The following is a 258,690-nucleotide window of genomic DNA, read 5'->3' on the forward strand; positions in this document are numbered from 1 at the left end:
ATGTAAACTATTCTATTGTTGATTGGAATACAGAATTTTGTTGATTGGAATGTTGGATTTTACGGGATTCATTTTGCACACATTTGTGTATATCTGTTAACTTATTGTATGTGTATGTGTGAACTGGCACATAGGTGTTAATCGCTACGCAAAATGTTGCAAAAAGTTACTCAACTAGCACTGATTCATGAGATAACTATGAACATAAAAATCTGTTAAAACATACCTTAAATATGAACAGTTTTTATTGAATTGGTCCCTTGGCTAAAGCTATGTGTAAAGAGAGTTTTTGGTACATTTTTTTTCTTCTTTTTAACAGTGTTGCTGTAGCAGTAACAGTTTTATGTTATCTAGAAATTAATATACAGTATGCTTATTTTTGTATTTTGTCACTTTCTTAAAAAAAAATACAAAAGTAATGTAAGCTGAAAGAGAATATGAAAAGGTAGGCGAGCACTACCGTGTAACCAAAAGATGGCTATCTTACTGTATTTCAGGACTAAAATAGCTTATGTGCATTCAGCAGAGCAGCTTTTTACCATTCTTCATCAACAAACAATACAGTGCTTATGGTGAGAAAGAGGAAGAGGTAACAAGATACAGTCGTAGCACAAAGACACGTTTAGTGAGTCAAATCAGTAGTGGGTTGCTGCTACCTTTTAACAGCTGTTGTATCAAACACAAATAATACAGTGATAGGCTGAACATTCTTAGCACCAAAATAATAAATATTTAATGTAATATAACTTTTTGCTTGCTAAATGTTCAAGCTAATGTGGAAGGCAGTAGGACCCTGTCAGTTTCTTGTCTGACCACAAGTAGCTGTCAGTAATAACTTCCGTTTAAAACTTTATACTTGTTTCTCCTGTTGAGATGTTTGTTAACCACACACTGCTTGCCTCTATATGATGGTCTCATAAACATCTATCCGATGCGACCACATTTGCTGCCAGCCTCACAAGATGGAGCAGAAAGAAATTCTTCAACGTTATCTTGAAGGCTACCAGAGAAAGAAAGAGAATTTGGAAGAGCTAGCAAATGATTTCATGGTAAGATTGTTCTTTTACTTCATAGAACTAACCACAGATGCTAATTAGATGTTACTTTCTTTTTGTAACTGAATTCTCAGCCGTTGTTTTCTCTAGCTTAGGAGATTTTACTTATTGATGTATGCATGCTAGGCCTGTTTATTGTATGCAGAGGGAAGAGGTCAGGTGTGGTGCAAGGCACGGGAAAAATGTAATTTATTAGTGAGAAGACTAGAGCAGAAAATATTTCTAGCCTGCCCTATAGCATTGTCCCCAAATGCCTTCAGCTGGTGTTGCCAGCAAGAACCTACAGACATGCGAATGTCCCCTGAAAATGAAGATCAGGCAACTTTAATCTTATGTGTGTAGGTAAAAGCAGTCATTAAACAGACTCAGGAGTCTGGAGATATCTTAGTTTGACTTTCATACTTATTTCATAAAAGGTCATTTTTTTAAGCACGTTGGGGTCAATTCCCGAAACTTCTCATAAATATATAAATAACATCTCAGCACATTTACAAGCAAAATAATCACTCAGTAAGTTGCCCCTGATTAACTTCCTTTCAATATTACTCTTCTTACTATATATATATATATATATATATATATATATATATATATATATATATATATATATATATTGCTCTTAAAAAATTAAAAATGTAACATAGATAAGGTGAAAACAGATTAAAAACTGATGAAAAAGCTGTGTGAATCACCCCCACTGTGTTTTCTCCTAGATGATAGTTTTACATCTTATCAATAAATGCATTTTAAGCCACTAACAAGCAAGAAAATAGAGCACACAGGTGGGGATTGCCTGATGCCAGATAATGTGCTTGCCGGTTGCTTGAGGAACCAAATGAAAAAGTACTAATCTCCCTCCCTGTTCAGTAGAAAATAACTACAAGCCTCCAGGCTCTGTATTCTACACTTCCTGTAGCTCTCAAGGGCTTTCCAGCCTCCTCTGTGTACATTGGGTAGAAGACGTTACCTGGAGGCCCGATGGTAGTTTCTACCCTACAGTGCCCTGTAAACCCCCGGGAAGCACTGTCTCCGTTATTTCCCTCAGGCATGCATGCTGAGACGTCCATATGCCTGAGTTCCGGATATTACTTTTTCACCTACTTTTTGGTACTTTTTCAACTGTGGATTGCTAAAAAATTATTTAACAGAAAATGAAAAATGAGATCTCCCAGGTGAAAACTTAGGAGAAAAAGCGCATGGAATTGGGCCCTACGAGACCAATCTAACTGACTTTTTCTAGGATATTATTTTTCATCTTCTGTTAAAAAATAACTTTTCAACACTCTGCAATTGAAAAAGTACTAAAACGTAGTTGAAAAAGTACTGTCAAAATTGTTCTGACTATTTTCTTGCTTGCTAGTGACTTAAAAGGCATTTTATTGATAAAATGTGAAAACATCACCTAGGACAGGCATGTCCAGATCTCAGCCTGGGCCCAAATGCAGCCTGTCACGGTGTCCCCCAAATCCCTCTACAGTTGTTAATTCAATGAGGTCCACAGGCCATAGCTGTGGTGCCGCATGCAGGGTCCAGCAGCAGTATCAGGCACTGACTAGCAGCTGCCACTGTGTCAGCAACAGTAACAGCCACTGATTAGCAGCTGACACTGTGCTAACTGCACACAGAATATGGGTTATTTCCTGGGGAAATATTTTGGCAAAGAGTAAAGGCAATCCGCAAAAATGGTGTTTCATTTCGCTAGTTTGGCCCACAAGCACCTTCAAGAACGGCAATATGGCCTTAGCCTAAAAGGTTTGGCCATCCCAGACCTAGGAAAAAACTTAGTGGGAAGGTCCAGGAAAATTAAAAAGCAAAAATCTACTTACCTGGGGCTCCCCCTAGCCCCTGGCAGCTGACCTGTGCACTCCGCAGCTCCGGTGGCTCCCAGTCCCCTCCAGTGCAGATGCCAACCTTGCCAGGTCGGCATCTACTTGCACTTCAGCATGCAGCTCACGGAGTCGCACTGACTGTATCGCGCAGGCGCAAAACTACTGCGCCTGCGCAGTACAGTCTGGGTGCATGCACTCCTTGTCAATTACGCACACTAATGCAGCTCCGCAATTGCGATACTTGACTAGCGCATCCGCTAATACATAAGCACGCGCACCTTAAGAACGAACGTAACATTTACCTCATGGTAAGCAATTTAACTTGTGCTTCACAGCGCAATATAGGTTGATGAATCTACCTCTATGCCTTATTTTATTTATAATTTTCTTTTTATTCATATGCAGTGCTGCTGCATAGTTTTAGCTTTCTGTAAATTCCCAACTTAGTACTCTTCTTTCATTATACTATATTATGAAAAAATATTCCTGGTTTACAATAATTAAACTCTGTCATGTTTTTTTTTTACCATCCATTTCAATGTGTTGCAAAATTTGTTGGAAATTCAGTAAACTGTGATCCGGGAAATAGTGTAATAGGCCTTTTTATGGCATAAAGAAAATAAAAACATAGATAACTTAATAGCATCAATAATAAATGTATGTGCTATCTAAGTGACATCTGTTACATCTGACATCTATCTAAGTGACATATGTTACATTAGAACTTCTTCATCAAAGTGTCTGAAGTACAAACAGGTTGTGTGCCGATAGAAATCGGCTTATAGGCGCTATTAGGGCTGGCGCACACCAAAGCGGTTCTGAAGCGTTTTGCGTTTTTGAAAACACTTGCAGGGGGAAAACCGCTTGGCCAATGAAAGTGAATGGGATGATGCACACCAGAGCGGTTCGTTTTTGCCCCAAACGCAAACTCCTGTCCTGCAGCATTTTTTAGATTTCTGAGGCGTTTCTGCCTCAATGTTAAAGTATAGGAAAGTGGAAAACCGCTCTGAAAAATGCTAGATCAGCGCGGTTTTCCAGGCGTTTTTGTTACAGTAGCTGTTCAATAACAGCTTTACTGTGACAATATATGAAATCTGCTACACAAAAACGCTCCAAAAAATGCTAGGCATGTTTAGAAAATCTCTCTAAACATGCCTAGAATAACTCTGAAAATCTGCTTCAAAAACCTCTAGCGTTTTGCGGATCTGCTAGAATTTTTTAGTGTGCACTGGGCCATAGTCTGAAATTGGAAGGCAGACTCTGATTACTGGCTATAAGTGATACAGCCTGGTCTGATTTAGGCCTCTTATACATGAAACTCATGTTCTCATGCACATATTTGAAAGCGCAAGGTCCAAATCTGTTTAAGTTTGTATCCCAACCATTAGTGTTGTAAACTTTAAAAACAAACGTGTTAATGACAATTAGGGGATAAGACCTGAGTCCAGTTACAAGAATAACTAAAATATTAACATTAATATTCAGGGCCTCATACACAAAGCTTGCATATTGCACTGTGTGAACTCCTCAGCATAATGCGGCCTCATCATCACAGCAGGAAGTTGTGCATCCTGTCCACCAGACGAGCAGCTGCGATATGCAGAAACTCACAATCTACTGCAAGGTCCTGCACATCAGGAACCATTCCCAGCTACATCAAAGGCTTATTTGCAGGATCTGCCACTCATGGCAGGTTGCATCTCATAGAATTGCAATAATCTTCCCCATATACTAGTGTATTTGTTATGACTATCTGATGTATGACATCATAAATCCAACCCTTACCACAACCTCTTCTCACTTCCACTTCCAATGTGTGTGGAATCTGGCTGCAGCTGTCCTATCAGTTTACACTTCCTACAAAAACTGAGTTAACTGTAAACTAGTGTATCCAACCTCCTACTCCTAAAATACGGGATATAATGATAATAATGGGATATCCCATTGTTTTATTTTATGTTTAAACATTTACGATGTAGATTTAATGTTTTATTGTTTCTGCTCAATGGCAGTCTATTAAGTGCTAAAATACATTAACTATTGACATTTTTTTATCCATCCCCTGCTCTCAGAAGCTCTTCTCTGCAGGAATACGTTTTATGGCTGTAATTACTTATCAGTGAGGGTTACACTATAATCAAACAATGGTCTGACAATAGAGAAGCTGTCACTTGCATACCTCGAGGTTAACTCTTTCAGGCAGAAAAAGATAAAAAGAAACAGCCTAGTTATTGATATGTTTGGAACTGTACATACACATGTTTATCTCATCATGTCACATGTCACTTTGTGTACACTATAAAGCAAAGCTTAACTGAAAATAAACTTAAACCACAAATCATTTTATTAAACAGCACTTTCATAGAGTCCCTGATTCTTATTTTCATTGTAATGCTAGCTAACACAACACAATGGCAAAAACGCAGCGTTTTACGCAACACTAGTGTTTCTGCAATTTGTGCACCTTGCCTTAATATACACCTTTTCAGACTAGCATACATGGTAATCTAACATAGGACATTCTACTTTCAGCCTCTGGACAAGCTGTGCTCTTTACTGAACACAGTCCACAAATACAAGAACTCTGGCTGTAAACCTTACTGTATGTTTATTCCCACGTCTTGTTTCTTCCCTTTTTCTTTTCGAATGTAAGTTTGTTTGCAAGGGCAGGATTCTCTAACATTTGTGTCTTGTAAAATACTGTATTTTATTAATCACTATACATTTGTCACTTTTATTATTATACTGTATTCTACTTCTGTATTATTTTGTGTTAATGTCTGTATTGTCATGTATATCAACATCTGTATATTATGCACCCTTGTTTATTATTCCTATGTACAGCGCCTTGTAAGAGGATGGCACTATATAAATCCTAAATAAAAATAATAATTCTTGTAGAGAAAAAAAAATAGTGATCACAGGCAAGTTCTAGCTATGACTGACACTAAATGTTCACATCTTTTTTTTTTTTGCATTAAAGATTTTATTGAAAATACGAAAATGCACAAACAACCACCAACAAAGGTGGGAAAAATAAGAAAGTTACAGAATCTGGTATATAAAAACATATAAATCATAATAATCATACTCACAACTCTCCAGCCATTCATCTATAAAGCACAGACCTTTATATGCATTAATTCTGTGAAGTGTGTTAGGCCTGGTTCACTCTGTATTTTAAAGCCAAAGGAATCCGGTAAAGCAGATCCAGTCTTCTATTCACCGAATACGTATGGCTTGGTCCACACTGGAAAACGGATCCGTAAAAAAACGGATCTGATCACCGGTCGATCGGATCCGTTTTCACTCCGTTGCCACTCCGGGCTGCAGGTTAGGGAGGGAGGGTTTCTTCCCCAGGCTTCCGTCTCTTCCCCTTACATCACTTGACTAACAGGAAGCGTGTTAGTCACATGACGTGACATGAGACGCAAGGGGAAGAGACGGAAGCCTGGGTAAAAAAACCCTCCCTCTGTCCCTCCTTTACCTTCCTGCTCAGGAGTCTAGGATTCCCACATCCCCCAGACCCCCACCACCACTGGAGTATTCCCACATCCCCCCAAAGCCCCCAACCTCCAATGGATTTTGGCCCTAGAACGGTCCGTTTCTTCATTAGTGTAAAGAAATGTTCTGTTCTCTCATTGCTCCCAATGCAGAGCTTTAGCTTCCGTTTCCGGTCCACTGGGCTCAGCGGTCCAGAAAATATGGTACTGCAGCAAAGTTGCATTCCACTCAGTGGAATGTACAAAACGAATCCGTACAAACAGATGCATGTGAACAGATCTATAGGTTAACATTGGATTTGTTTGCATCCGTTCCGTTTGTACAGTATCTGTTCCATTCCGCTTATGGTCTGCTTTTTAACGCTAACGTGAACTGGGCCGTAGGCATAATGCTCTGTTTTTACTATTTTATGTAATCCCAAGACTATGCAGGATGCAGCAGAAGTAATCACTGCTGCAGCAGTAGGCATGGGACAGCGAGGGGAATGAACTATGCCAAGTGCTTGCCATCATAGTCCTCAGAGGATAAAACAAACCTAGCAAGTGCTAAAATATAGCTTTTGCTGGACAGATTTTTTAACTTTTCAGTACTGTACGCCTTTTATTGTTCATTTAAATCTTTAGTTATTTTATGGTGTGGCTATCATTTTTATAGTTTGTGGTATTTATAGCCATGCAACTGTAGCTAAGGAGTTAAACTGGGAGTTTGGTTTTCCCATGACATCAACATAACGTTGCTTCAGATGACATTAATCAGGGCACAAACCGAAACATGAAGAAAACATTATTACGTTCTGAAACATAACTAAGCAGATTTGTTTTCTCGCTTTGAAGCTGCAGTTAGAGAATGAGCAGACCTCTTTGATATTAGGACCAAGAGGTACAGAATGCCAATTTTGTAAATCTGGAAATATCTTTATCTGGCTTGATACATACAACGTGTTAAGCATACAATGTGCATTAATTAAAGCAGACAATGTAAATCTGGGAAGTAGTTCTGGGAAATTCTGTGTTTTTTTTTTTTTATTTTCGCTCATTACATGTACTGTTGGGGAGCAATTTCAGATGATAGCAATTTAAAAGTACAGAGGACAGCTTTGCTAATGCAGACAGCATTCTTGTCTTGCCCTCACAGCATGGCAATTAATCCTTAAAGGGAAGGTCCTAGCACATTAGAAGTAAAAAAATCCACTTACCTCAGGCGTCCCCCAGCCGCTTGCATCCGTCCTGTGCCCTCACCACAGCTCCGGTGGCTCCCAGTCTACTCCAGTGCAGATGCCGAACTCGCGAAGTCAGCATCTGCTTGCGTTTCACCATGTGGCTCACTGATTCACACTGACGTCATCCGGACTGTACTGCGCAGGCGCATAACTACTGTGCCTGCGCAGTACAGTCTGCTGTACACAGTCGACTCTGAGAGCCGCTCGCGCAGGCACAGTGGACATCTTGCGCCGGAGGGGACCCAGGGCCACCGGCGGGGAGCGGAGCTGCGCGAGGGCACAGGATTGCTGGCAGGGGCTGGAGGAAGCCCCAGGTAAGTGATTTTTGTTTTATTTTTATTGTGCTCGGATGTTTCCTATAATTACCTTGAATTGCAAAAAGGGGATAATAATTTATTTAGAAAACATCCAAAAGATTTTCAAGGAGCTTTCTGTGCCAATATAATGTTCCAACCAATGTGAATCAATAGTGTGATGGCACCAGTCCATTTTAGGCTTCCTTTAGCACTTTTTCAAGCACAAAAGGCATGCATACAATCAGAAGGGAGAAATAATATCCTGGTCTGTTCCCCAGGTCAATCCCAGGGTGAACAGACACTGCACCAGAGCTGCGTGGTGTGTGCTATACTGCTTTTACTTTATTTCTCTGTATGATCACTTTGATGATGATGCACTGTAATATTTGTGTAGAGGTTATGCGCTTACATTCAGCTTGGAGTTTGTACCGTAATGTGTCTGTAGAGTGTTTGCAGTGAAATCCAGTAAAAAGGGTTGCACTGTAATATGTCTGTAGCAGAAAAATGCAGTATGGAGAGCGACAGGAAAACCCAGGATTTTCAAGGTGGGATTCCTGAAATGTGTCGCTCAGCCACGCACAGTATAATACTATGGTAGGACATTTGACAATGACTATGGTAGGGATTGGGATTGTGAGCTCCTCTGAGGACAGTCAGTGACATGGCTATGTATCCTGTAAAGTGCTGCAGAAGATGTCAGTGCTATATACATACATAAAAGTAGTTAGAATGAGACAACGTTGAATTTCATAATTTTTTAGGGGGAGGAAGGTGGGAGAGAGATGGTGAGCCAGATACAGAAGAGTGGGAGAAAGAGATAGAAGAGAGCGGGGGAAAGGTTGATTGAGGAGTGGGGGAAAGGTTGATTGAGGAGTGGGGAAAAGGGAGAGACAGAATACCTGACAAGGATTGCAATATTCTATTTTGCATGGCTATACTGAGATAATACACAGACACATTGTACTGTAGAGGAGATACAGGGGGTAAAGGGGAGAGAGGATATGCCATGGAGAGATGGTGAGAAAGACATGGTGGAGAGTAAGAAATAGAGGTAATTGGATATAAGAGGGCTATCACATGAGCAGCCTGAGACCAGGAAGTATTCAGCTGGCCTATCCATCCAGACCTACCTCTGTGCTTCTTCTCCTATCACTACAGAGGTTGGATAATTGTAGGCATTGATATCTGTATCCAAATGACTCTGTAGTATATTTAATTTAGTGTTGCAGGAGCCTGTGAATACAGATAATAATGAGGAGAGCCAACATATGTAATAAAGGAAGACGTAAAGCCTACTGCAAGGTTCTGACTTCCTTCTTTACCAGCAAACAGCAAGGGCAGCTCCCCAGCATTGCCCCATGCTCTGTACACACGCTGCAGTTGATGCATTATTATTTTTTTCCTTAACTGTTTTATTAAGTTGCTTTTTTATTCAATTTTTAAATCATATACAAAAATACAAAACAGACAACCCAATTCCCTCACCTCCCTTCCCAACCCCCCCCCTCCCCCCACCACCACCCACGGGTTCAGTGCGTTCGATGTAAGTATAGTGAGCCCATACATAAATATCATATTGAGATGACATACAGGTCATTAGTATAGTCTTCTACTTTATCATTACACCAAATAACTCTAGAATCTAGGTACTGTCAAGGACTTCGTGCAAATCTACGTAATCAGTCCAACACTGCCAGATCTTCTTAAATTTATCTGGACAGTTGTGGTTAAGATAAGTGAGTTTATACCAAAACATGGCTTTGTTCAACCTCTTAGCCCAGGAGGAAATAGAGGGGAGAGTATCAACACCCCATTTGCTAAAAATTTCCTGCCTCCCATAAAAACACATGATCTTAACCAATGCAATCTGGTGAGAGTAGAGGGTAGAATCAGCATACAGACCAAGAAGGAATGTCCTTGGATCCACCACCATCCTCTCACCCATCACCTCCATCATAACACGAGCCAACCTAGCCCAGTAACTCCCGATAGAGGGACATTTCCACAGCATGTGAAAAAATTTGCCATCTGCGACTTTACATTTAGGACATTAGCTAGACCTGTCAGGAGACTAACGCTGTATCTGTTGGGGGGTACAATAAGCACGGTATATCAATTTTGAGTTAACATACCTATCAGAAGCAGAGATTAGTACCCCACTCATACTATCCAGAATCTCCACCCATTCTAAATCTTAAATTGGACCTACATCCAGTGACCATTTTAAACGGACATTTGTAAACCTTGGAGTGGTGGGTGATATCAAAGTGGAGTAAATCTTGGAAAGTGGCATATCCACCCTTTGGCGGATCAGGAGACTCTCCAACAGATCTGATTCCCAGGACCAGGCTCCTGGAAACGGAGCCTTTCAAGCATGCTGTACCTGTAAAAATCTAAAGGCCATGGTGCTTGGTAACTGAAACCTGGTGCTGAGCTAAGAGAAAGACAAAAGTTTCCCAACTGTTTAATCCCATATCTAACCCACACCTGTACATCTGGAATTCCCAAGAAATGACTCCGTTTGGGGTTTTGCCATAGGGGGGACATATGGAGACATAATACCTGCATTGGCAAATCTCTGTTTTGCTGCCTCCCAAGCCTTAATAGTAATTCGCATAGAGGGTATCTGTGTGGATACTGGCCCCTCTGAAAGGGAGGTTGGCAAGAGATTCATATGAACCAATCACTGCAGCTACCAATCTAACTGCCACATTTCACTCGTCTTGGGCAAACCACTATCTGATAGTGACAAGTAATGATGCTATAAAGTAATTACCGAAAATCTGGAAGTCCCCCAGAGAACATACAAACTCTGTGAACCGGAGAACCAGAGCTGCAAGGCAAGTGCGCTAACCACTACGCCACAGTGCTGCCTACATCCAAAGTCAGCTGTAGCCGGGAAAGAATTGTGATGGGGCACCACAAATTGCAGGCAGCAGAACAGTGCTGTGAAGTGTAGGATGTCTGCAGACATTCTCAACTTGTGCCAGTCCCCAGACAATGCACCAGCCCCTGTCTGAGGGGGGATTCTGGGCACCATTAATCACCCCTAAAACTTTCCTATAGGCTATACTGAAGTATTTGTGTAGAATTGATGCCTGCACTGTATTGTGTTGGGGGGATTAATCAAAATGCAGTAAGAAGGGCTGCACTGTAACGTGTGTGTGTGTGTGTGTGTGGTGTGTGTGTGTGTGTGTGTGTGTGTGTGTGTGTGTGTGTGTGTGTGTGTGTGTGTGTGTGTGTGTGTGTGTGTGTGTGTGTGTGTGTGTGTGTGTGTGTGTGTGGTGTGTGTGTGTGTGTGTGTGTGTGTGTGGTGTGTGTGTGTGTGTGTGTGTGTGTGTGTGGTGTGTGTGTGTGTGTGTGTGTGTGTGTGTGGGGGGGGGGTCTATACAGAAATGCGAAGCAGAAGGCTGCACTGAAGTGTCTCTGGGAGGGATGCAGTGCAGCTGCATCCCTGTACATTTGTGTGTGAAGGAGGTGTAGTGAAATGCAGTGGAGAGCTGGACTATGATGTGACTAATGTAATGTCAAGGCCGGCTGTGAGATCTACAGAAATGTCATGTGAGGGATGGTTGCAATGTATGTAGTGTGGGGATGACAGTGTGTATAATATGAGAATCATATGAAGTGCCAGGAATAGCCACTTGTAGAAAATCTGCAAAATTGTTGTAGTGGTAATTCCAATATTCTTGCACGAGACCTCCCTCTACCAATGCCTAACACTAACATACACCCCTCTCCCATGATGCCTAACTCTAACCGATACTCCAACAATGCCTAACCCTAACTGACCCCCCACTGATGCCCAACCCTAACCAACCCCTCCCCCCACACTGATGCCTAACTTATCCCCCCCATCGATTAACCCTAACCGTCCACATCTGGCACAAACCCGTTGATAACTGTGCTGCCTTCGCTGTTGTGCAGGAAAAATATCGGGTGCGGCAGATGCTTGGGCGCCCGATATTTGTAGCCACAGTTTGCATAGTGGGCAGCCCCGGCCCAAATTTACCTCAATTGCAAATAATAAAATGGGCTACTATGAAGTGCAAAAATTTCAGCATTGCCTCCTTTGCCCAAGTTTCCTGTCACCCTGAAGACCTGCTTCAGTAAACTTTAGGGATGCTTGCTGCCGAAGAATTCACCTCATTATACTGTAAGTGGAGTCCTCTGCAGCAGGCATGCTTTTTGTAATAACAGGAAAGAGGGGTTTTAGCTACAGTGGGATGCAAAAGTTTGGGCAACCTTGTTAATCGTCAAGATTTTCCTGTATAAATCGTTGGTTGTTACAATAAAAAATGTCAGTTAAATATATCATATAGGAGACACACACAGTGATATTTGAGAAGTGAAATCAAGTTTATTGGATTTACAGAAAGTGTACAATAATTGTTTAAACTAAATTAGGCAGGTGCATAAATTTGGGCACCACAAAAAAGAAATGAAATCAATATTTAGTAGATCCTCCTTTTGCAGAAATTACAGCCTCTAAACGCTTCCTGTAGGTTCCGATGAGAGTCTGGATTCTGGTTGAAGGTATTTTGGACCATTCCTCTTTACAAAACATCTCTAATTCATTCAGGTTTGATGGCTTCCGAGCATGGACAGCTCTCTAACTCACACCACAGATTTTCAATTATATTCAAGTCTGGGGACTGAGATGGCCATTCCAGAACGTTGTACTTGTTCCTCTGCATGAATGCCTTAGTGGATTTTGAGCAGTGTTTAGGGTCGTTGTTTTGTTGAAAGATCCAGCCCTGGCACAGCTTCAGCTTTGTCACTGATTCCTGGACATTGGACTCCAGAATCTGCTGATACTGAGTGGAATCCATGCGTCCCTCAACTTTGACAAGATTCCCAGTCTCTGCACTGGCCACACAGCCCCACAGCATGATGGAACCACCACCATATTTTACTGTAGCTAGCAGGTGTTTTTCTCGGAATGTTGTGATGTTTTTCCTCTTTGCATAACGCCCCTTGTTATGCCCAAATAACTCAATTTTAGTTTCATCAGTCCACAGCACCTTATTTCAAAATTAAGCTGGCTTGTCAAAATGTGCTTTAGCATACCTCAAGCGGCTCTGTTTGAGCTGTGGGTGGAGAAAAGGCTTCCTCTGCATCACTGTCGCATACAGCATCTCCTTGAGTAAAGTGCGCCGAATGGTTGAACGATGCACAGTGACTCCATCTGCAGCAAGATGATGTTGTAGGTCTTTGGTGCTGGTCTGTAGGTTGACTCTGACTATTCTCACCATTCGTCGCTTCTATTTATTTGAAATTTTTCTTGGTCTGCCACTTCGAGCCTTAACTTGAACTGAGCCTGTGGTCTTCCATTTCCTCAATATGTTCCTAACTGTGGAAACAGACAGCTGAATTCTCTGAGATAGCTTTCAGTATCCTTCCCCTAAACCATGATGGTGAACAATCTTTGTCTTCAGGTAATTTGAGGGTTGTTTTGAGACCCCCATGTTGCTACTCTTCAGAGAAAATTAAAAACTTACAATTAACCCCCTTAAATACTTTTTCTCATAATTGGATTCACCTGTGTATGCAAGTCTGGGATCACTGAGCTTACCAAGCCAATTTGCCAATTCAATAATTAGTTATAAAGGTTTTGGAATCAATAAAATGACAACAGTGCCCAAATTTATGCACCTGTCAGAATTCTAGCAGTACATTTATGCTGGAAAAGCTGTCATATGTGTATGTTTTAAGTTTCAATGTTCTATGCAAAATTTTATTATAAACTGTAAAGTTGGAGTACTTTTTTAAAAATATTTCTCTGAGACATCTCAGTACATTCCAGGCTGTGAAGCTTATAAAATTAGCAAAAATATAATGCCATGTTTTGACTATGAAACATTCTGGAATGTAAATATTAGAACTTTACAAGGTTTTTCCTATTGTCCCGTATTTAGGACAATTATGCCACCTGGCGGTTTCATACTCTTATAAAATTAATATTATTAATACAGCTTGTTATTTACATGTTTAAATGATGACATCTGCCGGTGGACATTATTAAATGCATTCTTCATAAGAAAGACAAATATATATATAAGGTATATTATATTTTAATATACAATTATACAGTATATTATATGATTAATTGTATTAAGAAGAGTTATATAATAAGCTTTATATTTAAATAAGTATATTAGAAGCCCTGAATGTTTCAATAAGCCTTAAATTGCTGAAGACTGTTACTGGTTTGTGTTAGTGTTAACCTGACACATTCCAAACTAATTAGCAGAAGGGCACATTATCAGAAATGCGTCATGAATGACATTGTTTAATGTTTAAAAGTCCAAATGTCTGGGGCAAATAAGTCAACCAGCAGACAAGATGGCAGGTGACGTCCATTTTTAATTTATTGCGTCAGAAATGACCTAATCAAATTTCAATAGGTATAAACAAAAATCTGTTATGGTTATTTTAAATGTCAGCTATTTACAGTATTCAAAACAAAGATAGCGTTTGACGCACGGAAGTTTCAGCCAATTAGAACCTGGGATTTAGGGAAAGTCCAGATTAGGGAGCCATATTGCATCCAATCACTATATACGTAGAAGCTGAAAGCTCATAGTTTGCACTAGCCTACCAATCTCCTGAGAAGACACATGAGGCAGAAGCTACCTTCGCACACGTGGTTCTAGATGCTGAAGAGATGACAGAGAAGGGGTAATATGCTTAATATTCTGGTGATTTACTTTATTCATTTTTCAGCATTAAGTTCTGTTAAGATGTTAGCAAGGAGTTTTTTTTAGAAGCTATTTTTTATGCTATTTTTTTAAGAAGATTACTACAAGTTTTACACAGCTACTAGATACACAGCTATTGATACAGAGACTACTTTTGATCTTATTCTACATAACACAACTGTTACATTCTTTTTTTGAATGTACCGTATATACTCGCAAGCAAGCCGAATTTTTGACCCCCCAAAAGTGGGCCAAAAGTTGGGGGGTCGGCTTGCTTGCGAGTCTCGTTAGTCGTAAGCCACCCTTTCCCCCCTCTGCCCCGCGTCCGCCGCTGCTATTAGCTTACTGTGCGGCTTCCTCTATTCCCCTCTTCGTCTCCCGGGCATGTAAATAGTTCACAGCTCGCTCCACGGCGGCTGCTGTGTGATGACAGGGAGCTGTAGGCAGAGCGGTTTCCTGTAACGGCGATGTGTATCGCCGTTACTATGGAAACCGCTCTGCCTACAGCTTCCTGTCATCACACAGCAGCCGCCGTGGAGCGAGCTGTGAACTATTTACATGCCCGGGAGACGAAGAGGGGAATAGAGGAAGCCGCACAGTAAGCTAATAACACCGTCGGGGGGGGGGTTTGGGTGAGGCGGAGGGCACTATACTAGCTATACTTGGGCACTATACTAGCTATACTTGGGCACTAAACTAGCTATACCGAGCACTATACTCGCTATGCTTGGGCACTAAACTAGCTATACTTGGGCACTAAACTAGCTATACCGAGCACTATACTAGCTATACTTGGGCACTAAACTAGCTATACCGAGCACTATACTAGCTATACTTGGGCACTAAACTAGCTATACCGAGCACTATACTAGCTATACTTGGGCACTAAACTAGCTATACCGATCACTATACTAGCTATACTGAGCACTATACTAGCTATACTGAGCACTATACTGAGCACTATACTAGCTATACTGGGCACTATACTAGCTATACCTGGCACTATACTACCTATACTGAGCACTATACTACCTATACTGAGCACTATACTAGCTATACTGAGCACTATACTAGCTATACTGGGAACTATACTAGCTATACTGGGCACTATACTAGCTATACCTGGCACTATACTACCTATACTGGGCACTATACTAGCTATACTGGGCACTATACTAGCTATACTGGGCAATATACCAGCTATACTTGGGCACTATACTAGCTATACTTGGGCACTATACTAGCTATACCGAGCACTATACTAGCTATACTGGGGCACTATACTAGCTATACTGAGCACTATACTACCTATACTGTGCACTATACTACCTATACTGTGCACTATACTAGCTATACTGGGCACTTTACTAGCTGTACTGGGCACTATACTGGGCACTATACTAGCTATACTGGGCACTTCACTAGCTATACTGGGCACTTCACTAGCTATACTGGGCACTACCTACCCATACTGGGCACTATACTAACTATACTGGGACACACTGGGGGGGATCACACGGCCAGCATTTCCTACCCCCGGCTTATATGAGGGTCAATCATTTTTTCCTGGTTTTTCAGGAAAAGGTTGGGGGGTCGGCTTATATGCGGGTCGGCTTGCTTGCGAGTATATACGGTACTTAGAAGATTGATGATTGCTTGGCTCTAAAGCCTTGATGAGATGGAATACTGTTAGAAGGAAACACTACTTGGAACTGTTCATATTTTGTAAATATGCTGTATGATAAGCAAATACAATGTTTTATATAAAATCATATACTGAGTGCTCTGATTCAGTTCAAGGTATACCGTCAATCTATAATTACTGTTATAGAGGGTTCAGACCCCACTATGCCGGATTTATATGATAGCAACGCTTTAAAGGCTGGTCCTTTACTGAGTTAGCAATCATGAAAAAGGCAAGAACCGCTCAGGTTTTTGACACACTTGCCTAATTTTATTTAAACAATTATTACACACTTTCTGTAAATCCATTAAACTTAATTTCACTTCTCAAATATCACTGTGTGTATCTCCTATAGGATATATTTAACTGACATTTTTATTGTAACAACCAACGAATTATACAGGAAATTCATGACGATTAACAAAGTTGCCCAAGCTTCCACATACCACTGTATATACCAGTAATGACCTCCTTTGGGTTCAGGAAAAAAGGTCCTGGATGAAATTTTGCAGAAAATTTAAAATGATCTCCTGAGAGAAATTTAGGAAAAAAGGTGAATTGGATTGAACCCACTGTATCTCCAATATAAGAGTGAATTAAGCACACCTAAGCAAATATCATCGCTGTGTTTCAGCACTTTTATGACTTTCAAATTCTTGTCAAGATGAAAAAACTCAAGTCAAATTCTCAGTATAGCAACCTAAATATGACATCAGAAAAATATAGAGATTTTCACTGTTGAGTTCATTTTAAACATTGCTCATTTCGTGGCTGGTATGTTAATCACTTGAGGACCTAACCTTTACCCCCCCTTAAGGACCAGCGCTGTTTTTTCAGATCTGTGCTGGGTGGGCTCTACAGCCCCCAGCACAGATCAAATGACAGGCAGAGCGACCAGATCGCCCCCCTTTTTTCCCCACTAGGGAGATGATGTGCTGGGGGCGTCTGATCGCTCCTGCATGCTGTAGGTGGCGGGGTGGGGCACCTCAAAGCCCCCTCCACCGCAAGATTCCCCCTCTCCCTCTTCTCCCTCCCTGCCCGAGAGATGTGAGGCTGCACAGAAACGGATCTGTCCTGTGCATCCTCTAACAGGCTCCCCGCTGTCATGTGACAGCGATCCCCGGCCGCTGATTGGCCGGGGATCGCTGATCTACTACAACGCTGCTACTGTAGCAGCGTTGTAAAAATGTAAACAAAGCGGATTATTTCCGCTTGTGTTTACATTTAGCCTGCGAGCCGCGATCGGCGGCCCGCAAGCTATTCACGGAGCCTCCCGCCGTGAAATGACAGGAAACAGCCACTCGCGCGAGCGGCTGTTTCCTGATTAATTAGCCTGCAGCCGGCGACGCAGATCTGCGTCGCTGGTCCTGCAGCTACCACTTTGCCGACGCGCGTTAGGAGTGCGCGGTCGGCAAGTGGTTAATCTTCAGACTGTAAAGGAAATGTTTCTGCTATGCAGTTTGCTTCTCTTTGCAACTTTGTGAACAGTACTCTGCAGTGGACTAGCAACAAGTGATTCAGGCAGGGAACACACTTGTCTGTCAGTTTTCTGTGCGTGTTTTTTCTGTGTACTTTTTCTGCACACCAAGTGTGTTTCTATGCAGGAAAACACACGCATTTTTTCACAGCAGTTGATGTAATTGATAGAGAAAACTGAAAAAATGTGCAGAGTCATCATGCAGAATGTCAGTTTTTTTTTCTGCGCGCGAAAAACATATTAAGTGTGTTAACATGAGTTCTCAGTTTTTCTCTGCAGAAAACGCGCACAAAAACAGTCAAGTGTGTTCCCTGCCTTAAGGTGGCAACTAACAGTCCAATTTGTAGCGATAAATCGCTCGAGCAATCAGAAATTCTGATCAGATTGGTTGTAAACAACCTCAGTTGATGAGCCCAATCGATTATGAACGAATATAAAAATAGTCGTCCGATTGGATTTTTGTCAAACCACAAAGTAGATTTTCTTGTTGGTTGTGATAGATAGGAAGCAAAGATTGGTTTGATGATGGTGTAGTGAAAACATTTTCTTCCAATCACAATTTCTGATCGCTCGAACGATTTTTTGCTAGAGGTTGGACTGTTAGTGGCCACCTTTAGAGGTTGCCAAGCCACCTGGATAACTGGACAGAGGAACCAATCAAGAGCATTTCTTCAGTTGGTGAATCATCTCTTCAACATTGATATAGTGGTTATCAGCACCTCTACATGTATATTGAATAGTGTTAATTATTACCAACATGTTCCTCATTCCATGCCTGCACTTTTCTCACACTGTTTCCCTTGCAACGCAGTTTTTGGAACTCAGTATTATGTGGATATTACATATATACATATGCTGGGAGAGGGCAAACAATGACATTTTGGACTGGGGCCCCTGGCTTTGTAACTCACTAGCTGAACTGAACACATTGACTTTTTCTCAACAAAAGTGGAATTTTCTTGATTTTTTAAATCTCTGACTCTGAATGAGTATGTGGATCAGAAGGGGGTTCCCACTTTTCTCTCCCCATTCCCAGATATACAGAGTATTGCAGACAGCAGTCTACATCACCTGCGTCCAGCGCTGGGTCAGATTTTTTTCTCCTCTTTTCACACACTGACCAGTGTCCAGCCACATAGCTCTATATAGCTCCCAGCCCGAGTGTTCCTACAAGTGATGTGACAGAACAACTGGGAGTAATAGAGATTTGTGTGGTTCAGGGGCACACACACACACTCAATTAATGTTGCCCAAAGGGATTGGTACGTAAATTCCTGGGGTGAGTTTAGGGCCAAGTTCTGTATAGTTCTGTTGCTATGGAGGGGTGAAGAGAATTGATGAAGCAGCTTTGAGCTGGTGGGTTAAAAGGTGAACAGTGTGCTCGATTTGCTCTCTTTTGAAATGGATCTCTCTGCGGTGCATCAGGGCCATTATACACATTTCCAGCAGAGACAACCTCAACCAACCGCTTAGGCCGCAAAACCCTCTAGATCTAGAATGTAGTACAGAGCTTAAAGTACCCCTGAACTGGTTTTTGTTAAACACAATTTTAATACTGCTTTAATTGTGGTGCTGTGACATATGTCACCGCAGCATCCTCCCTCTCCAATGGTAATGGGTAGGATGGAGGTGCCCAATGTGTGTTCAATTTTAGTGTTTTAAAATATAAATAAACATAGTAAAAAATATACACCAGTTTAACTAGAATTTTTTTTTTATTCAAAAAGAAATCTGACAACCCGTTTCACGGGCCATTGTCCTTTTCCTCAGGTCAATATAAAATGCCTAAGACAATAAATAGGTACCGTATATATGTGTGTGTGTGTGTGTGTGTGTGTGTGTGTGTGTGTGTGTGTGTGTGTGTGTGTGTGTGTGTGTGTGTGTGTGTGTGTGTGTATGTGTGTGTGTGTGTGTGTGTGTGTGTGTATACAACAGAACATGTATAGGTAATCATAGTTTACATGCACTTTAGTTGCAACATATTTTCCATGCATATCCAAGGAAGTCCCGCTACACCAAGAGGTAGGGTGAAGTAGAAAAAATACTTTATTGTAAATCCATCTTAATCCATTACCAGTGTACAAGTAAAAAGCTCACGCGTATCGGAGCAATGTGTGGCTCCTTAATCATAGCTTGCCAAGACAGGTGTTCATACAGATTATATAGGATACAGGACCACACCCTAAAGGTGTGAGTCTTAGCCTTAAAGGTACAAGCATCAAAAAGCTAAAAGTGGAGTATACCACAATAATATATAAATATAAAACAAAATCTGCATAAAAGCACAATATACTGCATCAGATTATAGCAACCTGTCATACATAAATGTAATAATAACATATAGTATCTGGACAAAATGCATGACTATTAAACAGGGAAGGGAGGCAAGGATGAGCAAGGGAAGCAAGGGATGCAGAAAAAAAAAAATATTTTCCATGCACTTTAGTTGCAACATATTTTCCATGCACTTTAGTTGAAACATATTTTCCATGCACTTTAGTTGCAACATTATGAATGCATGTGTTTAAAATAATAATAATATCAACTCCACTTGGGATAAATAATCCATTCAAGTCCAAAAATCATCTCTGCTGAGGATCTAAATTAACTCTCAAGAGCACATATAGTCTATAAAAATGTGATACCTAATTAGCTAAATCATTAGCATAACAAAGAATTAAAGTACCTTCTCCAGAGCATGTCACCTATCATAATATCTAATTGGCATATTGCTTAGCATTGCTTAGCATAGCATAAAATATAGCATAAAATGAAAGTGTAAAAAATAATAATTTGCATAGTAATATCATTTACATAATGGTTATTGACCATGCATCCCAAAAACTTTAAATATAACATCATAAACCACCTATATAAAACCCCCTGTAAAAGTAGTGCACTTAAAAAGTTTTAATTATAAAACATTGCTGTGTGCAAATATATGCACTTGTATATGTTACGGCCAGAACCCGAAGTCTGGCCACTTCGGGTTCTGGCCGGTCAAAGCTAGAAATGGCTGGCTGAAGCGGCCAGTTTGCGAAATGGAGGCTTTTTGTGGACTTTGGCCGGCCAGAACGCATTCTGGCTAGATGTGGCCGGCCAAGTCCCAAAGTTCTGAGTCCCTGCTGCCTCCCCCTTCTTTCACCCTCGCCTTCCAGTCTGCTTGCTGTCTCCATGGCTGTCCGCCACCCCGCTGTCTCTCTGGCTGTTCGGCTCATTCTCCCCTCCCCTGCTATTTGACTCCCAGGCTTCTGTCTTCCTGGGCTAAGCTCGGGCTGTTCCCCCTGTGATGTCTTGATGAGTTACCCGCCTCCGTCTCCCCTGCTATTCAGCTCCATTGATTCCAACTTCCCAGGCTGTTATCCAGCGTTGTTTTGATGAGCTCCCCACTCTCCACCCCATGTTGTCCTGACGCTGCATCTCTGCCTCCCGTCTGCTTTCTTCTCTGTCTTCCTTCCCTCTTTTGGCTGCGCAGTTCACCGCTCCCTGTCCCCTCATAAGTGGACCTGAACGCTTGCACAGGACAAATGAAAAACAGAGAAATGCACCTGTATGAATTTAGTCTGTCTAATTCCTCTTCATCTGTGACTAATCACCATTGAAATTTGATGTCTCAGCTGGGTCGGCTCAGGAATGTAATTGGTAAACACAGGATAATATGTCTGCTTCCATGAAAGCAGGATGTAGACACACTTCAGATTATCCGCTGTAACAAATACATTTTGTAATAAAGGACGTTTTTCTTTAAGGGCTCAGTCACACTATAAGCCCTTTTCTGAGCGCTTGCGATTGATTAGCGCATTGTGAGCACTTTTTAAAAATCATTCCCATTCACTTTCATTAAAATTGCGGTAAAAAAATCACCACGTACACGTACGCAACCATGGCGATTTTTACTGCAATTTAAGTGAAAGTGCATGGGAGATATTTTGAAAAATTGTTCAGAAAGCGCTAATCAAGCGCTCAGAAAAGCACTTATAGTGTGTTTGAGTCTTAAGGTTATTATGCTATTTTGTATCTTTCAGAGCAGAGACGAGGTTCTGAGTGCCTTTTGTGCTGTCGGAAAGGACTCGGGACTTGTACATTTTGGACTTTGGCCGACTGACTTTGGCCATTTCTAGAACTGGCCGGCCAATGTCAGAAATTCCCAGCATTTTGGACTTTGGCCGACGTCAAATCGGTCAGTTCTAGAAACAGCCTGGTTTTGGCCGTAACATATATATTAAAATGCTGTATGCAAAAGATAGCAGCCCGATTGTATAAAATCGTGCTGCTATGCAATATGCCAATTAGATATTATGATAGTTGAGATGCTCTAGAGAAGGACTTTTATTCTTTGTTATGCTAATCATCTTGCTAATTAGGTATCACATTTTATTAGACTATATGTGCTCTTGAGAGGTAATTCTGATCCTCAGCAGAGATTTTTGGTACTTCAATGGATTATTTATCCAAAGTAGAGTATTTATTCTTCTTAATCAGATGCATTCATAATGTTGCAACTAAAGTGCATGTAAAATATGATTATCTATACATGTTCTGTTGTATACACACACACACACATATATTTATATTCCTATTTATTGTTTTAGGCATTTTGTATTGACCCGAGGAAGCGAGCGATGACTTGTAAAACGTGTTGTCAGATTATTTTTGGTATAAAAACTTTTTTCCAGTTGAACTGGTAAACGATTATTATTATTTTTTTTTTATTATTTATATTTTAAAACGCTAAAAAAAGAACACACATTGGGCACCTACCCATTACCAGTCAGACCTCCTGGAGATAAAAGCTTTACAAGAGAGCATCTATCCAGTATCAAACAGGACTGGGAGTACCGAGCAGGAACGGGCAATTCTCTGCAGGCCTATACGCCTATACGGTATTTGTCTATATAATTTTATCCTCCTTCTACCTGACGATACTGCACCATTTGGCTCCCGGTCTCTCCCTACTTCTCATCTAGGTATTCTTGGTCCATATAAGAATCACCAAAGAAACCCCCCTACATCCCCCTCCAGTGCCCTCTGTGGGACCCACTCTGCTCAGCCATAATATTCGACTGAGCAGAACATTGATTATGTTGCACTATAGCACCACAGTAGGGATCTAGCAGTGAGGAGCTTAAAGGAAACCTAAAATGAGAAGGATATGGATTTTTCCTTTTAAAAATAATACCAGTTGCCTGACTCTCCTGTTGATCCTGTGTCTCTAAAATACTTTCAGTCACAGCCCCTCAACAAGCATGCAGATCAGGTGCTCTGACTGAAGTCAGACTGGATTAGCTGCATGCTTGTTTCAGGTGTGTGATTCAGCCGCGACTGCAGCCAAAGAGATCAGCAGGACTTCGAGGGCAACTGGTATTGTTTAAAAGGAAACATTCATATCCCTCTCAGTTTAGGTTCCCTTTAAAGAGAAACCGTGACCAATAATTGAACTTCATCCCAATCAGTAGCTTGTACCCCCTTTCCCCATGAGAAAATCTTTTCATTTTCACAAATGGATCCTCAGGGGTTTCTGTATGGCTTGTGGTGAAACCCCTCCCACAGTGGGATGTAAGGACCAAGTTCCTGACAGTTTCCTGTCTGTATACCTCATTGCATTGTGGGAAATAACAGCTGTTTACAGGTGGGTCCAACTGCCAAAAAAAGCAAGCAGCATCTCCTTCCACTGACACCTGCATGCAGTAAAAATGTCACCATGTGGTAAATGTCAGAATGTAAATCAGAGAGAAGAAAGAATTTACAATGGTAAACATTGACTAAATCATTTATACATAATTATTGTAAAAATGAAGCACTTTTTTATTACATTATTTTCACTGGAGTTCCTCTTTAAGCTGAGGATGAGTTATGAGAGATACATTGTAGTGGTTCCTGGTTACAATCAAAAAATAAAACAAATGTGGCTGTTTACATCAGTTTAAGAGCCTGGGTTCCCCACTGTTTCACAGAAAAACACATGACACAAGTACAGTTATGTGAGCAGGGATTTCCAAATGAACAGACAACTCACAAAGAAGCGGAAAGCACCATCTTTTTCAAATTGTGAATCATAATCAGAACAATATATACTAATGTGTATACTCATAATGTGACTGGATTTGACTGGATCCTCCAGTTTATTTTTAAGTTACCAGCGATGATTGGACCCTGACACTGATTTTTGTGATTGCCTGTCTCCCTGTCAAGAACGTTTTTCTGACTTCAGCATGACCTAATCACCCGGTCCAGGACACCAGGACAGGAAGTGAAGAAAAACTCCTCAAATGAGTACTAAAAATCTGTCTGCATAGCTGCCTGAGATACCACTGAAGATATTTTGTCTTATTTTCTATTTTAAAAGACCCTGTTAGTATCGGACATGTGGGCTTTCCCATCTAAAAACCAGATAATAGCAACAAGAATCTAACAAGAGTATCTAACCTACAACTTCTTTGTCCAACACTGTACACATGAGGGATGGGGGGACTTATCACCTGACCAAAATCATTGACTGTGTGACAGTGACTGTGGGTTGCTTATCAGGAAGACAGGACACATTATTCATATGGGCACCAGGCACATACTTCCCAACTTTCTGAGAAGATATGAAGGAGGGGCATTGTAAGAAAAAAGGTGGCTATTAATGATACAATTCTCTTGACGATCCTAATATCCATCAGAAATGATCGTTTAGGGCCCTTTTCCACCAGCGGTGTTTGCGATGCTGAATCGCAAACCGCTAGTGATTTTGAAATCGCTACGGTTTGCTTTTTAACATAGGAATCACGGTAGGTAATTTCCACTACCGTGATTTGTTTTTGACTCAAACGCAATCACACCGCGGAGCGATCTTTGCCGCGATTTTGCTATGCAGTGCATTGCATAGCAAAATCGTGAACGCAATCACCGGGAAGTTTCCTGCACTTGCGATTCAGCAATCGCTAGCGTTTAGCGCGAACGCTAGCGATTGCTAGTGGAAAAGGGCCCTCAGGCCCACTACTGGAAGGGAAGCTGCTATTCAATTCAATCAAATTGATAGAATTGATACGTAGAATGGATCGATTCCGTTTTTTATTAGTTTAAAACGTTCATTCACACAAGCTAAAAAAGGGACATTAGAAGAAGAAAAAGGTACAGGGGGACTTGCTAGTAAAACAGGGACTGTCCTTGCAAAAAAAATGAGCTGTGTTGACGATAAAATATAGATGCCATTGCTGATATCCTTCAGGAAATGGTATTCCCCTAGCTGTAATGCTGCTACTTTGGCTGTGAAATTTCCCAAATTACTCAACTCAAACAAGTCTGCAAATCTGATCTTATGTTCTAGCTCTTTCCAAGCTTTACTAATCTTGTAGTCTTTTCATTTGTACACAGAGTACGCTAGCTAGGAGAGTACTTTTACTCTAGCTAGGAAAGTACTTTTACAGCCAGCAGTTTTTCACCATACCCAGCCACACTTGGTGGTAGGTATGGTGATTCTTGATTGGTGCTCCTCAGTATCTCTGGTCTCTGGTTGAGAGGTTCTCGCACTGTGTACTATTAGTCAGGGTAAGTGTTAAACTATGTCGACATTTAGTGTAAGGAGGATGGGGGTGGGGGAAACAGGGGTAAACCTGCTGCAGCTCACAGTGGAAACTACATTAGTAATAGCATTATAGGCCCTAACTCAGTGGACTGCTGAAGAAGAGATTGCTGACATCAATAGTGTACTCACACTATATTTTTACCCAATTTAAACAATTGTTTTGAGCAATTAAAATCTAGCATTTATGCATAATATGTGGCTTACTGTAATAGCTTAATGTAATACCAGGCCTGCTTCCAACTAATCTGGTGTCCAAAGTAAAGCCTTGTACCTATTCAGTAAGAGGTCCTTGGGCTACACTTCCTAACACTGCTACAGTCTACTGAACGCACCTTAGTGGCTGCAGCTCAAGCACTTTGAGTCTGCCAGGAGAAAAACGCAATATACAGTGTTGGACTGGGATGTGGGAAATCTGAGGAAATCCACTTGCTGCCCAAGCAGCAGTAATCAGGTGTTGCTGCTTACAGTGAAGACTTGCTGCAGGTTTCTATTGGGATTGATAACACAGGGTTACTGCTGCTTGGCCAGCAGGTGGATTTCCTCAGTTTTTCCACCTCCCAGTCTGACACTGGCAATATAAATGTTATTTGTCTTTTCTTGTCTATTATCGGTTATGGCGAGAGCAATCTCCAGTTCATATTTGCTAAAACAATCACATTGTTTTGCATAACCCTCTAATCTATTAGTTCAATCTGTTGTTACCTCTTGCTTCCCATCATAGATTGTTCTTACCTTCAAACTTTTATATAATCAAACAGTTTATATATACCTTGCATTAATGTTCTTGTACTCTTAGATTTAACAAACCCAAACTTATGAAGTATTAACTGTCATATTACATACTACTGAATAGACAACTCTACAGTAACTAATGCAATCGTTCTCTTTGTGATCAGTTACCCCTAATGTTAAAGCTTAACATTAATGATAATATTAATTAATTACAGTATAAACACTCCCAAGTAAAGATCCTTGTGGGGTTGTAGATCTAATGGTGATAGTCTTTATTTTCTCTCATCAGTCTCAGTCCACAGTTGAACAAAACTAAACTATTTTATTATCTTCTTCTGTAATGATCCATTAGAAACAAAAAGGATTACCGTAAGATGAAATGGGGTCCTAGGAAGGATAGCAGTTTTTTGCCCACTGCTAATGATCACCTGGCTTTTTTAGTGAGATGTGATGGGGGTTAGCATGCACCGGGCCCCTAGACCCTAGGCAGCTGTCCTAGTATTTCCTTGTGGATGATCCAGTTCTAAATAGGAGGCATGTAGTACCGAACAGTGTGACTGAAATTACAGATGTACAACAATAGTGTATTTTCCCTAAACAGTTTCTGTCTATTAGAGAACAAATCTAAGCAGTACCAGAAACCTTTGCTCCGCTTCCATAGTCACAGTAACATATAGCTGCAATCCAAAAGAGCTCTTTCAATAAATGAGCTGCACTTAAAAAATATTTTCATAACAATTTCTGTCTTTTGAAAAACATACTAAACTATAATAGGCTTCCTCTTCTTACTTTTGCAGGATAATACAGTAAAACAATAAATACCTATGGTTGTATATAGATATCCTTGCACTTTTGGGGCCTCTGAGGGTGTTGTTGGAATCCAATGTAGGAGCACAGGAAAATAAAAATAGTGTTGTTTAAGCATAGGTCAGTATTTTCTTTACAACAACAGCCCAATAATAACCTGTATATGCCTTTATAGGATAGCGCTTACAGTAACCCTGAAGTGACTCTAGATCCCATAGAGTCTTCCCTGTCTTCTCTCCGTGTCTTTGTTCCTCCACTGTCTTCTTTCAAATTTACTACCTTCAGGAGTCCTCTGAAGGCTTTGGAAGCACTTGCTTCTCTGAGTGCTTCCAAAGATGGGCGCATTTGGACTGCGCATGCATGAACCCATACTGGCGTCTGCGCAGAGCAGATGTAGGTATCTTTGGTAGTATTCGGGGACCTGAGACCCAAGTATTCGGGCAGCCCGAGGAGGGCCAAAGACATATTTGACCTGGAGGTTTAATCATTTTACTGGGGGTACAGTGGGGCAATGAGGACACAAAGAGAGGACCGGGAAGGCTCTATGGCAGGGGTAGGGAACCTATGGCTCGGGAGCCATATGTGGCTCTTTTGATGGCTGTATCTGGCTCACGGACAGATCAGTAGGGGTTGATTCACTAAGCTACACTGCTCAATCAGCACAGCTTAGTGTAGCAGTGCAAGTAAAATTTTCAAAGTAGGCACACTACTGCTGTGGCGTGCGCTACTAACTTACTTGCGCTCCCCTCCAAAACTAACAGCTGCTCCAATAGTCCCACCCTGGACCCTGTCAGTTCCAGTGAATTTGCAGGACGAGATCCCTGCACTTTGATTGGTCCAAAAGGCTGTGTGTCACTTGACAGGCAGCCTATTGGGCCAAAGTGCGGGGATCTTGTCCTACAAAGTGAATCAACCTCCAAGTCAGGTAGCTAATTGTACAAGCTGTTAGTCTGTATTTCTCCTGTCTGGCTCTTAGGGAAATTGCTGATGTTGCTGAAACCTAAGAGAAGCAGAAGACGTGTCTGACACTTCCGCTGCCCGGAGGATCAACTGTATACACATCACCATGGCAACAGGGACGTGAGCCCTCTGCTGTGCTTGTGCACTGTGCTAGTTTGAAACATATTCTATGGCTCTCACAGAATTACATTTTAAAATATGTGGCTTTTATGGCTCTCTCAGCCAAAAAGGTTCCTGACCCCTGCTCTATGGGATACAGAGCCTTCCCTCTCCATAGGTAAGCAACTAACTCTTTTTTATAGGTCGCTTCAGGGTTGCTTAAATGACACTGAAAAGCATAGGGAAGTATAATCACATAAACTCTCTCCAACAATTTCTTCTTTTCAGGCAACCTCCTTTAGTAATAAAAATATACTTCCCCACTTCTCATTAAATGTCTTTCTAAGCTGCTTCTGTTCTGGCCTCCTGTGTCTCCCACAACATTACACAACTCCGCTCTTCCACACTACATATCCAGTGTTAGTCTAGCTTATCCACAGCTCCCCATACACCACGGAATTTCCCTGCCCATGCAACCCTATCATATCCAATGGCCATTTTGGGTGAGGGACCAATTAATTTAGCAGTATGTTTTTGGGATGTGGAGGAAACCAGAGTGCCTGGAAGAATCCCTTGGAAACACAGAGAGAATACTAAAAGTCTATATGCATACATTGTCCTGGCTCAGATTTGAACTTGGAACCCTGGTGCTCCAAGGTGGTAGTGCTATCCACTATGCCCCATCCTTCCCCTCCTCCTATTTTAGAATCACTGCATTCACATAAAAATGCTGAGAACTGTCCTAGGATTGCTCAGGCACCTTAACCTACTTTGTTTTTGCATAGGGCAAAGTTAGTGATCCCTTCCAGGACTACAATTTTGCACCATACAGCGCTGCTGGGTACATGGTAAATCCGCACAAGTGGAAGTAATAAGACCCTCAGAGTTAACAAGGTCTATGTCAGATGAGGAAACAGGAGAAACCAATGAGAAGTAGACTACTGGAACAAACCATACATAGACCAAAAAAAGAGGGAAGATGGGATGCTGCTACTACAACAGTGTTTGGGTGTGTATTTGTGTGTGTGTGTGTGTGTACATGCAGGTTTTCTTATTTTGGTTTTCTTACTTGTGACAGGTTTTATTGCAGTACAAAAGTGTGTGTGTGTGTGTGTGCGTGCGTGTGTGTGTGTGTGTGCGTGCGTGCGTGCGTGTGTGTGTGTGTGTGTGTGCGTGGTGGGGAGGGTTAGCTTATAGTCGAGTCAGGCATGCGGACCCCAAATATAGTGCATGCATTGGAAGTGTGCTTGCATCTATAGTTACCCCTCCTAGTTCCTAGCAGCCATATTCCCATCTCCCCATACTTGCAGCTTGCTAGGGTTCCAGGCTACTCTGCCTGCAACCTCTTTTTGTTCCTGCCAGCCATCTTCTCCTCTCCCTTGCAGCTCTGTACTCCCCGCTACAGGTCCAGGCTTCTCTGCAGTCACATGACAGTGAAGCCTGGACCTCTAGTGGTGAGTACAGAACTGCAAGGAAGATGAGAAGATGGCTACCAGGGAAGCAGTAAAAAAAAGGGCGCATATGGCTAGTGGACAAAAAGGGCGCCGCCATAGACTGCAATGCAAAATATCGATTATTGGGTGCCCAACAGGAAAATTGGGCGCCCAAGAAATAGCGGTTGCAGGGATCGTGTTAACAAAAGTTATTGTTTACAGAGTAAGCTTTATTACAAATATCGTTTACAAGTTCATTTTAACTGTGTGGTTTACTTATTTTTCCGTTTTTAAATTTCGCTTATAGGAGCTTTTACTTATTTTTCCGTTTTAGAATTTTGCTTTCAAGGCTGTAACAAGTAAATTATCGTTTACACTTATCACTTATTTTATCATTAAAAATTTGTTTTCATACGTATAATGCTTAAATATCGTTTTCAACCTTATTCTATTACAAATACATCGCTTTTGGTATTAACTTTGTTTTTTACGCGTATAATGCGTCAATTATAGTTTTATTAACTTACTAATATATTGCTTTTAATATTACCGTTATTTTAAGATTTTTAATGCGTTTGTGATTGTAAGGCCCCTTTTACACTTAATCAGTTGGTATGCGTTAGTGTGCGTTAGTACGCGTTAGTGCACGTTACTTGGAACGCATTTTTTTCTATAGCAGTGCATTGGGAAGAAGATTTCAGTTAAAACGCGTTAAGTGTGAAAGGTGCCATAGAAAAACATGGACATTACTTTGAAAATCAGTTTTCTTTCAGTTATAACTGAGAGCAACTGATTAAGTGTTAAAGGGGCCTAAGGCTATCTATTCTATTATACATATATACCTTTTTCTATTTATAATATTATTAATGTGTATGTGATTTTAAGGCTATTTATTTTATTACAAATATATAAATTTGTAAGGCTATTTATTTTATTACAAATATATAAATTATTCTATTCATGTTATTTATAGTGAAGCATTTTAAGGATGAAATATATTATTGTTTATGTGTGTGTAAAGGTGTTTGTGCAGTGGGGATGGTTAGGGTTAGGCACCACCAGGGGGATGGTTAGGGTTAGGCACCACCAGGGGGATGGTTAGGGTTAGGCACCACCAGGGGGATGGTTAGGGTTTGGCACTACCAGGGGAGATTGTTAGGGTTAAGCACCACCAGGAGGGTCTTAGGGTTAGGCACCACCAGGGGGGTTTTAGGGTTAGGCACCACCAGGAGGGTCTTAGGGTTAGGCACCACCAGGGGGTGGTTAGGGTTAGGCACCACCAGTAGGGTGGTTAGGGTTAGGCACCACCAGGGGAGTCTCAGTGTTAGGCACCACCAGGGGGGTCTTAAGGTTAGGCACCACCAAGGGGGTGGTTAGGGTTAGGCACCACCAGGGGGGGTCTAAGGGTTAGGGATTGGTACAAGGAGGGTTCTGTGTGAGAGTAGGGTTAGGTATAGTTACAGTACAATATATGTTATATATACAGTTTATTAAATTATGTATATTTACACAAAGGGGGGTCTAGGGGTTAGGGATAGGGATTGATCTGTGTGAGCCTACAGTTAGGTATAATTGCAGTAAAATACTTGTAAAATCTACTACTCTATTACTATGCTTAACACAAGTGTAAATATCATTTTTTTGTTATAGACGCTATTTGATGTTTCATTTCATAATTCGTTTGTTGTTATAGATGGTATTTTGCCATTTAATTTTCGTTTATTCAACCTATTTAGCACTACATTTTCGTTTACAAGCTATTAAACGAAAAATATGGTTTTACATTACAACTTATCATTTCGGCTATATCCCGCGCCCTTTTTTCCAGGCTCCCTTTTTTGATACACGCGGCTACCAGGAACAAGTAGAGGTAACTATAGATTCCAGCATGCTTCCAATGTACACTCTGCGTCATTTACACAGGGGGAGGCTAGAGGGAGACAGGGGGAGTTTAGCTCATCCTCAGGTCACATGTAGCAGAAGAAAGTTGGGGGTTGCCTGCCCTGTACTCAGGTGGGCTTGTACTCGAGTATATGCAGTATTTATATAAATATTGCATAAATCAACAGTATATAAATACACAAATATACTGTATACATATGTTTCCTTTTCAGATTAACAACTTTGCCTCTATTTTTTCACACTTCTGCTTTGCACACATGGGGTTGATGTTCTTATAAGCACTCTTGCAATATCCTTTTACAAGTACAACTAAGAGAAGATTTTCAGCTCACTTTTTTCAAGCCACCAAGAGCGCTTATTTCTAGTTTTCATTAACAGACATATATGTTGATGACCACACAACTGCAGATATATGGAAAACCATGGACCCTAAGGCTAGACATGCATGGGTTGATCACTGCCCAAAATGCTAAGTTAATCCATCCGTGACCTATTGGAATGTCATTGGATAATAATTAATTCCTACTACACTGCAAATTCAGTTTCAGTTTCAGTGGATTTCAGCAGAAATTTATTGTGCATCAATCAAATTGCAAGCCTTGTACTGCTCAATGCAGTGCAACATATATATATTAATCTGAACTTCTAACTAAAAAGGCATCCCTGGTTCATCTTTCAACAGGATAGAAAGAGTACCTGTCCTTACATATAATCACAGACATTAATATTACTTTCACTTATCTGCAGAAATATGGGAGGTTCTGAGGATTCAACAAAGCTTTTGCATTACCGGTGGTGACCATACTAAAAAAGAGAAAATAACTATATTATAATAATACAGTAACATTCGTAAAGCGCTTTTCTCCCATAGGACTCAAACGTACTTTATAATGATAGAAAAGCAACAGATCAGGTTTACCCATTGGTACCATTGAATGAAGGATAAAGGAGACCCCAATCAAGAAAGACAATGCTGTAACATTTACTGTAACTTTTACCTGCAACCACAGCCTATTAAGTAGTGTAAGGTTGTGTATAACATAGCAGCCATATTGTATCTCGTGGAAGCCATATTTTCACATTTTCTGTCTGCTGTGTATTATGTCAGATGTGTATGTATGTTAACAGGCTGAAGGAAGCCGCTAATTGGATTGTCTGTACATTACAAAGTACATTAGCATTCAGTGTCCTCTGGACACTGCGGTCGGCAGCAAGGATACAGGTAATTAGGTAACAACTCTCTATTCTGTCCTGGATCTGCTGAAAAGGTGTTGCATTGCTTTGAACTTTGTGTATATGTAAACAAGCCAATATACAATCAGACTGAGTCTGGAAAGATGAAGTGTTTGAATTGCTTTGAAGTCTGTACGTGTAAACAGGATACTTGTTGTTCTCAAAATACAATCGGACTAATTGAGTCTGCAAAGTTCAAAGTGGGACAGGAAAAGCCTTGGAATTTCCATATCACAGCCAGCAAGGATATGACAAGCGTTCTGTGCGTAAAATCTGGGAAATTAAATTATATCTGGACCTATACCCCCGGGCTACAAAGCGGACTATATAAGTCAGCCTTGGACAGTCACAGATCATCTTCTCTTGGAGATAGAGCATAGCTAGAGATGATCCCGATCAAATCAGAAATTCATGCCCTCCCATGACCAAGTTAGACCTCGTACTGGTAACATTTATTCCCGTTTTATTTTTATGCAAACTGTCTTGTGTGTCTTTGTAATTTTTACTTTGTTTTGTAAATCCTTTTGTATATATTCTTGTCTGCACTGTTCCACTTTTTTTCTGGAATATTAAATCTTTATTTAATAAGTTTGACTTCTGCTGTACTAGCCCAAACTCATAGTCTGGAGAGACTGCAGTGTAATTTGCATTACAAGTTCAGTGCCTGATATTGCCTTGCTACTGTGTGATTGTATTGTGTTTGTGGCGTTCCCGTATTTGGCCTAAAGCGCAAAAGCTGACCCAAATACAAAAGCGCCAGACTGCGTGCAGGCCATTCAACAGCAGAGTGGGAATTGTTGAAGTGTCTAGCAGGAGCTAGTGGTGGCAGTGACAAGAGTTTTGAGGGGTTACAGCCTTGTGTTAGCTCGAATAAGGCTGCTTCCCCTATTGATCTGGTCAAAGACGCAGCCGGGAACCGTATCTGCAGGTGTGCTGTGGGGCCGGTTCCTGACAAGTAGTGCTATTATTATTATTTAGTATTTATATAGCGCCGACATCTTCCGCAGCGCTGTACAGAGTATATATAGTCTTGTCACTAACTGTCCCTCAGAGGAGCTCACAATTTAATCCCTACCATAGTTCTATGTCTATATTGTGTAGTGTATGTGTTGCAGTCTAGGGGCAATTTAGGGGGGAGCCAATTAACCTATCTGTATGTTTTTGGGATGTGGGAGGAAACTGGAGTGCCCGGAGGAAACCCACACAGACATGGGGAGAAAATACAAACTCCTTGCAGATGTTGACCTGGCTGGGACTCAAACCGGGAACCCAGCGCTGCAAGGCAAAAGCCCTAACCACTATGCCACCGTGCTGCCCCTATTTGTTATACTTACATGTGTCCCTATAAGTCCAGTAGCCTTAGAATTATGAGGAGACAGGTGGCAAATGCACATTTTCATTCTTTTTTATGCTATATAAATTGATAGCTTATAGGAAAATATGTGTGCTTGCAATAAGGCAAGCCTATTGGAGGTGTTTCTTAATAGCCTTAAACTCACTTTGACTGTTACAGTACCTTGTCTTGGACATGTTTGTCATAACTTATATTACTGCAGTTCTTTGAAAAGTCAACATTTCTCATGAAAAAGCCCACTCATTTGTGTTACACAGGACCACAGCATGTACGTCTTGACTTTTACATATAGGAGAAGTTGTGCAATTACCAAACAACCCTAATGCAACTAGCTGACCACAAAGGTCTGCAGACCTGTTCTCGGTTTACACACCCTGATAAGACTTTCCACTTCCTCCCCAGTAATTTATAGTTTTGTGTCTATAGCATAAATGATAGAGTATTTTCAACAATGAACTAACAAGGGCCATGGACAACATTTATTTATGTTTGAATTGGTAGATTTGCTTGTAATAACTATGAACAAAAGAAGTCCTTCTAAAAGGGCCATTAATGATACAATCTTGATTGTACAACCTTATCACTCCTATGTAATATGAAAATAAAATACCCGTATATTCCGGTGTATAAGACGACTGGGCGTATAAGATGACCCCCCAACTTTTCCAGTTAAAATATAGAGTTTGTGATATACTCGCCGTATAAGACTACCCCTCTTCCAACACACACCAATTAAAAAATAAAAAAACATCATATACTGGTGCTATGTATGAACATATACTGGTGCTGTACTGTATGTGGTACCCAGTATACAACAGTATATAGGCGATTGACTGGTTGGATTGGTCAACTCTCCCTAAGTGGATTGGTCAGCTCTCCTTGTCTACCTGTTTATCAGAGCGGTTTGGAAGAATATATTGTGCTGTGCACATAAAACACGCCTCTTTCATCCTTCTGGCCCACCCTTGTATCCTATGTACCTCCTTCTCTGCCTCTCAGAACTCACACATGTGCGCCTGCGTCGCTTCACTACAGTCTTCAGCAGTGAGATCTAAGAGACGGTAACAGGATAGGGTGTATCACCTGGCATCAAGGACTCCTGGCGTATAATACGACCCCTGACTTTTTAGAAGATTTTCAAGGTGATCGGACACGTTGGATATTATCAATCGAGTCATCAGGCTCGATTGATAAGCCTCCCTCGACGCCGTGTATGCCCAGCATTATACGCAGGAATATACAGTGTATACATAAAATATCCATTCAAAGCATATTCACTCAGTTTACCCTTCTACTACATAGATGTGTTAAGATTGTACAATCAAGATTGTATCATTAGTGGGCACCTTAATGCTGGGAATACACCATACAATTTTCTGTTATGCTGGGCATACACGGGTCGATCCGGCGGCCGATTAGCCGCCGGATCGACTCCCGCCGCGTTCCCGCTTGTCCGCCCGTGCACGCGGATCGATTCCCGCTCATCCCTGCCGGCGCTCCTTATCAGCCGCTCGATTCCCCGCTATTGTCCGCCGGCGGGGATCAAGCGGGGAATCTATCCGGCAGGTCATCGGACCTGTCGGATATTATCAATCGAGCCATCAGCGGCTCGATTGATAACAGCGCACCTCGCCGTGTATGCCCAGCATTAGTTTTACCTGCCAGATAGATTTACCTGCCAGATAGATAGAGTTCAACATGTTGGAAATGTATCTATCTAACCATCTATCTGCCTAGCAATTAGGCATTGTTCTACTCAGCAGGAGATAAACAGAAGACAATGCACCAGAGATAATGACCATTCTCTACAGAAAGTAATCTAATTATGCATTCTAACAGAAAATCTAACAGAAAAATCTAACAGAAAAATCTAACAGAAAATTGTATGGTGTATTCCCAGCATTAGGCTCAGCTCATACTATGATGCAAAACAGAACATTTTGTCAGTTTTGCCAAATTGAAGCCAGTATAAAAAAAGGAGATGTCAATGGATTCTGTGTTGGATCTGGTCTGGTAAGCAGGACGTGATAGGAAGGCAAAGTCCCAACCTGCAGGATAATCTCCTGGTCCTCCATAGACTATATTTTATTCTAGGAAAGGCATCAGCTGAGGTTGATTTTCATTGGAGCAGCACTGTTTGCTCCAACTGTCCGGTTTTCACACATTGCAGTGTTAACTAAGCCTAAAGAGCATGCAAAGGCATACATGTACTAGTAGTTCTAAGCGCTACAAGCGCATCCCGCGGTACTTGAGTAGTGTGACTGTTGCTAAGGTAATGTTGCTACGGTAACGTGTGTTACCATAGCAACAGTCGCCCTACTCGAGTTGTGCTAATAGCATAACTTGCAGTACTTGCTGCTGGAAATAAGGGTAATACTGCCATGCGTATCTGTGCATGACAGTGTTACCACGATGTTGTGCATCAACCCCAAGGAGAGATAAATCATGAGTTAAAGCAGACCTGAACTCAGAACGTCATCTCAGCTCTAAAAGATAAGCAACAGCATAATAACAAAACATTTCTTTGAAACAGCTAATTCAAATTCTAAAATAAATCTGCACTGTTTCTACTTCCTAATTCATGGAATCAGACATATTGTTAACAGTCTGTGCTTTCAAATTAGCTTATCTGCCATCTCTGCCGTGGCAGTCATGTGACAAAGAAGAGAGATCAAATTACATCTTGTGATTAGACACAAATGAGGGGGAATTAAACAGGCTAAACTCTCTAAATACAAACAAGGTGTATTTCTCTATGTTTTCCTTCTGTCCTGTGCAAGAGTTTGGGTTCACTTTAACCTCTTGACGACCAGCTAACGCCGATTGGCGTAAACTGGTCGTCTGCGGGTTACCATGGAAACGGCCGCTCGATCGAGCGGCCTTTCCATGTCAGTTCACGGAGGGTGTCTCCGTGAACAGCCGGAGAGCCGCCGATGGCGGCTCGCCGGCAAAATGTAAACAGGCGGGGAAGAAATCCCCGCTGTTTACATCATACGGCGCTGCTACGCAGCAGCGCCGTAAGGCAGATCGGCGATCCCCGGCCTCTGATTGGCCGGGGATCGTCGGCATATGATAGGCTGAAGCCTATCCTTCAATGCGCAGGACGGAAATCCGTCCTGCGCAGCACACAGGGGAAGGGAGAGGAAGGGAGCTGGCGAGAGGGCTGAAAGCGCTGCGGAGGGGGGCTTTGAAGAGCCCCCCCCCCCGCTAAGCAACTGCAGCCGGCGGCGATCAGACCCCCCCAGCAGGACATCCCCCTAGTGGGGAAAAAAGGGGGGTAGTCTGATCGCCCTGCTGCACTGCTGATCGGTGCTGCGGGCTGTAGAGCCCACGCAGCACCGATCAGTGTAACATCCCCTGGTCGGCAAGTGGTTAAGTCAAATAAGGAGAGATAAATAGTGAGCTAAATTAGATAAAGAGAGATAAATCATTAGTTAAAGAGAAACCATGACCAAGAATTGAACTTCATCCAATCAGTAGCTGATACCCCCTTTTCCATGAGAATTCTTTTCCTTTTCACAAATGGATCATCAGGGGGCACTGTATGGCTGATATTATGGTGAAACCCCTCCCACAGTGTGATACCAGGACCATGGTCCTGACAGTTTCCTTTCTGTGAACCTCATTGCATTGTGGGAAGTAACAGCTGTTTACAGCTGGGTCCAACTGCCAAAAAAGCAAGCAACATCTCCTTCCACTGAGAAAAACGCTTATAGTGTGGATCTGGCCTTAAAGGGTTATTTAAGTGAAAAAAAAACTCTTTAACTTACTTGGGGCTTCTTGTAGCCCCTGCAGCCATCCTGTGCCTAGTCGTCGCCAGTCAGAGGCTACTGCGCATGTGCAGCCTCGAGCCATGTGCACACTGATTGCGCTCCCGCAATTTTCCTGTACTGTGCATGTGCAGAATGCTGCTGTAGGTGGGGATGCGATGAGGAGGTGTGTAGCCTTCCACGCTTTGAAGCAGGTGCCGCTGCTTGCTGGAGGGTCGCAGAAGGACGGCCCGGCACAGGATGATTGCAGGGCGCTGTAGGAAGCCTCAGGTAAGTTAAACTTCTTTTTTCAGACTTTAGATTTCCTTTAAGTGCAATTTTTAGCTGTAACAATACTGGGCTATGTAATGCTGAAAGTAGAAGTGCTGTTTATAGTGGCAAAGGATTTTTCTAAGGCTGACAGTGAAGCCTGTTGACACTGGCACTACTGGTAAGTGACTGAATCCTTTGCTGCTCATTAGCAACCAGGTCGTGACCTTGGGATTGCCCCACCTGTGACAAAAAGAAGAAAAGTGTAATGCCTGGGGGATATACTTTCTGACCACCCAGAGCAACAAGGCTAGTACAGGAACTGTGCGAGAAATTTGCCTACTTCTTCTCAGACAAAGTCTCCTCCATACGATCTGCCATTCAATTCGCAGCCACAGAAACCCATGCAGAGCAATATAACAGGTGCAAAAACAGCCTACCACCATGGTCTGATTTTAAGGTAATCACTGAAAAAGACATCTTGGATATCCTCTCAAACCTTTGCCAGACTACCTGCGATCTGGCCCCACTAAGTTCATGTTGAAATGCCCTGAACTATTTACACCGGCATTCCACAAAATAGTCAACGGTTCCTTACAAGAAGGGTGGTTTCCCTCTACTCTGAAAGAAGCAATCGTCAGGCCACTAATCAAGAAACCATCCTTAGACCCAGATGCTCTAAACAGCTATAGACCTGTCTCAAACCTCCCCTTTCTGGGAAAAGTTATTGAAAAGGCTGTCTACCTCCAACTTGAAGCCAGGCTCTCCAGAAACAACATCCTTGACCTTCTTCAATCTGGCTTCCGGAAATATCACAGCTGTGAAACAGCCCTCACCCAGATTTGCAATGATCTGCTCATTGCAAGAGACAAGGGTCAATGTTCCATCCTGATTTTGCTCGACCTCTCAGCGGCTTTTGACACAGTCGATCGTGTAATCTTGCTCAACAGGCTACAAGAGTACTGTGGCATAGATGGCATTGTTCTCCAGTGTTTCAACTCCTTCCTGGCTGGCAGAACACAAAGGGTAGCCTTTGGGCCCTTCCTCTCCAACCCTGTAACACTAAAATACGGGGTACCTCAGGGCGCAATATTATCCCCTTTACTTTTCACCATATACATGCTGCCACTTGGAGAAATCATACAAAAACATGGCCTGACATATCATTGCTATGCTGATGACACCCAGCTATATTTGTCATTCAAACCTGGTGTCACAGACCCTTTATCACAAATAAACGCATGCTTAGTTGAGCTTTAGGAGTGGATGAATAATAACTGGATAAAACTTAATGCTGACAAAACTGAGGTTCTTGTTATCGAGGGCCAGGGCTCAACAGCAATGCAGCCCCAGTCTCAACCAACACCGCTAAGGATAGGGAGCTCAGACCTGAACAACTCAGACTGTATGTGCAGCCTGGGAGTACTGATTGATGGGAAATTAAGCTTCAGGAATCAAATCTCAGCTGTTGTGAATCATTCCTTCTTTCATCTAAGGAATATTGCAAGGATTAAACACCTAATTCCTTCAGAGGATCTTCCAACCCTAGTTCATGCCTTCGTCACATCAAGGTTAGACTACTGCAACGTCCTCTACACAGGCCTGCATAAGAAAGACTTACGCTGCCTGCAATTAGTACAGAATGCCGCCGCAAGGCTGTTAACGAGCCAACCCCGCCATTGCCACATAACACCAAACCTGAGCTCACTCCACTGGCTACCGATAAAATGGAGAATTCTGTTTAAGATTGGCTTACTGACATTCAAATCCTTGCACAATCTGGGCCCTGGATACCTGAAGGACTTGTTGCAACTGCATCACACGCCCCACAATCTTAGATCAAAAGGACGTAACACCTTGGTCACCCCCAGAGTCCACCTCAAAACCTTTGGAGACAGAGCCTTTTGTCATGCTGCCCCTACACTTTGGAACTCCCTGCCACACCCAATCAGGACAGCTCCATCCCTGGAAGCATTTAAGTCTAAACTGAAAACCTACCACTTCAATTTGGCATTTATGAACATCTGACTATCTCCTCTGTAACACAACCCAGCCTGCAACCCTGTATTAATCTGAGACACATCTATGCGCTTTGAGTCCTATGGGATAAAAGCGCTTTACAAATGTTATTGTATTGTATTGTATTGTATTGTAGTAGCTGAATAATGGAAGAGGCTACACAGGTTGCCCAGAGCAACTGCAGCTCTGGGCTTCCGATATTGCTACAAATAAGACACAATGGCAGCACAGTGCGATGTTGCGCTGCCTATGGTCTGAGTAACCAGACAAAGAACGAACAGACAGACTGACTGACTGTTGCCCAGGGCGGATGCCGTCTGTGCCTCTGGCTAAGTAACAAAACAGATACAGGAAAGATAGACAGAACGCCTGCAAGTCTAAGCGCTGCCCTAGCGATAGCAAGCATTCAGACAGGTACAAGACAGGACTATAGATTGGAGAGTAACTAGTAGCAACCGCAGCTCACAGTCATGTCCAAAGAAGCAGAGCAAGCAGGTTAACAACCAGTCACCAGCAAGCATCCACACAGGCAAGACTACAGGAAAGAACGTAACTAATAGCAACCGCAGCCTATAGTTACGTTCCCAGAAACTAGAGTAGCAGGAATACTTCCAGTCACTAACGTGGTGATGGCAGAATCCAAGCTATCAGGATAGTGGACTTCACTGACCCACCGCGGATGTAGCGAACGTCCATCAGGCATGGAAACATGGCAATAAACAATAATACAGAAAAATAACAAACGGCTCAACTAACGGATAAATATATATTAGCAAGTCTGCATATATATTTATCAAGAACTAGCTAAAGCACAGGTAATAAGGTCACATTAAACTATAATAACAGATCTATTACAGAGTGACAAAGTGCCTAGCAGACCAGTGTACTGACCGCTATGACGGGCAGAGTCTGAAATGGGAGGCAGACATTTATGCTGGCATCAGCCAATGGATGCAGGTATGCAAATTTCCACACAGCTGAATGGTAATCATTCAATCCTGAGCTGGCTTGATTACCATTTGCTAGCTGAAAGACTATCATAACAAATACATGCAGTACTATGCAACAACATGCATGTAGGAAATCCATGGCTATCTGGCTGCAGTTGAACTGCAGCAAACAATAGGAGGAATCCTGACAGCATCCTGAACTGCTCTGAACTGCAAAGTGATTGCAAATGACAATTAGACTCACTGCGAATGCGCAACCGAATGCAAGCAGACAAGTCAGAACTGCCCAGTTGCAGCTCCACTGCAAGCGACAGAACATGCTACAGGAGAGATCCTGACAAAGAGTTATCCAGGCCTAGTCACAAAATTGATGTGCCGGACAGAGTATGGGGGTACTGAGGTTGAGCACAAGCTGAGGTCAAGTATGGTAGGGATTAGATTGTGAGCCCCTCTGAGGGGCAGTTAAGGGACAAGACTACATATACTCTGTACAGCGCTGCAGAAGACGTTGAAGTTATATAAATACTAAATAATAATAATAAAAGGCAGGCTGTGAGCAGACATGGTCAGGAACAAGCCAGTGGTTGGGACAGCTTAATCAGTAAACTAGCTGGTGGTCAGAGAAGTAAGAAAACTTTATCAGGTTATCAGAATGAAACACTACTGAGGTGCAGACTCAAGCATCTGCTGCAAAGCCAGGTCTAGGTTAGGGAAGTTTAGGCATGTGAGGACCATGCATGCACAGCGACTGACAGTGACAGGGGGAGTCATTACTGCAAATGCACAGCAGGGTCCGTGCCAATCTACTATAGATCTGTGCCCAACATAATTTGCATGTGCATATGCAGTGTGAAAATACACAAAAAGACAAGGACCTGTGCTAACCCGGTGCCCAGGTAAACAGTGACAGGGTTAGATCCCCTATCAGGCTTATTTGCTGTCAGAGCTTTTATTATGGACATTTCTGCTTCTTGGTTGTAGTAATAATAAATTTGGGAATGGAAATTGAAGAGTAAAGAGGCTGTGACACAAACATAGATATTCCATGGCTCCAGACTTTACATCTGTGACTGATTTGTATGTGACTCCGAGTTATACTCCACCAACCTCTGCTTCTGCAGCTATGACTCCTCCACAGGGACCTGCACCACCCTTCCTTTTGATTTTTAGCTCCATTATAGTTTTGGCTTCCATGCCGGATGCCAGACCTTTAAATGAGCACAGCGGACACCCTTGCACCCACTGGATTCTCAGTTGAGACAGCCTCGACCGACCACCTCAAAAGGGTTTAGTATGGCATGTGTATGTAGTTCACTTTTCAAGTGTCTGAGCACAGATGTAAGTTCTATGTTTCTCTTTTTCTTCTGTCTCTTGCCTGTAACCTAAAATATTCCAATTCTTGTATCTTCCCTGATCCTGCCTTGTCAGTTTGGAGAATCTTGCTATTCCTGATTCCACCTGCATAGTTAAAACCCCACCAGTCTTGATCCTTCAGTGACTTGTCTAATGAGAGAGACCCTGTAAGTCCTGACTTTGCCTACAGCCCTAATCCTTCTTCCTTGTGCCTGTGCTGACACCATCAGACTAGTCAACTTTCACTGGTGAGCTTATGCTTGCATTGTAATGCATACTCATGCCCCATGGTAACCCAGAGGGAAAACTTGGCCTTGCTGCTTTTTGGCAATCAAGCCTATTAGCAGTGCACTTGTTGCATCTTCATAATATGAAGGATGGCAGCATCAAATGGTTTAAAAAGGAACTTTAAATCAGGATTGAACATTATCCCGATCAGTAGCTGATACTCCCTCTCCCATGATAAATCTTTACCTTTTCTTGAATAGATCATCAGGGACATCTGTATGGTGGATATTGTGGTGAAATTCCTCCCACAGTGTGATGTCGTGAGCCGTGCCTGTGTACCGAATTGCATTGTGGGAAATAATGGTTGTTTCCAACTGACAAGCAAGCAGTATCTCTCTGTGCATTAGTAATAACTTCCAGAGTACTAAAGATGTCCCTGGCAGGACTTAGGGCTCATTCACACTACAGAACGTATGCACAAATGCGATTTTGTGCATGCGCTGGCAACGCACAGTGATCGCACGGAATGCACGTTATGGTGTGCTAAAGCGTAGAGGTCGGCAGCTGTACCCTCGGAGAAACGTGTGCGTCGTGCGTTAAAATGTTCCCAGATGCGTTACAACGTAACGCATGGGAACGCACACCTGTAGTGTGAATGGTAACATGGAAGTCTATGAACTTTCATGTTGCCATATGAATCTTACACTATGTGCGTTGCATCAAAACTGACAGCACAGCACATAGTGTGAATGAGCCCTAAGGTGTCGCCACCTGTGATAAATTTAACAATGTAAATCAGGGAGAGGAAATATTTTACAATGGGCAATTTTTCGGACCATAAAACACCGGACCATAAAACACTCCAGACCATAAGGCGCACCTAGGTCTAGAGGACAAAAACAAGGGGAAAAAAAATATACTAAACCTGGAACGTCCATGGTGCAGGGGCGTCTTGAGTATCTTCTCCCGCCCCCCTCCCCAAAAGAAATATGTCCCTGTGTCCCCTTTGTACCTTTTGTGTCTCCCTTGTGTCCTCATATGTGCCACCTGTGTACTCATATGTGCCCCCTGTGTCCTCATATGTGCCTCCCTCTGTCTCGAGTCCCGTGTGTCCCCTGTCCTCAGTGTCCCCTGCCCTGAGTCTTGTGTGCAGTGGCATGTCTATGGTGGCTTCCCCCACCAGTCAGAGCTCCCTTCCCCTGTAAAAACAGCTTCTTTCCCCACCAGTACATGACACCCCTGCCCCCCAGCATATGACACACACTCCTATCCCCCCAGCACATCACACCTCTGTCCCTCTATCCCCCCAGCATAACACCACTGCCCTGTCTGTCCCTCGTCCCCTCACCACATGAAATGGCCCCCCAGCACATGGCACCCTGCCCCCCCAACAGCACATGACACCCCTGCCCTGTCTGTCCCTCATCTCTCACCACATGATATGGCCCCCCAGCACATGACACCCTGCCCCCCCAACAGCACATGACACCCCTGCCCTGTCTGTCTCTCATCACATGATATGGCCCCCCCAGCACATGACACACTGTCCCCCTAACAGCACATGACACTCCTGCCCTGTCTGTGCCTTGTCTCTCACCACATGATATGGCCCCTCAGCAAATGACACCCCTTCCCCCCAACAGCACATTACACCCCTGCCCTGTCTGTCCCTTGTCTCTCACCACATGATATACCCCCCCAGCACATGACATCCTATCCCCCAACAGCAATGACACTCCTGCCCTGTCTGTCTCTAATCACATGATATGACCCCCCCCCACCAAGCACATGACACACTGTCCCCCCAACAGCACATGACACCCCTCCCTTGTCCCCCAGCATGTCATCATCTTCTGGCCTCATTCTCGGAAGATGCATGTGGAACCCATGGCCCCCGCTGTAATATGCGGATCAGGAGTGAGCGACAGGTTATACCTGGGAGGAGGGGGAAGCCATCCGGATCTGAAAGCTGCAGCAATCACTACCTGCACTGATGGGAGTGGCAGAGCATCCCAGCTGACCTGTAGGCTGTGGCTTACAGAATAATGGGACCACAGTGCGGAAATGAGAAGCAGCAATCCTCCGTAGGAAAGCCATTTGGGGGGTCCGTGCATGCAGATGAATTCTCTCTCTCTTCACTTCCACTTTAATGACATAAGCGGAAGTGAAGGGAGAGAAACTTTGGCTGTGTGCAAGTATCACCCAGGGGCTTTCCTATGGAGGATTACTGCTACTCAATTCTGCACTGTGGCCCCTTTATTTGGTAAGCCACATGGATGCCCCCTAGAGACTCACACGGATTAAGAGGACGAGACACAGGACAGCAGACAGTGGACATGGGACAGCAGATGAGGGACATGGGGACACGGGACAGCAGACAGGGGACTCATGACAGCAGACGGGACACATGGGGACACGGGACAGCAGACAGGGGACTCAGGACGGGACAGACAACTCAAAATTGTTGTATTCAAACCATAAGATACAGCAATCCCCCCCCCCCATTTTTGGGGGAGAAAAAGTGCGTCTTATAGTCCAAAAAAATAAGGTAAATTATTTATAAATGAATATTGTAAAAACAAAATTCGTAATTTTAGTAATCACAATATTTTCACAACAGTTTCTTTAATTGGCACAGTATGTTTTGTAATAAATGCAAATAAATGTCAGCCTTTCTCATTCAATGCTGCTATGAACATTAGAGATGTCACAATGCAGAGAAGGGGTTTTCCTTATTAATACTATTTTAGGCAGAAGAAAGAGGAAGGCGGCATTTACATTTTACAGTAAAAAAGCAGCAAAAAGTGTTAAACAGTCCTGAAGATTTTTCTACTTAATTAAAATAACAATAAATAAATCAATAAATGAGTCAATACCGTAAATGTATGACTACAATAACATGAAGCAAAATTATAGTGTAAGCGAAATGTCAGACTGAAGGGCACAGGATGTGTGTTGTGGGAGCGTTTTGTGGGGGCTACGTGCTAGTGTGACAAATAGAAGTAATATATACTCAATGTATCACAGGGGAAGCGTTAAAGGGGGACTTGTGTGTAAACTTTATGAGAGCAATACAGCAGCATTTGATGTTTACCTGAGAAAATGTGTAAAAATTATAAATTATAACAATAAACCTTTATTTTGTGAGTGTGTTTTCCCCCTGTGCTTAGCATTGAACAGTGTTAGATTATTACATTTTGCACATTCTGCAACTTTTCATTGAAACTGTCTTAACTTCAAAAAGTACAACAACCACAAGGAATTTTGTTATTTTTAATACCTATATGAGGGGAGGGGGGCTACCTAATAATGGCCACACCTGACTACCTGTATGGGGGAGAGAAACTACCTAATAATGGCCGCATCTGACTACCTGTATGTGGGAGGGGGACTACCTAATAATGGCTACACCTGACTACCTATATGGGGGAGGGGAACTACCTAATAATGGCCACATCTGACTACCTATATGGGAGGGAGACTACCTAATAATGGCCACACCTGACTACCTCTATGGGGGAGGGGGCTACCTAATAATAGCCACATCTGACTACATATATGCAGGGAGGGGGAGTACCTAATAATGGCCACACCTGACTACCTATATGGGGGAGGGGGCTACCTAATAATGGCCATATCTGACTACCTATATGGGGAGGGGGACTACCTAATAATAGCCACATCTGACTACCTATATGGGGGGAGGGGGACTACCTAATAATAGCCACATCTGACTACCTATATGGGGAGGGGGACTACCTAATAATAGCCATACCTGACTACCTATATGGGGGAAGGGGGACTACCTAATAATAGTCACATCTGACTACCTATATGGGGAGGGGGACTACCTAATTATAGCCATAACTGACTACCTATATGGGGGGAGGGGGACTACCTAATAATAGCCCCATCTGACTACATATTTGGGGGGAGGGGGCTACCTAATAATAGCCACATCTGACTACCTATATGGGGGGAGGGGGACTATCTAATAATGGCCACATCTGACTACCTGTATGGGGAGGGGGACTACCTAATAATAGCCACATCCGACTACCTATATGGGGGGAGCGGGCTACCTAATAATAGCCACATCTGACTACCTATATGGGGGGAGGGGGCTACCTAATAATGGCTACATCTGACTACCTATATGGGGAGGAGGGGGCTACCTAATAATAGCCACATCTGACTACCTATATGGGAGAGGGGGCTACCTAATAATGGCCAGATCTGACTACCTATATGGGGAGGAGGGGGCTACCTAATAATGGCCACATCTGACTACCTATATGGGGATGAGGGGGCTACCTAATAATGGCCAGATCTGACTACATATATGGGGGGATGGGGACTACCTAATAATGGCCTTATCTGACTACCTATATGGGGGGAGAGGGGAGCTACCTAATAATGGCCACACCAGACTCCCTATATGGGGGAGGGGCCTACTTAATAATAGCCTTTTCTGACTACCTACAGTGGGTTGCAAAAGTATTCGGCCCCTTTGAAGTTTTCCACATTATGTCACATTACTGCCACAAACATGCATCAATTTTATTGGAATTCCACATGAAAGACCAATACAAAGTGATGTACATGTGAGAAGTGGATTGAAAATCAAACATCATTCCAAACATTGTTTACAAATAAATAACTGCAAAGTGGGGTGTGCGTAATTATTCGGCCCCCTGAGTCAATACTTTGTAGAACCACCATTTGCTGCAATTATAGCTGCCAGTCTTTTAGGGTATGTCTCTACCAGCTTTGCACATCTAGAGACTGAAATCCTTGCCCATTCTTCTTTGCAAAACAGCTCCAGCTCAGTCAGATTAGATGGACAGCGTTTGTGAACAGCAGTTTTCAGATCTTGCCACAGATTCTCGATTGGATTTAGATCTGGACTTTGACTGGGCCATTGTAACACATGGATATGTTTTGTTTTAAACCATTCCATTGTTGCCCTGGCTTTATGTTTAGGGTCATTGTCCTGCTGGAAGGTGAACCTCCGCCCCAGTCTCAACTCATTTGCAGTCTCCAAGAGGTTTTCTTCCAAGTTTGCCCTGTGTTTGGCTCCATCCATCCTCCCATCAACTCTTCCCATCAACTCTTCCCAGCTTCCCTGTCCCTGCTGAAGAGATGCACCCCCCGAGCATGATGCTGCCACCACCATATTTAACAGTGGGGATGGTGTGTTCAGAGTGATGTGCAGTGTTAGTTTTCTGCCACACATAGCGTTTTGCATTTTGGCCAAAAAGTTCCATTTTGGTCTCATCTGACCAGAGCACCTTCTTCCACATGGTTGCTGTGTCCCCCACATGGCTTGTGGCAAACTGCAAACGGGACTTCTTATGCTTTCTGTTAACAATGCCTTTCTTCTTGCCACTCTTCCATAAAGGCCAACTTTGTACAGTGCATGACTAATAGTGTCCTATGGACAGAGTCTCCCACCTGAGCTGTAGATCTCTGCAGCTCGTCCAGAGTCACCATGGGCCTCTTGACTGCATTTCTGATCAGCGCTCTCCTTGTTCGGCCTGTGAGTTTAGGTGGATGGCCTTGTCTTGGTAGGTTTACAGTTGTGCCATACTCCTTCAATTTCTGAATGATCGCTTGAACAGTGCTCCTTGGGATGTTCTGGTGTGTTTTTTGGACTTCATGGTGTTGTTGCTCCCAATATTCTCTTAGACAACCTCTGAGGCCCTCACAGAGCAGCTGTATTTATACTGACATTAGATTACACACAGGTGCACTCTATTTAGTCATTAGCACTCATCAGGCAATGTCTATAGGCAACTGACTGCACTCAGATCAAAGGGGGCCGAATAATTATGCACACACCACTTTGCAATTATTTATTTGTAAAAAATGTTTGGAATCATGTATGATTTTCGTTCCACTTCTCATGTGTACACCACTTTGTGTTGGTCTTTCATGTGGAATTCCAATAAAATTGATTCATGTTTGTGGCAGTAATATGACAAAATGTGGAAAACTTCAAGGGGGCCAAATACTTTTGCAACCCACTGTATATGGGGGAAAGGGGGGCTACCTAATAATGCCCCCTGTTTAACTCTCTAGTAAGGCCACATCTGGAATATGGAATTCAGTTCTGGGCACCACATTACAGGAAAGATATTGCAGTTTTAGAGCAGGTGCAGAGACGAGCAACAAAATTGATACGAGGGATGGAAGGTCTCACCAAGAAAGGTTAGATAAACTGGGTTTATTTAGTCTAGAGAAAAGACGCCTTAGAGGGGATCTAATTAACATGTATAAATACATCAGAGGGCAATATAAAAGCTTGGCGGATGAGCTTTTTGTCCCTAGGCCTTCACAAAGGACTAGAGGACATGATCTACGCATAAAGAAAAAACGTTTTAGCCATTTATTTAGGAAAGGGTTCTTTACAGTAAGAGTGATTAAGATGTGGAATGCATTGCCACATGAAGTAGTTATGGCAAATTCTATATCTGCATTTAAAGGGGGCTTAGATGCTTTCCTTGCTTTGAAAGACATCCATGGCTAAAATGACTAGGTAATGCCCAATGGTGTTGATCCAGGGATTTTATCTGAATGCCATCTGGAGTCAGGAAGGAATTTTTTTTCCCTTTTGGGGCTAATTGGACCATGCCTTGTAAGGGTTTTTCGCCTTCCTCTGGATCAACAGGGATATGTGAAGGAGCAGGCTGGTGTTGTACTTTGTTTTCTGGTTGATTTCGATGGACGTATGTCTTTATTCAACCCAAATAAGTATGTAACTATGTAACATTTGACTACCTATACGGGGTCGGCGGCTGCAACAGGAGAGACCACGGGAGACCGGCTTGGAGCAGAGCTGTGACAAGGGACACATAGGCTTCCAGGGGCTGGAGGAACCCCTAAGTAAGTAACTCTGTTTTTTTTTTCAATTTCCCAGATGTATCCTTTAATAATAAAAGCAGATGTGGTGTGAGGGGCGTGGCCTGTTTTAAAGCAGTAGGATTAGCCATACTATGCCAGGGGAAAAAAACACATATATAAGTAGATAAATACTATAAATACTTGATCTACTTACATAACACTAGTATTGTACTGTCCATGTTTTGATTTCAGTGAATGTTATATAGTAAATGAAGAGAATTCTGTTCCTGGTGGGAACCATGTCTTTTGCCCACAGTTTAGGCTAAATCCTGATGTCATTTCTGCCCTTTACTTTTTCTTTTCTCCTCCAATCTCTGAGTCACCTTAGCCTTGCCTGTAAACACAAGTGATCAGGGGATCATGTTTCAGATAGGCAGCTAGGCAGGGAAATAAATAGAAGAGAAGGAATATATTATAGATAAAAAGAACCTCCAGCATGCAACTGTTTGGCACTGACTATTAAAAGGCCAGTGCTCCTTAAGTATGTGATAACTCCAAATCATAACAGCAGGAAAAGTTTTGAATACAGGATTAGCATCTTTATCACTTAGTACACTCAGACCAGTTGCTGTTGAAATTTGATTTTTATGGTGACAATCCTGCATTAAGCGGTTGAGTTTAGGGCACCAGAGCTTATGTGTCTATAGGCTCCTGATCTGTAAATCCGACCTTGAGTGCAGCAAATAACAGTGCCTGAAAAGTTTTCAGTCATGAGTGTGAGCGCCTAAAATTACAGACACTCACGCTCATAACTGAAAACTTCTTAGGCACTGCTATGGCCTGAAGAAGCAGGCCAAGGCTTCTGCTATGACCTGAAGAAGTGAGCCAAAATATGCTTGCAGTGCCAATCTCTTCTTCTTGAAATGTGCTATGCAACTGCGTCACACATAGGAGATTGATGTTTCTATCCACCAACACTGTGCATCCTTAAGTGCCTGTCCCTTTTCTTTCTCCAGTATACATATTCTCAGTGCCAGGGCAAGGTTCTCCAGCACTCAAGGCAAAGATGTGAAAGTGCATCCCCCTCCCCCCTCAAGTCCCACATACTTGCAGAAAATCCTTAGTAGTACGATAGACCTGGTGTGACAGCAGAAAAAGTGGTATATGGACCCTCTTTAATACGCACTTGCTGCAGCAGCTGTCACTCCACGCTTGTTCTAAAAGGGTCTAACTGCAGGGAAATAAGCCTCCTAAGCAGGCAGATTTATACAAAATAAATGTTTCCTCACCTATTACCCTCTTAGTACACTAGCCACAGAGTGCCAGTCTTACCAAGGCACTCACTGTTACTGCAACCTCTATCTGACGACTGCCTCCTGTCCTGAATGCTGTCATCTACAGGAAGCTGGCGCCACTGCAGAGCCCAGTTTACTGCTGTTGCCTAGTGGCGCCACACAGCTGGCTCACTCCTGTCATCCCTGTGATGACCGTGCCGGGTTCCGGTTTGTGATGGCAGCTATGTCACGATTGAACATAGAGGGAGAGGGTGGGTGACGGGTGTGTCCATGGGTGTAATAATACTGCCAGCCAGCCAGTGCCAGGAAAGGGGGCGGGTGGGGAAGCAGGTGGGGGGCTAGCCTTGTGAATAGAGTGCTGGAGAGGAATGTGCCCTTATGGGGATGTGTCCAGAGTCCCAGCCCTGCATAAATGTTGTAAATGTTACAGACCACGTTACTAGGTAAAAGACTGGTTAAGTTAGGATGAATTTTTAAATGTCAACCTTTTTAATGTGTTGAGGTAACACCACTCTAAAGTCATATTTTGAGATGGGAAATACCACTTATATCATGCAGTAAAATCTACATTTTGAAAATGTCAGTTTCTTAAATGATTATGGGCTGGTGCACACCAAGCGTTTTTGGTAGCGTTTTCAAAACCGCTGCCGCCTGTGAAAAAGGTTGGCTAATGAATTTCTATGGGATGGTGCACACCAGCCGGTTGAGGTTTTTAGAAAACCGCAAACATGTCTCCTGCAACACTTCTGCGGTTTGCAGATGCGTTTCTGCCTCAATGTAAAGTATAGGAAAAGCTCAAACTGCTCTGAAAAACCGGTTTTCCAAGCGTTTTTGTTACAGAAGCTGTTCAGTAACAGCTTTGCTGTAACAAAATATGAAATCTGCTACACAAAAACGCTCCAAAAAACGCTAGGCATGTTTAGAAAATCTCTCTAAACATGCCTAGAATTGCTCTGAAAATCTGCTTCAAAAACCTCTAGCGTTTTGCGGATCTGCTAGAGGTTTTTGGTGTGCACTGGCCCTCAAAGAGTGTTGTTTGTCATACCATTTAATACATTTACTGACTAACTATATAAACAGTACTGTAGGTAATTTACTAGCTTGCAAGACTTAAAGTTTCTTCTACGGCATAATAGAGAACTGCATAAGAGTCATACAAAAGTGAATGTAACACACAGAGATGTATATATGATTTTGTTGCTTATACAGCAATCTGATTTGGTCACACAAAGACAGTTTTATATCATGCCTGAAGAATAAACCTAAAGGACAACTATCAATAAAAACCAACTTTTTTTAATACTCTGTATTAGGGTTCACATTACCACTAGTGCTAGGGGCACTTTATTTATTCCCACAGTTCTCTCTCTCTGCTTTACAATAATCCTTTAGTCCTCACACAGCTCATAAATATACTTCACTGTGTTCTCCTCACAGCATGCAGGAGAGTCTGAGGAGGAAAACAAGCTGATCAGAGGAGGTAACAGGTAGCTAAATGTGCTGTAATATTCATGTAATATAACTAGCAGTCAGACACTGTATACACCACTTTTGACTGGCTGCTTGTTACATAGTTACATAGTTATTTTGGTTGAAAAAAGACATACGTCCATCGAGTTCAACCAGTATAAAGTACAACACCAGCCTGCTCCCCCACACATCCCCGTTGATCCAGAGGAAGGCGAAAAAAACCCTACAAGGCATGGCCCAACCAGCCCCCAAAGGGAAAAATTCCCTCCCGACTCCAGATGGCAACCAGATAAAATCCCCGGATCAACATCATTAGGCATTACCTAGTAATTGTAGCCATGGATGTCTTTCAACGCAAGGAAAGCATCTAAGCCCCCTTTAATTGCAGGTGAAGAGTTTGCCATAACGACTTCCTGTGGCAATGCATTCCACATCTTAATCACTTGCTTGTTGATGGTTTAAAAGGCTACACTTCTGGTTCTGCAGCCTGTGACTTCCAAAGCTCTGGCTGCTCTGTGCTATCCATGCTGGGAGGGGGGGGGGGGGGTAAACATTGATAACAGACATACTGATAATGGCTTTGTGAATAGTCAGATAAGTGAAGACAATAAACACACAGGCCAATATGCAATTAACTTTTTTTCGTTTTCTCCTAGGAGATAATTTTTTATGTTCTACTTAAAAAAACTTCCCATCATTTTGCAATTGAAAAACTACCAAAAAGTGGGAGAACAAATGCAGTACTATCAACATTATTTTGAGTATTTTCTTGCTTGTTGATGGTTTAAAAGGCATTTTATTGACAAGTTTAAATATATCACCTAGGAGAAAACATAAGAGAAAAAGTTAATTGCATATGTGCCACATTGCTGGAAACTTAACCCCTTACCGCCAACACCTGAATAAGACTTTTTCAGCAAGGTGATCACTAGATTATACACTGAGGGGTTGATAGCAACTCCCCTGTGCAGGAACATGGTCCAGCTCTGCAGAGCCAACACCTTTTGTAATCGGAGGCGGCTTTGGGATGGTTTTACAGCACACAGGCAGAGCTGTGTAGGAAAGAAATAGCTCCTAGTATCTGTGGTAATATATGCGCCAACATACAGCATCTAAAAATAAAGTTGCTTTAATTGATAGATAGTTTTCCTTTAAAGTTTTGAAAGCTTGCATTAGGTCATACTGTTAAGAAGGTTTTAAAATGACAGTACACTTTCAGCTTGGATGTGCATCTGCAAAATGTCAAGGAAGACTTAAAGTGGACCTGTACTTTTGCACAGGACAGAAGGAAAGAATATAGACATGCACATTATTTGTATTCAGAGATTTTAGCCTGTTTAATTATCCCTCCTCCGTAACTAATCACAAGTTGTAATTTGACCCCAGCTGAGTCAGGTGGCTGCAACGATAGAGCAGCTAATTGGTAAACACATTATGTTACCAATATTTCTGCTTCCATAAAAGCAGGAAGTAGGCACACTGCAGATTTATTGCAGGATTTGTATCAGCTGTAACAAAGAAATGTTTTTCTTTAAAGGTTAGTATGTTGTTGCATATCTTTTAGAGCAGTGAGGAAGTTCTGAGTTCAGGTCCACTTTAAGTGACAGGAATAAGGAGCCTGTCAGCCTCCCCATTCCCATGTTCTTGATCTGCCTGTCATGCAGATCTTTTTGCATCAGTGCTTTCTGGTGACAGACTAACACCCGATTTGTATACTTACTGTAGGCCAGGGATTGAGAATGTACTTATGGCAGAAACTACCAACATACATCAACCAAAGGCTCTCTTCAGGTTTCCTTTGAGTCTTCATTAATGATTATAGGGGAGTAGATGGATGTGAGATTCAGCTGGTCGAGAAATTGCTTACTCGTAGTTGTAAAACAAATGCTGCTACTGGTACAAAAAGTTGCATTTATAATATTAACGGACAACTGAAGCCAGTGGGATACGGAGGCTCCCATATTTATTTCCTTTTAACCACTAGCCGATCGCTCCACGCCAATTGGCGTGAATGCAGCGGCAGCCCCTGGACCGCTCCACAGCGATTGGCATGAACGGCCTTCTATGGGGCTAGCAGGAGATCACGCGCACCGATGCGCGCACATCTCTTCTTGGAAGGCGGAGCTCGGAGCTCAGCGATCGCCGCTCGGAGACTGTTAGACGGTGAAACCGCTATCTAATTAGGCTGCACAGCGCTGCGATCTACGGGAGTGCTGTACTGGGGACAGCCGTGTGACACGGCTGTCCCCCTGGGACACAGGAGAGCGATCATCTCTCATAGGCTGAAGCCTATGACAGCCGATCGCCCGGGGCAGAGGGAGGTTTTTGAAAAAAGAAATAAAGAAAGAAATAGTAAAATGTATTACAAAAATGCACATATAAATATTTATAAAAAAATAAAATAAACACTGGGGAAGCGATCAGACCCCACCAACAGAGAGCTCTGTTGGTGGGGAGAAAAGGAGAGGGGGGGGATCACTTGTGTGCTGAGTTGTGCAGCCCTGCGGCGAGGCCTAAAAGCTGCAGTGGCTTATTAACAGAAAAATGGCCTGGTCTTTAGGGGGGTTTAACACTGCAGTCCTCAAGAGGTTGAGCAATACCAGTTGATTGGCTGTCCTGCTGATCCTCTACCTCTAATTATTTTAGCATTAGACCCTAAACAAGCATATACAGATCAGGTGTTTCTGACAAGATTAGCTGCATGCTTGTTTCTGGTGTGATTGAGACATTACTGCAGCCAAATAGATCAACAGGATACTGGTGTTGTTTAAGGCTAGTTACACACCGGGACGTTGCATTATAGGGGACGTTATGGTCACATAACGTCCCCTAACGCAACGCCTGCGCAACGGCTCTTTCCGCATTAGGGCAGTGAGAGTGGCGCTGATTGGCCGGCGGGACCATGTGATGCGGAGTGAAACACTCCGCATCACGTGGTACCGCCAGCCAATCAGCGGCCACCAGTGCAGTGCATATTGAGTAGCCATGTGCGCGGCTACGTAGCGGCCTCTCCCAGCCTCCTCTCCGCCCCAACACTGAGCATGTGCAAACAGTCTAATGCGGCTTAAGCCGCTGGAACGCTATAGTATGCTGCACGTTCTGAAGAACGTGCAGCGTTACATGTAACGCAACGTGGGCAGTGTGAACAGCCCCATTAACTTTGTATTGCTGTGAGTTGGGGAGCGTTAGAGGCTGCACTAACGTGCGCCTGTAACGTCCCTGTGTGGAAGCAGCCTAAAAGGAAATAAATATGGCGGCTTCCATATACCTCTGCATGTTAACATTTGTGTAGCACTTTTCTTCTGTCTACTGACTCAAAGCCCTAGAGAGCTGCAGCCACTATAGGCACTCAATAGGCCACCCTGCAGTGCAAGGGAGTCTTGCTCAATGACTCCTTACTAAATAGGTTCTAGCTTCAGCCAGGATTTGCACCCTGGTCTCCTGTGCTCTAGCCAGTACACTATCCAGCTACTTCATGACAGTACTGTTCATCTTCACAAGTAAAAAGAGGCAGTGAGACACATCCCAATCTATACCAAATTAGGCTGAAGAAGTGGTCAAGCTGCAAGCACAGCTCACCCACTTAAGACAGATACTGTTTATGAAACAGTATAAACTCTTATCAGTTCAATCATTTTTTCCTTGGACTCTTGTGCTTGTACATAACTTGGTGTCTTATTACAGTCATTTGATTGGGGTTTTATTACACAAGGTTTAACTATACATAATAGAAGGCCCCAGTAAAACTTTTAAGCCCCCCAACATTCACAAGTCTGTCCCTATCATCCAGTGGTGATCCCCACAGCCTGGAGGACAATTGGCCAGGGGTCATATATAGCGAGGGAAAAACATTATTTGATCCCCTGCTGATTTTGCCTATTTGCCCTCTGACCAAGAAATGGTCACTCTATAATTGTAATGGTAGGTTTATTGCAGCTGTGAGAGACATAATAACAACAAAACAACCCTCAAAACCCAGTGCCCCAAATTCAGAGTTGAATGTGCATTGTAATGAGTGAAATAAGTATTTGATTCCCCATCAACAAGCAAGAATTCAGGAGCGTTCCTGCACAGTAGTACTGCGTAGGCGCAGAAAGCTCCCAGGTGCTCGAGTGTAACAGGGCTGAGCCGTGCATGCGCTGAAGAGGCACGACTGAATGGTGGGGCCGAGGAGGACGGCGAGGGACTTCACGGACCTCATGGGGCAGGAAGAAGCCGGCGTATGCTTGTTTGCACCTGGGATTGTGGGAACGCGAGGATGTGTTCCCCATTCCAGAGTTCGGGGCACACGTCGCCCTCTGGATTCGATATATAGATGACGTATTAATGGTGTGGAGTGGAACGACTGATGAGTTAAAGGAATTCATCGATAAGTTAAACATCAATGGAAAAAATATAAGGCTCACATATACATTCGGACAGGAAATCGCGTTCCTGGATTTGATGCTGAAAATTGAGGGGGACAAAGTGGTGTCTTCCTCTTATCGTAAAAGTACAGCTGGCAATACGATTTTACACGCCGATTGTCACCATCCGCGGTCCTTGAAACGTGGAATTCCATATGGGCAGTTCCTCCGTTTACGGAGGAACTGTTCATGTGATGGGGACTTTCGAAGAGAGTCGCGTGCAATGTACGGGCGCTTTCGAGCACGTGGTTACCCACATTCGGTCCTACGGAGGGCATTGAGTAGAGCATGGTCCCTGGATCGTGACAGGTTGTTAGCCCCAAAGGATAAAAAACAGGTAGATGATCAGGGTTATGTACGTATCATCACCAGGTATGGGGCACACTGGGAGCGGTTACAGGGGCTTTTGACTAAATTCTGGCCGGTGCTGACTGCGTCAAGGGAGGTGTCTGAGGTTGTGGGCCCCCGACCCTTGTTGACAGCGAGGAGGGCCCCCAATCTCAGAGACCGCTTGGTTCACAGCGAGTTACAGGCAAAAACTAACACATGGCTACAGGAACGTGTGCCAAATGGGATGTTCAGGTGTGGCAAGTGTAAACTATGCCCATTTGTTGATAGGACCAAAAGTTTTCAGGGCAGACTAGGTGCTACCAATTATGATATTAAATCTTTCATAAATTGTGACAGTGAGAAGGTAGTGTATATGATTGAGTGCCCATGTCATCTTAGATATATAGGGAAGACTAAGAGGGCCCTAAAAGAGCGGGTACTGGAGCACTTAGCTATCATTGTAGGTGGGAAGGGTCAGACCAACATGGCAGAGCATTACAGAGAGGTCCACGGAAATAGCCTGAGGGGTACAACCGTGAAAGGGATATATAAACTTAACATTTCCAGCCGTAGAGGTGATTTTGATGAAGTGTTACTCTGTAAAGAGTCAATGTGGATATTCAAACTTGATACGGTGAGCCCTAAAGGTCTGAATACCAAGTTGGACCTCTCACCCTTTTTGAAGGTAGCAAGATATGGTTGACCCCTTGGCATTTATGGGGCCTATAAAAATTAACAACTGTGATGAATGGATCCTTCCTAAGTCACCTCACTCTGGCATTGGAACGTGAATATGTTTGGTCCCGCAGTGAATGTTATAAAATGCACCGTGTGCCCCGTAATAGTGTTATATATTGTGAAGCAATCCTTGGGACTATGAGTAATGGAAGAGTATATTGCCATTGGATGAAACATGAACATCATTCTGAATGTGAAATGTACTGGGAGGAACTGTAATTATGGTGACTGATACACACCTTGTGTTGAACTCTTCCATCTGGAATATATTGCTGCTTCAGGTGGTGGGAATATCTGAGGCTTTGCTGCATTCCGAAGCTACGATGATAGGGGGAGTGGGATATCCAGGAACTGACTTGAGTGTGTAATCCTCTTTTCCCCTCCCCTCTGCCTCCTTCTCCCCTTCGTGCCTTGTGTCTCCTCCTGTTGCTCACTGGTGGATGGGCGTGACACGGGCGGTGAAAAGGGCGACATGTTATGAGCTAGCCACACCTTGAGAAAGAACCTGGGCGGTTTGAAACGCGTCGGTGGGCGGAGCCTCAATCAGCTGATCGCTCCACAGCAGCGTGTGCCCGCTATTGCTCCGAGCCCGGCGTGCTCCCTTCCCTTGCCGGTGAATCATTACAAGAGGATTCCCTGCTGCGACTGAGCAGGGGTGCCAGGACCCGTAGGATCTGCTGGGTTCATGTGAGGCGGCATTGTGGATGAAACAGAGCATTACGTTGGATGCTGGTGAGATCCCCCTATGCTACAGCTCAATATTATGTGCGACTGGCTATATCAATGGGATGTGACTGACACCCTTATTGAACCAAAGTGGATGAAGCCTTTTTGCAGAGGAATGTTTCTCTAGGGGGCCCCCCAACAATTCCTTTTATCCGGGCACGGTGCATTTAGAGGTGAATGCGCGGGCGAATGATGGTTGCATGTGATGCCATACACGCTATATATCTGGGAGTGCATTTATTTGTAGATAAGCTGATTTATGAGGTTATCTGCTGAGCTCTTGCTTTTAACTTTTTGTATTATTGACGACAATTGTGATGTTTATATAGTTCTTGGAGAAAATTTATATCAGTGCTATTATCAATAAAGTTTTGTAATTCCTTGTTGACACTATGAGCCCAAAGCTTCTCTTGTTTTACCATATGCCTAATTAAGGGCTGTGTCACGCTCTATATTGGTGGAGCATAGGTGCTACTACTGCCTGATAATTTCATGCACATGTCTAAGCTGCTTGGTTTTTGATTTTGGGCAGGAAGAAGCCCCAGGTATGTATAAATACAGGATAAGCTTTCATCTCAGGTAAACATTAAACAGTTGTTATGGATGTCAGGGTAGGTATTGAAAATAAAAACAGTATCACTTCTGTTTTTACTTTAGAGTGAATAACATTAGATGGAACTTCATGCTTTCATGTCTAAATATAACGTCAATATTTCTACAGACTTTTCATGTAAATGTTTTTTTCAATGCTGAACGGAAAGATTTATTAGCTGTAAATATGTCTCCATTATGCTTTTTTTTTATATTTTTATCGCCAACTAGGCAGTCTTATATTTTGCATATATTCAGCCTCACCAGTTGTGTTGCCACTGCCCATATAATTCTATTAGCCTGTTCACATTTTGTATTGTAACAAATCACATTATTCTAACTCACTGCATATAGGCTTAGAATTAACGTGTATGTCTAGTCTCCATTGCAGTTCAAACACATTATAACGTGTAGAGCTGGATTTCTGGAAAGGCTGCAAAGGCCTTGGCCTTGGGCAGCTACAAACCAAGAGGGCACCTGGACATGAAAGTGGGGTTGCTACATATGACGGACGTTAATGACCGCATCTGCCGAGAATCCAGCGTGTGTACAGCAACCCCTGACCCATCTCGGCCAACTGTTAATTGCCATATTTTGTAAACCACTCCTGAGTCTGCTTATTGGACTCTGTTGAGAAGAATCGCAGTGATGCTTCATCTGTCGGCTTCTCCCTCTTGTAATCAACTCACACTTTTAAATCACAACCTCACACTTTTAAATCACCATATGTAGAAATTTTAGATTTTCCTCAGCCAACAAAAATTGTTCCTGATTTTTTCAGCTTGAATGTATGTACAAGTACCCCATGACATTGCTGGCCTTGCCTGTAGTAATATGCCTGGTTAGACCACTTTCCCCTGATTTATTAACGCTCCTCCGGTATGGGGTTGTTCATGTATTTGCCCCTCTTTTCCGTAAATAAGTACATGCTGCTTGATTGAGGGTGACCAGAATGTCTGTACAAGCAATCATTCCCAAACTGCCACCCAAATCATTTTGATCCTGAAACATCTGGGAAGTGAAGTCAACTGTGATGGGCTAACTGAGCATCCCTCCCCATCTATGTGTTGCAAAGGAGGGAGCAACGTGTGTGAAGATAATATATACAAATTCAGCTATTTATAAAGCATTTACATTGCTTTAACATTTAAACTGCTTTTAATCATTCAGTACAGAGTTTGTAACTGGTTTAAATGGGATAAACCATTAACATCAATTACAGTGCTGCCAAAAAAAAACAATAACAAGTATTTTTACTTTATACCAGAATCTAAAAAGGCAATCTGCAAAACACAAGATAGATAACCACTGCACCACAAAGACTGCAGAATACCCTGAAAACTTCAAGAAGAATCGCTATAAGGACATCCTTCCATGTGAGTGGGACATCTCTGCCATGTCTGTCTTTTAAAAAATGTGCAAAGTTAACCTGTCTTCCATTCAAAAACTATTGAAATTACAAAGTATATGAGGAAACATCTTAGACCTTAGATGCCTGTGTTTTGAACAGGTAAAGGGGGTCATTTCTGACTCCCTAACTATATAAGCAGACAGAGGCACCAGAAGTATAAAATATGCTAAAATTGTTAAAACGAGAGGAGGCAGTGGTGGACTTACCTCCTCCAAGCAGACACACACGAATGTTGTGTATATTCAAACAACAAAAGATTTATTTATATGCTCCAGAAAGTGCAAGTGCAACGCGTTTCACATTTATCTCCCGCTTCATCAGGCAATACAAAAGTAGCATAAAACTCAAACAGGTCTGGTACAAAGCTCAGCGCCTAAGTGCTGAGCTTTGTACCAGACCTGTTTGAATTTTATGCTCCTTTTGTATTGCCTGATGAAGCAAGGGATGCCCGCGAAACGCGTTGCACTTCCTGGAGTATATAAATAAATCTTTTGTTGTTTGAATATACACAACATTCGTGTGTGTCTACTTGGAGGAGGTAAGTCCACCACTGCCTCCTCTAGTTTTAACAATTTTAGTATATTTTATCCTTCTATCGCCTCTTTCTGCTTATACAGTTCCTGAGTCCACCCTTGGTGGAGGGGTGTTGCCCCTTACTTCCTATCTACAGAGAGTGACTTCTTAATCCTGAGTCGGGACAGGTCTAATCTCCCCACTTGCTGACATAGTGGTTACCTGGACGGTAACCCACCTTTGTGAGTATAAATACATACTTACCTGTCATATCCATTTACCAGTACATAGTACACTATATTTTTGTGTTATTTCTGACTCCCTAACTATTTCGTGTAGAAAAAAAGGGTTTAGAAATAACCCTTTCTCACCACTGCCTGCTGAAACCACTGTCTTTTGCCACCGACACACACCACTCCTTCTTCATGCCGACTCTCCTGCTACACCATTCAGGGAGCCTGGCAAAGCGTCTTTGAGCCTCTAGTCAAGGCTTCCGATTGGTCCTGACTTTTAACCAAAGAGAATTCTCTTCGTCATTAGCCATGCCCATTTTTTTCAATCAAAAAAATAAATATAAAACGTCTAAAACTGTAAGTACACCATATACACACATTGGTTTATTTATGCACTTTTTCCAGCACACCAGAACCTGTATACAATGATGATTTCCAAAATTAATACTAAACATATTGGACAGCCTGGATTTATCTACAAAACGATGTCACTTGATTATGAGAACAATCTAACCACTGGTAATTCAATAACTTTTCAGAAATCCTCAGTTTTATTCAATATAACTCTGGCAAGAGTGACAACAGAATATCATTTATAATGAATCTACAACAGTTTTCCTAATTACAACCTGTGAGAAAACGCGGAAAAGCCGCCGCAAGTACTCAGAGTAAGGCGGCTGATTCCACGTTCAACATGGCGGCTTGCGCGCAGGGACTTGCATTTACTGGCCTGACGGAGCGCGGAGAAGCCGCCGCATGCCCAGCGAACGGGGCGGCGGATTCCGCGTCCGACGCGGCGGTTTGCACGCATAGGCCTACTCCTGTCTGTACTGCGGAACGCGGAGAAAACGCTGCATGCTCAGACAGCGGTGCGGCGGATTCCGCATCCAAAACAGCAGAGGCATTGCAACACATGTCTGGTGTGGCTGGGACTGATAGTCCACACAGGTTCAGAAGGACGCGTGTGCGCGCAGAGAGGCAGAGCATTTATAACAGTCAGAGGGGTGTCAGCTGACCAAGCCGGTCAGCTGACAATTCTTTCAGTTTTTATTGGTCCAGCACTTAGGGGAGGCGCAGGAAAGCGCTGGTGTATATATACTGGGTGCTGGTCATTCCTCTGGTGTCTGGCGTTGTGATCACTACGTGGTAGCACTCAGACCCTGTCAGTATCTGTGTTACATTAGACCAGTTTCCAAGGTGATGATGACCACGGAACTCACACCTTAGTCTAGGGAATTCTGTTATCATTTGTGTTATTATCTAGACCAGTTTCCAAAGTGTTGATGACCAAGGAACTCACACCTTAGTCTAGGAATTGTTGATTATTTGTTATGACCTTCTGCTTTCCTGACCATTCCTCTGATCTCTGATTTTGTACCTTTGTCATTCTGATACTCTGTTGCTGAACTCGGCTAGTCTCAAGATTCTGCCTCTGTCTCCTGTTTCTGTACTTTATCTGTCCGTGTGTTAACGACCTGGCCTGCCCGACCTCGAGAACTATCTCTCCTGTTTAGAGATAGTTCACAGATCTGTCAGTGACACTCCTCCATTGGAGTCACTCACGTTCTGTCCTTCCCACTCTCGGCCTGACTCCTCCCTGCGGAGAGTTCAGACCAACGGAAGGAACTTGCTGCAGAGCAATACTTCTTATTGCTCTAGCACCTGTTATTCAGGTGCGGTCCTCAAAGTATTACTGTTGCACCAAAACACTCTCATCACTCAGGTGTCCGGAGGTTAGAGATATATCTGATTATCGGTGATACTGCAGATCATCAATAATCGGGTATATATCTGCATTCTCGGTGATACTGCAGATCACCGGTAATCAGATCCTCTCTGTGTTACACCGATCGTTACAGAACGCCAGACCAAACCCAAATGGACGCACTGTATACCCATGTTGAAGTCCTGACCACCGCAGTAAACCAACTTTCCGCGGCAGTTTTGAACTAACAGACCCAGACATGTCAGATATTTGGGGCGGTTCAGGAACTTCAATCAGTGCAATCTCCTCTTAGCACAGACATACGCATGCCTGTACCTGAAAAATGTTCTGGTCACAGATCTGACTTCCGAAATTTTAGGAGTAGAGTGTTATCATACTTTGAGTTGAGACCTGATTCTTCAGGAACTATGGCCCAAAGGGTTACATTTATTAAAACTTTGCTATCAGGTGATTCTCAGACCTGGGCGTACAGTCTGCCTGACGGAGACTTGGCCCTAACCTCGGTAGAGGAATTTTTTAAAGCCATGTCTATAATTTACGATGATCCAGACATTGCCTCGACTTCTGAGCGGAAGCTCAAACAGTTACGTCAAGGCAAAAGTCCGGTGGAAGATTATGCTGCTGAATTTAGGAAGTGGTCAGTATCAGCCAGGTGGGAGACCTTTGCCCTTTTAGATTGCTTCTTATCAGGGTTGTCAGATGAGGTTTCCGATGTTATGTTGAGTCAGCCTGAACCTAAGTCCATCGATGAGGCCATTTCATCGGCCATCAGGATAGATCGCCGGCTGCGCTATCAGAGGCAGACCCGGGGTAGTAGCCATGTGAGAATGGTACCCCATGCTGCGTCTCCTGTGACTCCACCTCCTCCCGTCTTGCCTCCCCCTGAGCCAATGCAGATTGGGGGTAGTACCCTGGGCGTGCAATTTTTACCCCTAGAGGATAAGCGGTTACTTCTTCCTTGTATGATTACATGGGATGATAAATCTGAAGTCTCTGAGGCCTTCATTGATTCAGGCTCAGCGGCTAATTTTATGGATTACGAATTTGCAAAGAAATTGGGTATTCCGCTCACCCCGGTAAAACCACCCCTCCAGGTTACGGCAGTGGATGATTCACCCCTGCAGCGTAACCATCCTCTGTCCCAGATACCAGAGGTGGAAGTCACGATAGGGGTGCTGCATAGAGAGAAATTGCAGTTTTTTGTGTTGCGCATGACAACCTCCACAGTCATCCTTGGCATGCCGTGGTTACACCTTCACTCCCCTCAGATAAATTGGGCCACTGGTCAGCTAACGAGCTGGTCCGCCCATTGTTTTCATCATTGTTTAGTGAAGGTGACCTTAGGCCAGACCAGGATTCATGTGGAGGGAGTTCCGAAACAATATGCTGAGTTTTCGGACGTGTTTTGTCCCAAAGCTGCCGATAAACTACCTCCTCATCGCCCTTTCGATTGCCCCATTGATCTCCGATCGGGTTGTATGCCCCCTAGAGGTCATCTCTACAATTTGTCTGGGCCAGAAAAGGTGGCCATGCAAGAATACATCCGTGAAAACTTAGCTAAGGGATTCATTCGCCCTTCCCGGTCGCCTGCCGGAGCAGGTTTCTTTTTTGTAAAAAAGAAAGACGGAGGCCTTCGGCCATGCATTGATTACCGGGGACTGAATAAGATCCCAGTTAAAAATCGTTATCCATTACCTTTGATAGACGATTTATTCACCCAAGTCACCAATGCTAAGATTTTTTCGAAATTGGATTTGAGGGGTGCATACAACCTGGTGCGGATCAGAGAGGGCGATAAATGGAAGACGGCCTTTAACACACCCGACAGGCATTACGAGTACCTGGTGATGCCCTTCGGGTTGTGTAACGCCCCGGCCGTCTTTCAGGAACTCATCAATGAAGTTTTCAGAGAGGTGTTGGGTAAATTTGTCTTAATTTACCTGGATGATATACTAATCTTTTCAGACAACCTCTCTGAGCACAGGTCTCATGTCAAATTCGTGCTGCACAGGCTTAGACAAAACAGACTTTATGCCAAATTGGAGAAATGTATTTTTGAGGTGACATCTGTCGCTTTTCTGGGATATATAATTTCCACCTCGGGCCTTTCTATGGATCCCGCCAAAGTCTCTGCTGTCCTGGAATGGCCTCAACCAGTAGGACTCAAATCCCTTCAGAGATTTTTAGGGTTTGCTAATTACTATAGAAGGTTCATAAAGGGGTACTCCACAGTTGTAGCACCCCTCACCAGTCTCACAAAGAAAGGGGCAGATACCAACCACTGGTCCCCCGAAGCCCTAGCTGCTTTCTCCACTTTGAAAGAACTGTTTTGCTCTGCACACATTTTGAGACACGTAGACACCTCCTATCCATTTATTGTAGAGGTTGACGCCTCTGAAGTTGGGGTAGGGGCTGTGCTGTCTCAACGCTCTGGGCTGCAGGGAAGGTTACACCCGTGTGCCTATTTTTCTCGGAGGTTTTCCCCAGCAGAGAAAAACTACGATATAGGCAACAGGGAGCTCCTGGCCATTAAATTGGCCTTTGAGGAATTGCGTCATTGGCTAGAAGGAGCAGAACATACGATTACAGTTAACACTGATCACAAAAATTTGGAATACATTGAGGGGGCTAAGAGATTGAGTCCCCGACAGGCCCGGTGGTCACTGTTTTTCTCGAGATTTAGATTTGTAATTACGTATACTCCGGGTAGTAAAAACATTAAGGCGGATGCCTTGTCCAGATGTTTTGAGCCGGAGACAGCACAGCCCTCAGACCCAGAGACCATTGTCCCACAGAGAGTTGTGCTGGGAGTCACTGAAACCTGGAAAGACTGGACGGAGACTTTAAGTCCATTCCAGCAGGATGTCCCTGAGGGGAAGCCTGAAGGGGTTATGTTTATACCACTGCCATTTCGCCTCCAGATTTTGCAATTGTTCCACTCGCACAAGAATGCTGGGCATCCGGGGGCTTCCAGAACACAAGACTTGGTGGCTAGGTGTGCTTGGTGGCCTTCTCTGGCAACAGACTGCAAGGAGTATGTTAGAGAGTGTACCGTGTGTGCTAAAAGCAAACCCTCCCATCTGGCACCTGTGGGAACGTTGCAGCCTTTGCCCACCCCGAGTGAACCGTGGACCCATTTGTCCATGGATTTTGTGGGTGAGCTTCTGAGGTCAGAAGTCATGTCGGTCATTTGGGTGGTAGTCGACCGTTTCAGTAAATTGGCCCATTTTGTGCCCTTGAAAGGACTCCCCTCGGCCCAGGAGTTGGCCGATCTTTTCATCATCCACGTTTTCCGACTGCATGGCATTCCGGAAAACATAGTGTCAGATTGGGGAGTCCAATTTGTTTCCAGATTTTGGAGGGCATTTTGTCATCAAATGGGCATGGAACTGTCATTTTCGTCGGACTACCACCCACAGACTAATGGTCAGACGGAGAGGGTTAATCAGTCGTTGGAACAGTTTTTAAGGTGTTATGTTGCGGATGCGCAAAATGATTGGGTCAAGTTCTTGCCATATGCAGAATTTGCGCACAATAATTTGAAAAGCTCTTCCTCTGGATTTTCTCCATTTCAGGTGGTAACCGGAAAGTTGCCCAAGTTCTCCCCTGTGATACAAGTCTGAAGAGTCTGTGTGAATGACTGGCTGTTAGGTAAGAAACACATTAGCAAGCTAGTCTGTAGGTAGAGAGGATATATCTTGTATCTTTTAGTAGTGATGAGACCATTCTCCATAGAAAACCGTTAACAGAATAAAGGTTATTTTAGGTTATGAAAACATGGTGTTCGCGCCATGATCATGCAATAATCACGAGGGATGAATCATACTTCCACGTTGTGGATAGGCTGACGGCCGACTACACCCTATCAAAACAAGTACTGAGCATGCGTGGCACGTGATATGGTTATATAACATTGTGTTGCAAGAAGCGCGTAACCCTGAATTAACTGTTTCAGGAATTGCACGACTTAACTAGAACTAGTCCTGTTCATGAAAATATTGACTATAAGTCATCCAACCATAAGGAGGCTCATGCCTGAGCATCCCCAAGATGCAACAGTAAAAATGGGTGGAGCTATGAGTATAAGACAGAGAGATTCCCCTTGCTCTGATGGGACTCTCCACTACTGACGAGTTGTGTGATGTTGTGTATGCGCTGCCTCCTGACGATCGCTGGTCCCCCGATACGGAGTGATGATGCAATATCCGGTAATGTATTGATTCTTTACTCTATTACTTATCCATGATTCACTGCTATACCTGTAAATCATGTAAATAATTGAATAAATATCCTAATACAGTGTGAAGTTGTAAGCTATGTATTTACCCGGCCTATAGGCTGGTGTGAGTCGAGTGTGAGGCCTTAGCAACACCAAAAACATAGCAATACATCCCCTTTACCAGTAGCTTCCACTCCGTTTCCAGCTCTGGAGGCATGGTAAAAATCATTTAAAGCCATTTGGGGAATCGTAAAAAGTAATTTGGGGAAGGCTTTTCAAAGTCAGAAAGGTCAAGCTGACAAGAGACGATCCTTGGAGTGGAAGTTCCGACCAGGAGATCTGGTCTGAGTCTCCACTCGTCATTTGACCGTGAAACAACCCTCGCCCAAGTTAGGTCCCAGGTTTGTGGGCCCTTTTCCTGTAACCAGGAAGATCAACAATGTTACTTATGCCATTGATCTTCCTGCCAGCATGCGTGGTGTAAGATCTTTTCATGTGTCCCTGCTTAAACCAGCAGTCCATGTGGGTGCCACTCCTCCTCCTCCTGTGATGGTAGACGACCAACCTGAGTACGAAGTAGAGAATATTTTAGACTCATGGGTAGTGCAGAACATGGTACAGTATCTAGTGCACTGGAAGGGGTATGGTATTGAGGAGAGAACATGGGTACCTGAGTGCCGCATGCATGCGGATGAATTAAAGAAGGAATTCCACGCTCTATATCCTGAGAAACCGGGTAGGAGCTGTCCGGAGTCCACTCCTCAGGGGGGGGGGGTACTGTGAGAAAACGCGGAAAAGCCGCCGCAAGTACTCAGAGTAAGGCGGCTGATTCCGCGTTCAACATGGCGGCTTGCGCGCAGGGACCTGCATTTACTGGCCTGACGGAGCGCGGAGAAGCCGCCGCATGCCCAGAGAACGGGGCGGCGGATTCTGCGTCCGACGCGGCGGTTTGCACGCATAGGCCTACTCCTGTCTGTACTGCTGAACGCGGAGAAAACGCCGCACGCTCAGACAGCGGTGCGGCGGATTCCGCATCCAAAACAGCAGAGGCATTGCAACACATGTCTGGTGTGGCTGGGACTGATAGTCCACACAGATTCAGAAGGACGCGTGCGCGCGCGGAGAGGCAGAGCATTTATAACAGTCAGAGGGGTGTCAGCTGACCAGGCCGGTCAGCTGACAATTCTTTCAGTTTTTATTGGTCCAGCACTTAGGGGAGGCGCAGGAGAGCGCTGGTGTATATATACTGGGTGCTGGTCATTCCTCTGGTGTCTGGCGTTGCGATCACTACGTGGTAGCACTCAGACCCTGTCAGTATCTGTGTTACATTAGACCAGTTTCCAAGGTGTTGATGACCACGGAACTCACACCTTAGTCTAGGGAATTCTGTTATCATTTGTGTTATTATCTAGGCCAGTTTTCAAGGTGTTGATGACCAAGGAACTCACACCTTAGTCTAGGAATTGTTGATTATTTGTTATGACCTTCTGCTTTCCTGACCATTCCTCTGATCTCTGATTTTGTACCTTTGTCATTCTGATACTCTGTTGCTGAACTCGGCTAGTCTCAAGATTCTGCCTCTGTCTCCTGTTTCTGTACTTTATCTGTCCGTGTGTTAACGACTGGCCTGCCCGACCTCGAGAACTATCTCTCCTGTTGAGAGATAGTTCACAGATCTGTCAGTGACACTCCTCCATTGGTGTCACTCACGTTCTGTCCTTCCCACTCTCGGCCTGACTCCTCCATGCAGAGAGTTCAGACTAACGGAAGGAACTTCCTCCTGCTTCAAGAGGTCTACAATTATACCGGTTCCCAAAAAATCAGGCAGCACGGATCTCAACAACTTCAGGCCGGTGGCCCTAACCTCAAACATCATTAAGATCCTGGAGAGACTGGTCCTTGCCAACCTTAAGAGCTCCACAAACGCCCTCCTTGACCCACACCAATTCGCATATAGGGCAAACAGGTCTGTTGAGGATGCTATAAATGGTAGCCTAGCATACATCACAGAGCACCTGGACAGTCCCGGCTCCTACGCTAGGATCCTGTTCTTGGACTTTAGCTCAACATTCAACACGATCTGCCCCAACATTCTGCTTGACAACCTGGCGCAGCTCGGAGTCGAACCCACTCTCAGTGGATGGGTCAAGGACTTCCTGTCGGAAAGAACGCAACAGGTCAAGCTGGGCAACTGCTCCTCCAGCGTGAGAACCACCAACACTGGAGCCCCGCAAGGATGTGTACTGTCCCCACTCCTCTTCTCCTTATACACCAACAACTGCACCTCAACTGCGGACTCTGTGAAGGTCATAAAATTTGCAGATGACACCACCATCATTGGTCTAATCGGCAGCAATGGAGAGCAAGAGTACCGCAGCGAAGTGGAGAGAATCTGCAACTGGTGCAAGGATAACAACTTAGTACTTAACGCTGCAAAGACAGTTGAACTGATTGTGGACTTCAGGAGGCACCCCCCTCCTCTCCCACCAGTCCTTATAGGCGATTCCGAGGTCTCTAGAGTACCATCTGTTCGGTTCCTTGGTACGACCCTCACAAATGACCTGAAATGGGGGCAGAACACTACCAAAATTCAGAAGAAATCGCAGCAGAGACTGTTCTTCCTGCGCCAACTCAAAAAATTTGGCATGCCGCGGGAGCTGCTGACCAGCTTCTACACCGCAACCATTGAATCAATCCTCTGCTCCTCAGTCATTGTCTGGTATGCTGGTGCGACGGACTGCGACAGGTATAAACTGCAGAGGGTCATAAATGATGCAGAGAAGATCATCGGATCTCCACTGCCACCTCTTGATCTCCTTCACTCTGCTAGGATGAAGTCGAGGGCCACTAGGATCTCTCGCGACCCCTCCCACCCTGGCAGCAGGTACTTCAAGCTTCTCCCGTCGGGTCGCCGCTATAGAACGATCCCATCCAAAACCACCAGGCGCAGAAACTCCTTCTTCCCACAAGCAGTTCTTCATCTAAACTAGTTAGGGACTCCCTTTTAGCTGAGCATAATCTCCCAGCTGCTACCACCTTGGGCGGAATCTGAACGGTCCTTAAATTTCTGTTTTTTGTAGGCCACAATGACCTCCTGGAAATGTAATTGTTATATGTACCACAGCACACCTGTAAATGTCTGTCTTGCGCTTCTGTTTCGCCTGTCTTATGTAGTTTGTAGTTTGCCTATGCCATGTGTACCACAAATAATTCTGAGTATGACTCCTGTTGTACTTGGCGAATAAAAATGATTCTGATTCTGATTCTGAACTTGCTGCAGAGCAATACTCCTTATTGCTCTAGCACCTGTTATTCAGGTGCGGTCCTCAAAGTATTACTGTTGCACCAAAACACTCTCATCACTCAGGTGTCCAGAGGTTAGAGATAAATCTGATTATCGGTGATACTGCAGATCATGAATAATCGGGTATATATCTACATTCTTGGTGATACTGCAGATCACCGGTAATCAGATCCTCTCTGTGTTACACTGATCGTTACACAACCCTAAAGATCTCTACAAATAACACCTTTTGTCTCTAGAATGAAGCTGCTATGGTGGGGCCATTTGAACACATAAAGGATATTGGTGGACATTTTTAATCCTGTACAAAAATGAGCTCTTTAATGCTAATGCTTTTACGAACCAGGATACCATAAAACTTTGCTGCTGCACTTCTAAACAATCTAAAACATTCCCCTATAAAATAAAACCTCTGGGCCTCGATTCACCAAACTGCGGTGAAATTTTAGTGGTACTAGCGCTGGAGAAGTACCACCCAATAACCTCATAGAGCCATGCGGGTTACTGTGAGAACGTGTGCGTTGCTATGGTAATGCAGGCTATAAAGCGCGTTACCAAGCAACGTGCGCATGGTGCTAATGGGTTAGCACCATGTTCCCTCAGAATTAGTACTGGTAAAATTGCCATGCAGGGGCGTACAATAGACCCTGCAAGGGATGCAGCTGCAGGGGGGGCCAGAAACCACAGGGGGCCCCCTCCGGAGAGACTGACAACTAAGGGCAAGGAGAGATGCAACTTTAATTATGTAGGTAATACACGAGTTGCTTCTATAATGTGCGTTATGCTAGCAACATGTGCTGCGTGGAAACAAGTGTAATCTTATATTAACAAGTGTACCGTAATTGCCTTGCAAGTTTCTTCTGCTTTACGACATTTAGCTATTTATTTTTTATTCCAGTTGACCACAGTCGTGTGAAGCTCTCTCTGATCACATCGGATGAAGATACAGATTTTATCAATGCTAATTTTATCAAGGTACATGTTTTACTGTGCAACTTTTTCAACGCAGAACAGAAATCGATGACTAAATGTTTAATTTGGAGTAAAAAGACTAGCCATAGGCTACAAGTTATTGCAGTCATTTAATGCAAGGATCAGCTTTGTTGGAGATAATTAGGTAGAGAATGCAGAGAAATGAAGGAAGTTAACATTAAATCTCATGGATTATCATACAACTTCAGAGAACACCACACTTACCAACAGCTATATGCAGTATTCCAGGTGTTTGCAGTTACATATAAATCCAGGCTTATAGCTTCTAGGCACACATTTCTAAATCACATTTACATCCACACCTCGTAGAAAGCATTTGGAAACTGTGCTAGAACAGATAGCAGTGTGAGTGAGTGCTTTATTACTTCTTGTATGATTTACTTGCAGGGTGTTTACTGTCCCCGGGCCTACATTGCCACCCAGGGCCCCCTTCCACACACTGTTGTGGACTTCTGGAGAATGATCTGGGAGTACAATGTTGGGGTAAGATATTTTGTCTTGTGACTAAAAATTATAAATCTGCAGACTGGTTAAATGAAACATATAACATTCTCTTGCATATAAATTCTATTTACTATGCTTAGCACTAAAAAGGAAAAATACAGAAAATATTTTTTAATGTAATACATAAAATATTGTAAGGATATGTTTTAGTGGTTTTGGTGCTCCATCTGAACTTCCAAGTGGTGGGACTTGGTGAGCAGCAGTACTTTATACATTGTAAGGCTCGCTTTCCACTGCAAATTGCAATCACAAACGCTCTGTGAAGCAAATGTGTTATTGTCTATTGACTCTAAAACGTAATTTTGTGCATTTCAATGTGATTTCCGTAAAATCATTATTTATTTATTTTTTTTACACAATGTAATTGCATTTTTTTTATAATGTAATTGCATTTGTGTGTAATTGCTTTAAAGAGGAACTCCAGCCTAAACAAACATACTGTCATTAAGTTACATTAGTTATATTAATTAAAATAGATAGGTAATATAATCTCTTACCCACCCTGTTTTAAAAGAACAGGCAAATGTTTGATTTCATGATGGCAGCCATCTTTTTGGTTGAAAGGAGGTGACAGGGAGCATGAGACACTGTTCCAACTGTCCTGTGTCCTGAGCACCTCTCCCAGTTGCTAGGCAAAGTGAATAACAACATAGGAAATCCCATCATGCTCTGCACAGCATCAGGGAAAAAAGCTTGGGCTTTTTTTCTTTGATGGGTGGAGCGTAGGTAAAAATGCAGCTAAAAATGATGCTTTGGTAAGAAAAACAAAGTTCTGATGCTGTGAAACTGTTAAAGAAACACCAAGCCTTTTCAGTTCTGCTGAGTAGATTTTTTTTTTTTTTAAACACGCCAAGTTTATTTAGAATTCAGCAGATAAAAAAAAATACAGAGTACAAGCGACACCCTATAGAGAGTGTATAGCAATAACATACATTATTTAGCCAGAGGCATTCAACACAACAGAATGAAATAAAAACACTCATTACAGGTAGAGCTGAAAGTTTATAAGATAACATGATGACAACAAACTTGGCATGCTAGCGGTAGAATAGCAATTTTCGGGTACATCATTAATTCCAACAGAGAACATTAAACTTTTCAGTGCAACATAGCGCCATTTAACCTAGGGACAAGCAAAAATCCAGTCAAGGTAGGTAAATAGCTAAAAAGTTTTGCTTGGCGGGATCCGATCTCAAGGTATAAGTGTTGGCAATTGTGAATTTTGAGGATGCAAGACATGCTCAGATTTTAGTATGTCTAGAGTTATTCCACTCAAACCATATGTTTTCGAACTTGGCAGAGGCATTTCTATGCTGATATTTAGCTTTACGGTATGGTAGTACCATATTGACTGATTTAATCCAATCTGTGCAAGTGGGAACCATGGGTGTTATCCAGTTTTTAGTGAGTTGTTTGCGAGCCAGGTGCAGAACTTCTAATACGAATTGTTTATGTGCTGAGTAGATTTTTAGTCCGGAGGTTCACTTTAACCCTGCATCTGGCGTGTGGCTTCCTTGTCTAATGGCCCCCTACCTCCCCTATACAGTTCCCTGGTGTCTAGTGGCCCTCCTCCCTCTTCTATGCAGTTCCCTGGTGTCTAGTGGCCCTCCTCACTCTCCTATACAGTTCTCTGGTGTCTTCAGGTCCGCCCTCCCCTATACAGTTCCCTGGTGTTTAGTGGTCCTCCATCTCCTATACAGTTCCTTGGTGTCTGGTGGCTTCCTCCCTCTCCTATACAGTTAACTGGTGTCTAGTGCTTCACCTCCAATACATCTAGGACTTCACCTCCAATACAGCTTCCCTGGTGGCCTCGAATGGGTAAAACATAATGCAAAGTGGGGAAACCACTTGGGGGCTAAATTTGATGGCTCCATAGGCCAGAGCTTGACATGTATGTTTTCATATAAATGCAGGAAAAATGCTGCACACACAACACTTGCGGTAAAATCAAATTGAATCAGTGGAAACAAGATACTGTGATTTCAATGATAACCATGGGATCCCTTACCTTTTGCAGTACACTAATGATCCACAAAACGCACAGTGCGTACAATGGAAAATTAGCCTTATGCTGGGCATACACGGCGAGTTTCTTGTTATCAATCGAGCCGCTGATGGCTCGATCGATAAGAGGCTCGATTGATAATATCCGACGTGTCCGATCACCGCGGCGGATTGATTCCGCGTTCGATCCCCGCGGGCGGACAATGCAAAAAACAAAGTGCTGATAAGGAAGTGCCCGCGGGGATGAGCGGGAATCGGTCTACGCGCTCGTGCGGACCAGCGGGAACGCGCCGGCATCCAGCCGCTGGCTCGATACCGGCGCATTATCGAGACGTGTATGCCCGGCATAACAGTAAAATCTCCAGGCTTAATGAGTAAAGACAAGTGTACTCTTTCAATAACTGTGCCTTAAACTATAATTACTTATCCTGCCTAGACTATAAAGGAGGCGCCATTGTTCAACTGAGGTCTCTGTATAGACATACTGCTCAGCTCTCTACTAAGCAAACTGTCCTATTCTATAGAGAAGGGAGGAGGAAGGATGAGTGGAAGCCACCCCGCTGCAGACACAACAATAAGAACACAGTAACACCAATCATTAGTGATCTGTCACAATGTCATCAATATTGACAATGTCATCAATAACATGGACAAACTGAATCAATTAATTTGGGTGTAGATCAGCCGCTGTACAAAGAACGGCTATGGCAGCGCCGGGAAGTTAATTTAGGAACAGCACTTCTGCTTTTGTATAGCCAAACTCTGGCTTAAATTAGCAGAGGTACCAGAGTTATTTTAGAGGCAGAAGCAGATGTGATTTTTTTTTATGTAGTATGACTACTATGTTGCCCAACTCCATTTAGGGGCAAAAGCGGAAATTTGCTACAGAGTACGGGTACTATTTAGCAACACACTGATTAGTGGCAGTAGCTGGCAACAGCATTAGTTAACGGCGGAGAGAGACAGAGGATAGCAACTATAGATAGCGGCAATAGTGCAACAGGTTAGTGATAGGTGTAGGAGGGGATTAGTGTTATCGTAGGTAGGGGAGGGGGTTAGAGTTAGGTGTAGTTAGGGGTTTGGTAATGTGAGCATTAGGTTAGGGTAAGCGTTAGAAGAATATCGATACATTTACCAATATTCCACTAAAGGTAAAAGCACCTGGAAGAATATCAGTAACTTTAGCAGTATGCTACTGTCGTGCAAGTCTCACACCCATTTTAACATGCACCGCTTTTAAATGTATGCAGGACAGACAGCTGGACACACACTATATTTTCTCAAGAAACAATCAAGAGCAATTGTTTACAGAAGCAATAGAAGTAGCACCACGCAGGTTCAATGCACAAATTACTGTTAAAGAGGAACGTTAGCCTAAACAAACATACTGTCATTAAGTTACATTAGTTATGTTAATTAAAATAGATAGGTAATATAATCTCTTACCCACCCTGTTTTAAAAGAACAGGCAAATGTTTGATTTCATGAGGGCAGCCATCTTTTTGGTTCAAAGGAGGTGACAGGTAGCATGAGACACTGTTCCAACTGTCCTGTGTGCTGATCCCAGTTGCTAGGCAACATGAATAACAACATAGGAAATCCCATCATGCTTTGCACAGCATCAGGGAAAAAAAGCCTGGGCAGTTTTCTTTGATGGGTGGAGCTTAGCTAAAAATGCAGCTAAAAATGATGCTTTGGTAAGAAAAACAAAGTTCTGATGCTGTGAAACTGTTAAAGACACACCATGCCTTTTCAGTTCTGCTGAGTAGATTTTTGGTCCGGAGGTTCACTTTAACCTCAAAAATAGAAAATACAATTACAGTCTCTCAAATGAAGAAATGACTCACAGCAAAATCCTAGATGCACTTCTATGAACACATAGAGCTTCTCAATAGGACAGCCTCCACACTCACTCTGATGAAACATATTGGGAGAAGCCTGGACACGGAAATGAGACCTGCATGCCCTGGCTCGTGAGGGGCTGGCGTCCCACATGAGTTGGTGCTGGATGTACGTGCAACGGCAACACTGAACCGGCCTGCTTGGAGCTAACAAAACGCGGTAGAGCCCATCCAAACAAAACTCTGTGCTATTCATATAGTCTGTGGAATGTGAGTGTAATTCAATTTTAAAGTTAATAAATGTGAAGCAGTTTTACACTATGTAAGGCTACTTATTGAGGTAATGGAAACACTATGCTGACTACTCAGAAGTGATTGACTGAGGAGGAACATAAAGAATGCAGGGAGGTGGGCAATGACCCAGCAACTGTCCCAAGGCTACTTTTGACCCACCAGTAGGTTAGAGTGGATGGTGAGTCCTGTACTACAGGTGTGGTGGAGGCTGTCCTATTTGAGAAGCTATGTGTTCATAGAAGATGGATCTAGGATTTTGCTGAGAGACATTTTTTCTTCTGAGAGACTGCAATTGTATTTTCTCTCTTTGAGGTTAACAGTGATTTGTGCATTGAACCTGTGTGGCACTAGCTCTATTGCTGCTGTTTCAATATCATAGAGAGGAGGGGAACCAGGAGTGACTGACTCTTTTCTGGACCAGTATTTTCCAACACGCTTGTGTTGTATATAAACTATATAAAGGACAATTGTTTTGTTTACTTACTTTTCTTACTATCGCGCTTCAGCTTCGGCATCACCGGAACCACTTCCGTTGCATCGCGGGTATTGTGGCCTGTCTCATATACATAAATGACCAATGCGAAGAGCGTTGACAAGGGAGAGTACCGTGGCGCAATGTTACACTATAAAATTGAAAGGAGCCTCAAGTGAACCTGAAGCAAGGAAAGTGGCTTCAAGTTAGATACTTACCTATGTAGATGGAAGGCTCTGGATACTATAGAACCTTCCTGGTCCTTGGTCCATCCCGTTATTCCACCACTGCCCACCGTTGAGTTTACATGACCGGCTGAGTCTTTGGTAGTCCTCGCAGGTTTTAAAAGTACTCATGTCCTCAAGTATTCCCAATGACTGCCACATCTTTCCTGCGCACACATCACCCCCCGTACTGCACATGTGTGAGCCTGGACTTACACATGCACAGTATGGAGCTGCTCATCTTCGGAAATACTCATGGACTCGTGTACTTCTGAAGCCTGCACAAGAAGTGCCGAAGAGGTATTCAACCTAACAGAGATGGGATGGACCCCGACTCTATGATAGACTTTATGGTACATGGGTAAGTATCTAACCTGTAGCTAGTTTCACTTTAATGGCATAAGGAAAGCCAATTTTAGTTAATTGCTTTTGTAGAAATTTGGACAGATAATGGTATGCACATTAGCCATAATTTTATAGTAAAGGTCAGGCATTCATGAAGGTGCACTTTCACTTTGCTGTAGACATCAAAATATGGATAGGTCTTGTGAAGAGGAGAGTCAGTTTTACTCATCTCTCATGAAGCCAGCTAAGTGATCAGCTTATCCTTCCAACTGCAGTATGGAGCTTCACTCCACTACAAAGTATTCCATATCTTAACCTTATATTTCCCTTTTATTTTTTTCTACACAGATTATAGTGATGGCCTGTATGGAGTTTGAAATGGGGAAGGTGAGTACAGATTTCCTTTGGACAATTACTACATGGAGCAACTGGCATTTAAGTTAGTCAATTATGAATGCTGCAACATTGTGCACAGTGATGTAGTAGTTAGTCTTGCCAAGGTACATCAGTTCCAAAATATTTGTTTGCCCTTCTGATTGTGAGGTTATTATCAAGGGGCTCGGATGTTTACCCATGCACCTTTGGTCACTCATACCCACATTCATTTAAGCAGCAGAAATAAGCACAAGATTAAGGGCCCATTTTCCCTACTTTGAGTGCGTTTTTAAAATGCCTTTGTTTATTTACATGTTGTTGTTTTTTAGTGCTTTTTGCACAATATACATTTCTTATTTCCAAAAAGTGCATCCAAATAATGCATACACCTAAGTACACAATCATTTTCCTTTTGAAATATATTATGTGCGAATTGCGTACAAAAAACAATCCCATCCGGATAATTGCTGCATGCAGTCACTTTTCTCAAGCAACCAAAATTCACATAGAAAAGCAATATAATTGTCAGGCTTGCCTGGTCAATAACTATAGGTTAGGCTGTATGCTCATGTGACTGACCTATAGCCCAGCCCGTAACACCTGCACAAAACTCCTACCTAATACAATTCTACAATACCCTGCAGGCAGATGAAGCATACAGATTGACAGATAGTATTCACCGAACAAGTGTAAGAATAATATGCAATGATGCAATGTAAACTCAGATATCGTCACCTGAGGCCTGGTGTTTGGAGGCAGTCCAAATGATAGCCAGGGAATGACAAGCTGGTGATAGATACACACTTTCCAGAAAACGTGATCAGTACAATCCGAGTCGTTCCAGGCAGAGTTCATAAAAATAGTCCATTAAACAAGCAGAGGTTGATCCAGGCGGCAATCAAGGAAGTCCAGGAACAAGGCAGAGTCAGCAACGGGTAATCCAATAGAGAGCGTGGTCAGGAACAAACAGGAGTCGGCAACAGGAGATCAAACTGAAAATAAGCTTGGTCAAGATACAGACTAAGTCGGCACAAGATTAGCAGTTGTGAGTGCAGTCTCAGCAACAAGCCCAGCAGAGGCTACCACGGGCGATGACAGAGGGCGCTCACCTAACTTTTATACTAGGACTAACCAATCAACTAAAAGGAATCCAAAAGTAACCAATCATCCTGCAACGTCAGCAAGTCAGCTGACACACTGTGCATACTAGCTGTCACGGTTTACAGCGACGGAGCGCGTACTGAGGACGTGTCCACCGCTTAGCCAATGGGAACTGAGCGTCATGCGCTCCACTGACATCAGAGCTTCGCTGAGACCCAGAAGCTTGCGCCTCAGCGTGGTTCTCGGCGTTCTGCCGCCATGAGCGGCGAGATCTTACAACTATATGCTTTCATGTGCCATGTGCTCTAATGCAAATTTGCATGTGCAAAAATCCATGTGGTAAAAATGGACCCTAAAACATACCTGTTTTCCCATTCTAAGCAGAAAGTAAAGTGCCTGTAAATGGGATCTTTTATTTGGCAGACTGGGGCTAGGTCTATTCTGTCTTGTAATGACCTGCTAGATGGAAGAGAAAGTAATGTAACCTAGGTCATAATAATGACATTGCTCCTTTGCATCATAATATAAAGAAATGCAAAACAGATGTGAACAAGCCTTTGGGAATAAGTAGGGCAATAATGATGTATGGCAGCATTGTGGTTGAGTGACTAGGACTCCATTTTTAGCACGATGGGCTACTGGACATAACACTGTCTGCATGAAGTGTGCATATTCTCCTTTGTTTGCATGGTTTTCCACCAGGTATTCATGTTTTCTCCCAAACCCTAAGAAAACAGAAAGTATCTCACAAAAGTTAATTTACCTCTCACAGTTTTGTAAATATTATATCATATCTTTCCATGGGACAACACTGAAGATGTGATACTTTAATACAATATAAAGTAGTCAGTGTATAGCTTGCTAAAATGTAAACTTGTTGTCGCCTCAAAATAACTCATCACGCAGCCGTTCATGTAAATAACTGGCAACAAACGTAAGTAAACCCCAACATGAAGAATGTCAGAATTATGCCCTATAAGACATTTCCTCTCCCTGTGGTCATGTTACTCATTAGCATCAGGGGCGTAACAATAGACTCTGCAAGGGATGCAGCCACAGGGGGGACCAGAAGCTGCATGGGGCCCACTGGGGGGAGACATTTCTTTTCCCTGTCCTGACAACTAAGGGCAGAGAGGGAAAAAAACTTTCTGTTCTCTGCACAATTGTTCTAATGACTGCATCTGCTCAGTCACTGATAATGTGTCATACAAAGTGTTGCAGACAAAGATTTGTAGACCGTCTTTATTCAGTGTTAAGCAGGGTCTTGTGTACAGCACTGCTCTACCCCCAGCCTCTCCACCCCTTTCCCAAGTGCTCTGTACTGTAGTGATGCTGGAGAAGGGCGGGGGAGAGGGGTCCCCATCCAAAGTTTTGCAGGAGGGCCCAGTGATTTATAGTTACACCCCTGGAAGGTCTCAGGTGTAAATGGGAAGCGGGTGTATTAAAATTAGTGCTACGGCTTTCACACTCTCTCATACTGGTTACTAGAAGTTGGACATGGCACCTAATGGCAAATAACGCTCTGAGGATCTTAAAAAAAGAATTCTTGCTCTAAATAAATATGCTATGAGAAGATGGCCAACACCCTGAAACTGAGCTGCAGCACGGTGGCCAAGACCATACAGCGGTTTAACAGGACAGGCCTTGCCATGGCCAACCAAAGAAGTTGAATACACAAGCTCAGCATCATATCCAGAGGTTTTATTTTGTAAACATAAATTTGAGTGCTGTCAGTGTTGCTGCAGAGGTTGAGGGGGTGGAGGGTTAGCCTGTCAGTGTTTAGACCATATGCCTCATGTTGCATCAAATAGGTCTGCATGGTTGCCATCCTAGAAGGAAGTTGTTTCTAAAGATGATGCACAAGAAAGCCCACAAACAGATTGCCGAAGACAAGTAGACTTGGATTGCTGAAACCATGTTCTGTGGTCCAATGAGACCAAGATAAACTGTTTGGTTCAGATTGTGTCAACCGTGTGTGGCAGCAACCAGGTGAGGGATAAAAAGACTCCACACCTGATTGGCTATGGCTATAGCAGATCACACCAGGAATTTCTGGTGGTAACAACTAACAACTGAACTGTGAAATATTAACAAATGGCAGATTATTTTATCAACAACAGCACAAAACTGAAATATTAGTATTGAGTGGAGTTGATCTTATGGGGTCTCCTGCATGACATTATGTTGTGATTAGAAACTGGCATATTATAGCATGTGCAATGAATAAGCATTTATATAGCAATATATTTAACATGCAAATTTTTAAAATGCGTTAATATCTTAAATGTCTGTTGTTGTTTCACCAGAAAAAATGTGAACGCTATTGGGCAGAGGCAGGATGTGAAGTGTTAAAGTGTGGCCCATTCTCTATCACATGTGTGAGTATTGTATAGTTTGATTATCTACCATAGGAAGCACATCACCATGTCTGCTATTTACATTCTGCACCAACCTTAACTCTTACAGAGTCACGAGGAGAAAAAGAAGGACTACATTATCAGGACCTTGGTAGCAACTTATGGAAGTGTAAGATTAAACTGTTTTTTTTTTGTTTTTATCCACTTACTAAGAAATACTGTATATATGAATATTTTTTAAGTGTATTTCCAGGCATTTACATAAAAAACACATCCTTCCTTCCCGGGAATGGTTCTTAGTTGTCCCCACTCATCTCTTTCTTTACTTTGCAGGTCTATTCTCATCCCAACTGCTGCAGAGGTGCAGTAAGGGTGACTTCACACTATGCTCATTGGTCTCATTGGTATGCACTGCATTGCTGCATGTGAATGCACTGCCCATAAACTTTCTACAGGGCATTTAAGGATAATGTGTACAATAGTGTGCATGCTACATAGCAATTGTTCATGCTATGAAGAATACCGTAATATGCACATTTTGCATGGTAGTGCGGTTCTTACACAATGCACATAGTGTGAACTTAGCCTAAAGTCCCATACACACAATCAACTGCAGTCTTTTATGCAGCACAATTGTCAAGCAACTTTTGTTGTGAAACAAGTTGAAACAACTAAAAAAAATTATTTTGCTATTGTTCAAAAAGCTGATAAGACTGATAAGAAGTCAACCCAACAGTTGTATTGACTTCTTATTAGTCTTATCTGCTATTTGAACAATTGCAAAATACTTTTTTAAGTAGTTGCAACTTGTTTCACAACAAAAGTTGTGCTGCATAATGCTGGGAATACACGGCTCGATTCTGGCGCTCAATTCAGCGCCCGATCGTTTTGCCCACTCGATTCTCTTATCTTCCGCTTGTTTTTCTTATATTTTTTTCAATTCACTTCAATGATGAATTGAGCCAAAACAAGATCAAATGGTGATCGGACATGTCGGAAATTATCTATCGAGCCATCTTAATGGCTCAAAATCGAGCCATGTATTCCCAGCATAAAAGACCGCTGTTGAGTGTATGTATGGGGCTTAAGTGTCAAATGGGTTGATTCACAGAAACTTATCTCAGGAATTATCTTATAAACACCCTATCTTATCTTATAAAAAAAACAAAAGTTTGCTTTCCTAAAACAGAAAGAATTTGCGATAATTCAGGTTGGAGTGAGCTCGAGATGTCTCCCAGGCACCACTGCTGAATATATGCAAATTAACCATTGTACCCTTAGAAGCTAAACACACCTCCAGAACCGCTGGAATGCAATGATGTGTCAGCTTGTTAATATGTACAGAGCCATAATAATCCAACATGCATACAGACTGTTTCGGATTGTTTGATCCTCATCAGTGCATGGCATGGATTAATTTGGCTCTATGGAGTAGGGCTTGTAAATCCGAGAGGCACAGACTAACCAGCAAGCTCATGGTGACCCAGAACTCATTGGGGTGTGTAAGGGACTACAATGGTCCTAAAAGCCCCCTTACTAAGATGTTAAGAAAAACAAAAGTTTGCTTTCCTAAAACAGAAAGAATTTGCGATAATTCAGGTTGGAGTGAGCTCGAGATGTCTCCCAGGCACCACTGCTGAATATATGCAAATTAACCATTGTACCCTTAGAAGCTAAACACACCTCCAGAACCGCTGGAATGCAATGATGTGCCAGCTTGTTAATATGTACAGAGCCATAATAATCCAACATGCATACAGACTGTTTCGGATTGTTTGATCCTCATCAGTGCATGGTATGGATTAATTTGGCTCTATGGAGTAGGGCTTGTAAATCCGAGAGGCACAGACTAACCAGCAAGCTCATGGTGACCCAGAACTCATTGGGGTGTGTAAGGGACTACAATGGTCCTAAAAGCCCCCTTACTAAGATGTTAAGAAAAACAAAAGTTTGCTTTCCTAAAACAGAAAGAATTTGCGATAATTCAGGTTGGAGTGAGCTCGAGATGTCTCCCAGGCACCACTGCTGAATATATGCAAATTAACCATTGTACCCTTAGAAGCTAAACACACCTCCAGAACCGCTGGAATGCAATGATGTGTCAGCTTGTTAATATGTACAGAGCCATAATAATCCAACATGCATACAGACTGTTTCGGATTGTTTGATCCTCATCAGTGCATGGCATGGATTAATTTGGCTCTATGGAGTAGGGCTTGTAAATCCGAGAGGCACAGACTAACCAGCAAGCTCATGGTGACCCAGAACTCATTGGGGTGTGTAAGGGACTACATGCCGTTTGTCTCTCCTAATCTGTACTAAGTCATGATCTCTCCTTATCTACATTAACTCATGATTTACCACTACTTAAATGAATAAAGGTTCCTCCACACGCACCATTACTGCTGCCCACAGGGACCGGAACTCAACCCCTCGTGCAACAGTTCACTATCCTGTAGGCTAGCTATGCTTTCAGTTACTAAGGGCAGAGGGAAGACGTGTACATGGAGGGAGAGAGATAGACTCAGCTGGCATTTGCACAAAGAGATCCAGCAATGTGGATCTCTTGCCGATGCACTGGGGTTGTAGTAACGCGTGACACCATACAAACACTAGGTTCTTGGTGGCCCGAATTGCCGCCACAGCCAAGGACAGTCTACAGTATTTATTGTGTGTAGAAGGCATTAACTCTTCGTGTAACTCTTTGGCCATATGCAATTCTCTTTTTCACCGAAGTTTTCTCCTAAGAGATAATTTTTTATCTTCGATTTTAAATAACTTTCTGGCACTTTTCAATGAAAAAAAGTACCAAAAAGTAGGTGAATAAGTACTATCAAAATTATTTTGTGCATTTTCTTGCTTTCTGTTGAGTAAAAGTGAATTGCATATGGGCCTGTATCTCTGCTTGTCCCGGGACATAATAACTTTTAAGCTCCTAGCAACTGAAAAAGTACTAAAAAAAAAAGTAGGTAAAAAATATCAGACTTGTTTTGAGTATTTCTGGCTTGCTGAGTGCTTGAAATGTATTTTGTTTGTTAGATGTGAAAACATGTCTTGGGAGAAAACTAAGGAGAAAAATTAAAGGGAAATAGGGGCCCTTGGCTCTTAGGCAGGGATCACACTTCTTAAAGTGGTCTGAAACTCCAACATAACATTCAATAAAAATGGGTTTCCCTAAGTTTTATTACTCATACAGTTATCATATTTGCTTTTGTCCATAAGTAATATTGTCTGTTTACAAATTACAGATTTCCAAAGTGTAGTTTATCTTGCCCTGAAACCTGCCATTGCATTTAAGGGCCTTTTTCCACCAGCACGTTTGCGCTGGCTGAATCGCACAAACGCAAACCGCTAGCGATTTTACAATCGCTACGGTTTGCTTTTTAACATAGGAATCGCGGTAGGTCATTTCCACTACCGTGATTCGTTTTTGTCAGGAACGCAAACGCGCGGCGGAGCGATATTTGCCGCGATTTTGCTATGCAGTGCATAGCATAGCAAAATCGCGGCGGCGAACGTTGGGGAATCGCCGGTAATTGAGATTCAGCAATCGCTAGCGTTCAGCGTGAACGCTAGCGATTGCAAGTGGAAAAGGGCCCTTATTCAAACTTCTAATTAGCTGTTCTGAGCCGTTTGTGTGCTTGAAGCACAGAGAGCTTCACAGAGAGCTCCTTTTCACTTGTTAAACTGTGTTTATACACATGTATCAACATTGGAATGCAAACAATGATACTGTTATCTCAAGTTTGGATGCAGCTTTGAAGCTGAATAGCAGGACAAAGTGCTTTGTTTAACCATTTCAGTGATGTTCTGCTAACAAAAATTCTGGGATAGTAGCTTTCAAGCTGTGAGGAATCTTTTAGAGCAAAGTAGAAATGATGACTTTCAGTTGACTTTAAAATAGCAGGCGTTTTCCTGCAATGCAAAATTGCAAAAACACAAGTAGTGCTTTCCTCTGGGCATACTGCGTTTTGGAATTAGAACAATTCATTGCAGCAGCTGTTGATTTTGGTCTAGTACCAAGCTGCATAAAATGTGCACAGTTTCAGAATTATTAACGTCATTAACCATCTCTATTCTCTAATGTCCTGCTGAAAGATGTTCAGTCTTACAGTGGATATTATTGGATCTCTAGTTCCTTTTTGCACCCTCTGTTGACATACCTATAGGCACAGTTTCCACTGAAGTCTTATGTTCATCTTGGAGATGGATGTGGCACCTGTGCAGCTGCAAATTCGCACTTGAATCTCCTGCCAATCCCCAGACATCTATAAACTTTTAGGGCTTAAAGGCCCATACATCCGGGGCACAACTGTAGCTTGTTACACGTGGCGCGCCCCATATCCGTGCGACAGTTCGCACATGTGGATGAGGCGCGCGCCACGAACTGTCGCCAGGTCCCTCGGTCGCTCGGCGATTGAACGGTTCAATCGCCGGCAACTTCTGCCTCAAGAACCGTCCCTAGTCCACCGTGCGTACCGACGTGTGTATGCGGACTAGGGACTAGAGACAACAGGCAGTGAAGGGAACATCCGGCAGTGGGACGAACCCTCCGCAGACAGCTTCCGCCACATCTCTGTCCCTCTGTGCTACGTGTGTACAGCTGTCGCACAGAGGGACCTGGCGACGAATTGTCGCTGCTTTGTCTCTTGTCTGCTTACAACTGCAGACATTTGTGCCTCATGTGTATGAGGCTTTACTCTGCTGCTATTTGCAAGTGCGGAGAGAATGCAATAATTTACCTCGGCACTTACTCAATATTTTTTCATCAAAAAATGGTGCAACTGAAAAGTCCCAATTTAATTGCACTGAATGGCAATCGCACCAAAAATGCTACAGCAAAGTTCTGTGATTCAACTAAAACTGCATTGCATTGCAGTGGTGAGGAAGTAATGCGATTTGCTTGATAAAGCGATTATCCTTGCGATCTGAAAATCACGTGTGTTCCAAAACAGCATCAACGCGCAATCAGTGGAAAAAGGCCCTCCAGGATATCTGACCTACTCAAAAACTTTTAAAGGGGTTCTTCCGCGAATGAGGAAAAAAATAAAAAGTGGTTTATGCATAAACTATTAAACATCCTTTTAAAATAGTGTACAACGTTTTTTTTAAAAAATGAATGGTTTCATCAATACAACATGTATTGTAAATAGTGACCTATGAAGGACTGGGAGGCTAATCCATTTGTTAGGGGTGGTTTTTTTTTACTTTCTTTTCACAACCATAATTCCTGCCTAAGTAGTTTTCAGTGGTATAACCCAAGGCTTTTCAACCTGTGGTACGCGTACCACCGGTGGTACTTTGCTGTTGGCCAGGTGGTACACACCAGGTTTGCCTGCCACTTTATTGCCCGCATGCCACTTGTCCTGATCCTGTCCTGCCTCCACAAAGTTTGGCTCCTCCTCCCTCGCTCCTTGCTGTGCTGCTCTGCAGCATACTTCAGACTTCATATCAGTGGGGAAGAGACAGCCAGGCAAATGGTGCACAGTAATGGTGCAGATACAGAAAGGGACATCACTGCTCACTTCCTGTATTTGAAGTATACGCGCCGTCACTGTGCACCGTTTGCCTGACTGTCACTTCTCTGCGGTTGGCTTACCGATGATCTGAGGTGTGAACTATTCCGCAGGGCAGCACAGCAAGGAGTGAGCAAGGGGGGAGCCGAACTTTGTGGTGAGTCACTGCCTAGCTCCCAGGTGGTGGGGCCAGGCTACCTATAATTATGCAGGGGGGCGAACACTGTAATAACAGTGCAGGAGATTTGGGTGCAGCCAGCGCCATCATAGGCCGAAATAGGAATTACGGCTATAGCGGTGCACAGTCAGCAACTTCGGCGCCATCAGAAGACAGTGCTGAAGTTGCTTTTAAACACTGCAATTCGGCTTCCAGCAATAGCCGTATACCAGCTGTATCCTGCGCCCAAGTCTCCCAGCGGGCAGTTAATATGTTTGCGGGGGGAGGGGAAAGAGAGGAACTTGCAAGGCTACCTATATTGGCAATCTACATACAGAATGCCAATACTGACAATATGCAGGCTTGCAATCTAATTGTAGTCGTTTTCCCCACCAATGCCTCCTACTTTTCCCCTCCCATATGCCCTCTTCTTTTCTTAAAGTGTACCTGTAAGAAAAAAGTGCCTTGGGGGGTACTTACCTCAGGGAAGGGGAGGCCTTTGTATCCTAAAGAGGTTTCCCCCTTCCTCCTCAGTAGAGGGGATCCAGCGCTGGGAGCCCCAAAGATCTCCTTGTCGGTGTGTGCACATGCGCAGTAGTATTTCTTTTCCTTGAATGCAGTGCTTGAGTTTAGGTCTTCTTTAATGAGGTTCTGTGGGATTCTAAAAATCAATCAAACAAGCTGACACTTATCTGGGGCTTCTATCGGCCCTCTGCAGCTGTAATGTCTCGTGCCGTCCTCCTACGATCCTCCGTTTCCCGCCGCCGGTCCCAGTTTAATATTCGTCTAAACAGACGAATGATGTTAGCTCCTGCTCGCGTCATCAGGCGCTTACTGCACAGCCGCAGTGTAATAACTCGTACACTGGGACAGACGGCAGGGAACATCGGAAGAGGACGGCGTGGGACATTACCGCTGCAGGGGGCCGATAGAAGCCCCAGGTAAGTGTCAGCTTGTTTGATTCTTAGGATGCAAAAGAACTCCTTTTAAGTGAGAAGAAAACGGTGGCTGCTATATTAATTTCCTTTTAAACTATATGAGTTGACTGGCAGCCCTGCTGATCTATGTCTCTGCAGAAGTGTCTGAATCACACCAGAAACAAGCATGCAGCTAACCTTGTCAGATCTGACAATAATGTCAGAAACGCCTGATCTGCATGTGCTTGTTCAGGAGCTGTGGCTAAAAGTATTAGAGGCAGAGGATCAGCATAATAGCCAGGTAACTGGCATTGCTTAAAAGGAAATAACTATGGCAGCCTCAATATGCCTCTCACTGAATTTCTCCTTCAACTGCTCCCTTTTATCACTGTAGTGGTCCTTTAAACAGTTGAAATTTGACAGTTGGAAAATGACAGTTTAAATAAGACAGTTAGAAAAGGGCAGTTGAAATTTGGCAGTTAAAAAATGACAGTTAGAAAATGGCAGTTGGAAAATGGCAGTTGGAAAATGACAGTTGGAAAATGACAGTTAAAATTTGACAGTTGGAAAATGGCAATTGAAAAATTACAGTTGGAAAATGGCAGTTAAAAGTTCATCTGTCATTTTCCAACTGTCATTTTCCAACTGTCATTTTCCAACTGCCATTTTCCAACTGTCAAATTTTAACTGCCATGTTCAACTGCCATTTTTCAACTGCCATTTTCTAACTGTCATTTTTCAACTGTCACATTTTAACTGCCATTTTTCAACAGTCATTTTTCAACTGCCATTTCCCAACTGCCATTTCCCAACTGTCATTTTTCAACTGCCATTTTCTAACTGCCATTTCCAACTGTCAATTCCAACTGTCATTTTTCAACTGCCATTTTCCAACTGCCATTTTCCAACTGCCATTTTCCAACTGTCATTTTCCAACTGTCATTTTCCAACTGTCAAATTTTAACTGACATTTTCCAACTGTCATTTTCCACCTGTAATTTTCCAACTGCCATTTTCTAACTGTCATTTTACAACTGCCAAATTTCAACTGTTGTTTTTCAACTGTCATTTTTAAACTGCCATTTCTCAACTGTCATTTTCCAACAGCCGATTCTGAACTGTTTTTCGATTGCCATTATTTTCCAACTGTCATTTTTCAACTTCCATTTTTCGACTATCCTTTTCCAATTGTTTCCTTCTTCCTTTCCTATTTTATTTATTTCTCAAACACAAGCCTTGAGATCCTCAATGTTGAATGTTGATTTGCCACTTCATTTTGTGTTTTGAGGGCTACATTTGCATCACAATTTGCACAATTTGGTTATCTCTAAAGGTGGCCACACACCATACAATTTTTTTAAAATCTGTTCAATTTAAGAATTGCAATTAATTTTTCTGACTGATTGTAACATTTCAATAATATGACCAATGTACCACACACCTGTGTTCAATTTTTCCCCAATTATGATAAAAATGATTGGAAACACTGAGAAAATTGCTAGGGTGTGTATATTAATAAATTGACAATGTAACACACACCATACAATCTTTAGAAAGATTGAAGAAAAATATCTGACATTCCGGATCGATAAAAATCTAAAAAAACGGGAAATCCGATCGGATTTTTCAGTCGAATGGAAAAAAAAGCTTTCGATTTTTCGGGAGAGCCAATCGTTTTTATCGAATTGCCGTAAAATCGGATCATTTTATTGTATGGTGTGTGACCACCTTAACAGTGACAGGTGTCAGATATGGTGGCTGGATAGTACAATGGTTAAGGGCTCTGCCTCTGACGTAGGAGACCTGGGTTCAAATCTTGGCTCTTGCTATTCAGTAAAAGCCAGCACCTATTCCGTAAGGAGTTCTTTGGGCAAGACACTAACACTGCTACTGCCTACTGAGTGCGCTCTTAGTGGGTGCCTCGCAAGCTCTTTGAGTCCACCAGGAGAAAAGCGCTATACAAAAAAAGGAATTATTATATGGATAACTGTAGAGAGGGAGTGGAGGAAAAAGCCTATGTTGGTGTTTTATCTTCCTATCTTGCTCCCAGTCTAATGACCCATTTATTGGCTTCAACTTTCACAGTGGTTCTCCTTCCAGGCTAGCAGCACTTTTAGCCACCTATGAAACTTGTCCACACATTCTCTTACCTTAGTGCTTGGTACTTGTGTTCCTCCACGATGGTGACCCTCTTTTTCTTGGGCTACTTCAAATGTATTTATTTATTGAGCATTATGGTGATTTATTGTTGCGGAGTTGTTTTTCAGATTAACTTGCACTGTTTTTTTTCTTGATAAAGAGGTACTTTGTTGCTTTGGAATTTTGGATTATTTTAGTTACAGAATGAATTACAGAGCTTTCTGTACCAATTTTTTGGAGTGCCATTTACTTCTCTTTACAAAAATGTATGGCACATGTATGCAGAGGCGTAGCTAGGACTTTCAGCGCCCAGGGACAAAGACTATTAATGCGCCCCCCCCCCCCCCGCAAAGTCAACGTTGCGCCGCGCCAAAAAGGGGCGTGGTCACATAATAAATGTGGGCGTGGTTATGGGTGGAGCCAAATGTATATGGAGGTTAGCAGGCTCACGCTCACCCACCCTCCCTCAGTATGTACCTTCCAGCATGTTCCAAGACAAATTCAGCAATCATGAGCCCCCACCCCCATCAAGACAAATTCCGCAATCATGAGGCCCCCAACATAACCAGCTCAGCAATCATGAGGCCCCCAACAAGACTAATTTAGCAATCATGAGGCCCCCAACAAGACAAATTCAGCAATCATGAGGCCCCCAACAAGACAAATTCAGCGATCTTGAGGCCCCCAACAAATCATGAGGCCCCCAACAAGACAAATTCAGTAACCATGAGGCCCCCAAAAAGACAAATTCAGCAGTCATGAGTCACATAAATAGACAGCATTTCACATAAATAGGTAGAATGCCCCCTTAATATTGTAGACACCTCTCACCTGGCAGCAGTTCTCCAAAATACACTCAATCTGACGTGGTTCCCCAAAAATAGGTAGCCCCAGGTCTATAGTTGTCCCCAGAATAGGTGGCCAGCAGTATAGATGTCCCCAGAATAGGTGGCCAGCGGTATAGATGTCCCCAGAACAGATAGCCAGGGGTAGAGATGTCCACAGAACAGTTAGCCAGGGGTATATGTGCCCAGTATATGTAGGCAGGGGTATGTGTGCCCAGTATATGTAGCCAGAGGTATATGTGCCCAGTATATGTAGCCAGTGGTATATATGCCCAGTATATGTAGCCAGGAGAATAATATGTGCCCAGTATATATAGTCAGGCGTATATGTGCCCAGTATATGTAGCCAGGGGTATATATGCCCAGTATATGTAGCCAGGGGTATATATGCCCAGTATATTTAGCCAGGGGGTATATATGCCCAGTCCACGTAGCCAGGGGGTATATATGCCCAGTATATGTAGCCAGGGTTATATATGCCCAATATATGTAGGCAGGGGGTATATATGCCCAGTATATATGGGCAGGGGTATATATGCCCAGTATATGTAGCCAGGGGGTATATATGCCAAGTATATGTAGCCAGGGGGTATATATGCCAAGTATATGTAGCCAGGGGTATATATGCCCAGTATATGTAGCCAGGGGTATATATGCCCAGTATATGTAGCCAGGGGGTATATATGCCCAGTCCACGTAGCCAGGGGGTATATATGCCCAGTATATGTAGCCAGGGGTATATATGCCCAGTATATGTAGCCAGGGGTATATATGCCCAGTATAAGTAGCCAGGGGGTATATATGCCCAGTCCACATAGCCAGGGGGTATATATGCCCAGTATATGTAGCCAGGGGTATATATGCCCAGTATATGTAGCCAGGGGGTATATATGCCCAGTCCACGTAGCCAGGGGGTATATATGCCCAGTATATGTAGCCAGGGGTATATATGCCCAGTATATGTAGCCAGGGGTATATATGCCCAGTATAAGTAGCCAGGGGGTATATATGCCCAGTATATGTAGCCAGGGGGTATATATGCCCAGTATATGTAGCCAGGGGGTATATATGGCCAGTATATGTAGCCAGGGGTATATATGCCCAGTATATGTAGCCAGGGGGTATATATGCCCAGTCCACGTAGCCAGGGGGTATATATGCCCAGTATATGTAGCCAGGGGTATATATGCCCAGTATATGTAGCCAGGGGTATATATGCCCAGTATATGTAGGCAGGGGTATATGTGCCCAGAGTAGGTAGCCAGGGGTATATGTGCCCAGAGTAGGTAGCCAGGGGTATATGCCCAGTATATGTAGTTAGGGGTATATGTGCCCATTATATGTAGGCAGGGGTATATGTGCCCAGAGTAGATAGCCAGGGTTATATGTGGCCAGAGTAGGTAGCCAGGGGTATATGCCCAGTATATGTAGTTAGGGATATATGTGCCCAATATATGTAGGCAGGGGTATATGTGCCCAGAGTAGGTAGCCAGGGGTATATGTGCCCAGAGTAGGTCGCCAGGGGTATATGTGCCCAGAGTAGGTAGCCAGTAGCCAGGGGTATATGTGCCCAGAGTAGGTAGCCAGAAGTATAGGTGCCCAGAGTAGGTAGCCAGGTGTCCCCCTCCCCAGCAGGAGGGGAGCAGCGCAGAGAAGAGGAAGAGCTGCTCTCTCTCCCTCGCTGTCCCCTCCAATGTCTGTCCGGTGGCTGGCAGCGGCGGGCGGAACATACCTCCATCTCGTCGCAGCGCCGGATGGATCTGCCGCTGCGCACCCGAACTTCCGGCCGGCGCTGGAGCGAGACGGAGGTGAGTTCCGCCCGCCGCTGCCAGCCACCGGACAGATATTGGAGGGGACAGCGAGGGAGAGAGAGAGCACCTAAGGTGAGGGAAGGAGGGGGGAGATGGCTCCCCTTCCCCACCGTCCGCACAGCTCTCTCTCTTCTCTGCGCTGCTCCCCTCAGCCCCGCAAAAAAAAAAAAAAACCCGAAGCTCAGCTGGGCGCCCTTGGGGACCCGGCGCCCCGGGGCACTTGTCCTACCCCGACCCCCTCTAGCTCCGCGCCTGATGTATTGCTCTGCATGGCAGTATTAATTGAAATGAGACAGCAGTGTGTTGGCACAGAGATGCATACAGCAGCTCATTGTCAGAACACACTGCTGCACAGCACATGAGAGTCTGTAACACATTACTGAAATAAGCTCAGCAATGCAGCAGTATATTCTGACCTTCACGGTTGATATCAAATTACCATTTTAAAGGACCACTATGGTGAAAAAGTAAGCAGTTAAAATCTTTCAGAACCAGAATGTTTTGGACTAGTCGAGTTCCTCATTGGGGATACAAAGGGTTTTCTTTGTTTTTTAAAATAATTTCCTAAATAGCAGTTGCTAAGTCTAACTGCCAAAATAGGACCAGCCAGCATCCCTACTCGCACACTATTTTGGCAGTCAGACTTAACAATGGCCGCTCAGAAAATGCTTTTGAAAACAAAGGGAAACCCTGAGACTCCATCGTGAGGAGATGGACTCGTCCAAAACCTGTTGGTTCTTTCAGCTTTTGAAGGGGACCTAAACTGAGAGCTTCCTCTCTGCTCTAAGAAGAGAAGCAACAGCATCATGACTTTAAAGAAAAACATTTCTTTGTTACAACTTTTAGAAATCTTACAAAAACCCTGCAGTGTTTACTTTCTGGTGTCCTAGGAACACAAAAGGGTTAAGGTAGCCATACAGTGGTCGATTTGCCATCAGATTCGACCAACAGACAGATCCCTATCTGATCGAATCTGATCAGAGAGGGATCGTATGGCTACCTTTACTGCAAACAGATTGTGAACCGATTTCAGCCTGAAACCGTTTACAATCTGTGGTGCTGGTGGTGCTGCCGCCGCTTCCCCCCATCCCGCATACATTACCTGCTCCGCCGGCACGACTCCCGGGTCTCCGCTCTTCTTCTCCGCTCTGGTCTGCTCTGGTCTCCGGCATGCTTTCCTTCTTCCTGTCTGGGGGAAGTTTAAACAGTAGAGCGCCCTCTACTGTTTAAACTTCCTGCCGGGACAGGAAGAAGGGAAGCATGACCAGAGCGGAGACGGAGAAGAAGAGCGGAGACACGGGAGTCGCGCCGGCGGAGCAGGTAATGTATGCGGCTTTATTGCGTCGGTCGTCGGGCACTCGAACGTCGCTAGCGATGCGCTCTTTACCCGTGGGCGATCGACGGTTATTTTCCGCACGGCGCGATCGACGGGATCGGACGGAATGGATCGAAATTCGGCGTGTAGCGTGAACGATTGGCAGCAGATTCGATCCCAGTGATCGAATCTGCTGTCGAAAAGGCGGCAAATCGGGCCAGTGTATGGCCAGCTTTAACCTCCTGTGTTTACATATTAGCCCAAACTATGGCACAGAGTGGCACACCTGACAGCCCTAATTTACACTTGCTGTTTACTTGTTGATAAAGCCTAATTAGACAGGCTAACCTCTCTAGACCAGGGCTTTGCACCTGTGGTACGCTTGCCACCGGTGGTACTTTGCTGTTGGCCAGGTGGTACACACCAGATTTGCCTGCCACTTTTTTGTCCACCTGCCACTTGTCCTGGTTCTGTCCTGCATCCATAAAGTTTGGCTCCCCCTCCCTCGCTCCTTGTTGTGCTCCTCTGCGGCATACTTCAGACCTCAGATTAGTGTGGAGGAGACAGCCAGGCCAATGGTGCACAGTGATGGCGCAGATACAGAAAGTGACATCACTGCTCATTTGAAGTATACGCGCCGTCGCCATGCACCGCTTGCCTGGCTGTCTCTTCACTGAGGCTACCTTACCGATGATGAGGTGTGAACTATTCCGCAGGGCAGCACAGCAAGGAGTGAGCAAGGGGGGAGCCGAACTTTGTGGTGAGTCACTGCCTAGCTCCCAGGTGGTGGGGCCAGGCTACCTATAATTAAACGCGTGGTGGGGGGGGGGGGACTTGTATGGCTACCTATATTGGCAATCTACCTCTAGATTGCCAATACTGACAATCTGTAGGCTAGCAATCCATTTGTAGTTTTTTTCCCCACCAATGCCTCCTACTTTTACCCTCCCAAATGCCTTTTTTTCTTAAGGTATACCTGTAAGAAAAAAGTGCCCTGGGAGTACTTCCCTCAGGGAAGGGGAGGCCTTTGTATCCTAAAGAGATTTCCCCCTTCCTCCTCAGTAGATGAGATCCAGTGCTGGGAGCCCCATAGTTCTCCTCATCGGTGTGAGCATGCACAGTAGCTGCTCTTCCGTTCAGGCTCCAGCAGAAACAGCCAAGCCCGATTTGCATCCAATCTACTGTGCAGGCACACTGGTGGTACTTGAACGTTTTCAGGCAATAAAAGTGGTACAATTAGTGGAAAGGTTGAAAAGCCCTGGTATAACCCACTTCTAGCAGAGCCGTTAAATAGCTCCGCTGAGCTGCTGAATATGTGTTTACATTGTTGCTAGGAAACCAGTGCAGAGACTCGTTTGTGAAAAAGAGTCATAAGGTGCTGTGAGAATGAATCAGTCCCATCTACACCATATGATTCTTTGTCAGATTCGATTCGATTCAATTTGATTTGATTCATTGATTTGAGTCAATCTGACATGTCCTATTCATGATTCGATTCAAATTGAATCGAATCATGAATCGGACATGTCAGATTGAATCACATAAAATCAATGAATCAAATTAAATTGAATCGAATCTGACAAAGAATCATATGGTGTAGAGGGACCGATTCATTCTCCCAGCACCTTATGAATATTTTTCACAAACGAGTCTCTGCACGGCCACTGGTTTCAATGTAAACACATATTCAGCAGCTCAGCGGAGCTAAGCCATTAGGGCTATAACGGCGATTCCTGATAGAAGTGGGTTATACCACTGAAAACTACTTAGGCAGGAGTTATGTTTGTGAAAAGAAAGTAAAAAAAAACACCACCCCTAACAAATGGATTAGCCTCCCAGCCATTATCCGTCACTATTTACAATCAGAATCAGAATCGTTTATTTCGTCAAGCATGACTGGGTCATGCCCGGAATTGGTTTTAGCATCACAGGGCAGCTCACAAAGATAAGTTACAGTAGAGACATTACGTTAGAACAGTGCACAACATTAAGTTACAGCAGAAATATACAATGCAAGGAAAACCGAGGCAGTATCACAGCAAGAAGCAGCACAACGTACTCAGAAGAATCCCAGTACCGTAAACACTCTTGGGCCATGGGTGGTGACGGCAAAGTACAAGTGTGAGGGGGGCGCCATGGGATTTATAGGGAGTTCAATAGCCTCACCGCTGCGGGGAAGAAAGTGTCTCTGTGCCTAGATGTCTTGGTGGGGATGGCCCGGAACCTCCGACCCGATGGGAGCCGTCGGAAGAAGCAATGACCTGGGTGTGATGGGTCATTGGCAATCTTTGCTGCTCTAGAGCACAACCTAGAGTTGTGGATGAGCTCCAGAGGGGGGAGGGGTTTCCCAATTATTTTCTCTGCTGATCTGATGACCCTCTGAATTTTGTATCTGTCGCTGGCGGTGGCGCCAGCGTACCATACGAGTATCGAGGTGCAAAGGACAGACCCTATGGTGGCGGAGTAGAAGGATTTGAGGAGTTCTTGAGCCATACCAAACTTCTTTAGTTGGCGCAGGAAGAAGAGTCTCCGCTGGGCCTTCTTTTGGGTTGTGATGGTGTTGTTCTTCCAGCTCAGTTCATCAGATATGGTTGTGCCCAGGAGTCGAACGCTGGAAACGATTTCAACTTCAGCCCCGTCAATGAGAATTGGGCGGGGGGGGGGGTCGTCCTCTGCCTTCTGAAGTCAATGACCATCTCCACAGTTTTGGTGGTATTGAGCACCAGCTTGTTTGCTCCACACCAGTGGCAGATTCTATCCACCGCGTCTCGGTAGGCCTGTTCATTTCCCTTCCTTACGAGGCCAACAATGGTGGTATCATCGGCAAATTTGATGACCTTAACAGATTTATCCTTAGACGTACAGTTGTTGGTATAGAGTGAGAACAGGAAGGGTGACAAAACACATCCCTGAGGGGCTCCAGTGTTGGTAATCCTTGGCCTGGACGAGATGTTGCCCAGCTTAACTACTTGGGACCTGTCTGTAAGGAAGTCCGTGATCCAGCAGCGGACGGAGGGGTGGACACTGAGTTCCTCTAGGTTGTCATGCAGTATACGAGGACAGATGGTGTTGAAAGCCGAACTAAAGTCCAGGAGGAGCATCCTGACATATGAATCTGGGCTGTCCAGGTGGCCGGTGATGTACTCCAGGCATATATTGATAGCGTCGTCGGTGGACCTATTTGACCTGTATGCAAATTGGAACGGATCCAGACAGTGCAGTGTGGAGTTCTTAAGGAGGGATAAGATCACTTTCTCAAAGGTTTTCATAGCAACAGGAGTGAGGGCCACAGGTCTAAAATTGTTAAGCTCTGAGACTCCATGTTTTTTTGGGACAGGGATAATGGTGGACTTTTTAAAGCATGCAGGTACCTTGCCATCTCTCAAGGACTTGGAGTATATGGAAGTGAGGATGGGGGCCAGCTGCCGTGAGCAGGTTTTCAGGCAGGCTGGGGACACCCCATCCGGTCCCGAGGCTTTCCTGGCGTCCAGTGAGGACAGGTGACGCAGAACCTCTGCCTCGCTCACTACTGGGGAGGGAGAGCTTGGGCTTTGAGAGAGGGCAGTGGGGGGGGGGGGGGGGGGTGGCGGTACCCCTGTCGGTCTGTCAGGTCCTCGAACCTGCAATAGAAGCTGCTCAGTTCCTCAACTAGCTCAGTACTTGGTGTTGCATGGAGAGGGGGAGGCTTGTAGTTTGTGGCCACCTTGAGCCCCCTCCAAGCAGCCCGTGGGTCGTTTGAGCTTAGGTTCTTCCTCATCTTATCTGCATATTCCCTTTTAGCCACTCTCAGTTCTTTGTTGAGGGAGTTCCTTGCTATCCTGAAGTCCTCTATGGAGCCGGACTTATGTGCAGCCTCTTTTTGCTTCCGCAGCTTACGTAACTTGTTGGAGAACCAGGGTTTATTGTTCGGATAGACCCTGAAGGACTTTGAGGGAATGCAGGTTTCCTCACAGAATCTTATGTAGGAAGTGACAGTGTCATCCCATTCATCCAGGTTAGATGATTCCAGTGCCCTCCAGTCTGTGTTGTCGAAACAGGTCTGAAGTTGTTCTTTTGCCTCGTTTGACCACACTTTTGCAGATTTGAGAACTGGTTTTGCTGCTTCCAGACGTCTTCTATAGGTCGAGATCAAGTGGATGAGGTTGTGGTCGGATGAACCCAGTGCTGCCCGTGAGATTACTTTGTAGGGGTCTTTCAGGATCGTGTAACAGTGATCCAGTGTGCTGTCACTCCTGGTGGGGCAGGTAACGTGCTGATGGTAGCGAGGCATCGCCCATTACAATAAACAAAGAGTCTGGTAGGGACGTCTCCCACTGTGTGATTATATCATTTAGATCCCGTTCGGCCAGCTTGACATCTGCATCAGTCGGGATGTAGACCCCCATAAGGACGTAGGATGAGGACTCTCTGGGTGAGTAGACAGGCCTACAGTTGAGTAGTAGGAGCTCCAGGTCAGGGGTACACTTCCTGGTTAGAAGCGACGTGTTCGGACACCATGAGGAGTTGATGTAAAAGCAGACCCCCCCCCCCCCCACACTTCCTTTTGCCTGAGAGGGAGCAGTCGCGGTCTGCCCAGATGAGGTTGAAACCCGTGAGGGATAGGGCACTGTCTGGAATATCCTCATGCAGCCAAGTCTCTGTGAGCAGAGTACAGGGGTGTTGCTACTGATCTCCCGCTTGTCGCTGAGGAGACGGAGTTTATCCAGTTTATTTGGCAGGGAGCGGACATTCCCTAGGAGGGCCGAGGGGATGGCTGATCCCAGGCCCTTTTTCCTCAGCCTAACTTGAGCACCCGCCCGACAGCCCCGTCTTCGCTGGACCCCCCTAGCCCCTGGGCGATACCTGGTAATTTGCTGGATGTGACTCCAGACTGAGTTAAATAGGTGCTCGTCCTCTGGCTGGGGAGCCCTGCAGTTTTCCCACTGGATGAGTTGCACCCTTGAGTATGCGATGTGAGGGGTTACCGATGGCGTGGGGGTACTCGTGATTGTGGTCATGGTGCTGGGCTTGGAGGTAGCAGGCAAGGGCTGACTGCACATTTCAGGAAGCAGCATACAGCATTTCAGGAAGCAGCATACAGGGTCTAAAAAGTTCGGACAGGGCCGGCCCGCTCATGAGGCGGGGTGAAACATTTGCCTCAGGCGGCACATCTGGGGGGGCGGCACCCGCCTGTCTGTGGGTGGGGGGGCCGCCCGCCGAGCTGGAGGAGTAGCGGGCAGAAAGGGGGTATTGGGCCTAGCGGTGGGGAGGGGGGTCGGACCCCTCCCTCCCTCGCCTGGGTCCCCCGATCTGCGCTCCCCTCCAGCTGTAAAAAGTTAAGTACCAGCGGCAGCGTATAGATTAAGAGGCAACGGGCGGGGATCACTCACCTTTTCCGCGTTCCAGCGAGCGCTCCACTGACGTCACTTCCTGCAACGCCGGCCACTTACTGGGCGGCATTGCAGGAAGTGACGTCAGTGGAGCGCTCGCTGGAACGCGGAAAAGGTGAGTGATCCCCGCCCGTTGCCTCTTAATCTATACGCTGCCGCTGGTACATAACTTTTTACAGCTGGAGGGGAGCACAGATCGGGGGACCCAGGCGAGGGAGGGGGGGTCCGACCCCCCTCCCCACCGCTAGGCCCAATACCCCCTTCCTGCCCGCTACCCCTCAAGCTCAGTGGGGGGCTTCTAGGGCGGCAATTTTTTTTAAAATTTTGCCTCAGGCGGCAAAAAGTCTAGGGCCGGCCCTGAGTTCGGAACATACAGCAGCATAGAAAGGCATATAGGCTGATAAGTGCAGAGTAGCAGGCTTGTGTTGGGAGCTTGCCTACTAGTTCAGCAAACTAGTTCATGGCAGAGCAGCCCAGGCAGTACAGCAGAACAGGATAGGGTCAAGCAGAGCAGTGGTTGTAGGTTGGCACACTGGGCAGACCTGCAGAGCAACCGGGGCAGGTAACCCAGGAGCAGCAGGGCGCAGCGGCAGGTAACGCCAGAAGTAGCAGGGCAGAGTGGCTGGGTATGGTAACCACGGGGCATGTGGAGGAGCGGTTCGTATCTGTATTGCAGATTTCAGCACCGATGGAGGAGGCTGAAGAGGAGGAAATGCCCGGCCGAAGTCGCTGGAGACTGCGGGGAGCAGGCTGGGCCCTCGAGGTCGGTCGCTGCAGTCTGAGTGAGGCCCGCCCGGGACTTAGGCAGGAGCGCTGGGAGAGACACTGGTGGCCGGCAGGACCTGCCGATGGTCAGTCTCTGGGGCCTGTGGGAACTGGCCGGGCCTGCCTAGGACTATGGCAGGAGCGCTGGAGAAGTCTCTGGGATTCGTGAGGGCAGCCGCTGGAGGCTGAGATCGGGTGATCGCTGGGTTGAAGCAGCGGCGTGGAGTCAGGAGCGCTGGTCCGGAGCAAGGAGCCGTGGGGTTGGTGCTGTGGTTCTGGCGTGCCTGGATACCTCGAACATGTGCGCATCTGTTGCCAGCACTGGGAGCCGGATGTCTCCCGCCGGGTTGCAGGAGCTGAGCGGTGTTTTGCTGAGAGCTGCCCGGAGTATTTGGCCGCACAAGCTTAAGCTTGCCAGACTCTCCACGTGGATGGCTGTGTGGGTCCGCGGCCGCGGTCTGCTGCATTGCCAGGTTGCAGGAGCGCAGCGGTGTTGTTGCTGAGAGCTTCCCGAAGTTTTTGGCCGCTCAAGCTTGCCAGACTCTCCACGTGGGTGGCTGTGTGGGTCCGCGGTCTGCTGCGTTGCTGGATGACTTTGGCGCAGCCCAGTGAAAAACTAGCTAAACTACGTAACTAGTGAGTGACTAATCTAACCTAAACTAACACAAAAGTAACAAAAAAAGTGATAAAAAGTAACAAAACAGAAAAACTTTGCGGAGCCTGTGTGCTTCGGCAGCCGACCTCAGGCGCCATCTTGCCATCTTACAATACATGTTGTATTGATGAAACCATTTTTAAAAAAAACTTTTTACACTATTTTAGAAGGATGTTTAATAGTTTATACATAAACCACTTTTTTTTTTTCCTCATTCACGAAAGAACCCCTTTAAGAAAAATGACTAAATTTACTGTATATTCTGTCTCTCGCTTTCAGCGATTAAAGTGATAGTCCACTTCTGCTGAGAAAATGTTAATCCCTTCAGTTTAGATCTATTCATTACAGGAATCAAAGGCAACCCGTATTTCTGCTTGCTTACATGCAACAAAGTAAAACACATGCAAGCTAAACACATTATTCAAAACTGTCCCTAAGGCCTGGAACCCACTAGCAGTACATTATTAAAGAGACACTGACGCAAAAAAAAATATGATATAGTGAATTGGTTGTGTACTATGAATAATTACTAGAAGATTAGCAGCAAAGAAAATATTCTCATACTTTTATTTTCAGGTATATAGTGTTTTTTCTAACATTGCATCATTCTATAATATGTGCAGATTACACAACACTCAGCATTCAAAATTAGTCTTTCAGAGCAGTCTGTGAAGTAATGACCTCTCCTCTAGCAGAGGAAAAGTAAATAGTCCAGGAACAGTTGAGATAATAAAAGTCAGATAACAGCCCACTCCACGACTAACTTAGTCGGAGAGCTTAATGGCTTGTTTGCATAGAGATAACTGGAGTTTCTCAACTCTTCCTGTACTGGAAACAATTACACTGATGCATCTGATCTTAATGTTTTATTTCTTAGCTGTGCTACACATACAAATCATAATATCATCATTTTTTTTTCGCTTCAGTGTCTCTTTAAGTCATTTCTAAGAACTTGTAATTTGAAAAGCTCTTGCTAATGTAATGCTAATCCCACTTGAGCGATGTGTTGTTTTTTTAAAATCCCCCATAGCATTGCATTAGCAAGAGCTTTTCAAATCTGCAGCGCTTAGAAAAGGCTTCTCGTGGGTTTAAAGTGGACCCAAATTAAAAATACAAGATTTCAGAAATAAAATCTATTTTCTAAATTATAATAATAAATAGCAGCCTTTTTTCAGCTGCATGATGACAAATATAAAATATTTTACATTTATTGGAGGAACTCCTCCCTTCCTTTCATATTGCCGGTACAGAATCCGGCAGACTGGTGGAGTAGGTGGTGTCCAGCAAAGGAGGAATTGCTAATGGCTGCCACCTGTATAACCCTAGTTATGAAAAGAGAAGGGTGAAAAGCATGCACTGAAATGCTCATAGGCTTAAAGGAGTGTTTATTTATCTTTGTATGAGTCAGCGTGGTGCAACTACATATTTTGAATTAAAAAAATGTTTGGTTTGGGTCCGCTTTAAGCCCTAAGGGTACTTTTACACTAATACATTATGGTGTGTTGCACTGTAATTAACACTGTTTTGGCAGAGCCGGATCATCTAGAAGGCAATTCTAGGCAGTTGCCTAGGGCCTGGAGAGATTTTAGGGGCCTGGTGGATGCTAGTCCCCACCAAATCTAAAGCCAGGTGACCATCAGCGGTGGGCAAAAAGTGCTATCTTGCCTAGGGCCCTATTTCATCTTCATCCTTTTCTGTGTTTGGGGCACTGCAGTATATGGTGGTATAATTGAAAGTCTATTAACAGTTCACATCAGAATCTTTATTGTGCCAAACACGACTAAGTCCTGCCCGGAATTGGGCTTGGCGCATACAGAATTCAAGTACACACTAGGGCACACAGAATACATCAAGGAACAGAACACTATTTCACATGCAGAGAAAAACAAATCATGAGTTCCAATTCAATGCAACAGATTTTGTTGTTAAGTTAAAGTGCAGAGCGTGCAATTACACACATTGGTGCGCATAATGTTAATCAATCTTGGTCCTTTACCTGCAATACATTGCTATCAAATCAAATGATGTTTTTGGTTGCATTATGTGTATTTTATAGCACAACACAATGTAACACCCCAATGTGAAATTAGCTTTAGAGGGGCATATTCTGTGCAGCTAATTACCGGTACTCATGCTGTTACTTAATCATTTTACCAGTTTTTTTTCATACACTTTCTGATATCTTGCAGCTTTTTTATATTATGAGTATTCAGAAGTTTGTCAAATTGGTTTACATTATAAAAACATTCTCTCTGTTGTATTTTTATGCAGGAAATAAGAATAGTTTATCAGTTTCATTATAAAAATTGGCCTGATCATGATGTACCCTCGTCTGTTGAGCATATTCTGGGAATGATAGAAGACATACGTGTTCTTCAGTGTGACGACACTCCCCCAATATGTTTTCACTGCAGGTATGTACAGTTACTCCATTTTACTGGAAAATGCAAGCAGAACTACATTTTCGCAAAGGCCACATAGGCCATGGTCTAGGGCTGCGGCTTCCCAAGGGTGGCTGCTTCCTTTAGAAGATAGGATTGCTGCTTAGGTAAAAGGAGGTTGTTGATCTTGGTTAACTTCCGGAAGGCGGGAGCTGCTGCCCAAGGGACCTGTGAAGTAGATGTCACACATGGTAAAGGGGCTGCACATGAAATGAGAGTGGAGCTGATGCACATGCAGGGACTGTTTTTTATGTACAGAAGAAAGGACTGCACATGGGAAAGGGGGGGGGGGGCAAGATACAGGGGAGAGGGGGAGCACAAGAAAGATAGAGGGAAAAGTATAAATTGTGCATGTACAGTAGGTGGAGCAACCTGCAGTGCCCAAGTTGGTGAGATCGCTTCTTAATTGTAAGCCAGAAGCCGAATGTTTGTTATTGATCTTCTGGAATCCTGCCACTTTCTTAGATGTTATATTACGTTATATTATGTTATAGGGGGGGCCCAACTATTTATTTGCTGCTAGGCACGGTGCACTTTGGGTATGAATGCGCGGATGAGTGAAATTAACGTGTTTTAACCACTTTACCCCCAGCGGTACGAATTTCTCCGCCCCTTTTTTCCCCCCTAAAAAACCAGGGACGGAGAAATCCGTACCTTCCGCGCTACCGCCGCTGTCCGCGCTCCTGCCGCTCGTGCGCGCGCACCTGCCGCTCGTGCACGCCGCCGCCCGCTCGCCCGGAGATCAATGAACGGGAAAATCAATTCCCGTTCGTTGATCTAGCCCCCGCAATGATCTGCTGCTTCTTTCAGAAACAGCGAGATCATTGTGAGTCTCCCAGCCTCCTACTGCTTCCTGTAAGCGTCCTTCCGGACGCTTACAGGTCGCATGTAAACAAACACTCTGTGGCCATCTTGTGGCCAAATAGTAAACTACACCCTAAAAGCATTTTACATATTCAAACATTACATTTACACAATAAATTAACTCATTACCTCCCACACTCCCCAATTTTTATTTTTTTTTTGTAATTAAAAAAAAAAAACATACAATAAAAAAAAACATAAATAGTTAGCTTAGGGACTGAACTTTTTAAATATTTATGTCAAGAGGGTATAACACTGTTACTTTATAAACTGCGGGCTTGTAATTAGGGATGGATGCAAAATTGAAAAAAATGCACCTTTATTTCCAAATAAAATATTGTCGCCAAACATTGTGATAGGGACATAATTTAAATGGTTTTATAACCGGGACAAATGGGTTAATACATTTCATGGGTTTTAATTACAGTAGCATGCTTTATTTAAAAACTATAATGGCCGAAAACTGAAAAATAATAATTTTTTCCCACATTTTTTCCTATTTCCCCATTAAAACACATTTAGAATAAAATAATTCTTGGCATAATGTCCTACCTAAAGAAAGCCTAATTGGTGGCGAAAAAAACAAGATATAGTTTATTTCATTGGGATAAGTAATAATAAAGTTATAGACGAATGAATGGAAGGAGCGCTGAAAGGTGAAAATTGCTCTGGTGGTCAGGGGGTAAAACCCCTCAGTGGTGAAGTGGTTAAATCTCTGGCCAGAGAAATATTCATATTCAGTATATATATGTTAAACAGCTAGCATATTACTGCGCAGGTACATGTGTGGGCTAGTGTCAGACTCTGTATGTTGTACGTCGGCAGTATGGCTGTTACGATTCTTGTGGTATCATCTCTTGCCTGCTGGTGGTGGTATTGAGTTGGACTGCCCTGGACTTCCACTATCCACCAGCAGGTGGCTTATCATTGCATCTAAGGACTTGCAGTTCTTTGTATGGCCTGCAGAGGCCTCTAATGTGTCTCTGATCAACTACCACCAGCTGCTTCCTATTACATGGACTATATAAGTCTGCCTCTTCCTGCAAGTCATTGCCAGAACTTCCTTGTTACAGGTCTGAGTCTCTGGTCACCCCTGTTCCTGATACCTGGTTTCTTGTACCCTGCCCTGTGATCTGTTTATCTGCTACTGAACCTCTGCTTGTCCTGACTCTGCTTATGCTTACCCCTCTGTACCTTGTATGTATCTGATTACCTGTTGCTGACTTTATTCCGTTTTGACCTGTCTTTGCCTGCTCCTTTTGATACCGCGTTGTTGTATATAATTGCTTGTACATATATATCTCGTGCACACCGTTTGTAAATAGATAGTTAGATAGTTAGGGGTTATATATTTTGTCACTGCTTCCCGGGTTATTTGTGTATATATTGTGTGCTGTGCATATATGGTATGGTATTTACATTCACGCTTGTATGTATGCTTGCATTATTGCATTTGCAATAAAACATTATTTTTGCACCTTAATTCCTGGTTCCAGTGTCTGTATACTGCAAACTGTGGTCAAACCCTGTTTCTCCGTTCAGGCCCCTGACAGTAAGTTCTGGCCATATATACACTGACCACTGCAGCTATACTGCACACTGATACCTGGCTGTTCCGTCCAAAAATGGATCTGCAACAAATTGATTATTATGCATTGCTTGCTGATGAGGATAAAGCTGAGTGTCGTGCAGTTTTTGCTGATTTCTCTAAAGCTGAATTGCAGCAGTTGATTAGCCAGACATATAGTTATGTCAAATTAGGAATAATTCGTACACAAGATATTGAAAGTTTAGCCAGGATCTGGAATGATCTTGCATACCCAAAAATGACAAATATTTGCATGCAACCTGATTCTGACCAAGGTGTAGTCAGTGATTATGATCCACCGTTTGACAATTATGCCATAGAAGCTCTGATTAACTTGTTTGAGGATGACAGGGAATATTTTCTTGATCATTACTCAAACAAAGGTAAACAGAGCGTGCAGGCTTGCATAGATTCCCTCCAGTCCCTGATCACTCAGGGAATATGCAAGTATGGGAAAGCCTCCCTTCTGCTAAATGCATGGCAGAGAATTATCTCTGCAGGTTCCACAGCTCCTGCCTTACCTGTTATAAGTCCTGTCCAGGTTGATTTTACTTCTGAACAAGTTAACATGTACTATAGTTATTTGAAGAGAGACAGAAAAGCATTTTTTGACTTTTACATTAAGCAAAGCTTTGCATTTGTTTCTGGATGTAAATGTGCGGTTGAGAGTCTATTGTCTGACAGAAAATGTAAGCCTGAGTCAGCCCATGCTTTGATCAATGCATATTCAGAAATCTTGTCATTATGCACACCTCCTGTTAACCCTCTGAATGCCACTCACTCCCAGCCCACTGCAGTTAAACAGCTGCAAAGTCAGTCTCCCAGCAAAGAAGAATTTAATTTTATTTTTGACTCTGAACTGATTGATGATTTGTTTGATTTTCTGAGAAAGGATAGAGAAGGATTTATTAAGTATTACTGTGACAAAAGTGAAGGTTTTGTGTCTGCCTGTATACGTGCAACTGAGACATTGATTGCGCATAGGCTTTGCAAGTATGAATCCGCTTCTGCCTTAATTGCTGCCTATTTAGAAGTCCTGCCAGTAAGAAATTCTTCAGTTAACCCTCCGAATGTCTGTCACATTCAGAATCCTCAGCCCACAGCTACTAAACAGCTTAAATGCCAATCGCCCATTACAAAACAATTTGATTTCATTTTTAACTCTGATCAGATTGATCACTTATATGGTTATTTAAAGAGAGACAAACAAGGGTTTTATGAATCTTACTTTGAGAAGGGGGAATTGTATGTGTCTGCCTGTGTTCGTGCAACTGAGTCATTGATGCTGCATAAGCTCTGTAAGCGTGAATTTGCTTCTATGTTGATTACTGCCTGGCGTGAAATCCTTTCTTCCTGTTTCCACTCTCCTCCTTCTGCTCATTCTCCATGTATCTCTTCTTGTGTCCAGAACTCAGAACCTGCAATAGTTAAAAAACCTGTAAAATCAGCAACATTACAAACCGCTATCAGATCCACACCTTGGTCCTGGCAGTATCCAGTTATATCAAGAGAACCTGCTGTTCCAGTTTCCAGAGTGGTCACCAAAACCAGACGCAAATACTTTCCTACAGCTTCCATTACTCCAGTCATCTCACCTTCCGTACAGCCTCCAGTCATCTCGCCTCCTGTGCAGCCTCCAGTCATCTCGCCTCCTGTGCAGCCTCCAGTCATCTCGCCTCCTGTGCAGCCTCCAGTCATCTCGCCTCCTGTGCAGCCTCCAGTCATCTCGCCTCCTGTGCAGCCTCCAGTCATCTCGCCTCCTGTGCAGCCTCCAGTCATCTCGCCTCCTGTGCAGCCTCCAGTCATCTTACCTCCTGTGCAGCCTCCAGTCATCTTACCTCCTGTGCAGCCTCCAGTCATCTTACCTCCTGTGCAGCCTCCAGTCATCTTACCTCCTGTGCAGCCTCCAGTCATCTCACCTCCTGTGCAGCCTCCATCCAACTCCTGTCTGATGCAGCCTCCGGTTAATGTTTCGGTGACACCTGTTATACAAACTCTTGCCTTCCTCTCACAGCTCTTGCAGACTTGGTATGCTCCAGAATCCAGTCCAGCCGTGTGTTTGTCTGCAGAGCCTTGCCTTCCGCCTGCAGAGACTTTGCCTCCATCTGCAGAGCCTTGTGCTCAGTCTGCAGAACCTCACTTCCAACCTACAGAGACTTCAAAACAGCCTGCAGAATCCTGCTCACAGTCTGCAGAGCTTTGCATCCAGTCTGCAGAACTATGTTCCCAGTCTGCAGAATATTGCCTCCAGTCTGCAGAGACTTCTAGTCAACCTGCAGAATCCTGCTCACAGTCTGGAGAGTTTTGCATCCAGTCTGCAGAAAACGGCATACAGCCTACAGAATTTCAATCTAGTATCCTGCCCACTCAGTTTCAGTTCCAGCTCGCACAGGCCCAGTCCGCACAGTCTCAGTGCCAACTCGCACAAACTGTATCAGGGTCTCAGCCAAAGGTCCAGTCAAGCGCTCAGCCAACGGTTCAGCCATGCGCTCAGCCAACGGCCCAGCTAAGTACTAAGCCAAAGGTCCAGATCCATGAAGTTATACAGTCTGTTGCCCTGCCTGAAACTACTGAGCCTGTTGCCCTGTCTGAAGTTTCCCAACCTGTTAACCTGCCTGAAGTTTTCCTGCCTTCTGTTTCACCTGATGTTATGCAATCTGCTGCCCAGCCGTCACAGACTTTTGTTGCTGCCCAGTCTCCACAGACTTTTGTTGCTGCCCAGTCTCCACAGACTTTTGCTGCTGCCCAGTCTCCACAGACTTTTGCTGCTGCCCAGCCTCCACAGACTTCTGCTGCTGCCCAGCCTCCACAGACTTCTGCTGCTGCCCAGCCTCCACAGACTTCTGCTGCTGCCCAGCCTCCACAGACTTCTGCTGCTGCCCAGCCTCCACAGACTTCTGCTGCTGCCCAGCCTCCACAGACTTCTGCTGCTGCCCAGCCTCCACAGACTTCTGCTGCTGCCCAGCCTCCACAGACTTCTGCTGCTGCCCAGCCTCCACAGACTTCTGCTGCTGCCCAGCCTCCACAGACTTCTGCTGCTGCCCAGCCTCCACAGACTTCTGCTGCTGCCCAGCCTCCACAGATGTCTGCTGCTGCCCAGCCTCCACAGATGTCTGCTGCTGCCCAGCCTCCACAGATGTCTGCTGCTGCCCAGCCTCCACAGATGTCTGCTGCTGCCCAGCCTCCACAGATTTCTGCTGCTGCCCAGCCTCCACAGATTTCTGCTGCTGCCCAGCCTTCACAGACTTTTGCTGTTGCCCAGCCACTAGAGACTCCTGTTATCAACGCTCCTGATGCTTCCAAGACTGCTGTCTGCCCTGTTGGTACCAAGCCTGCTGCAGCGCCTGATGTCTGCCAGTTTCCTGCTCTGTCTGAGACCTGCCAACCTGTTGTCCACTCTGATCCTGTCCAGTCTCCTCCTCAGCCTGATGATGCATGCCAGTTTCCTGCCAAGCCTGTTGGTGCCTGCCAGTCTCCTGTTCAGCCTGATCTTGCTCATTTTCCTGCCAAGACTGATGATCCTGTCCAGTCTGCTGTTCAGCCTGTTTCTGTCCAGTTTCCTGCTCAGCCTGATGATGCCTGCCAGTCTCCTGCCAAGCCTGTTGGTGCCTGCCAGTTTCCCGTTCAGCCTGATCCTGTCCAGCCTTCTGCTCAGCCTGATGATCCTGTCCAGCCTTCTGCTCAGACTGATGATCCTGTCCAGCCTTCTGCTCAGACTAATGGTCCTGTCCAGTCTCCTGCCAAGCCTTATGCCTGCCAGTCTCCTGTCCAGCCTGATACATTGCCTGATATCCTCCAGTTTCCTGAGATCCTGATTTCTACATTGCTCTCTGTCCAAAAAATGCTGGTCTGGATTTGGTTGGCATTATTTCCCTCCCTGCCCACCCAGGTTTGCCTTCTACTGCCTCCTGTATTTGTTGCTGCTTTCTGGGTCCTGCCTGATGTTGTACAGTCTTTTCTCCAACTTGCCATCCTGCCTGGACGTCTACAGCTTATGTTACAAGATCCAAAGATCAAGTTTTCAAAGTGTTTTCCCTCCCTGCCCACCCGAGCTTGGCCTCTGCGAACCACCTGGCCAATGTGTGGATTGTCTGCCTTCTTGTGGGACCCGGGCGGACATTTTCTAAGGACACTGTGGAGCGTCCTGAGGCCGCTCCTTCAGGGGGGGGTACTGTTACGATTCTTGTGGTATCATCTCTTGCCTGCTGGTGGTGGTATTGAGTTGGACTGCCCTGGACTTCCACTATCCACCAGCAGGTGGCTTATCATTGCATCTAAGGACTTGCAGTTCTTTGTATGGCCTGCAGAGGCCTCTAATGTGTCTCTGATCAACTACCACCAGCTGCTTCCTATTACATGGACTATATAAGTCTGCCTCTTCCTGCAAGTCATTGCCAGAACTTCCTTGTTACAGGTCTGAGTCTCTGGTCACCCCTGTTCCTGATACCTGGTTTCTTGTACCCTGCCCTGTGATCTGTTTATCTGCTACTGAACCTCTGCTTGTCCTGACTCTGCTTATGCTTACCCCTCTGTACCTTGTATGTATCTGATTACCTGTTGCTGACTTTATTCCGTTTTGACCTGTCTTTGCCTGCTCCTTTTGATACCGCGTTGTTGTATATAATTGCTTGTACATATATATCTCGTGCACACCGTTTGTAAATAGATAGTTAGATAGTTAGGGGTTATATATTTTGTCACTGCTTCCCGGGTTATTTGTGTATATATTGTGTGCTGTGCATATATGGTATGGTATTTACATTCACGCTTGTATGTATGCTTGCATTATTGCATTTGCAATAAAACATTATTTTTGCACCTTAATTCCTGGTTCCAGTGTCTGTATACTGCAAACTGTGGTCAAACCCTGTTTCTCCGTTCAGGCCCCTGACAATGGCATACTGCAGTGAAGGTTTTTTCTTTTTTTTTATCAAATCGAACCCAGCTTGGATGAAAAAACCTTCTGCCTGTGTGTATGCACCTGACTACAATCACTTAACTATTAATTCATTCATTTTAGCAACCACAACTATTTTCTGATATGATTCAGGTGATATTTGTAAGGTTTTGCAATCCAATAACCAATCCAAGTTTCCAATCCAAAAATAGATTGAAATTCAATTGTTTATTTTATTTTTTCCGCCAAATATTCATGGGTGGGACAAGAGCCAAGAACAGCAGGCGACCACATCAATTTATATTGCACCTGTGCACCAATTAGTACAAAGCTAAAGGGGGCAAAGTTTATTTTAGCTGAAATCCTGTAGAAATCGAATGGTGCACGTTAGAACACTTGATCTAGCAAACGATCAACATTTCCATCGAGGTGAATATCGCTTGCGACATCAAGTGTATGCCATGGCCCATACTTATGGACAGCATTATTAAATCTAAACTTGCACATAAGCAGCTAAGGTCTTATTTAAAGGTTTACCGAGGCAAATTGTCTGTGACAAATGAGGCAGTACATTGCTCCAGGCATATTTGCATACACTGCATTCTCTGTTCCCCTCCGATATGCTCCTGCTGCCCTCGTCCCAACCACGCAGATCTACATGGCTACAGAGTACAATCTTTTGAGAAAATTCAGTCCGTGCCTTGTCCTTACTAATCACAGCTGCCAGACAACAACTTAGAACTGTGTTAAGAGTTTAAAGTTTAATTGCACATTTAAATCCTTTGATGTTTGTGTGGAATGTTTTACCACAGGAAGTAGTTATGGCAAACTCTCTATTTGCATCTAAAGTGTACTTGACGGGGGACTAAAAAAATGTATTCATACCTGGGGCCTCCTCCAGCCCCCTTCAGGCTGTTCACTCCCTTGCCGTCCTCCCGAGCTGTCTGGAATTCTCTGCTAGCTGGCTCAGTAATTCCTCCAGTCGGGGAATGCGCAGTCCGTCTACGCGTTCACTCCATCGCGCTCCCGTCACCGGGAGTGTTTGGTGCCTGCGCAGTAGTGCTGTGCAAGCGCAGAATGCTCCCGAGAGAGCAAAGGGAGTGTGTGGCTGGGCCGCTCATGTGCAGTATGCCCCTACTGGAGGAATACCAGGGCAGCTAGCGGAGGATGCAGGCGGCATGGGAGGACGTCGAGGAAGCGATCAGCCTAAAAGGGCCTGAAAGAAGTCCCAGCTATGTATAGATTGTTGTATTCCCCGTCACGTGTTTCCTTTAACCCCCCTGGCGGTATAAAAAAATCTGCCAGGAGGGAGCGCCGCAGTTTTTAAAAAAAAAATGTTTTCCTATATCATGTAGCGAGCCCAGGGCCCCGCCCTCTTCAATCGCCTGCAGCGATCTCTGATCAGGAAATCCCGTTCAAAGAACGGGATTTCCTGGAGGGCTTCCCCCGTCGCCATGGCGACGGGGCGGGATGACGTCACCGACATTGGGACGTCATTGGGAGTCCCGAACCACCCCTCAGCGCTGCCTGGCCTTGATTGGCCAGGCAGCGCACGGGGTCTGGGGGGGGGGGGGGGGCGTGCGGCGCGACGGATAGCGGCGATCGAGCGTGGGGAGGCGGCGATCGGTGTGCTGACGCAGCTAGCAAAGTGCTAGCTGCGTGCAGCAAAAAAAAATTAAACAAATTGGCCCAGCAGGGCTGGAGAAAACCTCCTGCGCAGCTTACCCCGAAACTGCCAAGGAGGTTAAGGGGGGATGTAGATGCTTTCCTTGCATTGAAGGACATCCATGGCTATAATTACTAGGTAATTGCCAGCGGTGTTGATCCAGGAATTAGGGGTCAAACCCTTGTAAAGAGTTTTCACCTTCCTCTGGGTTAGCTAAGATATGTGAATGTGTAGGCTAGTACCTTATTTTCTGGTTGAACTCAATTATTTTTTTCAACCCAAACAACTATGTGTGTTGTGAGAATCGGGACCACTATTTTCATTTGTTATATATTTACTAATAATTTGTTATTATCCTAGTGGTTGGTTTTTGCCAGCCAAAGGGCTTTTACTGCTTGTAAAATCTTAATACGTAAGTCAATTTTGCTGCGATTGGAGCTCTGCCAAGTCTGATTCAAAATGATGACTTGCTGTACCTCTGTGGTTTTAGTACCACCATTTCACACTTCCTTTATGTCCATTCATGGTTTATATATTCACCTTGGTTGGTTTTGTATTATTTTTTTCATGTATTTATATGTATATGCGTTTGCTTGACAAGTTATAATATATGTTAACGCACTGTGGAATCAGGGATAATTTCTGTATTACACCAGCTTATTAGTCAACAAAGTGGTACTTGTGGTGTGAGCCCAGCATGTTCAAGTTTGTTACTGCAGTACCAACATCATACAATGGAATAGCTGACAGGTTCCTCTATAATGCTGCTTTTAAAGAGGAACTCCAGTGAAAATAATGTAATAAAAAAAGTGCTTCATTTTTACAATAATTATATATAAATGATTTAGTCAGTGTTTGCCCATTGTAAAATCTTTTAAATCCCTGATTTACATTCTGACATTTATTACATGGTGACATTTTTACTGTTGGCAGGTGATGTAGCTGCTGCATGCTTTTTTGGCAGTTGGAAACAGCTGTAAACAGTTATTTCCCACAATGCATCAAGGTTCACAGACAGGAAACCGCCAGGAGTACCAAGGTCCTCAGAGTTTTTGTGGTAGGGGTTTCACCACAATATCAGTCATACAGCGCCCCCTGATAGTCTGTTTGTGAAAATGAATAGATTTCTCATGTAAAAGAGGGTATCAGCTACTGATTGGGATAAAGTTCAATTCTTGGTCAGAGTTTCTCTTTAACAGTTTCAGGTACTGTGGGGAGGATTTTTGTATTACAATGGTTTATAGATTAACAAAGTTGTACTTGTGGTTGAAACCCAGCATGTTCAAGTTTGCTACTGCAGTACCAACGCCATGAATGGAATAGTTGACAGGATGCTCTTTCACCTTGCTTTTAAAAGTTTTGATATTGTGTTCTGCTAGGAACAAATTGAATGAATGATTCTTTCATCTCACAACCTATGCCATTGAATGTCAACTGCTGTGGAAGAACTCGTCATGTGTAATTTTTGAGTTTTGAAAACATGCTTCCATCAACTCTCAACACCTCACACTTAAAGCGGACCTTAAAGAGAAACTTCTACTAAAAATTGAACTTTATCCCAATCAGTAGCTGATAGCCCCTTTTACATGAGAAATCTATTCCTTTTCACAAACAGACCATCAGGGGGCGCTGTATGACTGATATTGTGGTGAAACCCCTACCACAAGAAAAGTTCAAACTTTTGTCAGTTTCCTGTCCGTGAACCTTGTTGCAATGTGGGAAATAACTGTTTACAGCTGTTTCCAACTGCCAAAAACCATGCAGCAGCTACATCACCTGCCAACAGTAAAATGTTTACTGGAGTTCCTCTTTAACTCAGAACTCCTCTCTGCTCTATAAGATACTCAACAACATAATAACCCTTAGGGCCTGTTTCCACTACACGCAGATTGGATGCAGAATGGATGCAGAAAAACTGACTCCAGTGAATGTCTATGGGCCTGTTTCCACTAAACGTGATTTCTCTGATGCAGATTTTCCCATAGGTATTCATTGGAGTCTATAAGGGCCTGTTTCCACTACACGCAGATTTGATGCAGATTGGATGCAGAATGGATGCAGAAAAACTGACTCCAATGAATGCCTATGGGAAAATCTGCATCAGAATAATCGAGTTTAGTGGAAACAGGCCCATAGGCATTCATTGGAGTCAGTTTTTCTGCATCCATTCTGCATCCAATCTGCGTGTAGTGGAAACAGGCCCTTAAAGAAAAACATTTCTTTTGTTACAGATGATGCAAATCTTGCAATACATCTACAGTGTTTAGACTTCCTGCTTTTATGGAAGCACACATACTGTTAAAGTGAACCTTAAGTGATTAAAAGAAATAGAGTTTTACTCACCTGGGGCTTACCTTAGCCTCCTGCAGCTGATCGGTGCCCACGACGAGTCGCTCTGATGCTCCGGGTCCCGCTGGCGACCACTTCCGGTTTCGCCGTCAGGACCCGTCAGGCTGGGGAACGCGGCTGATACTACGCGTTCCCAGCCAAAATAGCACCCCTATGCAGCCGATCAGCTGCAGGGGGCTGAGGTAAGCCCCAGGTGGGTAAAACTCAATTTCTTTTGATCACTTAAGGTTCACTTTAACATCCTGTGTTTACCAATAAACCCTCTTCCGTGGCAGGCAGCTGACACAGCTGAGGGATCAAATTACAATTTGTGCTTAGTCACAGATAAGTGAGAATTAGACAGACTAAATTCTCTAAATGCATACTGTCTGTAGTTCTCACTGTTTTCCTTCTGTCCTGTGCAAGAGTTAAGGTCCACTTTAAGGACGGGTTCAGATGGCCGGCGACTTATTTCTCTGCGGCCAAACACTTTTCTGCTACAGCGCAGAAAAGGATTTGTCATCGTTCGCTGTTGTTTTTGAGCCATAGGGAGATAAACTGTAACTGAAGACGCTGCCCACTCCAGAAGCTGCATGAAGCTTTGGGGAAATCTCAATCGAGCCCTGTGCTTGACTAAATGATGCCAAACAATGGTAAACGGTGTGACATGAATGCTCCCATTCTCCTTAAAGGAATCGTCAGGCAAAAAAAAAAAAATGACTTTCACTTACCTGGGGCTTCTACCAGCCCCATGCAGCCATCCTGTGCCCTCATAGTCCCTCACTGCTGCTCCGGTCCCCCGCCGCCAGCTAGTTTTGATTTTGCCGACCTCGGGGTCGGCGGACCGCCACGCATACATTTACACGCATTCCTGCTGGTGCATGAAGCTATCACGGACATAAACACATACATTTTTATGCATGGTGCAACGCGTAAATTTTCGCTGCTTGGAGACTGTTAGATGGCGAAACCACCGTCTTTTTACTGTGTACAGCGCTGCGATCTGCAGCAGCACTGCACTGGGGACAGCCGTGTGACACGGCTGTCCCCCTGGGGTGCGAGGGGAGTGATCGGCTCTCATAGGCTGAAGCCTATGAGAGCCGATCGCTATGATTGGCTGGCGGGGGGTGGGAGGGAGGCAAAGGGGAAAGAAAAATTCATTTATTGAAAATAAAATACATTAAATATTTTTTAAAAAATAAATAAACAACTGGGGGGGGGGGCAGGGGGTGATCAGATCCCACCAACAGAAAGCTCTGTTGGTGGGGAGAAAAAAAGGGGAAACACTTTCTGGTAAACCGCAAAATTGAATTGCATACCACAGATTTTTTTTAATTAATAAAATGAATTATTTAAATCACTTCCAAACCCCCTCCCACCCACACCCCAGTTACCAAGCAAACAAATTGAAAAAAAAAACAGTAAAAAAAAAATCCATAAATAGTTGACTTATGGACTTGGTGTCACGGTCAGTTACCTGTCCAGGCGAGGCGGTCGGCATGTACGGATGCTGGCAGTCTGTCGGTGCTCTCCAGTGTGCGTTGCATTGCGCGGCGCAGGCGTTGGTGCCGGAAGGCGTTGACGTAGGCGTTGTGTTTCGCGCGTGCACAGGGATGGTTGTTATGCATGTTTGTTCTGACAATGCGTCTGCGAGTGTGCGTGCGCGTGATTGCGCATGCGCCCGTGCGCATTTGCGTCTGCGCATGAGCACGCTGCGCGTTGCGTGAGGCGTGCATGTGTCTTTGTGCATGCGCCCGCTGTGCGTTGTGCGTTGCACGCCAAAACGTCCTATTTAAGTCTGGAGAGTGCAACAGCTCAGTGCTGTAGTATTGCAGCTAGTGTTGTGTTCCCGTGTCGTGACCTAGTGTCTGCCTGTTTGCCTGATTCCTGGATCCTGACCTCGGCTTACCTGATTACCCGCTCTGTTACTGAAGCCGGCCTGTACGACTGCCCGCTTTGTTGATGACCTCTGCCTGCCTGACTACCCGCTCTGTTGCCGAACCCTGCCTGTATGACTACCCGCTCTGGTGCCGACTTCTGCTTGTCCTAGGATCTGCCTTGCTGTTTACTACACTGGTCTCTGAGTCCTTGCACTACCAGGCTCAGCCAGTGAGGAGTGCCGTGGTTCCAGCCTGCTTACCTGATCTCCGGTTCCAGCGAGCACTCCTGCCTCTTGTATACCTTGGTCCTCCTGTCACAACTCCAGGAATACCAGGTGTCAAGCTGCAAGGGTCGCTACACTCAGCACAACGGTCTCCGTCACCAGAGCCTCGTGACATAATACTACAGCCAACAATGGAGACCGTTGAGGTAGAAAATGTGTTAAGCACCCTTTGCAATCAAGTGTCTGCTCTGACTGAAGCCCTTAAGGAGCTACAAGCCGGACATCAACGCCTGGAAGGCCGAATCAACACTATGTCCTCGGTTGCACCTGCTTCCAATCTGCCATCTGCCCCTGCCGCTGCATCTCAGTTAGCTCCACCCATCAACCCTGCACCTGAAGCAGCCTCCGCAGCAGCGCCCGAACCCCGGGTACCTACACCGGAACGCTTTTCAGGAGGCAGATCTAAGTTCCGGGCCTTCCAGCACGCCTGCCAAATATACTTCGCCTTGCAACCACGTACGTTTTCTCTTGAAGAAACAAAGGTGGGATTTATTATTGCCCTACTCCAGGGAGAACCTCAAGCTTGGGCTCACAGGTTAATGGAGCAGAAACACCCAGCTCTAACATCAATGGAGACCCTGTTCACTCACATGGCTACTTTATATGATGATCCACAACGTCAAGTAACAGCTGAGATGGGGCTGCGCAATCTTCGCCAGGGCCGAAGACCCAGAGAAGAATATACGTCAGAATTCCGCAGATGGTCAGCTGATACTGACTGGAATGAGGGAGCACTTAAACACCAGTACCGTCTTGGATTATCGGAGTCCCTGAAAGATGAGCTTGCTCGGGTTGGAATACCAGCTACCCTTGAGGAGTTGATCGAATTAGCAATCCAAATCGATAGACGATTTCGGGAATGCCAGATGGAAAGAAATGCAGGTGGCTTGTCTCGTGCATCATGGGTCCCTGCTTTTCCAGTCTCCTCCGCCACAGTGCCTGCTGAAGTAGGGGATCAAGGTGAACCCATGCAGCTTGGAGTCATGCGTCCATCATTATCAGCAGAAGAAAGAAACAGAAGGAGACAAGGAAATCTGTGTTTCTACTGTGGAGCCGCCGGTCATCTGATCAGAACTTGTCCAGTCCGACCTGCAGGTGAGGGTCGCATTTCTAGAGACCCACCTTCCGGTGGCCCCGCAATAGCCACTAACCATTTTATCATTCCTATCTTGTTCCAGTTCCCAGGAAGAACCATTAGAACCACTGCCATCATCGACTCCAGAGCCTGCAGTTGCTTTATGGACATTAATTTTGCCACTAATCATCAAATTCCGGTACAAAACCGCAAAGAACCTCTCCATATCCACTTAGCTGATGGATCAACAGTCAGCTCTGGACCAGTTACCATGGAAACCATTCCTGCCACGGCCCTGATCTTTGAAAAACATCAAGAACTAATCAAATTTGACCTGCTGACTTCTCCAATGTTTCCGGTAATCTTAGGATTACCTTGGCTTCAAGCACACAATCCACTCATCAACTGGAACACAGGAGTGGTTTCTTTCAACTCAGTTTACTGTGGGAGCTGCTGTTTACCCATGAATCCTGTTTCCACTGGTCCGCTGCTTTGCACATCAGAGGCACTTCGGAACACCGTTCCTCCCCAGTATCACGAATATCTTGACGTATTCGACAAGAAGGGAGCAGATTGTCTACCACCTCACCGTCCCTATGATTGCCCTATTGATCTAATCCCCGGCTCCAAGATTCCGTTCGGACGAATGTTTCCGCTTTCTGACCCTGAACAAGAAATTCTCAGACAGTATATTGAAATGAACCTGAGGAAGGGTTTTATCCGCCCATCCATTTCTCCTGCTGGTGCGGGGATTTTCTTTGTGCAAAAGAAGGATAAGACACTTCGACCCTGCATCGACTATCGGGAATTAAATAAGGTCACCATCAAAAACCGTTATCCATTGCCTTTGGTGCCAGAACTTTTTCAAAAACTCAGTGAAGCCAAAATTTTTTCAAAACTGGACTTAAGAGGAGCGTACAACCTGGTGAGAATAAGAGCGGGAGACGAATGGAAAACCGCGTTCAGATCTCGTTTTGGACATTTCGAGTACCTGGTAATGCCGTTCGGACTCTGCAACGCTCCAGCAACATTCCAGTATTTTATCAATGATGTGTTGAAAGACTTTATTGACCAATTCATAATCGTATATCTAGATGACATCCTGGTATTTTCGTCAACTCTGGAAACCCATCGTCATCAGGTGTGCCAGATACTCGCTCGTCTCAGGCAGCATCAACTCTTTGACAAGGCTGAAAAATGCGAATTCGAGAAGAGATTAATACAGTTCCTGGGACTAATTACATCAGACAAGGGATTTGTAATGGATCCTCAGAAGGTTCAGGCAATTCTGGATTGGCCAGCCCCCACCAACAGGAAGGCAGTTCAGAGGTTCGTGGGCTTCGCCAATTTTTATTGACGCTTCATAAGGAACTTTTCTGCTATAATTCTTCCCATTACCCAACTCACGCACTAGAATACACACTTTTCTTGGAATGAGCCCAGGTGGCATTTGATAGATTGAAGCAACATTTTACATCCGCTCCTGTTCTTAAACATCCGGACCCGACACTGGCATTTGTATTGGAAGTGGACGCATCCGACTCAGCGGTAGGGGCAGTGCTATCTCAAAGACAAGGAATAAAAGCACTACTGCACCCAGTGGCATTCTACTCAAGGAAGCTCTCGGACGCAGAAAGAAACTATGATGTGGGGGACAGAGAATTGCTGGCTATCAAAGTAGCATTGGAGGAGTGGAGCCCATACTCATCTTCACGGATCACCGGTACCTTGAATATCTAAAGACCGCAAAAAGATTGAACCCGAGACAGGCCAGGTGGGCACTCTTCTTTTCAAGATTCATATTTCACATTACGTACAGACCAGGAGCAAAGAATACTAAACCAGATGCTTTATCCCGCATGTTTCCTGAGGATGAAGGAGCAGGAACACATGATACAATCTTGTCCGACCAGAATTTTCTGATTATTCAACCAGCCTTAGCCGACCAGTTTCGCCAGGGTTCAGCCGATCCACCGGAAAAATTCAAGGACTCAATGAAGAAAAAAGAGGGACTTTGGTGGTGGAATGATAAATTATTTGTTCCAGAAGAGTTTCGTCCAGTAGTGCTTGAGACTTGTCATGACCACAAACTGGCAGGGCACTTTGGAGTAACCAAGACCCAGGATCTGGTGCATCGCTCCTTCTGGTGGCCAAACTTTAGAAAGGACTGCAAGTTGTGTGTTAACTCCTGTCCCACGTGCTGTCGGTTTAAAGGATCGAAATCCAAACCATGGGGCCTACTAAATCCACTACCAGTCCCACCTAGACCCTGGCACTCCATCTCAATGGATTTTATCGTGGAGCTCCCAAGATCTGAAGATTGTAATACTATCTTTGTAGTGGTGGATCGATTGTCCAAGATGGCTCACTTTCTACCTATGGAGGGCATACCTTCAGCACAGACAACGGCCAACACGTTTATAAGAGAAATCGTACGGTTGCATGGAGTTCCAGCAGATATCATCTCTGACAGGGGCTCACAGTTTACGTCTCGCTTTTGGAAGGCCTTGTGTGAGTCTCTAAATATCAAATTGAACTTTTCGTCAGCTTATCATCCTCAGTCCAACGGCCAAACTGAACGTACCAACCAAACTCTGGAGCAGTATCTGAGATGTTTCCTGTCTTCCTCTCAAGACAATTGGGTTCAGCTATTACCATTAGCTGAATTCGCTTACAACAATTCCATGCCTGTACGCAACAAACCCCGTTTTTCGCCAACTATGGCTTTCATCCATCATTTCTGCCGAATCTTCTTCCGGAATCCTCAGTTCCTGCCGCAGATAACCTGATCAAAAATCTACAGGATAACAATCAAATACTACAACAAACTATGGCCCGGGCCCAGGAGAGTTACAAGAGGAAAGCTGATCTGCACAGGAGAGGTAACCCTGATCTTAAAGAAGGGGATACTGTCTGGCTATCCACTGTAAATCTAAAGTTGGCTTGTCCATCCAAGAAACTGAGCCCTAAATCGATTGGGCCATTTGCTATCAAGAGGAAGATAGGACAAGTGGCATATGAATTGGACCTTCCGGACAATCTGAAGATTCATCCGGTCTTCCATGTATCACTACTGAAACCCACTAGTCAAGATTAGAGATGTTGCGAACTGTTCGCTCGGCGAATATCTCTGGGGCTTTTACTACTTCCGGGTCGCACTGACCCGGAGTAGTACGCCTGCGCTGCCCGGCAAAGCGCGTCCTAGATCGCGCTCCTGTTGCCGGGCACTCTCTGCGCATGTGCGTGACGTCGTTCATGACGTCACGCACATGCGCAGAGAGTGCCCGGCAACAGGAGCGCGATCTAGGACGCGCTTTGCCGGGCAGCGCAGGCGTACTACTCCGGGTCAGAGCGACCCGGAAGTAGTAAAAGCCCCATGCTTTCAGAGATGTTCGCCAGCGAACGGTTCGGGAACCGTTCGCTACATCTCTAGTCAAGATCCCTTCCCGGGCCGAAGAACGACTCCTCCACCACCACTTCTGGTGGACGGAGAAGAAGAATATGAGGTGGAAACAATCCTGGACTCCAGGAAGAGATACAATCAGATCCAGTACCTCATTAAATGGAGGGGTTATGGCATAGAGAAAAGTTCATGGGTACCGGAAGCCAACATCCATGCCTCTTGATTAATCAACAGATTCCTCAGGGAATTCCCTGAGAAGCCAGCCCCTGGCGGCATCCGGAGGGTCCCGGCGGGGCGGCCTGTCGGTGCTCTCCAGTGTGCGTTGCGTTGCGCGGCGCAGACGTTGGCGCCGGAAGGCGTTGACGTAGGCGTTGTGTTTCGCGCGTGCACAGGGATGGTTGTTATGCACAATGCGTCTGCGCGTGTGCGTGTGATTGCGCATGCGGTCGGCGGGCTGCCACGCGTACATTTACACGCATTCCTGCTGGTGCATGAAGCTATCACGGACATAAACACATACATTTTTATGCGTGGTGCAACACGTAAATTTTCGCTGCTTGGAGACTGTTAGATGGCGAAACCGCCATCTTTTTACTGTGTACAGCGCTGCGATCTGCAGCAGCACTGCACTGGGGACAGCCGTGTGACACGGCTGTCCCCCTGGGGTGCGAGGGGAGTGATCGGCTCTCATAGGCTGAAGCCTATGAGAGCCGATCGTTATGATTGGCTGGCGCGGGGTGGGAGGGAGGCAAAGGGAAAAGAAAAATTCATTTATTGAAAATAAAATACATTAAATATTTGTAAAAAAAATAAATAAACAACTGGGGGGGGGGGGGAGGGGGTGATCAGATCCCACCAACAGAAAGCTCTGTTGGTGGGGAGAAAAAAAGGGGAAACACTTTCTGGTAAACCGAAAAATTGAATTGCATACCACAGATTTTTTTTAATTAATAAAATTAATTATTTAAATCACTTCCAAACCCCCTCCCACCCACACCCCAGTTACCAAGCAAACAAATTGAAAAAAAAAAACAGTAAAAAAAAAATCCATAAATAGTTGACTTATGGACTTGGTGTCACGGTCAGTTACCTGTCCAGGCGAGGCGGTCGGCACGTACGGATGCTGGCAGTCTGTCGGTGCTCTCCAGTGTGCGTTGCGTTGCGCGGCGCAGGCGTTGGCGCCGGAAGGCACTGACGTAGGCGTTGTGTTTTGCGCGTGCACAGGGATGGTTGTTATGCATGTTTGTTCTGACAATGCGTTGGCGCGCGTACGTGCGCGTGATTGCGCATGCGTGCGCGATCGCACTTGCGCATGCCCACGCTGCGCGTTGCGTGCGGCGTGCATGTGTCTTTGTGCATGCGCGCTGTGCGTTGTGCGTTGCGCGCCAAAACGCCCTATTTAAGTCTGGAGAGTGCAACAGCTCAGTGCTGTAGTATTGCAGCTAGTGTTGTGTTCCCGTGTCATGGCCTAGTGTCTGCCTGTCTGCCTGATTCCTGGATCCTGACCTCGGCTTGCCTGATTACCCGCTCTGTTACTGAACCCGGCCTGTACGACTACCCGCTTTGTTGATGACCTCTGCCTGCCTGACTACCCGCTCTGTTGCCGAACCCTGCCTGTATGACTACCCGCTCTGGTGCCGACTTCTACTTGTCCTAGGATCTGCCTTGCTGTTTACTACACTGGTCTCTGAGTCCTTGCACTACCAGACTCAGCCAGTGAGGAGTGCCGTGGTTCCAGCCTGCTTACCTGATCTCCGGTTCCAGCGAGCACTCCTGCCTCTTGTATACCTTGGTCCTCCTGTCACAACTCCAGGAATACCGGGTGTCGAGCTGCAAGGGTCGCTACACTCAGCACAACGTGACACTTGACTTTTTTTTATTATGTATGTCATGAGGGTATATTACTGTTATTTTAGTACTTAAAGTCGTACAGTTGATGAAACACAACCCCCCCCCCCTCCCCCCCCAAAAAAAAAAATACACCTTTACCTCATTGACACCATACATTGTACTAGGAACATAATTTAAATGTTGTGATAGCCAAGACTAATGGGAAAATAAAATGGGTAGGTTTTATTTATAGTAGCGTTGCATATTTTAAAACTATAGGTGATGGAATTGGAGTAATAGTGTATTTTTTGTGTGTGTGTATTTGCCTATAAAATGCATAGAAAATAAAGTAATTACTGAAAACAGGTGTAGCTCACAAAAAGCTTAATTTGTGGTGAAAAAAAACAAGATATAGTGTAGATCATTTACGTGTTATGAGTAGTGATTGGCGAATGAATGGGAGGAGCACTGACAGGGGAAAATTGCTTCTGTCCTGAAGGTGAAAACACCTGTAGGCTGAAGTGGTTATACATACTCTTAGTGCGCCAATATATCCAGGTATTTAAGTTTTTCTTTTTTTGTGGCCATGTTAAGATTGTCTTGACACCAGGAAACGAAGGTAATATTTTCACTTCAGGCATAAATGAAATGGAACACCATAAGAAACTGTTTATGTGAATTCCTAAACCATTCCCCTCCTCTCATGTTTACTAATGTATGACAAGATCTTTAATTACAGCACGTCCATTCTTGCATATTGATTTTAACAGAAGTATTCTATGCTCATGCTGAGATGTGGCATCCTTTGCCTTGGTGGAGGGTAATCACAGAATTTTATTGTAAGGTGTGTTTTTAAAGGAGCTAAAATGTATTGTACTTTTCTTTCTTTCTTTCTTTTTTTAAGGTATTCAATATGTAGCCAGCATTACTGCTGTCATGGCTCCTCACAAGTACTCACCAGCTATCACTCTGACCTCTATTATATAGCCTTTTATCACATGTCTTTCCAGATTTTCCCACAGAGCAACTGTCATATGGTCATGCGACACATGGTAGTTTTTTCCTCCAGCCCTTTAACACACACGTTCCAATTTTTCTTCACAAAAAAACTATCAAAGCATAAACTGATTATGCTAACATATTGCATTACTGATTTTTCAGCTATAAAAAAAGCTTTGAAGAGTGTTAAGGTGCCCATTAATAATACAATCTTGATTGTACACTCTTACTAAATGTATTTGGTAGAAGGGTAAATGAGTAAATATACTTTGCATGAGTGCTTTAGGAAGTCCCTCATATTACATAGAAGTGATAAGATTGTACAATCAAGATTGGATCATTAGAAGAACCTTGAGAGAAACAATGCAGGGAAAGAAAACTTTACAGATATGCCGCTCAGATGTGGACATGTCTCTTGTATGTACTAAAAACAACTTATCATTTACTTATCATGCAGCCAGTTCAAAACCATGCTGTGTCTTACAATACTACCTGACCAGGATCAGGGAACAAGCATAGCCTACTTTGTTACAGAGGAATTAATCTGGTGACAAAGTCAGAATAGGAGATGGCATAAGAGCAGGGCCAGTTCTAGACTTTTTGCTGCCTGAGGCAAACTTGTAAGGATGCCCCCCCCCCCCCCCCCACACACACACACACACAGTTAGAATGATTGCACAGCACCCGACAATTTACTCTGCTTCCTTTAATGTTCTCAGTCAGCAAGGGAGCATATGCAACAACCTAAGACATGACATGCTGCAGCTCAACACAATAACACACTGGCTGGCTGGCTGCCTGTGAGTCTGTGACAAACAAACTGGTCACCCTCAGCCAGTCGGCCGTCCTCCATTCCTCCTCAGTCAGGACAGCAGTGCCACCTGCTCCCTTCTGCTGTGCAAGTCAAATGAAACTCTGCTGCTCTCCTGCCTCCCCCCTCCTCATTTACTGTCAGACTCCTCACACAGCACAACAGGCTGCTTTCTTCAGTGATGACCTCTTTACCTCGCTCGCTCTCCTCTCACTTCTCCTCCTCCTCTGACTGCATGCTGTAAGTGTAAACACACAGCACAAAAATGCTGCCCCTGTAATCTCTGCACCTGATGCAAGTGTTTTACCTTGCTTCATGAGAGAACCGGCCTTGCATAAGAAACACTGAACTGACTCACTGTGTGACCTGTAAATACAGTATATGGTAGTACAACAATTAGTTATATATAGACATTTAATGTTTGTTAACAGCTGGATGTGCTGAAAACGGAATAACTGTAGGTGCACATATCCTCCTCAGACATCACCTTCCCTACCTCTTTAGGCCCCGTTCACAGTGGGGTGCAACGTAACAGACGCTTTGAAAGGATCTAACGGCATGCAGCATCCCAACACACTGCATGCAGTGTGTTACCGCCAAACGTGCAGGTTAACAGTGACCGTGATGAATACTTTTCATTGGCTGTATGCTTCACTGTATGTGACATATAACAAGTGTTGCGACTTATCCTTTCCATTGCGTGGCATTCCTGCTGTTACAGGTAATGCAATGTCCACTGTGAACATAGCTGTAAGAAGGTGCCCATTAATGGTACAATGTACTGTGGGAAACCTCAAAGCTCACTCCAACCTGAATAATTGCAAATACCTTCTGTTGTAAGAAGACAAACGTCTGGTTTGTATAGCATTTTAGTACGGAGGCTTTTTGCTCTCTTTCGGCCCCTGAGGCTCCTTTTCCGCTTGCAAGGGCAAGCTTCTTTTTCCAGTCAACGCAACTGTGAACCGCCGAGAGCGAAATGCAATCGCTGCAATAATCGCGCAGCACTACGATTGCGCTTGGGGAAAAATCATAACACGCTAACTGGGAAAACATACACCACGATTTACATGTAAATCACGGTGCACTGGCGATCAGCAAAACACCTGCGATCCGCTTGTTTAAGCAGATCGCGGCTAGTGGAAGGGCCCTTATGCCAGGAATACACGGTACGTTTGTACCGCTCTATTATGCCGCCCGATCTATTCCCGCTCGTCCCTGTGGGCGATTCTCTTATCTTCTGCTCGTTTTCCTTCTCTTTTTCCATTGTCTCGCCCGCGGTATCGAGCGCGGAATCAATCCGGCAGGTGATCGGACATGTCGTAAATGATCGATCGAGCCATCTAATGGCTCAATCGAGCGGTACAAACCGCGTATTCCCAGCATTACACACTCCTAGGAGTTTTGGTTCACCATGAGCTTGCTGTGCAATCTGTAACTCTCAGTGAAATTGTAACACATTACTTGACCAATACTACCATCTAGTGGCAATTTTCTATTACTACATATTGGTTATGAATGACAACACCAAATTTAAAAAAAATTTGTGTATGAGGTTTTCTACACCTTTTGAAGAAATTTCTGCCATCTAAAAATTCACAATAGCTATAAAAATCTTAAACTACAGATGTTGTAATAGAAATTTGTGTCCACAAAATCGGACACATTAAAAAAACAAACAAAAGGAGAATAGGAGATTTCAAGCCAAAAGGTTGCTGGAAAGCAATCTAAGGAGTGTTGAACAATTTGTGTAAGGCCTACTGAGCACTTACAAATCAAGGTCAGGTCAATGTTGTATTTTATCCCCACTAACTCTCCCCCAAGTTTCCTACTGATAAGGCTTCCTCAACTAGGAAGCTATTTTGAGGTTTCATATCTTTAGGTGCACTGGAACGAGTCTATATTTTTACCCCAAGAAAACTGACATAAATGATTTAGTTAAAAAAAGTGAGAATCCTCTTCAGAGGTTCAAAAGCTAGAAGATGGAAGCACTTTTAGGTACCCCCTGTTACACCAAATGTTTTGTCCAGATACATTTTTATAGCCATATACCTCAGTTTTAGCTCCATAGCTGAACCCCATTGCCCTCTGGAGCCAGAGATTGGTGTAACCAAAAATACTTCTGCCAGGGAGTGACTTTGTCTGTAGTACTGCAGTTGGCCCATTTGGCACTTCTAACCTTGCTGAGATGGTATGCCACTACCCCCAGTTTTGGGATAATTCTTATACTCCATGCAAGGTGAACTGGAACCTTCACCCTTGAGGAAAAGTACAAGTGTGCATAATCTCTCAGACCTTCCAAGCACAGAGGCTAGAATTATTTCATAACACAGCTGTAAGTGATGTGATTTTAAGTATATCTAAAATCGGTATGCTACTGTGAATGTTTTATTCAGTTGTTGATATGGATATAATAAAGACTAAAGGTTATAGCTTGTAATATAACGCTTGCTTTGCTGAGCTTAATGCAGTTACACTTCTTATAAACAACTTGCACTAAAACCTCATGTGAATTTAAGTACTTTGGTTGGGCTGTTACATCTGTTATACTCAGTTTTTATATTAAAAAGTATATGTCATATACAAATGATGCTGAATACGAATGTATGGTTAATTAGGAACATCAAGGAACGATTGTCTCTAAACAAGTGTCTTGTGTAACCACTGAAACCTACTCATCAGTGAATGGAGAAATTCCATTCACCACAGCAATGGCACACCAGCAGTGAATTCTGACATTGGCTCTGGTTCTGTGCACAGCTTTTGTCGTTATGTAACTTTAGTTGTATACAATACTAGCTGTTACTTTACCTTATTTTAGTGCTGGCTGTGGGAGAACTGGAGTTCTTTGTGTAGTTGATTATATCTGGAGACTGCTGAAAGATAAGGTAAGACTTATGACTTATTTTCCTAGATAGGGGAGGTAAAGTTTACATCCCTACCTACTCTAACAGTATACTTACCCTCTTCTCTTTCCCTAACCCTACTTCTGATTAACACCATTAGCGCTAAGCTTAACCCCATTCCAATCACAACTCCCATGTATCTAAAACTTCTCATCTTAACCATAAGCTTAACCTTAACCCTTTCTGTAATAAATGCTTAACACTAACTCTGACCTTTCACCTATCCCTAGCCTTAGCCTTACATTAATCTCTTTTGAAATGTTGTTAACTCTAAGCTAACCAAAACTGCTACACATTACATGTTAGCCCTCTCAGTAAATCTATGCTGGTTCTTAAAGGACAACTGAAGAGAGAGGTATATGGAGGCTGCCATGTTTATTTCCTTTTAAGCAATACCAGTTGCCTGGCAGCCCTGCTGATCATCTGCCTCTAATACTATTAGCCATAGCCCCTGAACAAGCATGCAGCAGATCAGGTGTTTCAGACTTTAAAGTCAGATCTGACAAGACTAGCTGCATGCTTGTTTCTGGTGTTATTCAGATACTACTGCAGAGAAATAGACCAGCAGGGCCAACTGGTATTGATTAAAATGAAATAAATATGGCAGCCTCCGTATACCTCTTACTTCAGTTCCCCTTTAATTCACCTCAGAATGCATTTCAAACTCCTTTGCATTTAAATACTTCATCCGCTTATGTCCCACTTCTATTTCCAATCTTAGAAACAAATATACCCTTAACCACCCACTCTGCTCCTCCAGTGACTTTCTAACGACTTCCTCACTATCTCCCTATGTATGGCTGCAGCACTTGTCTAGGGCTGCCCTATATCATCTGAACATAACTCCTTCACCCAGTCAGGCTTGCTCATAATTTTCAATCAGATAACAAGCCCTTAAGCTCATCTCTTCAAACTCACTTACCATCTTTCTCTCTTTTAATCACCTCTAATTAGCCACAGTTCCGATTCCCTGGTCTTTTGCATTCTTTGCTCCCACCCTATTAGACTGTAAGCTGTATCGGGGAGGGTCCTGTCTTCTCCAGTGTTATAGTTTGCATGTCTTATATATGCATGTTTGTAATCTGCACCCCTGTTTGTTTTACTGTATAATATGTAGCCCTTTTAGGGCCTATTTCCACTAGTTCTGCATCAGTTCTGCATCCATTTTTCTGCATCCAAATTTCTGGATGTGGCTATTTAGCACCTGTTTTCACTACAAGCAGATTCTGGATGCAGAAAAACTGACTCCAATGAATGCCTATGGGCTTGTTTCCACTAAATGCGATTTGCAGATTTCTGCTTCATGCATCATTTCCCATACAATGAATATGTTAGTGGAAACAGGCCCATAGACATTCATCTGATTCTGATTGGAGTCAGTTTTTCTGCATTCAGAATCTGATACAGAAATCTGCAACATACACAAAGTTCAAAGACAGAAAGCCCATAAAGATAGCACCACTCTAATGAAATAGTAATATTTATTCAAAAAATATATATATAGCATAGATACAAAATATATGACATCTTTAAGTTTCAAAAAAGATAAAAACAATTAAAACCGACCAAATGGTCCAATATGGTAACAGCTGCATACAATCATGTCTTTAAGCGAATCAAAGGTACAATCCACCATATAAATATAGTCACAGATATGGCACAAAATATTGCCTATATGATCGCCTCAGTGTGCATCTAATCAGAGCACACACAAGGTCGAACCCGGGTTCAGCAAGAAAAACATATAAATATATACATCCACATACAATAGTGTAAATAGCAAGTGCAAAAAATACATATATCTATAATAATGGAGCAATAGGAAATAATGTGCAAACCAGCAAGGGCTGCTATATCAATAAACCTGGGAGCCTATAGTTAAAGTGCATAGAGTGAAAGAAGTGCCATGAAAGAAGGATATTTAGCCCGGGAAGACCAAGGAGGCTGGGACAGTGCAGCTGTAGATAAAGAGAGGTCCCATCAGCAAGCTCCGCGGGCGTCACCCCGCTTTAAAAGGAGAGGAGAGGGATACCGTGTTGCAGGACACCAGATAGGCGTTTAAATAGGAAGTCCAGAGAGCGGAGCAGACGCCCCAGAGATCACCGCGCGTCAAGCGGATGTGACGTCACGGGAAGGGAAGTAGAGTCTGGCGAGGATCCAGGAAGAAGAAACCACGCTGGAGCGCAAGCGGCAAGAAGCCGGAAGGTGAGTAGATATAGCTAAATGCCAATAGTTACAGAAGGACAGTGTTGGAGCAATAGTGTAGAACGAAGGAGGGATGGCAGAGAACAGTAAGCGACCACCAGAGGGGGAACATCCTAAGCTGAATAATACAAACTAATAGCACAATCACCATAATTCATATATTTTGTATCTATGCTATCTATATATTTTTTTGAATAAATATTACTATTTCATTAGAGTGGTGCTATCTTTATGGGCTTTCTGTCTTTGAACTTTGTGTATGTTTTTTGAGCCCTTGCACACTCCCATTTACACAGTTTAGAGTTGCGGACACACTGCTACCGTTTAGAAATCTGCAACATGCCATCCATAATTTTTCTGCATCAGAAAAATTGCGTTTAGTGGAAACAGGCCCATAGGCGTTAACTAGAGTTTTCTGCATCCAGAATCTGCGTGTAGTGGAAACAGGCCCTTAAATAGAAGTTAATGATAAAATACAAAACTTGGAACTGTCAACATTTCCATTTTAACTTACAAGGCAAAATACATTCCACCCTGTCAGTTTGAGCCTTGTTTTTTAACCAGTCTAGCAACATCCACTTCTGCTTTGTCACTATGATGACAGTCCTGGCGATTGCAGACATTTTGGAAAGTACAACTGTTAAAATCAATATTTCAGAACTGAAAGTTTCTTGGGTTAGAACATTGGAATAATTAACGTATATTCATCTATTCATGTCTCGTTGTCATAATATTTTGCTTATGGATGATTTAATTTCCATCCTTGAATGCAAATGAGAATCAGTGTTCATAAAAGTGCATGCTGCTTTATTATGTGTGCCAAAAAACATAGAGCTTGTAAGAGCTGGAAAGGTTAGATGTGAGAGAAGGGAATCTGAATGTATGTCTGTTAAATGTAACAATAACACTGTTTTATTTTCATGTGTGACTAGATTATCCCAGTTAATTTTAGCATTTATTCCATCATACAAGAGATGAGAACTCAGAGGTCATCACTAGTTCAGACTAAGGTATGTTTAATGATAATCCTGAAGCTTGTTACATGGAGAGGTGGGAGATTACTGGCTGATCCACAACGTATATATTACAAGATGTGGCTTTTTACATTATGAAGCTTAGGGCTTCTTCACAAAATATACACGCAATGCTGTGTGCAAGCGATTATTGTAATGTGCTAGTACTATGTAAAATGATTGCAATTATGATTACATGTCATTTTATTTTCAAAATCGATTTGATATTGAATTGATTTCCCGTAATCCATTCATATATTTTGCATGTTATGTGAAATTACAAACGGGGCAATTGTAAACGATTTGCCGAAAAATGTTCACGCAAGCCAAAATGCTTAGGGGGAATAGGGAGAATAATGGTAACAAGTCAAAGCATTTATTTTGAAAAAGGCACTATATAAATACTAAATAATAATAATAATAATAATAATGACCTTGTCGTTTTTTTTACACAAATGAAAATAGTTGGATTTGCTTGCCGGTAAGATGCTCAAGTCCCGCTCAGTGCAAAACACAAGCTGCTGCAAAAAGCTGGAGAAGACTATGAAGTCATGCAGACAGTGCAAATACCTGTCAATACATAAGCTTCCATCAACTGCACACTTAAAGTCTTGAAAAAATTCCATACACCTCTTTTATAAAGAGTCATTTGTTTTGTTGTGACAGATATATATATATATATATATATATATATATATATATATATATACTGTATATATATTTTACAGTATATTATTATTATTTGGTATTTACATAGCTCCGACATCTTCTGCAGCACTGTACAAAGTATATTGTCTTGCCACAGAAGCTCCCAATCTAATCCCTACCATAGTCGTATATCTGTGTGTATCGTGTGGGGTATGTATCGTAGTTGGGGCCAATGTTTAGGGGAAAGCCAATTAACCTATCTGCATGTTTTTGGGGATGTGATAAGAAACCCACACATGCAGACACGGGGAGAGCATACAAACCCTGTGCAGATAGTGCTCTGCCTGTGATTCAAACCTGGTACGCAGCGTTGCCAGGAGAGAGTGCTAGCCACTATGCCACCATGCTGAGATATATATATATATATATATATATATATATATATATATATATATATATATATATATATACTGTATACATTTTTCACAAAACTTAAGATTTCTGTTGACTGTTTTTTATTATAGGAACAGTATGAGCTTGTCTACAGAGCAGTGATCTGCCTATTCAAAAAGGAACTGGAAAGAAGTAATACAAAAGATTTAGCACAAACAAATGTAAGTACAGTAATTAATGTCTTTAAGTAAGAAATAAAACCTACGTACACAAGAACCTAGCTTGTACCTAAAGTTTTACCTATAACTGTAAATACTTTTAGTTTGCTCTACTAATCTCCCTAAGATTGAAAAATTCTCACAACTAAAGATGGTTGTTATTAGGAACAAGGAGATGAGCAGCAGCACAATACACTAAACAAAACAATCCTTACCAGATCACCTGCAGATATGACACTAGCTCCTCGAGTCAGCTACTGGGGCAGTGAGGACAGTTCCCAGGTATGGTCTAGTGCTGAGGAGTCATAGATTAGTCCCGAAGTTCTGAACTATATAGTAATAGGCCCAGTGGCACAAAGCATAGTCTATTTTCCAACCTTTCAACAATCTTTGTTGTGGTATGATACGGCCCAGGCAAAAGCTGCCAACTTCTGCCACCAGATAACAGACAATGGATAATAATCCAGAGCAACTGTGCAGGATCTAGCAGGTTCCATTTCCAAAACAAATAGCTTGTAAAGTTTTTGTAAAAACAAAACAGAGGACACCGAGAGCCCAATAGTGCAATATTGTCTGGTAAGCTCAATATATAAAATAATGTCAAAGGTTCTTATACTCACAAAGGTGGGTTACCATCAGGCAACCACTTGACAGGCAGGTGGGGAGTATTAGTACCTGACCCCACTCAGGTATAAAAGTCGCTCTCTGTAGATAGGAAAATGGGGAAAGAACCCCTCCACACGCTTTATGGACCTGAACCAGTTTTTTATGTTCCTATACTGCCTGATGAAGCAGGACTGTTGACCGCGAAACGCGTTGCGATTTTATGGAGTTGTGAATAAATTGTATATATATTTTTACTCTGCATTTGAGTATATGTCCACTACCAGAGGGAGGTAAGTCCACCTCGACTTCCCTCTTTTTATCATTTTTAGAACATTGTTTTACTCTGCTTGGCGCCTCTGTTCGTGCATATTACAGCTTGTAAAGTTTGTACGTATTATTTATTTTTAGAAAGTTTCCCCATGTCTTTAATAGTTTTCTGAAACCAAAAAAATACAGTATACCTGTGGATTAACAAGCCTCCACTTAAAATTTGAAGTGAAAAATTCACTTCAGGTTTCATACATAGAAATGTATGAATACCATAGGCATAGAGCCTTCCCGTCCGTCCTGTCGTTTCTGCACTGTACCCGGTTAAGTTACTCATCCTCTTAGGTCTTGGACACTCCTCAGGACAACATTGAAGGATTCATGTAAAAAGGTTGAAGTTCCCTGTGTAAAGTTCTGTAAAGCACTGTATAAATGAATAACCTAAATTAAATTCCCAGGTCAGCAGACTTATAACTTCTAGATCTTAAAAAGGATCAAAGTTTGCTTTCTGGAAGAATAGACACTGCTATCTTTTATTGAAGAATAATGTAAATGTAGCTGTTAGATTGATTTACCTGTATTTTCCATGTAAAGTACATCAAAAATACAAATATGCTCAAGGGATACAATTAAGATTAGTCCCGCTCTGCTTAGAGTAGGTAATCAAGGAATATTCTCAGCATCTTGTTATAATATTGTTATGTTAGGTTCAGGTTCTCTTTGCTTCTGTGTATTATGCTCAAGATTAAAAGCAAGCTCATTTAATGGAATACTGTGCTCTGCAGTGAGATGTGCTCTTATCCCCTCTTGAGCATTGTTGAAGCTCTTTATGTGCTGCATATCTAAATTTGAATATGTATGTTCAAAACATCAAACAGTTCAGTGTATTTCATCCTGTCCTTGTAATGGCCCTTAATGAGCTACTTGGTCTAGTTCTATCATCAGATGTGCACTACATTGTACTTGCAGAACAGAGCTGGCCATGCTTTACTAAGAAGAAACACACTATCTCCCTGAAGCATTTCAATATACCAATATGTCATTTAAATGGTTTTCAAAACCCCTTCGTTTTGCACTGGTTAACCTAATTTTGTTTAACTTTTTGATTAATGTAATTTTTCACAATTGATCATTCTATTCAGAATTGGTTGTTATTATTATTATTATTGATTTATAAAGCGCCAACATATTCCGTGGTGCTGTACAAAGTAAGAAACAAACATGGGGTACATAATAATACAGACAATGGTGTACACCAATATACAAGATACATAATTAGTGACAAAATACAAAGAATTATGCAAAATACAAATTATCGAATTGGTAATGACAGTGATAAAATTAACATGATGAATAAAATGTATAATGGTTACCAAGACACAAAAGGGGGAGAGAGCCCTGCCCTTGCGAGCTTACAATCTAAAGGAAATGGGGGGGGCGACAGGAGGAGGGGTAGTATGCAGCAAATATATAGATACCTAGTAGGAGTGCAATTTGGTCTTAGTACAAAGGGAAGTGGCCTAAGGTAGAGCATATGCTTGTAGGAACAAGTGTGTTTTTAGAGAGCGTTTAAAGGTAACAAAGGTTGGCGAGTGACGGATGTGTTGTGGGAGGGCATTCCAGAGGAGGGGTGAAGAGCGTGCGAAGTCTTGTAAACGTGAATGTGAGGAGTTGATTTTAGAGGAGTACAACAGAAGATCATGTGCCGATCTGAGATTGTGATTGGGTTTCACTGGAGATTAGTGAGGATATGTACCGGGGAGAGAGATTGTGGAGAGCTTTGTAGGTTAGGGTTAGGAGTTTACACTGAATCCTCTGGTTAATTTGCAGCCAGTGAAGAGCTTGACAAAGAGGGATGGCAGAGGAAGATCGAGAAGAAAGATGAATGAGACGAGCAGCTGAGTTTAGTACCGACTGGAGCGGGGCCAGTTTGTTAGACGGTAGTCCACAAAGTAGTACGTTGCAGTAGTCCAGACGAGAAATTATGAGAGCATGTATTAACATTTTAGTTGTTGTGAAGAAGCGCGGAAGAGCCGCCGCCATGAGTCAGCGGCAGGCGGCTCTTTCCGCGCACGGCGGGTACAGAGCACGGGGAGGCAGCCGCCTCCACTCAGTCCGAGGCGGCTCTCCCCGTGCAGGGCATGGCGGAGCGCGGAATAACCGCCGCGTTGGACGCGGCGGTTAGCGCGCATGGCCCCATTACTGAGGCACCGCAGAGCGGTGCTGGTGTGGCTGGGACACATAGTCCCTCTAGGTTTAGAGTGACGCGCACGCGCGCACTCAGGCAGGGAAAATATGACGGCCAGAAATGAGTCAGCTGACCAGGCTGGTCAGCTGACTCTGGCTCCACTCCTCATTGGTCCAGCACTTAGGGAGGTGCTGGAGGGACACCTGTGTATATATACTGCCAGCTGTTCAGTTGCTGGTTGTCTGGCGTTGCGAACACATACATGGGAGCACTCAGACCTGTAGTCAGATCCTTAAGTGTGCCGGGACCAGCTGGAGCTGTTCTCCTACACTTAGCTAGATTCTGTTGATAGCTAAAGTACTAGTTTGATTGTGATTATCTGTTATGACTCCTTGCCTGCCTGACTATCCTCCTGAACTCTGATCTTGTACTCTGCCATTCTGATACTCTGTTGCCGAACCTCGGCTCGTTCTTAGACTCTGCTCCTGCCTCCTGATTTTGTACCTCGATATATCTGATACCCTGTTGCCGAACTCGGCCTGTACCTTAGACTCCGCCTCTGCCTTCTGAATCTGTACCTTATCTGTCCGTGTGGTTACGACCTGGCTTGTCCGACCTCGAGAACCGACCTTACTATTGAAGGCGGTTCCTCGTCCTGTTAGTGACACTTCCTCCAGAGTGTCACTTTCAGACAATCCTTCCTACTCTCAGCCTGACTCCTCCTGTCTTGGAGAGTTCAGGTCTTCGGAAGGAATCCGTGCAGTACTCCATACTGCGCTGAGGCCTAGTCCTCTAAGTGTTACTGTTGCACCTAACACTACCCTCTACTCAGGTAAACAGAGGTTAGCTGGTATATCGGATTATCAGTGATACTGCAGATCACTTATAATCTGGTATATATCTGTATTCCCAGTGATACTGCAGATCACCGGTAATCGGATCCTCTCTGTGCTTCACCGATCGTTACAGTTGTGTCTTGAGTGAGAAAGGGACGGATGCGAGATATGTTTTTGAGTTGGAGATGGCAGGAGCTGGTTATGGAGTGAACATGAGGAATAAAAGAGAGAGATGAGTCGAATATCACCCCCAAGCACCGAGCTTTGGGAGCTGATGTTATGGGAGTGTTATTAACATTTATTGTAACTTCAGGCAGGGAGGTGGACAGAGACGGTGGAAAAATTATTAGTTCTGTTTTACTCATATTAAGTTTTAGGAAGCGAGAGGACATTAAGGAGGATATAGCAGACAAGCAGTCAGGAACACGTTTAAGGAGGGAGTTAAGGTCTGGGGCAGAGAGGTACAGTTGTGTATCGTCTGCATAGAGGTGGTATTGAAACCCGAATGAGTTGATTAAATCACCAAGACCATGCATGTAGATGGAAAAGAGGAGGGGACCAAGGACAGAGCCTTGGGGAACCCCAACAGACAAAGCATGAGGAGAAGAGATCTGATCTGAGTAGGAGACTGTGAAGGACCTTCCAGAGAGGTAGGAAGATAACCATGTGAGAGCAAGGCCCTTTATTCCGACATTTGAAAGTATTTGTAGGAGTAAGGAGTGGTCGACAGTATCAAATGCTGATGACAGGTCAAGAAGGATGAGTATGGAAAATTGACCTTTGGATTTGGCTGTAAGAAGGTCATTGGCCACTTTAGTAAGGGCTGTTTCCGTGGAGTGGTTGGAGCGAAAGCCAGACTGGAACTGATCAAGTAGGGAGTTAGCAGATAAATAATGGTTTAATTCTGCATGTATATGGCATTCAAGTAGTTTGGATGCAAATGGGAGAAGTGACACTGGGCGGTAGTTGGCAAGTGTGGTAGGATCTAGAGAAGGTTTTTTTAAGTAGTGGTGTCACAACAGCTTTTTTGAGTGGGGACGGAAGATGCCAGTAGAGAGGGACAGGTTAAATAGCGTTGTTAGTGCAGGCAAGAGAGATGAGGATAGCTGCGGAATGAAATGGGAGGGAATAAGATCCAAAGAACAGGTGGTTAGATTAGCTATGGCAATTATAGAGGAGAGAGAGTGTTCAGAGAGTGGAGAGAAGGCAGTTAGAGAAGAGTCAATGAGAGGTGTGGAGGTGGAATTTGAGGGCTGCATGGAGAATTCACTTCTGATTTTGTCAATTTTATCAGTGAAGTATGTTGCAAATTCTTCAGCTGATAAGCAAGATGAAGGAGAAGGAGGGGGGGGATGGAGAACGGAGTTGAAGGTGCTGAACAAGCATTTTGGATTGTGTAAATGGGCGGATATTAGGGAAGAAAAAATGAGACAGATACTTACCCCAGGAGAGGGAAGGCTCTGGGTCCTATAGAGCCTTCCCGCTCCTCTCCTGGTCCCCTCGTTCCAGTGCTGGCTCGCCCGGTAGCAGTATTTGACTAAATTAGTCAAATACTGCTTTACCCGGCCGAAGGAGGTTTCAGAAGTCTTCAGGGAGCCCGAGTGCTCCTGAAGAAGGGCAGCCCTGTACTGCATCTGCGCAAGCACGCTCTCTTGCACGCTCACGTCTGTGCAGTATGGATGCGCAAGCACGCTCTCTTGCACGCTCACGTCTGTGCAGTATGGAGCCGCACGTCTTTGGGAGGACACGGCTCCCAAAGACTTCCAAATACCCTTTTGGCGGGGGATTGAAACGGGGGGGGGGGGGGAGCCAGCACAGGATAGAGGGCACCGAGAGAGGAGACGGAAGGCTCTATATGACCCAGAGCCTTCCCTCTCCTTAGGTAAGTATTTGCTTCATTTTTTAAAAAATGCGGTTCTGTGGATAAATAACAAAATATGTTTCACAATTTCTTTGCAGGTATTAGGAGTTGCCCCATGCCCCCGGGACACAAACGACAGCTTAACAGAACTGGCTGAGGGGTAGGTATCTAAACTGAAATACACCACACTTATGATGCCTGCTGAGTGAGGTTTGATTGAATCCCTCTAAAAATGAAAATATGCAACTTATTCTAAAAACAGTTTTTTTAAAAAAGGAAGAATGTAATGAAACGAATTTTGAGATATATTCAATAAACCCCATACGATATTGAGGGGAAATCTCAGCCAGCACACAGGACACAGGACATGTAAAACAAGTGTGAAAATTAAATACTGATTAAATGTGGGTGCTGGCAGTGCCAATAAAATAGCAATATGCCGAAAACATCCTAATTCAAGTCTATAAATTAAAATAAGTAGGGCATGTCCTACAGTAAAGGAAAATAAGATTGACTTGTTAACAAAATAACCACACAGTAGAGCATTTAATTAGATATATGGGAGTTCACAGTACACAGGAATAAAGTGTGATGGACGTATAATGGACAAAAAGTAAAAACACACTTACATACACTTAAAGTGAATGGGAATCGCATTTTTTAAAAAAAATGAAGCAAATACTTACCTGGGTCATATAGAGCCTTCCATCTCCTCTCTCGGTGCCCTCTATCCAGTGTTGCCAACTCATCCCTTTAATTACCAACACATATGAATTATACAGGTTTTGTGGCTAGGTAGATGCAGTTAAGGTACTGATTATATGCAAATAGCCCCAGAACCTGTATAACTTAGATGTGTCAGTAATTAAAGGGATGAGTTGGCAACACTGCCTCTATCCTGTGCTGGCTCCCCCCCGTTTCAATCCCCCGCCAAAAGGGTATTTGGAAGTCTTCGGGAGCCGTGTCCTCCCAAAGACATGCAGCTCCATACTGCACAGGCGTGAGCGTGCAAGAGAGCGTGCTTGCGCAGTTGCAGTACAGGGCTGCCCTTCTTCAGGAGCACTCGGGCTCCCTGAAGACTTCTGAAGCCTCCTTCGGCCGGGTAAAGCAGTATTTGACTAATTTAGTCAAATACTGCTACCGGGTGAGCCAGCACTGGAACGAGGGGACCAGGAGAGGAGCGGGAAGGCTCTATAGGACCCAGAGCCTTCCCTCTCCTGGGGTAAGTATCTGTCTCATTTTTTTAAATGCGGTTCCCATTCACTTTAAAAAAAATTGAAAGTGGATCGCTGCAACCACCGATACGTAGCCAACGAGAGCCTGGGATCCAGGTATCTCAATTCAGGCAGCAAACAAAAACAAACTTCCTTGCGTTCCAGCCTATTCAGAGTGTGGATATTCTACTTCACTCCGTTGGTCGAGCTTTGAAATAAGTGCAGCGATCTATGGGGTGCCCCAATAAAGATCATATCGACATATTTTAACATACTTGGATGTATTCAATCAGGATTATTGGAATTCCAATAATCCTGATGAAGACATCCGTGTATGTTGAAACATGTTGATTTGATCTTTATTGGGGCACCCCATAGATCGACTGGAATATCGCTGCACTTATTTCAAAGCTGGACCTGCGGAGTGAAGTAGAATATTCACATTCTGAATAGGCTGGAACGCAAGGTAGTAGTGGCAGCTGAGACGCACGGAAGTGACGTCTCCATTCAAGGAAGTAGGCGGAGCAATCCGAAGACACAGCCGCGGGTGCTGACGAGTGGCGTGTGGAGGAGACTGGACTTTACCCGGCATTTGAATTGCTCCCACGGAGGACTCAACTTGTAGGGATCCAGAGGCAGAGAGTTAGTGAGTAACTCTGTAGCAGCGTCACTTATTGTTATTTGGTCACAATAGGCGGCGCTATGCTCTTTATTTTCATATGTAACAGTACAATATTTTAAACTATATTTTGTGACCTTTTGGACGAGATTATTTGACACGGATATCCATACTGGGAAAACATATACAGATTTTTATGGAACTATAGTATTTTAGATGAAGATAGTTTTTTTCTATTTTGGATATTTTCCATTCAATTTTTGCCCCTATTTTTAGAGGGTCATCAGCAAGCTCCCAGTGAGTGTGTGGGGTAGTGTGTATGAATGATTAGTGTATGGTCATTTTTTACTTATAATGGAAGCATTTTAACAATAAATCTTGTTTAATGATTCATTTCCAGCGCTCCTCTGATTTTATTATACAAATTTACATATACACAGTATATATATATATGTACCGGTATATACTGTATATATATATATATATATATATATATATATATATATATATATATATATATAGTTTAATATGAAAAAGGCTTCACATTAATTCCTACAAATTTGACATCTTTATCTTCAAAGTTATACAGGTGAATATATGATGCAAGAGGAAACTAATACACATTCATGGCATGCATCCACAATGGCCAGCAATACTGGAATAAAAAGTAATAGCACAATGGGACCTTCATCACCATCAAAGATATATAAAATGGGTGACATGTTAATGTCAAATAACATTTGCATTCAGACTACTGAAATACAAAGTTTTCCCCGACCTCTTCCAAGGACAATACTGCCCAAAAATGCTCAAGATCCAAAAGATAGTAGACCTTGCCCTCAGCCACCTACTGGAGACAGAAGAAGTTACAGTGGACATGCACCATTATTACAAACCAAATCCACACCGTCTGAACTTCACAGACAATCTTTCATTTCTGAACAGATCACTGATGCATCGGATATTTGTCCACACACCCCAAGAAACGTAATATCTCCTACTGGGAAACAGAGATTTTTTGCTAATCATCACCAAGGTTCCATGTTTTCAGGTTCTCTAGGTAATATTACTTCTGATCACAGTAATAATACGTATGTGCGCTTGACAGAAGACCCTTACTTTTCTCCATCATCCTCATCTGATCCCTGCTCACCAAAATTTCCAGATTTTTGTGTTGAAGTTATCTGCCCCGATAATCCTCTACCCCAAGCCAAAAATATGGAAGACCTTATCATCCCCCTGGCTAGTTCATATGATACTATATCCCAAGATAATCAATTTTGTAAAGATGAGAAACTCCAAGGAACAGAAGCTCCTCCTCTCAACAGCATAAATTGTACAGGTAAAATTATTTTTAGCTTACCGTACTTTATTTCTAGTCTATGTATATGTTACGGCCAGAACCCGAAGTGTGGCCACTTCGCGTTCTGGCCAGCCACTTCGGGTTCTGGCCGGCCAATGTGCGAAGTGGCCGCAGTGCAGCGGCCAATGTTAGAAATGTAATGTTTACGCCGTCTCGCTGCGGCCAAATTGATGACAACTTGCTTAATTTAATGAAATATAGCCAGCGGCAATGTAATAGATGAAGCCGCCGGCTTTCACACTGCCTCTCTCCTCTCCCCCCCCCCCCCCCCCCCCCCCACTCTCTCTCCTCTCCCCTCCTCCCATACAATAAGTAGCAGCCGGGGACATGCAGCCGGAGAGTCGTTCATCGCAGCAGGGCAGCAGAGCAGGGAGGCTGCAGACATTGCTTCTGCCAGCACCCGCTCTGCAGGAACGGCAGGATTCCCCTGCCGCCACGAACGACTCTCGGGACACGCGTGTCCCCGCCGGCTGCTACTTATTGTATGGAAGGGGGGGGGGAGAGGAGAGAGGCAGTGCGAAAGCCGGCGGCTTCATCTATTACATTGCCGCCGGCTATATTTCATTAAATTAAGCAAGTTCTCATCAATTTGGCCGCAGCGAGACAGCGTAAACATTACATTTCTAACATTGGCCGCTGCGCTGCGGCCACTTCACACATTGGCCGGCCAGAACCCGAAGTGGCCGGCCAGAACTAGAAGTGGCCACACTTCGGGTTCTGGCCGTAACATATATAACAAACAATCAAACAAAATAATACAAATCTTATGAATGCTATATACTCATGCATAGCAAGGTGTTTATCCAAGCATGTCTGTTTGTCCAGCCTATCATATTACACAAATTACATACAGTTACAATCGCTAGTATAAAAGGCAGTATATGGCAATTTTACCAGTCCTAATGCATGGGGAACACCGCCAGGTGTTAGCACCACACGCGTTACTGGGAAAACGCACCTTGTTATGGTAACACACAGTATAATGCGTGTAGCCATAGCTGAACACTGTACACAAATTCATATTGTCGTAGGGACAGCGCACACATCAGTAATAAGTTCGGCTACACTGTAGCCAAACTCAGAAAGTGGTTGGGACAGTGCACTGCTTGGAAATTAGTTCTCTACAGATTAGTTTTCAGATACTGGAAGGGTTGGCATACAGATCAGGTATGAGTTCAACTACACTGTAGTTGAACTCATATAGCTGTCCAAAGATGTTCCTCTCAGTCCAAGCGATACTCCCACGTTGCACTATCTTGATAGACAGCTGTAGTGACCTGCACCACACCCAATATGATGACACTCACCAAATATATGAGACCATCAGGGTCTTCACACACCTTGGGGATATTACCAGGTCACCCCCGACCTCTCACGACCAAATATCCTTCAAATACTGATTACCCTCTTCACAATGTTTCTCTTCAGATATCCCGCATCATACAACCACTCACTGTTAGATATAATTTCTTCCTCCACATATAACCTCAAATAAAAAAATCTCCCGTAGCGTAACTTCATTTAAAACTTTAATATATATAAAACCTATTGCACTCCCTGATGAGTCTTGATGATGAAACTAGTAGGGCAGATCCAGTAAGTGGCTGTGCGTGGACTGAAGCTTAATGATAGGACGGCGTGAGTGGAGCTGTGCGTGCAGCAGCCCCGATCAGCTAGACAGGACGCCTGGAGGGGATCCTGCTAAGCCAGCCATGGCCACCTAAACAGGGGAGAGCCTGTATAAATACTCTATGCCTGGATTTTGTTGCAATCTATGTGAGTGCAATATGTTTTATATATATATTTTAAAGTTTTAATGGAGTTACGCTATGGGGGCATTTTTATTTGAGGTTATATGTAGAGGAAGAAGTGATATCTAAGTGAGCGGTTGTATGATATAGGATATCTGAAGAGAAGCATTGTGAAGAAGATAATTGCAGGGGGTCGGGGGTGACCTGGCAATATCCCCAAGGCGTGTGAAGACCCTGGTGGTCTCATATATTTGGTGAGTTTCGTCATATCGTGTGTGGTGGAGGTGATTACAACTTTCTATCAGGATAGTGCAATGTGAGAGTGTCACTTACATACTATACAGTTATTTGGGTTGAAAAAAGACATATGTCCATCAAGTTCAACCAGAGAACAAAGTACAACACCAGCACAACTTGGACTGAGAGCAACATCTTTGGACAATTGTATTTGGGCAGGAGGTGCACCTCATTGTATGCAGCTTTGGATAGAGAGGGAGTTTGAGCGCACTGATATAGTTCCTTTTGAACTCATAGGGCCTGATTCACAAAGCGGTGCTAACAGTTAGCACGCAGGTGAAAAGCCCTTTATCACGCCTAAACTCAGTTTAGGCATGATAAGTTTAGGTGTGATAAGTTTAGGCGTGATAAGTTTAGGCATGATAAGTTTAGGCGTGATAAGTTTAGGCATGATAAGTTTAAGCACCAACTGCGTTAGCACCGCAGTGCACAGCAGATCAAAAGTTTTGCGCTAGCAAAGTCTGGTGCACTTCGCATAGAGTTTAATGGCGCTGCTTTGCGTGCTGGACTTTGCACGCCATCTACACTTATCTAAACTTAGCATGCCTAAACTTATCACACCTAAACTTATCACACCTAAACTTATCACGCCTAAACTAGCTTTTCACCAGCGTGGTGCAATGGTTATCACGCCTAAAGTCTCTAACTGGGTTAGCACAGCTTTGTGAATCGAGCCCATAGGGCCTGATTCACAAAGCGGTGCTAACAGTTAGCACCCTGGTGAAAAGCCCTTTATCATGCCTATACTCAGTTTAGGCATGATAAGTTTAGGTGTGATAAGTTTAGGTGTGATAAGTTTAGGCATGATAAGTTTAGGTGTGATAAGTTTAGGCATGATAAGTTTAAGCACCAACTGCGTTAGCACCGCAGGGCACAGCTGATCAAAAGTTTTGTGCTAGCAAAGTCTGGTGCACTTCGCATAGAGTTTAATGGCGCTGCTTCGCGTGCGGGACTTTGCGCGCTATCTACACTTATCTAAACTTATCACTCCTAAACTTATCACACCTAAACTTATCACACCTTGGGCTCGATTCACAAAGCGGTGCTAACCCAGTTAGAGACTTTAGGCGTGATAACCATTGCACCACGCTGGTGAAAAGCCAGTTTAGGCGTGATAAGTTTAGGTGTGATAAGTTTAGGTGTGATAAGTTTAGGCATGCTAAGTTTAGATAAGTGTAGATTGCGTGCAAAGTCCCGCACGCAAAGCAGCGCCATTAAACTCTATGCGAAGTGCATAAACTTATCACACCTAGGGCCTGATTCACAAAGCGGTGCTAACAGTTAGCACGCTGTTGAAAAGCCCTTTATCACGCCTAAACTCAGTTTAGGCATGATAAGTTTAGGTGTGATAAGTTTAGGTGTGATAAGTTTAGGCATGATAAGTTTAGATGTGATAAGTTTAGGCATGATAAGTTTAAGCACCAACTGCGTTAGCACCGCAGTGCACAGCTGATCAAATGTTTTGCATTAGCAAAGTCTGGTGCACTTCGCATAGAGTTTAATGGCGCTGCTTTGCGTGCGGGACTTTGCACGCTATCTACACTTATCTAAACTTAGCATGCCTAAACTTATCACACCTAGGCCTCGATTCACAAAGCGGTGATAACCCAGTTATCACGCCTAAAAGACTTTAGGCGTGATGACCTTTTCACCACTGAGTTATCACCGATTTTTCCTGCTCTTCGCGCGAAGTTACCGTAAGAGCGCGCGCAAAGTCCCATAGGGCTTAATGGGAGCTTCGCGCGAAGCGTCGGGTGTTGCGCGCGCACTTACGCGCGTACGCGCGTACGCGCGTACGCGCGGCAACTTCGCGCGAGTTTCTTCTTATCATGCCTAAAGTGACTTTAGGCGTGATAAGGGCCTTTTCACCACGGTGCTAACACTTTGCACCGCTTGGTGAATCGAGCCCCTAAACTTATCACACCTAAACTTATCACGCCTAAACTGGCTTTTCACCAGTGTGGTGCAAAGGTTATCATGCCTAAAGTCTTTTAGGCATGATAACTGAGTTATCACCGCTTTGTGAATCAGGCCCCTAAACTTATCATGCCTAAACTGAGTTTAGGCGTGATAAAGGGCTTTTCACCAGCGTGCTAACTGTTAGCACCGCTTTGTGAATCAGGCCCCTAAGCTTATCACGCCTAAACTGGCTTTTCACCAGCAATGGTTATCACGCCTAAAGGGCCTGATTCACAAAGCGGTGCTAACAGTTAGCACGCTGGTGAAAAGCCCTTTATCATGCCTAAACTCAGTTTAGGCATGATAAGTTTAGGTGTGATAAGTTTAGGCATGTTAAGTTTAGGTGTGATAAGTTTAGGCATGATAAGTTTAAGCACCAACTGGGTTAGCACCGCAGTGCACAGTTGATCAAAAGTTTTGCGCTAGCAAAGTCTGGTGCACTTCGCATAGAGTTTAATGGCGCTGCTTTGCATGCGGAACTTTGCGTGCGATCTAAACTTATCTAAACTTAGCATGCCTAAACTTATCACACCTAAACTTATCACACCTAAACTTATCACACCTAAACTTGCTTTTCACCAGCGTGGTGCAATGGTTATCACGCCTAAAGTCTCTAACTGGGTTAGCACCGCTTTGTGAATCGAGCCCAAAGTCTCTAACTGGGTTAGCACCGCTTTGTGAATCGAGCCCATATAGTGGTAGGACAGATGCACAGATCAGTTATGAGTTCAACTACAGTGTAGCCAAACTCATATAGTGGCGGAAACAGCACACGGATTGAATATGAGTTCAGCCACAGTGTAGGCAGGGACGGGTGTTTAGTGTTATAGGTACAGGGTTCGGATATAATGTATCTGAGGGTCAACGTTAGGACTCGTTCACGCTAAAGCTTAATATGCTGTATTTACCGCAAAACAATAAAATGTAGAAAACTAATGGTAAATGCATCCTATGTTATTAATACGATGCTTTTACACTGTCAAAAAAACTAAAATGCACAATACAATCGCCAGACTGCTAATGTAAAGTTCCGGTGAGAACAAAGAAAGGCACGGGTCCCTGATATGTAAACCAGATAATCTTGTATTTATTAGAAAAATTATATATAAATCACACATTTGCTTAAAGAGACACTGAAGCGAAAAAAAATTATGATATTATGATTTGTATGTGTAGTACAGCTAAGAAATAAAACATTAAGCTCAGATACATCAGTCTAATTGTTTCCAGTACAGGAAGAGTTGAGAAACTCCAGTTGTTATCTCTATGCAAACAAGCCATTAAGCTCTCCGACTAAGTTAGTCATGGAGAGGGCCGTTATCTGACTTTGATTATCTCAACTGCAAGTGAACTGTTTACTTTTTCTCTGCTAGAGGAGAGGTCATTACTTCAAAGACTGCTCTGAAAGACTCATTTTGAATGCTGAGTGTTGTGTAATCTGCACATATTGTAGAATGATGCAATGTTAGAAAAAACACTATATACCTGAAAATAAAAGTATGAGAATATTTTCTTTGCTGCTAATCTTCTAGTAATTATTAATAGTACACAACCAATTCACTATATCATATATATTTTTTTCCGCTTCAGTGTCTCTTTAATTGCATGCAAAAATAAGCATATAAAAACCAGCTAAAAATATTATGCTGGAGCAGCAACGCCTTGTAAGCATGCTCAAAGCTTATAGCCAGAACTATCTAAGCTAAGCCGGCATTACACTCACCAACAACCTTGCATACTGACATATGGGCCCAACCAGTCACACTTTTTCAATTGCATGAGCAATGATTTCGTGTTTTCAGCTATTAGCTCCCCATAGGGGGTATAGAGTCCAACCTGCACAGCAGCAATAATTATGATGGTGATAAATGCAGCCACATGGAAGAATCATGCAGTTATTTTGCAGCGGTAAGGGGAAAAGAGGATTTATTCATCTCTATTGGAATGATCTCACCACTTCCACTGTATTCGTCTTCCCGTGGGGGCCCACTGTAGTGAAAGTGGCTCCACTTCACTCAGCAATCAGCAGCCAGATGTCACAGAAGTCAGCGGTGTGCGGACGGCAGCCATGCGTGGATAATACACCTGTCAGCTCCAGGCCGGTTGTGGTGTCTGTTTGGGCTACCACGTGGGATGCCGTCCTATTAGCGCTCCCGCAGTCAGAGCAGTGTGTGGAGAGTGTCACTGTGACGCGCTGGCTCCCTAATGTGCCGCAATCGGGCTCGTTAATGTAAAGTTCCGACCTGCTGCATTTTTCCACAGCCGAACTGTGAGCACACCACAAATGCTACAAATTGGATGCAATGGAAGCCTCTGTGAATAGACGGTGTCTGTTCCCACTGAGCTTGCCACCTCATGATAATCGATCACCAATCCTGTGGTGATGCAATGCCTCTGTCTCCGCTTGTTTGCTGCTCATCCTCAAGACCATAACGCATAGTGCTTCCTGTTGGTTTGCAAAAAAACAATAGGAATCCTCCTGCAACAGGAAAATTAGTTCATGTGTACCAATGAGAATCCTCCCTGTTGTTAGGTAGATTTCACATGGTTTTTTTTTCAAACCAACAGGAAGACTCATGCTTCTTGGTCTCTTTACGAGCGGGGACATTGCGGACAATGGGAGAAGAATCAGAGGTACCAATGTATGGGTGGCGATACAAACACAGGGGCCAATGTGAACAACGCCAGTACATCCACTCAGGATGTGCCCACGTCCTGAGCAGATGCGCTTACCACGCCGTTTACACATATGCTGTGTTTGCATCCTAGTGTGAACCTGGCCTTAGGCAATAAGGTAGTAGAGAAGGAGGTAGACATGGAGAGGGAGATTATTGTTAGGAGTTAGGTATGGAGATGGAGATTAATGTTAGGCATGGAGAGTGAGGTTAATGTTAGGCATAAACAGTTTGGAGATATTACCAATATTTTAATTACGGGTAATATCTTGCACTCAACTCACTAGCAACAATAATAAATGTACCCCTGCACATTACTCTTTCTTGTGGTCCCACTCCCAGATGCGTACAAGCGTATTCGGGATGGGCATGCCCGTGTGAGGTCCATGCATGCCCAGTAGAACAAAGCAGCTAGGCTTTTTTTCTATGTGCACTTGCACTTTGGTCTTCTGGGCATCCATGGATCTCAAGAGACCTATTAGACAAGTTCTTGTCCTACAGGTTTAAAGGGTCCATACACTCAGCCGATTAGCGGCCGATCGATCGATCGAAATCGATTGATCGATCAATCTATCGCAACTTGATTGCCTGACCGATCAATTTGCGGCCGATTTCGAACGATTTCAATCGATATGACATGCTGGAAAATCTAGGTCGATCTGATGAGATTGCTTATCAATTTGCATTGGACCTAATGGAAATCTGATGGCAAACAAATGCCATCAGATCGATTTTCAATAGATTTCATTCTGAAATCTATTGGAAATCTGTTCCTAGTAAAGAAATGTCCTAAACACATAAGATAGCTCAGAAAATCTATCTGATGATCTATCTGCTGCTAATCTATCGAGTGTATGGCCACCTTTCAAAGGACCCAGTGTTAGAATAGTGGGCTGTAAGAGAATCCAAGAAGCCTCTGGGCTATCCAGACGCTTTCCACTACTGAGATAAGAATCAAATTTTTGTTCTTTGTAGACTTCAATTAGATGTTACGATGTGTTTGCTTGTCATTCAGTTGAGCTTCCTTGACCCACTAGGGTATCGTATGTATTATTTATTTTTTATTTGTGGTTCCCTTTAAGGTTCCAATAACGTGTTTTCAAATACATATGTAAATTAAGGAATGCTAAAGTGCTAAATATTAAATACATATACAGATGAATAATGTATCACTTATGAGTCATTAAGTGTTGGTGAGTTACCTAATTTTTGACTCTGTACTGGTTCAAGCAACATCTGGTTGTCATGAGAATGTGATACTACCTCATCTACTGGTTTCTCAAAACAACCTCAAGTTTTTGGAAACACAGTGGAGAAGTAGGTTCCCTGAGGACTGAGCTTTCCTCTGCTCAAGTTCTTAGGTCTGGTAATAGTTTAAACTGTAGTCAAATGAACAAAGCACGGCCCCATTTAAATAAAGTAGTGTGACTAGAGAACAGTTCTTCAAGAGAAGAATCTGTGCATGAACATGCTGCTTGGTTTAGCTGATTTTTTTCCACAGAGAAGTGAGGGAGATAAAGAGCTTTGAACTGCCCACAGCATATTATCTCAATTGTACCTTCAGCCAAGAAAATCCATTCAGGCTGATTACTTTTCCCCCAAACTAGGGTGAGACAAAATAATAGAGGAATCCTAAACAAAGAATCATTTAAATGCTCAGCAAATGTCTGTGGATACATGTGGTTGACCTATTTTGTCTTACTACTGAGTCATTTTTAAAAATTAAACCTTATTGTATGGTTTCTTTTATTCAGTCTCTGTTGTTGAATCCAATGAGGAAAGCCCTCCTCCTTTGCCTGAGCGCACACCTGAATCCTTTATGGTAGCTACTGAGATTGGTAAGTAAAGAAAACTTTGTGTTTACAAGTTATTATGAAATCTCCTACAGTATATTAGTAAAAAAAATAAATTAAGGTGTCCATGCTGCGAAATCGCATCGCGTTACTCTCCCCACCACAGCTCGTCGCAGGGGCCATATACATTAATGAAGCATGTTACAGTTCCTGCGATGCACCGGAAGTGGTTAGGCTGACACAGAGTCTGCAGTGCATTACTGCATGTTGTGCGTGGTACAGTAAGCAATGCAAGTGAAGGGCACTGGTAACATTTTGAATTGTTTTCCCTAGTAGCAGTGCGATGTGCATGCACAGTTGGGGATATTCAGGTGACATATTTCCCGTCCAGCAGTCTGCATGTGACTGAGGGGCAAGACTTGTTGGGGGCAGGATCACTCCGGTTTCCTTGTCAGCGCAGTCCACTACATGTTACTAAATGTATGTAATGGTGCAGTACGTGGTGGTTGGCTCTTATGCCTAGTGCAAATCGCCCGGCACAATATGTGAAAAAACCCTAAAAAGAAGATGGTCTGTCTTCAGGCAAACACAAATCAGTGATTTCACCTTACCCAAAATCCTATACTACTGCAGCTAGCCAATCTGGGGCGCCTCTAGCCATTTTGTCACTCCAAGCGAGAAAATGTGTGGTGTCTAGCCCCCCCCCCCATGAAAATAATCGTAATGCGGCAGCTTTTCACCAGAAAATACATGTATTGCGAAAGCGTTTCACCAGAAAATAATCTTATTACAGCAGCTTTTTACCAGAAAATAATCATAATGTGGCAGCGTTTGACCAGAAAATAATCGTAATGCTGCAATGTTTCACCAGAAAATAATCATAATGCGGGAGCATTTCACCAGAAATTACACTTATTGCAGCAGCGTTTCACCAGAAAAACACACGTAAATGCGACAGAGTTTCACCAAAAATACATGTAATGTGGGCAGCGTTTAACCAGAAAATACACATGGGCAGGGCTCCACTTTCATGAGGCACAAAGGGGGACAGAAGGAGGCACAGGGGGATTGAAGGAGGCACAAAAGGGGACAGAAGGAGGCACAGGAGGACATAAGAAGGCACGAGGGTCAGAATAAGTCACAAAGGAGGACAGAAGGAGGCACAAGGGGACAGAAGGAGGCACACAGGGGGACAGAAAGAGGCACAATGGGGACAAAACGAGGCACAATGGGGACAAAACGAGGCACAGGAGGACAGAAGGAGGTACACTGAGGGGCAGCGGGAGGTACAAGGGGACAGAAGAAAGCATGAGGGCCAGAAGGAGGCACAAAAGAGAACAGAAAGAGGCACAGGGGAACTGAAGGAGGCACACAGGGGCACATATGGAGGCACAAAGTGGGGCAGAAGGAGGCACAAAGGGGGGAAGGAGGAGGCACAATGGGGGACAGATTGAGGCACACAGGGGGACAAAAGGAGGCACAGGAGGAAAGAAAAAGGCACAGGGGGACTGAAGGAGGCACAAAAGGGACGGAAAGAGGCACAAAGGGGGGAAAAATGATTCACAAGGCACAGAGGGGCACAGTGGCACCTGCCTGCAACTTACGCTAAGCAGATACAGCAGAACAAAGTAATAGAACACCCATGCGGCGGGGCTTCAGTCAGGGGACAGGGCTTTGTTCAGGGGTGGGGCTTAATCCAGCAATATAGCGCCCCCAGGACCAATGTCACTCCAGGCAATGGCCTGTACTGCCTATGCCTAAAGGCGCCCCTGTAACAAATTAAAAGCCTTTCCATACCTTGCTTACTTGAAAGACATTTATGTAAAAAAAAAATACATATTATTATAGAGTGTCACTATTACAGAAGAAAAGTTTATTTTGTAAAGTGTACCTGAGATGAATAGAACTGAAATTATTACTTACCTGGGGCCACGCACCTCCCCGATCATGCTCCCAGGGCCAGGAGCATTCGGCAAGTGCACAGTTCTTTAGACTTGTAACTGTGCTTGCTCAGAACACTCCAGCCATGGGAGAGAAATGGTGGAGGCGTGCTGTCCAGAACAGTGTATGCTTAGTGGCCGACAACCAAGCTGGATCACAGATATCCCAGCAGCAGAGGGTTCAGACTGGGAGGATATTGAAGGCACTGACAGACTACAAGGGGCTGGAGGAAGCCCCAGGTAATTAAAGTTCCATTAAATGTTGGTTCTCTCATGAGGTTAGAAAATAATCTTTAGAAACTGTTCAGTCATGCTTTTGGTAGATTTTGATGCTCTGATGTTTTGTCTAGATGAGCCATCTCAGATGCCTACACAACTGCAGCCTAATTTGCAAGCCAAAGCTCCTAGCGAAAGAATTGGCATATCAAGCGAATGGGCTGGTGTTTCCCAGCTGAAAACGGATGATTTCAGACTCATGGCACGCAGCAAGGTATCTGCATAACATTTGTACAGAGCTTCATGCTTTTTCATACAATTTCCAAGACAAAAAGATAAGAAACTGAATGTTTAATATTACTAAGTTAGAATCCCCACCTGTTTGTATAGGTAATATAAATACTACAATATTAATAACATGTCTAGATTTAAAGAGGCACCATAGTGACATATAGTAGAATGTAATACATTATTCAGGATACCCACTTCATCAGAAACACTTCCTAACACTTCCTATATCTACATATCGCTGTATATTAGTATGTAACACCACCCTCAAAGTGATACTTATCCTAGGCTGTATAGTTGTGCAGAACTCTCCTTCCAGAGGATTCTGGGAGACCTAGTATTGTTTATACTGACTTCAGAACTCACTGTAAACAAACATTTCCGCACTGATGCACCTACTAGCAGTAAAGATGTCGCCACCTGTGATGAAGTGAAAAAAGAGACAGAATGACTCTTCCTATAACTGTATCCCCTCCTTTTTACATAATGCAGCAATGGCTAACTACGGCACTTCATTAAGTAGCAGGAAATCATTGTGGCAGTTCTGGAATGCCACATACTGTGGCTGGCTGTGCACTACTTCTCTTTTCATCTCTTCCCTCTGAAATAGGCTGTCTCAGTGGCACAGGTAGAAGCAGAGTACTCATCAGGTCTGTTTTAAGAATGTGTAAATTGGGAAGAGGAAATGTTTTACAATGGGCAAACACTGACTAACATGGGCGTAACAATCACCCCTGCTACCCGTGCCATCGCAGGCGGGGCCGGAGGCTTTGGGGGCCCCTCCTCCTCCCTCTCTCCAACCAAAGTCAATTAGCAAAATAACCTTGCAGTTTGTTCACAAAAACCATCCCTTCCACCTCCTCCCACCATGCAGAGTAGCAAGTAGTGGGAGTGTCTGTAATTTTTTCATGCTTCCAGATGCTGCTTCATAGCAGAACACTCCCTGCTGCCATTCTCCAACTTCCAATCCTGTGACCCTCATGGGGTTCGGGGACTAAGGGGGCCCCATGCTATCATTTTTGCAGGGGGCCCTATTAAATCTAGTTAAGCCCCTGCAGACTAAATAGTTTATAAAATAATATTGTTAAAAATAAGCAATTTTATTCATTAGGCTATATTCAGTAAAGTTCTTCTTTAGTATATGGAAACCTTTATACACCATACAGAAAATATTAGCTAGATTCAACCCTAGAAGTACTGAGTAAAAATGTATGAACACTAATAACTGCTTTAAAAAACTGAAACATTTGTTGAGAACATTGGAATATACACTCACCTAAAGGATTATTAGGAACACCTGTTCAATTTCTCATTAATGCAATTATCTAATCAACCAATCACATGGCAGTTGCTTCAATGCATTTAGGGGTGTGGTCCTGGTCAAGACAATCTCCTGAACTCCAAACTAAATGTCAGAATGGGAAAGAAAGGTGATTTAAGCAATTTTGAGCGTGGCATGGTTGTTGGTGCCAGACGGGCCGGTCTGAGTATTTCACAATCTGCTCAGTTACTGGGATTTTTACGCACAACCATTTCTAAAATTTACAAAGAATGGTGTGAAAAGGAAAAAACTTCCAGTATGCGGCAGTTCTGTGGGCGAAAATGCCTTGTTGATGCTAGAGGTCAGAGGAGAATGGGCCGACTGATTCAAGCTGATAGAAGAGCAACGTTCACTGAACCCAAGTATACAGTAAAGCATTTGTGAAGCCACAACGTGCACAACCTTGAGGTGGATGGGCTACAACAGCAGAAGATCCCACCGGGTACCACTCATCTCCACCACAAATAGGAAAAAGCTACAATTTGCACGAGCTCACCAAAATTGGACAGTTGAAGACTGGAAAAATGTTGCTTGGTCTGATGAGTCTCTATAGAGTCAGAATTTGGAGTAAACAGAATGAAAACATAGAACCATCATGCGTTGTTACCACTGTGCAAGCTGGTGGTGGTGGTGTAATGGTGTGGGGGATGTTTTCTTGGCACATTTTAGGCCCCTTAGTGCCAATTGGGCATTGTTTAAATGCCACAGGCTACCCAAGCATTGTTTCTGACCATGTCCATCCCTTCATGACCACCATGTACCTATTCTCTGATGGCTACTTCCAGCAGGATAATGCACCACGCCACAAAGCTTGAATCATTTCAAATTAATTTCTTGAACATGACAATGAGTTCACTGTACTAAAATGGCCCCCACAGTCACCAGATCTCAACCCAATAGAGCATCTTTGGGATGTGATGGAACGGGAGCTTTGTGCCCTGGATCGTGCATCCCACAAATCTCCATCAACTGCAAGATGCTATCCTATCAATATGGGCCAACATTTCTAAAGGATGCTTTCAGCACCTTGTTCAATCAATGCCACGTAGAATTAAGGCAGTTTTGAAGGCGAAAGGGGGGGTCAAACATCATATTAGTATGGTGTTCCTAATAATCCTTTAGGTGAGTGTAGATAGCAAATTACCTTTTTAGTTGAGCTATATGATCTCTTTTGTTTACAAAAACATATTTAAAAAATATAGTCTCTTCAATACATTTTTAATAAAAAGAACATTGTTGTACAACTCGTCATAATAGTGTATTAATATTTTATACTAGTACAAATTGCTATCCTGAAATTGTTTTTCTATTTCATTTTTCAGAGTGTTAAAGTAAGGGGCTCTAAAATCGGTAAGTTATTACAAATGAAAAGTGGCCATTTATTGCATACAAATATACTTGAGGTAAATTATCTTATTCAGTTTTTACAATTACTTTTTTCCCATAAATTAGAAAATTAAATGTGTTGTTTAAACACAACGTAAAGTTGCAGTTGTTTGTAGCACAAAAAAATTGTGATACTGTGTAAAATTAAAATAGAACAGAATGCGATGATCTGCACATCATGGTAGCACTTCATTATACTGAAAATAGTACAAAGAGAACAAAGCTAATGTTGAAACTGAGAAATATTATTGTCTTGGAATAAAAAAATGCTCCTTTTGAATTTGATGCAAGCAAGCTTTACCACTCTGTTAAATTACCTCTCCTAGCAAATGTGCTAGTGAAAAACTAGCTAGTATACATGTAATGTGCCATTCTTGCCTGATGAAGGATCTCAGCTGATTAATGGTTCAGGGTTCATTTGCTGTATTTTTCGTTTGCTAATGCACTAAATGTTTTCAACGTGTGACAGGTCTATACTGCCAAAACTTTACCTATGGATCCACATTACTGTAATACCTGTAGAATCTGGCTTGGAATTAGCTTCTGAAGTATTCAATGCCGCCTCTAAAAATAAATTTCTATCATTCAGTACTAACGCTTCCCAAAAGTTCAAGTTTCTCATGGCATGGGCACTAATGCATTCCCATATTATTATGGATGTTGGCTTTTGAACTGTGTGCTAAAGCTGTATAGCCCTTCATTTTATTAGCATGGAGGATTCAGCATACATGATTTCCAAAACAATTTAAAAATCCTGTTCATCAAACCACAAGAGCTTTGGACCATAAGAGATGGTATTATTTCTGCATCATGTTTATATATGGTTCCAAATAGGTTTCGGTCACTGCCACCACCACAAATGAATTTTTTTTAAATGTATTCAATTTTTGACAATTCATCTTGTTGCTTGGAACCTGTGCTGATTTATTTAGCATTCATCTGTCAATTTTAAATGAAGGTAATTTAGCAGCAGTTCAAAGGATCCCCATCCTTTAGCATGTAAGTACCTTTCTCTGTTGTCATGATACAAGATGGTGGACTCAGCTTCAACGCGCACGTGCGGCGGCGGACAACGCTTCAACCTCCTGGAACCTACTGCAGCACTAATTAGGACCTAGAATCTACGTCCTGAAAGTTTAAGAAGTTAAAATGAAATATATATGGGAGCCTCCACATACTTCTTGCTTTAGGTTCCCTTTAAGTGATCTGAAAAAAAGTGTTGGCTGCTAGCTGAGCAGTGTGTACTGCTCTATTGAGGGAAGTGGGGTGGGCACACACAAGGCAAGGAAACAGGCTGTTGATAAAAACAAAATCTCCTTTATCTTATACTTCTTTTTTTTAACTGTCACCTGCTTTCTTCTCTTTTCTTTCCCTGCCAAATGACTGCCACACCCCATTGCTACCTGCTGCCCCTTGTTAGGGTGCCCTGGCCCTGTTGGTTCCCATTCCTGCAGCGCTGTTCCTTGCCACAACTCTGCCAAGCACCCTTGGCACCGTGACTTGTCCCTGCAGTGCCACCTCCATTGCAACCACAGCCACGCTGCTGCTTCCTACTGGGAGTCCCTTGCACTAAAATACAGAGAGCCTTGGCAAAAGCATCTTTAATCCTCCCGCCAGGGCTCCCCTTTGGTCCACGTTCTAAGCCAATGAGAATCCACCTCATTGGTTAACCAAACTAAGCAATGGAAAGTGACAGATGAATAAAAAAGAATACAGAAGTTTTTTGTTCTGTTTAATAATAATAATAATAATAAAGATTATTAACACTATCTATGTAAGGGGTCAAACATTTGTCTATATAAAGGAAAAGTATATGGGTTGGTTTTTTTTGGAGGCTTCTAGATGCCACCATACATCCTACCAATACTTACCCCCACAGGCATGGTGGTAGTAACCCTCACCTCTAACACATAGAAGTGGGAAAGAGCCACTTGTCCATAGTATGGACAGGGCTTTGTAGAAGAGTATTGTTTTTCTTGGTGCAGCAGGAGGAAACCTCTGAAAGTCACTTTAATGGAAAGAATGAAACTCTTCAAGGGCTGAAGAAACAGTTTTAAAAGTGAATTTTAAAAAAAATTACTTCAAAGCAGATTATAAGCAAAGTGGAATGGAAATAGAAAAAAGAATTGAAATAGCTGACAAAACGCCACATTTATTTAAAACTTTTTAAAAATTCTTCCTTGTGCTTGGATTTGAAATGTGCAACAATGACTAAGAAAATGTTTTTATGCCTTAGAAAAAACACAAGATAGATCAACTTCTCCACTTCCACCTCCCATACCAGCAAGAACGGAGAATTCCTTCATTATAGCAGAAGAAGCAATCAGTAAGTATGAGTCTAATTAGTAATACAATAGTGAAAGACAGACAACAGTTAATACGAGATTTTGCAAAGTCATATAAATTAGAGCAATTTGTATTATGCTGTGAGTTCAGCCTGATATGCTCCCTACACAAGGTAGAAGACACTTAGGCCAAGGGGGCCAATAACAACTGACTCTACCGAGAATCCAGCATGTGTACAGCAGCCCCCAACTCCTCTCGACCAGTGATGGCAGAGCCCATTGGTCTTACTAGAGGAGGCTTTTTATTGGCTGGCATCTTGAACAGCTGATTGGCTGGCGGCGGCGAAAGCGGCGTTTTGGCTTTTTTTGTTATACTGTGATGCGGAGGCTCTTCCTGTGCACAGCGGGAACGGTGGTGAGTTGGGGCAACTGTTTGTTTCTAGTGGGAGAGACTCTAAAGTACTTTTATTTTTGAATACATATAGACAGTGGGAGTGGTTTTGCCTAGGGGGTGTGGATTTTGTATACTACACAGTTCCCCATCAGGTCCTACATACTGTTGATACACTGTGATTGGTTGATTCAAACGCTGACCATTGATTGGTGCTGACACGGTATATAAGGAGAGGTGGAAGGTTAATATGTGTATTGCAGTTTTGGCAACTTGATAAAGAGCATGGTGGCTCGAAACAGCGGTCTGTCGTTGTTATACTGCTGCTTTTAAACAGATGTGATTAATAAAGAGACGATTACTTTCATCGTTGGTGCCTTCTCCAAATGGATTTACTGAATTAACGGCTCCAGTGGTGTGGAATGCTACAAGCTTGGGCACACGCTTCTCTCAAATTTGATGGGTGCTGATCCAAACTTTCTCTGTGTTTACTGACTTACACCACAATGGATCATAGCACCATGGGAGATAATGAATCTGATATCGGTCCTGATATCTTTTCGTTTACTGGTGAACAGTCCACAAGGATATTGGCGTTGACAGATGGTGAAACGACATTTCTTCAGAAACCAGATGCCAAACCCTTGAAACGTGAATTGGAGATGCTTAAGAGGCAAATGATTGAGTTGGAACTACATGCCCTAACCCTCACAGTATACTGTCGTAGTAGGAAAATACTGAGAGCTATGCGGGCTCAGGTTGCTCCACAGTTGTTTACTAAAAATAAGAACTTTTGCTCCATTTGGGAACGGATCTTCAATAAGGCATCCTTTGATGCTATGTTGCATATGATCAATACGATTCATCACGAATTGCCGGCACTGGATGTGAAAATACTCGAGGTAGCCAGTCAATTAAGATCCTTGCTTTCCGAGGAGGAGCTGAAACTCTTTACAGAGAATTTGGAGAAAAAGTTACATGCATATAAGCTATCGATTGAAGAAATTAAGAGGTCTAAATATAATCGTGATGTGTCTGACTACCAAACGGGATACGTATATTCCTGGCAGAAAATGGTCCCCATTAATTCTAGACGACCAAGAATGAAGCCGAGGATCCCTAGGGGAGGTAGGCCCGGCTCTGGTAACTCTGCTCCCGACTCATCTGATACAGATTTTTTACCGGGGTCGAGGGGCTCTTCTCCACAAGGAGGAGGAAACGCAGAGGCAGAGCCAGGTACCGGCGCCAGCAACAAAGGGACCGTCAAAAAAGGTCAAAACAGTCAGATGACCTTACGTCAGAGGAAGTAAATCCAACACAGAAGTTGGTTGTAAACATCTCTGGACAACCATTATCTACCGCCGAGGAGAAACTCTTGAATTATGGACTTGGCTTTAGTCCGACAAACTGACCAGATTTTTTTCAGCTCGAGCAGGAACTATTCAGATTTTATAGGAACATCAGACTTAAAGCTTTTTTAGTACCCTACCAACTCCTTCTCCTGATGTACAGCGGGATAATATGGAGAAACTTACGCTGTCTTCCAGTGGACTACGCTCAAAGAGTTCCTTCATGCCTCCAGCTAACGCTCTGGTGGACCTGTTTGTGTCTAAAGTGAATGATGATGTGAAGGACATTGAATTACGGTCCACACAGGATAGTCATTTTGCATTTGAATAGCGTCTTTATCCAAGTGGCATGTTTGTCTCTTTTTTGGTCGCAGGTTTTTATATTTTAATTGGTCAGTGTGAGGTGTTTGAATAATTTCCGTCATTACAGTGTAAGATATTAGTAATATGTGGTATAGAATTGTTTGGCTATAATGGTTGTCTATTCTCGCTTCCGAGTAGCTGTGCACGGGGAGAGTCTTTATTTATGTGTATGGTTGCTTAGACAACCACTGAATGAAGTACTGTCCTGCACATGGATAGGACACTGCCTCCATATTTCTGCGTCCTAATAGGTCGCTTTAGCATGCTAGCTTGATGCGCATTGGCATTTTGCTTGGGAGGCGGGGCCTTTGTTTTGTGATTGGTCAGTTGGGCTTGGTCGCTCATTGGCCAGCGTCCTGATGCGTCATAATATACGCATCATTTACTTGTCAAGACGCATACTGATGCGGATTTGTCGCCGTCTTACTAGAGGAGGCTTTTTATTGGCTGGCATCTTGAACAGCTGATTGGCTGGCGGCGGCGAAAGCGGCGTTTTGGCTTTTTTGGTTATACTGTGATGCGGAGGCTCTTCCTGTGCACAGCGGGAACGGTGGTGAGTTGGGACAACTGTTTGTTTCTAGTGGGAGAGATTCTAAAGTACTTTTATTTTTGAATACATATAGACAGTGGGAGTGGTTTTGCCTAGGGGGTGTGGATTTTGTATACTACACAGTTCCCCATCAGGTCCTCCATACTGTTGATACACTGTGATTGGTTGATTCAAACGCTGACCACTGATTGGTGCTGACACGGTATATAAGGAGTGGTGGAAGGTTAATATGTGTATTGCAGTTTTGGCAACTTGATAAAGAGCATGGTGGCTCGAAACAACGGTCTGTCGTTGTTATACTGCTGCTTTTAAACAGATGTGATTAATAAAGAGACGATTACTTTCATCGTTGGTGCCTGCTTCAAGTGGATTTACTGAAATAACGGCTCCAGTGGTGTGGAATGCTACAAGCTTGGGCACACGCTTCTCTCAAATTTGATGGGTGCTGATCCAAACTTTCTCTGTGTTTATGTAATGCTGTAAAAGTTCTTCAGAGTCTTCAGTGTCAGTTCACAGTCTTTATGAGATTTGGCATTGATGTACAAAGTATAGTTTTGCAAATTAGCTGCTGTATGTCTGAGAGGAATAGGAGATGGTTTGCGGTAACCCATGTTATTACTGTCAGTAGTCCCATATCATAATTTTATATATAAAATTTTCATGCTCCTAAACAGCTTACCTGGAACTGCATATGTCATCGATCCAAATTGCAAAGTTTTGCCAAGGGGTCCTTCATCCATGTCATTATTTAAAAAATGAAGAAAATATGCCACCTGCCTCTTCAACTATTATTTTTGGACTGCAGTTTAAAATGGGTTTATAGCTAATAAACAAGTACTGTGCCTCAAAATATAATAAATGCTTTGAAATTGATCACATTCATCTCTACAATCGTCTAGTATACTAAGAAGGTTTTTTTTTTCCTTTCATAACCTCTAATTTTGCTTCAATTTTGAAGAATAACATACAGTGGCTTGCAAAAGTATTCGGCCACCTTGAAGTTTTCCACATTTTGTCATATTACTGCCACAAACATGAATCAATTTTATTGGAATTCCACAAGGAAGACCAACACAAAGTGGTGTACACGTGAGAAGTGGAACAAAATTCATACATGACTCCAAACATTTTTTACAAATAAATAACTGTAAAGTGGGGTGTGCGTAATTATTCAGCCCTCTTTGGTCTGAGTGCAGTCAGTTGCCCATAGACATTGCCTGATGAGTGCTAATGACTAAATAGAGTGGGCCTGTGTGCAATCTAATGTCAGTACAAATACAGCTGCTCAGTGACGTCCTCAGAGGTTGTCTAAGAGAATATTGGGAGCAACAACACCATGAAGTCCAAAGAACACACCAGACAGGTCAGGAATAAAGTTATTGAGAAATTTAAAGCAGGCTTAGGCTACAAAAGATTTCCAAAGCCTTGAACATCCCACGAAGCACTGTTCAAGTGATCATTCAGAAATGGAAGGAGGATAGCACAACTGTAAATCTACCAAGACAAGGCTGTCCACCTAAACTCACAGGCCGAGCAAGGAGAGCGCTGATCAGAAATGCAGTCAAGAGCCCATGGTGACTCTGGAAGAGCTGCAGGTGGGGGAATCTGTCCATAGGACAACTATTAGTTGTGCACTGCACAAAGTTGGCCTTTATTGAAGAGTGGCAAGAAGAAAGCCATTGTTAACAGAAAAGCATAAGAAGTCAGTTTGCAGTTTGCCACTAGCCATGTGAGGGACACAGCAAACATGTGGAAGAAGGTGCTCTGGTCAGATGAGACCAAAATGGAACTTTATGGCCAAAATGCAAAACACTATTTGTGGCGGAAAACTAGCACTGCAAATCACTCTGAACACACCATCCCCACTGTCAAATATGCTGGTGGCAGCATCACGTGGGGGGTGCTTCTCTTCAGCAGGGGCAGGGAAGCTGGTCAGAGTTGATGGGAAGATGGATGGAGCCAAATACAGAGCAATCTTGGAAGAAAACTTCTTGGAGTCTGCAAAATACTTGAGACTGGGGCAGGGGTTCACCTTCCAGCAGGACAACTACCGTAAACATAAAGCCAGGGCAACAATGGAATGGGTTAAAACAAAACATATCCATGTTTTACAATGGCCCAATCAAAGTCCAGATCCAAATCCAATCGAGAATCTTTGGCAAGATCTGAAAACTGCTGTTCACAAACACTGTCCATCTAATCTGACTGAGCTGGAGCTGTTTTGCAAAGAAGAATGGGCAAGGATTTCAGTCTCCAGATGTAAAAAGCTGGTAGAGACATACCCTAAAAAGACTGGCCGCTGTAATTGCAGCAAAAGGTGGTTCTACAAAGTATTGACTCAGGAGGCTGAATAATTATGCACACCCCTCTTTGAAGTTATTTATTTGTAAAAAAAAAATGTTTGGAATCATGTATGATTTTCGTTCCACTTCTCACAGGTACACCACTTTGTATTGGTCTTTCACGTGGAATTCCAATAAAATTGATTCATGTTTGTGGCAGTAATGTGACAAAATGTGGAAAACTTCAAGGGGGCCGAATACTTTTGCAAGCCACTGTATTTGACTTCCATGAACTTGCAATTCTCCAGCTTGCTGCAGGTAGTATATATAAAGTTTGCATTTAAATGGGCTTCAAGATTCTGAGGATAGGAGGTGCCAGGAGACTCGATCAAGGGGAGATGGAGATTTTGTTTGAAATATATTTATTGTTTCTTCAATCAGTTTCCAGAATGATTGTGCTACTGGAAAATGACAAACTTCCTGTCCCTTCACTATCATGATAACAAAGTGGCATGGTTTCAGGGAAGGACTAATCGGGAAATTGGGAATGTACATTCTATACAGTTTCTCTAATGTTAGCTTCCCCTTATGTTATCTTTCTAATCACATGTTTGTCCCTAGTGGCTGATCAAAATCCTGTCCCCAGCATCTCATGTATTGGGTGCTTGCAGAAGGTTATATATCTGGGAATACACAATGAGCTTTTTTGGCAAATTTACTGGCCAATTGATCTTCCAATTAACTTTCCCTATCATTTTTTTGATCAATTTCCATTCACTTCTATGAGAAAACCGATCAGAAAAAATGATTGAAATCAGATCGGACCTGTCAAAATTTTCTATCGAGCCATCTCATACTCATGGTATACTCCCAGCATCAAGCCTTAATAATTTCTAGATAACATTGTTCTACCTCTATCATCCATTTTACATATGTCATATAAAATGAGTAGATCCAAGGGCAGATTCCTTTTTCTTTTCCCAAAATACTTCAAATATGCATAGGCCAGAAAAAAATCTAAATGCAGAATATTGCCATTACACTGCAGAAGAGAAAGGATGTAATGTTCTCTCCAAATACTTAATCACTTTTTTCATATTTTATTTTATTAGGTAGCCAAATCAGGAGGAAAATTAGGATTTTAAAATAACGTAATAAGGAACATTATCTGTTCATTATACTTCTATCCAGCATTATAAAGATTCCAAAATGAATTGGTTAGAGATTTGCTTGTTGACCTTATGGTCTATGTTAGCCTGTACAGGGAAGAGAATGCAAGATGAGCAGAGGAGACCGCCTCAGCCTGAACCCACTAGGCATCATGAATACTGTACTCCATCCAGTCAATTAAGCCAATGGTGCCGTTTGATAGTTTAATACTAGGCTCGCCTCCAACCCACTGATCTATTGCTTTGAAATATAACGTTTTTCTCTCTAAATATGTGAACCTTTATAATTCCATAAAAATGTGTTAACTCCCCTTTTCAAAATGTTCTAAATGTTGTCGAAGCGTTGGTAAGAGAATAGCCCTTATTCAATTCACCTTTTCTCCTAGGAGATCATTTTTCATCTTCAGTTTAAAATTACTTTTCAGCACTGTGCCACTGAAAAAGTGCCAAAAAGTGGGTGAAAATGTACTGTTAAAATCATTCTGATTACTTCCGGGCTTGCTGGTGGCGTAAAAGGCAATTTATTGATAAGGTGTGAAAATATCACCTAGGAGAAAACTTGGGAGAAAAAGTGAATTCGATAAGGGCCAATGAAATGCCTATGAAGCCACCAGCAAGCAAGACAATACTGGGCTTTTTTTTTGGGTACTTTTTCAATTGCAGAAAGCATGGTATTATTTTAATAAGATGAAAAATGCACTCCTAGGAGAAAACTTGGAAGAAAAAGTGTATTGAATGAAGGCCAAAAGCTCTACATAAATATACGAATATGGCACATTTTTCATATGTATAGCTACCTCCCTAACAAGGAGATTTTATATAATTTCCAAATGCACAATATGGCTTTTGGAAGGTTTCTTAAGAAAGACACTACCTCATTCTTAAAAGTTACACAATATGTAAATACGTAATTAGGGCTGAGTTCTTGTATGAAAAACAAAAAAACAGAAAGACGTTGTCCCTAGTCCCCACACCAATGAAATCAGCACTTGTATAAAACAAGTAGCAACAATAGTCTTCTAGAAAACTTTTTACAGCACCTAGCAAGCAAAAAAAAAAAAAAATCAAGTACTAAAAAGAAGACAAGAAAAGTAATATAGAATTTAAATTCCCAAACAACTTATTTTGACTGAATATTTGGAAACTACTGAAAATGTATCTAACGATAAAGCATGACATAGGAAAAACAACTATAATCCATTAGACAAGTTATGTGACTCATTCCCTAAGTTTTTATTTTACAGACATGGAATACAATGTTCCTGATAACACCCAGGCTTCACCTCTCATGGAAACAGAAATCACTGGTTCTGTATCATCTGCTGAGCCTGAAAAAAAAATGACCAGGAAAAAGGTAGATGCTTATCCCTGTACCTGCCTACATGTTTGTCAAAGATCAGATAGGAAAACTTATAGAATCATTGGAAAATTTTCATTTTGTAATTTGCTTGGGCAACCTCAAGTAGTCTGATTTTCTAACGTAACCAGGGATGAGTAGAATAAGATACAAAAATCATAGCATGCATTAGCTTCAGAGAAAGACATCCAGGCACATATACTTTTGAATGATTCAGGAAATGTAGTGATTTAGGCCTAGTGCACACCGGAGCGTTTCCGCTGCGGTTTGCGATCTGCTTGCAGGTGCGGATCCGCTAGGGTAATGTATTTCAATGGGCTGGTGCACACCAGAACGGGAGGCGTTTTGCAGAAACGCATACTCCCGGGCTGCTGCAGATTTTGGATTGCGGATGCGTTTCTGCCTCAATGTTAAAGGGAAGGTCCAAGCAAAAAAAAAAAACGAGTTTCACTTACCTGGGGCTTCTACCAGCCCCATGCAGCCATCCTGTGCCCTCGTAGTCACTCACTGCTGCTCCAGTCCCCCGCTGGCAGCTTTCTGACCTCAGAGGTCAGGGCCGAATTGCGTACATTTTTACACATTCCCGCTAGTGCAGGAACATTAACGCATACATTTTTACGCGTTAGTGGTGCAACGCGTACATTTTTGTTCCTGCACTAGTTGGAATGCGTAAAAATGTACGCAATTCGGCCCTGACCTCTGAGGTCGGCAAGCTGCCAGCGGGGGACTGGAGCAGCAGTGAGTGACTACAAGGGCACAGGATGGCTGCATGGGGCTGGTAGAAGCCCCAGGTAAGTGAAACTCATTTTTTTTTTTTGCTTGGATCTTCCCTTTAAGTATAGGAAAACCGCAAACCGCTCTGAAAAACGGCACTTCAGAGCGGTTTGCCAGGCGTTTTTTGTTACAGTAGCTGTTCAGTAACAGCTTACTGTAACAATACATGAAATCTACTATACCAAAACCGCTACACAAAACCGCAAAACGCTAGCTGAAACGCTGCAGAAAAATAAGAAAAAGCGTTTCAAAATCTGCTAGCATTTTGCGGATCTGCTAGCGGTTTTTGGTGTGCACCAGGCCTTAGAGGATATTTTAGCTATTCTTCCAATTTGAAATCTCTGCTCAATCAAATGCTGTACTGCTAAAATGTTAATATCCACAGACTAATCTATTATGCTACTTAAAGGACAACTGAAGATAGATGGATATGGAAGCTGCCATATTTAGTTCCTTATAAGCAATACCAGTTCCCTGGCTGTCCTGCTGATCCTCTGCCTCTAATAGTTTTAGCCATAGACCCTGATCTAGCATGCAGCAGATCAGGTGTTACATTATTGTCAGATCTGAGAAGATTAGCTGCATGCTTGTTTCTGGTGTGATTCAGCCACCACTGCAGCCAAAATAGACCAACAGGACAGCCAAGCAACTGGTATTGTTTAAAAGGAAATAAATATGCCAGCCTCCATATCCCTCTCACTTCAGTCGCCCTTTAAATGTCAATCTATGTCTAAACCAGAAGTAACGCGCGCATGGGAAAACTTTAAACAGGTTGCCATTTTGTGACTGCTCTATGTTTGACTTCAGTTTATTTAATGTTTTGGCTCTGAAATTGCTTTTTCTTATGGGTGTGGTGTGATCAGGCCTACCTCACTAATCTGCTCTGACACGCCAACTATCATCATCCTTTTCTATATTTTGTGACAGGATTACTGGGTAGTTCAATTTTTAGAATGGCTTTTCCTATGTGAGAAATAATTATGCAGCACATTATTTTTGCGTGTTCTTCATAGCAACCAATCCTGTTTCTTGATTAATTTACAAATCAGCATTGTACAAATTACAGAAGTAGTCTGATCTATGAGCTATCTTTTGGGCGATTGATTGTTCCAGTCAATTTCCTGAAAGGTAGTTGGTCAGATGGACATGGCAGACCAGTGTGCACAAGTGTTCATCACTTCTTTTACCCCCAAGTCCCATCAGGAGCAAACAGGAGAGGGAAACTCAAGAAGCAATGCCAAATCAGAGAGGGAAGCCAAAAACAGACTTACCAGCCACATCTGTCCACATGACCACCCGCATCTTGATTATGATTGTTTTTTTAGTAATCTATGATCTGTAGACAGAAGAATTAGCTCTCGATCAAGGGGCAATGCAATTGTTCTGATCACATTATATGTTGATCTGAAGTGAATATTAGATTGCAGGAATAGGCCCTCAGGAGAATCAACACTCATTCTCACATCTTAAAGCAGTAGGATTAGCCATACTATGCCAGGGAAAAAAAACACATATATAAGTAGATAAATACTTGATCTACTTACATAACATGTATTGTACTGTCCACGTTTTGATTTCAGTGAATGTTATATAGAAAATGAAAAGAATACTGTTCCTGGTGGGGGCCATGTCTTTTTCCCACCGTTTAGGCTAAATCCTGATGTCATTTCTGCCCTTTACTTTTTTTTTCTTTTCTCCTTCAATCGCTGAGTCACCTCAGCCTTGCTTGTAAACACAAGTGAGCAGGGGATTGTGTTTCAGATAAGCAGCTAGGCAGGGAAATAAATGGAAGATGAGGAATATATTATAGATAAAAAGAACCCCCAGCATGCAACTGTTTGGCATTGACTACTAAAGGGCCAGTGCTCCTTAAGTATGTGATAACTCCAATTCATAATTCAGAAAAAGTTTTGAAAGTTTGAAATGCAGGATTAGCATCCTTATCACTTAATACACTCAGACCAGTTGCTGTTGAAATTTAATTTTTATGTTGACAATCCCGCTTTAAGACACTGAGGAAGGCAAATGCACAGTACTGAGCCACAGAGTTCCTCTACCTTGCATGCTGCCTTACACATGTAGCAGAAAGCTTGTTAGTTAACACAAACTCAGAGTGTTGATAATTATAGCTTTAATTGGATTTAACTGGAGGTTGATCATTATAGCTTTAACTGGCAGTCTTTCACTATGATTTGGTATGTAAATTTATGTAACTATGTGCAACCTCAGAAACCAGAGCACACACTACTAGTTCTTACGAGATGTTACATTTAGGATATGCAGTTGGCATATGAATTGGATACAATAGAATGTGTCCTTTGTATGGCATCTTAATTGACCATAATAAAGTATGTTTGAATATATGGTTATGATACACTTGTCAATGTGTTTCAGGTAGATTTAGGCTACTTTAATTACAACTATTCTATTACAGTGGTTACAGACAATTTGCACTGATTCTACACATGGGCAGGACAAGGTTCTCCAGCACTAGAGGTGGAGATTCCAAAGTCGTACCCCCCCCCCCCCCCTCCCGATTGTGCCTGCTCCGTTATAGGTAGCAGATGTGCCTCCAGTAATAGGTAGCCCCCTTCACCAATATAGGTGCCAGATGTGCCCCCACTATTAGGAAGTGCCCCTCTTCAGGTTAGTTAGATGTGTCCACAGTATTAGATAACTTCTCTCCCTAGTATAAGTATACAGATGTGCCTTCAGTATTAGGCAGCCTCCTCCCCAGGTTATATAGCCAACTGTACCCCAGCATTAGGTAGCCCCCTACCAACCAACATGCCCAGTCACAAGCGGAGCACTTTAAAAGTTACTCACCTCTCAGTGCCGGGATCACTTCAGCCATGTCGCAGCATCTCCTCGGGGGAATTAAAGAGAGTCGCCACTAGAGAGAGCCATAGAGAGGAGACGCTGCAACATGCTTGAAGAGATCCCGGCTCCGAGAGGTAAGGTCAGCAACTTCTGCAGTATTTCTACAGTGCTACCCTCACGTCTCCTAAATGGCTGGGCGAGGGGGGGTGGGGGATTTGCACAGGCACACCCTCAGGACTCTGCACCAGAGGCTAGTGCCTACCGAGCCTCTGCCTCAGTCCGGCCCTGTCTACACATGCTCATAGGTAACTTTACGGAGGATATTTTTTATTGTAGATATAATCAGGAAGGAAAACACCCATAAACAAGTTACTGAGGGATATCTGCACTAGATCACTCCAGTTATACAATTACCTTATATATGTTAAGGTTCCCTATTTAATGTACAGTGGCAGTCTACAGTGTTAGTTACTGCCAAACTCCCAAAAAATGCAGCAAGAATGTTAGTGACAAAAAAATAAAAACAAAACAATACTGTCTTATAATATCTCCAAAGTTTTCTTTAGTATAATAACTAGAGTAAAATTCCCAGCACTGCTGGAACATTACCATTGTAATAAATCTCTGGGTTAGCAAACTAATCTGTACGGACTGACAGTACACATTTTCCCAGATATAAAATCAATTCCAGAAATGTTTACATAAAAATCGGAAACCAACCTTAACACCTGAACTGAGAGGGATTTGGAGGCTCCCATATGTATTTCCTTTTAAACAATGCAAATTGCCTGGCTGTTATTAAAGTGGAAATGTCCCAGCAGTGGTGGGATCTTTGCTGTAGTTATTATTCTAGGAAACACACCGGATACATAATTATAATATTTTTATGATAACTTACACATCACATCAGCAAGATATCATTGTGATAACAACCACATCAGCCATTTCCATGAAAAATGTTACTTTAATGTACTTACTAATTATGCTATTTCACATCTACTGTTAACGAGCTGCATCATTAATGAGTAAAACAATCAGTAATTTGGAACAGAAAAATTTACCTGTAATCCTTATTGTAAAGGGAAATATTTCCTAGATATGCCCATATAAGCTCTTTTTTCATTTCTGCACAGAGTTTGAAAATACTGAGGAACGTAAAGAAAAGTAAGTTTTCCCCCTAATAGTTGACTGAAATGTAAATGTACCAATTTTTGTGATATTACCATTTCTAGTTGCTCTAACCCTGCCAACTGCAATATCCTTGTTAAGGGTCTTATACTTTTATACAGTAAGTCGGGTAATTACCGGTAATGATATTTTCATTTTTCACTTTTTTTCATGGCAACGGTTAATAAGTGCTTTATCTGTGCAGTTGGAGAAGATGAACTGAAAAGCAATAAGATGCCAAAACACACTTATCTGGCTGAGCAAACACTCCCAGTAACAGGATAGTAAGACAAAGTTCAAAAAATAATTATTTATTTGTATGGGAAGTGACTGAACCAGATTTTACAACACTCTGGCATAGCTTGCACTGCTTACACGTCACACTTAGAATTTCAGCCCTGTAATTGAAAATATGAATATGAGATTCAGGGAGAGGTCTATTTATCATTACTACTACACATACAATGATGCATCTCAAAAGTTTATTTTCCCTTCAGGTTTGCTTTTTCAATTTTCCTATTCATGCAGTTCCTGTTAAATCCTGCTTAGTTCCAAGTTGTTGCAGCAGCAAAAACTTGGAACTAAACGCTCTCAAAACTATGGAGATGATAATAGACTTTAGGAGATCTCCCCTGAAGCACCTACCATTAACCATAAATGGATCCACAATAACCCAGGTAGAGTCATTCAAGTTTCTTGGGTCCACGATCTCAAACGTCCTAAAATGGGACAACAACACAGCCACTATTGTCAAGAAAGTGCAACAGAGGATGTACCATCTACGGCAGCTGAAAAAAGTTTGGCCTACCTCAAAATCTAATGGTGCAGTTCTACACTGCAATCATCGAATCCACCATAACATCATCTATGACTGTATGGTTCTGCTCCTGCTCAGCATTAGAAAAGGGGAGGCTGCAGCGCATCATCCGATCAGCGGAAAGGATAATTGGCTGTAGCTTACCTTCCCTGCAGGATCTTTACGCTAGCAGGTGCAGAAAGAGAGCGGCCAAAATTGCCTCTGACGCCTCTCACCCAGCTCACTCCATCTTCCAGTGCATGCCTTCAGGAGTAAGATTCCGGTCAATCGCTACCAAAACCTCTAGACACAGGAACAGCTTTTTTCCTTAAGTGGTAGCCAAACTTAATGCTGAACCATGTTAGAGCTGCTAGGACTTGAAAGTAATCAGCACAGAACTGAAAATGAACAACTCTCACATTGCTTACTGCCACTATACTTATAATGTCCTTGACTTGTAATATACACACTGTCTGTCCTTGTATTGTTTTTGTTTGTGTTTGTTAAGCAACTGCCAAGACAAATTCCTTGTAGGTGCAAACTTACTTGGCGAAAATAAATTGATTCTGATCCATCTAAGGATCCTATGTCTTTTCTTCGCTGAAAAGCATCACAGGCTATGCAGGCAGTATGATATTTTGAGTCTCAATACTAAAGACCTTAACTGTAACAGGTCATGCAGGTTTTGAACAGCTAATGCTACATACATATTTATGCTAACCAGAAATGTATTTTCACAGATGTCTCTTAGCACCATTAGTGAAGTTGTTAGTGATCCATCATGTTGATTCATCACGAACTCTGTGGTTCTCTGGACATACATTATCGGCCATAATAAGGGGGACACCCAGATGTGCAATTAAGAACTGTTCTTCTTTTGTAGTCCCTTCTGTAGGGCTCCTTTGCTCATTCTCCTCCTCTACCCTTTCATAGAGCAAAACAGGCTGCCAAGCATTGTTCTGAGCAGTGATCCCTCCCAAAATATTCACAGAATGATTTTTGCAGGTGACCGTTATTAAAAGTGTATATGTGACTTTTTAAACTCATAAGGTGTTATTCAGTTAAAATAAACCTGAACTGGCATATAAAGTGCCAACATATTCCATGACACTGCAATCTTACTGAGTAAGAGACAAACATGGGTACATAAAAATACAGAAAATGGTAAAATACAAAATATAGACATTAGTACATAATACAGAATAATTACAGTGACAAATGTAACGATTAACAAAATGTACAGCAACAGCCAAGGCACAAGGCTGAAATTGATCAGAATCTGCCTGCGGTGTATTGGCAGCTGACAAATCTCTCTCTAATCAGTTTCGATCAGAGAGAGATTGGTCTCTAGGTCGAATCTGCCCATCATCGCTAGGTGTATGGCTACCTTTACACTCTAATTTACAATTTAAGGGCTTAAATTGTAAAGGTGTGTACACACACGGACTATTACCTGTCAGGATTCCTGTATACTATACTGTGGGAATGAACACTGTTCAGATACATCATGCAGGTATATCCGAGCAATGTGTGCTGTCTCTGTAGGCATGATATGAGGAATAAGCTCAGGGAACATTTGTATACACGCGAATTTACATCTTGCATTTGCATGAGGCTCAAGGCTGCAATGTAAACAGCAGCCATGTTAGTTTACATTGCTGCCAAGCAATGTAATTCATCTACCACACAATGAAACAATTACCCTGTTATCATATCAGGAGTGTATGTTTGGCTAGATACAGATGTTTTGTGTCACTGACCTGGTAGCAGAGGAGACCGTTGTGCTGAGGGTAGCAACTCTTGCGGCTTGACACCCAGTACTTCTGGAGTGGGAACAGGAGCACTAGGGTGTGCAGGAAGCAGGAGTGCTCGCAGGATCCGATGAGGAGCTGAGCAGACAGGAACCGCGGCACTCCCCTGGCCGGAGTCGGGTGGTGCAAGGACTCAACGACCAGCGTGGACAGTAGCAAGATAAATCCTAGGACAAGCAGGAGTCGGCAACAGAGCGGGTTCTCAGACGAGTGGAGTTCGGCAACAGAGCGGGTAGTCGGAGCAGGCAGAAGTCGGCAACAGAGCGGGTAGTCGGACAGGCAGAGTTCGGCAACAGAGCGGGTAGTCAGGCAGGCAGGGTTCATCAACAGGCGGGCAGTCAGACAAGCCGAGGTCAGGATTCCGGGGTAACACACAGACAGACTATAAGTCACGGCACGGGAGTACACACACTTGCTGCAATACTACAGCAAGGAGGCAATGCACTCTCCAGACTTAAATAGGCCTCCTTGGCGCGCCCAGCATGACGCGCCGCGCGCGCCTGCGCACCGCACACCACGCCGCGCGTGCATGCGCAGATGCACGCACACACACGCACGCACGCACGCCCAGATGCGCACGCACACGTGCATGCCCAGACGCGCACGCGCCCGCACGCGCAGCGCCCGCACACGCAAACGCCAGAACAGGAGATACACAGCAGTCATCCTTGTGCACGCAACGCCACACAACGCCTATGCCAGCGCCCCCTGACGCCAACGCCTACGCCGTGCAACGCAGCGCACACTGGTGAGCACCGACAGGTCGCCCCGCCGAGACCCACCAGGACGACCGCCAGTATCCGTGCGTACTGGCCGCCTCCTCTGAACAGGTAACTGACCGTGACAATGCCCCCCCTCAAGAGGCAGCCTCCGGATGCCCTTAGTGCCTGGCTTCTCTGGGAAATCCTTATGAAACTGGTTAACCAGATGGGTGGCATGGACGTTGACTGCTGATTCCCAGGAACTCTCTTCAATACCATATCCCTTCCACTTGATGAGATACTGGATTTGATTGTACCTTCTTCTGGCGTCCAAGATTGCTTCCACCTCATACTCCTCTTCTCCTTCCACTAAGATCGGTGGTGGTGGATTCATTCCTCTACCAGAAAAAGGATCCATAGTGGTAGGTTTTAGTAATGCCGTATGGAATACAGGATGAATCTTAAGATTATCAGGGAGCTCCAGTTCAAAAGCCACCTGTCCTATCTTCCTTTTGATAGGAAATGGTCCAATGAATTTAGGACCCAGCTTCTTGGAAGGACAGGCCAACTTGAGATTTACAGTAGATAACCAGACTGGATCCCCCACTTTAAAGTCTGGACTGTCTCTTCTATGACGATCAGCCTTCCTCTTGTAATCTTCCTGAGCTTGAGCCATGGTTTGTTGCAAGGTCAGGTTATTCTCCTGTAATGTCTTGATCAAACTGTCGGAAGCAGGTACTAATGTCTCTGAAAACATGTTTGGCAGAAATGACGGATGGAACCCATAATTTGCGAAAAATGGAGATTGTTGTGTACTTGAATGAATGGAATTGTTATAAGCGAATTCGGCTAATGGCAGGAGTTGGACCCAGTTGTCTTGTGTTGATGATAAGAAACATCTCAAGTACTGTTCTAATGTCTGGTTGGTGCGTTCTGTCTGGCCATTTGACTGTGGGTGATACGCAGATGAGAAGTGTAGCTGAATGTTCAGGGATTTGCACAAGGCTTTCCAAAACCGAGATGTGAACTGTGTCCCCCTGTCCGAGATGATGTCGGCTGGAACCCCATGGAGGCGCACAATTTCTTTAATAAAGACTTCAGCTGTCCTTTGCGCTGAAGGAGTACCTTCCATAGGTAAGAAGTGCGCCATCTTGGACAGACGATCAACAACCACAAAGATGGTATTACAGTTCTCTGATCTTGGCAATTCCACAATAAAATCCATAGAAATGGAGTGCCAGGGTCTGGGTGGTACTGGCAGTGGGTTAAGTAGACCCCAAGGTTTTAACTTTGATCCTTTGAATCGACAGCATACGGGACAAGCGGTTACGTATAACCTGCAATCTCTTTTAAGCTTGGGCCACCAGAATGAGCGTTGCACCAGATCCTGAGTCTTCGTGACACCAAAATGACCTGCCAGTACGTGATCATGACAGGATTCGAGGACTATATGCCGCAATTCTTCTGGCACAAACATCCTGTTACCGAACCACCACAGGCCCTCCCTTTCTTCCAAAGAATCCTTGATGACTTCTGATGGGCCGGTTGATGCCTGACGGAGCTGGTTAATTAGGGCTGGTTGAATAATCAAGAAGTTCTGATCGGATAAGATTGTATCGGGTGTGCTCGGATTCTCATCTTCTGGAAACATACGGGATAAGGCGTCTGGTTTTGTGTTCTTTGAACCTGGTCTGTAGGTGATGTGGAATGTAAATCGTGAGAAGAAAAGAGCCCACCTGGCCTGCCTTGGATTCAACCTCTTGGCGGTCTTTAGGTATTCGAGGTTCCGGTGATCTGTAAAAATAAGTATAGGCTGGGCTGCACCTTCCAGAAGGTATCTCCACTCCTCTAATGCGACCTTGATAGCCAGTAACTCTCTATCCCCCACATCGTAATTCCTCTCCGCTTCAGACAGTTTCCTTGAATAGAATGCCACTGGATGTAGCAAAGCCCTGATTCCCTGTCTTTGTGATAGCACTGCCCCTACCGCAGAATCGGATGCGTCCACTTCTAACACAAAGGCCAGTGCCGGGTCCGGATGTCTGAGAACAGGAGCAGATGTGAAATGTTGCTTAAGCTTATCAAATGCCGCCTGAGCCTCTTCATTCCATATGAAGTGACTATTCTGCCGTGTGAGTTGAGTGATGGGAAGAATGATTGCGGAAAAGTTTTTAATAAATCTGCGATAGAAGTTGGCAAATCCCACAAACCTCTGAACTGCCTTTCGGTTAGAAGGAGCTGGCCAGTCCAGGATTGCCTGGATCTTCTGTGGATCCATCGTAAATCCTTCGTTTGAAATGATAAGTCCTAGGAACTGTATGACCTTCTTCTCGAACTCACACTTTTCGGCCTTAACGAACAGATTATGTTGTCTAAGGCGGGACAGTACCTGACAGACCTGATGGCGGTGCTCCTCCAATGAGGCTGAAAATACTAGGATATCGTCCAAATAAACTATTATAAATTGATCGATAAAGTCTCTCAACACGTCGTTTATAAAATACTGAAAGGTCGCCGGGGCGTTGCAGAGCCCAAATGGCATAACCAAATATTCGAAATGTCCATATCGTGACCTGAAGGCAGTTTTCCACTCATCTCCGGCTCTTATTCTAACCAGATTATATGCTCCCCTTAAATCCAATTTAGAAAAAATTCTGGCTTCACGGAGCTTCTGGAAAAGTTCTGGAACCAGAGGTAGTGGGTAACGATTTTTAATAGTTACTTTATTAAGCTCCCGATAGTCTATGCAGGGTCTTAGTGTTTTGTCTTTCTTTTGAACAAAAAAGATTCCTGCTCCTGCTGGAGAGATGGAGGGCCTGATAAATCCTTTTTTAAGGTTCTCTTCAATATAAAGTTTAAGTGTTTCTTGTTCCGGGTCGGATAGGGGAAACATACGCCCAAACGGAATCCTGGATCCTGGAACTAAGTCAATCGGGCAATCATACGGTCGATGAGGGGGTAGACAATCTGCCCTTTTTTTATCAAAGACATCGAGGTATTCGTGGTACTGGGATGGAACGATTTCTTGAAGTCTTTCTGACGTACATAGCAGCGAGCCAGAAGTGATCGGGTTAGCAGGTAAACAGCAACTTCCACAGTAGACTGAATCGAAAGAGATGACTCCTGAGGACCAATTGATACGTGGGTTGTGTGCCCGAAGCCAGGGTAGTCCTAAGATTACCGGAAACATTGGTGAGGCTAGAAGGTCAAATTTAAGTAATTCATGGTGAGTATCGAGGAGAAAAGTGCTGGTGGGAACTGTTTCCATAGTGACTGGCCCTGAACAGACGGCTGATCCGTCAGCTAAGTGAATGTGGAGTGGTTCTTTGCGGGGCTGCATTGGAAACTGATGATGGGTGGCGAATGAGAGGTCCATGAAACAACTGCAGGCTCCGGAGTCAATGATGGCGGTGGTTCTAATGATTCTTCCTGGGAACTGAAATGAAACAGGAATGGTCAGATGATTGTTAAACTTGGGGAGGCAGCTAGAAGATAGACTTCTAGATGAATAAACCTTACCCATGGGTCGGACCGGGCACATCTTGATCAAGTGACCAGCAGCTCCGCAGTAAAAGCATAGGTTCCCTTGCCTTCTTCTGTTCTTTTCCTCGGCCGATACGGGAGGACGCATAACCCCTAACTGCATTGGTTCCTCCGGATCCATCGTTGTAGTAGGAGCTGCGCCAGAAGAAGAAGAAAAAGCAGGAACCCAGAGTGCACGGGAGGAGTTGCCTGCTGATTTTTCCATTTGTCGCTCCCGTAGCCGACGATCAATCTGGATTGCCAGATCAATCAAGGCATCAAGAGTAGCTGGTATTCCCACCCGAGCCAGTTCATCTTTTAAGGTTTCAGATAGTCCAAGGCGGTACTGGTGTTTCAATGCACCCTCATTCCAGTCTGTATCCGCTGACCATCTGCGGAACTCAGAAGTGTACTCCTCTACTGGTCTTCGACCTTGACGTAATTTACTTAATCCTATTTCGGCTGTGGCCTGTCGTTGTGGGTCATCATATAATACTGCCATGTGGGTGAAAAAGGCTTCTGTTGATGCTAAAGCAGGGTGTTCTTGATCCATCAGCCTGTGAGCCCAAGTCTGAGGATCTCCCTGGAGTAATGAGATAATAAAGCCCACCTTTACCTCCTCATGGGGGAAAGTACGTGGCTGCAGAGAGAAATAAAGCTGGCAGGCATGTTTGAAGGCTTGAAATTTCGATCTATCTCCAGAAAACCGTTCCGGTATGGGAACTCGTGGTTCAGGGGCTAGTGGAGCAGGTACAGGAGCAAGGTTGCCTGCTGCTGGTGCTTGTGCTTGTGGTGCTACGGCAGGGGCAGGCGCCTGCCTGGGTGCAGCTGCTGCGAGGGTGTCCATGCGGCCTTCCAGCCGTTGGTGGCCTGCTTGGAGCTCCTTCAGGGCATCTGTCAGTGCGGCCATCTGATTACAGAGGGTGGTTAGAACCGTTGCTACCTCAGCGGTCTCCATTGTTGGCTGTAGTATTATGTCACTGACCTGGTAGCAGAGGAGACCGTTGTGCTGAGGGTAGCAACTCTTGCGGCTTGACACCCAGTACTTCTGGAGTGGGAACAGGAGCACTAGGGTGTGCAGGAAGCAGGAGTGCTCGCAGGATCCGATGAGGAGCTGAGCAGACAGGAACCGCGGCACTCCCCTGGCCGGAGTCGGGTGGTGCAAGGACTCAACGACCAGCGTGGACAGTAGCAAGATAAATCCTAGGACAAGCAGGAGTCGGCAACAGAGCGGGTTCTCAGACGAGTGGAGTTCGGCAACAGAGCGGGTAGTCGGAGCAGGCAGAAGTCGGCAACAGAGCGGGTAGTCGGACAGGCAGAGTTCGGCAACAGAGCGGGTAGTCAGGCAGGCAGGGTTCATCAACAGGCGGGCAGTCAGACAAGCCGAGGTCAGGATTCCGGGGTAACACACAGACAGACTATAAGTCACGGCACGGGAGTACACACACTTGCTGCAATACTACAGCAAGGAGGCAATGCACTCTCCAGACTTAAATAGGCCTCCTTGGCGCGCCCAGCATGACGCGCCGCGCGCGCCTGCGCACCGCACACCACGCCGCGCGCGCATGCGCAGATGCACGCACACACACGCACGCACGCACGCACGCCCAGATGCGCACGCACACGTGCATGCCCAGACGCGCACGCGCCCGCACGCGCAGCGCCCGCACACGCAAACGCCAGAACAGGAGATACACAGCAGTCATCCTTGTGCACGCAACGCCACACAACGCCTATGCCAGCGCCCCCTGACGCCAACGCCTACGCCGTGCAACGCAGCGCACACTGGTGAGCACCGACAGGTCGCCCCGCCGAGACCCACCAGGACGACCGCCAGTATCCGTGCGTACTGGCCGCCTCCTCTGAACAGGTAACTGACCGTGACATTTTGGCATCAAATTACTTTAAGAAAATGCAGCAATTAGACTTCTCTGACTACACAGATATAGCACTGGTTTATTTAATCTTGTAATACAAAAATAAAAAGGGAACACAGACAAGTTCGTAGAAGGACTGGTACTATATGTACTCATGTTTATCTTATGTTAAATGTCTCTTGTGGTACACTTCTTTTTAGTATTTTCTTGCTTGCTGATGGCTTAAAATGGTTTTACAGTAATAAGGTGTGAAAATGGTATCATGTAATAAAGGCGCCTATTAAAAAGGGCGCCCCGTAGACATCAATGTTAATTTTTTTTCATTTGGCGATAACTGTATAGAAAGGTCACCACATTAATATAAAATAATGATATTGTTTATTAATCGCTTTTTATCTTTAACTTTAATTTCCAAACCAAATGTATTGATTACAATATAATCGTTTCTAAACTGTATAATTGTTTCTAAAACTGTTCCCTGTTTCTCAGAAAAAAATCGTTTACATTTCAACTTTTTGTACCACAAGGAGCAGCTTCCACTATTTTCACCTATGCTACAAATTATCATTTTTCAACAAACTTATTTAAACTTATATATAATTTTTTTAAATTATTTTTATGTTTGACTCCTCAATTATATTTCTTTTTTATTCTATGTTAAAAAGAACCATAACCAATCATATAAAATGTCTTTTAAACAAACAAAATGGGGAATTAAGGTTAGGTGCCCTCCAGGGGGGGGGGGGGGGGGTCTTAGGGTTAGGCACCACCAAGGGAGTCTCTGGCTTAGGCACCACCAGGGTTTTTTTTAGGGTTAGGCATCACCAAGGGGGTCTTAAGGTTAGGCACCACCGGGGGGGGGGGGGGGGGGGGTCTTAATTGATTAGTGTCAATTGGGGTCTTATTGATAAGTATTTAAGATATTTTACTATATGAATGAAGTAGAACAACATCAGTATATTAAACAATATTTTATCACTTTTACTGCTCTTCATTTAGTAAACATAAAAATAGAGGCTACAGTGGGGAATAGTAGAATATCAGTATTAGAAAAAAAAATTTAAGTTATATCCTGGTGCCCATTTTATTAAATGATCACTTTAATATAGTTTATATCTGGCACCCTTTTTAACCTGAGCCCTTATAATATACACACGTAAAAACAACTGCTGTGACCAAACTCAGCAGATAGGGCCTGATTCATAACGCTGCGCTGCTAAAGTGAATGAATGCCCGCTTCCCCTGCCTTACATAGCAGCACAACTAATTTACATAGTTGTAACTATGTATAGTTACAACTATGTAAATTAACATAGTAGCGGCTGCGAGTTAAGTATCGCGGTAACGATACTTCACAGGATCGCCGACAGTAAAGTTAGCACGTTGCTATGTAAACAATGTGCGTAACTAAGGGAAGGCACGGTCCTTACATAGCACTGCTAGGTAAGGCAGGGAAATCGGGCACTCATTCACATTAAGCTGCGCTGCTTTAGCAGGTCAGCTTGATGAAACCGGTTCATAGGCCTCAATTCACTAAGCTTTATCGAATAATTTACCTCATGAGTAAAATCTAATTTTGAATTCACTAAGGTGTTATAAATTTATCGAATGTTTTATCGATAAAATGTTCAAAAACTATAACACCTAAGTGAATTAAAAAATAGATTTTACTCATGAGGTAAATTATCAAACATTCGATAAAGTGTTTGATAAAGTTTAGTGAATTGAGGCCATAGTGATTAATTTATTAGGGAGCTCCAGGGCTGTAGAACACAAGAAATCATAATGGATATATGAAATCTGACTTTCTTGTAAAAAAATATCAATTATGATATGTTAAAAGCTCCCATGCCAGACCTGTATAGTAGAAGACATGAAAATTGGAATGGAAAATTTTGTACTAACTCCAGCACAATCATACATTGCTTACGATGGAGCATGCTATTGATTGCAATAATACAGCTGCTATTTTATTAAAATGTTTAGCCATCTTTTCTATAACCTGCAAAGACAGAGGCAAGGGACAAAAACGTTTGCCATGTAACAGCAGACAATTTCATAAAGAATCAGGCCAAGTTGGTGGATCATTTAAAGTGGACTTGAAGAGGCATAGCCATGTAGAGTGTATAGAAATTTATGGGCAGGCGTTATTTGAAGTCTACATACACATATAGAAAAATATACATTTACATGGTTTTGGCCATACTTCTCAGGATAGACAATAGCACCAGTGAATTTGTGAAACCGCATGTGGGGAAGGGAGAAGGAGTGGGAGCCTTCTTCAGTGTGTTTTTCTGGTACAATATTAACTCACAACACATTTTTCCTGCCACTCTTGATGAGCTCTGTGCTCAATAAATAAATAAAGGGTTTGTGGTAAATCTGAGCATGTGAAATTTCAAATGACATGTTTAAAGGACATCCAAGATGAATATAAACTGATAAGAAAAACAATTGTATCTATCCTTAGTATCTTTTTTAGATATTCCAGTTTTATTTTATATATAAATCTAGTTTTTAATGTTTTTTTTTTACTGTTTCATTGTCTCTGCTCAATGACACCTTCATTGAGGTATGCCAGAGCTCAAATCTCTGAAATACTGATCCCTTTTATCTCTTTCCTGCTCTCAGGAGCCATTTACTGTTTGTAAAGTGTTTTATGGCTGATATTACTTATCGGCAGGGCCAGCTGTAGTAACAATGGGGCCCCTGGGCAAAATTAACACAGAGGCCCCTCAATAGACACCCCCCTAACCAAAAAGCAGCAGTAGAGGCCCTTTGTTGCAGCAAAATTTCCCCCCAGGGCCCCTGAGCCGGGCAAGGTGAGATGCTACTCTGCTGAAGACTCTGCAGGGACCCACAGGGAACAACAATTAAGTTGGAGGGGGACACCTTGGGGCCCCTACAGGCTCTGGGGCCCTGGGGCAATTGCCTCCTTTCCCTCTATGGTAGCACTGGCCCTGCTTATCAGTGAGGGTTATGCTATAGTCTGACCCAGTCCCGACCCTGACAGAAACTGTCGATTGCATACCTGATGTTTAACTCTTTCAGGCAGAGAAAGAAAAAAAGGAACACAGCCTAGTTATTTGTGTGCTTGGTGCTATTCATACACGTCTATCTCGTCATGTCACATGTCACCTCGGTTGTCCTTTAACTGTTAATAATGTAAACATTTTATCTAACCGGCTACTTTCTGATAAGATGCTTTAAAGTGTGCTGAAAGTCAGCATTTCTACTTAGCTCTAAACGATTCCTCACAGCTTTAAACCTACAATCCCAGATTTCTTTTTTTAGCAGAACATCACTGAAATGGTTAAACAAAGCACTTTGTCCTGCTATTCAGCTTCAAATCCGCATCCAAACAGGAGATAACAGTATATTTGTTTACATTACAATGTTGTTACAATGTGTGTGTAATGGATAGCGGAGATGCCACCGCAGAGACAAGCGGCATGGCGGCTATCTACGCGTATCAGCCGGCGGCGTCGGCCGCGCAGTTACATGCTGGTGCTCTGCCTGGTCCTTCTATTGCACATAGATTGAGAGCTACCCGTATGCGCCAGGCGACAGGACCTTTATGCGAATAGAAGGGGAGTCAGCTGATCTGCCAGGTCAGCTGACTCCAAACGCTATCTCGGATTGGCTGAGTGACTGGGGCGGCGCTGCAGAGCTGCTATGTATATATAGTGGTAGTCTGTCAGTTGCTCCGTGTCTGCTGTTGCGAATGCTAACGTGTGAGCGCTCAGACCTAGTCAGATCCCAAAGTCTGTTAGAACCAGCCGGAGCTGGGAATTCACACTTAGCCAGATTCTGTTGATAGCTTAAAGTACTAGTTCATTGTATTATCTGTTATGATCTTCTGCTTCCGTTGACTATTCTCTTGCTTACTGACTCTGTACCTCTGCCTATCTGATTCATGTTGCCGACCCTGCCTGTATCTAACACTGAATCAGTCTTCCGTCTTGGTACCTTATCCGTCCGTATGTTGCCTACTCTGCTTGTCTGACCTTTCTTACCTCACCAGTGGGCCTAGCCACTGGCAAGGGATCTGGGGCATTTCACCTGCTCCTCAGGTGAAGCCCAACTGCAGCACTGTCTGTAACACCTGCTCCTCAGGTGTCCCTTGGCTGCAGTGTAGTCATATTCACCTGCTCCTCAGGTGAATATCCTTTGCAGCACAGTCTGTAACACCTGCTCCTCAGTTGTCCCTTGGCTGCAGTGTAGACTTAATCACCCGCTCCTCAGGTGATCATTCTCTGTAGCTCAGTTGGTGATACCTGCTCCACAGGTGGCCACCGACTACAGTACAGCCTGACTCGCCTGCTCCTCAGGTGGTCGTTGGCTGCAGCATTGTCTGAATCACCCGCTCCTCGGGAGACTTCCTATTCCTCATTACTGTTGCACCAAACACTATCTCACATTGGTAGTCCTGTGTTTGGCTATACTAGCATTATTGGTGATTCTGCAGATCACCACATAATCAGGTATAGCGTCTGTATTATTGGTGATACTGCAAATCACCAATAATCAGAAAATCTGTTTAGCTGACACCAATCGTTACAGTGTGTATAACAAGTAAAAAAACACTTTCTGAGAAGCTGTCTCTGCTTCAGGCACACACACAGCTCAGAACTACTCATTAGAAGATTTTAATATATAATAAAAAGCAGTTAGAATAAAATGCAATTGTAGCTTTCAGGGCAAGAAAAACTACACTTTGGAAACTTGTAATTTGTAGACATACAATATTACTTGTGCACAAAAGCAAATATGATATCTGTATGAATAATAAAAAGTAGAAAAACACATTTTTATTAAAAGTTATGTCAGAGTTTCAGACCACTTTAAGTGTTCTTTGCTGCCTGGAGACACTTGTTACTTATTGTTACACTTTGATATTGCTGTCGGATTTGCTTTTTGCCAGCCGACTCCCTTTTTTTCCCCTTTTCCCTAACCCTGTCTTCCTTGGCTCAATTGGAATGAAGTGGATTACACCCTTGAGCCATTACCTAACCCCTCCTTCCTTCTTTTTTTCCCCTCTATATACAAAATTTGAATATATCGTTGATAAGCAATGTTTTTCCTTTTGTATGTGATGCTACCATTTTTGCCATTACTGCGTGGAGGACTATATTCTATTATATTGGCCTTGTGTCTCATGCATTCATCTTTCAATAAACACCCTTGAGACTAATAATGTGAACATTTTTATGAACATATAGTAAAAAGACTTACTAGGTACCCATTAATGGTACAATCTCCCAAATGATCAACCGTACAATCGATTGAGTATCGCTGATGGAGCCGATCGATTGTTACGTCCATCTACATTTTTGATCAATTTTATTAGTCTAATCAAATTGCTTATAAATTTTCCCCTCCATTGGTGGCCTAAGCAATGGTTTCTAGTGGATTGTAACAATCAGATCGAATAGTTGATCGTTCAAGAGGTTGTATGGTTATTGAGCACCTTTATTAGCAGATTTAACCAACACAAAGCATTGGACATAAAAGACCCTTAGTAGTGGTTGGTTAGAACGATAAAGAAGACGTTTGCAACCCACTTTTGGTTGTAGAAGAGCTAAAAAAATGTATAGCTGAAAGAGCAATGCATCTATCACTTGTTCTCAGTGCTCTCTGGGTGCACACACAGGTTATTAGATATGCTAGTACAATAGCGCCATGGTGGTGAATTTCCTTATAATTTGAAGATTTCACGGTTACAGATTTCTCCAAATATTATATCGTAAACTATATTTATATTATAATTTATTTATTTAGCTCCAACATCTTCCGTGGCGCTGTACAATAGGCAATAAAGAGTACACACAGTTATACAGATACAAATATATATACAATCAAATAGTTCAGTTTGTAAATTGTACATTGAAGTGGAAGATATAAACATGCACATTGTACAGCTGTACTGAAATAAAGTAGGAGAGAGAGAGAGAGAGACAACCATTTTGAGCTCTCAGTCTATCCATACTTCTAGAATTCCATTTAGATGATTTTCAAGAACTCTAATCTACCTGATTAGGTCATGTCAAAGGTATACAATTTTAACACAGCTGCGCTTCTGGATAGTATTAGTCTCAGCAGACCTGCAAGTGTGGTACTTTCCTAGAAAGCAAGTTAGAAATACATAGTGGGTAATCCTCTACTGCAGTACACCCTGTGCTGAAACACACACTGTGTTAGTGCTGGGCGTAATGGAAAAAACTACGCTTATGGATCATTACGCGTAATGTTACGCTATTACGCATTACGGAATTACGGTTACGGCGTAGACATTTATCTACGTTTCATGTCTGTAATTACGCATGGTCCTTACATAATTACGCGTAAGAATACCGTACTGCAGGTTCTTACTTACGGTCTTACGCGTAATTTCCTACTAGCAATTAATGCGTAAGGCCATGCTCCCAAGCGGAAACGTTGACGCATGGATCAATGTTAGGTAGCCGCCGACTTTAAGGGTTAATAGCAAAGCCACCTTAATTGCTAAGAGCCTCAAATTTGGAGAATATATTAAGGAGATCAGAAGGAATAAGAGGAAAACATTATAGTTTTTCAGAAAATCGATTTTAAAGTTTCAAAGGAAAAATGTATACATTTAAAAACCCGCCGACTTTAACGGTTAATAGCAAAGCCTGCTTAAAATTTAGGAACACCAAAATCCCAGGGTATATTAAGGGGATCAGTGGGAATAAGAGGAAAACATTTTTTTCAAAAAGACCTTATAGTTTTTGAGAAAATCGATTTTTAAGTTTCAAGGGGAAAAATGTCTTTCAAAATGCAGAAAATGTCAGTTTTTTTTGCACAGGTAACAATAGTGTATTAATAAATAATAGTAACCATGCGCTCCTCACTGGTACTCCTAAAAATCTTTTTCCCTAAATCACTTTCTGGATCGCTATCTGCATATAAGTGTGTGTCACACCTGAAACATAAGATTTATCAAATAAAGGCAGAGCGCTCAACAGACTCTATAAACAGATACAACTACAGTTCATAGCATGTATAGGGATTCTTCCCTTGTGCTCAGCCTAAAGCTGCGCCTCTTAAAGTTCATAAAAGTTCATCAGTTCATTTCTCCTCCATTGTGGCTCGTTTAACCATTAAATGTCCAGATCCTCTCAGAGTAATAAACCTATACGCTCACCAGAACATTCAGCCAATCCCCTCAGATCAGCAGTCAGCGCTTTTGGCCTTGCCAGCCAGCTTTCTGTGGGTGTCTCACCGACCTCCTCACGGATCCGTACATGTGTAAATACAAATACAAGGCAGCAATAGTGTGATACCGGTATAGTCAGGGTGCGGAGCCCCACGCAGCCGGTGCTCTGCATTCTGGCTATCCCAGCCTGCATGGGGGACAGGGGGTTAAAGAGGTCTGGGAGGGGGGACCCCACGTCGTTTTTTTTATATTTCCCACACTCAGAACGAAGTAAGTAAAACTCTTCCCACTTGGGGGAATCTATGAAAATAATACACTATTGTTACCTGTGCAAAAAAAACTGACATTTTCCGCATTTAAAAGACGTTTTTCCCCTTGAAACTTAAAAATCGATTTTCTCAAAAACTATAAGGTCTTTTTGAAAAAAAAAATGTCCTCTTATTCCCACTGATCCCCTTAATATACCCTGGGAATTTGGTGTTCCTAAATTTTAAGTAGGCTTTGCTATTAAGCGTTAAAGTCAGCGGGTTTTCAAATGTATACATTTTTCCTTTGAAACTTTAAAATCGATTTTCTGAAAAACTATAAGGTCTTTTTGAAAAAAAAATGTTTCCTCTTATTCCTTTTGATCTCCTTAATATATTTTCCAAATTTGAGGCTCTCAGCATTTAAGGGGGCTTTGCTATTAACCCTTAAAGTCGGCGGCTTTTTTATATTATACGGGAGCGTAATATTACGCGATTACGGAAGACTGTGTAATTTCAATAGTTTACGGTCTTACGCGTAATTTGTTACGCGTAATAACGTAATTTACGCTCTACGCGTAATTAATTACGTGTAATACCGTAACCTTACACGTAACGCTTACGGTGCATTTGTAGTGAATTACGATGCGTAATTACGCTAATGCGTAATTTCGGCCCAGCACTACACTATGTAGGGAAAACTTCCACCGCATGCATGATGGGGATACACTCTCCCCCTTCAGTTCCCTGCTCACCAAAACGATAAGTTGTTCTAGGTGTATCACAGTATCTTTGCAGGCAAAGTTCTAAAGTGAGAAACACAGAAAGCTGCTTCTCATAGCGTAAAATGACTTTTTAATATGGCTCAAAAGCCCCACACTCCATAAAACGTACCAGATACAAAAAGAGTTAAAAGCACATCTCACAATTCCATAGTACAAGCAGGTCTCTCGGTTTCTCTGCCGGCAGCCCTCCGTGTCATGTTGATTCAGTAGCGTGCGTATCTCTAGCTCCGCCCTACGTGTTTCGTCACTGGGGGGCGTGACTCATCAGGGGCCCAGCCAACCACGCTTGCAGGTCTGCTGAGACTAATACTATCCAGAAGCGCAGCTGTGTTAAAATTGTTTACCCTGTGAGGAGAACTTTGCACCTTTTCCTGACTTTGGACAGAAAGCAGAAGACTGGACAATAAGTACTGGGCATTAAGGTGGTGAGTGCTGTATCATTTTTTGCATACATGTCAAAGGTATGACATCTGTCCATTAAACATGGCTCTAGGAGTTCTCATCTTTGTGTTCTAAATGTGATGGTTATTATCCTATATCACAAAGATAAATGGATCTTTTCCCATCCTATGTGTCAGAATCATAATGCTTGTGTAGTAATTTCCATAACACATCAGTGGCCAGCACAAATATCTGATGGCATGCCAGACTAATGTCCTGAACATAAATCACCATGTAAGGTGACCGGGACCTTTTTTTAAAATTATAATCCTTGAGGGAAAAAATAGACAGTAAGAACTAATCTTTCTCCTCTAATTTTACTAAATGTAAATCCCTCTTGAATGAGAGCCTAGATCTCTGCCAAGAAGGCCTGTGAAGAGACTTTTGGGCAGAGCCAGATGCTCATCAGCCCACTTGAAATTATTCTTTTATTTGGAACAGAATTATAGGAGAAAGGTAAGCATGTGGCATTTGTCTTTGCTATGTCTAGCTTCCTAAAGATGGCAATTAAATCAGAAATGATTTAAAAATCTATCTACCATCTATTATACTGTTTTTATAATACTGATGACCATATTTTAAGAACTGAGATCAGGCGGGATGGGTAGTATAAAGGTAGTCATTCATTTAGCGATGTAAGGGCAGATTCAATTAAGAGACCAATCTCTTTCTGATCAAATCTGATTAGAGAGATCTGTCAGCTGCCCATACACCATAGGCCGATTCCCGATCAATTTCATGCTGAAATCGATCCGGAATCGGCCTTGTGCACCACATCCACCACCTCAAAGCTGTCCCCTAATGAAAAATGTCCCCCTGGCGGGGCGGAGCCTGACATGGACCTGTGAGGACGTGCTCTCCTCGAGCTCCGGGCAACACATTAGCTAAACCCCAGATATGAGCAAGCGGAACGACTCCAATCGACACCCTGAGACTAGCAAACCGAAGGGGAACCGAAAGAGCACCAAGCAGACCCCAAACACAGCTGCTGGAGCCGCTACAAACTTGGTATCTAACTACTTTTCTGGCCCGGTCCTACGCAGCACAACTACCAAGATGGCCGACCAGACTGATGCCGTGGGGCCTACCAACGACAACTTACCAGCTCCGCGTAAGACATCCACCAAAAGCCTCGATGACATCTGGTCATTCCTGCGCAGTCTTCCTACGAAGCAGGATATGGACTCACAGACCGACCGGATCCTCACCGCTACGAGGACGGAGATAGCGGCACTTAGAGAAGACGTGACGGGCGTGGCCGACAGAGTTACCGAGCTGGAAGCCGATATGTTGCAACTCCGAACGGAAATGAAGGAGCTGAAAGCAGCTGCGGAGAGGCAAACCACCCTTAACAGCACCTATCGTACCTCCATGGAGGACTTACAAAACAGAGGCCGCCGAAACAACATACGGCTAAAAGGCCTCCCGGAGGCCACTCGCAGTGAAGGCCTACAAGAAACAGTGCAGGCCATCTTTGACAAGCTGCTGGGGCAAGTCCACACTCCTCCGATCCGCCTTGATAGGGTACACCGGGCCCTTAAACCGGCCCCAAAGGGTGCCGCACCTCCCCGTGATGTGATTTGCAGGGTGCACCATTTTCCCATCAAAGAAGCCATCATGGCAGCGGCACGACGACACGGAGCAATCGAGTTTGATGGAGCCCAGATAACCTTATATCAGGACCTCGCCCCATTTACCCTGGCGCAACGTTGGGCCCTGAAACCGCTACTACAGACCCTCCAAGACGAAGGTGCGACCTATAAATGGGGTTTTCCCTTCAACTTGCAAGCAAAACTTGGAAGTCGGTCCGCAACCCTTCGCACGCCAACGGACATCACCACCTTCTGCACAGCACTGGGCATAGACACAGTAGATCTGCCCGACTGGAAACCAGACTCTCTGTTTACCAACCCACCATTAAAGCAACGAAAGAACACTTAAGGTCTTCATTCTCCCATACTCCAGGACAGAAGTACGCATATAACGTAAGTTATGCCCAGAGCCGGGACAAGGTCCTCCAGCACCCAAGGCTGAGACACCAAAGTGCGCCCCTCCATCCCCCCACCCCAGCCGTCACACACTGATTGCTATTAGACTAAGAGGGCCACAGGGCCCACAACCTCCCCAACACCTTAATATCTAGTTATCTGGCTTGCAGTCACTGCCATGTATCCCCTTTTCTTATTTCTTTCTGCTTCATACACAATTAGGAATGACAGCTGAATGAATTGTGCGCCCCTCCTACACTGCGCCCTGAGGCTGGAGCCTCTCCAGCCTATGCCTCGGCCCTGGTTATGCCTGTCGCTTCAACTTAGGCCAATGTACTTTACGCCTTTACACCACTTCCAGCTGCGATATGCGACACATAGCCTGAATGGCGCCGCTCTGTGTCTCTTCTCATTACTACCAAAGAGCATACTGTAGACATTGTTATTTTGAAGCGTTCCATGCATATGGACCCTCTGACCCAGCACTGGGCCATAAGCAGTGTTTGTGTTACTAAGAATTACTAGCTTACTGTTATTGCTTAAGTTACAGTTTATATTCCCCCTTATATATCTTTAGAGATAACTATATATACAAATGACTGCATGAACATAACCTTATACTGTGAAATAACCACCCCCCTTTTTCTTTTATGACACACATATATATAACAATATATATATGAGTTGCAGACACTTTATGCCCATTACTATCCCCACTCCCTCTAGGAGATGGATGGTCTGAGTGGCACTGTTTTTGGCTTTTCCTCTGCCCTACCAAAAAGCACACCGCAGATACTGCTATTTTGATGTGTCTTACACACACGGAAACTCTGAATCACCACTGAGCGCTTACTGTACGGTCTATGTTTCAACAGTGTTTACCGTATTAAGAACCATAAGTTAACTGTTATTATTTGAACTGTAAGATATGTTCTTTCTTACACATTTTAAGTGTTAAATATATGTGTGCATACTGACACGAATATACCCTCATACTGTGAAACATCCACTTCTCACTCCTTATGATACATGCACCAAGGCCAACCAGCACAACACTCTACGGAGCTGCACCACAATGAGCCTGCCACTACCGGCACGCACTATTCTCCTTCCTAGTTCCCTTGCTAAACCAACCTATCACATACAAAATTTCGCATGCCCGGGGCTCCGGAGTGCGCCTTATTGTAGTCGTGTTACCTCCCTCCCTACCCATGAAGGCCGCACAGGCCACAAAAACGGTTTTAGATTTACTAAGACTAGTTATGATTATACACATGTTAGCACATAAGACAGGGAAGGTTCCCTGTACACTACTCTTCCTATCACTTTATCTATCAATTCACACTCTTTCCCTCTTTATCTCACTCTTTGGCCAGTTATTCTCTCTCTCAGATAAATCCGTCGAGTTCGCTGGGTCCCCGCCCATAAGCAACTTACTGCTTATTGATGATGCTTAAAATACAGACCCTCAACGCGAGGGGACTCAACATTCCCGAAAAACGCAGGGCACTCCTGCGGCACTTACACAGACAAAAAATCCAAATCGTATTTCTCCAAGAAACACACTTTAAAGGAGACTCCCCCCCCGAAACTGACGGACAAGTACTTCCAGCATGCTTATTTTAGTAACTCACCGGACACGAAATCCAAAGGTGTAGCTATTCTGATATCCAAAGACGTTGACTTTACTTTCTTACAAGAACACAAAGACACCACAGGTCGTTTACTCTTCATAAAAGGCACTTATCTCTCCAGGAACATCACCCTAGGCACCTACTATGCCCCCAACTGTGGACAACCAGCCTTTCTGCTCAGGGCCCTCGAAACCCTTGACACATTTGCGGAGGGAAGCTTAATCCTAGGGGGAGACCTGAATATGACACTTGACCCCTCAACTGATTCCTCCACCGGAGGGAGCTCCCTGTCCAGAAAGGCTCTGTCTAAATGTAAAAAAGAACTCGCCCAACGTCAGTTAATAGACATTTGGAGAGCACAACACCCAAGCGACCGTGATTATACGTTCTACTCCCACCCCCATGATTCATACACACCTATTGATCACCTTTTTCTCTCTCAGAACCTGCTCTCAGAGCAGCTCCAATCAGACATAGGCCCCATGATACTTTCCGACCACTCCCCGGTTACATTGGAGATTGGCATTAGACCTAAACACCACCTTCCCGGACAGTGGAGGTTGAACACTTCTTTACTGCAGGAAAATGAATTCAAACAATCTATTTCCACTACACTATCCTCCTATTTTCAGCTAAACTCTACTAAGGGGACCCCTCCCCCCACTGTCTGGGAGGCACATAAATGTGTGGTTCGAGGCAAGATGATACAGGAGGCCACTGTCAGACACAAGCAAAGACAGGCAGAAATACAGAACAGCATAAAAATTATTACTCAATATGAAACTCGACACAAACTCTCACTCTCAGTCGAAGACCAGGGAGTCCTCAGAGCAGAAAGAGAAAAACTTTGTAAGCTTCTCTTTCATAAAGAGAGGCTTATAGCAACTAAATGTAAGAGAACATTTTATGAATTTGGAAACAAGTGCAGCAGAATACTGGCGAGGGCTCTCAGGGAGAAACAGGCACTCACTAATGTGGCTTGCATCCTAGATGGGACGGGTACCAAAACATTGCGCTCTGAAAACATAGCAAGAGTCTTCAGGGACTTTTATGAATCTCTGTATAATCTCCCTGTCCCTGCCCCCACCACACGCTCTTCCCTAGATGGAAAAAACAACCACATAAAAACATACATCCAAGAGTCGGGATTACCTCCTTTATCTGAGCAAACCACATCAGAACTAGAACAACCCATCACTGAATTAGAAATCAGACAGGCCATGAAGGAATCTGCCTCGGGTAAAGCACCGGGCCCAGACGGCCTCCCCTTGGAGTACTACAAATCTTTCAAGGACATTCTGATCCCACATTTGCTCAAATCTCTCAATGCCTTGATTGAGGGAGAAGATGACACCCTTCAATTACCTAGAGACATGCTTGCAGCTCAGATTGCGGTCATACCAAAAGCTGGGAGGGACGCCACCTTGTGCTCAAATTACCGCCCCATCTCCTTACTGAATGCGGACCTTAAATTGTTCGCTAAGGTTCTGGCCAACAGACTCTCTCCCCATATAAACTCTATAATACACCCCGACCAAGCTGGTTTCATCCCTTGTCGGGAGGCAAGGGACAACACCATAAGGACAATTAACCTTATCCACTGGGCACATAAATCACACACCCCCCTTCTACTTCTGTCAACAGATGCAGAAAAAGCATTTGACAGAGTAGACTGGAAATTCTTGGAATCCACACTTCAACACATTGGGCTAGGTCCCCACATGCTAAAATGGATTATGGCCCTATACTCTGCTCCTACAGCGCAGGTCCGAGTTAATGGTGTTGTCTCTTCCTCTTTCCGCATCGCCAATGATACCAGACAGGGCTGCCCGCTCTCCCCTCTTATTTTTGCCCTATCCCTGGAACCCTTCTTGCGCCTGGTTCGCAAAAACCCAGACATCACTGGCCCCAAACTTCCCACATCTGAACACAAGGTGGCGGCCTGCGCAGACGACCTACTATTTTATTTAACCAACCCCCATATTTCACTACCACTACTAGAGCAGGAACTAGAAAGATACCGCTTGATATCAAATTTCAAGGTAAACCCTGAAAAATGCCAGGCAATAGGGATCTCAATGTCACCCGATCTTAACCTGCTGGGCGGTCTGGACGAGCTCAGCTCGTCCAGTACCGCCGGAGCCTGCCGCTCAGGCCCTGCTGGGCCGATTTGGCTGAAATAAAAAGCAGCACACGCAGCCGGCACTTTGCCAGCCGCGTGTGCTGCCTGATCGCCGCCTCTCTGCGGCGATCCGCCGCGAGCAGCGGCGAAAGAGGGTCCCCCCAGCCGCCTGAGCCCAGCGTAGCCGGAACAAAAAGTTCCGGCCAGCGCTAAGGGCTGGATCGGAGGTGGCTGACGTCAGGACGTCGGCTGACGTCGATGACGTCACTCCGCTCGTCGCTATGGCGACGATGTAAGCAAAACAAGGAAGGCCGCTCATTGCGGCCTTCCTTGTTTATTCTGGGCGCCGGAGGCGATCGGAAGAACGCCTCCGGAGCGCCCTCTAGTGGGCTTTCATGCAGCCAACTTTCAGTTGGCTGCATGAAATAGTTTTTTTTTTATTAAAAAAAAACCCTCCCGCAGCCTGCCTGGCGATCTTAATAGAACGCCAGGCAGGTTAACACACTCATTAAGCAGAATTTTCCATACAAATGGCAAAACCAAGCCATTGCATACCTGGGTATCCGTATCCCGTCCCTGCTGAATAGCTTATACAATCTCAATTTCTCTCCCCTGATTAAAACTTTGGAAAAAGATCTCCTTAGATGGGACAAGCCTCATTTTACATGGCTGGGACGAATCAACATCCTCAAAATGAACGTTCTCCCACGCCTTCTCTACCTTTACCAAACTATCCCAATCATTCTCCCACCTGAACATTTCAAACAACTAAGGAAGATGTTTGCCCGTTTCATCTGGAGATGTAAGCCACCGCGAATTAGACTTAATGCACTTGTTCTGCCAAAAGCTCTGGGAGGCCTCGCTGTACCTGACTTCAGAAAATACTACCTGGCTGCATCACTGGTCCGGCTGGTAGATTGGCACAGACACTCTATCCAAAAGAGATGGGTACTCCTCGAGCAGGACCTTGTAGGTTCAGACCTGACATCATATTCATGGGCATCTAGGCAAATATCTAGTGACTACGTCTCAATAAACACCACTCTCAACGCCCTATCAAAAACCCGACATCTAGCCGAGATATCCCCCTGGCCCTCCCCATTGGTCCCTGTGCTGGACAACCCGATTTTTCCACCGGGATGCTCCTCTCAGGCTTATATTAGTTGGAGAATGGGAGAAACCTTACGCGCACGAGACTTCATCTCTAATAAAATATGGAAGTCTACAAACCAATTACGTGAACAACGTTCATGTCCTTTTTTAGATGAATGGAGCCACACACAATTTATTCATTTCCTTGAATCTCTGGGCAAGAAGGACCAGCTGTCCCGCCCTCTAACGAGATTCGAATCTCTTTGCATGACACCCGACACAACTAAAAAAACACTCTCTGGTATTTATCAGCTTCTGGTGTCTGATACCACTTGGCCAGAGGAGCTTAAAACGAAATGGGAGCAAGACCTCCAGACACAGTTCACAGAAGAACAATGGCAAAAAATACTGGTTCTTAACCAAGCTGCCTCAGTTTCTTCCAGAGTAAAAGAGACCAATTACAAGATTCTCTCCAGGTGGTATCTCACTCCTAGCAGACTGCATAAGATATACCCACAAACTAACCCCCATTGCTGGAGATGCAGTAGGGTAACCGACACCTTACTTCACATCTTCTGGGAATGTGAAAATATACAACCCTTCTGGCAGGAAGTTCAGAAATACATTAAAACCCTTACCGATGGAGAGCCATCCTCGGACCCATCTTATTATCTCCTTCACAACACATCCAAACCCTTCAAGAAATTTAAACGCTCTCTATCTAAACACTTAATCCAGGCAGCTAGAATCATTATCGCAAGAAACTGGAAATCAACAGCAACACCCTCGATCCTGGAATGGATCAATGAGATCAAACATATTTATCAAATGGAATCCCTCACAGATAGTATCTACAACAGAGATGAGATTTTTTCCAACACATGGATTCACTGGAACATCTTCTTAGAATCAGACGAATATAAATCATTAGTACAAAACTCACCTGCTTAAAACTCTTGGCCGAGAAACGATATCGAACCAACTCAATGCTCTCTCCCCTCGGGTTGGGTCCAAACCCTGCAGAATAATCTCATTAATAATAAGATCAAACAATTAGGTGGACTGAAGCGAGCCTGACGGAAACCCCCCTACCTCTGGCCTCCTACTCTCTCCCTAATCTTTCCTTCCTCTGGATCCTGTGGAGCCGGGGCATCCCAGGGTCCATTGTATTTCACCCTTCTCTTTTCTTCCTCTCATCCTTTCTTTCCCTCTCTTTTCTTTCTACTCTCTGTTTGCTGCTATAGCCTACCACCTGCCCGGGCTTTTGGGTTTACATGTACAGGACATCTTGGACTTGTCGCCTCAAGCATACAATTGTAAAGAAAATTTCATGATGTGTATGTTTTTTCATGAGCTTGATTCTGTTTCCTTCCTAAAGAACGTTTTGTTCTTCTCGATTGTCCTTCTTGTTTCCCGGTGGCCTGGACTGTATTGTATTGTACTGTTAAAAATTTTAATCCTTAAATAAAGAATCTTTAAAAAAAAAAAAGAAAAATGTCCCCCTGGTGCCCAGTGTAAAGTATACGTTACCTGTCCACGGCCTCCGCTTGTCCCCAGCTGGCTTCCGGGATTCCTCCTCTGCATACACGCACGCCCACTTGGTTTCCTATTAAGGGGGCATGTGTGTGACGTCACACGTGTGCCCTTACTAGGAAACCATGTGTGTATGGAGGAAGGAGTGCGCCCGGATCAGCGGAGGGACAAGCGCAGGCCGCGGACAGGTAATGTATACTTTACACTCGGCACCAGGGGGGTGTCATTTTTCATTAGGGGGGACTGCGCCGGGGGTTTCGTCACGTTCCTCAATCATTGCGACATTGCTGTTCCTGCTGCACACCTGATCAAGCAAGTCAGCCTAACATCTTGCAGCATGCGCGATTTTCGTCCCGATATTGGTCGCATTGTCAGTTCGGCATGCTCTTGGCGGCACCAATTTTCATCCAATTCGATTATAATAATCGAATTGGATGGTCGATCACCCGCCAAGTCACCTGATGTATGGCCATCTTTAATTTTTCCTATATTTATCAGGTTTAGCACAGTACTACCAAGCATAGATTATTTACAGGAAAAATACAGGGTGATCCAATCCAGTGGAACAGCTGATGATGTACTCAGGTCTCACAAGCATCACCTCTCAACTTTATGGTACCTTGACTTATGCTTCGACTATTTTTCAAAAACTGTTTATAGCTTTGCAATGAGAGTTACGAGACTTCTCGGGCCTATCTATTACTGATTGGGAAAGTATAGTCTCCAATGTTCTTAAGGTCCCCATAGCTGATCGTCATAAACTTAGCGCCCTAAAGTATCTATATAGAGTCTATTTGACTCCGGCAGGTTATCCAAGATGAGACTGGGTGCATCTGATGCATGTTGGAGATCCGGTGCTGGTTTTTACCACGTGTTCTGGGAATGTTGGGCGATTCACCACTTTTGGGTCCAGGTTCATGATCTTCTGGCAGACATTATTGATGCTCAAATCCCATATACAGCTGAGGCTATGCTTCTCAGTCACTTTGGTGACACAAAACTTAGTGAACGAAAGCTCTTTCTTGCCAAATTACTCCTTTTTTATGCCAGGAGAGCTGATGACTCTGACAGTATCTGACTTCTAATCCCACGTAAATACGGATCTACAGATAGTTTCCACTGCGTGCATGTTGTGTGGAGCAGTGCGGAGCGATCCAAGAATCTGCAGCATGCTGCAGATTCTCACACGGCTGCATCCGCCCACAGCCGCGTCCCATCTCTTCAATTGACTTCCGCATCGGGAGATGCGGAAGTGACACGGGCCCTGGCGAAAGTGATGCGTAGCTGCATCGCATCACTTTCGCCAATGGAAAAGGGCCCTTACCCATAAGGCAGCAAATATATGTGACAGACTTTTCAATACAGCTGGAGACCACACAAACAGCATAGATCAAGTACAGGCACGTGGGGATTGGCTGGCTGCAGCCTATATACTAGTGTTATTGGCCAGGGCCGGCACTGCCGTAGACGCAAAGGGGGCAATTGCCCCAGCATCCTCGACCTGTGCAGGGACCCCCCCCCCCCCCCCGCATTGCCAAACCCAGCCAAATTGTCTCCCCCCCATTGCTTCCTGGGCCCCCCTCACGTGTAGCAGCATTAATCATTCACCTGTCCCGGCGGGTGGTGGATGACCCAGCCATGCTGTCTGCCTCTTCTCTATCCGGTGCGTATTTACACATAATAGGTGCCGGATAGAGAAGAGTCAAACAGCATGGCTGAAGAGTGCAAGGAGGTACAGCCACCTCCTGCCGGGACAGGTATATCATTAATGCTGCTACACATGAGGGGGTACCGGGGAGCGGATGGTAAATAAGAGGGGGGTTAGGGGGCACCCCACTTAAGTTTTCCCCAGGGCCCCTTAAACTTGGTGATAAACAGCCAGAACCAGTTTTTTGTGTGCCACCCTGTTCTAGAAATTATAATTTTTTTTAGCTCTATTGATTCTACTTTTAGTGTGTGCATGCATTCACACACATGCGTACATATGTGTGTTGTCTATCTGTATATAATATATACTGAAATGTTATTCTTTCACAGATGTTTGCAGTCTGACAAAATCAGAATCAGATTCTCCGCATACAAGTGGTGCCTTTTCATTTCTAAATTTTGGTAAGGAATAACTTTTTAAATGTTTTTTGAATTGCTATTAGAAAAGCAATAATGTCCAATTACACACAGCAAGATTTGATGAAATTACTTCACAACCTTTTACCCATCACCTGTGAAAAAATGCATGTTGTTAGTGTAGTGCAGGCTTTCTCAACCAGGGTTCCCTGGAACCCCAGGGTTCCTTGAGCACTCTGCAGGGGTTCCTTGGCATTTTCCCCCATCGTGGGGGAAGTATAATAGAGCACATTATAATAGGTGGTACTATAACAAGAAGCACTGAATTGGGGGCTCAGGAGACAGTATAATGAGTGGCAGTGTAATAGGGAGTAATGAAATAAGCAGCTACACATACTTTTAAAGACCATGCCTCCTGCAAAATAAATGCAGGGGTTCCTCGAGATCAAAAAATTGTTTGCAGGGGTTCTTCGAGATCCAAAAGTTATTTGCAGGGTTCCTCCAGGGTAAAAAGGGTGAGAAAGGCTGGTGTAGTGGGATGATGCATAGCAGAGAGCTTACAACTGAGGTGGTCTGTAGAGGCATACTGTATCTTGTTTTATAAAACTAAAGTCGCATGTGCTGTGTAGTAAAGCAAGATAAAAAGAATATTCATGAAGGCTGTATCGGTAGTGTTTTATGTAGCTGGAACAACAGTCTGTTTCAAGGGCAAGGATTGTCATATTGAAAATAAATATTTTAACCACTGAGGGTTTTTTCCACTTATGGACCAGAGCAATTTTCCCCTTTCAGAGCTCTTTCCTTTCATTTGCCAATAATTTTATCACTACTTATCACACTAAAATGATCTATATCTTGTTTTTTCGCCACCAATTAGCCTTTCTTTGAGTGGTACCTTTTGCTAAGAATCGTTTTATTCGAAATGCATTTTAATGGGAATAATACGTTAAAAATTTAAAAAAAAACAAAAACCTTATTTTTTTGTTTTCAGCCATTAGAGTTTTAAAACAAAATATGCTATGCTACTCTGGATAAAAGCCACACATTGTATTTGCCCATTTGTCCTGGTTATTACAACATTCAAATTATGTTCCTAGTACAATGTATGACAACAATATGTTATTTGGAAATGAAAGTGTATTTTTTCATTTTTCCGTCCGTCATTAATTACAAGCACTTCCTTGCAAAAATATAAGTAATATACCCTCATTACATACATATTAAAAAAAAGTTGAGTCTCTAAGGGAACTATGTCTTTTTTGTCATTTTTTTTATATACAAATGTTTTGTTTTGGTAACTATGGGGGAGTTAATTTTAATTGGTGATTTGTGTATTTTTATGGAATAAATGTTTTAAGGTGTAATTTTCTATTTGGCCACTAGATGTCCACCTCCCCCCCCCCCCCCCACAGTTTATTCCACCTGTATACTGAGCAGTACACAGAGGAAGTAATGTTTGTATGTTTTACTTTCACTTTTGTTAATGGCCTCCAGCATCTCATTGATGCCAGCACACTTAGATGAGTGAATCTGTGTACTAATGGGCGGGGGCGCGCACAAGCAGACAAGTATCTACATCCCTGCACAGGAACTGAAGACCTGCAGGGTGTAGATATACTGCCGTGTATGCGGAAAGTGGTTAAAGCAGCATTTATGTGACAAAAGTGTGTCCTGATGTAGGTTAGGAAATGGTATACAGTAGCAATAAAAAGTATGGAATCCTTTGGAATTACATGGATTTCTGCACAAATTGGTCATAAAATGTGATATGATCTTCATCTAAGTCACAACAATAGACAATCACAGTCTGCTTAACCTTTTGGGGACCGCCTCAGTTAGATCCTACGCCGCTCTTGTTGCTGTTCTAGCCTGAATCGGCATAGGATCTTTGGCATCCGCCGTTTCCACTCCTGACGCGATCATGCGCACCCGAGAGGGGAGATTAAGCTGTCATGTGACAGCTGACATCTCCCCTCAGTGATCAGAAGCCATCGCGTATGGCTTCTGATCAGAAGAGGATCCACTCACATTCCTGCAGTTCCCCCGACGATCAGCGACCCCCTCCGCTCTGGCCGGCATCTCTGCTCATTTTGATGTCAGTGCTGGGTTCCGGCTTGATGACGTTATCAAGCCGCGACCCGGAACTGAGCGGCAGTACGAGCGGGGGTGCTGGCGAGAGCGGAGGGGGCTACTGCGGCTCATTGCTGGAGGTGAGTAAAGGCTTCCTGCAAAAGGGTAGACATCTGACTAAAGGGGGGACATCTGGCCCAGCATGCCACACTGGGGATGCGGCTGCCTGACCCCCCCCCTGCACACGCCGCCCTTCCTGCATGCAAATTCACCTGGTCCTTAACTACCTGCGGACCGAGCGAGTACGAATCTACGTCGGGCAGGGGGCGCTGCGGTCCTGACCGGACGTAAACTCTACGTCCCATTGACCGCGCGCCCCTGCCCGTCTCCGGCGCTCGATCCGCTCTGCCCCCGCCGCAATGCGATGCCCTGCCACCTCTATGACGGCAGAGCACTGTGAGCCAGGCAGGAGCCGTTTTCATTGGCTCCTGGCCCTGTCATTCAGGTAAGCCGTTCCCATTGGCGTACATGGAATGACAGGGTCAGGAGCCAATGAAAGCGGCTCCTGACCGGCGCACAGCGCTCTGCCTTCATAGCGACGGCAGAGAGAGCAGCCTGCGGCGGGGACAGAGCGGCGTGTACGGCGGGAGCGACGGTAACTTGCGGCGATTCATCGGGAAGCGGCGGTTTGCTGGACCAGCACCCTCTGGTCCTTAAGGGGGCAGAGGGTGCTGGTCCAGAAAGGGTTAAGGGGGGTTAAGCAGCCGGTCACCAATAGGTGAAACTAATGCCACACAAATAATTAAATGTTTCCATGTTTTTATTGAATACATCATGTAAATATTCACAGTGCAGGTAGAAAAAATATGTGAACCCCTAGACTAATGACATCTCCAAGAGCTAATTGGAGTAAGGTGTCAGCCAGCTGGAGTCCAATCAATGAAATGAGATTGGAGGTGTTGGTTACAGCTGCCCTGTCCTATAAAAAACACACACCAGTTTTGGGTTTGCTTTTCCCAAGAATCATTGCCTAATGTGAATGATGCTTCCCACAAAAGAGCTCACAGAAGACCTACGATTAAGGATTGTTGACTTGCATAAAGCTGGAAAGGGTTATAAAAGTGTCTCCAAAAGTCCTGCTGTTCATCAGTCCACAGTAAGACAAATTGGCCCATATGCAATTAATTTTTTCACCTGAGTTATCTCCTAGGAGATAATTTTCATATTCTCTTTAAACTAAATTTTCAGCATTTTACAATTGAAAAAGTACCCAAAAGTTAGTGAAAAAGCTCTACAAATTTTATTTTGAGTATTTTCTTGCTTGCTGGTGGCTTAAAAGACATTTTATGACAAGTTGTGAAAATATCACCTAGGAAAAAACTCGGGTGAAAAAATGAATTGCATATGGGCCAAATTGTCTATAAATGAAGAAAGTTCAACACTGCTGCTACTCTCCCTAGGAGTGGCCCTCCTGTAAAGATGATTGCAAGAGCACAGCGCAGAAGGCACAATGAGGTGAAGAAGAATCCTAGAGTGTCAGCTACTGACTTACAAAATTCTCTGGCATATGCTAGCATCCCTGTTAGCGAATCTATGATACCCAAAAAACACTAAACAAGAATGGAGTTCATGGGAGGATATTACAGAGGAAGCCTCTGCTGTACAAATAAACCATTGCTGCACGTTTAAAGTTTGCAAAAGAGAACCTGGATGTTCCACAACAGTACTGGCAAAATATTCTGTGGACAGATGAAACCAAGGTTGAGTTGTTTGGAAGAAACACACAACACTACGTGTGGAGAAAAAGAGGCACAGCACAACAACATGAAAACCTCGTCACAACTGTGAAGTATGGTGGTGGGAGATCATGGTTTGGGGATGCTTTGCTGCAACAGGGCTTGGATGGACCGCTATCATCGAAGGAAAAATTAATTCCCAAGTTTATCAAGACAATTTGCAGGAGAACTTAAAGGAATACTGTAGGGGGGTTGGGGGAAAATGAGTTGAACTTACCCGGGGCTTCTAATGCTCCCCCACAGACATCCTGTGCCCACGCAGCCATTCACCGATGCTCTGGCCCTGCCTCCGGTTCACTTCTGCAATTTCAGACTTTAAAGTCTGTAAACCACTGCACCTGCATTGCCATGTCCTTGCTCCCGCTGATGTCACCAGGAGTGTACTGCGCAGGCCCAGTATGGTCTGTGCCTGCACAGTTCTCTCCTAGTGACATCAGCGGGTGCAAGGACACGGCAACACAGGCGCAGTGGTTTTCAGACTTTAAAGTCTGAAATTGCAGAAGTGAACTGGAGGTGGGGCGGGCGCATCGGTGAGTGGCTGCGCGGGCACAGGATGTCTGCAGAGGACCGTTAGAAGCCCCGGGTAAGTTCAACTCATTTTCCACCGACCCCCCCTACAGTATTCCTTTAAGTCCATCAGCTCAGCAGAAGATGGGTGTTGCAACAGGACAACGGCCCAAAGTATAGAAGTAAATCAACAACAGAATGGCCTAAACAGAAAAAAATACGACTTCTGGAGTGGCCCAATCAGAGTCCTGATCTCAACCCGATTGAGATGCTGTAGCATGACCTCAAGAAAGCGATTTACACCAGACATCCCAAGAATATTGCAGAACTGAAACAGTTCTGTAAAGAGAAATGGTCAAAAATTACCCCTGACCGTTGTGTACGTCTGATCTGCAACTACAGGAAATGTTTGGTTGAAGTTATTGCTGCCAAAGGAGGTTCAACCAGTTATTAAATACAAGGGTTCACATACCTTTTCCACCTGCACTGTAAACATTTACATGGTGTGTTCAATAAAAACTTGGAAACAATTAATTATTTGTGTGGTATTAGTTCAAGCAGACTGTGATTGTCTATAGTTGTGACTTGATAAATATCAGATCACATTTTATGACCAATCTGTGCAGAAATCCATATAATTCCAAAGGGTTCAGATACTTTTTTATTGCTACTGAATAACACTTACCGAAGAAGCTTTCAGGACATCTACAGGCTACAAATATGTTGATTTACCTAGCTGTCTGGAACAGTATGTGCACTACACAGTACATTTATCTACAACTGGCCTGTATATCACTGATACTTTCTGCTTTTCTTCCCTCCTCTGATTGTGAACTTTTTGTTGTATCAGAAACATAGAGGCCCCAAAAAGATAAAAAAAAAATGGGCTTAATGAGAGAAGCGCGAGCTCAGTGCATGCTATGCTGTGGTAGTGCAGCATAGCCTACACTGGTAACTTACGCACGCTCCTTGTAACTAATGGCCACTCTACTCGTCCCGCCCTTTACCCCCAGACGGGTCCAGTGGCTTTCCAGGATGTGATCCCGGTGCTTTGATATGCCCAATAGGCTGCCTGTCACTTGAAAATAAATAAAAGATTTTTACTTCTGCGATCTTAAGATTGTTCTTTTTACTATTTCTAGGATTTGGGAATCGATTTGCTAAACCAAAGGGTCCACGAAATCCACCAACAACATGGAACTTGTAGCAAACCTGCAGTGTGACTAATGGAATTTCTGTCTCTGACATCTACACAGCCCTGAAAACTAGTGTTTTTACTAGTGTGAAAAAAAGTGTTTTTTCTTGTGAATTTACAAGCTTCTTCTACTGGAATGTTTAAGTTTAGTCTCCCTTATACAGTTAGATCCTTAATCATGACTTACTCCAGAAAGTACATAATATGGTAACCTGAAACTACTAGTGCGAGGAGGTAACAGGCTCTCCCTAGCACAGATCACGCATGTACCTCCCCATCCTCACACACCCACAAACGCATGGTGAATAAAAAAATGGAGTGTTGGGGGGGGATGGGTGATCTTATAAATGGACTGGACAGGGTTAACTATGTAAAGGCTAAGCTAAAAATACATTTTATTTTTGTTTTAGAAGACTTGGATAAGGGTTACAGACTCAAACAGGTTTTCTTTTGTTACCTGTGTCCTTGCTTGGAAAATCTCTCCAACCCCGCCACACAAACACACACACACACGTCCTGTCCTTATAGGAAGTCTGTGTCAATTTCTGCAAAAGGGAAAGAGATAGAAATATTATTTTTGCAGAATGAAGAACAGAACACCCAAGCAGCTCAGGGTGACCCAAAGGCACTAGGAAAGTATAGGGGACCAAAAGAGAACGAAAACCCCTCCTACTAAAAAAGCAATGCTTAGTATGGTTTTCCTTCTTAAAACAGAAGGTATTTGCAATAATTCAGATTTAAAGTGTACCAGAGATGGCATATTAAAAAGATTTGTTACTTACCCAGGGCTTTCTCCTGCTCCATAACCACCACACCATCCTCTCGAGTGGCTCCGTTCAGCGGCAATCACTCCCGGTAATCTGGCTCAGTTGTGCCAGTCTGCTCTTCTGCACACATGCGGAGGGGCCGTGCATGCGCAGAAGATCCGACTGGCGCAACTGAGCCAGCTTAACGGGAGTACCTGCTGCTGAACTGTGGCACTTTTAGGACGGCATGGACTAAGCGGTGCTTATGGGGCTGGAGGAAGCACCGGGTAAGAAACAAATCTTTTTAATATGCCATCTCTGGTTTCCTTTAAAGTGGATCCGAGATAAACTTTTACTCATTGCAAAATTGTGTTCCTTTCATATACGTAGTTTATAGGGCATTCCTCGAGCCCAATGCTTTTTTTTGTTTTGTTTTAATACTCCAATTCCAAATAAACTAAACAAGCCTCGCCCACAACTTCTCCAGTGCCTTGGCACTCTCAGAGTCATGTAGCAAGGGCTTATGGGAGCTCAGTCCGGGCAGGAGGAGGTGTTACTAGCCAGAGATTTCAGAGGCAGAAGGGAGGAGGTGGGAGGAGAGGGGAGTGAAGTTTTCACAGGCTGAGGGCTGGAGATGTAGAGCAGCTTTGCGTGTGTGTAATGATCACAAACAGAACATGGCTGCCCTCATTGTATCACAGGAAGAAATAATCATTTACTGTATATAGACTTTCATTGGGCAGTATTTTTTCCCCAAGAACTACTTTGTTTTCCATGCTAATTAATGGTAAAAATAGGAAAAAAATATTGAAAAAATACATTTTTTTCAGTTTTTACAAATTCCACTTAAAAAAAAAAAAAAAGTCAAACTGTACATTAAAACCACAAATTGTGTTTGGCTATTTCTCCCGTTTATCTCAAAAATTACATCATATTCCTGTTACAATTTGACGACGATATTTGATACTGAAGCAAAGGTGCGGTTTTTTAGTGTGTACTTTTCACATTGAACTGAGAAAATAATACAATTATTTTTAATGGTATAAAGGTTAATAAGGAAGTTTAATCAATAATTTTATTAAACAGATGGCATGGTCTTAAAAGTGGGTGTGGTTAAACAGTATATTTTATTGGAATAGTTTCCCCTACATCCCCATTATTACGGTTTACCCTACATTTCCCTATTTGACCCCTGGTTCCATTCCCTTATACTGATTTCCCTGGTAGTCTAGTAGTGCCCCCGTATGGTTCACTGATAGGGCCAACCAAGGTTTACCAGCATCAGAGTGCCTGCCTCAGTATCAAATGTGCCCCCAGTATAAGTAGCCAGATGTGCCCCAACATTAACCCCTATAGGTAGCCAGATGTGCCCTCAGTAGGTTCTTCCCCAGTATAGATAGCCAGATATGCCACCTTCCACAGTATTAACCCTCCCTATAGGTAGCTAGATGTGCCCCCAGTATTAGGCCCCACCAGCATAGTCAGATGTGCCCCCACTATAGGGCCCCCTAGTTTGGTTAGCCAGTTATGGCCCTAGTATTAGGTCCCCCCCTTCAAGAAAAGCCAGACGTTCTCCCAGTATTAGATTTGCCCTCCAGCACTATGCCCCCCATTACAGATAGCTAGATGTGCCCTCAGTACTTGCCCCTCCCCTCCCCAGTATAGCCAGATGTGTTCCTCAGTATTAGGTCCCCCCCAGGTATAGATAACTAGATGTGCCCTCCAACCCCCAGTGTAGTCAGATGTGTCCTCTTCCCTATTAGGAACCTCTCTCTTCATAAAGATTGGCATTGAAAAGCTGCTGGGAAAAGAATTTCTCACCTCTCCTGGTTCCAGCAGCGATCCTGCAGCTGGAGCCTCAGTGCACAGCTATGCACTCGACCGGGTACAGCCGAATATCCAGGTCCTGGCTTGATTTTTGTCTGTCGGCTGAACGGGGCTAAGAGGCTCCATTAGAAAGGTGCTTTTTCCAGCAGTTTTTCAATGCTGATCTTTGCTGTGGGGGAGAGATGAATGATTACTGCTGTTTGCTACAGCAGTGATCCTTCATCCGTGGGGGGAGCGGGGGGTGTTCACTAATTGGCTAAGGGACACATGTTCCCTTTCATGAATTAGTGCTGTAGTTGAAAGTGCCGGGGGCATGCACGGGAGCACGACTGAGCGTGCACAGCTGACGCCTTAGCTACAAAACTTATAACTACGCCCTTGTGGCTTGGATTAATTCGCTAAGGATGTAGATATACTGTAGCTGAGATGATAAGTGGTTAGGTGCCCATACATCGATTTTACCATTCAATTCTCTGCAGATTCCAGCATTCATAAATGTCGAATCGATCAAATTTTGAAAGCATTGACTGGACAGGATGTTAAATCTAGGTCGACCAGGGGCCTTTCAGGAGCAGCAATGTTGCAATTCAATCTTTGTTAAATAATTTTCCTGATGTCCTGTGTGTGGCTGGAATCTATTCCTTTCTGAATCGATCATTTTGGAGCATTAGGTGGAAATCTATATGTGCATAGCCAGCTTAAAGGATAATTGGTAAAAAGTGAAGCTGTACTGGGTTGGAGGGCATAATCAAATACCACGCTTCCCCTTCTCCTCTGTTCTTCTCTGGTCAGTCCCGTTCTTCTGGGCAACTCCAAACCTGGACATACTGTGCTGCGCATGCACAGTATGTCAGTTCTGCTCCCTTGTGGCTGCATAGTGATGTCACAGGACAGGAGCATGTTCGCCTGTGTCTCGGCATGAGTGCTGATTGGAGACGCAGGGGGAGTGAGTGTGCTCCTGTCCTGTGAATCACTACGCAGCCACAGGGAAGCATTACTGACATACTGTGCATGCATGGCGTAGTATGTCTGGGTTTGGAGTCGCCCAAGAGAACGGGCCTGACCGGAAAATAATGGCAGGGGACTGAGGGGAACAGGGGGTGTGGTATTTGATTATGACCACCTACCCAGTACAGCTTCACTTTTTCCAGAGTCTTTCGGCTTTGGTGTCCTTTCAGGCCCAATTCTGAAGCAATGCAGATCTCTTGCCACTGCAAAGCTGTCACTGACCTTTGTCATCTGGGTCTGTATAGACAAACATGTCCACTATTTGTGTGCATTTTATTATTGCCTGTTACTATAAGTATTATTTAGAATCAGAAAAAAAATGTACTTTCACAGAAATGAGCACAACCAATGAAAATAACAACATACATTTATTTTGATAATGTTTATAAGATTTAAATATTTATATTAAAGAAACTTACAACAAATCACTCTCCGTGCATCTCAATCCAATCATAGTTAAAAAGAATGTTTATAATACTGTATAGTTATAAGAAGAAAGGCTCTGGTATTTTATTGTGGTATGAAACTCAAAATAACATTTTTGCTCTAGAACAGAAAATGGTAAAAGAGTAATATTATGTCACTGCAAGATATATTTATAACATGAAAAGAAGAAATGAGCAGGAAAAGATTTACAGAAGTACTTCAGAACACTTAGGCCCATTTCACACTTATCACGTTGCTTCATGTCGCACAAAAAAGTTGCACCCTGTTGCAGAGGCCACATTAACCTCTTAAGGACCGCGGTGTTAAACCCCCCTAGTGACCAGGCCATTTTTTACAAAATGGTCCACTGCAGCTTTAAGGCCTCGCTGCAAGGCCGTACAACACAGCACACACGTGATTCCCCCCCCTTTTCTGCCCACTAACAGAGCTTTCTGTTGGTGGGCAATGATCTCTCCCAGAATGTTTTTTTTTTTTTAAATAAATATTTATTGTATCTTTTTTTTAAAATAAATAACATTTTTTTTCATTTGTGTAATCCCCTCTCCCTCCCTTCCCCCACCAGCCAATCAGCGCGATCGGCTGTCATAAGCTTCAGCCCTACAGCGCTGCCGTAGATCGCAATGCTGTACATAGTAAATAGATGGTCTAGCGGTAATCGCCGCTGGGAGATTGATGGCGGAGCTCCGTCATTCATGTGGAGATGCGCGGGCATCCCCACCCCTAGCACTTCACGCTAATTGGCATTGAGCAGTCAACAGTAGTTAATCGCGGTGTGGCGGGACTCCATGCAGTAATGCACTGCATGCAGTGCATTAATAGTATGACGTGTGCATTTACCATGTGAGGCATACTTTCATTGTACTATATGCCTCACTGTGTGGTCGTACCTCACCGTTACTGTGCAGTATGACCTTTCAGGATAGTTGCAGAAGAATCGCACCACAATGGACTGTTTGAAGAGTGGAAGGAGCATTAAAGGGAAGGTTCAGGGAACTCTTGAAAAAAATAAAAATCCCTATCCACTTACCTGGGGCTTCCTCCAGCCCGTGGCAGGCAGGAGGTGCCCTCGCCGCCGCTCCAGAGGCTTCCGGTCGTCTTCGGTGGCCGACCCGACCTGGCCAGGCCGGCTGCCAGGTCGGGCTCTTCTGCGCTCCATGGCCGGGCTCTTCTGCGTCCCACGCGGGCGCGCTGACGTCATCGGACGTCCTCCGGGCTGTACTGCGCAGGCGCTTCTGCGCCTGCGCAGTACAGCCCGGAGGACGTCCGATGACGTCAGCGCGCCCGCGTGGGACGCAGAAGAGCCCGGCCATGGAGCGCAGAAGAGCCCGACCTGGCAGCCGGCCTGGCCAGGTCGGGTCGGCCACCTAAGACGACCGGAAGCCTCTGGAGCGGCGGCGAGGGCACCTCCTGCCTGCCACGGGCTGGAGGAAGCCCCAGGTAAGTGGATAGGGATTTTTATTTTTTTCAAGAGTTCCCTGAACCTTCCCTTTAAGTAAACTCCTTACATAGGCATGTCCCTTTAAAGAGAATCTGTATTGTTAAAATCGCACAAAAGTAAACATACCAGTGCGTTAGGGGACATCTCCTATTACCCTCTGTCACAATTTCACCGCTCCCCGCCGCATTAAAAGTAGTCAAAAACTGTTTTAAAAAGTTTGTTTATAAACAAACAAAATGGCCACCAAAACAGGAAGTAGGTTGATGTACAGCATGTCCACACATAGAAAATACATCCATACACAAGCAGGCTGTATACAGCCTTAAGCAGCCCATACACTCAGCCGATTTTCTGGCCGACCGATCGATCGCGATCGATCGATCGATCGATCGATCGCAAATCGGTTGGCCAATCGACCGATCGACGGCCGATTTCGATCGATTTCGATGGATTTCCATCGAACTAGCAGGGTGGAAAATTTAGGTCGATCTGATGAGATTGCTTATCAGTTTGCATTGGCCTTAATGGAAATCTGATGGCAAAAAAATGCCATCAGATCGAATTTCAACAGATTTCAAACTGAAATCTATTGGAATTCTATCCTGGTAAAAAATGTTCTAAAAACGCATCAGATAGATCATCAGATGCATTTCTTATCTGTCTGCTGCCAATCTGACGAGTGTATGGGCACCTTTACTTCTGAATCTCAAGAGATCACTTGTGTGTGTTTACCTTCTGTCCCCAGCTTCTCCCATGCACTGAACATTACAGGCTTCCTGCAGACAGCTCTGCCTATGTCGTTAATTCCTTAGTATGTGACAGACCAGCTCCTTTCACAGCCTCCAGAGGAGGATTTTTATCCAGCTCTCTTCTATCACTGATAAGATAGCAGAGAAGCTGCTGGCTTATGTAAATAAAACACACACTGGAGTGTGCATAGAGGAACAGTTCAACACTGAAGAACTTGGCAGCCTTCCAGACACAGGCCGACAAGTCTGACAGGGGAAAGATACATTGATTTATTACAGAGATGGTTATAGTAGAAAGAGCTGCAGCAAGCCAGATCACATTAGAATAGATTTAGGAACTTGTAGGATGGTAGAAAAAACGTTGTAATTTTTGTTACAGAGTCACTTTAAAGCAGACAAACCTCTCAGTGCTTTTATTAGCATGCTCCAGCCGCCGGTGTCTCACCAATGCTGTCTGGTAATTCTTTGACAATCAAGTTGAAAAGCCAGAAAAAGGAAGAGGCACAGTTCTTCCTTTTGTTCCACCGTGTTTCCGCTCACTTACGTCCATCATAGCTAACCCCCTGGAAAATCTCTACTTGCCCCTGCACTCCAGGCTCAGAGCAAGTCAGGGTTTCAGGGTACACAATAGGACTGGCAGCGGATGCCCAGGACTGATATTCTTTCGCGCACGTCTTCAACAGAATATACACATACTGTGTGCACACCACAATGCCCTGGAAGTACTTCTGGGGTCGTGGCCATCTTGCTCATAAAGTTGGAGTTTTCAAAGTAAAAGTTATCCCTGATTAGCATGGTGGGAAGTGGCTAAATATGCGGCAATATGTTTATTTTGCTGCTGTTCAAAAGAAAGTTACAGATATGCTTTAAGGTTAAAGCTTGTGCATACTTCATAACGCCTATGTGAACAAGTTTTTGAGCGCACTTTTAAGCCCCATCTACATGGTACAATTTTCCATCAGAACGAACAGTGATATAAGAAATTGCATCGTATGTAGACATACAAATTGTTTCCGATCGATTTTGGATACTTATCAATACAAAATCGGTCTCCAAGTGGACAGAAACTGTTACTTGCATACCTGATGTTTAAATCTTTCAGGCAGAAAAAAAAAAAGGAACACAACCTAGTTATTTGTGCGCTTGACACTGTACATATACATGTCTATCTCATCATGTCATGTGTCATCTTAGTTGTACTTTAATGAGGAGCTGTTAGCCATACTATCTCAGAAAAAAAAAACACATATATAAGTAGATAAATACTTGCTCCACTTACATTTGTATTGCACTGTCCACGTTTTGATTTTAGTGATTTTTCTGCAGTAAAAAAAGAGAAATCCTTCTTAGCATTTCCCATTTTAACTGTAGCTATTTTGAAGCCAATCTTGATGTAATTTCCTCTCTTACTCTCCTCTGCCTGATTTGCCCGCCCTTCACTATAGAAAGTGTATTGTCTCAGCATGGGAAATATTAGCCAATCAGAGAGGAACAGAGGCGTGGGAGGGGAAAACAGGAGGGAAAGGTGCTTCATCCAATCAGGCTGCATTAGTTAAGTCTGAGGGGAAAGTAAAGAAACAAAAAAGGACAACCCAGCATGCCCTGCAACTTCCTTTTTGTGCATCAAATAAGAGTCAGGTAAACTGGGGAATGATCATTTATCAACAAAAAAAGTAATAGTGATTTTAACTTTTGGATTGCCTGGTTAGCAACCGTATTACTTGTTTACCAGATAAAAAATAAAGAATTGATTTTTAATTTTATGCCCGACAGCCAGTGGTGCTCAGCAAGATTTCGGATATCCGAACTACCCAGATAATCCGAACTTTTTCCACTATCCGAACTTTGAATAACAATTCGGATATTTTTTTTAAATCCGAATAGACTATCTGAGCAAATACGGATTTCCCATCTGAAATCCGAAATCCGGGTGGATAGTTAGTTCAGATATCCGAGCAGAAGCCAAAATCACCTTCAATGGGCAAAATCCTTTTCAGAGAGAGAGAGAGAGAGAGAGAGAGAAAGAGAGAGAGAGAGAGAGAGAGAGAGAGAGAGAGAGAGAGACCTCCAAAAGGGATTTTGGCCATTTAAAGAGACTTTTGGAAGCATTTTAAGCCATTTTCAGGTCACTTCCGGTTTTCTATCCGGATATCCGAATCCGGCCGAATACTGAGGTCGGATATCCGATTCAGATCCGGATTGGAAAATTTTAAACCTCGGATATCAAACCCGGATCGGATATCTGGGTATCCGGATCCAAATTAGATCCTGACAGTGAAAAGTGGTATCCGAGCAGCACTACCAACAGTTACACTTTAGGAAGAGAGATACGTTTTTGGAAGAGATAACAAGTTTCCTGTGGTGTCGAACTGAACTCCAAGACAAATCATAGTTTTTGTCGGAAGTAGCTGGCTCTTCTCCATGTTTATCATCTATCCAAACTGTCATAAGGTTGCTAGGGCTATATGACTAAGGTCTTTATGTACTGTATTAAAAAAGCATTTATTCTTTTGATGTCTGAAAAAACATAGGAGGATATATATATCTACTGTATATATATATATATATATATATATATATATATATATATATATATATATATATATATATATATATATACACACACACACACACACACACACACACACACACATATACAGTGGGTTGCAAAAGTATTCAGCCCCTTGAAGTTTTCCACATTTTGTCACATTACTGCCACAAATATGCATCAATTTTATTGGAATTTCGCGTGAAAGACCCTATACAAAGTGGTGTACATGTAAGAAGTAGAACGAAAATCATACATCATTCCAAACATTTTTTACAAATCAATAACTGCAAAGTGGGGTGTGCGTAAATATTCGGCCCCCTGAGTCAATACTTTGTAGAACCACCTTTTGCTGCAATTACAGTTGCCAGTCTTTTAGGGTATGTCTCTACCAGCTTTGCACATCTAGAGACTGAAATCCTTGCCCATTCTTCTTTGCAAAACAGTTCCAGCTCAGTCAGATTAGATGGACAGCATTTGTGAACAGCAGTTTTCAGATCTTGCCACAGATTCTCGATTGGATTTAGATCTGGACTTTGACTGGGCCATTCTAACACATAGATATGTTTTGTTTTAAACCATTCCATTGTTGCCCTGGCTTTATGTTTAGGGTCATTGTCCTGCTGGAAGTTGAACCTCTGCCCCAGTCTCAAGTCTTTTGCAGTCTCCAAGAGGTTTTCTTCCAAGTGTGCCCTGTATTTGGCTCCATCCATCTTCCCATCAACTCTGACCAGCTTCCCTGTCCCTGCTGAAGAGAAGCAACCCCAGAGCATGATGCTGCCACCACCATATTTGACAGTGGGGATGTTGTGTTCAGCAGGGCCGGATTACCGACCAGGCAACAAAAGCAGTCGCTTGGGGCCCCATTCAGAGTCAAAGGGGCCCCATTAGCACATAAACCAGCCCTTGCCATCCTGTCAGCGGTGGTTGGATGGTATAATGGTTAAAGGGACTCTGAGCAGTGCAGTAACTATGGAAAGATGCATATCATTTTAAAGCTCTCTTTCTCCTCTTTCCAATGATATCTAAACGGCTGCTCTATGCCTTTTAGTTTTCGATATTTTCGCGATTGAAATCGCAGCCACAGGATGACTTTTCTCCAAAGTCAGCGGTGGCTGGATGGTATAATGGTTAAAGGGACTCTGAGCAGTGCAGTAGCTATGGAAAGATTCATATCATTTTAAAGCTCTCTTTCTCCTCTTTCCAATGATATATAAACAGCTGCTCTATGCCTTTTAGTTTTCTATATTTTCGTGATCGAAATCGCGGCCACAGGACGACTTTTCTCCAAAGTCAGCGGTGGCTGGATGGTATAATGGTTAAAGGGACTCTGAGCAGTGCAGTAACTATGGAAAGATGCATATCATTGTAAAGCTCTCTTTCTCCTCTTTCCAATGATATATAAACAGCTCCTCTATGCCCTTTAGTTTTTGATATTTTCGCGATCGAAATCGCAGCCACAGGATGACTTTTCTCCAAAGTCAGCGGTGGCTGGATGGTATAATGGTTAAAGGGACTTTGAGCAGTGCAGTAACTATGGAAAGATGCATATCATTTTAAAGCTCTTTTTCTCCTCTTTCCAATGCTATATAAATGGCTGCTCTATGCCTTTTAGTTTTTGATATTTTCACGATCGAAATCACGGCCACAGGACGACTTTTCTCCAAAGTTGGCAGCTCGATTCAGCACAATGCAATGAAATATAAGGAACCCAGTAATTTACAAACATCATGCTGGTAGGTGTGAGGATGTAATGAATTAGTTGTGGGTATGCTTAAAGGCATATCCACAGGCAGTGCTTGGAGTCCCTTCAAGGGCTCTGCCGCTGACACAGGAGACCAGGGTTCGAATCTCAGCTCTGCCTGTTCAGTAAGCCAGCACCTATTCAGTAGGAGACCGTAGGCAAGTCTCTCTAACACTGCTACTGCCTATAGGGCGCGTCCTAGTGGCTGCAGCTCTGGCGCTTTTAGTCCACCAGGAGAAAAGCGCAATATAAATGTTATTTGTCTTGTCTTGTCAAATGATGCCGTGCGCTGCTGATTGTCTTCAGAGCCAGGCTCTCCTCCTAGGTCCCCCTCCTGCTACTGTGCGCTCTGCCGCTGCCCACTCCACCCTCCCTTCCCACAGAGAACCACAGCTGCAGCAAGAATGATAGCAGCAGATGGCAAACGCTCACTCACCTATCCATGATCCAAGCAATAGAGATCCCGTCATCTGAAACCCGTCTGTCTCTTCTACAGTGCAGCCGCTCGCTCTGAACTTCCTGATTCTCAGATCAGACATGAAGTAGGAAGTAGTAATAGTAGTAGTAACAGAGCGGCAGCACTCTAGAGGAGACAGATGGGCTCCGGATGACGGGACCTCTATTGCTTGGATCGCAATAGGTGAATGTGATTCATCTGGTGCTGTCATTCTCCCCCACTGCGGCTGCCTTCTCTGCTGGACTATCGTATTCACTGGGATGGAGGCTGCATGGTGGCTGTCTAGTTTGGGAGGAAATTGGTTGTTCGGTGGTGGGAGTGGTTATGTAATTCTGTCTGGGGAACGGCTTCCGGTTTGGCGGTGTCCAGAGCTTTCTGCTATTGCCAGGCTGGAGATGCAGGGGGAAAGTGCTGCTGCTGTGATATCTGGCGCCCTCTTCACAGGGGTGCCCCAGCCCCTGAGTGCAAATGTCTCAGCCATTCATCTCTCACTCTGCATTTTGCCGCTGCTATTCCCTGCATTGTGCACCCACAGAGGAAAGCGTGCTGTTGCCCATAGCAACCAGTAGCTCGGCTGCCCGGTGTGTGCGACATATTGCTGTGCAGCTGCATCTTCTGATTCTATTACGACATGATGGGGGGGCCCAAATCAGTTACTTTGCTTAGGGCCCCATTTAGCCTTAATCCGGCTCTGGTGTTCAGAGTGATGTGCAGTGTTAGTTTTCCGCCACACATAGCGTTTTGCATTTTGGCCAAAAAGTTCAATTTTGGTCTCATCTGACCAGAGCACCTTCTTCCACATGGTTGCTGTGTACCCCACATGGCTTGTGGCAAACTGCAAACGGGACTTCTTATGCTTTCTGTTAACAATGCCTTTCTTCTTGCCACTCTTCCATAAAGGCCAACTTTGTACAGTGCACGACTAATAGTTGTCCTATGGACAGAGTCTCCCACCTGAGCTGTAGATCTCTGCAGCTCGTCCAGAGTCACCATGGGCCTCTTGACTGCATTTCTGATCAACGCTTTCCTTGTTCGGCCTGTGAGTTTAGGTGGATGGCCTTGTCTTGGTAGGTTTACAGTTCATACTCCTTCCATTTCTGAATGATCGTTTGAACAGTGCTCCGTGGGATGTTCAAGGCTATGGGAATCTTTTTGTAGCCTAAGCCTGCTTTAAATTTCTCAATAACTTTATCCCTGACTGGTGTGTTCTTTGGACATGGTGTTGTTACTCCCAATATTCTCTTAGACAACCTCTGAGGCCCTCACGGAGCAGCTGTATTTGTACTGACATTAGATTACACACAGGTGCACTCTATTTAGTCATTAGCACTCATCAGGCAATGTCTATAGGCAACTGACTGCATTCAGATCAAAGGGGGCCGAATAATTATGCACACACCACTTTGCAGTTATTGATTTGTAAAAAATGTTTGGAATCATGTATGATTTTCGTTCCACTTCTCATGTGTACACCACTTTGTGTTGGTCTTTCATGTGGAATTCCAATAAAATTGATTCATGTTTGTGGCAGTAATATGACAAAATGTGGAAAACTTCAAGGGGGCCGAATACTTTTGCAAGCCACTGTATATATATATATATATATATATATATATATATATATATATATATATATATATATATATATATATATATATATATATTGGCTTTTGATTGAAATTCCATTTGTGACCAGAACATATTGTTGATATTACTCATGGATTGGAAAGGACATCGACTGCAATCAAGTGGCAGATCAAGATGGGAGTTCCAAAAAATAAGCCCAAATTTTATAATACAAATTATGTATAAGTGGACTAATGCCTGGTACACACAATGAGATTTTCTGGCAGATTTACAGCCAGATCTATTGTTTCCACCATGTCCGATCTGATTTCCAATTGATTTTCCGATCGCTTTCCATAGAAGTGAACAGAAAATCAATCAGATCAGACATGTTGGTAATAAGTTGCTGCCACTACTTTATAACTATAAGAGTTGGTGACCAATAAACCCCCAAATCTCTCTGTTTATTGGCTGCAGCACATAAACTGCGGTGCCATGTTACAGCTCATCTGCTCACACTAGCATAAAAATTAAGCTTCATGCAGTCTTCACTAAGTTACGTACATAGGAAACTTTACACTCTGATTATTACAGCCAGGCATGGACCACAGTTGGCAAAAAGTTTGTGCGATTTCACACAACACAAAATCACACACAATGATTATTTATGGGATGCACATGTTCCTTCTTGGTTTATGGTTCCCATCCCATGCGTTAAAAAAAATTTGGAGTCCCTGCAGCATAAAATCATTTCCATATGTCTCCATGGCAGCACGATAGGGTTAAGTCCCGCCCACTTCACCCCATAGAACCATGAATGTATAAATTAAAGCCCTACAGCTCGCCCCCCTAGTCTTTTGTCCTTGTATCACCTCACCCCTGGGCCGGTGCACTACAGATACCAGAGTGACTACATGCAATATGCTTCCTACCGCCGCATGCAGGTTCAGCCTCTCCTGCATGATGTCCCTTTCTTATCAATTAAATGACGCTCTTTGGGGAAAGCTGCACTGCTGGCCGTGCAGCATAAAGGTTTATTTTTATATATACATAGATGCAGGCACGTTTCTGAAGCAATGCTTCTTCTCTTACTTGGCTATGGTGGCTAAATGCTGCCGCCGGCAAGCTCCTATCTCGTCTTCCTCTTCGTTTCTATCCTCCTTAGGATGCATGGCCACCGGGACGCTAGGCGTGCGCTCCACCATGCGTTCCATCGGCGCCTCCACTTCCGGTTTGTAACTTCCGGTTGCGGTGATCACTTTCTGCCTCGCTCCGATTGGTTTTCTCGGCTGTCAGTCAGAGAATAGTGAGGAGGAAGTGCGGCTGGCCTCTCCCGTCTCCACTATTGGTCAGAGGACAGGGCTATTTAAGCGGCAATTACAGCGTTGCTAGTTGCTAGTCAGAGAGGGGACTGCTTCTGTCCTGACTGGCTGTGAGCTGCGGTGCTTCCATTCACTTGATATCCTTTTAGTAGGTGAATAGTAGATTTATATTATTCCTTATATCTTCTTTTTTTTAAATTTATTTTACTATATGTTTCTACTTTCATACTGCTTCTTCTTCTTACAGCGGGTGCTGTATCTCTATGGAGCCTGGAGTGCCGGAAGATGACCAGGATCAAGTTGTTAAGTAGGAAGCATAGAGGTATGTTTTTTCTTCCTATCTAGCAAAAGAGCGCTTACTGATTGGGCGTCTATGTCTTTCAGCCCAATGGAAGATCGAAGAGATGAGGATCAGCATGATGCGATTCAAATTGAATCTTATAATCAAAGCTCTGATCGTCGATCCTCAGCAAGGTCTTCAAGAAGATGTTCGGCTTCTAGACAAAGATCTCAGTCTCATTCAAAGAGACGTTCACGATTGGAAAGACGATCAAGATCCAGAAGACAATCACGATCCAGAAGACGATCACGATCCAGGAGACGTTCACGATCCAGGAGACGTTCACGATCTAGAAAACGTTTCAGGTCTAAGAGACGTAATAAATCCAAATCGCCTAGAAGACATCGTTCAAGCGCCAGACATTCCTCGGGAAGGCGATGTTGGGCGTGTGATAAAACTGTGATGCCAGGAAAACAAGTCTGTCAAGATTTGTTTCGTGAGATGGCAGCACAGCCAGATCAACCCGCCGATATTTCTCTCATAATCAAACAGGCGGTGCAAAACTCAATGAACGATTATATTTCGTCATTACCATTCCAACCTGCAAATCAGGATAAGGAAGCAGAAGCTAAGCCTGGACCGTCTAGCACGGGTGACTCAGACACTGACCAGCCAATGGGATTTGACTTCGCACTGGTACAACCGTATGTGGCGGCGGTTAGAGAAGCCATGGAATGGCAGGATGAGCAGTCACTGGAGGAATTGACACCAGGTCAGAAGGAGTACTATTCACACCTTAAGAAGTCTACTAAGAGTTTCCCACTAATCAATAGAATTAAAGAAGTTATTCTGGACGAATGGAAAAAGGTCGATAAAAAACCTGCTCTATCAAATAGATTAAATAAACTGTATCCGCTTGATGAGAAGGAAATGCCTAATCTAGAGGAACCTCCCAAGGTAGATGCTTCAGTAATTGTACTAGTGAAACATATCCCCTTACCGAGGGAAGATGCAATCTCTTTTCGTGATCCTCTTAAAGTGGATCCGAGGTGAACTTTTACACATTGCATAATTGTGTTCCTATTGTTTATAGGGCATTCCTCAAGCCAAATACTTTTTTGTTTTTGTTTTAATACTCTAATTCCCTATAAACTAAAAAAGCCACACCCACAGATTTTCAGAGAGCCTTGGCAGTAGCAAGGGCTCATGGGAGCTCAGTCAGGGCAGGAGGAGGGAAAGGTGTTACTAGCCATTAATTTCAGAGGCAGAGGGGAGGAGGGAGGAGGAGAGGGGGTTAGGCTGATGGCTCAAGATACAGATAAGCCTGCCTCTGTGTAATGTTTACAAAAAACATGGCTACTGTCATTGTATCACAGGAATAAATAATTATATTCTATTAAAACTGTTTGCAGCTATATTTGCTTTGTAAACCATTTAAACTTTAGATAAGATATATAGACAAGTTACTTGTTATAGTTAGTTTTTCATCTCGGATCCGCTTTAATAGAAGAATGGATGCTGAACTCAAAAAACTCCTACACTTCTTCTGGTGCAGCTTGTAAACCAGCGATCGCCCTGATCGCAGTAGCAGAGGCACTAAGAGGCTGGACCCACAATATAGAAGAAGCTCTAAGATCTGGCGCAGATATAGAATCAATAATTGCAGCACTGGACGACCTGAAGTTAACCGCGGACTTTGTGGGGGAGGCAGCCGTGGATGTGCTACGTTTCTCAGCTCGCTCCATGTTACATTCTGTTATTTCCAAGAGAGCATTATGGCTCAAAGGGTGGTCAGCAGGCCAAGTTTCAAAACAAGACTGGTGTAAGATACCTTATGATATTAAAAATCTTTTTGGCCAGGAGATGGATAATGCAATTCATCGGGTCACGGGAGGTAAATCTCGGGTTATCCCACAAGACCGAAAGTATAGAAGATCAAACTTTAATCAAAGACCAAACTTCAATCAGAGCAGATTCGGGTCTTTGACATCATATAGACCAGGCCGAGAAGTCAGGCGAAACTAGCAGAGTTCTCAATCCTCTTTGCAAAGGCTGACGAGACAGAAGAAAACTAACCCGACACCTACTCAGCCCGAAGTCCTTTTGATGTTTTGTCCGTCCAGACACTGCCAGTGGGCGGAAGGCTTCAGGCCTTTGCGGGTATCTGGACGAAGGACATCAAGGATCCTTGGGTAATACAAACAATAACTCAAGGACATCGCTGGAAATTTATATAGAAGCCAGACAGGATCTTCAGACCAACAAAAATCCCGTCATCTCCAGAGAAAAAAGAGATCCTTTTTCAATACATAGAGGAATTGTTACAGAGAAAAGCAATTATAGAGATACCCATTCAGGAAAGAAAGCTGGGAATGTACTCCCCGTTATTCTTTGTGAAAAAGAAATCAGGAAATCTCCGACTAGTAATGGACTTTAGAGAGTTGAACGCACATATAAGTCTAAAACGATTCAAAATAGAAACACTACAAACGATAACAAAATTCATTATGCAGAAGGACTGGGCTCTATCGATGGATCTCGAAGATGCTTACCTGCATGCAATGATTCATCCACATTTTCAAAAGTATCTGAGATTCGCAGTGGGCAACCGTCATTTTCAATTCCGTTCTCTTCTGTTTGGAAAATGCACAGCGCCGAGAACATTCTCAAAGATACTCCTAGCATTAGTCGAAAAACTGAGGGTCGAGGGACTCAGACTGTTCCATTATTTAGACGATTTACTTCTACTGGAACAAGACAGACAACTACTGCTTCTACACAAACAGATTCTTCTCGAACAACTGGAGAGATTCGGTTGGAGGATAAATTTAAAGAAAAGTCAACTAATACCTTCTCAGGACTTTTTGTTTCTAGGGGCACGTCTCCAGACACAGTTGAATACGATCGGGCTTCCGTTGGAGAAACAGGACAAAATCAGAGAGATGATGCTGAATGCTACTTATACTGTTACAATGACAGCACGACAGTGCTTGAGCCTCCTGGGCATGATTCCAATGGTGAAATGGGCAAAGTGGCGGTGCAGAGTCTGGCAACTGCTTACCCAGTGGGAAAGCAAAAAGATGAATCAACAGATTATGATAACGCCAATCATGAAGAGGAGTCTACTCTGGTGGATGGACAAGACGAATCTGAATACACCTTTACTAATTTGTCCTCCAGAGGCGATCATTATTACCACAGACGCCGGCCAGACCGGATGGGGGGCTCATCTTGCACAACAGTCAGTTTAGGGCACATGGAGCTCGTCACAAGTGAGGACTCCGGCCAATATATTGGAAATTTGGGCAGAATACCTAGCTCTGAAGAAATTCAGACCACATCTGGAGGGGAAGGATGTTATACTTCGCATGGACAATCGAACTGCAGTTGCTTATATAAAGAAACGGGGGGGGGGGGGGGAACAAGATCAAGGACATTATTGCAGGAAGTAACCCCCATATTTTACTTTGCGGAGAAACATTTACTTTCCCTATCAGCGATTTATATTCCGGGTCCAGAGAATATAACAGCGGACTTCTTAAAGGGATACTGTAGGGGGTCGGGGGAAAATGAGTTGAACTTACCTGGAGCTTCTAAAAGTCCCCCACAGACATCCTGTGCCCACGCAGCCACTCACCGATGCTCTGGCTCCGCCTCCGGTTCACTTCTAGAATTTCAGACTTTGAAGTCTGAAAACCACTGTGCCTGCATTGCTGTGTCCTTGTTCCCGCTGATGTCACCAGGAGCGTACTGCGCAGACACAGACCATACTAGGCCTGCGTAGTATGCTCAGGGACGGATCAAGACCAAGTTGCGCCTGGGGCAAGGTCAGGTTTTGGCGCCTAAAGGTCAGGTTTTGGCGCCTAAACTGCCATTAATTCTGCCGCCTTTTTAAGAATTCAACAAACTGCGCCTGGGGCAAGATACCCGCTTGCCCCCCCCCCCCTAGATCCGTCCCTGAGTATGCTCCTGTGACATCAGTGGGATCGAGGACACGGCAACGCAGGCGCAGTGGTTTTCAGACTTTAAAGTCTGAAATTGCAGAAGTGAACGGGAGGCGGGGCCGGAGCATTGGGGAGTGGCTGCGTGGGCACTGGATGTCTGTGGGGGACCATTAGAAGCCCCGGGTAAGTTCAACTCATTTTCCCCCGACCCCCTACAGTATCCCTTTAAGCCGTACCAGACTGGACAACAACGAATGGTCTCTGAACGACAGAGTCTTTCAGATGATCTGCGAAAGGTTGGGGATGCCGCAGTTGAATTTGATGGCGGCAACCAACAACAGGACGTGCCGCCATTTCTACTCGAGGTGGAGGTTCACACAAGCTTTAGCGACAGACGCTCTAACAGCAGAATGGAGTTTCGAGAAAGCGTATGTTTTCCCTCCGATACCACTGATCCATCGGTTGCTAATCAGACTTCTAACGGAACAAGTGACACTAATAGCAGTCATACCCTTTTGGCCGAGGAGACCATGGTTTCCACTTCTGTGGAAACTAAAGACTTGTCAGCTGTTAATGTTGCCAAACCAGGCAGATCGTCTACATCAAGGCCCTATAATAACAAAAAGACAAGATCATCTGTGTGGTCTAATAATCCAAAACAGTAAGCAAAAAATTGAAGCTTAACATAATCTTTATTAAACACACTGGAAAAAAGATAAAATCAATTAAAATTGGGTGACACCCATTGGGGGACACTGATACAATGAACAAAGAAATCAATCAAAAAAGTTTTTTGTACCATATACAATATACAAAGTAAAGATAGTGTACTAGACAAAAATAACAAATAAATCAAACTGACACCTATATTCCAATAGTTGAACCATGTATATATGCAAGAGCGAGGTAAAAAGAGTATAATGAAAACAAACAGCAAGCCAATATCTGGGCGCATAGAGACCTCTATAAAAATTAATCACAATGCTGGTATCCCGCATGGAATAATAGTGCCACAAAGATGCTGTGAGTTGGTAAGGTGCAGCCGAAAAAATGAATGAGTAGTTAGCTGCTAGTACAAGTATCAGTCAAGTTGTCCCCCGGGTGCGCCCCTCCACGCGTATCGCGGCAACGCCGCTTTCTCAAGAGGTGCCGATAATGTCAAAAGTGCGCATTAATATAGTCAGTGAAGAGTCTCCGGGGGAAAGGTCAATAGCTGATAGAGCATGCGTGGCCATGCATGCTCGCAGTGACGCCGCTCGTCTCACTTGGAGCGAGCAGCGCGCCTGCGTATACAGTCAGAGGGAGATACAATGTTATCATCAAGCAGCAGTAATTTGCTTATATACAATATTGATTAATTTAAATATTGCAACACTCGATAAAGAGGTAATGAGCCTAATAAGCTTGGAAACTACTAAGATAGTACAAATATACGTACAATACAAAAATAGATATATAAAGAGAAACTCCATCTAGTGGCCATATTATATAATGCCAAATATATAAATGTGAATTAAAAATTGTTACATATATGGGTAGTGTATGTGCATATTTAATGTTTATATAATAATCAAAACTGCACATAAATGCAGAAAAGTGCAAAAAAAATGTGAGAGACCAATTATTGAAGTGCAAGATGCATAATAAAGTGCTAGAAAATAATCTTCTTGAGACGTCTAATGGAATCCATGATCAGGAATTCTTGAAGTGTGAACAGTTGATGTTCATAAGTGAATGTTCAACTAGAAAATATACATAATGCATATGTTAATATCAAGTTCGTTATCTTAAAGTGACAGCGTGATACCAAAATTGTGTGAGATGATTAAGGCAGTGAGTTAAATCAAACGTGATCATGCCACATAATATATAACCCACGGGTGAAACTGTACTCACTCAGCTTCACTCCTTGAGATAGTGCTATGGTGAAACGGTCTACTTTAACCGACCAAAACTGTGCCACACAGCATAACATATTTAAAGTGCAATAAATAAACTTATTTAAACATACCACTTACCCAATCATATACTAGGAGTCGTCGGTAAGATAATAAATATAGAGATATATAGGTGAAACCCTGAAGTCCAAGAGAATATCAATAATCTGAAAAAATATATAGTATACACAACGCAATAATGAATACGCTTGTGTGTATAACATAGAGTAAAAACTACACTGAACCCCAAAAAGCACAAAACATGTAAAGAGCCACATATAGCAATCTACAAGAGGGCATAGGAAGAGAGATACACAGGGAAATGTAGCATGTGGACCCAGAACACCCTGATTAATCTGTAGATCAAATAACAACCAACATAAGATAGGCAAGGGGTATTTATAAAATAAGATAAACCACTTACTGTGGTAAGAAACAGCCGAAGGAAAATTCCTCATTGAGTCCATGGGGGCTGAGGGTACCCATGTCATGTATCCACCTCAGTTCACTTCTGAGTAACCTAGTGACCGAATCACCTCCCCTGATGCCTTGTCTGATTTGTTGAAGACCCATAAATCTCCAACCTTTGAGGGAAGAATTGTGGCTAAGAAGGGCATGTAAAGCTACTGGTGTTAGACGTTTCCCATCTTCATAATCTCTTTTAGCAAGTTTAATTGTGGAAATGTGTTTATGTAAACGTAGTTTGAGTGGGTTTTTTGTTTGTCCAATATACTGTTTAGAGCACGGGCACTGCAACAAATATATAACTGATGGAGTTTTGCAATTAATAAAGTCAAAGATTGTGTACTTCCTCTGATTGGCGGAACTTACCACTTCCTTTGTGGGAATCATAAAACTGCAAACTGAGCAATTACCACACGGAAAACTTCCTTTGACACTCAACAATCTCCCGGGGTCTTTGGTAATGGCTCTTAGATAATATTGTTCTTAGTGTGGGTGCTGTTTTAGCAGTAATGCTGGGCCGATCTGTTAAGAAAGGACACAAATCATGATCACTCTTGATGATCTCCCAATGCTTCTGTACAATATTGAACAATTCATTCCAATTATTGTTAAACGGCGTAATGAGACGGATAATATCCTGTTTGCATCTATTTTTCGGAACCAGTAGCTTTATTCTAGGTATGGCTCTTGCTCTTCTAATCGCTTTCTCCACAATTTTGCGGTGATAGCCCCTCCTACGTAGCCTCATCCTAAGTTGTGCTGCTTCTTGCTCAAATGCCGTATCTGTTGAGCAATTACGCTTAAGCCTAATGAATTGACCAAATGGTATGTTGTTCTTGGTCTTATTACTGTGATGTGAGTTGTATTGTAATATACAATTCACAGCCGTTGGCTTCCTGTAAGTAGAGGTCTCGATTCTACCATTAGTCTCTTTGGAGATTTTTAAATCCAAAAACTCGACTGCCGAGTCCGATATTTTATAGGTTAAGTATATGTTGAATTTGTTCTGGTTAAGTTTTTCAAGAAATTCAACACACAGCTTGCGTGTCCCCTGCCAAATGATCAAGAGGTCATCGATAAACCGAAACCAACCTGTAATATGTGGGTGATATTTTTCCATTTCGGGGGCCCAAACAACCTCGCGCTCCCACCACCCCAGGAAAAGGTTGGCGACCGAGGGGGCACAACGTGCCCCCATCGCCACCCCCCTCACCTGTAGGTAGAAGCGCGAGTTGAAGGTGAAGAAATTGTGTGTCAGCACAAATCTCAGGAGTTGTAGCAGAAACTCACGTTTTTCAGGGTTGATGTTCCCCATTTCCAAAAAATAGCCAATAGCATGTAGACCATCATCATGTTTGATATTAGAATAAAGGCTTTCAACATCACATGTAACAAGAAACATATCATCAGATAATGTCAGTCCATCTATTTGATTAAGTATATCACCTGTGTCTCTAATATACGATTCCAAGGTTTCCACAAATGGCTGTAAAAAGTGATCAATGAATTTGCCACACTTCTCTGTAATACTCCCTATCCCCGAAATAATCGGTCTCCCAGGGGGCTTCTCAGCATGCTTGTGAATTTTTGGGAGTAAGTAGAATGTGGCAACTGTCGGTTTTTCCACCCATAAGAACTTTGCTTCCTTTTCTGTGATGACTGCATTTGTTCTGGCCTGCTCCAAGATCGCTTTTAGTTCTAATTGAAAGGATTTAGTGGGATCCTGGGTGAGCACACGATAAAAATTGGTGTTATCTAATTGTTTGTGGGCTTCATCAAGATACATATCTATAGGCCAAACCACTATGTTGCCCCCTTTATCGGCCTCTCGTATGATGATGTCTGTTCTAAATTTAAGGTGTTTTAGAGCTGTCCTCTCTTTATTGTTTAGATTATTATTTGTAATGATCGCTGCTGCAGCAGCTATTGCTGGAAGTAGTGCTGCAGCTCAGGCAGTTCTGATGTCTTTCCATGCAAGCTGCATAGGTTTGTCTGTCTTTCCCTGCTGTCAGCTTGTGACTGATTATCATTCACCTGTGTGGGAATCTGCATGTCTGCTCCCATTGGATGACCTCAGTATAAAGATCTGCTTCCTGCAGGGTTTCCTTGGGTTTTCATAGCTTCAGCTTAAGCCTGCCTTGCTGTCGCTTTAGCCCCCGATCGTGTTTCTTGTTATAAAGATACTTTGCTGGTCTTTGCATCATATGTTGGTTCATTGCCAATATATATGCATACCAGCACGTTTATTATTTTCCTTGTATTTGTGTTACGTTGATACATTAGTGTCGCTGATGTATACGTACACGAACTGTTTATATCCTGTGTGCAGTTAGTCAGCTTTCCAGCACGTTTTGGTAGGTTGCGCGTACCGTGACCACCCGTGCTGAGGTAGTTACCCTGCTCCTGGTTCTGTTTGTGGATTGCGTTCATCTCTGCAAAGAGATAACGAATCCTTCTGAATCCTGTTCTGTTACTGGTTGTGGATTGCGTTCATCTCTGCGAAGAGATAACGAATCCTTCTGAATCCTGTTCTGTTACCGTTTGTGGATTGCGTTCATCTCTGCGAAGAGATAGCGAATCCTTCTGAGTCCTGTTCCCTGTGTTACTCCATTCCTAGTCAGCGTTCCTGCTTATGTCATATATCAGTTCATTGCCGATATATACATATGTTAGTCAGACCTTACAAATAGTTTCATTGATAGCTGTAGTTGTAATACGCTAGGAAAACATACTTATTGTATATTTGTCTGTGTTGCGTTCATCTATCTTAATCCTGCTATTTTCTGACTGTCCTGTCCTGTCTTTGTGAGGCACGCCATCGCCGCATCGCATTGGCTGCCTCATTCCAGTCTGTCTGGTTTTGGACGCTTGCTGTCGCTAAGTAGCCGCTAGCTAGCAAGCGTTCATTCTGTCTGCCTGTCCTGATCTCCTCAGTTCTGGTTTGTGCGCTCAGCGCTACTTTGCGCTGAGACGTTATAACGTAAGCATTGTTTGTGGCTGTCAGATCTGCACCGGCTCTGTGCGCCACAATCTCCTATTGGAGTCAGTCCTCCCCTCCACTATACTAGGGATAGCCTGTTTCCTGGTGCTAGTGTGTGTACCTCCTCCACGCCAGCTCATGCGTTGCATGCTGACTGTGGAGAATACACCACCAAGCCTTACATTATTCCTTAACATTCCCTTATTGTTAATTTTCTGTAGGTCCTTACATACCAAATTGAAAAATATTTTAATTTCTGGGCTAAACGTAGGGATACATTTGGATGCAGGTTTAAATTGTATATTCTCACCTTTGAGCTTTTCATCTTTATTGTCCTGCAGGAGGCTCAATAAATCTTCAAAAGTTTGTAAATCTTGGGCCTCTAGGCCCATTTCTGCCAGCTCCTGTTGTTGCACGCGTTTGCGGCCGAACATCTTTTTGAGAGTAAGTCTCCTGCAAAAGAGGAAAACATCTTTGATGGTTTCAAAAACATCAATGGAATTTGTTGGGGAGAAGGACAAGCCTCTCTCCAAAACACTGATTTCATCATTAGTAAGTTCTGTTTGAGATAAGTTAATCACCTTAAAGAGGAGCTGTTAGGTATAAGGTCTCAGAGAAAATAAACACATATATCAGTAGCTAAAGATTGGCTGTACTTACATTACATATGCATTTCACTATCCACGTTTGGATTTCACAGAATTTGTATATAGTATATGCAGAGATAGATGCTCCTGACAGCTCATGGCAGGCTCCATGTTTTTCTGTCAAATGTGTCGTCATGTCCTGCCTGCTTCCTGATCACAGATAAGCTCCTACTTGAACAACACAGTGTGCAGTGAATATTAATGAGCCATGTGGCTAGGAACAATAGCTGACTCCTGCAGAGTACTCTGCCCCGAGATTTATCAGTGCTACACGCTGGACTGATTACAAGCTTCTGTAACGTCTCATTAACAGCCGAGGGGAGGGCCCCAGAATGCTTTGCCGTTTAGTATGCGGCTTGCGTCCTTATGGGTCTATAACAGACTTGCTGATAAGCACACATCAAAGGTAACTGAGATTTTTATCTTCACTAATGGCTTTTGGGCTTCCTTCTAAACTGTTTAACACAGGAGAATAGAGGTTTAAATTAGCTTCTGCAGCCTGACAGTTACTCTTTAAAGAGAACCTGTACTGAGTAAAAATATTTAAAATAAACACATGAGGTAACTTCAAGTGAACATTACAGAGTTACCTTGCCATCAGTTCCTCTCAGAAGCTCACCATTTTCTTCTGACAATAATCCCATCCAGTTCTGACAATATTTTGTCAGATCTGAAATATATCAGTTGCTGTCAGTAAAATATCAGTTGCTGTCAGTTATAGCTGAGGGGAAAACGGATGTACCAGGTAATGTTCATGTTTCCCTATGGCTCAAGTGGGCGATGTTACAGTTTAACTGTGTGCTGACCAGAAAGCTGTTATGGGGTAATGGCTATTTTCAAAATGGAGGACGGAAAATTCCCTTGATCATAGTGAACAAATAGGATGCGGGACAGGAGAAAGACACAGAGGAATAGACTACATGGAAGGTAAGTATGACTTGTGTATGCTTATTTTGAATTTTATTTTCAGTACAGGTTTTCTTTAAGTGAGGCCTCATCATCATCCTGTTGATCTCTGGATCCTCTACTTCTCCTATCTTGTGGGTGCGTGGTTCTTAATTCTGCTAATCTGCGGTCAATAGATTTGCTAATACTGTCCAATTCAGAATCATTTAGTTCGCTCGAGTCTGAGGTGTAACCAATCTGGCTATTATTGCGTGAACCAGCTCCTGCTGCCTTTTCCTGAGGTTTGGTGGGATTACGTTTTCTGGGGTGGCGTCTTCTAATTCCCTGTCCCTTGATATTACCATGATGTCTCCAGGAGTATGCACGTTGTAGACTGTAGTCCAGCCTATCCCTTTCCAATTTTTTCTTTTTACTGGAAGTGATCTCCTGTTCAACTTTGATTAGGTTGTTTGGGGCCCCCGAAATGGAAAAATATCACCCACATATTACAGGTTGGTTTCGGTTTATCTATGACCTCTTGATCATTTGGCAGGGGACACGCAAGCTGTGTGTTGAATTTCTTGAAAAACTTAACCAGAACAAATTCAACATATACTTAACCTATAAAATATCGGACTCGGCAGTCGAGTTTTTGGATTTAAAAATCTCTAAAGAGACTAATGGTAGAATCGCGACCTCTACTTACAGGAAGCCAACGGCTGTGAATAGTATATTACAATACAACTCACATCACAGTAATAAGACCAAGAACAACATACCATTTGGTCAATCCATTAGGCTTATGCGTAATTGCTAAACAGATACGGCATTTGAGCAAGAAGCAGCACAACTTAGGATGAGGCTACGTAGGAGGGGCTATCCCCGCAAAATTGTGGAGAAAGCGATTAGAAGAGCAAGGGCCATACCTAGAACAAAGCTACTGGTTCCAAAAAATAGATGCAAACAGGATATTATCCGTCTCATTACGTCTTTTAACAATAATTGGAATGAATTGTTCAATATTGTACAGAAGCATTGGGAGATCATCAAGAGTGATCATGATTTGTGTCCTTTCTTAACAGATCGGCCCAGCATTACTGCTAAAACAGCACCCACACTAAGAACAATATTATCTAAGAGCCATTACCAAAGGCCCGGGAGATCGTTGAGTGTCAAAGGAAGTTTTCCGTGTGGTAATTGCTCAGTTTGCAGTTTTATGATTCCCACAAAGGAAGTGGTAAGTTCCGCCAATCAGAGGAAGTACACAATCTTTGACTTTATTAATTGCAAAACTCCATCAGTTATATATTTGTTGCAGTGCCCGTGCTCTAAACAGTATATTGGACAAACAAAAAACCCACTCAAACTACGTTTACATAAACACATTTCCACAATTAAACTTGCTAAAAGAGATTATGAAGATGGGAAACGTCTAACACCAGTAGCTTTACATGCCCTTCTTAGCCACAATTCTTCCCTCAAAGGTTGGAGATTTATGGGTCTTCAACAAATCAGACAAGGCATCAGGGGAGGTGATTCGGTCACTAGGTTACTCAGAAGTGAACTGAGGTGGATACATGACATGGGTACCCTCAGCCCCCATGGACTCAATGAGGAATTTTCCTTCGGCTGTTTCTTACCACAGTAAGTGGTTTATCTTATTTTATAAATACCCCTTGCCTATCTTATGTTGGTTGTTATTTGATCTACAGATTAATCAGGGTGTTCTGGGTCCACATGCTACATTTCCCTGTGTATCTCTCTTCCTATGCCCTCTTGTAGATTGCTATATGTGGCTCTTTACATGTTTTGTGCTTTTTGGGGTTCAGTGTAGTTTTTACTCTATGTTATACACACAAGCGTATTCATTATTGCGTTGTGTATACTATATATTTTTTCAGATTATTGATATTCTCTTGGACTTCAGGGTTTCACCTATATATCTGCATATTTATTATCTTACCGACGACTCCTAGTATATGATTGGGTAAGTGGTATGTTTAAATAAGTTTATTTATTGCACTTTAAATATGTTATGCTGTGTGGCACAGTTTTGGTCGGTTAAAGTAGACCGTTTCACCATAGCACTATCTCAAGGAGTGAAGCTGAGTGAGTACAGTTTCACCCGTGGGTTATATATTATGTGGCATGATCACGTTTGATTTAACTCACTGCCTTAATCGTCCCACACAATTTTGGTATCACGCTGTCACTTTAAGATAACGAACTTGATATTAACATATGCATTATGTATATTTTCTAGTTGAACATTCACTTATGAACATTAACTGTTCACACTTCAAGAATTCCTGATCATGGATTCCATTAGACATCTCAAGAAGATTATTTCCTAGCACTTTATTATGCATCTTGCACTTCAATAATGGGTCTTGTGGAAGTCACTTACTTATCAATACACCAAGATTTCCAAAAATACGTCAGGAGATGAAAAGGAAAGCAATATGGCTTTATTCAAAAGCTTCACATGTATACATGGAGAAACCAGGTAAGCCAAGTAAAAAAGATTCAGGAAGTTAAGGTTTCTGCCAGCACTTCCGCTGTGCACAGATTCTTATACCACAAATTACGTAGTCACGATGTGCTTTACTCGTCCAATAATAATGTTCATCTCTGAGAGTCTCTCTCTTACACCCTGAAAGGGTGGAGGATTCACACAGCTTTGCACCTGCTCTCGATTCCAGTAAACAATCTCTTTCACATCCTGTTCACATAGTTACATCAAGGCCATGGCTTGCGGGACTCGACTCATCTGAGATGGGGGTGGCAGTACCAGACACTGCTTATCTCTTTAGACATTCCTAAGAAGAGAAAAGACGCACACAGTACTAGATCTTGGCTTTTAGCATGTCAGCAATGGAAAATTCTGAGTCTAACGTTAAAGGGTAACTCTGTTCATCTGTATCAACTGTGTTACATTGGCCTTATTAAACACTAGTATCACCTTATATCTATTAGGTGCAAATCTATAAAAATTGGATTAACATACAGTTATGACATTAACATACCCCCCTGTTGCACATATATACGTATAAGGTGGCAAGGGGTTCAACTACATAGACTTGAAACACTTCTTAAGTAATGTAAGCTAGCAGTTGCTTTCTTTGTAGCCTTGTAGCATTGCAAAGTATATATGTATTTTATATGACGCCTAATGCTTCTAGTGTACTATCTTATCCACTATCAGACAATCTACACAACTGAGAAGTCAATTTTTGGGAATTTGTGCTTCCCCATAAAGTTGTCTTCCTCCTCACTGTCATTGTATTCTTCATGTTGGAATGAAAACATGGCTGCATCAGTTTTTTGCTTTATGAAACTGCCCACATATTTCCTGGCCAGGGGTATGACACAGCAAGCAAAAAAACTGAACATGAGTATCACAATAAGTATCATAGTACCAACATTTTTTAGGAAACCCTTCCAGTCTCCAAACCAGTCATTGAACCATTTTGTAAAGGAATCTGATACACCAGAGTTTCTTTTTAACTCGTCTGATAGGTCAGTCAGTTTCCTCAAAGCTTCTGTCACCTGTCCATCAGGGCCAGTTTCACTGGGAATGTAGGTACAGCAGGCCCCACCCAGTCCCAGAAATTTGCAAACTCCTCCTTTCTCAGCAAGCATCATGTCCAGGCTCATTCTGTTCTGAAATGTCATTTTGGAGTTGGGGCCTAACTCATTAACTATGCCCTGCAGAGCATCACGCGTGAAATTTACAAATCTTTGCTGATTGTAATATATGTAGTTTATCCACTCCACATTTTTGTTAATAGTGATCTGTGGAATTAAAGACTCAAACCCTGCCCACACTGGGTTTCTGGCTTTAAATTCATCTGGAACCCCTCTGGGGATACCTATTGCATCCAAATAAACATGTGGGTCCAGGTTACCTTTAAGTTCTCTCTTAAAGATCTTGTGGGCTTCTTTTTCAAAATCTTGGTCACTTTCTCTAAACATATGTATGGGCATAATGAGTTTGGCCAGTGCACAGTGACCTTTCCACACTGGTGGCAATCTAGGACGTAATTTAAGATCACCGCACAACCAGTAGATATCACCAAGGGAGTGTGTCTGATGAAATAGTAGGAAAGGGTCTGCTTGTTTCATTACAGCACAGTAACCATGGGGAAATTCACCCACATCTACTCCACCTGAATTCGTACTGTTATAACAGGTATAGTTTCCCTTGTACACAGTTGCTGAGTGGTCTATTTGATCGGGGGTACCTTCCTTCAATGGGTATCGGTCTATCCACATTTTACAGAGTGGATCTGTTGTGGCTGGGGTTTGACCCTTACTCCTATAGAGTGACAGAAAACATGTCTCACCCCCTTCTGGAAGGGGAAGTGGCACAGTGCCAAGGTGTGGCCTTGCTCCTGCACATACATAACAATCTGACATATTGTTTTGTTTGGCTGTGTACCTCATCCATTCAAGCCACATGTTAGTATCTGTATATCCTGTCTCCATGGCAATGGTCTCCTCAAATGTAGGGTTAGCCAGGGCCTGTACCCAAGGTTCCTGATCCTCATGCTCCATGACTCTAAACTCAGGGTTTTTATACATGTCCCTGAGCGAAAACTTCCCCAGAGGCCCCCCTGTATACCCTGGGACATGCATGCCTATCACATATGTTCCTGCATCTCCAGGGCTTGGGTTTTCTATATTCAGGGTCAGGCGCTGGGAACTATCTATTTGTCTTCCGGGCATACAGGCTCCCCCAGCTGTTGTTAAGGTCATCCTTGAGCGAAGGGGCACCCCATTTTTGTCCACCCGAGTCATGGCAGGATCAGGTCTATATCCCCAGTCAGTACCTGTGTTCCAGGCAGCTGCTTTCCAAGAACTACATTTATACCCCCAATGGTCATCAGTCACGCAAATGAAAAATTGTCCTTTTTCATAAAGGCTGCAGTGCCAATTACAACGTTGCACAACCTGGCAGTAGTCAAAGGTGTAAGTCGCCACTTGTATTTGTGAAGAGTTATACCAGAACACTAAGCTCTGGTGTTCTCTTGTTACAGCAACCTGGCCTCTTCGCATCAGTTCTACATTTATGGCATCCCGTTTAACCCTTGGTCGGTTGAGAGTTACATTATCAGTTTGTGGAAAGGCTGAAGGAGGTGTTTGGAAATGCTCTAGGGCTTCTAACACCATCCACAATGTCCCAATGAAAAGCATAGCAATAATGACTCCCTTTCCACCTGGAGTGTTAAAGTATCCTGTATCCAAGATCCCCATATTTTTTTTTTTTAAAGACAAGAACTCTGAGAATTAAACGGGCCCCCAACTCTCCCTAATCTAGCTCCTCAGTTATCCTGTTCAGGGCTTGTGCCCGCTTTGAATAGAGGAAAATCTCTAATATTCCCTCCACCCGCTGTGACGTTGTCTTGACTGGAGCTCAGGCAACTGTTCCTCACACTCCAGGGCCCAGGAGCGTACACCTCCCGTCACAGGATGCTGTCTATTCTGTCCCTGAACCGGGAATGGGTGCCCTTTTGCAGTGAGTTAAATGTATCCACGAACTTTTTTCGGCTATTCTGACCGCTGTGGGTGTGGCCAGCAACACCTGGTAAGGACCCTCCCACCGTGGGGTGTTCCAATGTTTTCTTTTAATAATTTTGACCCAGATCCAATCTCCTATATTTACAAGGAGATCCTCACTTACATCCGGCTCTTTTGGAGGGTTCCCCGGTACATGAGATCTTTGTTTACAGGTGCGTCTTAAGTAGTCTGCAAGTTCCCACTCCTCAGGGGGATCCCAGATTACATCAAAAGCCGGGATTCTGTAGGACCTGCCAAACACAATTTCATATGGTGACAACTTGCCTTTCACTGTCACTGTTCTCATACTTAACAATACCAAGGGTAAACACCATATCCAACTCTTCCCTGTTTCCGCCATAGCTTTAGTAAGTTTGTTTTTAATTGTACCATTTGTTCTTTCCACAGCTCCTGCTGACTGTGGGTGATAACTACAATGGTGCCTAACGTTTATGCACAAAGTAACTGTCAACTGTTTAATGATATCATTCACAAAATGGCTACCATTGTCACTGATGATTTTTTCTGGTATGCCCCATCTCGGAATAATATCTCTTGTCAGCGCTTTTGCAACTGTGAGTGCATCAGCTTTTGCAGTGGGAAAGACTTCCACCCACCCCGAGAATATATCTAGCACCACTAGAGCATATTTCTTTCCCTCTGCAGGGGTGAGTTCAATGTAATCCAGTGCAATGGTATGAAAGTGGTAATGTGGTGTAGGTGTTTTACCAATAGGTGGCTTTAATCCCTTTCCTGTGTTGTGCTGAGCACATACAGTGCATTGTGAGACAAACTTCTTAAAAAAGGTGCTTATGCCCGGACAGTAAAAATATTTGGTGGCTGTAGCCATCATACCACCCGTTGAGACATGGGTGACCCCATGTAACACAAGAGCCAATAATCTGTACAAAAGTCTGGGAAGGCATAAGGCATTATTGACACAGAGGAGGCCGCTATCATTAACTGTTGCATGTGCTCTTTGCCACTGAGACTTTTCAGCTGCTGGTGCATTGCTCTGGAATTCCACTAAGAGATCAGTGGTGATCGCTGCAGAGGATGGAATGATGAGAGGGGAGGGGGCTGATGGCAGAGGGGGATCTGTGTCAGGGAGTGAAGGGGAGGCGGCAGCTGTGGTGGGCAGAAGGGATGGGATGTGATGGGATGGCTCAGAAGTTGGGAGAGAACGTAGCGCCGCCAATTTCGCCTCAGCATCTGCAAGATTGTTGCCACGGGTAACGTCAGAGTCATCACGCATGTGTGCCATGCATTTTACCACAGCTACCTGCAAGGGCAGCAGTACACTATCAAGGAGTTGTTGCAATAAGTCTTTATGACGGACTGGTTTTCCAGCCGCAGTTAACATGCCACGGTTCCTCCACTGTGCAGCGTAGGTATGACAAGCAGAGAACGCATACTGGCTGTCAGTGTAAACAGTGAGAACTTCACCCTCGTGCAGCGCACAGGCTCGAGTGAGTGCATGAATCTCTGCAGCTTGTGCGGAGTAGGAGATTGGTAAGGGACCAGACTCCAAAACAGTATCCAGGGTAACAACAGCATATCCCACTCTGTTCACTCCTAAGGCATCTTTGGAGGCAGAGCCATCGACAAAGACAAGGGTACTTCCGGGTATTGGTTCGGACTTCAGGTCTTCTCTGGGCAGAAAGACCTTTTGGGACTCTGTAAAATTAAAAACAATGGTGCATGAGCCAGCCTGGGGCCCCGGGAACTCTCACTGCCCGGGGCCCCAGAACCAGCATCCAACACCATATGTGAGCGCAGCCAAACCCCTGGAGCTGCCACCTCCAAGGCCTGTCTCCTACTGCTCTAAAACTTACCAAACACACAATTGGAGAAACTCACTCCCAAACAGTTCTCTGCTGCTTTATAAAGCCTGCAGGCTGCTTATAAGCCAATGAGAAATGCACACATATAATACACCTAGCTTGCAGTGATTAATCAAGCAGAAGCTGAGCAAGTCAGCCAGTCAGTTGGAGAGGGCTATATGACCGGGGGCACCAGCGTGCAGGATATTCCCTCTCATCTGCCCCCCTCCTAACTGTTTGGGAGTGAGTTTCTCCAATTGTGTGTTTGGTAAGTTTTAGAGCAGTAGGAGACAGGCCTTGGAGGTGGCAGCTCCAGGGGTTTGGCTGCGCTCACATATGGTGTTAGATGCTGGTTCTGGGGCCCCGGGCAGTGAGAGTTCCCGGGGCCCCAGGCTGGCTCATGCACCATTGTTTTTAATTTTATTGTAGTATCCCATGCAGTTTAGTTAGGAGGGGGGCAGATGAGAGGGAATATCCTGCACGCTGGTGCCCCCCGCTGGTCATATAGCCATTGTCTATATGCAACTGAAGCCCTCTCCAACTGACTGGCTGACTTGCTCAGCTTTTGCTTGATTAATCACTGCAAGCTAGGTGTATTATATGTGTGCATTTCTCATTGGCTTATAAGCAGCCTGCAGGCTTTATAAAGCAGCAGAGAACTGTTTGGGAGTGGGTTTCTCCAATTGTGTGTTTGGTAAGTTTTAGAGCAGTAGGAGACAGGCCTTGGAGGTGGCAGCTCCAGGGGTTTGGCTGCGCTCACATATGGTGTTAGATGCTGGTTCTGGGGCCCCGGGCAGTGAGAGTTCCCGGGGCCCCAGGCTGGCTCATGCACCATTGTTTTTAATTTTATTGTAGTATCCCATGCAGTTTAGTTAGGAGGGGGGCAGATGAGAGGGAATATCCTGCACGCTGGTGCCCCCTGCTGGTCATATAGCCATTGTCTATATGCAACTGAAGCCCTCTCCAACTGACTGGCTGACTTGCTCAGCTTCTGCTTGATTAATCACTGCAAGCTAGGTGTATTATATGTGTGCATTTCTCATTGGCTTATAAGCAGCCTGCAGGCTTTATAAAGCAGCAGAGAACTGTTTGGGAGTGAGTTTCTCCAATTGTGTGTTTGGTAAGTTTTAGAGCAGTAGGAGACAGGCCTTGGAGGTGGCAGCTCCAGGGGTTTGGCTGCGCTCACATATGGTGTTAGATGCTGGTTCTGGGGCCCCGGGCAGTGAGAGTTCCCGGGGCCCCAGGCTGGCTCATGCACCATTGTTTTTAATTTTATTGTAGTATCCCATGCAGTTTAGTTAGGAGGGGGGCAGATGAGAGGGAATATCCTGCACGCTGGTGCCCCCTGCTGGTCATATAGCCATTGTCTATATGCAACTGAAGCCCTCTCCAACTGACTGGCTGACTTGCTCAGCTTCTGCTTGATTAATCACTGCAAGCTAGGTGTATTATATGTGTGCATTTCTCATTGGCTTATAAGCAGCCTGCAGGCTTTATAAAGCAGCAGAGAACTGTTTGGGAGTGAGTTTCTCCAATTGTGTGTTTGGTAAGTTTTAGAGCAGTAGGAGACAGGCCTTGGAGGTGGCAGCTCCAGGGGTTTGGCTGCGCTCACATATGGTGTTAGATGCTGGTTCTGGGGCCCCGGGCAGTGAGAGTTCCCGGGGCCCCAGGCTGGCTCATGCACCATTGTTTTTAATTTTATTGTAGTATCCCATGCAGTTTAGTTAGGAGGGGGGCAGATGAGAGGGAATATCCTGCACGCTGGTGCCCCCTGCTGGTCATATAGCCATTGTCTATATGCAACTGAAGCCCTCTCCAACTGACTGGCTGACTTGCTCAGCTTCTGCTTGATTAATCACTGCAAGCTAGGTGTATTATATGTGTGCATTTCTCATTGGCTTATAAGCAGCCTGCAGGCTTTATAAAGCAGCAGAGAACTGTTTGGGAGTGAGTTTCTCCAATTGTGTGTTTGGTAAGTTTTAGAGCAGTAGGAGACAGGCCTTGGAGGTGGCAGCTCCAGGGGTTTGGCTGCGCTCACATATGGTGTTAGATGCTGGTTCTGGGGCCCCGGGCAGTGAGAGTTCCCGGGGCCCCAGGCTGGCTCATGCACCATTGTTTTTAATTTTATTGTAGTATCCCATGCAGTTTAGTTAGGAGGGGGGCAGATGAGAGGGAATATCCTGCACGCTGGTGCCCCCTGCTGGTCATATAGCCATTGTCTATATGCAACTGAAGCCCTCTCCAACTGACTGGCTGACTTGCTCAGCTTCTGCTTGATTAATCACTGCAAGCTAGGTGTATTATATGTGTGCATTTCTCATTGGCTTATAAGCAGCCTGCAGGCTTTATAAAGCAGCAGAGAACTGTTTGGGAGTGAGTTTCTCCAATTGTGTGTTTGGTAAGTTTTAGAGCAGTAGGAGACAGGCCTTGGAGGTGGCAGCTCCAGGGGTTTGGCTGCGCTCACATATGGTGTTAGATGCTGGTTCTGGGGCCCCGGGCAGTGAGAGTTCCCGGGGCCCCAGGCTGGCTCATGCACCATTGTTTTTAATTTTATTGTAGTATCCCATGCAGTTTAGTTAGGAGGGGGGCAGATGAGAGGGAATATCCTGCACGCTGGTGCCCCCCGCTGGTCATATAGCCATTGTCTATATGCAACTGAAGCCCTCTCCAACTGACTGGCTGACTTGCTCAGCTTTTGCTTGATTAATCACTGCAAGCTAGGTGTATTATATGTGTGCATTTCTCATTGGCTTATAAGCAGCCTGCAGGCTTTATAAAGCAGCAGAGAACTGTTTGGGAGTGGGTTTCTCCAATTGTGTGTTTGGTAAGTTTTAGAGCAGTAGGAGACAGGCCTTGGAGGTGGCAGCTCCAGGGGTTTGGCTGCGCTCACATATGGTGTTAGATGCTGGTTCTGGGGCCCCGGGCAGTGAGAGTTCCCGGGGCCCCAGGCTGGCTCATGCACCATTGTTTTTAATTTTATTGTAGTATCCCATGCAGTTTAGTTAGGAGGGGGGCAGATGAGAGGGAATATCCTGCACGCTGGTGCCCCCTGCTGGTCATATAGCCATTGTCTATATGCAACTGAAGCCCTCTCCAACTGACTGGCTGACTTGCTCAGCTTCTGCTTGATTAATCACTGCAAGCTAGGTGTATTATATGTGTGCATTTCTCATTGGCTTATAAGCAGCCTGCAGGCTTTATAAAGCAGCAGAGAACTGTTTGGGAGTGAGTTTCTCCAATTGTGTGTTTGGTAAGTTTTAGAGCAGTAGGAGACAGGCCTTGGAGGTGGCAGCTCCAGGGGTTTGGCTGCGCTCACATATGGTGTTAGATGCTGGTTCTGGGGCCCCGGGCAGTGAGAGTTCCCGGGGCCCCAGGCTGGCTCATGCACCATTGTTTTTAATTTTATTGTAGTATCCCATGCAGTTTAGTTAGGAGGGGGGCAGATGAGAGGGAATATCCTGCACGCTGGTGCCCCCTGCTGGTCATATAGCCATTGTCTATATGCAACTGAAGCCCTCTCCAACTGACTGGCTGACTTGCTCAGCTTCTGCTTGATTAATCACTGCAAGCTAGGTGTATTATATGTGTGCATTTCTCATTGGCTTATAAGCAGCCTGCAGGCTTTATAAAGCAGCAGAGAACTGTTTGGGAGTGAGTTTCTCCAATTGTGTGTTTGGTAAGTTTTAGAGCAGTAGGAGACAGGCCTTGGAGGTGGCAGCTCCAGGGGTTTGGCTGCGCTCACATATGGTGTTAGATGCTGGTTCTGGGGCCCCGGGCAGTGAGAGTTCCCGGGGCCCCAGGCTGGCTCATGCACCATTGTTTTTAATTTTATTGTAGTATCCCATGCAGTTTAGTTAGGAGGGGGGCAGATGAGAGGGAATATCCTGCACGCTGGTGCCCCCTGCTGGTCATATAGCCATTGTCTATATGCAACTGAAGCCCTCTCCAACTGACTGGCTGACTTGCTCAGCTTCTGCTTGATTAATCACTGCAAGCTAGGTGTATTATATGTGTGCATTTCTCATTGGCTTATAAGCAGCCTGCAGGCTTTATAAAGCAGCAGAGAACTGTTTGGGAGTGAGTTTCTCCAATTGTGTGTTTGGTAACTTTTGGGACTCTGTGACACAATCATGCTGAGGCTCATCACCCTCTGCAGCGGGGGTCGGGAGTAAAGTTGCTGGGTTGAGTGTGGTACAGCGTTTCACTGTAAGGTGAGGCTGACCCAGCAAAGTGGCAGTGCAATACAGGTGACGGGCAGGAGTAAGTAACGTCATTTTATCCTGCAACAAAAGAGCATGCACTGCGTGGGGGACAAGAACCTCTAGTGGATGGTAGAGGACCAGGGTGGCCGTTATGTCGACAGCCATCGCAGCAGCAATAACAGATTGTACGCAAGACGGCAAAGCACATGCAACCTGATCCAAAGGCTTAGAATAAAAACCTAGCGGCCTCTGTTTGTCTCCCCAAGTTTGTGTCATCACAGCTGTCATGCATTTATCTTTGCAATCAACATACAGTTTAAAAACCTTCGTGTAATCAGGGAAGGCTAAAACCAGGGGATCTTGCAGCGCAGACTTACACCTCTGAAATGCCATAGTCAAGTCATCTGTCCAGGTGACTTTGTCAGTCATTGCCATTGGGTCAGTGTGGATGGCATTGAACAAAGGCTTAACCAGTGCTGAGCAATGGATAATCCAGGCCCTGCAGTAGTTAAGGGTCCCAAGGAACGTCATCATGTCTTTCTTTGTCACAGGTTTTGGTATATCTTGGATAGCTCGTACCCGCGTATCCTCAATAGTACGTCCTGCACCTGAAATGAGTTGTCCTTAATATTTAACTGTGGGCTGACAAAACTGTAGTTTTTTACGTGAGGCCTTGTGGCCCTGTTCTGCTAAGAAACAGAGCAGTTGCACTGTGAGTTGCAGACACCTCTTCTCATCTGGAGCACCTATACACAAATCATCGACATAAATGAGGAGTCTGCAATCATCAGGGACAGGAAAAGATTCTAGAGACCTATTTATCTCTTGTGAAAAGATTGCCGGACTTTCACAGTATCCCTGCGGGAGTCTTGAGTACGTATATCTTTTACCTTTAAACGTAAAAGCGAACCAAAATCTGCTGTCAGGATGAAGTTTTATACTAAAAAAAGCATTTTTTTAAATCGATTATGCTGAAAACTTGACAGCTTGGGGTGATCTCATTTAGAATTGTGTTGGGATCGGGAACCACTGGAGCTCGCGGCACAATTGCTTCATTTACCGCTTTAAGGTCATGAATTAAACGGTATTCTGTAGAATTAGGTTTGGCCAGAGGAAAAATGGGCGTGTTACAGGGGGAGGAGTCACAAGGTATGAGCCCTTCTCTAGGAAACCAAGTATTATGGGCTCAATGCCGGCAACCATGTCAGGTTTTAGTGGATACTGTTTTTTATAAGGCCGATATGTACCTTTAGCAACTACAATGACCTCCTCTGAGTTTTTTATCAGGCCCACGTCCGTGTCAGATTGTGCCCACAGCTTGTCTGGGACACTGGACAACTCATGTCAGGACGCATCTGCAAAGTCAACATTGTCAGATTCTTCAGGTCGTTTAGTCAGGTGTATCAGCATTCCCGTGGTCTGAAGGTGGCGTGGGCAGTAAATGCCCTCACCACCTTCTTCTTTCCACTTGTTCAATAGAATCCCGGCCGTGTCCCAACGTCCCCACTTCGGTTTGTACAGTGAAGCATGAGGGGCGGAGTTCGGGACAGCAAACAGCTCATCCTGCAGGATGCCGTCTGTCTCAACACTGTCCCAGCCTGGGATTGAAACCTCATACAGAACATAACCTTCTGCATTTTCCCATAGTCCGGTAATCTCTACACAGACTTTTCTCCTCATCGGGAACTTTTGCTCATAGTCCAAATCTCTGCGTCCATTTGCTATGTAATGTGTGGTGACGTGTGACACACATACTACCTCCTGAAATGTATCAGCTGGACCGGCATCCTGCTGCATCCAGTTCAGGAGTGAATTTGGCAGAATAATACCGTACCAATGCACGTCAGGTGCGTCTGCCATTGGAGCACGATGGATCTGCAGTGACTCTGGACCGGGAGCAATAGTCAACTTCAAATCACCAATCAAGTCTCTGCCACACAGATTAATTGGGCACCTTGCAGAGATTATGAAACTGCAAAACACAGCTCTGCCTGACTTTTCATCTAAAACCTGCAAAGGTTTTGTGGTTGGGGACACTTCAAACCCACCACCGGCATTTCGTGTTACAACTGTACCCAACCTTTCCCACGGGATATTTAAACCAGTCCCAAGGACAGACCTACATGCACCAGTTTCAACCAAAAACTTGATTCTAACACTCGATACAGACAAGAGGATTTCAGGCTTTTTTGTGTCAGCATAATCAATCTCAATCACAATTAGAGTTGGGCCGAACGGTTCGCCGGCGAACGTGGTTCGCGCGAACGTAGGTGGTTCGCGTGCGGGTACCGCACGCGAACCTTTTGCGGAAGAAGTTCGGTTCGCCCCATAATGCACTGAGGGTCAACTTTGACCCTCTACATCACAGTCAGCAGGCCCAGTGTAGCCAATTAGGCTACACTAGCCCCTGGAGCCCCACCCCCCCTTATATAAGGCAGGCAGCGGCGGCCATTACGGCCACTCGTGTGCCTGCATTAGTGAGAGTAGGGCGAGCTGCTGCAGTCTCTCATATAGGGAAAGATTAGTTAGGCTTAACTTCTTCCTGGCTGCATACCTGTTCTGTTCAGTGAGCCCTCAGCCCACTGCATACCTGTACTGTGATCCTGCCACTGCATACCTGTACTGTGATCCTGCCACTGCATACCTGTTCAGTGATCCTGCCACTGCATACCTGTTCAGTGATCCTGCCACTGCATACCTATTCTGTTCAGTGAGCCCTCAGCCCACTGCATACCTGTACTGTGATCCTGCCACTCCATACCTGTTCAGTGATCCTGCCACTGCATACCTGTTCTGTTCAGTGAGCCCTCAGCCCACTGCATACCTGTACTGTGATCCTGCCACTGCATACCTGTTCAGTGATCCTGCCACTGCATACCTGTTCAGTGATCCTGCCACTGCATACCTGTTCTGTTCAGTGAGCCCTCAGCCCACTGCATACCTGTACTGTGATCCTGCCACTCCATACCTGTTCAGTGATCCTGCCACTGCATACCTGTTCTGTTCAGTGAGCCCTCAGCCCACTGCATACCTGTACTGTGATCCTGCCACTCCATACCTGTTCAGTGATCCTGCCACTGCATACCTGTTCAGTGATCCTGCCACTGCATACCTGTTCTGTGGACCCGCCACTGTATACCTGTTCTGTTCAGTGGACCCGCCACTGTATACCTGTTCTGTGAACCCGCCACTGTATACCTGTTCTGTTCAGTGGACCCGCCACTGTATACCTGTTCTGTTCAGTGGACCCGCCACTGTATACCTGTTCTGTTCAGTGGACCCGCCACTGTATACCTGTTCAGTGAACCCGCCACTGCATACCTGTTGTGTTCAGTGAACCTGCCACTGCATACCTGTTGTGTTCAGTGAACCTGCCACTGCATACCTGTTTAGTGAACCCGCCACTGTATACCTGTTCTGTTCAGTGGACCCGCCACTGTATACCTGTTCAGTGAACCCGCCACTGTATACCTGTTCTGTTCAGTGGACCCGCCACTGTATACCTGTTTAGTGAACACGCCACTGCATACCTATTGTGTTCAGTGATCCTGCCACTGCATACCTGTTCTGTGAACCCGCCACTGTATACCTGTTCTGTTCAGTGGACCCGCCACTGTATACCTGTTCTGTGAACCCGCCACTGTATACCTGTTCTGTTCAGTGGACCCGCCACTGTATACCTGTTCTGTTCAGTGGACCCGCCACTGTATACCTGTTCTGTTCAGTGGACCCGCCACTGTATACCTGTTTAGTGAACACGCCACTGCATACCTATTGTGTTCAGTGATCCTGCCACTGCATACCTGTTCTGTGAACCCGCCACTGTATACCTGTTCTGTTCAGTGGACCCGCCACTGTATACCTGTTCTGTGAACCCGCCACTGTATACCTGTTCTGTTCAGTGGACCCGCCACTGTATACCTGTTCTGTTCAGTGGACCCGCCACTGTATACCTGTTCTGTTCAGTGGACCCGCCACTGTATACCTGTTTAGTGAACACGCCACTGCATACCTATTGTGTTCAGTGATCCTGCCACTGCATACCTGTTCTGTGAACCCGCCACTGTATACCTGTTCTGTTCAGTGGACCCGCCACTGTATACCTGTTCTGTGAACCCGCCACTGTATACCTGTTCTGTTCAGTGGACCCGCCACTGTATACCTGTTCTGTTCAGTGGACCCGCCACTGTATACCTGTTCTGTTCAGTGGACCCGCCACTGTATACCTGTTTAGTGAACACGCCACTGCATACCTATTGTGTTCAGTGATCCTGCCACTGCATACCTGTTCTGTGAACCCGCCACTGTATACCTGTTCTGTTCAGTGGACCCGCCACTGTATACCTGTTCTGTGAACCCGCCACTGTATACCTGTTCTGTTCAGTGGACCCGCCACTGTATACCTGTTCTGTTCAGTGGACCCGCCACTGTATACCTGTTCTGTTCAGTGGACCCGCCACTGTATACCTGTTTAGTGAACACGCCACTGCATACCTATTGTGTTCAGTGATCCTGCCACTGCATACCTGTTCTGTGAACCCGCCACTGTATACCTGTTCTGTTCAGTGGACCCGCCACTGTATACCTGTTCTGTGAACCCGCCACTGTATACCTGTTCTGTTCAGTGGACCCGCCACTGTATACCTGTTCTGTTCAGTGGACCCGCCACTGTATACCTGTTTAGTGAACACGCCACTGCATACCTATTGTGTTCAGTGATCCTGCCACTGCATACCTGTTCTGTGAACCCGCCACTGTATACCTGTTCTGTTCAGTGGACCCGCCACTGTATACCTGTTCTGTTCAGTGGACCCGCCACTGTATACCTGTTCTGTTCAGTGGACCCGCCACTGTATACCTGTTTAGTGAACACGCCACTGCATACCTATTGTGTTCAGTGATCCTGCCACTGCATACCTGTTCTGTGAACCCGCCACTGTATACCTGTTCTGTTCAGTGGACCCGCCACTGTATACCTGTTCTGTGAACCCGCCACTGTATACCTGTTCTGTTCAGTGAACCCACCGCATCAGTGCGCATACCTGTGCAGTTAAGTGAACCCACCTACCTACGTGAGTGCACGCAGTGTGATATACCACTCCGTGCATACCCAATATGGACAAAACAGGTAGAGGAAGAGGAAGAGGTAGTGGCAGAGGCAGAGGAAGGCCACCCGGCAGGTCTGCGCGAGGTCGTGTAAATGTAATTTCGTGTGGATCTGGCCCACAGTACAGTGCTCGGAAGAAGGCACGTCCCATCACCTCCCAAGATTGTCAGGACGTGGTTGAGTATTTAGCGACACAGAACACCTCATCTTGCTCAGCCACCAGCGCTACTACTAGCACCACTTCCGCTGCATTTGACACTTCGCAAGAATTATTTAGTGTTGAAATCACTGATGCACAGCCATTGTTGTTACAGCCAGATGAATTTTCACCAGCTAATATGTCTGAGTTACGCGGCAACACTATGGATGTAACGTGTCAGGAGGATGAAGGACCTACTGATGGTGCAAGTTTGGATTTGTCTGAGGCAAGCGAAGCTGGGCAGGATGACTACGATGATGACGGTAATAGGGATCCTCTGTATGTTCCCAATAGAGGAGATGAAGAGGGGGACAGTTCAGAGGGGGAGTCAGAGAGTAGTAGGAGGAGAGAAGTTGCTGAAAGAAGCTGGGGCAGCTCTTCGTCAGAAACAGCTGGTGGCAGAGTCCGGCACCATGTATCGCCACCTATGTACAGCCAGCCAACTTGCCCTTCAGCATCAGCTGCTGAGGTCCCCATAGTGCCCACATCCCAGGGTGGCTCAGCGGTGTGGAAATGTTTTAATGTGTGTGCCTCAGATCGGACCAAAGCCATCTGTTCGCTCTGCCAACAAAAATTGAGCCGTGGAAAGGCCAACACTCACGTAGGGACAAGTGCCTTACGAAGGCACCTGGAGAAAAGGCACAAACAGCAATGGGATGGCCACCTGAGCAAAAGCAGCAGCAGCACACAAAAGAAAAGTCACCCTCCTTCTCCTCTTCCTCCTTCAGGTGCATCATCTGCTTCTGCCGCTTTCTCCTTTGCACCTTCACAGGCACCCTCCTCCACTCCGCCTCTGCCCTTGAGCGGTTCCTGCTCCTCTGCCCACAGCAGCAGTCAGGTGTCCGTGAAGGAAATGTTTGAGCGGAAGAAGCCACTTTTGGCCAGTCACCCCCTTGCCCGGCGTCTGACAGCTGGCGTGGCGGAACTGTTAGCTCGCCAGCTGTTACCATACCGGCTGGTGGACTCTGAGGCCTTCCGTAAATTTGTGGCCATCGGAACACCGCAGTGGAAGATGCCAGGCCGCACTTATTTTTCGAGAAAGGCCATACCCCAACTGCACCGTGAAGTTGAGAGGCAAGTGGTGTCATCTCTTGCGAAGAGCGTTGGGTCAAGGGTACACCTGACCACGGATGGCTGGTCTGCCAAGCACGGGCAGGGCCGCTACATTACCTACACAGCCCATTGGGTGAACCTGGTGGTGAACGATGGCAAGCAGAAAGCGGCGGACCAAATTGTGACACCTCCACGGCTTGCAGGCAGGCCTCCTGCCACCTCCTCTCCTCCTGCTACATGCTCTTCGCTGTCCTCCTCCTCCTCCTTGGCTGAGTGGCAGTTCTCCTCTCCAGCTACACAGCCCCAGCTCCGCAGGGCCTATGCTGCATGCCAGGTACGACGGTGTCACGCCATCTTAGACATGGCTTGTCTCAAAGCGGAGAGTCACACTGGAGCAGCTCTCCTGGCTGCTCTTAAGAAACAGGTGGATGAGTGGCTGACCCCGCACCACCTGGAGATAGGCAACGTGGTGTGCGACAACGGCAGCAATCTGCTTGCCGCTTTGCATATGGGGAAGCTGACACACATACCCTGCATGGCACATGTCATGAATCTAGTGGTTCAAAGATTTGTGGCAAAGTACCCTGGCTTAGCGGATGTCCTGAAGCAGGCCAGGAAGTTCTGTGGGCATTTGAGGCGCTCTTACACAGCCATGGCACGATTTGCAGAAATTCAGCGTAAAAACAACATGCCGGTGAGACGCCTCATTTGCGATAGCCCCACTCGATGGAACTCGACCCTGCTCATGTTCTCCCGCCTGCTAGAACAGAAGAAAGCCGTCACCCAGTACCTCTACAACTGGAGTAGAACGAAACAGTCTGGGAAGATGGGGATGTTCTGGCCCGACAACTGGACACTGATGAAAAATGCATGCAGGCTCATGCGGCCGTTTGAGGAGGTGACCAACCTGGTGAGCCGCAGTGAGGGCACCATCAGCGACTTAATTCCCTACGCGTACTTCTTGGAGCGTGCTGTGCGTAGAGTGGCGGATGAAGCTGCGAATGAGCGTGACCAGGAACCGTTACGGCAGGAACAGGCATGGGACCAATTTTCATCAGACCCAGCTGTTTCCTCAACACCTGCGGCAGCACAGAGGGGGGAGGAGGAGGAAGAAGAGAGGTCGTGTGCAGAAGACGAGTCAGACTCAGAGGATGATGAGCAAGGTGTTTCTTTGGGGGAGGAGGAGGAGGAGGAGGAGGGGACAGCGGCAGGACAACAACCGCAGCAGGCGTCGCAGGGGGCTTGTGCTGCTCAACCTTCCCGTGGTATTGTTCGCGGCTGGGGGGAGGAGGTTGACTTACCTGACGTCACTGAGGAAGAGCAAGAGGAGATGGAGGGTACTGGATCCGACTTTGTGCAGATGTCGTCTTTTATGCTGTCCTGCCTGTTGAGGGACCCCCGTATAAAAAACCTCAAGGGGAATGAGCTGTACTGGGTGGCCACACTACTAGACCCTCGGTACAGGCACAAAGTGGCGGACCTGTTACCAACTCACCGGAAGGTGGAAAGGATGCAGCATATGCAGAACCAGCTGTCAACTATGCTTTACAATGCCTTTAAGGGTGATGTGACGGCACAACGCCAGCAAGGTACCACTGCCACTAATCCTCCTCCCGTGTCCACGCAGTCAAAGACAGGACGCTCCAGCGATCTCATGGTGATGTCGGACATGCGGACGTTCTTTAGTCCAACGCCTCGCCGTAGCCCTTCCGGATCCACCCTCCACCAACGCCTCGACCGGCAGGTAGCCGACTACCTGGCCTTAAGTGTGGATGTAGACACTGCTGTGAACAGCGATGAGGAACCCTTGAACTACTGGGTGCGCAGGCTTGACCTGTGGCCAGAGCTGTCCCAATTTGCCATCCAACTTCTCTCCTGCCCTGCCGCAAGCGTCCTGTCAGAGAGGACCTTCAGCGCAGCTGGAGGCATTGTCACAGAGAAGAGAAGTCGCCTAAGTCACAAAAGTGTTAAGTACCTCACCTTTATCAAAATGAATGAGGCATGGATCCCGGAGGGCTGCTGCCCGCCCCAAGACTAAGTCAGTCCCCGCACACACAGCATCTCTGCCTGCACGCCGTGTGACTGGCTGCCTGGCCTGCCCCAAAAAGACTAAGTCGCTCCCAGTCCCTCCACACAGCATGTCTGCCTGCAGGCCGCTTCACTACCTTCTCCGCCACCACCAACAGGGTCCGGGACTCCAGGCGGATTGCTGAATTTTTTAGGCCGCTGCTAGCAGCGGCCGCTGTAATAATTTTTATGGTGCGTGTACATGACTGCCTAATTTTTCTGGCTGCACTGAGGGCAGCTGCAACAACAAAAGAAAAGGCATGTACATGCGCCCATTCCCCTTCGTGATCATTACCTTGCCGTGGTGAAGGGGCTTGCGTATCACAATGAAGCAATGACCGGCGCCTAGATGAGTGTCTCGGGGGGCACACAAAAGATAATAAGGTCGTTGCTTCATTGTGGTCAGACCAAATTTGATCAGCTGGACAGTCACTGTTCTGTCATTCAGCTACATCAGCCAGGCCGACCATATGGGCTGTAAAGCCACAAAAACCTGCACTCTCGCCATGGTGCGCACCAGTCCAGCACGGCCGTCACTAGTACAAACAGCTGTTTGCGGTGCGTTACACGGTGAGTTTGGTGTGTCAGTGTGAAGCAGTACCTTAATTACACTACCTGATTGATGTATACACATGCAAGATGTTTTAAAGCACTTTAGGCCTGTCATTTAGCATTCAATGTGATTTCTGCCCTTAAAACGCTGCTTTGCGTCAAATCCAGATTTTTCCCGGGGACTTTTGGCGTGTATCCCACTCCGCCATGCCCCCCTCCAGGTGTTAGACCCCTTGAAACATCTTTTCCATCACTTTTGTGGCCAGCATAATTATTTTTTTTTTTCAAAGTTCGCATCCCCATTGAAGTCTATTGCGGTTCGCGAACTTTAACGCGAACCGAACGTTCCGCGAAAGTTCGCGAACCCGGTTCGCGAACCTAAAATCGGAGGTTCGGCCCAACTCTAATCACAATAGTGTCACGGCTCAACTCTTCCCTGCCTAGTCATGCAGACTGGGTTTGTAGCTTGGTTTGATTGGCCGTATTTTCTGGGCAGTCACGTGCAATGTGATCCCGCTTTCCACAAATGAAACATTACCCTCTTTCTCGTTTTCCTGTATAATCATGCACAAATCTACGTGGACGGGGACGCGAGACATCTCCGCTGTATGCACCCCCCTCTCCCATGCCCTGGTTGTAGGTGGACAAGGAATAGGAGGCTGCCGCAGCAGGATGTCTCTTCTGTCCCCGCTTCTTTTTTTCTATCAGAATTTTCTCTGCATGCCTGGCATACTCCAAAAACTCTGTCACACTGCACGTACGCCATGTAATCAAATGTTTATGGATTGTCCACTGTAGTTCTTCCTTTAAAGCCCTATCAATCTGTGCCTTGAGCTGTTGTTCCCATGGTGTAGTGCCATCAAGCACTGCAGGTTTCTGCAACCCACTATATTTTTCAAAAGCATCCATGACTCGTGCAACCAGATCATCCACAGATTCGTTTGCTTTCTGGGAAATCGTAGAAAGCTTGGTAAAATCTGGGGTGATCTTATAAAATGTTATCATTCGTTGTATCAATTCACCCCACCTGGTGGCTAATGTTGTGCTCTCCCAATCCAACTCCACTGGCGGGTCAGTCGCAGCTGCTCCAGGCCCCCATGCACTCCAATTACCCTCGATGTTAACCCATCCAGTACCACAGACTCTTCTCACAACTCTCTCACATTCAGTGGCAGTCAGCTTAAAACTCCGCCTCAACTCAGTCAGTTGTTTAACACATTCAACCACATCCTCTCTCGGGCTAGGTATAGTCTTAATTGCATTCAACATGTCATCCTCTGTCCAGGGTCTGTAAACATGTATGGTTTGCCCTGCTCCGTTTGGGAGCTCTATCATAGGCATTTGCATTGCGGGTTTAGGGTTGCACTTTTCAGTAGGCACTGAAATGGTCACTGCTGGTTGTCGCAATGCAGTGGAAGATGGGTAAGGTAATAGGGCAGAACCCGGGAGCTGTGACATGGCTGCCATCGGGTGCATAAAGATGGCACCTGGATTATAGGAAGGAAATTGAGGGTGTGGAAGTGGTGGGTAAATGTTGGTATATTTCGGTGGGGTCTGAGATGGCTGTTCTTCACTATTTGCACTTACTCTCAGATCTCCCGTTGTCACAGCTAACTGATCAACCTCCTGTTTGATGTTCGAGGCTGAGGATGCTCTGCCTCGGGCTTCTGATGTTTTTCGTTCCCGCAACTGTCTATCAGACGTTGTCACCTCAGTTTGTCTATTAACAGGTTTGGACTTTGTGGGCTCACTTATGTTTCCTGTACTTGAGGTGCGGGCTGTAAGTCCTGACTTGTGGTCTGGAGCTCGCTGAAGGGATTGGGATCTCTGCCTTTGTGCTGCTCCAGCTCCATGCACATCTCCACTGTCACTATCACTTTCACTTTCAACATTCTGTATAGTCACGCTGTGACCATATTCCCCTTCCAAATCACTCGCTTTCTTACCAAAATAAAAGGAGCACAGTTCCCTCTTACGCTTGTCAGCTTCATCTCGCCATTCTCTCGCCAATTGCAAACCATATTTATTCTGCAAAGTTAATTTCCCTTTACTTCTCTCCTCTATAGCCTTTATCAATGCCCTGCATTGTTTTGGGTGCAAATGACCCGGGAATTTGAACATCTCATGCCAGACCTCGCATTTCTCTGTCAAGCGAGGGTCTTTACGATGCATGAGAAGTTCATCATCTGTTGCATGGAGAAGTTGAGCTTTAGTTGCATTTTGCCCCATCCTGCCTGACAATTCTATTCCGGGGCACCTGTGATCTGTTTCCTATGATATAACTACTCAGCCGCCGCTGCCCCCCAGTGTACCGATACTGTGCTGGGGCCGACTTGCTGAATAGTACGCTTCACTGAATGCCGCTGTAACTCGGGCGCGCTTTACGAGAATTACTACCCAGCCTAGCAAATCAGTGATGATAACCACGGCTATTATCCGGCTTGCACTTAAGCCCTGAATCCAACCCGGCTTTGGTAGCCCTGGATTAAATTCGGCTTGCACTTGAGCCCTGAATCCAACCCGGCTGTGGTAGCCCTGAATTAAATTCGGCTTGCACTATGAGCCCTGGATTACTTTTGCCCTGTGGCTATTACATGGTATCCGCTGTTTCTCCTCATTCGGTCACTGAGGATCTATTCCACCTCGCAGATACCATGACTGACAATTGGTAAAATTGTCAGCTTTTTTACAGATCACAGGTATACCCCGGCTAACTGAACCGTCATGCAGTACTTGAATAAAATCAAATATCTACTTACTTTTTGATGCACCTTGATAGCTCTCAGTGTTGACAATCAATGTAATCCTCTCAGTCCGTGGCCGGCCACACATTCACACACAAACACACCCCAAAAAAAAGGTAAAGCCCTCTGCTCTTCACAGCATCTCCTGAAATCCTGGTTCTTGGATTCGAGTTCTGTCCCGTCTGGGTATAGCACTCTGAAAATTTGCCCCTGTTTACAGGGAATTTTTCACCCTGGAGGACTTATTTTGTTGGGATGACTGGGATCATCACCCCCAGTTTTCAGAGACGTACCCCAGGCAGAACAGAATCGATCCCGCTTCGAAGGACCATAATGTGGAAGTCACTTACTTATCAATACACCAAGATTTCCAAAAATACGTCAGGAGATGAAAAGGAAAGCAATATGGCTTTATTCAAAAGCTTCACATGTATACATGGAGAAACCAGGTAAGCCAAGTAAAAAAGATTCAGGCAGTTAAGGTTTCTGCCAGCACTTCCGCTGTGCACAGATTCTTATACCACAAATTACGTAGTCACGATGTGCTTTACTCGTCCAATAATAATGTTCATCTCTGAGAGTCTCTCTCTTACACCCTGAAAGGGTGGAGGATTCACACAGCTTTGCACCTGCTCTCGATTCCAGTAAACAATCTCTTCCACATCCTGTTCACATAGTTACATCAAGGCCATGGCTTGCGGGACTCGACTCATCTGAGATGGGGGTGGCAGTACCAGACACTGCTTATCTCTTTAGACATTCCTAAGAAGAGAAAAGACGCACACAGTACTAGATCTTGGCTTTTAGCATGTCAGCAATGGAAAATTCTGAGTCTAACGTTAAAGGGTAACTCTGTTCATCTGTATCAACTGTGTTACATTGGCCTTATTAAACACTAGTATCACCTTATATCTATTAGGTGCAAATCTATGAAACTTGGATTAACATACAGTTATGACATTAACAGTCTCTCATATTTTTTTGCACTTTTCTGCATTTATGTGCAGTTTTGATTATTATATAAACATTAAATATGCACATACACTACCCACATATGTAACAATTTTTAATTCACATTTATATATTTGGCATTATATAATATGGCCACTAGATGGAGTTTCTCTTTATATATCATTTTTTCTATTTTTCTATTGTACGTATATTTGTACTATCTTAGTAGTTTCCAAGCTTATTAGGCTCATTACCTCTTTATCGAGTGTTGCAATATTTAAATTAATCAATATTGTATATAAGCAAATTACTGCTGCTTGATGATAACATTGTATCTCCCTCTGACTGTATACGCAGGCGCGCTGCTCGCTCCAAGTGAGATGAGCGGCGTCACTGCGTGCATGCGTGGCCACGCATGCTCTATCAGCTATTGACCTTTCCCCTGGAGACTCTTCACTGACTATATTAATGCGCACTTTTGACATTATCGGCACCTCTTGAGAAAGCGGCGTTGCCGCGATACGCGTGGAGGGGCGCACCCGGGGGACAACTTGACTGATACTTGTACTAGCAGGTAACTACTCATTCATTTTTTCGGCTGCACCTTACCAACTCACAGCATCTTTGTGGCACTATTATTCCATGCGGGATACCAGCATTGTGAATCATTTTTATAGAGGTCTCTATGCGCCCAGATATTGGCGTGCTATTTGTTTTCATTATACTCTTTTTACCTCGGTCTTGCATATATACATGGTTCAACTATTGGATAATTGGAATATAGGTGTCAGTTTGATTTATTTGTTATTTCTGCCTAGTACACTATCTTTACTTTGTATATTGTATATGGTACAAAAAACTTTTTTGATTGATTTCTTTGATCATTGTATCAGTGTCCCCCAGTGGGTGTCACCCAATTTTAATTGATTTTATCTTTTTTCCAGTGTGTCTAATAAACAATATGTTAAGCTTCAATTTTTTGCTTACTGTTTTGGATTATTAGACCATACAGATGATCTTGTCTTTTTGTTATTATGCAGTCTTTCTGCATCTGATGGGACACTTATCATGGTGTTATGTTTTTTATTTAGACTCAGCTGTTATTACGTTTGTTACATCAAGGCCCTATTCTTCATCCCAACCCGGCCAAGTTAAACTTAGCTGCTTGGACATTGAGAGGAAGAAGCTGGAGTCGTTAAGATATTCTGAGACAGTAATTAAAACTATGCTGAGCGCCAGAAAACGCACGACTAATAAGAGGTACAGTAGTATCTGGAATCGCTTCTTGATGTTTGCTGAACAGATTCAGATCGATCTCTTACGTCCACAGGTTAAGGAGATTCTACATTTCCTTCAGTCGGGCTTAGATAAAGGTCTTGGTTACCATTCATTAAAGGTTCAAGTGACGGCGTTATAAGCATTAACTGATCAAAGATGGGAGCTACATCCTCTTGTCAGTCAATTTCTGAAGGGAGTTATGAAGGAAAAACCTCCCAGAAAGATGGTGTTTCCTAAATGGAATCTGCCTCTAGTGCTTGATGTGTTGGCAAAGCCACCTTATTTACCCTCAAGTGACTGCAACTTGCTCCAGCTTACATATAAGGCGGTATTCTTGGTGGCAATGTCATCAGCCAAACGTGTATCTGAGCTACAAGCTTTAGGTTGGGAAGAGCCATCACTTACCTTTTACCCAGACAGAGTGGTCCTGCATCTCATCCAACATTTCATACCTAAAGTATCCTCTCTCTATCACTTCAACCAGGAATGGACACTGCCAACATTGTGGGAGGAGGATATGGAGGATCCTCACCCTCTGGATGTAGGTAACACCTTGAAGGAATATATTGAAAAGACTGCCACTTTTAGGAAGTCGGAAAGACTATTTGTTGTCCCGTCGGGGTATAGAAAAGGAGAGCCAGCGTCATCAAGAACGATAGCAAACTGGCTCGTCAAAACAATTCAGGATGCTTACAGGGCTAACGACTTGACACCATCACAGCAGGTTACGGCACACTCTACAAGGGGATTGGCAGCCTCGTGGGCAGCATTTACAAAGGTTTCCCTGGAAAAGATTTGCCAATCTGCTAACTGGTCTTCAATGGCTACATTTATTAAACATTACAGAGTAGATGCAGCTGCCAACTCGATGTTACAATTCGGAACTAATGTTCTAACTATTAATTCTGTTTCTGTGTGAAATAAAAGGGTGTACTGCACCTCATCCCTCCCTGGGTTTTTATTGGCTAGTTATCTCCCTATCGTGCTGCCATGGAGAAATATGGAAAACGGAAAATTGAATACTTACCTGCCGGTAATTTTCCTTTCCAGATGTATCCATGGCAGCACGAGGCTCCCTCCCTAGTTCGGTGATGACGAGTTGACAAGACTAGGGGGGGGGGGGGGGGCGAGCTGTAGGGCTTTAATTTATACATTCATGGTCCTATGGGGTGAAGTGGGCGGGACTTAACCCTATCGTGCTGCCATGGATACAGTATTCAATTTTCCATTATGTTGCGTTTGACTGCAGTCTATCGTGGATGACATGTCCATTATAAGGTGCACTAAATGCAAAAAATAATTCACAGAAAAGTGTGACCCTAGCCTTACTGCCCTAACATCGCTGTTTAACCTATCCCTCTCCACTGGAATTTTTCCATCCTCACTCAAGAAGGCTGTTGTAACACCACTACTTAAAAAACATCTCTAGACCTCACCGAACTTGCTACCTACCGCCCCGTGTCACTTCTCCCATTTGCATCTAAATTACTTGAACGCCACATTCATGCTGAACTAAGTCAGTATTTATCTGCAAATTCCTTGCTTTATCAGTTCCAGTCTGGCTTCCGGCCAAACCACTCCACAGAAACAGGGCTCACCAAAGTAGCTAATGATCTCCTCACAGCTAAATCCAAAGGCTATTATTCCATACTCATCCTTCTAGATCTGTCATCAGCATTCGACACTGTCGACCACACTCTACTCCTACAGATCCTTTCATCTAGCAGGGGTCTCAAACTCAATTTACCTGGGGGCCGCAGGAGGCAAAGTCAGGATGAGGCTGGGCCGCATAAGAGATTTCACAAAAAAAGTCCTCAAATGTCATTATTAACAGTTTTAATTATTTCTTCTGAACATGAAGTGTTCTACCTTATAGTTCGCTTCAGTGCTCCCATTACAAGTAATCCTCTGTGTCCCCGCCCGAAAACAAGGCCTGCAGAGCCCCCAAATCGCCTGGGGGGCAATCCGCCGGCATTTCCTGGAAGGGGCAGAGCTTTCAGCTTCAGCTCTGCCCCTCCTGACGTCAATCGCGGCGGATAGCCGCCTCTGCCCGCCCCTCTCACTCTTCCTTCACAGAGAGGTGCAGGGAGAGGCGGCGATCCGTGCTGCAATTGACGTCAGGAGGGGCAGAGCTACAGCTGGAAGCTCTGCCCCTCAGCGCAGTCATGGATGTTTGCCCGGGGGATTTGGGGGCTCTGCAGCCCTCGTTTAGGGGCGGGGATGCGGCGGATTACTTGGGAGCACTGAAGCGAACTATAAGGTAAAATAGTTCGCTTCCGTGTCTTTTTTGCCGGCGCGGGCCACAAAATATTGTACCGAGGGCCGCAAGTGGCCCGTGGGCCGCGAGTTTGAGACCCCTGAATAGGAATAAAGGACCTCACTCTCTCCTGGATATCTCCCTACCTCTCTGGAAGGTCTTTCACTGTTTCTTATTCAGATCAGGCCTCCTCTTCACATCCTCTGTCTGTAGGGGTACCTCAAGGCTCTGTCCTCGGTCCCCTCTTCTCCATCTACATGCACGGTCTTGGTAACTTAATCAACTCATTTGGTTTTCAATACCACCTATATGCAGATGATACACAACTGTACCTCTCGGCCCTAGACCTTAACTCCCTCCTCACATGGGTTCCCGACTGCCTGTCCGCTATATCCTGTTTCATGTCATCTCGCTACTTAAAACTTAAAGGGAATGTCCAAGCAAAATAAAAAACTGAGTTTCACTTACCGGGGGCTTCTACCAGCCCCATGCAGCCATCCTGTGCCCTCGTAGTCACTCACTGTTGCTGCAGTCCCCAGCTGGCAGCTTGCCGACCTCGGAGGTCGGCGGGACGCATTGCGTACATTTTTAGGCATTCCCGCTAGTGCAGGAACATTAATACATACATTTTTACGCATTACTGATTCAATGCGTAAAAATTTACGCATTGAACCAGTAACGCGTAAAAATGTACGCAATGCGTCCCGCCGACCTCCGAGGTCAGGAAGCTGCCAGCGGGGGACTGGAGTAGCAGTGAGAGACTACGAGGGCACAGGATGGCTGCATGGGGCTGGTAGAAGCCCCGGTAAGTGAAACTCAGTTTTTTATTTTGCTTGAACCTTCCCTTTAATATGAATAAAACTGAACTAATAGTCTTTCCACCATCCCTGTCTACCTCTTTGCCTGATATTACAATAAATGTTAACAACTCGTCTATAACTTCAGTTTCCAAAGCACGGTTCTTAAGGGTAATATTTGATTCTTCTCTCTTATTTATTCCTCACATTAACTCCCTAACCAGCTCCTGTCATCTCCAACTCAAAAACATAGCACATATCCGACCTTTTCTCTCCCATGACACAACCAAAATGTTAGTACATGCTCTTATTATATCTCGATTGGACTATTGCAATATATTGCTTGGTGGACTTCCAACTAACCGACTAGCACCGCTCAATTCTGTACTGAACGCTGCTGCTCGACTTATTCATTTCTCCTCTCGCTCTTCCTCTGCTGCTCCTCTCTGTCAAGCTCTTCACTGGCTACCAATTAACGAGAGGATTCAGTTCAAACTCTTAACCCTAACCTACAAAGCTCTCCACAATCTCTCTCCCCTGTACTTCTCCTCACTAGTCTCCAGATACCAACCCAACCGCAATCTCAGATCTGCACCCGAGCTTCTTTTATCCTCTTCTACAATTACCTCCTCACATTCCGGAGCAGTGCTTTTCAGCGCTGCTAGATTTGGGCGCAGCTGGCGCCTCCACAGACTAGAATAGGTATTACTTCTATCAGGCTCTCAGTGAGTAATGTTGGCGCCGCCAGAAGACAGAGCCGAAGTTGCTTTTAAAACATAATAATTCAGCCTCCAGCAATCGCTGGAAGCCGAATTATATCATTCCCCCACTATCCATGGCGGCCTGGAGGGGGAATAGTAATTAACACGGCCCGGACTTGTGCAGAAGCAGGATCAAGTCTACCTGCGCCGATTTCATATGTATGCTCACATTCACGTGTACAAGACTTCTCACGTGCCTCACCCCTCCTCTGGAATGCCCTTCCACAGCACATCTGCCACTCTCCCACCTTTGAGATCTTTAAACACTCCCTCAAAACCCACCTTTTCCGACAAGCATATTCTCTAGCTTAGGCCATGCACCCATTAAATAACCTAATTACGCACTGCCTGTACGCAACGGCGTACCTACCGGGGATGCGACCCCATCAGCCACAGGGGGGCCCCTCTGGGGCCCGCCAGCGGTGTGCAGGGGGAGCGCTGCTGTCCGCCCGATTCTGAGACCCCCCAGCCACCGGCATACCTACTGGGGATGCGACCCCATCAGCCGCAGGGGGGCCCGGGGCCCCTCTGGGGCCCACCAGCGGTGTGCGGGGGGAGTGCTGCTGCCCGCCCGATTCTGAGACCCCCCCAGCCAGGCATGCAGCCCGCAGTCTCCTGGGAGGCAGAGCAGGGCTACGGCAAGATGGCTGCCGAAGTCCTGCACTGGAGACTATTTGTGTCTCCAGTACAGGGCTTCGGGCGCCATCTTCCCATAGCCATGCACTCTGCCTGTCAGCGCGGGAGATGTGCTGCAGGAGGATCGTCGGGGGATCTGCGCACCAGAGGGCGGGAGAGGAAACTTCTGACAGGTGAGTGAATTGTTTTGTTTTTTAACAAGTGCATTTTTTTCCTGGTGAATGCTGCCCACATTACGATTTTTTGGTGATTGTTGCCCACATTACGATATTCTGGTGAACGCTGCCCACATTACGATATTCTGGTGAACGCTGCCCACATTACGATTTTCTGGTGAACGCTGCCCACTGTACGATTTCCTGGTGAACGCTGCCCATATTATGATTTTCTGGTAAACGCTGTCCACATTACGATTTTCTGGTGATTGTTGCCCACATTACGATATTCTGGTGACTGCTGCCCACATTACGATTTTCTGGTGATTGTTGCCCACATTACGATATTCTGGTGAACGCTGCCCACATTACGATTTTCTGGTTACTGCTGCCCACATTACGATTTTCTAGTGAATGCTGCCCACATTACGATTTTTTGGTGATTGTTGCCCACATTACAATATTCTGATGAACGCTGCCCACATTACGATTTTCTGGTGAACGCTGCCCACGTTATGATTTTCTGGTGAACGCTGCCCACGTTACGATTTTCTGGTGACTGCTGCCCACGTTACGATTGTCTGGTGAATGCTGTCCACGTTACGATTTTCTGGTGAATGCTGCCCACATTACAATTTTCTGGTGAACGCTGCCCACATTAGGATTTTCGGGTGAACGCTGCCCACATTAGGATTTTCTGATGAACGCTGCCAACATTAGGATTTTCAGGTGAACGCTGCCCACATTAGGATTTTCTGGTGAACGCTGCCCACATTAGGATGTTCTGGTGAATGCTGCCCACATTAGGATTTTCTGGTGAATGCTGCCCACATTAGGATTTTCTGATGAACGCTGCCCACATTAGGATTTTCTGGTGAACGCTGCCCACATTAGGATTTTCTGGTGAACGCTGCCCACATTAGGATGTTCTGGTGAATGCTGCCCACATAAGGATTTGCTGGTGAATGCTGCCCACATTAGGATTTTCTGGTGAATGCTGCCCACTTTACGATTCATTTACAGTGAAACGCTACCCCATTACGATTATTTGGCACCTATGGGGGGGCCCCATCCAAATATTCGCAGGGGGGCCCAGTGATTTCTAGTTACGCCCCTGTCTGTACATATACTGTATACTTCTCCCACCTCTTATTCCCACTTCATTCCTTTAGATTGTAAGCTCGCAAGGGCAGGGCTCTCTCCCTTTTGTGTCATGGAATGTTATTAATTTAATTGCTTGCACTCTGTTAGACATTTATACATTTTAATCATCATGTTAAATTTGCTATTGTAATCAGCAGTTCTGTATTTTGTATCAGTGTTCATATTTGATGTATATCATTGTCTGTATCATTATGTATCCCTTATTTGTTTTCTTACATTGTACAGCGCCACGTAATATGCTGGCGCTTTATAAATAAATAATAATACTGAACTTTAAT

The 258,690-nt window shown here is 44.2% G+C and overlaps 1 protein-coding gene across 1 annotated transcript; it reads left to right on the forward strand.

The window, feature by feature from the left end:
• The first annotated feature begins 961 nt into the window (after positions 1–961).
• On the forward strand, positions 962–203,634 carry PTPN22 (protein tyrosine phosphatase non-receptor type 22). Its single transcript, XM_068265572.1, has 21 exons — positions 962–1,049; positions 60,091–60,199; positions 71,128–71,204; positions 71,610–71,705; positions 77,255–77,293; positions 80,689–80,760; positions 80,849–80,908; positions 102,500–102,642; positions 127,113–127,179; positions 130,335–130,412; positions 131,588–131,677; positions 137,531–137,592; positions 139,847–140,607; positions 149,065–149,148; positions 151,394–151,533; positions 154,191–154,218; positions 156,491–156,580; positions 163,888–163,997; positions 168,728–168,758; positions 196,523–196,594; positions 202,065–203,634. Exons 1-21 carry the CDS (start codon positions 963–965, stop codon positions 202,127–202,129), a joined length of 2,361 nt encoding a protein of 786 aa, XP_068121673.1. The 5' UTR covers position 962; the 3' UTR covers positions 202,130–203,634.
• Positions 203,635–258,690: the final 55,056 nt, after the last annotated feature.

Source organism: Hyperolius riggenbachi, chromosome 2, assembly GCF_040937935.1.
Source record: "Hyperolius riggenbachi isolate aHypRig1 chromosome 2, aHypRig1.pri, whole genome shotgun sequence".
In the NCBI taxonomy this organism is placed as follows: Eukaryota; Metazoa; Chordata; class Amphibia; order Anura; family Hyperoliidae; genus Hyperolius; species Hyperolius riggenbachi.

Excerpts from the sequence above, each read along its gene's own strand:
- PTPN22 (XM_068265572.1), top strand. The coding sequence starts at position 963 with ATGGAGCAGAAAGAAATTCTTCAACGTTATCTTGAAGGCTACCAGAGA. Across the intron at positions 130,413-131,587 it reads CATCACTAGTTCAGACTAAG|GAACAGTATGAGCTTGTCTA; the intron begins GTATGTTTAATG and ends TTTTTATTATAG. Across the intron at positions 140,608-149,064 it reads CAACAGCATAAATTGTACAG|TCTCTGTTGTTGAATCCAAT; the intron begins GTAAAATTATTT and ends TCTTTTATTCAG.